Below are 232,068 nucleotides of genomic sequence, written 5' to 3'. Positions count from 1 at the left end.
TTTTCTTTTTTGGTGGTTTGGGTACTGTAGTTTCCACATTGGAGTTTTGATCTTTTAAAACTTCTGCTCCAGGAATAGTTCAACAGTGCCTCTTCCTGCTGAAGACCCTGATCCTCCCGTGCCCGGAGGAACTCAAACTGCTCCTGGTTCCTCCTATCCATGCCAATCAGAAGATCCTCCAGGTGCTTTTTCTGTCTGGCTATGCTGTCTCTGGGGTGCTGCTCCTGCCATCCTGGTGGAATGGTTTTCCTCTTGGCAGCCGAAGGTCCTGCCAGTTCAAAGACAAGGCTGGCATCAGATTTTTTTCTTCCTTTTAAAGAAGCTAAGAAATCCCCACACAAACTTAGCAATGGAAGGCCACAATATTGATACTTTATAGCATGTCAGGAATGTGACTGTTACTATGTTTGCTTCTCAGACAACTTCTGCCGCCCCAGAGGAAGGAGCAGAGGCTAATAATGGTAAAATACATGTAGTAATGTGGGGATTTTAAAATAATTTTTACAATGTGTCAAGGGTACAGTGGGGGTGGGTTCTATTCCTTCCATAGGCTACATTACCAGTTGTCAATTTCTAGCTGGCTATCATTTGGAGAGCATAGTGATTTTCAAAGTGAATGAAAAAGGGAGGTGGCTTTCCAGTCCTGTGGAGGAATTCCAGCAATCTATGCCAGAGAGAAGTTTCTGCTAATGGTCACCCCCTGCATATTGCTGAATGGAGGAGTTTGGTCAGCTTCGAAGGTGGACCAAACACTTCTGCACTGCTATTGAACTTCAAGAACCAGCTGGAATTTCTGCTACATCAGAGATTTCTGAATTATGCTTATAGGACTGAGAGGCCATTTGACAGGAAATTCATTATATTCTAAGCTAGCAGATGGCGTTTCAGTGGAGCGGAGAAACAAACCACTAAGACCACCCACTCACCACAAACCCTCCTCCCAGCATTGCCAGAAAATCCAGCCCCTGTGTCCAGAGAACAGCAGTAAAGGAATGGGGAAAGAAAGAGGTACATCACAACTTTATTTTGTTCCCTGAACCATCCAATCAACACTGCAAGCTACTCACCTCTCCACTGCACTGTGTTTATGCAACCTTCAGAACAGATCCTTCACTCACCCATGCTTTCCAGGCTTTTGCAGCATGGCTCAGAGTAGGAAGAAGCCAGATACCAGGGACTGGGAACATTAAAAAAACATTTTAATCTTGAAAAGGAGATTTGATGTTCCTGGGACAACCAAAGGATTCCCTTTCCCTTCCTGTACCTAACTAGCCCTGCATCTAACCCCACCCCTTCCATGCAGCTCCCATTTGTAAGGGGATGGTAACATGGAGGTGGAGTAGAAGGTTAATCTGGGAAAATCACGGAAACTTTCTGTAATCTTAAAAGGAGTGAAAGACAGCTGTAACTCTCAACAACCATGAAAGTTTTCTACAATTCTCCTATATCCCCAACCAGGCCCTTTCCAAACCCACCCCCTCCTTTTCTCCTGGTCCAGGCAGCCCCCAGACCATCACTGACAGTGTGCTGGTCAAGAAATGCACAGACACATGGGAACAATGATTCTTCATTAATGATCTATTTTATAGCTTCTACCAAAGGCATAGCAGAGGTTCCTGGGAATTAAATAAAATCATTGATTTACAGCCTTGTCTTCTTCGGGGACCATTTCAGGGTAGTACGGAGTGGGGGCTGGGCTTAAAATCAGGGTCCATTATAATTTACCAGCTTTGGGTGCTAGTTCCTCCTGTGGCTCTGGGTCCTTCTTGAGCTCATCATGGGGGGTTGCTAATCCAGCTTCTCCGGGCAGAGGTGAAAAATGACATGCTCCTCTTCCTGCAGGACTTCCTCTGTATTACATGCTGCCTCTTTGCCCTGGCATTGTCTGACAGGGCTGAGAAGGGGGTCATGAGTGGGTTCTATACTGGGAGCCCTGGACAATACTTGGTCCAGCTTGTCATAAAATGGGCACATATGAGGATCCCTCCTGGAGAGGCTTGTGGAGTCTTTTGCCCTCCAGTACAGGAATTTCAGGTATGTCATCCGTTCCCAGCACTGGGCCAGAGTCTGGTGAGCACCTGCCTCCTTCAGCAACTATGAAATTTCCCAGCATAGGTGAATGTTTCCTGCAGCTGCAGGAGAAGTCATGGAGGACAGTGTACTCCTACCACACATCGAGTAGAACCTTGGTGTGGTCAGCAGGCCAGACAACTGTTCTCAGAACATGATCCATGTTCACCAGTACTAATCAAAGGAGAGCAGTGGAAAACTGTTCTCCGATGGTCAGCTCAGTTCCCTACTAGTAATGATAACAGAGGGGCATGGACCTTTATAGACTGGATAAAGGTCAGGTGGGAAAGGGGTCACTGCATTGTGGGACTGAGGCTGACGGGTTATTGAAACATGGGACCTGGTACACACCATTTTCCCCTGTCCACACTGTACAGTAGCATGGGAAAGGGGGTCATATCACATCCCAAGGCATGTACATACCCATAGCCCTCAGGCATGCGTGCTTGTTTTGTTTTTTGCCCTCTACTCACCTTCAGACATGTGCTTCAGGGGTTTAGATATATGGACAGTAGGAGTTATGGCACTACTATGCATGGTGACACGTGTACTGTCACTAGTGTAGAAGTACCTTATTAGAACTGGTTCCCAGGCTAGTGCATTGTATCTTACTAAGCTCTATATATCAAAGCTGTTTTAACTTGATGGAGTGTCAGGAAATCAGTAGATGAGAAATTATTTTAAGAATTTTCATTACAGGGCAAAAACATTATAGTGAGAAGGGAGATTAATTATAAGAGTATTGTAATTCTTGTTTCATCAATACTAACTAATATCTTTATCAACAGTGCCATGTAAGTAGTCGCCTATATTTACTTTATTTAATCATGACGCAATATCAAGTTTCTTCATAATCTGAATTAGTCTTGTGAGCTGCATTTTCAGACAGCCCTGATGATATGACCTGCATGCATGGATATTGTCAGAAGCTCCATAGGAATAGTCATTGGACCTCACTTTTCAATATAATGGAACAACTGTCAGATTCCTGATTAACAGTTAGGTATGTACATTATTTGTTAATGACATTGGTGCAGTTAATTTCCCCACTTGTAATGAAGAAAAACTTGGGACTGACTTCTCTTACATCAGTTTTACCCCAGTGTAAGTCATTGACTTTGGTTGACTTACATCATTGTAAATAAAAGGAGACTCAGGCTTTTGGTGTTTCTGAAAAAAAAAATTTTGTTTGTTTTGGTAAATTAAATATATATATATATATATACATATACACACACACACACACACATATACACACACACACACTGTTGTTTTATATTGCTTTGAATAGAAAATATTTTTAAATGTTGCAAATCCTTGCCAATATGATAAATATGACCCTTCGTTGATCCTCTATTGAAATAATTATGGCATGAACCTTGAGAACAAGGACAGGACAGTTGGAAGGGAAGGCAAACAGCAATGAACAACTGGCAGTTCTGAAATACATTGCAGGCACAGGACATCGGGAACAGGAGACACATCTGGAGTTCAAAAAAGAACTAGATAAATTCATGGAGGATAGATCCATCAATGGCTATTAGCCGGTTATTACCCAGGATGGGCAGGGATGGTGTCCCTAGCCTCTATTTGCCAGAAGCTGGGAATGGGCGACGGGATGGATCACTTGATGATTACCTGTTCTGTTCATTCCCTCTGGGGCACCTGGCATTGGCCACTATTGGAAGACAAGTATACCGGGCTAGATGGACCTTTGGTCTGACCCTCTATGGCCGTTCTTATGAGTCCATGGTGTCTTCTGCAACTCCCCAGTTTGTTCTATTTTACCTGATGTTTTGAGGCTTAATTAGGCCGTGCTTGTAAAGCACTTTGAAGAGTTGTATAAGTGACAAGTTTTGTTGTAGTTACTATTATTGTTTATGCAATGACAGGATGTAACCTGAGGGAAGGGGGACAGGAATCATGGGATCCCAGCTCGACATTGCACACATTGTGCGGGCAGAACGAGGATGAGGACAACTTTTTTTCCTTTTTAATATTGCTGGAACTACGCCCAGTGTGGTCTTAATTCACCTTTGCCCTCTGCAGGCTGGTGGAGGCAGTGGAGATTGTGTAACCACTACTATCTGGGGCATCACTCAGAGCAGGAGCCAAGAATCCCCAACTTCAGAGGTCATGAAGGGAAATAAAAAGTCAGTTTAAGATAGTTATGCACTGAATGTACGTCTTATCTTGGCTGCATGGGGCTTTCAGCAATTAGGACCCGATCCTTTATTATTACCATACTGTTTATTATTTGTATTACAATAGTGGCTGGAGAACCCAGTCAGGATCAAGGCCCCCACACTGGCCTAGACACTATACAAACATATATTAAGACATGGTCCCTGCCCTGAAGAATTTATATTCCTGTAGCTCTCAGCAAGAATAATCCCACTGACTTCAATGAAACAACATGCGAGTAGAACTGTCTAACTGGACCCTTAGACTCTAAGGCCCAGATCCTCAAAGTAATTTAGGCTCCAAACGTCCACTGAGTTCAATGGAAGTTAGGATCCTAAATACTCTTAAGAATCTGGGCCTACATTCTTACTCTACAACCTGCTGTTTTTAAATACAGAAGGTAACCTTTCAAGCTTAACAATGACTCACTTATCCATTAATATTTATCTCCAACCCTGCAGACAGCTGTTGATGTTGGCACTACTGTTAGATTGATGAGAAATGAGAAGCAGATGCCTTTTGATAATATAGGAACACCCATCCACACCCTAACCTTGATACATTATACGATAATACGTTATTTCTTTATATCTCTTGGTATTGATAGATTTCACTTAAGAATGTTATTCCTGATCCTTTGTTTTATCTCAGGTATTTTGTTAGAATTAATTGATGGATTAGTTAATGTCCTTGCAACATCCAGAAAAACAGTTTATTATGTGCTATGTATTGATTACTATTGTCATTTACTGTTCATTTTTAATTAGAACTCAGTTCTTTTCCATGTTCGTCCTAGGAGATGGACCTGACTAAACTACTGTTTACACCAGCTTTCCCCAAAAGTCTGACATGCATGCCACTGGAAGTATGCAGCCTCCAATCAGGTAGAATGGGAGTTGGTTTTAAAAAAATAATTCAGGCCCAGATCCTGGAAAGACTTGGTATGTGTTTAGCTTTACTCACTGAGAGTACTTCCATTGACTGGGATTATTACTCACAGTTTATTATGTTAAGAACATGTGTAAATCTTTGCTGGACTGGGGTCTAGTGTAGTATCAGATGAAGAATCCACTTTAACTACCCTGATTAAATTTTAAAAGATGATACGCAATGTACTTTTTAATATTACATGTAGTATATTAGCTCTTAAATTTGAGAATCATGGGCTTATACTAAAATGTGAGGAAAAACATTTGATTTATGTACCATGCTGCTGTTGAATGATACACCAGTCAGATGCAGCAATAGAAACCCCAGCTGCAAAGGTGAGCAAAGGGGAAGACATTTTGTTTCAGTTAAAAATTTCTCTACATTTAAAAAATATTTTCTTTTGCCTGTTTTTCTCTTCTCCAGATTTCACTTGCCTTTACCAGAAATACAAGTTATATAGCTAGTTACAACATCCTTTCCTCCTCCCTCATTTTGTAGATGTTTATCTGAATCCAAACTTGCAGTCCGAATTGCAAATAGTTATCTGAAATTTAGCTCGGCTCTATTCAGCAGTATTTACAGGAGGCATATAGCAACTTTCTGTTCCTCCCCAAAGGAGGAGTAGAGACCCCAGGTCTACTTCCTGGGGGCCTTTTAAGGGGGTTACATTCAAGATCCCAATTAGGGAACAAGCCCCATGTCCCAACCCCATTTCCCCGGCAAGGAGACTGCAGGTGGAAGGGGTTGGGACCGGTCTCCACTTGCTCTGGCCCAGGGCCCCACAAAACTGTAATCCGCCTCTGGATTTATATCACGTCTGCCAGTTTGCAGCGTTGGTTGCTGTGTTACTGGAGTTTGTAGAGCATAAGGCCCTACCTCCAAAGACATTTTCCACAAATAGATGTTATTTCCACAAATCTAGACGGAAATCACCTTCATCTGTAACTCTTTCATTCAGAGAAAAGAACAGATTCTGCAATTAATTAGTTTAATTAATTAATTAGTGATCCCCTGAAATGATTATCATAACATCATAGTATTATTATGCCAGGTGTCACCAGGTGACACTGATACACATAGGCCAGGTCTACACTACAGACTTATACTGGTATAACTACATTGCTCAGAGGTGTGAAAAATCCACACCCTTGAGGAAGGTAGTTTTACTGAGGCAACCCCCAGCTTTTCCCGTCGACATAGCTACCGCCTCTTGGGGAGGTGGATTAACTATGCCAATGGAAGAACTTCTCCCATAGGTGAAGGAGCATCTTCACTTAAGCAGCACAGCGGTGCAGCTGCATTGGTGAATTTGCGCCTATGCAGCGTTTTAAATGTAGCCCTGTCCTTAGTCTTTCAAGTCCTTTTTCTTAGTGTGCCAGGAAATATTCAGAATTAAGAAGACATGCTTTGCTGTTAGTTTTTGTTATGCAAGGGTCTGTGTAGAGCTTGAGGTGCTTAGAGAGAGCACTGTAAGAGCAGTGGGGGAGTTTGCTGTCTGCCTGAGGCCTGGCTCAACAACACAAAGTTAGGTCAACATAGGCCAATGCAGTCCAGTCAGTCCTAGCAGTTGAGCCTGGGCAAGCCTGATGCAGAGGAAGGAACCTGGGGTAAGTATGTAAATATATTTCCCATTACAATGAGGTACTGATGGCACCCCAGCTTAGCCAGGCAAAGCCATTGACTTTTCATTAATTTACTCTGGCCAGAAGAGGTAGCCAAAGGTGTCTAGGGATGGCAGTCTTATTTCTTCCTCCACAGTAGGACACTTTCCCACACCAGTCAGTGGTAACTTCAGCAGGCACCATTGCAATAAATAGGCTAGCAGCATGGGCAGCTTCAGGACACCAGCTGTGCTCTTTTTGCCTGTAGGTCCACAAGAACCTGCAGCATCTATTTGCTGCCAGAGAAGCCCCATTATGTCCTGGTGCATCTCCCTCTTCTTTTCCTACTGGGCCTGGCACCTGTCTGCTCTTTCCTTCTCCATACAGCCTGCCATATTCACCCTCCAGGCCCTGTGCTCACAGACTGATGCAGCACTGGCTTGCAGGATCTCACGGAACATGTCATCCCAAGTTCTTTCTCCTCCTCATTTCCGTCACTGCTGGGGGGCCAAACTCATCATGGCTGGTGCTGTGAGTGGTGCCATGCATAAGGAAGCCAAAGCAGAAGTGTCAATAAGCATGTCTTGATTAACACTATAGGGGGGCAAGGACAGGGAGTAACTCTCACTTTCTGTTGTGATTATCCTGACAATGGTACCTCTGTGTGTTTTATCTGCAGCTGTTGCCATTATGGCCTTTAAGGGTCTCTCCTCTGCACCTGTGGAACTCCTGAGCCAGAAGAGGACTTGGGATGACCTGTTCAATGAGATCCTGTGAGCCAGTGCTGCATCAGACAGTGAGCAGAGGGCCAGGAGGGTAAATATTGCAGGCTGCATGGCAAAGGAAACGCCAGAAGTCCCAGCAGGAAAAGAAGAGGGAGATGCACCAGGACATAATGGGGCTTCTCTGGCAGCAACCACAGATGCTGCAGACTTTTGTGAACCTACAACTTCAGCAATCACGGACTCACTTCCCTTTGTAGTTCATGGTAAACCGCAATATAGCACCTCCCTACACTCTCCCCCACCAACATTCCACATGGCATCTGGGGCCGCATCCCTACCCCCACTGCTCCACACTGGAGGTCAGTAAGGACAACCAGTTTCACATACACTGGCCTGTGAGAGTCACATTTTCTGTATGTGTAGCCAAAATAGACATGAATGTTCTTTCACCTTGTTAAGTTTATTTTATTTTTAATGTATCTGCTTTTAAATTGCACAGATTTTTTTTTTTTTTTTGCAGTGGTTTTGTTACTCAGCAAAATTCAGGTTTTGGGGGAAATAGTTCATCTTTATTAGTTCCCAACTTATGCTGCAGAGTGCCAAGAGGTACTGAAAATACTCACTCAGTTCAGGATTAAACAAAGACTGTGAATGGCTATCCAACTACAGAAGCAGTTTCTCCTCCCTTGGTGTTCACACCTCAACTTCTAGCAGAGCACCTCACCCTCCCTGATTGAACTAACCTCGTTATCTCCATACTGATTTATACCTGCCTCTGGAGAGTTCCATTACTTGCATCTGAAGAAGTGAGGTTCTTACCCACGAAAGCTTATGCTCCCAATACTTCTGTTAGTCTTAAAGGTGCCACAGGACCCTCTGTTGCTTTTTACAGATTCAGACTAACGCGGCTACCCCTCTGATACTTGACACCATGCAAGGCACTGCATTTAGCCGTATGGAATGGAAATCTATCAACCTCATGAAGAAACTTGCACAAATACAGACAGATATCATCTTCCTTTCCAAATGCAAATGGATGGACATCATACCAAATGGACTGAAGGTGAAAAATCCATTGCTATCTACATATTGCACAGACCACAGTGAGAGATTATGCCATACACTATTAAAGAAACTGAGGAACCACCTGATCAGCATCCTATACAGCAAACAGAAAAACATCAAGAAAGAGCTCTCCAACCTGGAGACTTTCATAAATAACCAACCCTCCACACAAATGGACTTTACTAAAATAAGACAGGAGATCTACATTACACACTTCACCTCTCTACAAAGGAAAAAGGACAGTAAGCTGTCTAAAATCCTACCTGCCACATGGGGCCACAACAGGGGTACCCCTAACTCACCCAGCAATATCGTCAATTTATCCAGCTACACACTCAACCCAGCAGAAGAGTCTGTCCTATCTTGGGGACTCTCTTTTTACCCCAGCACCCCTACGAACATGATACAGTTCTGCGGTGATCTGGAAGCCTACTTTTGCCGCCTCCGACTCAAAGAATACTTTCAAGATAACACTGAACAGCGCACTGATACACAGATACCCTCCCACCAACAACACAGGAAGAAGAACTCCACATGGACTCCTCCTGAGGGTCGAAATGACAGTCTGGACCTATACATAGAATGCTTCCGCCGACGTGCACAGGCAGAAATTGTGGAAAAACAACATCGCTTGCCTCATAACCTAAATCGTGCAGAACGCAATGCCATCCACAGCCTCCGAAACCACCCTGACATTATCATCAAAGAGGCTGATAAAGGAGGTGCTGTTGTCATCATGAACAGGTTTGACTGCCAGAAGGAGGCTGCCAGACAACTCTCCAATACCAAATTCTACAGGCCACTTTCCTCAGATCCCACTGAGGAATAAGAAACTGCACCATCTACTCAGGACACTCCCTACACTAACACAGGAACAAATCAACATACCCTTAGAGCCCCAACCGGGGTTATTCTATCTGCTACCTAAGATCCACAAACCTGGAAATCCTGGATGCCCCATCATCTTGGGCATTGGCACTCTCACTGAAGGACTGTCTGGATATGTGGACTCCCTACTCAGACCCTACGCCACCAGCACCCCCAGCTATCTCCGTGACACCACAGATTTCCTGAGAAAACTACAATGCATTGGTGACCTCCCAGAAAACACCATCCTAGCCACCATGGATGTAGAGGCTCTGTACACAAACATCCCACACGCAGATGGAATACAAGCTGTCAGGAACAGTATCCCTGATGATGACACAGCACAACTTATTGCTGAGCTCTGTGACTTTATCCTCACGCACAATTATTTCAAATTTGGTGACAATATATACCTCCAGACCAGTGGCACCGCTATGGGCACCTGCATGGCCCCACAATATGCTAACATTTTTATGGCTGACCTGGAACAACGCTTCCTCAGCTCTCGTCCACTCATGCCCCTTCTCTACCTACGCTATATTGATGACATCTTCATCATCTGGACCCATGGGAAGGAGACCCTGGAAGAATTCCACCATGATTTCAACAGCTTCCACCCCACCATCAACCTCAGCCTGGACCAATCTACACAGGAGGTCCACTTCCTAGACACCACCGTACAAATAAGCGATGGCCACATTAACACCACCCTATACCGAAAACCCACTGACCGCTACGCCTACCTTCATGCCTCCAGCTTCCACACCGGTCACACCACACGATCCATCGTCTACAGCCAAGCACTGAGGTACAATCGCATCTGCTCCAACCCCTCAGACAGAGACCAACATCTATAAGATCTTCACCAAGCATTCTCAAAACTACAATACCCACACAAGGAAATAAAGAAACAAATCAACAGAGCCAGACGTATACCCAGGAGCCTCCTGCTACAAGACAGGCCCAAAAAAGAAACCAACAGAACTCCACTGGCCATCACCTACAGTCCTCATCTTAAACCTCTCCAACGCATCATCAGTGATCTACAACCCATCCTGGACAATGATCCCTCACTTTCACAGACCTTGGGAGGCAGGCCAGTCCTCGCCCACAGACAACCTGACAACCTTAAGTATATTCTCACCAGCGACCACACACCACACCATAACAACTCTAACTCAGGAACCAACCCATGCAACAAACCTCGATGCCAACTCTGCCCACATATCTACACCAGCAACACCATCACAGGACCTAACCAGATCAGCTACAACATCACCGGCTCATTCACCTGCACGTCCACCAATGTTATATATGCCATCATATGCCAGCAATGCCCCTCTGCTATGTACATTGGCCAAACTGGACAGTCACTACGCAAGAGGATAAATGGACACAAGTCAGATATCAGGAATGGCAATATACAAAAACCTGTAGGAGAACACTTCAACCTCCCTGGCCACACAATAGCAGATGTAAAGGTAGCCATCTTACAGCAAAAAAACTTCGGGACCAGACTCCAAAGAGAAACTGCTGAGCTCCAGTTCATTTGCAAATTTGACACCATCAGATCAGGATTAAACGAAGACTGTGAATGGCTACCCAACTACAGAAGCAGTTTCTCCTCCCTTGGTGTTCACACCTCAACTTCTAGCAGAGCACCTCACCCTCCCTGATTGAACTAACCTTGTTATCTCCATACTGATTTATACCTGCCTCTGGAGATTTCCATTACTTGCATCTGAAGAAGTGAGGTTCTTACCCACGAAAGCTTATGCTCCCAATACTTCTGTTAGTCTTAAAGGTGCCACAGGACCCTCTGTTACTCACTCAGTTGTTATTGTACAGTGTGCTACAACTCATAGGATCAGTGATAAACACAGCATAATAATCAAGATACAGCAAGCACTGCAAAGTTAATAGGTACATTGACAGTGTTCTATTCATAGATGTACACGAAGCACCACACAATTCCTACCTAGCAGGCCCCAGAACTGCAGGGCCAGGTACAGAACAGTCTACCACAACACTTTACTGTGGCTCACTGTTAAAGTGCTCTTTCAAGGCCTCCCTCAGCCATATAGTTCCACACTGAGCTCTAATAGCTCTTGTACCTGACTGTTCAAACTCAGCAGAGTGCCCCTCCATCCCAGTGGAAACTTTTGCCTCATGGGTATTATCCAGGACCCAGCAGGAAGCTATAACCATTGGGATATTTTTCTCACAGAGATCCAGTCTTGCGAGTAAACACCACCATGCTCCCTTCAATCTACCAAAAGCACATTCAACATCATTCTACACCTGCTGAGCTCACAATTGATTTTTTCCTTGGTGCTGTCAAAGTGGCTGTTGAACAGCTTCAAAAGCCAGCGAAGTAAGGGGTAGGCTGAGTCCCCCAAGATCAATATTGGCAATTTATCATCATCAGTGGTAATCTGCCAGTCGGGAAAAAAAGTCCCAACTTTCTGTGGGATTTAAAATCCTGTGTTCTTAAAGATGCAAGTGTCATGCACCTTCCTAGACCAGCCAACACTGATGGTGAAGCATTCCTGGTGTTCCACCAATGCTTGTATAGCCATAGAAAATTAGCCCTTTCTGTTGATATTTTCTGGGGCAAGGTGGTCTGGTGCCAAAATAGGGATATGTGTGCTGTCTATTGTTCCACCACGGGTCGGGAATCCCATAGCTACAAATCCATCCATTGTGTCCTGCACATTCCCAAGAGTCACAGTCTTGCATAGCAGGCCATGATTAATGTCCCTACACACTTCAGTGACAATAACCCCTCACAACAGATTTTTCCAATTCCAAAATGATTTCCCTCTTACCAATAGCAGTCCGGCATTGCAAGTTTCCACAGTACAATTGGCACTTGCTTCTCCACTGTCAGAGCAGATCTCATTGTAGTGTCCCTGCACTAGAGAGCTGGGACAAGCTCAGTGCACAGATCCAGGAATGTGGTTTTGCAGATTCAAATGTTCTATAGACACTGCTCATTGTCCGAAACCTCCATTGTGATGCAATCCCACTAGTCAGTGTTCATTTCTCAGGCCTGGAAGGAGCATTTGCAGCTGCTCCATGAATGCCACCAGCAGCTTTGAACTGGCTTTGACTATGTCCCACAGCACTCTGTCCTCCAAGAAATTGCCTTGTTCCCTGCTGATTCAGTTCTTGAAACTCTGCAAATACCGGAGGATAATGCATCCTGTGTTGGCAATGCTTATGACAATAGTGCAGAGCTGTGCAGGTTACATATATCAGTCAGAGATGGCGAACAGTGAGAAGGACCACATGCATTCCTGGGATTTTTTTAAAAAAGGCATGAAAATTATGGGATATGGATGAAATTATGGGATGGAGAAAGTTGCATGCTGGGAAGTTGACCCCTGACCCCCAGTCACATCTGTGCAACTTGTTTCTGCCCCACTATGCATTGCCAAAACGTCCCAAAAGACAGGGTGCTGGACAGTGGTCTGTTGCACACTGTGATGCCTACTGATGGTGCACCACACTGTGCATCAACACAAGCACAGTGTGGTCTCAAGGAGCCAAGTGGATATGCACACAAGCGATATATTAATGGTGGCAGCTGTATGCCAGTGTAACTTGCATTGGCCAAAGTATGTAGTGTAGACATGGCCTGAGGTCTCTAAATATAACCAATTTTGGATGCAGAGTTGCTTCCTGGGTTGGGTTGAGATTCCTGAAAGAAGGGATTGCCCTGCATGGTGTTTGACCACCTTTGTTTCAGGGTTGATGTATATGTGTAACTAAAACAAGTTATGTTTACAATATAGAATGTGTGTCATTGATTTCTCCTCCACTGGGAGGCACCTGCAAAGCCCTAGACTTTGGCCACTTCTTAATGAATGGGTGTCAGAACACCTGGGGTTGGACGATGGGGCAACAGTATTTATAGAAGGAACCTGAAATACCTCTGACAGTTTTAGATGTTAAGCATTTTTTTAATGGTTTTAGCCTTTCTGATGCAAGAGCCTGATCCTGCCACCCTTATTTACACATGTAATCCCACAGAAGACAACTGGATTACACACATAAGTAAGGGTTTACACTAGGTTCATGTCGTTTAGATTCAGGCCTGCACTCTTGATGAGAGGGGCTATTGATTTCAATGGGAGTAGGATCAAATTTTTAATGAGTGTCTGTATTAATGTCAGGTGTTGTACATGGGCTAAATCCTGTTCACACAAGTCAGCCACTGAGCTCAGCAGGACTAATCCTGTGCACAAAATTAAGCTTTTGCATATGTGATTGCACAATTGAGGTGTTAAATGGAAGCAGGAACAAGGCTAGCATTGCCAATTTTGGTTGGACATATTCCTGGAGGTTTCATCACATAACACATTCTTTAATGCCTGGAGACTCCAGGACAATCCTGGAGGGTTGGCAACCCTGAACAGAGCTCATTGATTGCTATGGGACTACTCACATAAGGCAAGTAGGATTTTTGCCCCATCTAACTTAACTCCTTTCAAATGCCAGAGTGGCTGAGAGGCAAATAAAGCCTTGCACTTTTTTTGAGAGAGAGACACATTGACCCCCATATTTAAAATAAATTAACTAGTGATAACAAAGGAAATTGCCCTAGAAGCACACATTTAGAATGAGGTTATAGAAAACAAATATTATTCAAACAATCCTACAGCAGATGTGGTCTGTACTGATTTCAGCATTTCTAAGGTCATTCACAGTAGGAGCCATTTCTTTTGAACAGTATAGGTCAAATTCAGCCTGGCATAACTCCTTTGTTTTCAGTGCAGTTATACAGAGGAGGAAAGTTTTCCCTAAGAGTTTGATGAGTGCTCCAAAGTGTGGCAATTTTGACCATGGTACATAATATTTCCCAGCTCATACTAACATTCGACTACTTTGCCTCCTAATTGCTAGGAGTTTGCTTTTTAATAATAATTATTACCAAAGGTAAGGTAAGAAGGTTGCTATTTTAACATTAGGAGAGGGTTAATTTGTATTTGAATTAATACTGAAATGTTCAGCATTGCAGAAAATGTTCTGGATGGGAATTTTTTTTAATTGCCAGTTTTTACGCCCATATAAAAATACTTCTCTGAACAGCATCTCTCCTTACCAACATTTGGATTATTATTTATATCATCGTAGCACCTAAGAGCCCTAGTCCTGGGCCAGGACCCCGTTCTGACAAGCACTGTACAAACACAGGACAACAAGATTGTCCCTGACCCCAAAGAGTTGCAGTTCTTTACAGTCCTCCAGGGAAACACCTGTTGAAGGTAGTTGATGAGCTGTCAAAGGCAAGGGTTGGTCTGTTCACTTAAAACCTAAGAAACGTTCCTCTACCTCCATTCCCACCTTCACCCCTCAGAACAAAAATAAGATGCATCATTTGTGGCACTTTATCAAGCTGCTGAAGAAATGCAGGCCAGGAAGACACAAATAATAGCTAATGTCACATAACAATTGGTATTAAGCAAGCTATATTGCAGTGATGCCATTTTTTATTTAACGTGTACATTATCAGCCGGAATATGCCCTGCCATGTTGGCTGAACAGTAGGGTAGAGGAGTGGGAAGAGATCAGCATGCACTTAAGCCGACAACGTAGCGATGAAATAGAAAAGTATAACTGAAATCTAGCCTCTCTTTTCTCTTCATTTTATTGGTCATGTTCTTAGCTTTGCAGCAGTACATAAGCTCCAGCTTTCTATTAAATAATCTCTCCATATGCATTTTGATATTTTCTTTAGGGGATGAGGAGAGCAGAAAGAATACTAACAATGTGATTTTGCTTGTTATTTGTGTCTCTTGACACTTTGACACTCATGTTTTGAACGGTTTAATAGAGAGGAAATCAATCCCTTTTAAAACCTTTACGTTACCTTGAAATTTCAGGGCTGAAATAGTTCTTGGTGTAAAGAACATGGAATAGAGCCAAACAGCTTCAATACACTTTAGCCGAAATTAATCTCAAAAGCTTCTGCACTTTACTAGACAATTTCACTCTAAATGGATGCATCTAGGGCAATTTTTTTCCCAACTAAATTGAGTGAAGTATAAAAGGGATAAGTGATACATCTTCACTCACTCTGCTGAAGCACAGCAAATTTTATCTTCCAGAAACAATGAATTATTAAGATCTTTACCTCTAATTTTAGATTTAAATGAAGATTTTGATTTAACCAGTTCAGAAGTGCTGTCTGTGAGTAAATCAGGCACTCTCTCTTTTCAACATTTTTCTAACACCAATAGGCTTTTTTTGGGGGGGAGGGCGGGAGTTTACAGTTAAATTCTGTGACAGGGCATCATCACTGTCCTATCTCTTTTCTAGCCACAACCCACTAGAAAAGGGGTTCTCAAACTGGGGATCAGGACCCCTCATGGTGGGTCACGAGCTGTCAACCTCCACCCCAAATCCCGCTTTGCCTCCAGCATTTATAATGGTGTTCAATATATAAAAAAGTGTTTTTTAATTTATAAGGGGGGTCACACTCAGAGGCTTGCTATGTGAAAGGGGTCACCAGTAAAAAAAAGTTTGAGAGCCACTGCACTAGAAGATCTTCTTCTGGTCAAACACCTTGTGCAATTTATTCACAGTGTTCTTTCCCAGCACCTTAAACTTGTGCAGCACTGTGTTTCCAATTGCATACAATCCTTAGCTCACTGATCCAAGGAGGGGAAAGACTGGTGGTATCTTCTCCTGAGAAATGCAATGGCAACGCCAAGGCCCTGGTAAGCCTGCCACTTTCTCCCCCCGTCCCCTCCACAGCACTTCGTTCCTGTGCCTCTTCTATCCTGTGGGTAAAGGGTTAGTTAACCTTTGAGGCTCCTCTCAGCCCATCACAATTCACCAAGTAGGCACAGCTCCTGCTAATCAGGACTCTTCCTGAGCAACTACTTGTAGATGCAGTGACTAGAGTACTGCATCAGTTGTTGCTTCCCAGAACTCTGTCTCAGATTCCCTGGTGTGAAAAAAATCTTTTCAATGACACAGATCAGTGGTACCACTAACTGAGAGTGAGTTTCTGTCCCTGAATGGGCATACTTCATGTGAAATCCCATTGAAATTAATGGAACTATCTGTGGAGTAAAGTAGAACTCAGTGTGTGTTCCTCCTTTCCTGCCTTGTATGGTGGAATGGAAGTGGGGGCAAAGGTGGCTTTAAGCTACCTTTGTGCTTCCTTAATTCTGGTTGTGTGTGTATCACTAGGTATGTCTATGCTGCAGTTAGAGAGACAAGGTGAGTGAGGTAATATCAATCAAACTGCACTCTCGAATGAACTCACACCGGAAAGTGATGAAAGACAGGAACACCCCATCACCTGCTGTGGGTGAACACTTGTCACAAAGCGATCACTATCATTCTGACCTCTCAGTCCAGAAACCTGCACAACGCTTTCAAAAGAGGAGCCTGGGAGCTTAAATTAATAATTCTGCTAGACACTAAAACTCATGGACTGAACAGACACACTGGATTTATGGCTTATTACAACAATCTGTTACCCACTAACTCCCCCCCCCCACACACACACACTTTGTCCTACGACTGCAGAAGTGTTAATGAGCCACTCACTCTACCTTGGATGTCCCTTACAATATGTGCTAACTACTTATGCTAAACAGGTTTCAGAGTAACAGCCGTGTTAGTCTGTATCCGCAAAAAGAAGAACAGGAGTACTTGTGGCACCTTAGAGACTAACAAATTTATTAGAGCATAAGCTTTCGTGGACTACAGCCCACTTCTTCGGATGCATATAGAATGGAACATATATTGAGGAGATATATATACACACATACAGAGAGCATAAACAGGTGGGAGTTGTCTTACCAACTCTGAGAGGCCAATTAATTAAGAGAAAAAAAACTTTTGAAGTGATAATCAAGCTAGCCGAGTACAGACAGTTTGATAATAAGTGTGAGAGTTCTTACAAGGGGAGATAGAGTCAATGTTTGTAATGGCTCAGCCATTCCCAGTCCTTATTCAAACCGGAGTTGATTGTGTCTAGTTTGCATATCAATTCTAGCTCACCAGTCTCTCTTTGGAGTCTGTTTTTGAAGTTTTTCTGTTGTAATATAGCCACCCGCAGGTCTGTCACTGAATGACCAGACAGGTTAAAGTGTTCTCCCACTGGTTTTTGAGTATTTTGATTCCTGATGTCAGATTTGTGTCCATTAATTCTTTTGCGTAGAGACTGTCCGGTTTGGCCAATGTACATGGCAGAGGGGCATTGCTGGCACATGATGGCATATATCACATTGGTAGATGTGCAGGTGAACGAGCCCCTGATGGTATGGCTGATGTGATTAGGTCCTATGATGATGTCACTTGAATAGATATGTGGACAGAGTTGGCATCGGGGTTTGTTACAAGGATAGGTTCCTGGGTTAGTGGTTTTGTTCAGTGATGTGTGGTTGCTGGTGAGTATTTGCTTTAGGTTGGGGGGTTGTCTGTAAGCGAGGACAGGTCTGTCTCCCAAGATCTGTGAGAGTAAAGGATCATCTTTCAGGATAGGTTGTAGATCTCTGATGATGCGCTGGAGAGGTTTTAGTTGGGGGCTGAAGGTGACAGCTAGTGGTGTTCTGTTATTTTCTTTGTTGGGCCTGTCTTGTAGGAGGTGACTTCTGGGTACTCGTCTGGCTCTGTCAATCTGTTTTTTCACTTCAGCAGGTGGATATTGTAGTTTTAAGAATGCTTGATAGAGATCTTGTAGGTGCTTGTCTCTATCCGAGGGATTGGAGCAAATGCGGTTATATCTTAGAGCTTGGCTGTAGACAATGGATCGTGTGGTGTGTCCTGGATGGAAGCTGGAGGCATGTAGGTAAGTGTAGCGGTCAGTAGGTTTCCGGTATAGGGTGGTATTGATGTGACCATCGCTTATTAGCACAGTAGTGTCCAGGAAATGGACCGCTTGTGTGGATTGATCTAGGCTGAGGTTGATGGTGGGATGGAAATTATTGAAATCATGGTGAAATTCCTCAAGGGCTTCTTTTCCATGGGTCCAGATGATGAAGATGTCATCAATGTAGCGCAAGTAGAGTAGGGGCGTTAGGGGACGAGAGCTAAGGAAGCGTTGTTCTAAGTCAGCCATAAAATGAGAGACTGGTGAGCTAGAATTGATATGCAAACTAGACACAATCAACTCCGGTTTGAATAAGGACTGGGAATGGCTGAGCCATTACAAACATTGACTCTATCTCCCCTTGTAAGTACTCTCACACTTATTATCAAACTGTCTGTACTCGGCTAGCTTGATTATCACTTCAAAAGTTTTTTTTCTCTTAATTAATTGGCCTCTCAGAGTTGGTAAGACAACTCCCACCTGTTTATGCTCTCTGTATGTGTGTATATATATCTCCTCAATATATGTTCCATTCTATATGCATCCGAAGAAGTGGGCTGTAGTCCACGAAAGCTTATGCTCTAATAAATTTGTTAGTCTCTAAGGTGCCACAAGTACTCCTGTTCTTCTTTATGCTAAACAGTCTGTTCCAGCTTGTGTTTTGCTGTGATCCTGGGAGTTCCTTTCCAAGATCTGAAGAAGAGCTCTACCTAAGCTCCATAGCTTGTCTCTCTCACCAACAGAAGTTGATCCAGTCAGGGATGTGTGCAGGAATTTAAATTTGACCTCATTTGGGGGCTCCGGAGAAGCTCAATCTTCCCTTCCTCCACCCGGTCCCGGCCCCAGCAGGAGCTCGATCTTCCCTGCCTCTGTGGCTCTGGGGCCAGAGAAGTTCTGTGCCCCTGACAATTATTGGGGGGGCTGGTGCCCCTGCTTACCCCCTCTTGCACGCACCCCTGGCTTCAATAAAAGGTATTACCTCATCCAGCTTGTCTTTCTTATATCTTGGGACCAACACAGCTACAACTACACAGCACACACTGCAATATGACACCTGCGGTTGGGCCCATACCCACTGGCTGTTTAATTGTGGTTTAGACACTTGAGTTCAGGCTACAGCCCAGGCTCTGAGACCCGGTATCTGGCATGGGCCAGCTGCAGATATCTAATTGCAGTGTAAACATATCTATAGACTGCAGCAAGGGATGCTCTAAATTGTGCCATCTTGTCATGACCCTCTATAGCAGTGGCTCTCAACCTTTCCAGACTACTGTACCCATTTAAGGAGTCTGATTTGTCTTGTGTACCCCCAAGTTTCACCTCACTTAAAAACTACTTGCTTACAAAATCAGACATAAAAATACAAGGGTCATAGCACACTACTACTGAAAAATTGCTCACTTTCTTATTTTTACCATAGAATTATAAAGTACATCAATTGGTATACATATATTGTACTTACATTTCAGTGTATACTATATAGAGCGGTATGAACAAACTCCCGGCCAACGGGAGCTGCGGAGCTGGCGCTTGGGGCGGGGGCAGCGCGTGGAGCCCCCCTGGCCATGCCACCACTTAGGATCTGAGGGACATATTGCCGCTTCCAGGGAGTCATGTGGAGACAGGTAGGGAGCCTGCCAGCCCCGCCAGACCCCCCGCTCCACACCAGCAGGGGTCCTGGGCTGCCCCCACCCCCCAGAGCACCCACGGAACCCCAGGGTTGCCCCCTCCCCTCCCCCGAGCACCCATGGCACTCCTGGGCTGCCCCTGCTCCAGAGCACCCAAGATTAAGTCAAAGGTATATAGTACAAGTCATGGACAGGTCACAGGCCATGAATTTTTGTTTACTGCCAGTGACTTGTCCACGACTTTTACTAAAAATACCCATAACTAAAACGTAGCCTTATTTATAGACTATTATGTTGACATAGAAAAGCCAGAGTTCAGTGCTTTCTGACCATGCTGCCACTCACTTCTGCCTCCTTCAACCCACCCTCGACATGCCCCCTATGTTGGGGACTGAAAGGGGGCAGCATAAAGCCATTATGCCAACTCTATGCCAGCACCTACAATGAGGGTGTTCTGTGAGGGCAATTTAAGTTTCCTTTACAGACCCTTTATAACACTCTGGTGGCATCAAGGGGCCATTTTGTAATGCACAGCCTGTCTAATGTGAGGAAAGATGGTAGAAATGGGTCCTAAATTTCTAAGAGGTTACTTAGGTGTTGCTCTTTCTTTTGGGAGATCCATCTCCCTGACTGGAACAGAGCTGAACTACTTGGTAGTTTGTCACTTAAAACCTTTCTATTTAGAGAATTTTTAAAAAAAGCTCTTCTGCCTTATGTTAAAATAGGTATTAAATATTACCAATCCATGTGCAAGCACCTTTACAATTTAAGCTGTTGTAAGCATCATAGTCAGCACTTAATAATTAAAAGAAGAAAAATCTTTAAATCGTGAGTTATTTCTGTTGATTGCCCCTGTGTATTTTTACAGAGCACATTGATCTGTGAAATGTGTCCGTGAGTCTGTCTATTTGTGAGAGAGAGACCGACCCTAGGAAAGGAGCTAGGGAATAGATTTGTAGCTCCTTGCATACAAAACTGCCCATCTTTCCATATGAAGGGGACCAAATTCAGCCCTGACAAAAGCAGGGACAGCTCTTCCCACTGAAGTCAATGAAGTAACTGCAGTCATTTAAGTGCAATTTGTGCCCATGTGCTCCAGGGCAATACTTTGCACAGGAAGTACAACACATTCATTTTCTGAAATGATGCAATATTGTGATGTAAAACAGCTGGCCAGGGTGAGCTGTTTCTGGAATACAGACCACTGATGACTCATCCTTCTCTTAGCCCATCTCTCTGCACTTCTCTTTATGACAGGGCATTTCTGTCATTCTGACTGTTGCCCATTTTCAGATCCGCTAAACTGATATAACAAAGGCAAGACATATTTCATACACAAGATACAAGAAAAGTTCAGCATAGACAATCAGTGGCAAGGGCTTGGACAACTATATCTTCATTGAGCAGTATAAATGCCAAAATTAATTTTAATTCATCCGTTCCCAGAACTTGCCCCATGAATAATTCAGAGTTCAATAAACATGGCAAGTTTACAAGGAGCTCACCTGGTAAAATACTACTTTAATGCTGCTGGGATTCTTTTATATCATGAATTATATGCTAGGATGTCTTTTTACTATTCCACATCTAAGCAAAAATGTGTTTTCATTCTCTCACAAATGGAGTGTGAATGAAGGTGAACTTGTTGGTTCAGCAAGCATTGGTCACAAAAATCACTGGACAAGTCTCTGCTGCTCTGTATTGGGGGAATTCTATTGCAGTCAATGGGTCAGAGCCCATTTGCACCTGAAGAGAATTTGGCCCATTAAAGAACGAATCCAGCAAAGCTCTTTTTATAGGTCTCAATTCAGCAATGTCCTTAAGTCTCATTGACTTCGCTGGGAGTTAAACATACTTCAGTGCTATGCTGACTCAGGACAATAATGGTTTATTGATTACCATAGGGAAAAAAAGACTAGAGAAGGAATTTGTGCAAAGCGATTCTCCTTATGATTTATGGCTGAAATAGGGGGCAAACATATCAAATAAATCAAAGCAAGATCATAGAACATTGATTTAAATACCAGGATCTTAATCGTGCTCCCAGGGAAGTCTGTGGGGTTTTGCCATTGATTTCAATGAAAGCAAAATCAGGCCTCTGTATATTAATTTTGGATTGTGTCATAAAAGTATTTTTTGATTTATAACTAAATGCACGATGAAGCTTTAATGTAACAATGCTGTTGATGATGACAACTTGTTTAGCATAAAACACAGGATTCATTTCTCCATTAAATTATTAGGAAAATAGTATTTAATGAAATATTCATTATACAAAGTGATACATAGCAAAAGTGCTTACAAAAAACCAAGCATTGCTATGACAAGTTACACTAGCCAATATGAAACAAGCAAAACAAAACAAAAGAAAGCTACATGGACCTTGTCCATATTCGAAAATTGTATGCGTTTGTGTTGGATTGAAATATTTATTTTCCACCAGTAAAGTTCCCATTATAAGAGCCATCCGCTAAAAAGATGTTTGTGCACCTCTACATTTGGTAATCTCAAATGAAGCTATGTTCTTTGGTTTTGTTTGAAAAAGGTGCTGTCCATCGTGTTAAACCTCAGCACTAGTTACCTTAAAAATGGTGTTTCTCAGGAAACGGAAGTGTTCAATATTGATGGAAAGTTGTCACTGTTTGGTGATGGCTATTTGGTGGCCTACATGATTTGTTCCTAGTAGACAAAACAGCCACCAAGTTTGGATCTGGAGCTGAACTTCCCCCAGGGTTTGGAGTGATTTAGATTTAGGACTATCTGAAATAGATGAGTCCACATAACAAAAAACACTATAAAATTGGCACTAAATGGCATTTTTCCTGTCACTCTTGGCAGAGATACCAGGGTATTCCTGCCTCTGTTGCACAGAAGATTTCCCTACTGTCAGACAGGCAGCTTTCACCAGTAATGCCAAGGTCTGAATGAAGCTGGAGTCTAAAACTACCTCTTACCCTTAGAAGAGATTTCAGGCACATCGGCAGGACAATATGGGGCCCTTTCACTTCCACAAATGGTGCTGGACTGTGGATAAAAAGAGAACTTCAGTCTCAAGTGCTGCCAATCCAGTACATTTCAAGAGCACTGAATTTACTTTAAATTGAAAGCAACATCCCCTTCCAAAACAACCCCCCACTTCCCAAAAAGCTGTGTGTTAACATAGGCTGTGAGCCATGAATTCCCCCTTCTTTATAAATAATTCTTTCAGCAATGCCCCCTCCCCAAACAAAACCAAACAATCCCCAAACCAAAACAACAACATAAAATCACAACTTCTTGTGTAATCCCTGATCCAGCAAAGCATTTAGGCATAAAATGAACTTCAGGTATGTGAGGTGAGCAGAGCCATTTAAGTCAATTAAAGGTAAGCAGGTGTTCCAAGTGCTTAGCTAGATCTAGATCAGGGCCCTAGTCATTTTCTGACATCGTTTCTAGAGCAGCTAGTCTGCAAGAGGTTAGATTGTGCTGCCATTGATTTTATTCACATATTCTTCCTATCATTAAATTGAAGATAGGTCAGCTATTGTAAACATCCCAACAATGCTTTCAGTGGAGATGGCACAGAGTCCAAAAACTGTGGCATTGGTATCCAGAAAACCTGAACATGACTATCCAGGCTTGGATCACATAATAGACTCTCACCAGCATTTAGTTACTATCATAGAAGCTCCCGGGAACATGACTGGACATTGAGCAGTAAATTATCCAGCAATGTGGATATACAAAAAGTTACACCTTTTAACAAAACTTCTGCCACAAGGACTGATTTTAAAACAATCCTTGTTAGTGAATTTAAAGCTTAATCCCTGGCAGTAGGAAACAATTCTTGGGACCAAATTCAGCACGGGTGCAAGTGAACACATCTCCATTGATTTTAATTCCGTGTACGGCTCAACAGATGTTGATGAGCCTTGATTCAACTATAGATAGTTCAGGCTCTGTGGAGACTCACTGACTTCTAGAGAAAGAAGAACAGGAGTACTTGTGGCACCTTAGAGACTAACAAATTTATTAGAGCATAAGCTTTCGTGGACTACAGCCCACTTGTCTACTTAGAGCAGAATTGAATTTGGCCTTTAGAGTGTGATTATACTTTGAAAGGTGACTATAATTAGCATTGTGGGGATATATATGTATTCCCTTTCAAGGACTTCCATAGTGAATTCATTCAGTTTATAAGTCAAAGGACAATTTTTCTAATTGCCTATTTTGCAAACTATTCCTATTCATACTCATTTACTATATCTAATCAAATGTTGCTGTTAAATTAATTATATCTATGCACTTACAGTAGAAGACTTTAGTTTCACAGTGTCTCTTCTGTTTCTGCACTTGATAGCACAGATAAAAAAAAAAGTACAATATTAACAGAAAAAAAAAATCAAGCTGTGTTGTTCTTATCTCTTACTTCCCCACCAGTAATAAAGAACACAGACCATGTTCTTGTTCTTGGGCAGGGCTGCTGTTTGAGGAAAAGTCACAAGGGTCATGGTGAAAAGAACAAAAGCTGTGGAATTTTTTTGAAATGTCCATTACTGGGGCATTGTTTTGAACCTCAGACAACCTTTATTTCTCCATATTAGTGCAAATAACTCCTTGAGCTGAGATAACACGAGAGAGATATGGGTAGAATCATCACCGTACCAGAGCCAACCTTTGGAATCCTAACGGAAATCTGTACAGGATATTTGTTCATATCTTTTTGTTTTGTTACCCTGGGGAAGGGAAAATCTCTCTGAAAGTTCCCTGCTGTAGCCAGTGTGCTGTTGTTCCAGAACTCTTGCTCTCTGTTAGCCGGCCAGGCTGAGTCTGGCAACTCTCAAGGTTTTCAGTGAAAATGATATAACTGTTTCCCATCCTATATATATGGGTGCCTGCTCCCCCCATAAAAAAGGTCAAATGTTAAGAATATCTAAAAAAAAATCAAACACGAAAACCATGATTGCTGTCCCAGCCCTGACAAACATGCAGCCCTAATGATACGCAAGGTGTAGCAGAATCCATTTTGCTCTTCCATAGCTCAGCCTTGCTAACCAGGGTACAGAGTTAGTTTGGAGTCCATCCTTGGCCAAAATCCTTTTGATTTTAATGTGAGTTTTGTCTCAGCAAGCACTGAATGAACACTGTAGGATCAGGCCCCTTGTCAACACAATTAGCAGGTGTGACTCAAGGACACAAAGGGCCAGATCTTCAACTGGTGTAAATTGGGATAGTTCCATTGACTTCAGTGCATCTAAACCTACTTATACCTGCTGAAGATCAGGCCCATTGGTTGAAATTCACCCCAAATGATGCTTATGGACTGCCCTCTGCCTTTAGGTCTATTTCACTCATAATGAGTACTATGGTGAATAACACCCAGGGACAAATCCTGCTTGCCTTAGCCATATGAGCCACCCTGCAGAAGTCAATGGAACTAATTACACAAATAAGGCAAGCAGGATCTGGCTCATGTAATTGTAACATTGATACTGTACTTCTCTAACCCAATCACACTTTAAAGTAATCAGATTTGAATCAAAGTGTCCATTTCCCTGTTAAATCCACTGTTGAGTGTCAACAAATGCTGATAGGTGTGCAATAAATATCTGTGTTACCAAATTGCTATCTTTTATAAGAGCCATGAGTAATCAGGCTTTAAAGTAAAAGGGGCCTGTTTGTTATAGGCTATACTGGCTGCATCTGTGATAAACTTATGTGTGAACTTATCTCTGCAACTGGCATTTTAATCCTTTTGCAATATTTTGTAACCTGGTGAAACAAATGATCCTGTGTCTTAGAAAGTAGGTAAATGGTGAGCTATACTGCAGACATGTTATCTCTTCCAGTTATTGAGCAATCAGGATGTGAGTCAGAAGGGGAAATTTGTAACAGAAGAAATTTACTAGTCCTGCCTCTTTATTTTCACACCTTTTCAAATCACAGGCCTGGAGTTGGCATTTCTGACATAACCTGATGAGTTTTGTACCACTTCTCTTGCAGTCTCCTTGTTTTGTAGCAAGCTATTGTTCAATGCTAATATCTCCCAAATAAATCCAAGGTGTCTTATAATAGCATCTAAAAATGTGTGTTTCATGACAGAGATTTATTTCAGTACCACAATGTTTTTATTTTTATGCAAATATGATTCAATTGCAAGTATAATTAAAACAACTGATCCAGAGCCTGATTCTGATCTCAGTTACTCAGAGTGACTCCACTTAACTCCACAGACTGAGATCACATTCTGACTCCTCAGAATTAATTTTTCCTTGTACTGCACATAAAATAATTATATCCTACTTGCTAGGCATAGAAAAGAAAAACAGGGTTTATTTGGGGGCCTTATGATTAATGCTGTTCAATGTAGTTTTTAAAATATATAGATCTTTACCTGAGGCATCAACAGCAGCTTAGTTTGTTAAAACAGAATAAATCCTAGCAATCTGATTTTACTTTTCCCATTAAAGCTGATTGCATTCCTTTTTGCACTGCATGCAGCTTGGATAGTGATAACAGTTGCTTTTGTTTCTATGCAGTTTAGTTATCAAATTTAGCTCTCTGAAATGGCAACTGCACAACATGACATCTATACCCTGAGCAAATGCAAGAAACAAAACATCACCCCAAGAGGTCTGCACCTTGCATTTTGCTGTGATGCTCAGAGTTCCTTTCCCAGACCTGAAGAAAGTCTCTGTGTGGCTCGAAAGCTTGTCTCTCTTATCAACAGAAGTTGGTCCAATAAAAGATATTGCCTCATCCACCTTGTCTCTTTGGTTTCTATTCTAGCTCACTTTCTGGTTCTGACAGGCTAGCATAGTTTGACAACGTTCAAGTTGCAAATACTACTGCAGGGGAATGAAGATATCCAAACAACAACAAAAAACAGTTACATTTAATTTATCAACACTAACTCTATGGAAACATTATTATTGATCTAGAGTTTTGTATAACCTGGCAGCTATGAAGTTTTCTGTTTCTGTTGTAAATTCAATAAAACCATCTATAAAACAATATGGCAGTCTCTGGATCATCTCTGAATGAAATATCACAACATCAATACTATAATACAGATAACTAAGATCCTGTATATCCCCTACAATCCAGGTGAAGAGCATGATGATTTTAAAAACAAAAACAATGCCTGTGAAACTTCAAAATTGTAACCACACATCACTGAACAAAAACACTGATCCAGGAGCCTATCCTTGTAACAAAGCCCGATGCCAACTCTGTCCACATATCTATTCAAGTGACATCATCATCATAGGGCCTAATCACATCAGCCATACCATCAGGGGCTCGTTCACCTGCACATCTACCAATGTGATATATGCCATCATCATGTGCCAGCAATGCCCCTCTGCCATGTACATTGGCCAAACCGGACAGTCTCTACACAAAAGAATTAATGGACACAAATCTGACATCAGGAATCATAATACTCAAAAACCAGTGGGAGAACACTTTAACCTGTCTGGTCATTCTATGACAGACCTGCGGGTGGCTATCTTACAACAGAAAAACTTCAAAAACAGACTCCAACGAGAGACTGCTGAGCTGGAATTGATATGTAAACTAGACACAATCAACTCAGGATTAAATAAGGACTGGGAATGGCTGAGCCATTACAAACATTGAATCTATCTCCCCTTGTAAGTATTCTCACACTTGCTTCTTATCAAACTGTCTGTACTGACTATCTTGATTATCACTTCAAAAGTTTTTTCCTCTTACTTAATTGGCCTCTCAGAGTTGGTAAGACAACTCCCACCTGTTCATGCTCTCTGTATGTGTGTATATATATCTCCTCAATATATGTTTCACTCTATATGCATCCGAAGAAGTGGGTTGTAGTCCACGAAAGCTTATGCTCTAATAAATTTGTTAGTCTCTAAGGTGCCACAAGTATTCCTGTTCTTGGTGAGGATACAGACTAACAGGGCTGCTACCCTGAAACTTGTCACACCTTCTTGTCAACTGTCTGTAATGGGCCACTCTCTTACCACTTCAAAAGTTATTTTCCCTCCCTCGGTATCCTGCTGTTAATTGATTTATCTCGTTAGACTGACCTCACACTTGGCAAAGCAACCCCCATCCTTTCATGTATTTATACCTGCTCCTGTATTTTCCACTCCATGCATCCGAAGAAGTGGGTTCTAGCCCATGAAAGCTTATGCTCTAATAAATTTGTTAGTCTCTAAGGTGCCACAAGTACTCCTGTTCTTTTTGAGGATACAGACTAACACGGCTGCTACCCTGAAACCTTTCAAAATTGATGAATACCATTTGGCACAAAGAGTCTTCAACAGGAATTCAGGGTGCTCTGCAATTTGCATGATTGGGCCTTTGTTTGCAATTATACATAAAAATAATGTGCTCACACTCCAGACAACAAGCTTCTTCCTTTCTTTTTCTTAAACTTCTTTTCATTACAGAATAATATTTCAAATAAAAGGAGCTAAGAAAAATCCTGGGAAAGAATACAAGAGGAAAAAAGAATCTAGAAAAAGACAAGAAAGCAAAGAATAGCCATCTGAGGAAAGAGAAGAGTTAAAGAAAAGAATAACCAGAGAGGAAATAAAAGTTGTCCAGGAGAATCACAAGAAGATAATGCAAAACATTAAATTGTTCACAGTGGTTCATACTCATGGAGCATATGAGAATGACAAGGCACTTCTGGCTTTTTTGTTATAACCCAGAAAATCAAAAAATAAAGCCCAAATAATTTCAAAATTCTGTAGCTCCTGTCATCTTCTATAGCCTGCTCTCCTCCTAAATGCCAGATCACACCAGTTCTTCACTTGTGCTACCATATCACTGGAGACTCCCATCACTGCAGGAATATACAGACAGTCCTTGACTTTACGATTCGACTTAAGACAAACAGCACCTACAAAGTTTCTGAATGGACACCCTGATTTGACTTTACAACGCTCAGTCTGCAATGAAGTGTATTGCGGTTCCCAGTTGCAATGTTTCAACTTACGATGCAATTTTCAGGAACCAATTGTGTCGTAAGTCGAAGGACTGCCTGTATTCTTAGCCAGCAAATGGGCTTGTTACAGGCACCTCTCTGGTGAATCAAACAGCCCTTGTGATCTAGGAAGCATAAGGTAAGGTTAGCTGGTCCTGCCACTTTCATGGTCATGCTAATTCTACAACACCCCACTAGATTCCAAAGTCTCATCACGATCAGACATTCCCAAAGAACATTAGGGAAAGATCACCCTTGGGCCTTAGACTTTCAGTAGTAATGTCTCAATACCTATTAAGCACATACTCTGTGGGTTCCAGTCAACCCACCAGGAAACATTTTTCTGTTTTAAAGTAAGTCAGCTAAGAAAGTGCATTTTGCCCTCTTTTCTCAGGAACTACAGTATGGGCAGAAGCACAGAGAAGTATTTTTCCTATTCTAGTTTTAATCTTAAATTCCTGTAACTACTTTGTTGTTCCCTACAGACATTTAATGCACATTGAGCAAGTAGCATTTATTTGGAACAATGTGTGTGTGTAAACATTCAAAAATACTATGCTCAAAGAAAGTTAAGCTCGCAAAGTCAAGCACTCAAGAAATTAGGATATGCCAGAGATTACCTGTGCAATATTAATTCAGCTCCCTTGTGCATATACATTATGATATAATCTTTAATCAGATGATCACTTACTATTTTTTCATAGTATCCCTGCCTCATTCATTGAATGAGTATTTCAATTTTTTTTTTATTCTCCTCATTCAATATAAGGCCCCAGGCCTTGTTAACCACATCCGAAGTTTGCACTGAGTACAGACTTATTAATTTCCTCTGGGGCATTTCTATGGTGCTTCACAAACATTAATGAATTTGTCTCGACAAAACCCCTGTGAGATTAGCTGTTGTCATCCCAACTTTACAGTTGGGGACTGAGCACAGAAATTAAGGCCAAAATTGTCAACATATCCACCAATTTTAGGTACCCAATTTGAGACAGCTATGTCGTGATTTTCCAGAATACATAGCATTTTTGAATTACTTTATATGTTCAAAGCTTAGTACCAATCACCTTCAGTTGCTATTGCAAGCACTCAGTTCCGCTGCAAATCTTACTCAGGGTATCTCATGTTTGGCCCCAGAAAATGAGGAACACACAATTAGTGATCAGCTCTTAAAAGTTTGGTTTAAGTGACTTGTCTGGCCTCACAGTGGACCTCTGTGGCAGAGACAAGGATATAATTCAATTCTCCAAAATGGGACTCAATTGCCTTAACCATGAGACCATCCTTTCTCTTCCGGCAAGCCCCTGCCTCAATCACTGCACATTGGAGTGTTCAGTGATTACTTAGTCTTTAAAGTGTTAGAAGAGTTTTACTTCATTCTATGTCTGGTACCAACTGGCTATGCAGAGAGCTTCATAGTACCCCATGCAGACTCTGTCTGGGAAGTTTGGCTCTTAAAGGTAGAGCCCCTAACACCACACAGACTTCTACAACAAATGAAGCAGAAGTCCTATAGACAACAGCCTAATTCACTACATAACTATGGTGACCACTCAGACATTCCCAGAATACCAGACATTTCAATACTTCCAGCAATGGTGTGGGCCCACCCCTACCAGTGTGACCTCTCACACACTGCAAGCTGGGACAGAGCAGTGCGTTCTTCAAAATGGCATCCTCCACGTGATACCGGACAAAACCACATCCAATTTGGTCTCAGTACCAACCAGTGGACAAATCATCCAAAAAGGGGACTGTCTGGTTCAAAACCAGATGAATGGCCTGCCTGTATGTTAACCTGATTCATTCCCAAAGTATCATGTATCCTGTACATTGAATTAGGCTGGGGTCCTGCTGCCCTGTCTTCCTTCCACTGGCTCCCACTGCTTCCCCCCAGGCTACTAACCCCACTTCTTCCCTGCTCCTTCCTAGTCTCAGCCTCCTGCAAACCCAAGTCCCCCCCTCCCCTCATCTGCATTCTAAGGCTGCTCCCTCCTCCTTCACTGCTTGGGTCTGTTGAGCATTTTTTTCAGTTACTCACACAGCTGTCCATTGACGAGCATACAGTATCTGAGGCACACTCCTCTACGCTGGGATAGCCTTCTTGTTTAATTGGCTGCCACAGCACATTTTAATCCCATCAGCAACTGCACAAACTATTTATAATCAGCTCTCTGATTACATTCCTAATGTCAATGTCCAAGTTAAAAGACTCTGTAAAAGTAGCAGAGGTACTGTGTTATTCCCCTGTAAAGCCCCTCTCTCTCAAAGGGGGCTGTCCTGGCTGCACATAAAAGTGGCTACTTATAACTTCATTGCTAACAATCTAGTAAATATTAATAACTATCCAGTACATTCATACAGGGCCTCTCCAAAGTGTATGCAAGTCAGTGGGAGACGTGGGTGCACACTACATTTTAAAACTGAGCCACTCCTTTAGGACAGTGCCAGCTCCAGGCACCAGCACAGCAAACAGGTGCTTGGGGCGGCCAACGGAAAGGGGCGGCACCTACAGCTCTTCGGCAGTGGGTCTCAGTCCCTCTTGGAGGGAAGGACCCGCCGCCGAATAATGAAGCAGTGGTGGTAGAGCTGCCACCGATCACGGTTTTTTTTTTTTCCTTCCCCCGCCGCTTGGGGCGGCAAAAACGCTGGAGCCGGCCCTGCTTTAGGAGCCTACACATATGGATAAGGTGCCTAGCTACAGGCATGCAGATTTGAACATTTTGGTCTTAACCTCTTGTGCCTTTGTTTCCATATCTATGAAATGGTGAGAACAGTATTTACCTACCTTAAAGGAGGGTTGAGGAGCTAAATTAACTCCTGTTTGGCTCCTACGCACTACAGGGATAAGTCCACTGGAAATAACTATTGTAAAGAGACCTACAGCAAAGAGAACGGCACCCCTGCACAGCACACAGGAGGGTGCTGGAAGGAATGCACACTTATTGGGACAGGCATGCATTCCATCCCCAAACCAAAGGGGCATGGCCTGCACAAGCAGGTCCATCCACCTGCCTGGAAAGCTGTGTGCTGCAAGCTGGCAGATGTTAGGAAGCACAACTGCTCCTGAGAGGAGTCTTTGCAGCAACATATTGTGTAGGTTCTCTGGGGGCCGCCATCCTGCCATGCACTTGTAGGGTGTCACTGCTACTTCTCCCCTCATAGGTGTTCGTTTCTAGGGCAAGTCAGTAGAACCCCATTTATCCAAATCCTCCGTTATCCAAACAACCAGTGTACACAGGTCCTGAAGCAGGCGATTTCTCCTGTGGCTGCTGAATGGTGCTGCAGCCTCTCACTTTCCCATTCTCCAGATTAGCCAATTTTTTTATTATCCAATCTGGCTCTGGTCCCAATTAGACCAGATAAACAGGGCTCTGCTGTATGTAATTTTAATGATTTATTTCAGAACCTATAGAACAGGGTCATGTTCACATTGGTGAATGCTCAGCAGCCCACAGATATAGACCCACATTTTAAAGGTATTTAGGCATTACTGCACTCAAAAGTGACTCAGGCAGCTCCTAAGGCCTAGCACTTCAAAGGCATGAATATGCCTGCCTACCTCCCAGTGAAATCAATGGGAGTTAGGCACTTGTATCTCTTTGAGGAGCTCGGTCTAAGTGCTTACTTCATCTTTGAAAATGGGACTTAGACGTTTATGTCACTTAGGTTGTGCAATGCTGAGCAGAACAACACCTAAATACCTTTAAAACTAGGCCAATCCTGGAGCTGTGCAAATAATGGGTTTTTTTTAGTTCTCTGGCAATTGTGAAATTTTTTTAAAGAAATAATTTGGGTCAAACTGAAAACAAAATTTTTCAGAATTTTTGACACATCCAGCAGTAGAAAAGAAAGAAAGCCTTTCCAGTTGAATCACATTTTGTCTAGATTTTGAGCAATTTTAAACATTTTTGAAAAAAAAAAATTCTAAATAAGTTGTTTTGAACCAAAAATGTCAGATTTATTTTTCCAACATAAACAATTTGGCAAAACCAATGTGAATTCATGAAAGGTTTTGGCATTGCATTTTTGGGGGCTGAAAAATTGCACCCAGCTCTAGCCATTATGTTCATGTGTAGCAGGATACCAAGATGATGTATGTTACAGCATATATAGTATACCATTTTAGAGGCTGGTTTGTGGGTTACAGACCATAATAATAAACATAAAATAAATGAACTAGTGAAAGGAGCAGTTGTTCCTGGTTTTCATGTTATACATGGATGCTTTTCTCTAATTTAGTTCAGTAGGCATCATATCAACCACCTTTAGACTTAGAGCAGACACTGTACTGGCTATTCATGTATGGCCTATTGTTTCTTGCAACTTGAGGTGCTATGAAGTTTCTGAATTCCCATCCCCATGCCTCCCATTTTAAAATTAAAAATATACATCAGAGATTATTTTATTATGATTATACTACCCAGTCAGGATCAGAACCCAGTGGGCTGGAAAATGTACAGACATAACATGAAAGACAGTTGCCTCAAAGACTTTACTATCTCGGTAGGGACAACACAACAGGTCGAAAACAAATGAAGGGGGGGGCAAGAAGGGTGGCCTAGGGCTGCACAGTTCAGAGGCTTTATGAAGGGGTGTCTTTTTACAAAAATAAGACAAGTGAATGTGAATAACTAACAGGGCAAAGATGCATCTTTAATTTGCTGGCCTTTCTGCATTAGGTCGTGCAGGGGAGATGTGGAAGGGGTGCAGGGAAGGGGGTTGAGAAAGCTACTTCCAGCTGAACTGGATAAAGCGGAACCCATGTTCTTATTTTAACACCAAAACTTGAAGCAATGACAGGGAGAAAAAGAGGAAACTATGACTTTTACTTTGAGAACATCTCCTCAAAAAGAAACTCCAAGGTAGATTTCAAAAAGCAGCATTAATTATATCTTCTTAAGGAAAATTATAAGGTGCTGAGTGTTACCAGTTTCCACCACTCTCATTAAAGGTGTCATGGTTAAATAAGTAGCACGGATAATTTTTAATTAATATCAAGTGCTTATACTGTGATTTTCATCCATATATCTCAGACAACATAGTGTATGTTAACAGATCTTAATGCATGCCACAATACTGAAAAAGTTGTAATCTTACCTTTAAAGAAAGAAATAGGACACTTCGAATGACCTCCATTGCATGCTTTGGGTTTCTTTTTTCTTTATTGTTAGTCACCAACATGTGTCTGGCTCCATACCAGTGCTTTGAAGTTTGGGGTGGAGGTGCTGAAATCTGAACTTGATTCTGAATTTTGCACATGGCCCCTCTCTTTGGAGTGGTTGGAGCCAAATCCCCAACTCTCCAAATCTTTGAAATATGGGGTTGAAACCCCAACATGAATGCTGAGACAGGGCTTCATTCCTAATTATGATATGGTGTGATTATGAACCCTAGTCTAGCTCCCAGAGGACAAGTGTCTCCACCCCAAAAAAGCCACCACTTCAGTTGGTGGTCTCAGCAGAGAAACAAGGATTGACTGGGCCTGGAACTCCTAGAGGGAATCATCCCTAATGGCCAGGGTTAAAACTGGTTGGAGCACTGTGTATTGACACAAACTTTAACAACAAGTATGACTGTGATTGGAAAAAGGCACCTGCAGACGTTGCTTCTCAGACATTTGTACTACTGTTTTTACTGCAGAGTGGTGCAGGCACCATAAAAAAAACAACTGCCCATTGAATTCTGATTTTTTTTAATCTATCTTGTTTTTATTAATATCCACGACAATCCCAGCTTGATGCTTCAGCTCCAGAGTTACCTTTGTAGGCCTGACAGGCATAAAGATCAAAATGTGAGGCAAAATTCCTCTCTCTGGCCCAAACTATAGGTTTTTAATAACAATCTGCATTTATTGTGCTAGCAAAGCCGGTTACCGTACTGTGTTCCTCTCTAAAAAAGCACCACCACAGACACTGCAAAGGATTTTTAACACTACATTTCTATAATTGCTGGATTATTTATTATAACAGTAGCACCAAGATCAGGGCACCATTGTGCCAGGTAGTGTCCAAACACATAATAGAGACAGATGCTGCCCTGGAGCTCTTGCAATCTAAACAGGCAAAGCAGACAAAGAAAGTCTTATCTTCATTTTAAAATGGGGAACTAAGGCACAGAAAGAGTAAACGACTGGCTCGGGGTCATAGTCTCTGACACAGCTGGGAACTAAATCCGGATGTCCTTAAGCCCAGTCCCAACCTCAACCACAAGAGTATCTTTTCTGTACAATTAAACAAATGTTCAGTATGACAAAGGAGAAAGAGCAGCATGACTTATTCAGCATTTGTTGAGAATCTGTAACAATTACATTCTTTCCCTTTAAATATCCCATATTATAATGCTCATATGACACTCTAAGGTGATGCTTGCTTTAATCTGCAACCCTACATCAACAATAAATAAATAGGCCCCACAATATACAATAAGGATGTGGTTGCCAGGGGGGCTGGTGCAAGCAAATTTGGGCCCCCCTGTGAAGATTGTTGATTAGGATCCCCAGGTGCAAGGCCCAGGATCCAGTGTGCAGTCTTTCTTCTCCTCCTGAAACTCATGTAGAGCTTCTCAATGTGCAACGACGGTCAAAAAAAGCTAACAGAATGTTAGGAACCATTAGGAAAGGGATAGTTAATAAGACAGAAAATATCATAATGGTCCTATATAAATCCATGGTACCCCCACACCTTGAATACTGTGTGCAATTCTGGTTGCCCCCTCTCAAAAAAGATAAATTAGAATTGGAAAGTACAGAGAAGGGCAACAAAACTGATTAGGGGTATGGAACAGGTTCCATAGGAGGAAAAATTAAAAAGTCTGGGACTGTTCAGTTTAGAAAAGAAATGATTAATAGGGGATATGATAGAAGTCTATAAAATCATGAATGGTGTGGAAAAAGTGAATGGGGAAGTGTTATTTACCCCTTCACATTAACAAAAGAACCAGGAGTCACCAGATGAAATTAATAGGCATCAGGTTTAAAACAAATAAAAGGAAGTACTTTTTCACACAATGCACAGTCAACATGTGGAACTCGTTGCCAGGGGATGTTGTGAAAGCCAAAAGTATAACTGGGCTTGAAAAAGAATTAGATAAGTTCATAGAAGATATGTCCATCAATGGCTATTAGCCAAGATGGTCAGGGACAACCACATGCTCTGGGTGTCCCTAAACCTGACTGCCAGAAGATGGGATTAGATGACAAGGGATGAATCACTCCAAATTGCCCTGTTCTGTCCATCTGGTCTGAAGCACTGTCAGAAGACAGGATACTGGGCTAGATGGACCATTGGTCTGACCAAGTATGGCTGTTCTTATGCTAGCTTGAGGGGATGAATTCCACGGGAGCAACTCAGGTGAACAGTAGATGATGGTTCTTGGTGAGTAGAGTTGGGAAAACCTGTGACATTCTCCAACAAGGGGCACAATAAAGGGTGGACATATCTTAATTCATAAGAGGCAGAAGTTGTTACAATCTCAGAGCTCTCAATCAGCATGGATATGCTTGTACTTCATACCATGCAGCACAGGTGCTGCAACAATCACACTAGCCTTTCAATCTGTCACTGGTAAGATGGGGCTCACCAATGCAGGAGTCTGCAAATTTGGTACTGTTGTCTGAATTCAAAGTCTAAGTTCCCCTGAGCCAATTGCTCATCAGGCCTGTCTGAACTGGGCCTGGTTACTAGAGAAAACCATCTCTCTCGGAACTCGTTGATTCATTTTTGCCATGTTATGTACTAAGAAGAGAAAAAAAAATTCACATAGAAACCATTTCAAAATCCAACAGTCTGATGTTATTAAGCACTTTTAGATGCAGGCCCACAAAAGGCAATGCACACGCAGGCTGACTGAAATCACAAAACATTAATGGGCAATGTTAGCCTGTGTGGGTTATTCTATTATCTACAGTGACACCCAGTGGTAATGAAGTAATGGTTCACATGCTGTCCTGTGATCTGCAGAAGAGCTCTCTCTGCGTAGCTTGAAAGTTTGTCTCTTTTGTCAAGAGAAGCTGGTCCAGAAAAAGATATTGCCTCACCCACCTTGTCTCTGCGATCTGAAAGACAGATAGGATAGTCTGACAAGACAATTGTACGACCTATAATTATTAGTAGCATACCCTGTTTCCAAACGTATGTGATATGATGGAACAAAATGTATGGTGTGATTAAAAAACACCTTATTGTTACTGTTTCACTGATTTTGAATCACTTCTGTTAAAATTTTGATGATTTATTAAACCCAGATAATCTGCTCAGCATTGTACCAAACACAAAATGAAGATAGTTTGAAAATGAAGAGCTGACAGTGCAAAGGAGCAAACCTACCCATCAGCCTGTGTGCTGAGGAGCTAAATAATCTAACTTTATGTTTGGACTTTTTATTTACAGCACGTTTTGTCTAAATTACCCAATTTTTAAAATAGTCACAATAAATTAATAAGAGAAGGGAAAGGGATGGCTGTGGGAACACCAGGTAACATAAACAGAGCAAGTTTTCAAAAGTGGTTTTTAAAAGTGTGCCTGCAATTTTTATTTGCTCACTTGGGAGGAGAAGGGTTAGTTTAAGAGAAAAGAAAACCATTAAAATGTGAAGGTAATGGCACAAAGGAACATTCACAGGGGAATGGAATGTTAATGGCCAATGAAGATGTCATGAAATCTATGGGGCAGGACTTGGAAAATTGGACCTGTACAAAGTGTGAATTACTACCATATAGTATTACTAAGGGACCTGGCTATCACTGTAACCATCACATATAAGAAAGAAATATAAGGCTTATGAGAGCTTATATAAGCATATAAGGCTAAAGCTGGTGTCATTGGGCCAATTCTCCTCTGTTACATCTGTATGACACTATTGACTTGAATAGTGTTGGGCAGGTATGACTGAAAGCAGAATGTTGCCCTTCATTTAAAGATTAACTTAAATTATCTTGGTAACTGAGAATAAACCTTGAAACAGAAAATATGTTTAGGGCCCTGGACTGTCATTGAACACAGTTAAACCATGATAATATTATAGAATAATCTCGGTAGATTTCCATTTTTTAAACATTTGCTGTACCTTCCCCAATAGAGCAAATATAACTTTCTTTCACCATTCTAAATCTCATGAGGAGGTCTACCTTTACTTTGGGTTTATTTCATAAGATTTGAAAGGGGCATGGAGTCATTTTCCTTCTCCCCATTCTTTTAGAATAATCATAATCCAGTTTCATTATTTATCTGTAGTTAGGACTTCAGTGTGACAACTCCTGTGAGTGAAGATTGCAGGATGCTACTGTAACAACAATAATAAATATAATTAATATTTACATAGTGCTTTTCATCCAAAATATTACAGCACTGTACCACAGAGAGCATTATCCTGCCATTTTACAGATGAGGAAACTGAGGAACAGAGCAGTGACATGACTTGCCCTGGATCACACCACGTTAGTGTCAGGAACAGAGCTCAAATTTCCTGACTCCTCGCTTTAGCCTTTAAGCCCACCTTTGATCCCAGTGTCAAGCCCAAGTGGCTGGGCTGTGTACACTGGGAACGAGTGCAGGGCTGGAGAGGAAGGATTCCTCCCTCCCTCCAGCACGGGGAGCCATTTTATGACCACTGTAACTGAATGGCTGCAATACTCCTGCAGTCAGAGTGCATGAAAAATTGCTGGTGGGTCACTGTAACTGGAGATCCATTGGGGTCCTTTCTCAGTCCCTCCTCCACCACTTTTCATCATTGGAACTGCACTGGTTCTGCTGGGTCAGGACCTACCACAGCTGAATATGGCCCTTATTTTATACAGCACTTTGAAAATGTAAAGCATTATAAGTGCTAAGTCTTATTGCTGTTTACTGGCTAATAAAGCGGATTTATAAGGTTGCCATTTCTATTTTTTTCCATCTTTGACACATCTAGATTCTCACCGCTGCTAAAAACAGCTCAGCAAGTTAAGATTTTAGAGGTATGATACAGGAAATACACTTTTATAAATCCAGGAGTAGAACTGTACAGTCACTCCTCTTCACTCTGGAATGTTGCAAAGTAGGTCCTGATTCTCATTTACACCAGTACAAGATCAGAATTGGGTCCATAAGCCAAAGGGATGAGGATCTTCTTTATTATAAATACTGGGGGTCCTGTACAATAAGAACCATCTATTTGTACTTCTGAGTTTAAAAAATACATTATAGAATACCTAAGTAATTTTGAAACTGGTTTTGTCCCTTCCTCAGTGTCTAAAGCACATAACTATTACAGATCATGTCATTTGTATTTTAGTGCTCTGTATGAAGAAAGTGAATCCCATGCTGCCTATGGTTCACTTACCTGCCTCTCTTGGGACCCACCTCTCCCTTTCTGCTGTGTTAGGCACATCTAACAAGGTCTATTCTTGATAGATATGTTAAAGACGTATATCTGCAGTACAGTTAGGCTTCTGCTTCAGTTTAGATTTATGCTTTAATAGATTATGCTATTGTTTAAAAAATAAAAGATGCTTTCAAGATTGGAACATCACTTGGTATCACACTGGCCAAAGGCATATTTTACTTGTTCTCCCCCACTTTTCTTTAAAAGGTTTGGTGATGACACCGGTAGCAAGAGCTGAATTATCTGTACTCTCCAAGGGACTGAACTTCTGCCCCACCATAGAACTTGACACTATACTAATATGTGGAGAACTAGAATTCTTTCACCAACTCTGCCTCAAAGAATTCTTTCACAACAGTTATACCACCACTCACAACTACCACATCCACACCGACAGTCATAACAGGGGGTTACTTACCTGTAACTGGAGGTTCTTGGAGATGTGGGCTCCCTATCTGTATCCCAAATGTGGGTGCACATGCTGCCACGTGCCTGAGTCCGGAAAGTATTTTTTAGCAGTTGTCTGTTGACCTGTATGTGCATAGCGAGTCTCCTTGTGCTTGCAGCCGAGGGTATAAGAGGAAGTGAACACCTCTCCAGTCTCCCTCTTACCATAATGGAATCCAGTCTGAAGCAGAGGGGATGAAGAGTGGGTAGTGGAATACCGATAGAGACCACACACCTCGAAGCACCTCCAGTTACAGGTAAGTAACCTCCTCCTCCTCTTTGAGTGATGGTCCCTCTATGTATTCCACATGGGGGTGACTTGCAAGCAGTGATCAGCACGGAAGTGGGTGCGAGGATGCCAATGGAAGTGAGGTCTGCAGTACGGCCTGGCCCCCGGCGGCATCTATAGCTGCTGCTCGTGCGATAACATAGTGTGTCGTGAACCAGTGGACTTCCGCCAGAAACTCTGCAATATTAACAACCTCCCTTGAAACACCATCCGTCCCACCCTGAATGTCACCTCTCTAAATACCAACATCCATCACAATGATGGCATCGCTGTCTGCCTCAAATATCTACAAGACAATGGACAACACTCAGATATCTACCCCAAACACATTGCTAAACTCATCCATTGCATCCTCACTCATAACAATGTTACATTCAACAACACACACTTTGTCCAAACTATGGGAACAACCATGGCAGTAGGATGGCTCCCAATATGCAACCTCTTCATGGGCCACCTGGAGGAAGAATTTCTGGACAAATGCACCATTAAACTAATGATATATCTCAGATACATCAATGATATTTTCATCCTCTGGCCGGGCCAGCTCTATGTTTTTTGCCGCCTCAAGCATGGCAGTCAGGTGGCCTTTGGCGGCGCGCCTGCGAGTGGTCCGCGGTCACGCGGATTCGGCTGCATGCCTGCGGGTATCTGCCGGTCCTGCGGCTTCGGCATACTCGCTGCCGAATTGCCGCCGAAACCACGGGACCGGCGGACCTCCTGCAAGCACGCAGCCGAAGGCTGCCTGACTGCCGCCCTCACAGCGGCCAGCAGGCCGCCCCCCCGCGGGTTGCCGCCCCAGGCACACTGTTGCTGCGCTGGTGCCTGGAGCCGCCCCTGTCCTCTGGACAGATGGCCTAAACTCCCTCATAGATTTACACTACAACTTCAACCATCACCACCCACCCATTAAACTCTCTCTAGAACACTCCTGCACTAGCATCAACTTCCGGGACACCAAAATCAGTGTCAACAATGGACCTTTACAGACAACTATATACAAGAAGCCCATCCATCACCCCACTTACCTTCACAAATCCAGTAAACCAATCCAAACACACCCAGAAATCCGTTATCTACATCCAAGCACTCAGAAACAAAAGCATATGCTTTGAGAAGAAAATCTGTGATAAACATTTTAACACACTTAAAACCACCTTCATCAAGCAGGGACACACCATGACAGAAATAGATAGCATCGTAGAATGGACCACCCAAATACCTCTGAGAGAACCTGCTTCAATACAGAAAAAAAACAATCCTCTGGCTGCACACCCAAAGTTGTTATCAACCAGCCCACACTGGATCCCATACAGAGTGTTATTAAATAACAGGGAGGATAAAAATAAATGATTAAAAAAAAATTGGATTTTTTTTATTTAAATCGGATTTTTTTGATAAAATGCTTTTTGAGGGGAAAAAAACGTATCTAAAGATAGCTCAAAGAGATCTCATCATGGAATAGGGTTTATAAATTCTAATTCTATAGTAGGAGACAATATATTCATGTAATGTTTAAAAAAAGTTTTGTAAATGAGTTCCAATAGTTCATGGATTAGGGACCCTATCTTACGGGGTTCCAGGGGTTTCTGTATAGTTTATTTAGGTTAATCTTTCTATCTACCCAATGGGACTCAGTACTCAGTCTAGAAGATACCATCAGAGATGCCTAGTTTTGCAGTTCTCAAACTTTTGAGGATTTGTGTCATCAGAGATAACATGCTTGTTAACAGCAAAAAATGTTTTTAAACAAACAAATAAATAAATAAATAAATAGAGGTGAGAAATAAGAGACCTCAACCCTATTGTCCCTCTGCAAATTTGTGTACACAGAGTCAATCCTTTACCTCTCTCTAAAAATGCAAAGTTTCAAAAAATTCAATGAACAGAAGATTGTTGGGGGCAGAATAGATCTGGACAAGGAGAAGTCTGGAGATAAATGTGAGAAGGAAGGGACAGGCAGCAGAAACAAAAGTGAAACTGTTTGAGCAGCATATTACAGAAGTCTTGAGGTCTTTCTGATTTGAGATCTACCATACCATTCTCTCACTAGAAGGGAAAACCTATAATGGCAGCAGGCCGTAAGAGAGACCCAGTTTGGGAATATTTTAATGAAGTTCCTCTACCTGTGGGTAAACCAGGCATGCATGCAAAATGCAAATATAGGGTTACCATATTTTGTGCCTCCTAATGGAGGACACTCCCGGGGGCCCCGGCCCCGCCCCCAACCCCGCCCACGCCCACGCCCCAACTCCGCCCCCTCCCAAAGTCTCCGCCCCCTCCCCTGCTTGAAGCCTGAAGCAGGTAAGGGGGAGTGTGGGGGGGAGGAGGCGCGGCCCAGGCTGGCCCCCGGCGGCTCCAGCCTGGGTCGGCTCGGGCCCTGGCCGACCACCCCCGGCTCCCAGCCCCCCGGGCCGGCTCCTGGCTCCCAGCCCCCCCGACCCCGGCCCGGCTCCCAGCGCCGCGGGCCGGCTCCCAGCTCCCCGACCCCGGCCCGGCTCCCAGCCCCGCGGGCCGGCTCCCGGCTCTCGGCTCCTCGACCCCAGGCCGGCTCTCGGCTCCCCGACCCCGGCCCGGCTCCCCGACCCCGGGCCGGCTCCCGGCTCCCCGACCCCGGGCCGGCTCCCAGCCCCCCGGGCCGGCTCCTGGCTCCCAGCCCCCCGACCCCGGCCCGGCTCCCAGCGCCGCGGGCCGGCTCCCAGCTCCCCGACCCTGGCCCGGCTCCCAGCCCCGCGGGCCGGCTCCCGGCTCTCGGCTCCCCGACCCCGGGCCGGCTCCCGGCTCCCCGACCCCGGCCCGGCTCCCGGCCCCGCGGGCCGGCTCCCGGCTCTCGGCTCCCCGACCCCGGCCCGGCTCCCCGACCCCGGGCCGGCTCCCGGCTTCCAGCGCCGCGGGCCGGCTCCCGGCTCCCCGACCCCGGCCCGGCTCCCCGCCCCGCGGGCCGGCGGCTCCCGGCTCCCAGCCCCGCGGGCCTGGCCCGGCTCCCAGCCCCGCGGGCCGGCTCCCGGCTCCCCGACCCGGCTCCCAGCTCCCCGGCCCGGCTCCCCGACCGCGGGCCAGCTCCCCGACCGCGGGCTGGCTCCCGGCTTCCAGCGCCGCGGGCCGGCTCCCGGCTCCCCGGCCCGGCTCCCCGCCCCGCGGGCCGGCGGCTCCCGGCTCCCAGCCCCGCGGGCCCGGCTCCCCGACCCCGGCCCGGCTCCCAGCCCCGCGGGCTGGCTCCCAGCTCCCAGCCCCACGGGCCGGCTCCTGGCCCCGCGGGCCTGGCCCGGCACCATGCCCCCGGCCCCGCACAAAGAGGCCCCGGCCGAGCCTCCCGATTTTCCCGGACATGCCCGGCTTTTGGGGATTTCCCCCCGGACGGGGATTTGAGCCCCCAAAAGCCGGACATGTCCGGGAAAATCCGGACGTATGGTAACCCTATGCAAATAGTGCAACAGAGAAATGCAAGGCCTGGTTACCCAAATGAAACAACATCACGAGAAGTGTTCCTCCTCAGGAGGAAGCTGCGCTGAAGATGATGAAAGGAACATGTCTGTTCATGCAAGATCTTCAGGTTGATAAACTTTTTTATTTCATACTTCTTTCTTAAGGACTGTCTGTCTTCCCTCTGGACTATTCTTGAATTCTCATGTTTGAGCAAAAAAATACAGTTGTTACTCTATGGTACTATCATTTTAGATGCAGTTGATATAAAAAATAAATAGCTGAAATAGGCAGATCTTCCTCTTATAATTTCACTTTTAAAGTAGTACTGAGTGTCAGTAAATGCAATGAGTAATACTAAATGAGCAGTATGGTAATAATAATTAAATAACTGCATTGACTTATTTTGTTTAGGAGAATCCATCCTCAACATACAAGATTCTGAAGACTATCCACCTTCAAGATCACCATCATTTTCTACAGTTTCTGAGTTATCTGCCAATGACACTGTTTCAGTCACATCATGTATGTCACACAGCCACAGTATATTACTAGTAGCAAAAAGAAAAATCTCCATCATCCAGAAACTACCATAGTTATGTTTGTGATAAGAACCAGCAGATTACAAAAAGAGGTAATTGATGAAAAAATTGCCCGGTTTGTTTATGCAACAAACTCTCCTTTCCATATGATTGAGAACCACACTTCATTAACATGTTTCAGTCATTAAGACCAGGATACAGCCCACCCAAGAGAACAGATGTCGCAGGCAAATTGCTGGATAAAGTGTATGAAAGAGAAATTGAGCAGTGTGCAAAAGGTCTAGAGGGTAAAATTGTTAACCTGAGTCTTGATGGGTGGAGCAATGTCCACAATGATCGTGTTGTATGTGCTTGCGTGACAACCGAAGAAGGGAATGTCTTCCTTACAGAAACATCAGGAAATGCACACACAAGTAGCAGTAAAAGCTGAACAAACTGTGAAAAAAAATTCAAATGTCTGTGTAGCAGGGCGGTCATCCCGCTCTGGCACTGAAGGGGTTAAAACAGCCCTGGGAAAGAGCTGCCCTGGGGAGTCCATAGGGTAGGCTGATTGGGAAGGCAGCCACAGCTGGGGCCATGCCCAATTAGGAGATAGCTGTGAGCCAGGAGCTGTGGCAGTCTCTCTCTAGCAGTGGAGAGAGAAGAACCTAGCTGTGGGGAGCAGGGTACCAGAGGAAGAGCAGTGCTGGGGAAAGGCAAGAGGAGCTGGGGAGCTCCAGCCTGGCAACTCCCCAGGCTGCAGGCCTTGTGCAAGGCCTAAAGAAGATACTGGGGCTGCAGAGGTACAGTCTGGGGTTAGGCAGAGGCAGCTGGTCCAAACCCCCTTGGCTATGATGAGTGACCATGACAGACTGCAGTTTTCCCTAGTGAGCGGGGGCTAGATGACGACTGGCAGTAGCCATTGAGGCAAGGTGGGGATAGAGGGTTGGGGGTTCCCCTGGGAGGGGAGACCCAGACTGTGGGTTACTGCTGGGGGCAGAACCCAGAGGAAAAGGGACACGGGGGCCCTAAGGCAGGCAAGACACCGGCCTGCAGAAGGCGCTCCGGGCTGGACAAGAGCCAATTCCCAGGATAACTAGCAGGAGGCACCGCGCTGGTGAGTCTCACTTCACTACAGTCTAATATGCAGCTTGGTCACAGACAATGCTGCAAATGTATCCAAGATGAGAAGAAATTTAGACGAGAGTCCCAACTAATAACATACAGTTGCAGTGCTCATTTGATGCACCTCCTAGCCAAAGACTTCAGTGTTCCATAAATAAAGGCTACTGTTGTTGAAATTGCAAAATACTTCTGTAACAACCACTTTGCAGCAGCTGCTCTGAAAAAAGTGGGAGGAACCACGCTAACTCTCCCATAAGATGTGCAATGGAACTCAGTAGTGGACTGTTTTGAGCACTATATCAAGAACTGGCCTAATCTGATGACAGTTTGCGAACAAAATTGTGAAAAAAATAGATGGCACTGTGTCAAGGCTGTATCCCCACTTTGAACTTTAGGGTACAAATGTAGGGGCCTGCATGAAAACTCCTAAGCTTAACTACCAGCTTAGGTCTGGTCCGCTGCCACCATCCCAATGGATTCCCTCCCTGGGAAGCCTTGAGAAACCTTTCACCAATTCCCTGGTGAATACAGATCCAAACCCCTTGGATCTAAAACAAGGAGAAATTAACCATTCCCCTCCTTCCTCCCACCAACTCCTGGTGAATCAAGATCCAAACCCCTTGGATCTTAAAACAAGGAAAAATCAATCAGGTTCTTAAAAAGAAGGCTTTTAATTAAAGAAAAAGGTAAAAATCATCTCTGTAAAATCAGTATGGAAAATAACTTTACAGGGTAGTCAAACTTAAAGAGCTCAGAGGACTCCCCTCTAGTCTTAGGTTCAAAGTACAGCAAACAAAGATAAACACTCTAGTAAAAGGTACATTTACAAGTTGAGAAAACAAAGGAAAACTAACACGCCTTGCCTGGCTATTTACTTACAAGTTTGAAATAGGAGAGACTTGTTTAGAAAGATGTGGAGAACCTGGATTGATGTCTGGTCCCTCTCAGTCGCGAGAGCGAATGAACAACCCAAACAAAGAGCACAAACAAAAGCCTCCCCCTCCCCCCAAGATTTGAAAGTATCTTGTCCCCTTATTGGTCCTTTGGGTCAGATGCCAGCCAGGGTACCTGAGCTTCTTAACCCTTTACAGGGAAAAGGATTTTGGAGTCTTTGGCTAGGAGGGATTTTATAGTACTGTACACAGGACAGCTGTTACCCTTCCCTTATGACATGTCACAGCCAAAGTTCTCAACATTGGGCTTAAGAGAAATGTTGAACACATGCTGAGTACCCTGAAGCCTATTTCTGTAGCCTTGAACAAAATGCAGGGAAATAGCTGTTTTATTGCTGACGCTGCTGAAATTTGGAAGGAACTGAGAGAGATCTTAAAAAGAGAAATATGCAATGACAGAGTTAAATTACAAGCATTAAAATAAAGAATGGGACAAGCACTATCTCCAGCTCATTTTCTTGCAAATATTCTCAATACTCGGTACCAGGGTCAAACCTTAATTGCTGAAGAAGAGGAGTTGGCTACAACATGGACATCCAGTAGTCATCCCTCCATAATGCGAAATATAATAAACTTCAGAGCTAATGGTGAACCATTCAAGAAATATATGTTTTCTGATGATGTTTTAAAGAAAGTCACACCAGTGAACTGATGGAAGTCACTTAAGCACTTGGATTCAGAGACTATTTAAGAGATAATCTCACTTTTAACAGCAGTAGCTTCTTCTGCCAGTGTAGAAAAAAATATTTCCTTCCTTTGAGCTAATTCATTCCAAATTGAGAAATTGTTTGGGACCTGAAAAAGCAGGAAAGCTTGTTTTTCTTTTCCAGATTATGAACAAACAGGAAAATGAAGGTGAAGAGACAACTGAGTTAGCTGCAGAAACCAATATTTTAAGTTTCTCATGTTGACCTGGCTGACATAGTCAATTTAATTTTGGGGTTTTTTAAAAAAATATTTTATTTAACCATTTTAGTTAAAAACAATTTTAACAAAAACAAACAAACCTGATTTTTAAAAAACGTGAATGTTTAACTAAATTAAAAAATTCATACACTTGTTTTGTTAAAATATTATATGTTTGCTGTTAAAGAAAAAATTCCAGAATACATAACGTTGTTGTTTTAATTAAATAAAACTATTTAAATGTCTGTCTGGTGATATTCTCCTAATATAGCATGGCAAGAAAGTCCTCCAAATATTAATGATTAACCTGTTGAATTGGAGATAGTTCACCTCCCAGTGACTTCATAAATATCTGCTTCAACTACCTTTGGTAAATGAAATAACCAAACAATCCTTTATCTTCTGATATAGCTGTAAAACTAATCTGAAAAGTTTTCAACATAAATCACTTTAAAAATGTATAGTGTGTACCTTCTAAAAATGAAACCTACATCTATCTCTGAGTTGTGAAGGTGGTGTATTAAGGTTATAACAACCAACAAGAATGCACTTTTATGTAAAAATCCATGATTAAATCTTCCTGACTTGTGATTTAAATCAAATTGATTAGATCCACCCTGTTACTCAATGGAGACCACAACCGGAAAGATTTCTTTCCCGAACCCCTCTGCTAGCCTTCCCAACCTCTCCAAGCTTATCATCCAGAAGCAACTTCCCACAGACCAGGACACACCAATTCAAAGCAGCACCAGACCTAGCCATAACAACAGACTCCACTGCTATGATGATCAAACCCCCATACAACACACCTTTCAAGGTCTATGGGTCTTAAACATGTCTGTCACAATGTGTACCTCAGTACACTAAATGCCACAACAACTATTTAAGTGAAAAGAGACACTCTCAAATGAACTCACATAGGAAAATGATAAAACACAAAAACATCGGGTGAATACTTTTCACAAAACGCTCATCCTATATCTGACCTCACATCCAATGGAAACCTGGCAACACCTTCACAAGACGAGCCTGAGAGCTTAAATTCATAACTGTGCTAAAAATAATGGTCTTAATAAAGACACTGGATTTATGGCTTATTAAAGCAATCTGTAACCCATCTTCCCTTTTTGTCTTATGACTGAGGGGGTGTTAATGGGCCACTTTACCTTGAATAGTCTTTTAGAATGTGTTTTAACTACTTATGCTAAACAATCTATTCCACCTCGTATTTAGTTGTGACACTCTGAGTACCTTTTCCAGACCTGAAGAACTCTGTGTAGCTCGAAAACTTGTCTCTTTCATAACACAAGTTGGTCCAATAAAAGATATTACCTCACACACCTTGTCTCATCAGTAACAAGAAGTTATCTGAGTAGGAAGTAATTTAGTTACTGGGAACTGGGAGCCCAGGATCCAAAGTCCCTGTCCCTGTCCACTAGGGAAACCACGACTGGAATCTCACAGAGGGCCCAATACAAGATGTGAAGCAGCTCCTGACACACACACAAAATAGGAGCTAAGAGCCCATTGCAGGATCAGAGGCAGAGTTTCTGTCCCCAAGAGAGGAAGGCATACTCAGTGAAAGAACCTACGCACCAGAACCATTATCCTGCTAGTTAAGTGACGTTTAAGGAGCATTCCAAGTTACTTTGGGCAAGACTCACAAAGGGACTTAGGCACCTAAGGAGGCAGGTAGGTACCTAATTCCAACATTTAGGCACCACTGGCATTCATAAAACCCTGCTCAGCTGCGACTTAATCCTCAGTAGGGTCCTAAGTTTCTACCAGTACTGTCCCATAGGTGCCTAAGTTTCTATCAGTGGGCATGTGCAAAACTGCCTAAGTGCTGATACTGCCATGCAGCCTAACGCATGCCTCATTTCCTACAAGATTCTCAAACCCCACTAGTCTCATGGGAGGGACCCAATCTGGTTTGTGTGATCTGGGCCTGCCTAAATTACACAAGAGAGCTGGTGCTGAGAATTTTTGGCACTGGATGCCCATCCTATTATAGCCAATAGCCCAGTGGTTAGGGCACCTGCCTACTATGTAGGATACCCAAGTTTGAATCCTCACATACCTGATTTGGAACAGGGACTTGAAACAGGTCTCCCACTGCTCAGGTGGCCACCCACTCAGCTTGCTGGCTTCTGTGACTCCCTTTCTTAGGTACCTAACTTGGGGGCTATGAATTCAACTGAGTGACGGCATTGCAACTCCTATATCCCCTTTGTGAATCTAGCTCTTCCTACCTAAAACTTTCATTGACATAAACTTTAACTAATATTCCATGCTGATTTCTGAGGAGTAAGACAGAACAGGGCACTGATCCCCATTTATCTGGAGGGCTCCATGTGCTTCATTCTTATTAGCATTAAAGTGAGTTACTCACATACACTAAAACAAACAAACAAACAGAGCTACCCACTCAGACTAAATTAAAGCAGTAAGCCCTATCTCAACAGAAATCAGTAAATCTTCCAAAATACGTCAAAGAACAGACTGTTCCGAAATAAAAGCATTGTTCTGTGATTTTTATGTCTGTGTGGAACATGATCTTTATTTTTGCACTATCCAATTCCTTTCAAGCAGAGCTCTTGGATAATTCCATCCCATTAGTTAAGGTTCTACTCCTTCACCTAGATAGATGAATTATTAATGCCATGCCACAGGAAAAGTTTAACTTTTCAGTACACCAACCATCATTCTATTACAAGTAATTATTAGCTAGTTTACACCCACTTAACAAATGAAAAACTAGGACATGTATCTTGCCCAGGGGGCAGTAGGTAAATGTGGAAGAATTTTGGAAGCGTTAGTGTGAGCCAGAAGCCATCAGCTCCCCCTTTCCTGGATAACATGTACTGTGATCCCTTGCTCGAATTTTGAAATGTTATCAAAACATACAACCAACTTGGTCTGGTTTATTCTTTTCAAACTCAAAGTTATGATTCTGTTTTGTCCTCAGGGTTCATCTACACTGCAGCTGCGGTTGGGGTGGGGCGGGGGAGTGGGGGAGGGAGACGAGGGGAGGGTTATTTGCAGCTCATGTAGACTTACCTGCACTAGCTGTACTAATGAGGATATGGCAGTGCTGGCCGCACAAGCCAGTCTGATTTCCCTGGATAAATACTCGCTTGTGCAACCAGTGCTGAAGCTTATATTGCTATGCATAGGTATTTTTAATGAGCTAGCTAGATTAAAGTTAGCATGGGTCTGAGTAAATGAGCTGTTAATCATACCCCCACCTGCAGCATACATATACCCTAAGTGTGAGATATGAGTTTTGCCACTGACTTCAGTGGGAGGGAGGTAGGGAGGAGTTATAATGATTTTTTCTTTTAATATTTGTTCAATTACTTTAATTTTGTTGTAAAGGGGTGACTATTATCTGTAGTAAACTAGAGGCACTACTATGAATTAACAAAGAAAAAATACCCTGTAGAATGACAAAAAGAAGCATTTGCTGCTTTCAATCCATGCACATAAATCCTACTGGCAACAAATGAGAATTCTGCACTTAGATGAGTTAGATATTGACCTCATCCAACTTATTTTAAAGGTGTAGAACACATACAAACATAGGACCAAATTCTGCAGGACCAAATTCTGCCCTTAAATATATCTGCACAACACCAATTCAATTAAAGGAAGTTACATGCACATCTGAGGATATAATTTCGGAGAAATAACTGACAGAAAATTAGTTGCACTAATAACTCAATTGTTCGAATAATCAAATACATTTCCCTAGAGGTTTATAACTTTGCATAGATAATGCCAGCGGCCCTGAGAACTGGGTTTCAAAGCATAGTATTTGAAGTTACCTCTCAATTTTTGGTGTGAAGAGGGGGAGGAGGAAGATGCACCACAACACACGGGAGTGGGAGCGGGGGGGAAGCAATTAAACAAATTAAAAGTTAGAACCTGATGATTTCTGCAGATTTAAAATGAATGGTAGAATAAAGACAGAAAAGCACTGTATTTAACTTAGGCAATATTTAATTTAATAAGTAAAAAAGATCCAAAGACTCCTTATTGAAATGACAAGGTGTAGTTGCTACCATTAGTTATGCAACTTATTTTTAAAAAAGTTTAAAAGTCTTATCTGCAAGCATTCAATGCAGCCATTATAGTTCTGAGTTTTCTTTTTCATTAATCAAAAGGTGTAGATTGTCACAGTCTGAATCAATGAAGATAAAAAATTATTATTTTAGGATTTAATATATAACAAAAAATCTGCTTCACTTTTGTTTTTTTATTTCCTGTACTCCAATATTAATGTAGTTTACTGTCCCAAAATGCAAAATCAAAAGAACTGTGTCATATTTTACTCAACATGCCTGTTTTACCAAACCTTTAAAGTTAATTATCTAATTTGATACTAGACAAAAACCACTGACTTTTCTCCAACACTACAAATCTACTTTATGGGACAGATGAAATGTGGTATTTATATAATGCAAAGCAAAACAAAAAATCCTATCAAATATGGCAGAAAAAGGAAAATTTACCATTCAGAAATGCAGTTCCATTTGCTGCCTTGCAGGATCGAGACCAAAGTGGTTGTGAGAGGTGTCGAGAACCCTCATATCCCAGGGAGTTGAGGGTGGAATGCAAAGAGCATTTTGCAAGACGGGTCTCTTAGTTCCTCAGCTCCAAAAATCAATTGTATGAAATGTATTTTTAAGTGGGTAGTAAGCACTGACAAGCTAAGTCTCATAACTTTTCATATTTGATAGAAAGTTAAAAAGCCAGAGGGCAAGACAAAAAATTGTTTGAAACTCTGAATAAGCTATAACATTGTATAAACTAATGTAATAACCTGCTTCTACAGTTTACACATTTCTCTGCAGTACTTTTAAAACCCACTCATTTGTAGTGACACTAATACAATATTGCCAAAAATAATAAAATGGCACTGGTATATGCCATATTCTGAATCTGTTCCCTAATTAGGTCAAAAATGGAAAGAGAAACTGTTTAGAATACACTAATTTTTTCTCTCTCTTCCTCCAGCCAGAATGAAATATAATGTCATACTAGAATCAATAAGTGATTCAACCTGTCTCTTTCTTCCATTTTTCCAGAAAGTGGGTAATATAGATTAGTAGTAATGCTCTGGAATTATTTTCAAGTTTGTCCGTATTTAGTTACCTGAACCTGAGTTTCTGAGAGAGCAACACCAAATTCTACTGCTCTAATAATGAACAAGTTTAGCTCTGAGCAGAGTCTTAAAGTCTCATCTATATTACCTACATTGAGTAGTAAACACTAATTCAGATTTGAAAGTGATATTCAATGCTAGTTTTGTTTTCTCACAGTTTGTGCATACATTACAAATACAAAATGTGTGAAATTATTTAGTGGGAGAAATGTAAGTTACAACGTGAAGTTCTTTAGTGAGTGAAGTACAGTTCTTTGGTGAGCATGGACACAATACATGGAATCTGCTTCTTTCCATGAAAACCTGGTTGGTTTGAATACGAACTAAATTGTGCCACCTTGCGATTTACACGTGTTAGTATCTGCATAAGCTCAAGTTTCTTTGCATGTTGTTTCAGCATCAAACATAGCGACTGAATAAACCAGGAGCCGTCTGATGAGTTTCTCCAGGAGTAATAGCCTACAAAAGAATAAATTGTTAAGTAAAATACACTTAATTGGTCCAGCGTAGTGTCCTGTGACTGAGTAACGATCAGGAAAAAATAGTTTGTTTACAAGAGTAATTTTCTTGGGAACAATCAATCAAGAGTAATCAAGAGTTAAAATAATTAAAAAAAGGTTTTAAAATAAATGACTCTAGCTTGTTACTTAAATAATCACAATATACTTTCAATAGACACGACCACTCCGTCTCCAAAACACAACACAAAGAGTTAGTTCAGATTGCCTAGCCCTGACCTCCTTTACTAATCTAGACAAACCCTAGGCAAAGGAAGAGTCAAAACTGGGCAATCCATCTTTCACCACCCAGTGTTCTAAGCGCAGCAGCAGTTTCTATTTAATTACACCATTAAAAGATACATATACATCAGGAAAAGAGGACAGTATAGACAGATTCAGGATCCAGTTGCTCAGACCTCAGTGTCACTGTCCTTGCCCTTCTCCAATCTACTGTATGCAGGAATAAAGCTAGTAATCTATTCCCTGCCATTGAAATTGTGGATGGCATTAGAGAAATTCTAATACAATGTCTCATATGGACAATATGAAGAATTAGATGACCTCTTCACATTACGTTTGTATTAATCACTATTTCTGGGTTGTACAGGAACTACAAGTGAGGGTGGAATCTATAGATCAGAAGAAAACTTGATTGTCAGGTACTCCCAAAAGCATCCCAAATAATAATATACTTTTTGTTTCTTGCCATAATTTATTTGCATAGATCTGATTAACTAGGCATACAGTACTACTGCAAATGAATGTTTGAGTCTGGAGGATTTGACAGTGAAAAAATACCTTAACATTCAATTTATTGTAGGAATAGGCATTTCAAGCTCTATCTTACTTTGCGCATAAGTACAAGAAAGTGAAAAAAGAAAGGCAACGGGAATTGTTTTATGAAAGAATAAAAAAATGTATTCAATCACCTTCAAATCAAGTTTAACATTAATACAAACAAATATCTATGTATTTTAGCAATGAAGAATTTTGACATGAGCCTCTCTTACCCGGAACAGTAGAATATGCATATAGGAAGTCTGCTTCTACAGGCATTTTCTGACATGTATTTTCCTCTGAGCTACTGTCTGTTTCAACACCAGAATCTAATTCTGTCCCTCTACAAGCCTGGAGAGAAGGGAGGGGAAACAAATTGAAGAAATAGCAAAGGTCAGCAGTAAACATCACCACGGTTGTCCACTGTTAATTCAAACTTTGACATCTTGCTGATGTGAAAAACAATTAAATGAACTATAAAAAGAATGAGATTCCTATACTTAACATTTTTTAGTTCTGTTTGAATGCCAAGTACGGCAATCGGAGTTTATGTAATTGATTGCATCAGTTTGACTAAATTATGGGTTTATTAATTCAAAATTTTGGTTTTGCATATAAGAATCTATTGAAATTCTGACTGATGTTTCAAAGATTTCTGGGTAGCCCTGATGGAATGCATAACTTGACCTATTACAACATCCGCCTACTTACATAAAGCCAGACAGTGCCACCTTTACTCAAGGAGAATAGTATCTCACTCTGCAAGTAGTTCCTTTGAAATCAGTATAAGCAGTATAAAATTCTGAGCTTTGCCTCATCATCTAATGGAAAACTTGCATTATTCAAGTATGTAGCAGCTCAGCTGTGCTTTACCTGAAAGAAGAAGAGTTTTGGCTTTCCCACAAGACTCTTACATCTGTCTCCTCTGAACAGGCCTGTTAATATTTTCAATTCAAAAGGACCATCTGTACCATAGATTAATCCATCTTCACCATGACTTAACACAACACAAACAAAACTACTTCGATTGCTGTGATCATCTTTAGCAACTAGAAAAAGAGGAGAGAAATAATTGGTGTTTGAAACTTCCCATGTGTTAGAAAAGTATGTTTATTATGATGTTAACAAGGACCTTATTTGGCAATATTAGATTCAGCAATCGCTTACACATACACGTACAGGCCAAGCCTGTGCCTCACGTGTGACAATAAGAAACCGCCCACGGCAAACATTAGGAGTAGACTATGTAGTTGGCTGCCTTGGGCATCTAATTTTTGGGAGTGGCTCTTGGATGGCCTACACTCCCAGCAGCCAAGACAGGTTCTGAGGATCTGCCCCTTTTAAGTCTCATGCATTGTTCAGAGCAGCAGTCATATCTGGGGCAAGAAGCAACTAAACAACCAACAACGCAATCCAACCCTAGTCGCCTCCACCTGCACCAGCTGGGAGAACTTCGGGAGAGTGGGTGTTTGCCCCTTTAATGGTATCCTTCACCTCCTCTGCACTGTTGCATACTTGTGGAACAGACTGCCAAAGTCTTTACTGCTAACTGTATAATACCCTGGGTAAAAGGCAAGGTGAATCTCTATGTCCATTTAGTCCTCCATTGAGAGGGTCAACAAGGTTGAAAATTGATGACAGCTATGATGATGATGGTTTTTGTGATATAAAAATAATACACCTCTACCTCGATATAACGCTGTCCTCAGGAGCCAAAAAATCTTACCGCGTTATAGGTGAAACCATGTTATATCAAACTTGCTTTGATCCGCCAGAGTGCACAGCCCTGCCACCCTGGAGCACTGCTTTACCACGTTATATCCGAATTTGTGTTATATCAGGTTGCGTTATACCGGGGCAGAGGTGTACATCCAATGAGATCTAGACAAAAAACAAACTTTCTACATGGTAATGTTGGATCACTACCAACCTGGATTATATTTGAACCAGGGACCCTATAGTAAGAGGGCATCTATCATATTACCAATTATGATCTACCATACTACCATATTACCCTCAATCATCTGTCTACTCTCTCAATGGTTAATTATCTACTACTTAACTTTTATTATCGATCCCTATCTTCTCATCCAATTTTATCTAGTGATATTTGATATTATTGAAATTTATATTCTTAAACAAGAAGGCAGCATTCTCCAACACTATCTCCTAGTTTCAACAACTCCTATTTCATCTGTGTTTGTGGCTTTATATTTTCCCATCATTTACTAATGAGCGTTCTAAGGCTCAGTTCTTGGCTCTTTTTACCATTGAGAACACATCAATTCTAGCTCAAACTTAAGACATAACTTCTAGCTAAGCTTTTACCTACAGTACCCTATCTATATTTCTATGTTAATGACATCCAACTCTACATCTCCTTTAGTTAATTCTTTGATCACTGGCTCCCATCTATTGCAATTAATTCCTTTTATAATTTTTCTAATCATTCTACTCTAACATCAAGTGATCCAGAATGTTCCCACCAGAATATTCTTTTCCTTCAGAAAGAGGAACCATGTTACAGGCTTTCGACCTCTGAATCCAATTCAAAATATCATTCCTGATTTCCAAAATTATTCATAAACTGCTCTACCCTTCCTCTAACCTTGCATTTGCCTATTCCTCATCTCACTCTGCTCCTATGATGTTATTCATAGAATCATAGAAGTGTAGGACTGGAAAGGACCTTGACAGGTCATCTAGGCCAGTTCCCTGTACTCAAGGCAGGCCTATGTAATAACTAGACCATTCTTGACATGTGTTTGTCTAACCTTTCCTTAAAAACCTCCAAAGACACAGATTCTACAAGCTCCCTAGGCAAATTGTTCCAGTGCTTAACTACCCTGACAGTTAGGAAGTTTTTCCTAATGTCCAACCTAAACCTCTTTTGCTGCAATTTAAGCCCATTGCTTCTTTCCCTATCTTTAGAGGTGTGGGGAAAAAGACCTAGGTAGCCTTCTTAATGACAACCAAAGTAACACCGAAGGCCCAAATTCAGGTCCTCTGACAGAATCTGACTGCACAGACGACCTTTACGTAAGGCAGTACAGGCCAGAACCTGAACTAAACTAGGCTGTGCAATCCCCTGCCAAATACGGTCACGGGCCATGACCAGAGGAGGGAGGGGAAAGAAGCCATGCGAAAGGCCTTAGCAACATGATAACTACTGGTTGATGGAAAAACATAACTGCTCATTGATGAAACATAGTAACGGCTTATATGAAGAAATTGCTTCTAGTAAAGGCCAGCTACCTGCCACCAGCCAATCATATCATCTTTGGGCGTCCTATAATAACACCTCCCCCCCCCCCCCCCGGGAAACAATATGTACCCTGACGAAAAACACCCCCCCCCCCCCCCCCGCTGGTGCCAAGTACCACCCATGTCAAAACCATCAAGAAACCCCCCCACCCGATAGGCACCCAATTCTTGTAAATAATGAGGAAGCTACCAGGAAAAAGGAACAGACCCCTACTCTTATTTAGCATAAATGATGTATTGTTTGTAATATGCTTGCGGTTTGACGGAATAAAGCAGCTGTGAGCTGCTGCTAGGTGTAGTAGTTTTCGTACTGCTACCCCAACGTGTTGGTATGTATTGCAATAAACTGGCCTCAGGCTTGAGTCTGTGAACTAAAATCAATGAGTGGGTGACTTTTTCCACGACAGAGGTTAACGAGAACAATTTTTCACCCTCCTCCTTATAACAGACTTTTATGTACTTGAAAAAGTATGTTCTCCCCCAGTCTTCTCTTCTCCAGACTAAACAAACCATTTTTTTTTGTTTTCAATCTTTCCTCATAGATCACGTTTTCTAGACCTTTAATCATTTTTGTTGCTCTCCTCTGGACTTCCTCCAATTTGTTCACATCTTTCCTGAAATATGGCGCCCAGAACTGGATACAATACTCCAGTTGAGGTCTTATCAGCATGGAGTAGAGTACTTCTCGGGTCTTGCTTACAATACTCCTGATAATACATCCCAGAATGACGTTCGCTTTTTTGCAACAGTGTTACACTTTTGACTCATTTAGCTTGTGATCCACTATGACCCCCATCTTCCGTAGTACTCCTCCCTAGGCTGTCATTTCCCATTTTGTATGTGTGCAACTGATTGTTCCTTCCCAAGTAGAGTACTTTGCATTTGTCCTTATTGAATTTCATCCTATTTACTTCAGATCATTTCTCCAATTTGTCCATATAAGTTGGAATTTTAATCCTATCCTCCGAAGCACTTGCAATCCTCCCCCAGCTTGGTATCCTCTGCAATTCGTAAGTGTACTCTTTATGCCCTTATCTAAATCACTGATGAAGATGTTGAATAGAACCAGACCCAGGACCGACCCCTGCGGGACCCCACTTGATATGCCTTCCCAGCTTGACTCTATTGTTCTCCTCCCCAGGATTTTACAGATTAGGTGGGGAAGTTTTACTGTGCCATTATGTAGATTTCTCTCTCTCTAGCATGGTTTAGGGGGGCCATGTACTGTAATCAAAATGAGAGAAACTGCATTCTCAGGTCTGGACTTAGTTTTTCCTCCTACTGTTCTCCCAGAGACTGAGCAAATACATTTGCAATACTTGTTTGTTAGGGACAAGGGCAGACCTTGCTAAGATGCCACAATAACCTCTGATAGTGATATGCACAGAAGTAATGGCAGATGAGGGTAGCAGCCTTGTACCAGAAATTAAAATATATATATATATATATATATATATATATATATATATATATATATATATATATATATATATATATCTGAAACATGTGCCTTTCTTTCACTATGAATATAACAGGAAGGAGGTATTAGGAAACGTGAAAAGAAAAAGTTTAGTTAAACACAGTAGCATTTAAGTAGCGTAACTAGTTTAGAAATAGACCCCTACATAAAGATACTTTATATTCTAAAATAGATTTTTTTTTTTTAAATCCTTCATTCTCTTTCCAAACTAGGAATTGTGACAGAAAAGTGACATGTAAATGATCTCAGTTAGTTCTGAACACCTACCTGGAGGTTAGAGAGTTCAGATTCTGAGGACAGCAGCAAAAATTGCACATAGGGCTCAGTCCTGCAAGGTGTTGAACATGGGGCTAATCCCACAAAGCACTGAAGCATGTGAGTAGCCATACATAGTCAATGAACTACTCACATGCTTAAAGTGAATCATGTGCTTTGCTGGATCATCCCAGAGGGCTCAGCAGCTTGCAGGATCAAGCCCAAATAACCTGTTTTTTTTTTTTTTTTTTTTTCTTCTTTTAGCATCCACAATTTTCCACTTGTAGGAAGTACTGGACCACTTATTCTTTTATCTAAAATTTTAAAGTATATAATTTTAGACTATAGATATATTTTAATAATACAGACCCAGATCATTACTACTTACCATTTTGCAAGATGTCAAACATTTGCTTCCCTGTACGATCATTGTGAAGGTTGACTTTATATCCCAAAGTCATAAAAGTATCTCTGATGTGTGCAGCATCTGCATCAGTACCAGATCGGAATGACATTCCTTTGGATTTGAAAAGAAGAATCACTTTAATTTCATGTAAAAAAACACAGTATAGCTGATTTGAGGTGTCAGAGCCAAATTCTGCTCAGTTATACCAGAAGTCTAGACCAACTCCACTGAAGCAAATACTCCAGATTTACACCAGCGTAGCAGAGCAGAATTTGACTCTATGCATTTATCACAAATAAAGCAAAAAGATTTTCATTTCAAAAGGAAACTTGTTGGTTTTTTGTTTTTGCTTTGCAAAAACAATCTATGGGCCTAAGCAATCACATTAATACCTCTAAAACTGCAAAAGTAAGATACTGGCTGTTAAAATCAGCTTGATAAGTATGATTTCCTACACTTGTAATTCCCCCCTTACAAATAGATAATTGGAAGTATCTACCATGAGAATTTACACACATTTAAACCATTACATTTTACATTAAAAATCTGGTTGCATATTTAAGTTTGAAGAACATTACATTTTACCAATTTCTCTGAATTAAGAAGAGCTTTAAAATCAAAATAGAAATATGAACAGTTACCAGTGGCTGGCAGGAAGTTCTTATTATTTATTATTATACATATCCCAATTTCTGGATAATCCATTTTGTAACTCTCATCTGGCTGTATTCCGGAGTCCATGGATTTACTAACAGGCAGGCTCTTTCTGTATGGAAACCAGATAATATAACAGATGAGTTTATAAAAACCAACCATTCTTAACAAGAGGAAACTTCCAAAACTGATTTATAAGCTTAGTCTTTTTCTAATTTTTCTCCATATTTTTGGTAAGGTTCTTTTGCAACTAGTGAAAGTGATGATAATTTTCACTACTTGCTCTTTAAATATTGTAAGTATCTCTATGAGATCAAAGCAACCCCTTGATTTTTAAGTCACTAGGGCTCCATATGGGTGTTGGAGGCATATGCATGCAACAGCTAGCAGGATTGCTTTGCATAGCCAGGCTCCAAACTGTGAAACTGATTGCATACAGTTCTGTCAAACAGAGTTACACAAATGAAAAAAATATATATCTATTTTTAATCTCTCATTTGCAGTAATATAATATGCAACTTGTAACAATCTTAGATAAAAATATTTAGACAGAAATGTGTCTAAACTGATAGTACCCCTGCAAATGGGGAATATAAAAACCTAAATTAAGAAAATAGATGGCCAAAACAAGAAGCACCACCACCAAAAAATTGTATCCTTCATACTGTACCCTTTCATCCTCATTCATATACACACAACTCTTACTTACATCAATAGACAACAGTTATGTGTGTATCTGAGGGCAGAATTGGTGCTAAGAGTTTAAACTTAACATTCAATTCTATCAAAAAGCTACATTAACAGGAAGTTAAGATTGCACAGGTAAGTGCTCAAGAGCTAGGAAATGACAAAGTTAAAACTTCACGTGCAAACTTAATTCTGTTCCCATGTGTACATTAATTGCAATACAGTCCATTACTCTGATCCTGCTTAAATTTTACTCATACAAATACTCACAGTGATGTCACTAATCACATGCCTGAAGTTAGCACATATGCAAGCTATTGCAAGATTGGAGTCTATATAATCACATCACATTCTATTTTTCAATATAATAAAATAAACAGGTTTTTAAAACCCAACAACAATAGGTATGTATGTGTAGCAGCTTGCAGTTCTGAGTAGCATATGTATACCAGATAGAGACCATGAAAGTAATTTATATTAATGCCCAGTGGACATACAAAATCCACAGAGCCCCAGGCAAAGACTAATGCAGAACATTTATTAAGTGTATGCACTCTTTACAAGCTACACAAAAGCGTTCACAAAAACTGATATGAATCCTGTGCAAAGTTATTCTCAATGGTGAAACTGTTATACGCCTTCTGGATAAAGTTGTCAAAGCACCAAGCCCATACAGCTTCACACACTCAACTTTATCCTTGCTGAGAATCCCTTGCTTTACTCATTGTCTCCACTAAATGTTTCAACTAAGGTAGCCTCACCTTCATTGTACATATTACAATGTTAGTGCCATTGCACTTTAACCGTACTCTGCCTATACAGAACCTGATTTTCAAAAGCTTGTAAGGCTGCCAAATCCAAACCAATGTTAATTGGAACACTAAAAGGAACTATTGGTCAGCTCTTAGGGGTATACAGACTCCACAGTCTATGTTTTTTCTTCTTTAATTCCTTGCATATTATATATATATATATACAGTCTACTGCAAAACTGAATATATATTTATATATATCAGTTTTGCAATAGACTAAGTTACATTGGGTGTGAATCTGATTTTTTAAAAGAGTTATTTACTAACATTGCAATATTGATGAACTAATCTTTGTGATATTTATTCAGTTTGTGTTATTTGCAGTTTCGCCATACAATTTCATTAGAGGGCTACTTCTCAGGACATTAAATATAAAATTTATTAAAGAAAACTAGAAACACCACACTCACCCTTGGGAACCAAAGAGAGATTTTGCATCTGTCTCATCTTGACCTGATTGCAGTCCATCTTTTATATCTGCCATTGTTGTTATTTATTAACTTGAAAAAATAAGAAAAATAGAAATGTAAGACACAAATTCCTTTTATTCACAATTTAACTACAACTGTTTCCTGTTGCTATGGTATTGTGAGGAACTCCAGAGGGACCTAACAAAATTAGGCAATTGGGTAGCATGATAGATAAAATCCAGTGTTTACAAATTCAAAAGAAGGAACTTGGGTGGAAGGAAACTGGATTCTATAGAAACTGTACCCACTATTAACTGTACCCACTCATTGTGGATAGTTTAATGAAAACACCAACTCAAAAAAGCAATTAAAATATTAGGCTGTAGAAACAGATGGACAGAATTTTTTTTTGAAAATAATATAATGCTGTTACATAAATTCATGGTATTACTGCACCTTGAATACAATTCCAATCACCTCATCTCAAAAAAGACACAAGAGAAAGAGAAGCGGTCCAGAGACAGGCAATACAAATGATTTGAGACTTCCATAGGAGGACAGATATTAGATTGTAAGCTCTTTGAGGAAAGGACCATGTTTTCCTATGGGTTCATATGGGTTCATCACTTAGCACAACTGGGTCTCATCCTAGTGAGCACATGGATGCTACTGTAACACAAATAATTAATAAAAAATTAAACAACAAAACAGTATAGAGAGCATATATTGGGTATTCCTATTTATCTTCCATCATAACACAGGAAAAGGAACTTGCAATGAAACTGAGGGTACGTCTACACTTACTTCCTGGTTCGGCGGCAGGCAATCGATCTTCTGGGATCGATTTATCGCGCCTTGTCTAGACACGATAAATTGATCCCGGAAGGGCTCGCCGTCGACGCCGGTACTCCAGCTCGGCGAGAGGAGTACACGGCATCGACGGGGGAGCCTGCCTGCCACGTCTGGACCCGCGGTAAGTTCGGACTAAGGTACTTTGAATTCAGCTACGTTATTAACGTAGCTGAATTTGCGTACCTTAGTCCGAAGTGGGGGGTTAGTGTGGACCAGGCCTAAGAGGCAACAAGTTTAAAACCAATTAAATAGATATAGATATATTTTTAAAACACACAAGTTATCAAGTCCAAGATTTAACAGCATTCAAAAAAGGGTTAGACATTTATACAGAGAGCAAGAACATTTATCGTTACACATTAGAGATGACAAAAAAGTGAGAACCATAAACCCTCATGCTTCACGGACTAAGCCAGCTATGAAATGACAAGAGTTTCAAAGAAACTTCTTCGATGGGCTAGTTATTCCATATTTGTCCATTGCAAGGATTGTTGCATCACCTTCTGAAGTATGTGATAGAATGGATCTATATAAAATTTTAAATAACCAAAGATATCAAGTTGCAAGTGTTGCTGATCAGACAAGATGAAGAAAAATAGTATTCTCTGCTTTGGTTAAGCGTGGAGCTGGCAATGCAAGTTTGATCCTTTCATAGCCACACTGTTTATTGATTTCCCCCCTGGATCTAGCCATATGTTGTCTTAATCTACTGTGAATATCCTCAGAACCATGCAAGTCCATCTTCTGTGGATGCAATTACTAATGCATCAAAAGTGTTAACACCATTACACACACCTCTATTTTTAAAGACAAGTTTGTTATTTTTCAGTGGCTTCAAAAGATGTCCCATGTATACACTGGGTACATTTTCTATATCAATTGAGGCTCTAATGTAATTAAGACAACTCCTTGACCACTAAATGTTTCCAGACTATTTTTACAGACCTGAAAGCTAGGATCCTGGAAATCAGCAGATTAGATTCCCTGGATGTGAACTTGCAAGGGGACCAAATATGGCATAATCCTACCCTAAATTTTAGCAGTTGCCTTCAGGACAATCAAATGTAGGAGGAAATGTGTCTGCGCTGCTAAACTTGCCTGCTCAGCACTATGAGCACATACTGTAGCACTGGGCAAGGAGCATCAGTTAAATGCTTTAGTCTTTTTTTTTTTTTAATCCCAAAGAGAAGAATATAGAGAAAAAAAGAACAGAAGATTGGTGGTAGGAGAATAGAAATATTGTGGAAAGAGACAGATACAGATAGAGAGGAGGTGGTCTAGTGGCAGCACATGTTCACATAAAACCAAATTTAGTTCTTTACGTTACAACAACATGGGCAGAGTGACTTTGTAGACAATGTACTAAGCCCCAGGAAGAAGCTCCTAGCAACCTCTCCGGCCAACTGATAAGGCTGCATTAAAAGGTTACAGAGGCTTCCTCAGCCAAAAGCAAGGCTTACGTTTATGCAGTGCCTTTTTGAGTGGAGGAGGGTGGGGAATTAGGAGATTGCAGAACCTCTAGAAAGAACAGGAGCATACACAAAAAGGAGTAGATTCAAGGAAAGAGGAAGAAAAAGATGCACAACAAGAAGAAAGGGATAGAAAAAGAGACAGAAAATGGCAGAAAGAAATTGCTAGTAGAATGAGGGAAGGTCCCTAGAAGAAACAAAAAAGGAATATAAATCTTTCACCATTCTGCATATTTTTCCCATTCATAATTCTTAGTTTGGCTACAGATTAGGAGTTTTTAAAAGGTGAAACTGCAGATATATTTTAAAATGAGGTGTATTATTTATTGGCATTTCTATTGCCCTCATCACTATAATTTCTAAGCACCTATTGAATACGTGTTTCTAATCCCTGCAAGCTCTGCTCCTAAGTAGCTTGCAGGGATCAGAAACTCTCTCAGGGCTTGTCTACACTACCAAGTTTTGTTGACAAAACTTATGTCAACACCCAAAAGTTGACAAAAGAAAAATCGCCAAAGGGTGTTCACACTTGCTCCCTCTGTCGACAGATCGTGTCCACATTGGGGACACCATCATCGACAGGGTGAGCGATGCACCATGGGTATGTATCCCACAGTGCAGTGTTGTGGGAAGGAAGAGCTGATCGCTGCATACGTACAACTGTAATATAATTAAAAGAGTAACAACGAATACTCCAGATAGGAAGAATAAGTGGGGCCTTCAGCACATAATGACCTAAATTAATTCCTTCCTCCCCACAGCTTCAGGGTGACTGAAGTCAGATATGTTTGGTCTGCTCCAATGATTCTAAATTATGATTTTTGTGACATCACAGTTACTACTAGAGCCCACTTGACTTGGTCAATAGGGTCTCTGGTAAGTGGCACTTTTGAATTATAACACAATTCAGTGCTTATAAAAATATTTTATACACTATAAAAACACTTGGAAAAACCATTTTACAAAATACAAAAATGCCACTTACTACACCCCTTTTGGCCAATTCCATGGCTCAGCATGGCTCCAGTGGTAGCTGCAATTTCCAGTCTGATGCATTTTATGGCATCTGAGTGGAGATGGCCTGTGCACCTTTTGGAAGCTGAAGTGCCAGGAAAGAAAGTTAGAGTAAAATCAGTTATGTGCTGAATGTCCTATTTATCTTTGCTATTTGAGCATTAAGCAACTACAGATTCATTTATATCATTTTCAAAATGAGACCTGTAGTTCACCTTTAATGTTTATGGAATTTTGAGTCTCTTAATGAAGCAAGTTAGCTACATTTAAAAAAACAAAAAACAAAACAAAAAAAAACAGAGACCCATCAGCAGACATGTTTTGTTGCTGTGCACTCAGACACACGCTGTCAGTAATAATTTTTCTCTATTCCATAGCACTGATGCCAACACCAAATAATAGCAATGCTCTTGGGAGGACAATGCTCGTTCTTGCTGACTTAGAGTACTAAGAATTACCTCACCTTAGTTAGCTAATGCAATGATGTAATTTTCTGTCACAGAAAACAAACATTTATCCAAGGAGGATGATCTCATGCTACAGGGGACAAAAAGGTACCTTTGAGCAAACATGTTTAGAATTAATTATAATTGTTCTGCTCTTTGAAATTTTTTTCCTGAGTCTTAAAATATCAGTTATGTATATGCAGTCAGATAATAGGAACTTTAAACAGCAAAGGAAGCTTTTAAAAAAAACGGATGTGATTACTAGCAGAATACGGATCCTTTTTCCTTAGCTTTTGGGACATTTGATTTACCCTTTAGGATCATTTGATTTGTTTTATTTAAAAAATTCAGTGCTCAAATGGATAAAAGGCTACAAAAAAAAGATAGATACTTTTTCTAGAGCTTACTAAGGAGGGAAGGGGCAAAGAGAGAATCAGTTGAAACAGGTCCCAAAATTAGAGCTGCTAGCAAACTACAACAAATGACTGCAGTAACAGTCTCTCTGTACAATATATTATTCAAATAAGATTTTTTTTTAAATGAGCAGAGCTATTCTAAGTTATCCCTTTTGCTGGGACAATGATCAACTACTAAAATAATTTCTTAACCATAGTCAAATGACTTAGAGCAACTGCAATCCTTAACTCCATCTAGACCTACTGAGATTAAACTCAGTCAGGCAATGCTTCATTGTATGACATTCATGTTTTAAGTCAACGCAATTACCAAAGAATTTTTTTTTTAGCACTATATGTCTGAATTGTGAAACATACAAGGGAAATTAATGATAGAGAATCAGAGTGTAAATAACATTAAAGTTTCTTTGACTTGGAAGCAAATAATTGAACCATCTTTGGTTTCTCCACACCCCTTGAAATATGCAAACCATAAGGGACAAAGACAGCACATGTTCAATATATGCCAGCTATGTTATGAAGCTGTGCTCAGAGTAAAATAAATGTCTCAATGTCTTTTTTTATAATTACTCTGATTTCCCCCAGTTTACAATTTCCCACTTTACATGATTATAGTGGAACACCGGAAACAGTCAACTATGTGAACAAATAGAATATATGCATGCATGAAATACTGGAATGAACAATACAGCTCTCTAAAACGAATAGCTAGTATATGAGGGGAAAAACTCAAACCAAACCCAGAATATTTGTCTCTTAAAACCTCAAATTACAAATGTTTAAACTACAGATTTAATTCTGTATATGAAATTATACCAATACCAAATATTACACTTTTTTGTAACCATTATGCTACTGAAACCTTGGTTTGTGGTTACTACTGATTAGGTGAGCCGCTCACCTAACAAGAGACCACAAGCCACAAAGCACATGATCAGAAAAATGTCATACAAGCCATTTTCTAGCATAGCATCCATTAGTATCAAAGACAACTTCAAAGTGAAAAAATTAACATCACAATGTGTACAAATCTGTAAAATGGTTACTAAAATAGTTCTACTCAAATAATTTTGAAAGACGGGAGTGCTGGCCCACTGTTGGGGGACAAGAAGTGAAAAGGAAAGTGCTTTGCAACAGCAACTTCCAGACAATTATAGCAGTGTGAAAAGTTCTAATGAGATTTTCATCTAGTTGTCTATAGATTGAAAGACAACAATAAATGGTCCTTGACAGTCAATACTGATAATACATTTCCCCACCCGGAAATAAGTATCTTTTCTGACCTCCGAATCCCCTAAAGCAGAATTTTTAAAGTATCTCATTGTATGAATGATCAAGGAAAAGCTTCACAAACTATTGGTGTCCACAGAACACAGTTGGTGAATAGTTGCGTTGGACAGACAGTTAAATAAAGAGCAAAATGATGCAATATGGTCAATAAAAAAAATACATATATGATACTTCAATTTCAAAATTCAGCGAGTCTCTTCAATACTGCATTTGAAACTGCCTATTAACTTATTGAAATGATCAGTACAGTAACAAATTTTCTTCCCCTCAAATTTCCTTCCTCTGTCCCCTAAAAAAATCCTTAACCCAATAATTTAGAGGAAAAAACACAATTTGCAGAATTCTGCAGAAGCTATATTTTCCAGGAGCAGCTGAAGTATGATGTGGATACATTTGTATTTGCTGCACAGGGGGTCCATTTTCAGAATGCTTTGAAGCACAAAGATTTTTTTGGAATAATAGCAACTTGCTACTAAGCAATGGGCAAGTCTACAAGAAGAGAGATTTAAGGTGGAAGAAGTTAATACAGCCTGTCAGGAAATTTCTTCCAATAAAACTAATCCAAGGTAAGTTTTATTTGTAAATTAATACTCAGAAAATATGCTCAGACAAAATACAGGCAATACTCCACAAATGTTGAAGGACTGGAGAGAGTTCAGAGAAGAGCTACAAAAATGATTTGAGGTCTGGAAAACATGCTTTACAATGAGAGACTTAAGGTAAATAGTTTCAGATCCTTATCAGAGTGCGCGTAGAGGTAACTTGATCACATACACAAGCAGAGGATATCCAATACCGGAGGGCTCTTTAACCTAGCAGACAGTGCCATAACAATGTTCAATGGCTGGAAGCTGAAGCTAGAAAAATTCAAACTGGAAATTAGGTGCAATTTTTAACAGTGTAGTTAATCACTGGAATATCTTAACCTAGGGAAATGGCAGATTTGCTATTACTTAAAAACATCTTTCAATCTAGACAAGATACCTTTCTAAAAGATGTGCTTTAGTTCAACCATGAATTCTCAGGCGCAAAGCAGAAATTTTGGGATTAAATTCAATGGTCTGCAGAAAGTTAGACTAGATTACCATAATGGTGCCTTTCCCTACTGTCCAGAAAAGGGGCAAGACACACCCAATACTCCATCCCCACCGGATTCACATGGGGGTAAACTCTGCAAATGCAAATTACAACTTTCCTTGCTTGCATTGGTGCAGCTATTTCGGTGACTGGCAATCGGTTGCTGGAAACAGGATAAATTCTCAATGTAGATATGGCCCAGCTATTCACTCCTGACCATTTTAGCAGAAACACCCTGCTACGCTGCGGCCGTGGACGGAGCTTAAAGTACCACCAACTTTCCCCCAACACCAATATGACCCCTAGCTTAAACAGAGCTGATTCTGTTTAAAATACATCAACTATATAAAGCGACAGAGTCCTCTGGCACCTTATAGACTAACAGACGTATTGGAGCATAAGCTTTCGTGGGTGAATACCCATGTCATCAGAAGAATGTAGTGGAAATTTCCAGAGGCAGGTATAAATATGCAGGCAAGAATCAGTCTAGAGATAACGAGGTTAGTTCAATCAGGGAGGATGAGGCCCTCTTCTAGCAGTTGAGGTGTGAACACCAAGGGAGGAGAAACTGCTTTTGTAGTTGGCTAGCCATTCACAGTCTTTGTTTAATCCTGAGCTGATGGTGTCAAATTTGCAAATAAACTGAAGCTCAGCAGTTTCTCTTTGAAGTCTGGTCCTGAAGATTTTTTGCTGCAGGATGGCTACCTTCAAATCTGCTATTGTGTGTCCAGGGAGGTTGAAGTGGTCTCCTACAGGTTTTTGCATATTGCCATTCCGAATATCTGACTTGTGTCAATTTATCCTTTTACATAGGGATTGTCCAGTTTGGCCAATGTACATAGCACAGGGGCGTTGCTGGCACATGATGGCATATATTACATTGGTGGACGTGCAGGTGAATGAACTGGTGATGATGTGGCTGATCTGGTTAGGTCCTGCGATGGTGTCGCTGGTGTAGATATGTGGGCAGAGTTGGCATCAAGTTTTGTGGCATGGACTGGTTCCTGAGTTAGAGTTACTGTGGTGTGGTGTGTGGTTGCTGGTGAGAATATGCTTAAGGTTGGCGGGTTGTCTGTGGGCGAGGACTGGCCTGCCTCCCAAGGCCTGCGAAAGCGAGGGATCGTTGTCCAGGATGGGTTGTAGATCATTAATGATGTGTGGAGAGTTTTTAGCTGAGGACTGTAGGTGATGGCCAGTGGAGTTCTGTTAGTTTCTTTCTTGGGCTTCTCTTGCAGCAGGAGGCTTCTGGGTACACTTCTGGGTCTGTTGATTTGTTTCCTTATTTCCTCGTGTGGGTATCGTAGTTTTGAGAATGCTTGGTGAAGATCTTGTAGGAGTTGGTCTCTGTCTGAGGGGCTGGAGCAAATGAGGTTGTACCTCAGCGCTTGGCTGTAGACGATGGATCGTGTGGTGTGTCCGGGATGGAAGCTGGAGGCATGAAGGTAGGCATAGCGGTCGGTGGGTTTTCGGTATAGGGTGGAGTTAACGTGACCGTCACTTATTTGTATTGTGGTGTCCAGGAAGTGGACCTCCCGTGTAGATTGGTCCAGGCTGAGGTTGATGGTGGGGTGGAAGTTGTTGAAATCATGGTGGAATTCTTCCAGAGTCTCCTTCCCATGGGTCCAGATGATGAAGAGGAAGGGAGTGTCCTGAATAGATGGTGGAGTTTCTTAGTGTATTCCTCAGTGGGATCTGAGGAAAGTGGCCTGTAGAATTTGGTATTGGAGAATTGTCTGGCAGCCTCCTTTTGGTAGTCAGACCTGTTCATGATGACAACAGCACCTCCTTTATCAGCCTCTTTGATTATAATGTCAGGGTTGTTTCTGAGGCTGTGGATGGCATTGCATTCTGTACGAATGTTATATAGTGTTCAACTATATGGTATCTTACTGATGTCATCACCATATCATATATATTTTTTGCTGCTGCTGCTGCTGTTTAGGGAGCACAGAACATTTAACACAGTGGCTACATTACATTAATTTCTCAATAACTCAATGTGAATTTTTTAAAACTATCTATTCAGATTACAGTATTAAGGTAGGGCACATTTGGGTGTTAGGCTACTTCACAGAGCAGGGGTAGTAAACAGGCGGACCGTGGGCCAAATCCAGACTGCCAGACACTTTTGAAAGGACCTCAAAATCTTTTTATTTACTTATTATCGTTATTGTTGTTATTTTCGCTAGTTTGGATCTTGACTATACCTTGACCAAGAAATTTAGACCTTGACAAAAAATAATTGACCACCCCTGCCATAGAGTCTCCTCTGTAATTTCTATAGAGCAAGACAGATCAAGGCTTATTTCTATTCTACAGGGAGTCCTCGGACTTATGACACCCAACTTACATCGGATGCCACTTACAACACTTTTTCAACTGACTGCCTGTTTCACCCCTAAGATGCTTGTTTCGCCCTTACTACGCTCAATTTGCATAAAGTTCGCTTGAAATATTTCCTGGTTGCGTTATACTGGTATGGAGCTGGAAAGGGTTGCTTCTGATTGACTTCAAGGCAGTAGGGTAGCCGATTGTTTTTGATTGGATCCTGACCCTGGGCTCAGCCAATCAGAAAGCTTGAACAATGATTGGCTGAGGCTCAGCATGTATGCCATTCTCCCTGGCTTTCTGAGCCTGTGAGGCTGGCATTCTGAGCAGCACATGTGAGTGTATATGTTTATTTGAATGCTGTTTACAAAATACAGTGTACAGTAAATACATTGATGTTGCAACATTAGTCATCTATAATTAATTTAGTACAAAAATCTGGGTTATTGTAGTGAAAATAGTGTATCAAGCCTTGGTTCAGGAATGAATCCCCCTCTTCATACCATTGATTCCTATGGGAAAAGCAGTTTCAACTTACAACGCAATTCTGAGGAACGAAATGTGTCGCAAGTCCGAGGACTTCCTGTATACAGGTTCTTATACTGAACTCTAAGCCCACTCCAGTAGTTCATTAAGCAATGTGTGGTTTATTCTCTCTTTCATCTTCTTCCCAGAGGGAGAATTGGGTGTACTCTGTAGTATTTTGTTTTGGTTTGTTTTAAAGGCACACGTTGCTATGCATTTATGTTAGCGAAGACAGAAGAAATGTGCCTTGCAGTTGGAGCAGAAGGTGATGAGGTTTGTGATGGTCCTTAGCTCCAGTGGGAGTTTATTCCACAATCTCAACTGGCCCCTGAGAAAATCCTATATCCTGCACAGAAGTGCTTTAACTTTATGGTAGAAAGTCCCACGGTGCCTGAAGAGGTGACAAAGACCTGTATAGCTGTATATAACTCATCATTGGCAGTCTCTTAACCAACCAGAGATGGTAAAAAGTCACTGCTGGATACTGCTATGTTAGAATTTAGCATCAGCAAGGAATCCAGGAGCACTCCTAAACTACAGACGGAACTGACCAATTGTGGATGTGTACCTTCAACCAAAGGAGATGGTACCATGGTTGCACAATTTTCAAAATTTCTTTCTTTTCCCAGCAGCATAACCTCTGCTTTGTTCAGATTCAGTTTTAATCAGATGTTCTTCACCCATGAGCTGATCTCTTCCAACCACTGGGCTCTATTGGTGGTAGTTTATGGTGATATGTAGTGACAGGTAGAGTTTTGTGCCATGTAGATGGATCTTTGTGCCTGTGCAGAAGCTTAGTGAAGCCAATGGAATATTGGCACTTGGGTCCAATTGTATACTGTAAGGTTATAACTTCACCAGTCAGTCACAAAGTGTCAGCGACAGAGCAGATACTAACCCTTTTCTTTCTAAAGTGCTAACCCTGCACTTAGATACATGTGGGCAGACCTATCTACACAGACTGACTTCAACAGGGATCCACATGGCTGCCTGTGTGGATCTGAATGCAGAATGGGCCTTAGACAATACACCTCCAATGCCCCAACACTGTGCTCTGGAGAAACGAGTTGAGGAGGTACCATTTTTAAGGTGAGACTTAAAACTGATGTCCGGAGCTGACCAGCAGTGGTCATTGAAGATTCTCTAGTGGACAGCTTGGATAAATGCCACTGCCAGTTTTCTGTCCTACACTTACTCTTTGGGGAATTCTGTGCCACTGCACATGCGCCAAATTTATGTCCCCCGCAGATTGCTTTGCTTCCCTGCAGAAAAATTACTTTCTGACAGGGAAGCAAAGGGAAGCCACAAGAGTGGTCATGCAACCCTCCCCAGCAGTATGTTTTGGGTGCCCAGGGCAGCTGGCAGAGAGGTAAATCACTGGGGGGCAAGAGGCGAAACTTGGGAAGACCCGTATGGTGGCTCCTACCCTGCACCAGGCTCAGCTGCTAGTCCTGGCTGGGCTGGGGAGGATGGGACTTCCTCTTCCCCCTGCATGGCATCTGGGACCTGTCAGACCCACCCTCAGATTTCTCTCCCAGCTGCAGGAAGCTCTACAACCCCCCGCACAACACACTTCCTGCACCCATTGCTTCTCAGCTGTAGGGTGACCAGACAGCAAGTGTGAAAAATCGGGACAGGTGGTGTGTGTGTGTGTGGGTGGGGGGGTAATAGAAACCTATATAAGAAAAAGACCCAAAAATCGGGACTGTCCCTATAAAATCGGGACATCTGGTCACCCTACTCAGCTGCAGGGGGAGGGATTCCTGTACAGGGAGCTTCTCCCCCATCTGCCCAACCCTCATGCATCCAGATCCTCTCATACTCAGACTCTCCAGCTGACACCCCCCTCTCCCCACAATGAGTCCCACTCCCCAGGCACCTGGCTCACCCCAACAAGCCACCCGCACCCAGATCGCCACCCCGCTGAGCCAGAACCAGCTGCACCTGGATCCCAACCTCACTGAGCTCCACACCCCTAGCATCTGAACCCCCCACTGAGCCCCCCACACCCAGACAGCTGTGCCGAACTCTATCCCCCCAATGCTCCCCCACCACTGAGCCCAACCACCTTCACCTGGACCCCCCTGCAGAGTCCCATTACTGTTGCACCCAGAACCCCGCAAAAAGCCCCTGTGCACCCAGATTCCCAGAGCCATCTACACCCAGATCACTCTCAACCCACACCTGGATCCACACACATTAAGCCCCCTCCACACCTGGATCTTGCCTTACTGACCGTGCCTGCCCACACAGAGGGGCAGGGCCCTGGGGTGTTTCTGGGGCAGGCCAGGTACTTGCACTGTCTCAGGGTCAGGTGCAGCCTATGCTCCCCAGTGCCATGCTGGAGCCTCCACATTTATTTGACAAATAAAATTTGCAGAATTTCAAAGTATTATGCACAGAATTTTAATATTTTTGGTGTAGAATTTTATTTTTTTTGGCACCAAATGCCCTCAGGCGTATATACTCCAATTTAGTATTATTAAATGCTGACAGTGAGAGAGCTGAAAGATTAGACCAGGAGTTTAATTATTTATTATTACTATTTCCAAACAAAACCTTAAAGTCAATTAAATTAGATTTCAACGTTCTCCCACAGCACCCTGTAAGAACATGAGAGCCAGAAACAAACTCTAGGAAACAGAAAATGGTTAGTCTATTCTAGCTGTGCAAGCAGAAGGGAAAGGAAAGCATCTTGCATTGCATTACACTAAGATATTCGTATTCATTAATTCATATTGCATCCATATTTTAACTTGTAATAGTACTTTACTTTCCTATTTTGACATTGTAAGGCATGATGGGTACGGGCTTGTCTACACTTGGAAATTTCCTGGAATTGTTATTCCGAAAGAACTAGTCTACACGATTTAAGCTAAACCGGACAAAGGCTCTCACGAGCTGGGGCTGGAATAAGAGCGCCTTATACAGAAATAACTGTCGACAACACATAATTATTCCGGAAGAGCTATAGGGGACTTGACAAGCGCAGCCTCGGAACCCTGTTAACCCCACCCTGCCGCTTCGCAGAAGTGGCTGCATTTCGGCGGCGGATGCCAGGCTCGCAGCGCCTGTCGGCTCGGGAAGGGCGAGGGGGGAAAGTGCCTCGGGCAGTAACCCCGGATCGTCTGTTGCTTCCACGCAAGGCAGCGAGAACGAGCCAAGCCCCCTTTCCTGAGTGTCCCGCGGCAACCCGGGCTCGGAGCGAGCCCCGCTACTCTGCTCAGAGCCCGGCCCGGGGAGCAGGGCAGCCGGAGCCGCCCAGGCTCTTTGTTCGCCCGAAGGCGGCGGGGCTAGGAGCTGCCCGGGCTAAGCGGGGGCAGCGCCACCGTGCGAGCAGCCAGGCTCCGACAAACCCCCCACCCCGCGCGGGGACCCCCAGCCTCGATCGCTGCTCCCCCGCGCGCCCCGGTACCGGCGGGCGCTCCCCGTCCAGCACAGCCACTAACCTGCCGCCGGTCTCCAGCTCGCCCCTCAGCTCCAGACTAGAGTAGGCGGCGCACGCGCGCCAGGCTGGGGTCGGTTGGACTCGGCTGCTCGCTCCGCCCGGCCCCGCCTTGCAGGGGGAGGGGGCGGGCGCAGGGCGGCGGCCGGTTCAAACGCGGCCAGGCGGGCTCTGAGCGCGGGACTGGGCGAGTGTGTTTCTTCCCCCAGGTGAGTGTGCGCCGAGTGGGGAGGGGCAGCCCCGGATCTCCCGAACACACAGGCCGGCGTAACCGCCGCCCCCTCGGCCTGCTCCTGGCGCTCTGCCCAGCCTAGCCCGCCGCTCCCGAGGTGCCCCGCCGGGAGCGGGCCTGACAGCGCGTCCCCGGGCCCCAGCAGTCGGGCTGGTGGTGTCCCCTAAGGCGGGAGGGCTGGGGCCGGTCGGAGGGACGGCCGGACACCATTTGTACAGGGACTAGCCCCGGCGGGGGCGATGGGGGGAGGAAGGCGGCCAAAACCCGACGCCAGGGGCAGGAGGCGGGGCTAGGAAATGGGGAGAGGTGCGGCCGGACTGTGCCGGGGAGGAGCAGGAGCAGAGGCGCTAAAAGTGACCCCAAGTGGAGTGAGCGAGCTGTCGTGGCGGCCAAAACGGTGTGAGCGGCAGAGGGACCTCTCAGCACCGCCTCCCGCCATGTGTTCTTGAAGGTACAGCGTAGCCCCAGGCTCAGCAGTTGTGTCTTTAGTTGAATTGCTCTCTCGAGAGCTGCCAGAGGAGACTTGATTCACTTCAGTATTTTACATCCACCGTCCGAAAACTCTTCATACGCATCGTGTTAAAAGAATTCCTTGTCAGTTTATGTGGGGGTAACGTCTGGACAGTACTTCATAGCAGCTCACAAATTTCTTTTAGCTGGTGCTCCGATTGCCTGAGTAATACTCCGTTTCCTGTAATCCACTGTAAATATAGTTTCACTCCATTTATTTTTGCTCTAGCGAAATTCGGATTTAAGTCAGCTGGATGTAGCAAACAGAAGCTACCTATGCCTGGCTTACACTCAAAAACTAAGGCTAGGTCTATACTACCCGCCTGAATCGGCGGGTAGAAATCGACCTCTTGGGGATCGATTTATCGCGTCCCGTTGGGACGCGACAATCGATCCCCGAATTGGCGTTCTTACTCCACCAGCGGAGGTGGTAGTAAGAGCCGCCGACGGGAAGCCGCAGAAGTCGATTTTGCCGCCGTCCTCACAACGGGGTAAGTCGGCTGCGATACGCCGAATTCAGCTACGCTATTCACGTAGCTGAATTTGCGTATCTTAAATCGACTCCCCCGTGTAGTGTAGATGTACCCTAAGCCTGCTCCATACAAACCACTCCTGCTTTGCAAAATGTCACTACCCCTTCTCCCTTCCCCAAGGGTTCCTTGTGAGACATAGCCTTCACTTACCCCTCACAAAGTCCTGGAAGCCACTATTCTCTATGCCACCAGCCTGGTGATAGTCCCCATAGCAAGAAGAGAACCGTGTGCATCTTTATTGACATAGCCTACAGAACTCAGTACTCAAAGCATAATTGATAATGTAAGAACTGCCATACCGGGTCAGAGCAAAGGTCTATCTAGCCCAGTATCCTGTCTTCTGACAGTCACCAATGCCAAGTGCCCCAGAGGGAATGAAGAGAATAGGTAATCATCAAGTGATCCATTCCCTGTACACATGTACCTCTCCTCGTATCATGGTGACAGATCCGCCAACTTGCTCCTACTAATCCCTCAACCATTTAATACAGTGACACTGAACACCATTAATGGCAGTTGGAGAGCATGTGAATAAATGCTGGGATTCAGATCTGGAACACAACACAAACAATAGCACAGTCTTGCAGACCTGCCTCATGTCTTCTTACAATGGCAGTAGTGCTACTGCACCATTCCCAGTAGCTATTGTGAGCATTGAGGGACAGAGTTGAGTGAAACTGAATTCAAAACTGGCATCAGATCTAGAGCAGGGGTTCTCAAACTTCATTGCACCACAAGCCCCTTCTGACAAAAATTACTGCATGGCCCCAGGAGTGGGGACTGAGCATGCTGGAGCCCCGCCACCCCAGGTGGGAGGGCCAAAGCACAAGGGCTTCAGCACTTAGTGGGGGGCCTAAAACCTGAGCCCTGGCGCTTTGGTCCTGGGTAGTGGGGTTTGGGCTTAGGCTTTGGCCCTGGCAAGTCTAACGCCAGCCCTGGTGACCCCATTAAAATGGGGTTGCAACCCAGTTTGGGGTCCCAACCCACAGTTTGAGAACCACTGGTCTAGAGCAGGGGTGGGCAAACTTTTTGGTCCAAGGGCCACATCTGGGAATAGAAATTGTATGGAGGGCCATGAATGCTCCAAAATTGGGGTTGGGGTGTGGGAGAGGGTAAGGGCTCCGGCTGGGGGTGTGGGCTCCAAGGTGGGGCCATAAATGAGTTCAGGGTGCAGGAGGGGCGCTGGGGTGGGGGAATAGGGTGCTGGGGGGGGGTGAGGGCTCTGGGGTGAGGCTGGGGATGAGGCGTTTGGGGTGTAGGATGGTGCTCTGGGCTGGGACCAAGGGGTTTGGAAGGTGGGAGTGGGATCAGGGCTGGGGCAGGGGGTTGTGGTGTGGGAAGGTGTGCAGGCTTCTGCTGGGGATGCAGGCCCTGGGGTGGTGCTGGGGATGAGGGGTTTGGGGTGCAGGAAGGTGCTCTGGGCTGGGATTGAGGGGTTTGGAGGGCAGGAGAGGGTTCAGGGCTGGGGCAAGGGGTTGGGGCATGGGGAGAGGCTTGGGCTGCAGGCTCTGGGCAGCGCTTACCTTAAGCGGCTCCCAGAAGCAACGGCCATGTCCCCACTCCAGCTCCTATGCGGAGCCACAGCCAGGTGACTCTGTGTGCTGCCCCATCCGCAGGTGCTGTTCCTGCCCCCGCAGCTCCCATTGGCCACAGTTCCCAGTCAATGGGAGCTGCAGGGGGTGGCGCTTGGGGCGGGGGCAGTATGCCTGGCTGCATGCCTGGCAGCATCCCTGGTTGCCCCTACATGTAGGAGCCAGAGCGGGGCCATGCCGTTGCTTCCGGGAGCAGCGTGGTGCGGCCCCGACCCTGCTCCCCAGATGGAGCACTGGTGCGGGGCAAGTCCCAGACCCCACTCCCCAGTGGGAGCTTGAGGGCCAGCTTAAAATGGCTGGCGGGCCAGATCGGGGGCTGTAGTTTGCTCACTCCTGGTCTAGAGAATGAGGAAAAGTGAGTAGCAAATTATGACAGGGAAGATCACCCCTGTCAGAGTTTGCTACTGTGGACAAGAGAATGGAGAAAGATGGGGAGAGCAGCAAAATTATGACAGTGAAATAGCTACCTGACAAGCAAATGGAGAAAGGGGTTGGTTAACAAATTCTGAGAGGGCATGCTGTACGTCCATATGTGCTACCAGTAGCAAATTGTGCCAGGGACAAATTTTACAATACTTCCCCAGCACAGTTTGGTTAGTCCTCTCCCTATTGCCTCACACAGTGGACCAGTCACGCCCCCCACAATCCACTGCATGTATCAGTCCTGCTGGACGCTATGAAATAATTTCCCTGGTGGCCAGGGCCGGCTCTAGGTTTTTTGCTGCCCCAAGCAAAAAAAATGTTTTGGCTGCCCCCAACTGCAGCCCTGGGCTTCCCCCTGCACTTCCCTGCTGCCCCAGCACTCTGGTTCTCCCCCCCCACCTTGCCGCCCCAGTGTTGGGCTCTCCCCTTTTCCCCCCACCAGTGCCCTCCCCCTCACCCCCCTGCCGCCCCAGCCCTGGGCTCTCCTCCCAACCTGCGCCCTCCTGCTGTCCCAGCCCTGGGTCACTGGTAACTTGCTCCCAGGGCGGGTCATTCAGCAGGAATTTTGGATGTGCACAGAAAATAGACAGGATTGGTTCCCATATGGTTACAGAACTGCAGTAAAGTGGAACAATTTTCAGCTTGTGTGATTGGAGGATATCTGGATGTACATTATAAGACTGTCCTACATAAATGAGGAAAAGTTGAGGTGCCTTTATTATTCTTTTGTTCCACTCTTTCTTTCTATGCGGAATTTGCCAATGGGAGAATCACTGTCTTCCTTTTAAACAAATAAAACAAAAACAAACAAACAAGGCAATGACTGTTGAAAATAGCAATTCCAGTCCTAAAAACCACTGGGAAGCATTTCTTGCTCAATTTTATCCTACTTTTTCTACAGCAAGTTACAGTGGATCAGTATATTTGATTTGGGAGAAATGAAGTAACAGCTGCCCGAATTGAGCTTGAGCACTCCTGAATTTAGAGGGTGTTCAAATCTGGAAGGCAGGTGCTAGATTCCCTTTCTGAATATTAGCTATATCTGGAAAGGAAAAGTCAATTTCTGCTTCCATGGCTCAGAAGTGGAAATCCTCCTATGTGCTTGGTACTGTATCTAAAGCTGCCCGGGTCCTCTAGTAGAGCCTCCCCTCCCTTACTTTTCATTTTAAATTCTAGTGGGATCCAAGTACCTCCCTTGCTAGGCTTCAGATAGAGAGGGGCACTGTCCATTTAGTCCACCCAATTCCTTCTTTGGAGGCTGCGAGGTGAGGTCACACCAGTATCCCTAATCCAGTCTGGGGAAGTCTTCTGAAGGGGATATCTGGGGCAAAGCCTTCTACTCCTTGGGCATACTTGTTCCCCATTCACAGTGCCACTCCTTTCGACTCACAGCAAGCTGCAGCATGGCTCAGCTACCTCACTCCCTACCCCTCCCTTTCCTGTTGATAGTAGCTAAGGGATTGCTGGGAAATGTAGTTCTTTCCCTGCTCCAGGGCTGGCTCTGTAGGCAGGGAGCTAGGCAAGGAACTACAGCTACCAGGGTCCCGTGGGTTCTTAGCTCCCATGCTGGATCCCCAGCTGCTCCGTGGCTCCGCTTCTGCAGGGTTGTGAGAGGGGAGGAAGTGAGTTTTTTCGTTTTGTTTTGTTAAAAAGGATGGCCCGAATGCCACCCCCTGCAAATGTGCCGCCCCAAGCACCTGCTTGTTTTGCTGGTGCCTAGAGCCGGCCCTGCTGGTAGTAATGTGTTTGGCCCTCTTTACTATACAACTGCATATGTAAGATGTGGGGATAAATCTAAGCGAAATAGGGTTGATGGTGAATAGAGAGAGATAGCTCTAACGTGGCAGCTACACATGGTCCAGTACTAACACTTTAAACACACAATTCTCCAGTGTACATTGCTGAGAACTGTTTTCAGCAACAGGCTAATTTCCTATCATATAGGTTTCTTTCCCAGCAGCCTCTTTGGCTATATCTGTGCTAGTAAATGTCATAGCTGAAATTCTCTGATGGTGGATGCTATAATGTAGACAGAGCTCATGAGTTTGGGATAAATGACCATGTTAATGTCTGAGACCTGTCTCTGTCACAGCTTGAAGCCAATTCTTGGGATTTTATAGCTAGTCTTGTGATATTTGGTGTTTTTCTTAAAGTCCAAGCTCCTGGAGTCATGGGATTATGTGAGAATTTCAGCTTTCATTAAAATAAAAGGCAATTTCTGGCCCTCAGGGTTGCAGACCAAACGTGAAAGTATGACCCGAATGTACCCTAAAGCTTAAAAACTAGAGGGCAAATTTTTTTTTTATATATATATAAAAAATCATAGTTAAGACAGTTTCATGATTTTATGAAATACTGCTGTTGCTATCACCAGCACTGCACTGCTGGTAAATTACAGGTCCTTAGTTTGTTAGTGTAAATAAGATTGCATAGGCTAAACATAATTCCTGAGAGCATTTTATAACATGATTTGGCAACAGTCATGTTTTATAAATGTTTAAACTAAACATATATTTGCAGTGGTGTAGTAGCCCTCTTGGTCCCAGGATATTAGAGAGACAAGGTGGGTGAGGTAATATCTTTATTGGACCAGCTTCTCTTGGTGAGAGGACAAGCTTTCAAGCTTATACAGAGTTCCTTTTCAGGTCTAGGCAACTCATAGGCCATGTCTAGACATACAGAGCTGCAGCTGCGGAGCTTATCAATGCGGCTGTGCTGCTGCCACACTACTGGTGAAGATGTTCTATGCTGCTGAGAGAGAGATGGGGGAGGGATAGCTCAGTGGTTTGAGCATTGGCCTGCTTAAACCCAGGGTTGTGAGTTCAATCTTTGAGGGGGCCATTTAGGGATCTGGGGCAAAAATCTGTCTGGGGATTGGTCCTGCTTTGAGCAGGGGGTTGGACTAGATGACCTCCTGAGGTCCCATTCTATGACAGTGGTTCTCAAATTTTTGTACTGGTGACCCCTTTCACATAGCAAGCCTATGAATGCGACCCCCCTTATAAATTAAAAACACTTCTATATATTTAACACCATTATAAATGCTGGAGGCGAAGCAGAGTTTGGGGTGGAGGCTGGCAGCTCACAACTCCCCATGTAATAACCTCATGACCCCCTGAGGGGTCCCAACCCCCAGTTTGAGAACCCCTGTTCTATGATCTAACTCTCCCATTGGCATAAAAAAAACACCTCCATTAATGACAGAAGTTATGTAGTGGGAGAAGCTCTCCCGCCAACAGCGCTGTACACGTGAATGCTTATGTCGGTGTAACTTATGTCGCTCGGGAGGTGGTTTATTCACACCCTGAGCAACATACATTATGCTGACATAGGCTGTAGTGTGTACCATAGTGATGGTACACACTAGCGCTTACTTTGGTATAACTTAAGTCGCTCAAGGGCGCGGGAAAGACACCCCCCTGAGTGACATAAGTTACACCGATCTAAGCACCAGTGTGGATAGGTCGGTGGGAGCGTGTTTCCTGCCAATTTAGCTACCGCCGCTCAGGGAGGTGGAGTAATTATTCTCACGGGGGAGAGATCTCTCATCAGCATAGAGCGTCTGCATTAGTAGTGCTAGAGCAGCACAGCTACATCTGTACAGCTGTGCCACTGTAGCAGTTCTAGTGTAGACTAGCTCTCGGTGTCATTGCTAAATACAAGGTGGACAGATTGTTTGGGATAAATATTTAAGGCATTTCAAGGGGCCATTCAAGACATGAAAAAGCATGGACTGAATAGAGACACTGGATTTATGGCTTATTAAAACGATCTGTAACTCACCCTACACCCACCCACACACACCCTCTCTCTCTTTCCCTTACCCTTCCTTTTCTCCCTGTGACTGGACAGGTGATAATGGGCCACTTTATATTGAATGGTTCCTTGAAACATGTTAAGTGCTTATGCAAAGAGCTTGTCTCTTTCACCAACAGACGTTGGTCCAATAAAAGATTACCTCACCCACCTTGTCTCTCTAAACTAAACATGGTAATTTATGTAGTTCAGACAGGACCTGACTTATGAGGAGAGGCTGAGGGAACTGGGATTGTTTAGTCTGCAGAAGAGAAGAATGAGGGGGGATTTGATAGCTGCTTTCAACTACCTGAAAGGGGGTTCCAAAGAAGATGGATCTAGACTGTTCTCAGTGGTACCAGATGACAGAACAAGGAGTAATGGTCTCAAGTTGCAGTGGGGGAGGTTTAGGTTGGATATTAGGAAAAACTTTTTCACTAGGAGGGTGGTGAAGCACTGGAATGGGTTACCTAGGGAGGTGGTGGAATCTCCTTCCTTAGAGGTTTTTAAGGCCCAGCTTGACAAAGCCCTGGCTGGGATGATTTAGTTGAGAATTGGTCCTGCTTTGAGCAGGGGGTTGGACTACATGACCTCCTGAGGTCCCTTCCAACCCTGATATTCTATGATTCTAATTAATTAAGGTTATATTTAGCCACAAATGTAGACAAGGTCAAACTGTGTTCAGCACTGTGAGATAATTTTTTTATATATTGTGTGCTTGAGAAGTGATGTTTTAAGAGGGTGGGGTACGTCTTTATTTTTGGTTTATTTAGTTATTGTTATATTTTGTGGGATTGCTACTTTCCTCTCTGTTTATATTGATTATGATCTTAAATAATTGTTAGGGGTCTCTGGAGCATGAGACGAGCACCTTCGTTGGTTTCTATAAATCTAAGTAAATATGTATATGTCCAAATATAGTAGTGTGGGGTTTTCACTTCATGATGTGTTTTATCTCTCACTGCTTAGCTGTACTGAGCCTGAAAACTAGCAGGTTGTTTCCGGCTAAAAACGTATACTTTGTAGCGTGACTCAGCAACAAGTATGAGAGATTAAATTTAGTTCCTTCTGTCTACTGAAAACCACATTAACTACATTATCTTTATCTTTGTATTTTGTGGCTTTAAGATGAGTTCTCTATTACTGCATCTAAATTCCTATAATCTTTCCTTCCTTCTGGAAACTGTTCTGTCCCAAATTTCTCTGTTCTATATGAGCACAAGGCAAAAATTTGCCACTCTTCATTTGGCTAGAATGGCAGGCAATTGGTTTTCTCTAGCAATCATCTACTAATCTCCACAATTGGGTTGTGAACAGGAAGCAGACCTAGAGATGTCAGCCATGGAACAAATCAGGAATAATTATATTGTTCATGCCAAAGGTGTGCATAGCAGATAAATGAGAAGACTGAGTCCCTACCTATAAGTGTTTACAATCTAAGTTCCTGCTAATATCAGTATTGCCAACCCTAAAAAGTGTTCAAAAATCTTGAGGCAGGCCCCCCAAAATCATGAGGATTGGCTTTAAAATCATGAGATAAAAAAGTGTTTTATTGCCTTCTGGTTTATGAACTATTAGAGTTAGTGTTTTCCAGCCTCTCTCTGCAACTATGAGGTCTAAACATCTATTTTAAAACAATGAAAGCTGAGATTCTCATGACTCCAGGAGTTGAGGTTTTTAAGAAAAACTTGAAGTATCACAAGAGTTGGCAAAACTGCAAATTGATCCACATGGGTAAATCATTGCCCACATGAGTAAAACTTACTCATGAATGTAAACATCTTGACTTTAGTAGGACTACTTTCAGGTGTGAGGATTTTCAGAATCAGGCCCTCCATTATGAAGATCTTACCCTTGTTTCTACAGAATATCCTGGCTTTGTTGCAAGCCAGGGATGTCATTCCGACATGCCTCAGCCAGAGAAGTTTAATGACTTGTCTAATTCATGGGTTTTTCTGGTATAATTTAAAATGCACCACAGCACAGAGTTTTTCTTCTCCGTCAGGTTTATTAATGTTAGTAAGGGAAAGAGCCAAAACCCCAATATCATTGTCATAGCCAGTGCAAGTGTAACTAGTAGAGAATTTGCATGTATTGGGGTTTTTTGAACTAGGTGGAACTCCCCTGTCTAGAAAAGGCTCAGTTGTTGGTAGATGTTGGATAGGACCTTAGGTTTCCTTTTGGAAACCTATCCCTAAAATATGTTGCCCCATAGGAGTTGTAGGCTCTGTTGCTCAAAGAGATTGCCTGGGTAAGTGAGAATATTTCCAGTAATTTACAATGTGGTCTTTAAAAAGTATTTGATACCTTCCTTTCTTTCCTTTCCATCGGGTTATGAAATTTAGCAATGGAGGAGGAAGCAAATATAGAACATTCTATTAAGGCCCAATACTGGGGAGGAAAAAACAGTTGAATCTGTTTCAAACCTGGGTTGCTTGGTCACTGTGGACCATGCATTGACCATTTTTCTACCCATGTTTTCTACCATCAAACTATTACTCCTGGTCCACACAGGCCAGGGAACTTGTTGTTAGCTTGTACTGTTTTTTTAAAAAAACTGTTTAAAAAGAGTTCAGATGTGAGTTTTTCGTCATTCCCAAATAAAAGTACAAGTAACTATTGAACCAGTTACAAAGATCTAATTCCATGTGCGATAATGATACAAACAGAGTTTACGGTCTTCTCTTGTTTTATGGCAGTAATCTCCATTTCTAAGTGCTTTAGTCCATTTTGTTCTGTTAATTCTAAAATAAAGAAAATCTAAGACTATACTATGCAAAAATACCAAATTTCCGCTGTGCTTAGATTCATTTTCTGACTCCTTGTTAGAGGAAAGTGACATGAATTCTCAGTAGATACTTCTTCCAACTGAATATCTTTATGTTATGAGTAAGAGCATACTTAAACGATGAATTAAAACAATAAGAAATTAAAATCATGTCTGGGAAATAATTATAATTCTGATTCAAGAAGTAAATATAGGTCCCTCCACCCCATTTCTGCATTCGAAGAGGTGATAAAAATGAAGTGGGAGTTTTCCAGTAAAAGCAAAAAGTTTAACAGAAAGCACGTGTCAGGGTTCCCTTCCCAACTCTGAATTCTGGGATACAGATATGGGGACCCGCATGAAAGATCCCTAAGCTTATTTCCACCAGCTTAGGTTAAAAACTTCCCCAAGGCACAAATCCTTTCCTTGGATGGTATTGCTGCCACCACCAAGTGATTTAGGCAAAGATTCAGGAAAAAGACCACTTGGAGTCCCTATTTCCCCAAAATATTCCCCCAAGCCCCTCCACCCCCTTTCCTGGGGAGGCTTGAGAATAATATACTAACCAATAGGTTAACAAAGTGAGCACAGACCAAACCCTTTGGTTTTTAGGACACTAAAAATCATCAGGTTCTTAAAAGAAGAACTTTATTATAAAGAAAAAAGTAAAAGAATCACACCTTCAAAAATCAGGATGGAAGGTAACTTTACAAGGTAATAAAAGATTTAAAACACAGAGGATTCCCCTCTAGGCTCAACTTTAAAGTTACAAAAACAGGAATAAACCTCCCTACTAGCGTAGGGAAAACTCACAAGCAAAAACAAAAGATAATCTAACGCATTTCCTTGCTATTACTTACAATTTCTGTAATTTTAGATGTATCATTTCAGGATCTTTTTAGGAGTTGGTTTACCTTCTTGGTCTCTCTCTCTGTCCTGAGAGGGAATCAACAAAGAGAGCACAAACAAAACCTCCCTCCCCTTCTCCCTAGATTTGAAAGTATCTTCTTTTCCCATTGGTCCTTCTGGTCAGGTGCCAACTAGGTTAATTGAACTGACTAACCCCTTACAGGTAAAATGATGCTGTACTTCTAGCCAGGAGAGAATTTATGTTACTGTATATATAAAGGTTGTTACCCTTCCCTTTATTTTTATGACAGCATGTAAATCTGCAGATTCTAAAAAATAAATTATCATGCACCAAGAGGAGACTACAGCCATCTATTTGGCAGGCAAAAGATTTAGGATTCTCTAAGTCTGAAATTTTCTTGAAAGAGCAACTGGTCAGGAGAAAAGAGAGAGATTTCAGATGAAAATGAGAAGCAACTGTTTCTATGCATATTCAGAAATCTACGGTGTGCATGTATTTTTGAAAAGTTGTTTTCTGAGCTAACCAAGAAGTTAAACTGAGTGTGGGATTGTGGGAATTCCACATAGTCTCCTTCCCTTCCCTTCTTAAAACACTTTCTTGTGGGAGAATGCCAACAAGGAGAATCCTACTTGTACTCCTATATGCAGTGCATCCACAGCAGTGCCAGCAACATCAAAATTAAACTGATTAGGATTGTAACTACTGTATGGTCCATGTTAGCTGTGTTTCTTGCTAGTGTTGCTGAAAAAGGGTTAAGTGGAGGAAGTACTTTCTTGAGGAGGTTAATGGGAGCAGGAGGAAATTGATAATTTGTTGAAAGAAGTGTGCTGCCCTGGTGGTCTGTGGGCAGTACCTATTAATTTGGGATCTTGATAATTACCTCACTCAGCAGGTGAACATGGTCTGGGAGCATTATGGAAGCAACATGCTTGGCCACTGGATGGATGAGGTATACTGTGTGCCTCTCTCTAGTGATGCCTGCTGGCTGAATAGAATAAACATGATTGATTATAGTACTATGAGTATATGCAGTGTAGTTGTAGCCATGTCAGTCCTAGGATATAAAAATAAACAAATTAATGGAGATATCCTATCTCCTAGAACTGGAAGGGACCTTGAAAGGTCATTGAGTCCAGCCCCCTGCCTTCACTAGCAGGACCAAGTACTGATTTGGCTCCAGATCCCTAAGTGGCCCCCTCAAGGATTGCACTCACAACCCTGGGTTTAACAGGCCAATGCTCAAACCACTGAGCTATCTCTCCCCACGAGGTGAGTGAGGTAATATCTTTTATTAGACCAACTTCTGTTGGTGAGAGAGAGAAGCTTTTGAGCCAAATAGAGCTCTTCTTCAGGTCTGGGAAAGGAAATCCCAGCATCACAGCAAAATACAAGGGGGTGGAACAACAAGGAGATTGTTTAGCAAAAGTAATTAGCACATATTGTAAAGGACATTCAAGGTAGAGTAGCCCGTTAACACCACTGCAGTCATAAGACAAAGAGAGGTGGTTAAGTGGGTTACAAGATTGTTGTAATAAGCCATAAATCCAGTGTCTCTGTTCAGTCCATGATTTTTGGTGTCTAGCAGAGTAATGAATTTAAGTTCCCAGGCTCACCTTTTGAAAGTGTTACATAAGAACGGCCATACTGGGTCAGAACAAAGGTCCATCTAGCCCAGTATCCTGTCTTCCAACAGTGGCCAATGCCAGATGCTTCAGAGGGAATGAACAGAACAGGTAATCATCAAATGATCCATCCCCTGTCGTCCATTCTCAGTTTCTGGCAAACAGAGGCTAGGGACACCATCCCTGTCCACCCTGGCTAATAGCCATTGATGGACCTATCCTCCATGAATTTATCTAAATTCTTTTTTGAACACTGTTATAGTTTTGGCCTTTACAACATCCTCTGGCAAGGGGTTCCACAGGTTGACTGTGCATTGTATGAAGAAATACTTGCTTTTGTTTGTTTTAAACCTGCTGACTATTTCATTTGGTGACCCTTAGTTCTTGTGTTATGAGGAGTAAAACCTGTTGTGCAAAAACAACAAGGAGTCCGGTGGCACCTTAAAGATTAACAGATTTATTTGGGCATAAGCTTTCGTGGGTAAAAAAATCTCACTTCTTCAGATGCGTGGAATGAAAGTTATAGATGCAGGCATTATATAATGACACATGAAGAGAAGGGAGTTATCTCACAAGTGGAGAACCAGTGTTGATAGGGCCAATTCGATCAGGGTGGATGTAGTCCACTCCCAATAATAGATGAGGAGGTGTCAATTCCAGGAGAGGCAAAGCTGCTTTTGTAATGAGCCAGCCACTCCCAGTCTCTATTCAAGCCCAAATTAATGGTGTTAAATTTGCAAATGAATTTTAGTTCTGCTGTTTCTCTTTGAAGTCTGTTTCTGAAGTTTTTTTGTTCAAGAATAGTTACTTTTAAATCTGTTATAGAATGTCCAGGGAGATTGAAGTGTTCAGCTACTGGCTTTTGTATGTTACCGTTCCCGATGTCCAATTTGTGTCCATTTATTCTTTTACGTAGGGACTGTCCGGTTTGGCCAATGTACATGGCAGAGGGGCATTGCTGGCACATGATGGCATATATAACATTAGTAGACGTGTAGGTGAATGAGCCCTTGATGGTGTGGCTGATGTGGTTGGGTCCACTGATGGTGTCGCTAGAGTAGATATGGGGACAGAGTAGGCAACGAGGTTTGCTACAGGGATTGGTTCCTGGGTTGGTGTTTCTGTGGTGTGGTGTGTAGTTGCTGGTGAGTATTTGCTTCAGGTTGTGGGGTTGTCTGTAAGCGAGGACTGGCCTGCCTCCCAAGGTCTGTGAGAGTGAGGGATCGTTTTCCAGGATAGGTTGTAGATCGTGGATAATGCGCTGGAGAGGTTTTAGCTGGGGCCTGTACATGATGGCCAGTGGTGTTCTGTTGTTTTCCTTGTTGGGCCTGTCCTGTAGTAGATGATTTCTGGGTACCCATCTCACTCTATCAGTCTACAAGATCTTTATCAAGCATTCTTAAAACTACAATACCCACCTGGGGAAGTGAGGAAACAGATTGACAAACAATTGTACCTTGTATTTTGCTGTGATGCCTGGAGTTCCTTTCCCAGACCTGAAGAAGAGCTCTGTTTGGCTCAAAAGCATGTCTCTCTCACCAACAGAAGTTGGTCCAATAAAAGATATTACTTCACTCACAGTGTCTCTCTACTATGAGTATAGTCAGTTTCATTCTACCGCTGTTGCCTTTGAGAAATTGCTGTGAGACAGACACAGGTGGGAGGTGGTCAATGCGGGATAATCCAAGGGAAGAAGAGATGCGGAAAAAACGGGGGAGGAAAATGCAGATGCATAATCAAAGGGTGGGGGACAGAAAGTGGTACTGGTAATTGGTCTTGTAGACTAGATAAAACAACCTCTGTAATAACATCTTCCCCAATTCCCTTCCTCCCATTCTTTCTGCTTCCCAAGAATCTTAACTCTTATCCATCTGGAAGAATTCTGAGGGGGAAGGAATTTCCCTGAACAAAAATTATTAAATTGGAACTTGTCTGTAGTGACGCTAATGTTACATTTAATATAGCTTTTTGATTGTGCATTGATTTTCAGAGTTCCTACCACGTGCTTACTTTATGTGATTAGAAGTCCAAAGGTTGAGTGATAGTGAGCACTGCTGGGCAAAATATCTTTACTGAGTAAGTTAACTATTTCAAAGTCCTGAAAATTCTGACAGTGAACACACAGATAATTTGAGTAAGTTAATTAGAGTAACATGTATTGAGATTATTAAGCAGTTGAAAGCATTGCTGATATGGGTCATAGGCCGAGGATGCCCCTTGGTTTTGAATTGTTTTGCTTTATCTATTTGAGTGGCAATGGAGCCTTGTGGGCATAGGGCTGGGAGCTAGAAGCTACTGAGATCTAATCCTCATTCAGGTACTGACTTGCTGTGTGAGCCCAGATAAGTCATTTAACTTGTGTTGGTTGATTTCCTCATCTATAAAATGGGTCTGATATTTACCTACCTCCACAGGATGGTGTGAGAATGAATTAATATAAATGTGTACATTATTTTGAAAATATAAGCATTATTAAACACTATTCTATAAACAAAATATCATTCATTACCCTGAGATTTCCCCCTATTCTAAATTGTTTCGGTTGTGTTGATAATAAAATAGGCCTGGGCATTCATAACTTGATTCTTGATACAATTGATGTTCTCATATTTTCTCAAACCAGCACAGGGAACTTAGTATTAAAGGGAGTTTCACAGCTAAGTTGTGTGTTGATTTGGAGTATAGGCTCCCCTTAGTCATGAAAGAGTCAGAGTATGCTCAAATACAGCAGATCACTCACAGAGATATGCACAGGTATATGAGAAATTGAAGCACATACAAAATGCTTTAGATTTGGTTATTTTTAATGTAGTATTAAGGGCTCATTTCCTGACTGCTTTAGGACAAATGAAGAGAAAATGGGAAGAAAGATTGAAGAATGTTGATGAACTAGCATCTCAATATAAAAGAAAGCCACTTTGCCCTGTTTACAGGCCACAGCTGTCCAAACCATGGCAACCGTGCTCTGTTTGGAATCTGTTTCGTCGACAAGCTCAAGCTTTTAACTATGCAAAAACCTGTAAGGAGGTAAGATATTAAATTGTTAGAAGGGTGTCTTCACTATTTAGAAACTTCATTTGTAAAGTTCTATTAACCTACAAAGTTCACTTCAGGCTTCAGGATTCTTTTGTTGTGCGGTCCTGATACATCAGGCAATTTTTTTCCCTTACAGGTCAACATGATGCATAAGTTGTAATATGCAGTAGTTCCAACATTAGACTGTGTTATTAGCTGTAATGAGGGCTAGTTCTAACATAAGACTCTAGATGTGTTGTTAATGTTTAATAGTAAAAGTGCTTGTGGGGAAGAAAGACCGAAGTGGTGGGATGTGACAAGGAAGGTCTGGCAAATGATGTAGGTGAGGGAAAGAGCCAAAATGACAAGAGGAAGCAGAAGAATGGGAAAGGAGTAAAAATCAAGTAGGAAGGAAGGAGAGAGAAGAGGACAGAGAATGAGGAAGGAAGAGGAAAAACAGAGAAGGTAAGATATAAAAGAGGTGGAGATGAATGAAAAGAGAGGCAAAAATGTATCCCACAAGAGACAGGCAACAGCTCAGGCACCAAGAAGTGAAAGAGAAGAACCAGATCACCTGAAATGAACCCTCAGCCTAAGGTGTAACTGTTTTTGAAAGGATGAGCTAATTATTTATTTGTAATTACCTACATTTCATATTCTGCAACTTGATTGCCTGTTTTTAAAAAGAACTGTGGAATGTGCAATTTCCTTCTGCCATTTCAGTTATCCCGATAATTCTGCAGGTCTGACCTATTTCTGTATATTACACTAACATTTAATGCCTGTCAACGATATCCAGTAAAAGCACCCAGTGGTGTTGAAAGAATTTGCAACACTCTGTGCCCAATTCTCGTTGCTCCATAAAGCAACACAGTCATCTCCTCCATAGACAAAGAAATGATGCTATGTTGTGTAGGAGGCATGAGGGCACATGTAGGCTCTTGAGGAGCCCTAACAGGTCTGGGGAAGAGGGGATAAGGAATGTTGTGATTCAAACAGGTATCCTTGTCACATGGCGGTTGTAGTAAGGAATTGTAGATCATTAACTAGTTTAAAATCAGCAAGGGGAGGAAAGGCAGAAAGAAGCCAAAGTTCACTATATTTAAAAATAGGGATTTTATATTAAAGTACCATATTAGGTGAATTACTTTGACTTAGAAAGTCAAGGTAACAAAATTCAGGTAATATTTATATCTGTCCTTCTAAAGACCCAGGGAGAAAGTGTCAAAAACACAAATGGCAGTTAAATGAAAATCTCCACCCACCCTGTTTTATAGCATGAGAAGTCCTGGCTTGATCTGAAGTCTAGCGGCAGCGCTTTGACATGGCTTGTGTAGTCGTGGCATAGCACTGGGAGAGAGCTCTCACAGCACTATAAAAAAAACCACCTCTATGAGGGGAGTAGCTACCAGTGTTGCTGCCCACCTATCAGCAGGCACAGGTCATCGAGAAGAGCTCATTTGACCCTTCTGGCACCAGACAGAATGTAGTCTTGCAGAGGAGGCAATGTGATGGGGTGCACCGGGGGTGTGGTTCAGGACTAACTAAGAGTATGTCTACATTACCCATGTTCCAGCACGGCCGCGGCAGCGCTGTGACGTGGGCAGTGTAGACACGCGTTATCGCCAGGGGAGAGCTCTCCTGGTGATTAAAAGAAAAAAACACCCCAAACAAGCAGTGGTAGGTTTATCGCCGGGAGCACAGCTCCCAGCAATAAAGCACTGTCTATACTGGCGCTTTTCAGTGCTAAAACTTTTGTCACTCAGGGGGGTGTTTTTTTCACACCCCTGAACGACAAAAAGTTTTAGCGCTGAAAGTGGCAGTGTAGACACAGTCTAAAAATAAAGCCCAGTTGGAGGAGAGCAGTTTTGTCTCCATAAAGAGCCAGGAAAGACCAGGTGGGAAGTGCTCTCTCCCTGGGCAGTAGCTGAAAAGAAGGTGGAGGGAGTGGGGGAGGACCAGACAGGTTCTCCAGAGGCAAGCCGAAAGCCTGACTGAGCTGGGGTTCCTGGTGAGCTGGAGCCTGCCATAAACTATTAGTTAAGGAGAAGTGTTCCAGCCCGTGGACTGGGGGTTGAGCGAATGGGAGAGGAGAAAGAGCAGCAGTCCTCAGCACAGGTGTACCTCTGTTGCTGCTGTCTGCTGAACCCATCCTGGCTGAAGGTTTGCTTTCAATACATTTTGTTGTTGTTCTTCTTTAATAAAGGACTTTGTGACCCTGTAAAGTGATCTGACTGCAGGGCCAAATCACTCTGATGGTCAGAGAAGGCCACAGGACTATGTATGGGGAGAGGAAACTGAGGCACAGCTGCTGCAATGCCACAATTGGCATGGCAAGTTTGCCACAAGTAGTTTCTGGCATTACATCTCTCCTTCAGTCCCCCAGTTTTTGTTGCCTTTACAATCATATCTTCTTATTTTAAGACATTTTTCCTCTCCACTCTTACCTGCATCTCAAACCCACACAGATAACAGGGAGACTGACTAAGGATCCTATCCTGCAGTTAGTTCCATGCAGACTGATTCTCTGAGAAGCCCCATTGACTTAAATGGAGCTTGGTGCAGGGGTCTGCCCGTGCAGAGCTTGTTGCAGGATCAGGGTCTGACTCACTATAGCGGGGAACAGTGCATATGACAAAGTGCAAAGTAAAATATTTTGAGACAGGTGTTACTAACCAACTCTTCAAATGTCATGAATTTCATTACAGAAGTTATGACTGTGTCAAAGCTGTTTCCTAATTATGTTGCAGTTTGGGAGCATTTTTCTCTGTAGGGTCACCTCTGGTTTTACATATAGTATATAATCAAAAGAATGGTTTGGACATGATTTTGCTTGATTTAGGTCATATGCTGCTTCTCTCTTCAGTGAGAATCCTCTTCTCTGTACACTGTTTCTCTTCCAATTGATGTTACCTTGCTGCTGATCAAAATAAGATTTTACTAGGCAAATACCACTTGAGGGTTTGATTCAGATCTCAGTTACATCAATGCAAATCCATAGCTTTATTGACTTCAGTCAGCTGCTCAAGAGTTACGCTGGTGTAATTTAAATAAGAAGCAGGCTCTTAATTAGCAATAAAAGGTACTTAGGTTTTAAAGAAAAAAAAAGCCTAAGCCATCCTTTGATAGGTTGTTACTAATTAGAAAATAATTACTAACCTTTGATTTGAGAAATTAATTTCAAGCAAAAGATTTTAATTAGTGATCTGAAAAAGGAAATGTTAACTCTTTCTTTTAATTTAAAAAGGATGTTCATGTATTTGCTTTGGAAATGAACACAGAAGATGGACAAAGGTATTATCTTGTGACAACATATACAGAGTTTTGGTTTTATTACAGGTGAGTATTTTGAAAAAAGTACCTCTCAGCTGCTTTAAACTTCATCAGGGCTGGGGCTGGTATAGATCAGCTCTCAGAAAGCAGAGCACGATAACTGGCTCTCTGACACTGATCCCCTCAAATGTGCTACAGTGCTTGACCACTGAAGAGAATTGGTATCCCTAGTGAACAATCACCATCATTCTGGTGCATCAGCAGATAAAATAATTACATCTCCAGGAACCATTTTATATATAATTCTTAACAGTCATTTAACAGAAACATATCACATGATCAAGTTCTGATACTGAAATGTCTAGTAAAGGTCTACAGTCAACTTAAAAAAAATAAAAATGTTTTAGCAATAATGCATCTGATTATTAAGTGACAGATTTCTAAAAATCCAAATTTTTTATTTAAGCTCTTTACATTTTGCATTTCTCTCAGTTTGGATATCAAAATTCAAAGAAGTTGGTTTCACTTTCATGTATAGTTTTACTTTAAGGTTCTCAGCACTAATGGATTTATTGTTTAAAATTACTTTTTCCATTAGTTATTTTTATTCATGAAAACATATCTGTTAGTCTTAGGTGTTTGTAAGAATTTATTTTTTACAAAATCTAAATTTTAGGCTAAATGTATATTTATGGTGTTTCTTTAATTAGTCACAAAATTCATACTTTACGTTGTTCAGAACATAGTAGGGCTAGTCTTTAAAACATTTCAACAAGTGTTTCACTAAAGAGGAATAAAAATCTTTAGTTTTTTGAATTATTGTTCATAAACATGGGTGATGATTCTTAACTACTTTCTGTTTAGCAAAGAACATAAAACAAGACTTATGCATTGCTATGAAGTTATTCCTGAAAAAGCTGTTTGCAAACTGTATTTTGATTTGGAGTTCTATAAACCAGTGAATCCTGAAGCTGATGGCAAGAAGATGATTGCAAAGTTAATTGAGGTAAAACTGGAACAATAATTAGAATATAACATATTGTAGGTCTGTCTGTCTTGTTATGGGCCTTAATGTGGATCAAAGAGAGAATAAAGTGAACAAATTTTCTTTATAGTTATTCTAAAGCTCAAGTTATCACAAATAAAATGAAAATGGATTCCATTTTTAGAGAAAATTAGAAATGCGTGTTTAGATATTGCTAGTTAAAGCAAAGTTTGTCTGGTTTTCCCGCTTTAGAGGAACAAGAGGCAAATGGTGGTTGGTATGACAGCATGTTCACCATAGGCCTGTGACCTAGTAATTTCTTTTTCATGATATTGCCTCTGTAGAGTCACACTGGTGGATTATGTGCCCTGATACAAGAGCCATAGAACCAAAGAAAGCAGTAAAATTGTTAGGAAGCCTACAGGCATGCTCCTGGGCTCTAACAAAAGATTTTACCCTCTATTTTTCCCTCAGTTCTTCTTTTTCCAGTTGTTTCAAGTCCCTTTTTTCCCCAGTGTGGTTTTTATTAAGCTTAGGCCTTTTCTGATTGTTATATAGTGTCACTCCTTGTTAGTTAATGGTTTTATTAATTAGCACAAATGTTTTCATATGGATTTGGTTTGGCTTATGGTGGGCCAGGACATTATCTCCAATGTGGCAGACAAAGAGACTAAAATGAGCTTTCAGAAATACACCTCCTTCCCTAGTAAAATATCCTGACTCAGATAAGTATGGAGGTTTAAGAGCATTCATCATCCTAAGAGCCTTGTGCATGCCTCTCGATAGGAAGGAAAGAAGCCACACACTGAATGAGGCCTTTTCTCTTGGAGGAGTCCTTAGAGGATCCACCTCCTTTGTAGGCATGAGAGTCAGTTCTGAAATCTAAGGGATCCTCAAAATCAAAGAAGAAGATTGTTGGATCTAAAAGGAGGGATCTGAGGTCCCAAGATCTGAAGCTTTTGGACTCCTTGGATCTAAGGTCTTCACTCTGGCCCTAGATATAATGTGACTAAGTTGTCATAGGTTTGGATTGTAGAGTCTTCAATGCTGGTTTTCCCTGGAGCTGTAAATTGTACTTTGGAAGCAGTGTAACAGAAAAAATTATAGATGAGGCGGTATATTAGGCTTTTAGGTGAGAAACTGGAAATTTGCAACAGTCTGCTACTGGTACCATAATCATATACTTATGCAATTTATAAGGTAAAATATGTGTTTGTATTTTGGTTACAATTTAATAAGCCATGAAACTTCATAGTCTAAAAAAACTGCATGTTCAAAAATATCTTTGAAATGAACGAAGACATAAAATCTGCCCTTCTGTCACGATCTATGGGTACCTTTTTAGTAATTAAAAAAACAGAAAAAATAGCCTAATTATTTTTTTTTCAGCTTGTTAGTAAAAAGCTGGAAGAACTTTATGGAGTTAAATGTTCAGTTGAAGATGTCTTGAACTTAGATTCCAGCACTGATGAAAAATTTAGCCATCACTTAATATTTCTGCTTTACAAGACAGCATTTAAGGATAATATTCATGTTGGTAAGCATATTTTCTTATTTCTAGTACATAAAAAGGAAATGTGTGGAATTTTTATATCGTAATAGTACAATCAAGCACTCAGATATTATAGCAATTGGGACCATAGGTGGAAACAAATACATATTTCCAGTTACATATTCGTGTTTTATTGTGCTTCAACTGATTTCCTGCTCATGTATTTTCTTTTGTTTTCTGTGACTAGTTGTGCAATTTCTTGTCAGCCTTCTACTTCAAGGAAACAGCTACTATCTGTGTATGTGTGTGTGTGTGTGTGTATATACTGTATTTACAGAACAAAGACATCACAAAAGCTGGTAAAAGGCTTGATGGTGGTTTTACAGTTGCTTACTTATTTTGTAGGTTAAGGTATGTTTTTTTTGTTTTTTTTTAATTGGCCGAAGTTAAACTTTATTGGCCAGATTCTTGAGTCCAGCTGAGCTATGTTCAGCCTAAGACCTTAGTGAAAGGATAAAGGCATAGCTTAAAGCTACTTTTGCATTAGCCTGATCTAGGGAACAGTGGGAAGCTCTTTGGTTCTTGACATAAGTTGGAATGTCTTCTAGGCTACAACAGCCCCTCATGGACCATTTTGCCAACCCAGGATTGGCAAAGCACAGTGGACTCCAGCCACACACTCTGATGCCACTTACTCTTGTGGGGCTTGGAGGAAGTAGTGTAATGCCTCCATAGCTAGCTTTGGGCTAGCCAGAGAGTTTGCTATGCAAGGGGAACATTCAACTGTCCTTCAGGGAAGCTTTCTGGCTAAGTGCTCTGGAACGATACAAAGAAGCCAGACTGGAACCAAGAATCTGGCCCTAAATGCCCCTGTTGGCCCTTATCTTGCACCCATTGAACTCACTGGGAGTTTTGCTATTGACACCAGTGGGATTACAATAAAATCCTTCATTTAGTAAGAGTAAGAAAAGCTGCCTGGGAGTGATTTGAGAGCACAGGAGAGACAGGCTCCTTGCTCTCAGGCCTTGGCTACACTTGAGAGTTGCAGTGCTGTAAAGCCACCCCTAGTGCTGTAACTCACTCCCCGTCCACACTGGCAAGGCATTTGCAGTGCTGTATCTCTGTGGTTGCAGCGCTGCATGTACTCCACGTCCCCGAAAGGAATAGCGTGTATTGCGCTGCCGCTGCGGCACCAGTGTGACTGGCCTCCAGAAGTATTTGGCAGTGTCCCACAATGCCTGTTCTAGCCACTCTGGTCAAACTCTACTGCCCTGGCCTCAGGTAACCAATCATGTGATCCACCCTTTACATTTCCCGGGAATTTTAAAAATCCCCTTCTTGTTTGCTCAGCCCGGGGTGGCGTGGAGTGCTATCAGCGAATCTTTCCAGGTGACCATGCCTCCACGCACCAAGCGAGCCCCAGCATGGAGCAATGGCGAGTTGCTGGACCTCATCAGTGTTTGGGGGGAGGAAGCTATACAGTCCCAGCTGCGCTCCAGCCGTAGGAATTACGATACCTTCGGGAAGGTATCAAAGGACATGATGGAAAGGGGCCATGACCGGGATGCCCTGCAGTGCAGGATTAAAGTGAAGGAGCTGTGGAGTGCCTACTGCAAAGCCCGCGATGCAAGCGGCCTTGAGTGCTCCCCCCGTGACTTGCCAATTCTACAAAGAGCTGGATGCGATACTTGGGGTTAACTCCACCTCCACTCCGAGCACCACCATGGACACTTCAGAGCTGGGGTGGGAGGAGGAAGAAAACGGGAGTGAGGGTGGTGGGCCGGATGGAGACACCCCAGAATCCCTGGAGCCATGCAGCCAAGAGCTCTTCTCGAGCCAGGAGGAAGGTAGCCAGTCGCAGCGGCCGGTACTTGGTGGAGGACAAACAGAAGAGCAGGTTCCCGGTAAGCGGGGTTTTTTTCGGGAAGGAATTTTTTCGGTGTGGGCTCTTTGGGAGAGAAGGGTTAGGCATGTATGCCTAGATGCGAAATAGTGCATTGATGTGGTTTATCACATCGCGGTAATCGGCCTCGGTAATCTCCTCGAATGTCTCATCCAGAACGTGTGCAATGCGCTTGCGCAGGTTTATCGGGAGAGCCACCATGGTCCTTGTCCCAGCCAGGCTAACGTGTCTGCGCCACTGTGCCGCGGGGGGACCATTTCTGCACACAGGCAAGCTGCATATGGGCCAGGGCGGAAGCCGCATTGCAGTAGAAGACCCTCCCTTGCTTCCCAGGTCACCCTCAGTAGCGAGATATCGTCCAGGACGAACTCCTTTGGAAAATGTTGAGACAGTGTTCAGTGTAGGTGCCCCCTGAAGCTGTTGGCTCTCCCCAAGGCACAGAAACCCAGGGGACAGTGCAGCCCTGAAACAATCAGTCGTCCTTACTCACCATTTTGAGGCTCCCGTGGGATATGTGTGCTCTGTTTCGGACAGGAAAATTATGCTATTGTGTAGACCCTGTGTGTTTTCTACTCCTTAAGTGCGGGGGGAATCATTACTCCGTCTGGTATAAACAATGCTGCCTCTGTTAAATATTGCATTTTGCCTAAACAGCTGCATCAACCTTGAGACCTCAGCCGTCCCTCTTATCGCCTGCTCAGAGACTGCAAAGACTCTGGAAGAGACTGCGAAAAAGCAAAGACGACATGCTGCAAGAAGTGATGTGGCAATCTATTAAAGAGAATGAGAAAGCACAGAACTGGAGGGAGAGAGAAAGCAGGATCTGCCAGAAAAACGCAGCGCACCGGCGGCAAAGCACGGAGCACCGGCACCAAAGCACGGATCAGCTCATAAGCATACTGGAACGCCAAGCAGACGCTATCCCGGAGCTCGTAGCCATGCAGAAGGAGCAGTACCACAAGCGCAAACGCCACCCCCTCCCCGACAGCCTTTGTCCCAAAACTCTTTCCGTTGTGCCCCACTGTCACCTCCAACCCACTTTCCCCAACTTCCGTATTCTTCACGCCACCAGCTGCCTCCAACACCAGTATCTTCACCACCCAGCCCTGAAAACCATGACCCTTACCCTCTGCACTCAACCCCCATCACCATGCAGTATAGCTATCCTGAAGTGCAGCACTCAGTGCACAGCACACCAGACAGGACATACGCGAATCTGTGATTGTACCATTCCCCACTCCACCCCCTTGTTTCTTTTCAATAAATGGATTTTTTGGCTTTGAAAACATTCTTTATTATTGCATAAAGTAAAAGACTCCTTAGCCCAGGAAATAAACAGACACTGCAAGTCTGCTTGTCTGCTTAGCAAAAACTGATTCCTAAAGATTGGAACTACTGCACTTCACTCCTGTGCAGGGCACCAGATATCACTGCTGGTTTTCAGCCTCAAATTGCTCCCTCAAGGCATCCCTAATCCTTGCGGCTCTGGGCTGGGCCCCTGTAATAACCCTGCTCTCTGGCTGTGCAAATTCAGCCTCCAGGTGTTCAACCTTGGAGGTCCTGAGTGAAGCTTTCACCCTTCCCTTCACAAATATTATGGAGGGCACAGCACGCGGATATAACCGCGGGGATGCTGTTTTCGGCCAAGTCCAGCTTCCCATACAGAGATCACCAGCAGCCCTTTAAACGGCCAAAGGCACACTCCACAGTCATTCGGCACCGGCTCAGCCTGTAGTTGAACCGTTCCTTGCTGCTGTCAAGGCTCCCTGTGTAGGGTTTCATGAGTCACGGCATTAACGGGTAAGCGGGATCTCCAAGGATCACAATGGGCATTTCGACTTCCCCTACTGTGATCTTCCGCTCTGGGAAAAAAGTCCTGGCCTGCATCTTCCTGAACAGCCAAGTGGTCCGAAAGATGCGTGCGTCATGCACCTTTCCGGGCCAGCCTGTGTTAATGTCAATGAAACGCCCACGGTGATCCAGAAGCACCTGGAGAACCATAGAGAAATACCCCTTCCAATTAACGTACTCGGATCCTAGGTGTGGTGGTGCCAGAATAGGAATGTGCGTCCCATCTATCGCCCCTCCACAATTAGGGAACCCCATTTGTGCAAAGCCATCCACTATTTCCTGCACGTTACCCAGAGTCACAGTTCTTCTGAGTAGGATGCGATTAATGGCCCTGCAAACTTGCATCAACACGATTCCAACGGTCGACTTTCCCTCTCCAAACTGGTTTGCGACCGACCGGTAGCTGTTTGGAGTTGCCAGCTTCCAGATTGCAATAGCCACCCGCTTCTCCACTGGCAGGGCAGCTCTCAATCTCATGTCCTTGCACCGCAGGGTGGGGGAGAGCTCCTCACACAGTCCCATGAAAGTGGCTTTTCTCATCCGAAAGTTCTGCAGCCACTGCTCGTCATCCCAGACTTCCATGACAATGTGATCCCACCACTCGGTGCTTGTTTCCCGAGCCCCAAAGTGGTGTTCCACGGTGCTGAGCATGTCCGTGAATGCCACAAGGAATTTCGTGTCATACGCGTTACGCGGCTCGATAGCATTGTCGGACTCCTCACTCTCACTGTCACTTTGGATCTTAAGGAATAGTTCGACAGCCAAACGTGACGTGCTGGCGAGATAAGTCAGCATACGCCTCAGCAGTTCGGGCTCCATTTCCCGCAGATAGATCGCGCTGCACAGAAACTGTTGAAAGATGGCGCCAAAGGTGGACAGAAACAAAGGGATTTCTGGGATGCGAAGCGATGCATCACAGGGCGTTGGGACAGGACCCAGAATGCCCCGCACCCACGCCCCCTTCCCACAACCCACGGCGCCAGAATGGGAAGAGGTGGTCTGTGGGATAGCTGCCCATAATGCACTGCTCCCAATGGCGCAGCAAATGCTGCAAATGTGGCCATGACAGTGCGCTGGGTAGCTGTCAGTGTGGACAGACTGCAGCGCTTTCCCTACTCAGCTGTACGAAATCAGGTTTAACTCACAGCGCTGTACATCTGCAAGTGTAGCCAAGGCCTCAGTGTCAAGTGCGTGGCCTCACCTCCGCCTAAAGCAACAATTTCAGAGAAAGTCTGACTTTGCCCCTGCAGCCCTGGGCTGGAGCATGTGCTGTCACTCTGTGAGGATAGTACATACAGTGTGGTCAGCACTGGGAGCTGCGAGGGGATGGAGCATGCTCAGTGAAGACAGAATCTTTGGCAAATTTAGCAATAAAACTGTAAGAAGTGGCTACTGAGCATGTATGAACTGAGATTTTTTTCAGAGGTTGATAACTTGGCCAAATTTTTCACAGTACCAACCCTGTCTCAAAGGCCATACCCTGCCAAATTTCAAGTCCCTGGTCCAAACATGGGAGTGCTAGAACTTCTCAGAGAAAAGGACAACAGAATTTTTTTTAATATTGCACAACGTATTTTCCCCTAACCTCAGTTTCATAAGCTAAATCGTTTTGGCTGAAACCTCTTTCCCCTGCCCCAAAAGAAAAAAAGAAAAACCAAGAAACTAGCTTGAGGCAGACACCTCATATGGAAAATTTCAAACCAAACAGATAAAAGACTGGCAAAGTTATAAGCAACTGCAAACAGATTCCTACAATGAGAAGTGTTGGGCAACCTTAATGTTAGGCAGTGCTACTAGCCTCACCCGGCATATAGCATAAGCAGTATATTGCTCATTATTTTCATTAAGATTAGTAGAAACAAATAACCATTTCTTCTCCATGTTCCCCCTCACCTTCCCCCTCCCCATGACTCTTCTACTGCAACCACAAAAACAAAATGATTAAATATGATCATTAAACTCTTTATCAATCCAAAAGTTTGATTCTGTAACCTCTTTCTTATAAAGTTATTAAAGAATGTGTGGATCAAAAGTATTTTATTTAAAACTAATTTAAGCCTTGTGCTCTAGATAACTAAGTGTAGAACAAAACCCATACTCTTTCAGTTTACTACATCAGCTATTCCCTTTCAATAACAGCATTTGAGCTATTACTTCCAGCCCATTGGTTAGGCTTTTTCTATCACTATTGTGAACTAAATTATTAACGCTGCTGGACAGTAAATGTGTTTAAAATCAGTCATAGTTATAATAGATTTATAAAGACAGTAGGCAGAGTAAGCAGTAAATGGTTTATTTATTATTATTATTTTGCCTTCCTAGCAGTAATAGGAAACTAAATTTGCTTGTGATACAAAGTGTCAGTTTTGTAAACAGTGTTACTCTTTAACACATTAAATATGAAACTCCGATTTAGTTAATCTCATAATCATCTACATGTCAAAACTGGTTGATTGTCTCTTGAAGATTAGCCGCTTTATAGTTTGAATAATTCAATTTTTAAATGTTGGGCAAAATGCCTAATTATCTACGGATTTTTACATAGAAAACATCTATGAATATAGTTTGCTTGATACAGTGATATCCAAGTATCTAAATATCAATCAGGAATTTTTGTATATGAAGAGAGAGAAAGGTCAACAGTTCAAATAAACTGTCCAGTGATATTAAAGCTATAAGCAGTTTTCTCTCTTTTTTTTAAATCAAGTGTTTATTGTAGAATAGCAGTTAATGACTAATAGATTATTTAATCTATTACGTTTACAGTATAAATTATCACAACCTGTGTGTTCTCTGGGACAAACTAGAAAATGAAACTGCAATCTTATCCTAATAAAATTAATGAGTATTTTATTAGAATTTTTCTGTGTCAGAAATTCTGCAAAATGAGTAATATCCTAACATATTAAGTACGTTACTCTTCTACCAATCTCTAAAAAGGAATTAAAGCAAAGGGACTAAATTCATAGCTGGTTTAAGGAAGTTCAACTCCATTGATATCAGTGGACTTGCACTCATTCATGCGAATAAAACACCTGTTGTTCAGGCTCCAAGATGAAGTGGCTGATGCTCCCTCATATGCCACAGTACTGACCTGTTGTCCAGTCCTGCACTTATGCATGTGAGTAGTCCCATTGACATTACTGTAAGTGATGTGTATAAGTGTTCTCAGAATGAGACTCCAATTGTGTAAGAGTGGAGCATCACTTATGCTCACTGGGAATCTGGCAGTCTAATGGGAGATTCAAGTCCATAGTCAGATGTCAAATCCAAAATTCTGGCTCATGCTGATCATTGGCAGTGTCATTCATTACTAAAACCAGCACCCTATGTGCTCTAATCATGGATGAAGTACCAGACCGTGACTCTTATCACTAGTAGTAACAGTCTTTGGGCAATAGCATGGGTGTCCTGTGCCCTGCTGTCAGGTTGGTAGAGAAGAGTATGGTTCTCCTTTGAAACCCTGCACAAGGCTTGTTTACTAGGACTTTGAACAGGTATCCAAGATTTTTTCCTCAATGTGAAACTTTGGTTAGAGATGCTGTAGTGACATTACTACACATTTGCCATTCACAACATGTTCAGTTTTATTATTTGTTTGTTTTGAAGTAGTACCTAGAGTGTCAAGTAGGACCAGGGCCCACTTGTGCTTGGTGCTGTACAAATATATAGAAACACATGGCTCGTTCCCTCAGGCGCTCACAGCCGTTAAGATGGTGAAGGGTGTGAGAGAATGATACAACCAAAATATGGACCGTTCTTGCATACCTGTTTTAACATAGTGAGATGTCTTAAAAAACAGCAGCACAAACTTTAGTTTCAACTAAAGTTAATGCCAAAACTTGGGCCTCCCATTTAGCAGTTTAAAGCTTTGGTTGTGCACCAGACTTAGGGAAAAGAGAGAGAAACTCTATCTATTTTTCATTTGAAAGTCTTTGCACAAAACATATTAAATGCATTTTTAACTTGTGACTAAAACAGACCCTGATCTATTTCTTTTCTTATTATTTTAAGGTAATTTTGTGAAAACAGTTTTGCAACCTGCTCTTGTTTTAACTGAAAATAAAGCTGATGCTCTGATTCTAGACAGTGTTGCTTCCCAATCTTCCAAAGCAACAGTTGAAATAGATGGTACTGTTGTAAGCCTTGGTGCAGCGAAGGAGGCTTCTGGGAAATGGCAATCTAATATGCATGAAACGCTGGAAAATGGAAAACTGCAACAGAAAGATAATCCCTATCTTTCCTTTCTAGTTGTGAATGATAAGGAGGGAGGCAAGCAACTTGTCGTCGATTTGGGTAAATATAAAAGTTAGTTACTGACAGAATTCTGAGCCAAATTCTGCCATCTGATGCATGCACAGAAAATGTTGCCTACGGGAAGGAGGCATTTGCATGCACATCTTAAGTGAGAATTTAGCTCCATATTATGTGCATTATATTCCTGTTAAGGTTGTGTACTGGAGTGCAAGAAAGGTTAAGTAACCAGAGATGATTTATGCTTTGATCACAGCATTATTTGCACAGTGTTCTGTTTCCTGCTTAATGTACAGTAATATAATTAAGTACTAAACATACAACAAAATGCATGATGCAATTCAATAAAAATCAAACAAATGATCTTAAAAGGTGTATTTTAAATTTGGCCTTAAATATTGACATGCTTGTGGAACTTTTAATATTACTTGAGTTTCATAATGTTGTTCCACAGTAAATAAAAACTCTGTCCCTTGGAGACTTCAGTTTATCTTTAGGAACTCTCACTCCTTGATGATAAGGGGGACAATAGTTGCATGGGGTCATTGGTTCAGTTAAATGGGAAGTGGCATGATCATGAAAATGGGAGCTAGAGGGAAAAGTCTGTTTGATAGTTGTGTATTTAAGATTTGTCACAGACTGCCTAAAGCAAGGGATGGGTACTCCTTTTTAATGGTGTGTATAAGTATAAAGAATGTATGATTCTGAACATCTTCTAGAGATAATTTAAAGTTAAAGCCTAATCCATTTGAACCTATTGAATAGAAACTACAGAATCCGTAATTTTAGTATTTTAGTAAGCAAACAAGCTGCTGCATTTTGAATGGTCTAGAAAATTCATGTGGATAAAATCAAATAATGACCAACAAGAAATGCCTTGTTCAAATACATTCACAGTCAATGACATACATGTAGCTTGTAAATTCCCTTGCCCCCCCGCCCCCCCAAAAAAGTGAAGATCTGTGTGCAATTCCTGTATATTGAGCAGAATTTTTTCTCTTAAAAAATACAAATTCAAATTGGAAAGCACGGACAGGTCTACAATGACTTCTTTTTCCACAGTTTTCATTTTGGCTTCTGAATTGCTTTACTATGTTATCTTTCCCTGTGAAGTTTTGGAAGACTGGCTTATTGGTAACAAACTGTGGGGTTTTTTTTGTTTTGTTTTTTTTTACTTATTAGTAGGTGGCTCAGGTGAGTACAGTGACACAATAATACAGTGTTCTGGACACATCTATTTTTGTATTTGCCACAGAAAAGTTATTTTGTAACTACTCTCAGCAGTTTTCTTCCTTGAATAGCAGTTACCTAACTTCCAAGAGTTCGCTTGCACTGTTACTCTCATTTTGGGGAAACAATGTAATAAAGTGCACTGTGACTGTAACTACGTTAATAACCGTAACTCCTGCAGAGACTAGTCGATAAAAAATAAGGTAGGAGGGTGCAGTTATGTGGCACACTAAGCTGATAACGTGTGGTTTTTTTACTTCCGTTTTTGTTTTTAGTTCACAGTGAACTAGAACATGGTGGGCTTACCACCCTAAATTACAAAATGATTGGTAGACAGAGACCAAGAACGAATTGGAGCAGGATACTGCAAGACAAAATTGGGGTGCAATGTAGCAGTCATGCCAATGCTCTTAGTCCTTAAACTTTCATGAGAACTAAATTCAGCTTCAGAGTTAAACAGGGGGGGAATAGCTCAGTGGTTTGAGCATTGGTCTGCTAAACCCAGGGTTGTGATTTCAATCCTTGAGGGGGCCACTTAGGGATCTGGGGCAAAATTAGTACTTGGTCCTGCTAGTGAAGGCAGGGGGCTGGACTCTATGACCTTTCAAGGTCCCTTCCAGTTCTAGGAGATAGGATCTCTCCATTAATTTAATTTAATTTAATTCTACACACACACACACACGAGTCTCAAGCAGAATTGCTCATACTTGCCAACCCATATTTGTTTTGAGATTGTGATGCGAATTGCATTTTTCTAACTACCACTCTTGTTGTTGAAGTGCGACTATGATATAGTCACACTGACACACAGAGAACAGGAAACTGATAAATTGCCAAACCATGTTTACAGTGTAAAATAGTTACATGGTCTTTCATGCTAGGAAAAAGAACAATTAAACTGGAGAATGATCTGCAGAGATTTTGAAATAGTACCAAATAACTGTAGTATTTACTTAAAATGCCTGTACAGCAGTTTAGAGTGATTGTCCTTATACTTGAATATTATGGATAAATATATGGCTGCATGATTCATTTTTACCCTGCTATGTAACTCCTACTGTGAGAAATGAACTGGGATAAATATAACTGTTTGTGTTTACTCCTTTTTAAATGCTTTTTTCCCCTCAGACACCCAAATATAGTGTATAAACAGTACATATGAGGGAACCTAGCAAATTGTAAATACATTATGAAACCTCTCTCTCTCTCCCCCTGTAGGAGTTTATACAAAGAATAGAAATTTCCGGCTGTATAAGTCATCTAAAGCAGGAAAGCATGCGACTTTGAAAATAGCTGAAGATAACAAGTTTGTTCCTAAACCCAAAAAGAATATTTCTGTTGAGGAGCAATATTTCCTTTCCTCTTTGGTCTGTAATGTTAGGTAACAATTTAATTACAGTGGTATTTAAAGTACTTTAAAATGTAGACTTCAGTAGCAACCACTACTGTTGGGGGGGCTGACATTCCACTGAGACTGATGCATTCTATTCTAGGAAAGTTCAGCTATTGGGGTCAGCGGGTAACATTTTCTGATGGTTATTCCTTGAAGCAAAGATTTGTCAGACATACCATCTGCTGCACCTAACTTCAAATGTGCAATAAGTTCAGAGAACGTGTGCCATTTGTGATGGTTTCTAAACTGCACTCTTTGTGGGTGTGTGTGTAGGGGGAGGGAGGTTGTGTTTTGGGGTTTTTTAAAATTTTTTGTTTGAGATGAAGAATTTGACTTGTTCAAGGTTATTCTGCTGAGAAGTGCTACATTTCTATCATTGTCACTTAGGTAAGACTCTGAAATGGACCAAAATCCAAAACTGCCCCCACCAAACCATTTAAGAGAGAATAACTCCAATCTAGACACTCATTCTAAACACAGAAGAAAGCGAAAAGCTTTATTTTGTGTGTAAACTTTAGTGAGCAATAGCAGTTTTCTTTAGTGCTGCACAAATATATGCAACACAATCTATTATCAAAAGAGGCTAAAGTTTAAGGACCTAATCCTGCAACGTACTGAGTGCTTTTTGGGAGATGCGAGGCAACCAAAATTGCTAATGACTTCAGTGCTCAGCACCTCACAGGATTGAGCCTCAGTTGAGCTACATTTATTATGGACTTTTGATTGTAATTTTCCCCTATATTTTTAAAGATGCATATTACATTCAAAATTCCTGTAAATCTTTGGTTGTCATGGGCCTCCATTCGACAGATAGTTAAGCACCTGTCAGGGATGGTCTAGATAATACTTAGTCCTGCCTTGAGTGCAGGGGACTGGACTAGATGACCTCTTGAGGTCCCTTTCAGTTCTATGATTCTAAGCATGTGCCTAAATACCTTTCTGAATTGAGGCCTATATCCTATAGTATAATTAAAAAACAAACAAACCAGACTTCAGTGGAGTCATTCCTGAGTAAGGACAAGAAATGATCTGTTGTAGAATTTGGCCCTATATGATGGTTTGTCTTCATGCCAGAAACACAGCAAAGAAAAACCATAGTTCTTTACAAATGATGATTCTAATTCTAAAAGGGTAAAGAGCAAGAATGCTAAAAGCCATCCAAAAGTAAACAATACTTTTCAAGGACTACATATATAGCAAATAGGGCTAGAAGTAGTGCAGATGATCCTGGGTTTGGTGAGGGTAGATCTTCCTGCCTCTGCTGAGGAAGGCGGAAACTGCCCTCTGCTGGAATATATCAGAGGAAACTTCTAAGTCAAAATGAATCCTTTATGTCTGAACAAGAAATAAAGGGGCCATGTGAATGTGAAAAGGAAGTATGGTATGTCCAGAAGTCTGAGAATTATGACTTATTTCTCCCCACTTTGTCTCTCCATTAGGTTCTCAGAAATTGAAAGAGCCCTAACGTGTGACAACCCAGAAGGGAAGGAAAAAATGCCTAAACAAACAGACAGGAGAGTTGCCAGTAGCACTTCAGGTACTTCATAACCATCTTTTGAATATGTGATTTTACTGAATAGAAAAATTTATCTTAAGTGTTTGTCATTAATTTGCTATATGTATTACAGTGCACCCCATCTAATTATGGACTATATCTCAAATTGTACATCTGATAAACTGCATCCTTGTTGGGCTGTTGTTCTTATACATCAGTGGAAACTTTCTGCTGCAGCTTATTTAGGCAATATCCTTTAGCTGAGTTCTGCAGGGGGTATGGCCTTCATTTCCCAGGGAGACTGCCTAACTAGTTACTCATGCACTAATAAATTGGGAGCTTGCAGGAGTGTGCCTCTTTCCCTGGTCTACAAACCCTTCTAAAGTAAGTTACATGAGTTTTCTTTGTCACAGGACTAGTAAGGATTGACCAATCCCCAAAGTATAGGAGCATGTGCTAATTGTAACCTGCCATTCCCAAAAGTAGGGATCTGGCTCCAGAGTTCCTGAGCAAGGACAACTTCTATAATGAAAAATGCTTTCCAAGATGTATACCAGTCAGACACTGGGCCCTGTCCTGCTTTATTGATAGTAATGGGACTAGGAGTAGGCCCTTCATGGTTAGTGAGATTCAAGTACACTTATTTTTATTTTGGTTGAGTTTATATCATTTGTAACAGTAACTCATGTGTTTGTGTTTTTAAACAGATCCCATAGAAGGATATCAATATTCACCCTATCCAGAAATTGATTGTTTTGTCCTTTCTTTAGTTAATAAAGAGGATAATCATGGAGGTACAGACCACCACCTTTTTTTTCTTTTTCTTTAAAAAGACAGACATATACTCTCAAGCTGTTATAAATTATTTTTAAAAAGGTACTTAATTTTTCAGGGATACGACGATGGAATTATTTTTCCTTGGAAGAACTCCTTGTTTATGACATATCCAGATATCGCTGGTGTAAAAATATTGGAAGAGCCCACAAAAGTAACAATATAATGTATGTTCTTTAAGTATGTAGCATTCTCTACAAACGTTTTATTTAATAAGCACTTATACTTTGAAAGGTTTCAAATTAACTTTTTAATAAGAAATTTTTCATTATGCAACTAGAATATCCAGAAATGCTTGACTAGAAAACTGTTCAGGGAAGGGAGAGTGTTTTTACAGCACCTAGTACAACAGGGTCCCAACCCTTACTGGGTGCTATTCACTGGAAATGGAAAGAATTTGTTTAGTTTACTCTTTAACTGAACATACATTTATACCTGTTTAGGGAGTTAGTTCCAATGGCAGAGGATAATGGGAGGTACTGACCTCAGTGGGGTCAGCATTTCACTCAAAATGTTTACTTAATCTTACTTAGTCTCTCTCATCAATATTTAGTTTACTAACTTAATTTTTTAGGTTACAAATTCTAAATAACTTGTCATTTGATTGGCTGTTAAAAGGAGACTGTAAATTTTGAATATAGATTGACTGAGAGACTACCAAATGCATGCTTAAAAAAAACAACTTTCCACTTTAATCCTATTTCTAAATGTAAATGTTTTTCAAAAGAATGACTATTAAATTGTTTTTAACAGCAAGAGATGCAAAATATTCTATTCAACCACAGCTAAAATGGTATAGTATCAAATTATGTGGTAAGATTTGTCCCATAACACAATTGCATAACCTGGATTTGCAGTAAGAGTTGTACAAGTGATTTAATTAAACTCACTGCAGGAGGGAGGGTTTTAACTCACATTTTATAACTATCTTAGAAAATAAGAATACCTTAAAAGATGTTGATTTGTATATCTTTGTTCAGAATTAATGTAGCCTGAAGATAGTTGTACCTCACTTTCAAAACCGTGGCTTTGAAACAACATACCAAAACCCTGTACATGTAAGATACTGTAAAATTTACAGTAAGATTGTGTATTTCCTTTTTGTACATTGCATATTATATGTAATTTCAGTTGTGAATGGGCCAGAATGCATGTACAAAGACTATTTTAGAAACAGAGGAAGGACATAGTGTCTTCATTCTCTGGATGAAATCCTTGCCCTATGTGTATAATGTAGCTAATTCTGTTCTTAAGTGCTAGCCAACACTTGCATCTGTATTTTAAGGATTCTGGTAGATCTAAAAAAAGAAGTTTACTATCAAAAATGTTATGACCCTGTCTGCAGAGCTAAAAACTTCAAATCAGAAAGTAAGTATGTTTTCAATAAAATTACACTTGACCATTTCAGAAACAATAAATTTAAACAAAATATAAACACAGTGTATTTGATTTAGGTATTCCATTACCCCCTGAGATATGCCTCCCTTTTCTTTTCAAAGAGGTATGTATTTTTTGTTCCTTTCCCCCTTCCCCCTCCCCATGCAAAAAAACCCCAAACCAAAACAACAACAAAAAAAAACACACCTGAGAAAAGGCTTAATGGTAGATCAAGTGTGTTCCAAACTGTCCTCCCTGGTAGCCCTTAGTCTTGCCTACACTAAGGGACTGATTGATTGTGCAATCTTTACTCACTTGTGAGTTGTTCCATGGATGGCAATGGGACTCATCAAGTGTAGTGACTGAAATATTTGGGGCCCAATTATGCAGAATTCCCTTGATGGTAGGGGTACTAGCAGGAGAAGTGGTAATATAGACTGGCTGTAGGCAAGGTTACCAATATTTCACTTAGACTAAGGCAAATCTCCTCCTTGTGGTCTAGCACAAGATCTTTTAATCTCTCTGGCTGTATCTACGCTAACTGACCGATACATGAGTGTCACCTTTAAACTTCATGGAGCATTCAAAGAATACATTCAGTTTTCCATTTTTCTGATGCTTAAGCAAATCCAAGTCAAACTTCAACTGGTGTTTGCAGCACACAATATGATGGTAGCATAGTTAATACATAGTCAATTGTAAATCCTATTGTCTTAGCATTAGTGGTTTAGTATTCTGAAACTGCTTCACATTTTTAAAATGGCAATTAAATGTCACTGACTGAAGACTGAAGTTAATCTTCATTTACAAAAATCCTTTTGTGTAGTGTAGTAAAAGCAATAAAAAATGTTTAGTGTAAATATTCAACCTTTGTAGAGAAGACTATTGGCCAAGCAACCCCTACCCTGAGCTTTATAGATAACAGCTTTTCAATAGCTGGCATAACCATGGAAAGTTTGGTTGAGAGGTATATTGATCTGTGTACTGCAAGTTTATGAAGTCCTATCTGAAGCAGAACCGATTGTTGGTAAATTACGCCTATTTAGCAAAAAATTCTTAGTAAGCGAATCATCACTACTTCAAGCAGTGGTTCTCAGCCCTTGGGTCACTTGTGGCCCAATCAGAACACAGCTATGGCTCATGTGATATTTGCAGGGCCACATAGGTACTCTGTGTGCGTGTAAATGTGTTATCTCCCTACAGATGCAGCTAGAGAAAACTCAGTACTGCTCTTGCAGCATGATTTTCAAAAGCTTGCCAGTTACAAGGCACTGCTTTTAAGAACTACATTTTGGTCCTATTGAAAACTGACTTTCATAAAATTAGGGTTTAGCTATTTCGTAAATGCTCACAATCCAAAAACACAAGAAACTTGTCTTGCCAGCTGACCTACACAGTGTTCATTAGAGATGACATTTTCAAAAGTGCTCAGCCTTAGCCTAACTCTGCTCCCATTATGAAGCCAACAATAAGATCTCCCCCTAGAAATAATGAACATTTACATGTTGAATAAGTAATATTTGTTTTTTTAAAGGAAGAATATGTACTTTTTATGGATGAGTGTGGGAACATAGAAGAAAAAGCAAAATCACCTAACCTTACAGACTTCTCAGAAAGCACATCATTAAGGATACGTCAAGAAAATAAGGAGTCTCCTGACAAGCTCTGTTCAAATACAGAATGGGACAATGTGACTGATGAGGCCTATTTTCTGGAAGCTATTGAGGATGTTGAACTTGCAGAAGCTGCAGACAACAGTCTGACCAAGCAGAACTGTGACCTGGAAGAAATACCCGATGAGCTGCTCATAGAGGTTTTAAGAAAACAAGAAGTTTGTGGTAACAAGGTATACAACTAGCTATCAGCTAAGGTCAGCTGTTTAGATTCATTAAGATATAGTTGAGTTAGCACATTATATAAAGCCAAAGTTTGTCAGAAGTCCTGTTTACACTGCCAAAAGAAACTGATAGAACCATGCCAGCATCCTCTTTATATGAAAGTGCATAGTAAACTTGCCATTAGCTGTGTTTTTGTACATTGGGTTTATATGTTAATGCTATCCTATTAAACCTTGTAAATCTCACCTTTAATTTTTGCTTTAAAATTCTAGCTTAGTCAGTGGTGGTTTTGCCACCTGCAGCCTGGAGTGGTGCATATGGCACAAAAGCCACCCTCTCTTTGCAGAGGCCAAGGACTGAATAGCTATAGAAACTGAACTATCCTCTCACCCCTAGAAGTAGCTGCTCCTGGACAGGAAAGAAGCACTATGGAAGACCCAGGTAGATCAATTTACCCTAGTGGTACCGGTGTTGTGCAGTGTTCTAAAGCTAGACACAGGCTATCAAGCTGGTACTTCTCAGGAGCACTAAATTCAAAATTTAAAAAGATGCTAAGTGGACAGTGTCAACACTCTCAAAAAACTTCATGGACGAGGTGAGGGATGAAGTGGGGTTAAAACATGTTTCTTCCCATATGTCCAAATGTTTAGGATTTTGCCTACAGTCTGTACTGTACTTCTAGTTACTTTACAAAGGGCAGGCAGGATCGCTTACCTATAAGTGGGCCTGCCTAAAGTATGGATTTACCTTTTGAGAATTTCATTATGCTCACCATCTTCTGTATGACTTGTTATAACTAAGCTGTTTTTAAAAATCTACATACTAGTTTTAGAAATATTTTATTCATTACTCATAGAATGGTGCAATAATTTATGGAAGCCACTGCTAAGAATTTAGACATGACTATTTGTAAGTTGCCTGTTACAAGCCTATCTTTATGCTACTTTAGTTGGAATTACAACTGATATTTAGTGAAAAACCCGTTATTGCTCATTCTAAAGAAAATGTCTACTCTTGTCACTTTGGTATTTCCAAATGATTACTTTGGTAATCCAATCATAAAATCCTATTAAATCTAGCACTTCAAAAGTATCACTGATTCATTGAGATCATTAATGGTTTGTCATACTCTCTACTCCAGGCTGCCAAGCACGCTATGAATGAGGTAGCACACTGATGTATAGTAAGTTTGAGTTGAACATTTAAGTGAAAAACCACACGTTCCCTTCACAATTGTTAGTAAATCTTTAGAAACATATCAACTTTTCTCACAAGAGGCTCACGTCACTTATTTATAGAGGTGAAAGATTTAAAGTCAGAAGCAATTTAAACACATTGCTTTGTTTTATTAAATGCATATGGTAGTATTTAAATAATTGCTGCTTCTGTTATATCAGAAGTTAGAGTGCAAATACAAAATCTAAATGGAATTGCAATGTCATAACCATTAGGTATATGAATACACTTAACTGATGTTAACTATGCTTAGTTGCAAGAAGGTATATTGTATAAAGTATTTAAAATTTCTCTGGCAGCTCCTTTTTCTGCAAATTCAGAACTTCTTGTAATCTTGTGCTGATATTTTGAAAATGACTTTCAGCTCTTAAAATTAGTTGAGATTCCATCAGAAGAGCAGGAATGCTGGAAGTTCCGTACTGTTGTTGGAGGAAAAAAAATTACAAGGCTTTACTTTTAACTCTTTGAAAACAAACATTGTCCAATTACTTGCCTAAGTATTCCATTTGTCTCTCATACCGGACATATTTGAAAGAGTGGATTGTAATTTGATGTCACTCTCTTCAAATGTTCTATTCTGCATCTTTAAGTCAAGTTAAAGTTTGGCTATACTAAGCATAAGCAGATACTATGTCCTAAAGTGGACGGCTTCCTTAGATTGGGAGGTCAGCAGTGCCCTAGAAGAGAGGAGAGTGTATTCCAGGCCATGACACAATACATATTTGAGAAGCTCACTGTCAGTGCTATGCTGCTGAATAGACGTTTGAGCATTAAAAGAGTTACAAAATTCACTGAGGTTTGAAAGTTAGCAAACACTACCATCTTATATGTAGGGAAGTTCCTAGGTACCAGGGTTTGATCTACATCTATATTAAATAAAATAATAATAATAATAAAATAAATTTACTTTGTTTTTCACTGAACTTTTAAAAAATAGTACACTACGTGTGTGTCCTGGATACAACAGCACTGAAGTTTTTGCCATGCTGTACAAGGCCTTGACAGACACCAACATAATGATATTGCTATCTGCCCTGAATCATCATTTAGTTTCTTCTCCTAAAGAGAAGAAACTTGAATTAGCTAGTGCAACGTTGTAGAATCAAGAAGTACTTACGACTACTTTCTCTTGTGGGTGGTCTTCTCTGCAATTTCTATACCGTTGCTGCATCTCCTTTAAATCAGTTAGGAACTGGGTTGCGTTCCTGAGAGAAGATTCTCTCTCTTGTAGCTCAGCATATTCTCTTTGTAGTTGCTTCAGTTGTGGTCCAGTCCTTAAAAACCATCAATGCTTAAGGATTGTGTTGTGAATTTTTTTCTTTCAGGAGTTACTTTGAATGTACCGTTTCTACTGAACATGACTTAATGGGGTCATAAAAGTGAGAAAAATACCAGGCTGTTGCACTGTCTGCATTTTACGATTAGGGTAAATCTTTGGTAACTAATTAATAAACAGTATGCACAATTTAAAGAACCATATTGCTGAGTTTTTATCTAATAAGGACACATTTAATCTTGTCAATAATACAATAATTCTTTTGACAGGAATCTAGCAATCACATTTGTGATCAAGGGGATTCTAGGAGATGGCTTTTGCCAAGGTGTACAATTTAAAATAGACTCAGACATAACATTTAAGTAAAATACAGCCAACAGTATTCTTCCTCTATTTTGAGAAATATCTTATTTCTTATAGTAATGGAATATGGCATTAGGCATTCTGTGACTCCACCACACCAGACTGCTGCATGTACTATCTTGGGAAATATCCTGCCCCTGTAGGGGCAGTTAAAATCACAATGTATTGCACATGTTCAAGGCTGAGTTCTATTAAGGGAATCAGGAAGTTTACCCAGCAAGATTAAGGTGAGCTATACCGGAGGTGGGAACAATGCCACACACACAGTTCCACGCTCAGAGTGGAATTTAAGTAGTCTTAACCTATCTGATCATGTTCTCACCTCCAGTCATGCAGCTGGTGTATTTCTTATGGAATGTGTAGCCCAACTGTCAGACATTATCCCGTGAATTTAGAGTAGCTGGAGATAGTTTGTGAAAATGACTCCCTGTTTCTGTTAGGCAGTTCCACAACTCCTGTGGAGATGGAGTGGTTAATTTTAGCTTTTGCAAATAGGAAGGAATACGTATGTTCAGCTGGTGCAGGCCATAAATGTTTCATCTGCCATTTACACAAAGAAAGTCAGTTAATGACAAAAACAAGGGTTACCTTAGATTTTCTGGACAGTAACAGGACTCCTCAATTTCCACTAATAGCCTATTATTGTATGCTTTCAATCAGTATAATCACTATACATTAGCAAATGGAAACTTACCGAATTAGTTCTTCTCTAACTTCCAGCAAACGCCGTCTTTTCTTGTTGATGTCTGTGATCACCTATAATAAAATTAAGTGAAATGGCAATCTTTCAAGAGTAAGAGTTAAATGACAAGGTAGATTTCTCCCATACCTCCAACTCTGCATTCTGAATTGACAATGCTCTGGGTTCTAGACATGGAAAATCTTGAGATACCAAGTCTTACAATTCATGACAGTGTAATATATGGAAGTGCTATTTTAGGTATTTTTTTCAATAGGGTCTCTAAAATTTGTTAGAATTTTCTCTCTCCCTCCATAACGTGTACTGTTGAACTCACTGTAGTACGGGATCCTTGTTCATCCAGGCAGGTAAATCCCAACATTTAAAAAAAATTTCAAGCTTTTCAGTAACATTTGGCATAAGACACTGGTGTAGAAATTTGTTTATTTATTTATACTTATTTGGGAGGATCTCTAACTCAGCAATTGCAAAGCCAATCATAATATAGGCACCCCACATTCTCATCTATACAAATCTTTACACCACAGTATATATTATTACATACACTTTCATACTTTTTTTTTTTACATGCAAGAATAGCATGATGTTGTTTATGTAGTACTTTAGGATCCTTCAGAATGAAAGGTGCTCTTTACATTTTAAGATTTTTCTATATTGTTTAATTCAATTATTTAAGTACTTAAAACTACAGCCCTAATCCTGCAAGTTGCTCTGCACAGAACAGTTTGTAGCATTGGAGCTTAAGTTCTGGATGACTTCATAGAAAAGTTCTGATTTAGAACTTGATTTTATAAAGATAGACGTTTAAACGAGAAAGCTTGCATGCACTGTGCGACTTGGATTGACAATCACTATTTAAAAACAGCAAAGAGTCCTGTGGCACCTTATAGTCTAACAGACGTATTGGAGCATGAGCTTTCGTGGGTGAATACCCACTTCGTCAGATGCATGTAGTGGAAATTTCCAGAGACAGGTATAAATATGTAAGCAAGAGTGAGTCAGTCTAGAGATAACGAGGTTAGTTCAATCAGGGAGGATGAGGCCCTCTTCTAGCAGTTGAGGTATGAACACAAAGGGAGGAGAAACTGCTTTTGTAGTTGGCTAGTCATTCACAGTCTTTGTTTAATCCTGAGCTGATGGTGTCAAATTTGCAAATAAACTGAAGCTCAGCAGTTTCTCTTTGAAGTCTGGTCCTGAAGACTTTTTGCTGCAGGATGGCTACCTTCAAATCTGCTATTGTGTGTCCAAGGAGATTGAAGTGTTCTCCTACAGGTTTTTGTATATTGCCATTCCTAATATCTGATTTGTGTCCATTTATCCTTTTACGTAGGGACTGTCCAAGTTTGGCCGATGTACATAGCAGAGGGGCATTGCTGGCATATATTACATTGGTGGACGTGCAGGTGAATGAACCAGTGATGGTGTGGCTGATCTGGTTAGGTCCTGCAATGGTGTCGCTGGTGTAGATATGTGGGCAGAGTTGGCATCGAGGTTTGTTGCATGGATTGGTTCCTGAGTTAGAGTTACTATGGTGCGGTGTGTGGTTGCTGGTGAGAATATGCTTAAGGTTGGCAGTTTGTCTGTGGGCGAGGACTGGCCTGCCACCCAAGGCCTGTGAAAGCGAGGGATCATTGTCCAGGATGGGTGGGGACTGTATGTGGAGTTCTGTTGGTTTCTTTCTTGGGCTTGTCTTGCAGTAGGAGGCTTCTGGGTACACATCTGGCTCTGTTGATCTGTTTCCTCGTGCGGGTATCGTAGTTTTGAGAATACTTGGTGAAGATCTTGTAGGTGTTGGTCTCTATCTGAGGGGTTGGAGCAGATACGGTTGTATCTCAGTGCTTGGCTGTAGACAATGGATCGTGTCCGGGATGGAAACTGGAGGCATGAAGGTAGGCATAGCGGTCAGTGGGTTTTCGGTATAGGATGGTGTCTAGGAAGTGGACCTCCTGTGTAGATTGGTCCAGGCTGAGGTTGATGGTGGCGTGGAAGCTGTTGAAATCATGGTGGAATTTTTCCAGAGTCTCCTTCCCATGGGTCCAGATGATGAAGAGGTCATCAATGTAGCATAGGCAGAGAAGGGGCGTAAGTGGACGAGAGCAGAGGAAGCGCTGTTCCAGGTCAGCCATAAAAATGTTGGCATATTGTGGGGCCATGCGGGTGCCCATAGCGGTGCCACTGGTCTGGAGGTATATATTGTCATCAAATTTGAAATAGTTGTGTGTGTGGATAAAGTCACAGAGCTCAGCAACCAGTTGTGCTGTGGCATCATCAGGGACACTGTTCCTGACAGCTTGTATTCCATCTGTGTGGGGGATGTTTGTGCAGAGAGCCTCCACATCCATGGTGGCTAGGATGGTGTTTTCTGGAAGGTCACCAATGCATTGTAGTTTTCTCAGGAAATCAGTGGTGTCACGGAGATAGCTGGGAGTGCTGGTGGCTTAGGGTCTGAGTAGAGAGTCCACATATCCAGACAGATGCATCCAGACTACATGCATCTGACAAAGTGGGTATTCACCCATGAAAGCTAATACTCCAATAAGTCTGTTAGTCTATAAGGTGCCACAGGAGTCTTTGCTGCTTTTACAGATCCAGACTAACACGGCTACCCCTCTGATATTTAAAAACAGTATGATTAAAAACATTTTTAATCTACCAAATTATTAAATGTAATTTTACCAGGAGTCCCTTCCTGTTTTCCCCTCTCAAATCTCCTTCTCCAAGAAATACTGAATTTACATTCAAAGACTAGGAGGAAGACCTAGAAAAAAGTGGTTTGAGACACTGATGGAGGACACAGCGAAGGTTGCCATCAGTGTCTGGAAGATGAACTTTACAAGAATGCTGGGAGACAAAGAACAAGAGCCGCTGACTCCACTTGATGGGAGAACGCAAAGGAAAGACAATGATTCAAATATACTAGAATTGCTGGGTGAGACTGATCTGCTGTTTTCAGGGCTGGATTAAAATATGCTTGCGAATTAGAGGTGGGAAACGTTTTTTGGACAAATAGCTTATTCAACGACAAATGCAGTTTCGATCAACCCAAAACTATTTGTGAATTTGATGTGAATTTATCAAATAGTTTCTGCCCAGAAGATTTTTTGGGACTTAAATGCTAGGAGAAGGAGGCATCCCTTATAAACTTTAGCCCAATGGTTAGAGCACTCACTGGGGACACGAGACACGCAGGATCAATTCCACCTTCTGTGTGATGGGGGATATTTGAAATCAGGTCTCCTACATTAAGAAAAATGCCCTTACCACTGGTCAATGGGATATTCTAGGTCTCTCTGCCTCTCCTACTGAAACTGTTCCACTTTGTATAAATAATTAAATAGCCACTGGAACAGGAACTTGAATGTGGGTCTCCCATCTCCTAAATGAGTGCCCTAAACCACAAACTATAAAGCAATGATACTCAGATCTCAGTGGTTCAGGAGTCAAATTAGCGATGAACATTACCCAAAAGAGCCACAGTAGTGTGATTTCATTAAGTATAGTACTATATATTCATATTTAAACAGTATGACAGGGAAATATATATTATTCTCACAGCAAAATGACTGACCAAGTATTATTGTATCAACTGCACTTGGTTATAACATAGTAAATGCATCCTGATTGGTTAATAATTAAAATCAGAATGTGTTGATATCATGTGCTCCAAAGAGCTGCAGGAGACATTAAAACACCTCATAAGCCTCAATGTGAGTATCACAGCTATAAAGTAATTCTCACTCTGTCCCAATAACTATTCATTAGTGGCAATTCATAGTCCAGTAGTGCTCACACTTTCTCTCAAGTAAGAGTACACCTTCATATAAATGAAGCACAAGGCAAAACAGAGAACCATACTATAATTAAGGCTACGTTTTAGTCATGCATATTTTTAGAAAAACTCATGGACAGGTTCCCGGCCAATGAGAGCCGCAAAGCCAGTGCTCTGGGCGGAGGCAATGCGTAAAGCTGCCTGGCCACGCCTCAGCCTAGCAGCTGAGCAAGGGGGATGTCACTGCTTCCAGCGAACACCCCAGGTAAGCACTGCCCAGAGCCCATCTCACCCCATCCGGTGCCCCTGCCCCCTCCCACACCCAAACTCTGCTGCTCCTGGGGGTAGGGACTTAGACTGCTCCAGCAGCAGCCAGTGCATCTGAGCTGCCACTGGGCCAGGTCCACCAGCAGAAGTCACGGAGGTCATGGAATCCGTGACAAACTCTCAGCCTTAACTATAATCAGAGTACTCATTGCTTTTTTTTGTTTGTTTCCTTCCCCATTTAGTTGTAGTCACAGCATGCATCAGTAGCAAATCAATGGCAGCTCCAATAGTCATATGGTGCTTATGAAAATAAACTGACAAAGGAGTTTAAGCATACATTTTGGCTTTCCTTTTACGTGGTACTCTGACACCACTGCCGTGAAATAAATACTGAATAGTGTGTGTCAATTTGTTTACTGTACACTACACCCAAGATTCTTAGCAGAGATCAGAATCTGGTGTTTAGCATATTTTACAACTTCTAGTAATTCTTGGTTTATACAGTTTGCTCACTGGTTACTGAACTAGCACAACTGGTTAACAGTCTAGCAAGTCTGGCAAAAACACAGTTTCAAACTGGATTTTTGTTCTGTTTGATTTTATAAGTATATTACAAACAGTGTTATTCCCAGATAAAATGTGTTTCACAAACTTTATCTAGGTATATTTGTATTCTAATAATTTTAAAAACAAACATCCAAGTTTGGTTTTGCAGTTGAACATTGACTATACATTTCTGTCTCTAAATACAACATAGCTTCATTTAAACACTAAAAAGATCATTTCTCTATTTTACCTTAGCATTTTTTCTTTTCAAATCCTTCAGTTCCTGGACTTCTGTTATCTACAGGTAAAGGAAAACATTGTGTATTGACAGCAAAACCTTTCTGATCTTTTCTTCCCCATTCCTTTACTCTATAATCACTGCTATAAGAATTACTTTTGAAACACTTTGGCTTAAAGAAATTAGGCACTGGTAATTCTGTCTGGCATGTTCTTTCCCCAGCCCAGAAAAAGGACTGTTATAAAATGCTACTCTCTCCACCACCAGGAGGCAAGGCTGACACTCTCTAGCTCCCTATCTAAAAATCCCAGGTTCTTTACCACCTTGTTATAGAAATGCATGAAGTTTTGTTGTCCATGCTAATAAATCATTTGAAACAAGTTTAACGTTCAACTATAATTTTAATATTGATTGTGGCAATGGTCATAAGTAAAGACCAAAATTCTCAATTTATTTCACTAAATATGTCTATATTTTAAATCTTAATTGCCACAGCTATAATTACTGTTCTCTCCAGTCAGTGGGTGGGTAGCTCTGAAAAATCTATTGCGAAAGTCTATTCTCCATGAACTGTACCATCAGAGGCACCTTAAAAAATACCCTAATTTTAAAGCCCTGAACATGGCTTCTGAGGCAGATATACAAGACGTACTGCTTGTATCTTGGCAGACCGTCAGCTCTGTAAGTCTCAACCGTTCAACTTGCATCCACTTTACAGAACTCCTTGCTCATTGATAACTGCACAAGAGAAGGTCCTTGTCTCCCAAAAGCTAATTCAATCCTGTAATTTATTGTCTGTGAGCAAACGGCTGTGCCCAGATGGAACCCCACTGGAGTTCTTGCACAAGTGCAGTAGTCTGTCCATGTGCAGCAAGTTGGAGCAATAGTGATAAAAAGTTTTATTTCTTAATTCATTCATAACTCACAAGGTGGATTAATTTTAAAACACCCTGAGATGCATCAGTAAAAAAACTATATATAAAGTAGTAGGTGTACAAGTATTCTGACTAAAATTTTACAACCATCTCTACACAAATGTTTTTATATTTACTACTATACTTACAGTATTAGTGAGTTGGTCCTTAAAGCCAGAATAGAAGCCCTCAATAGCTTCCCTACAAATCCTAGACTCCACCCTTTGTCTGGAAGTTGGGGAGGAAGGGAGTAAAATAAAACCACAGTTGGGTTAGTATAGGAAAAAGGTATCTGCTTATCTGAGTATTTCCTTTCTTCAAGTAGCAAGATTTACAGATTCTAACATTGGACTTTGAGTATAGGAGGCAGAGAGAGACCTGTCCCTTACTGACAACAGCCTAACTCTTCCCCTTGAAGAGTTTACCAGTTGTGATGACTTCTGCAGCCAAGAATTTTAGTGCATTCAACTTTTCCCCCCACCCCCCTTTTTTATGATTAGCATATGACTACTGCAGAGCTAAGGAAATAAAACATTGGGTTGGTTTTTAAATCAAAAGTTTTTGTTTTTTTTCGTTCGTCCCAAGTTCACCTGGGACTGGTTAATTCTTTGGACATTGCTACTTGAAGAAAGGAAAGTTGCCTATTCTTCAATGAGGCAAGGTCCACAGAAATTAGCACTAGGATTTTAAGAGCAATGAGACTTTCTGGGCAGCAGGAGGTAATGCCAATAATAAACTACATATAGGGCTTCCCTTCTGCACTTTTTCTAACTTGCCTAGTGAAATAGTACATCATGAAGCACTGTTCTTTTTAGGGGTAAATCCACCCAAGCTTGCAAGTCAAATATGTAGAATTTAGCTAACTTGTGGGGCACTACCAATGTTCTTTCACACGTGCTAAGAATTAAGAAGTTATACAGTTATTAATTAACTACAGGATAGATGTTTTATATTGAATAAGCGCTTCAATTCTGATTAAGAGACCTAAACAGCAGATTGAGAACATCAAAACCCTGTTAAGACAAAAAAATCGCATATTAAGTGAGCCTCAAAGCTGACTGCTTCAACAGAAATCAAACAAACAGAGCCCATGAAACCATCTTAACAAATGTAGGATATTTCCAGCCTCTCCTGGGTCTTGATAGATCAATGTGCATCTTCAAGCAGATATTGAGATATATCGTGTTCAGAAATAGCTCCCCAATCACAATAGCTATCCATAATGGCAATATTATTTATATTTGGGCAACACCAAATCTGAGGCCAACCTCCCTAGTATCACAGCTTAAAGAAAATGCCATTTGTATCACAGAAACTATAGTCAGTCATCTAATACATCCCCTGGTTTCAAGCAAACTAAATACATTGTGTCAATTTGGAGTTTTCAGTCCAAGGAAAGCAAGATATTTACTTGTAGTCTGCAGTTATCTTCTCATACTCAGCCAGAACAACATCCAATTCTGTAATATCTTGGGGAAATCTTTTCAGCCCTTTCGGGCACCAAATCTGTATAGAACATGGGCTATCATCAGCTGAAACAAAAGAAATGACTAGTTAAAATAAATATAAAATGAAAATGTTAGAGGGTTCTTAAGAATTGAACTGGGAACATATTTTATTTATCTCCATATATAAAGCTAACTGCATAACCCAACTGGGCAGGATCCAGAGGGAGTCAGAAAAACATCTGAAAACAATATCAAATAGTTTGTCTATACCTAAAATGGTCACAATCTTGAAACCCAGTATCTCATGATGTTACAGTACTAGTGAGTGAGTGCTGATTCCAACTATATAAGAATCTCCCTATTCCAATTATATAAGGCTCCCATTTCTAGCCTTACTGGGATGCAAAATACCAGATATCAAAACTATTTTTAGGAAAACTTATTAATGGCTAATGAGGAAAAGTTACAAGGAAGTGTAAAATTATGAAGAGAAAAGTATCAAATTCCTTTTACCAGAAGGATCTAATGCACTCTTTTGTGAAGACTTCTTTGGTTTCATATGGGATTTAACACTGTTCTTGGGCTTCTACAATACAAAATGCAGCAGATTATCTTTCGAGAACAATTACGTTCAACCATTTTAAAACCCATAATTATAATGAACTATTTCTAATGTAGCAGTTGGAAGTAACACTAGTGTAGAACAACCACAGGCATTTTAACAACTGTGTAGTCTACATCAGCTCTGTGCAGAGTTTTGACAACATTGGTAATGCTGCCAGTGAACAAGTGATGCCAGATTGCATCACCAGTGATATCAGTGGGAATGCTAAAGTTGCATCAGGGGGAATATTTTGAAGAGAAATGCAGTTGGCAATATTATTGGGCGACCTTATTGAAATGAATATATCTTTGGGGTCCATTGTATTAAATGAATGATTTATTATTGTGGTCCAGAAGGGTATGTAACCTCTTGAGGGGTGGAGATGTGGTACCTGTGGGTTCAGAGGACAATACTGAACAAAGCATCAGATAAGAATAGACTTTCAGAACAAAAAGTGTTAAGTGGTTTTCCTGGGGATTCTCTAGGGCAGTGGTTTTCAAAGTGTGGGTTGCGACCCAGAACTGGGTTGTGGAATGGAAGGGACTGGGTCGCAGCAGCTCTGGTCAGCACTGCCGATCGGGACCTTTAACAGCCCATCAACAGTGCTGCCCGGCTAAGCCAAGCTAGTCCCTATTTGTTCCAACACCATGCTGCGCCCTGGAAGCGGCCAGCAGCAGGTCTGGCTCCTAGGTGGGGGGGCCACGGCACTCCGCATGATGCCCCCGCCAGAGCACCAGCTCCACATTCCCATTGGCCAGTTACCGGTCAATAGGAGTTTGGGGGAGAGGTGGTGCCTGCGGGCGAGAACCACGTGGAGTCGATTGCACGCTTCCGCCTAGGAGTCGGACTTGCTGCTGGCTGCTTCCAGGACAGGCAGGAAACCTGCCTCTGCACCCCTGCTGTGCTGTTGACTGGGAGCCACCTGAGGTAAGCCTGTGCCCCAATCCCCTGCCCCAGCCCTGATCCCCCCAAACCCAGAGCCCCTTCCTGCACCCCAAACCTCTCATCCCCAGCCCCACCCCAGAGCCTGCTCCCCCTACCCCCCAGCACAGAACTCTGCCCCCTCCCATAGCCCGAGACCCTCCAAACCCAGAGCCCCCTCCTACACTCCAAACCTCTTATCCCTGGCCCCAGCCTAGAGCCCTGACCCCCCTCCTGCACCCCAACCCCCTGCCCTAGCCTAGAGCCCCCCCACACCCTGAACCCTTCATTCCCAGCCCCACCCTTCATCCCAACCCTCTTCCCTAGCCCTAAGCCCCTCCCACATACCAAATCCCTCATCCCCAGCTCCACTGGGTTGTGGGCATCAACAATGTTCTTCAACTGGGTTGCCAGAAAAAAGTTTGAAATCCACTGCTCTAGGGACATCTGGTTATGCAAAAACCTAGCCTTTTGAAGCTAAGTCCTGAGGAGGGGGCCATTGTCTGCTGATCACCTGTTGCATGAGACCAAGATCAAAGGCCCAACTGAACTATTCATGGTGGGTCTTGTTCTGAATCTGAGACAGTTATGAACTTGTAGATACAGGGATCACCCAGTTGTGGGTTTTCAAGGACTGACACCAACTGAGCCCAAAGTTGGAGCTGGGGTGACCTCTGGTAAGCTTTTCAGCATGAGTGTAGGTTCTTTTATTGTTTTTAATGTTTTCTCTGTAATGCTTTCCCCTTAAGAATAAATGGACTTCTAAAGAGTTGTGCAGTAACTTATGACTGCAGGCATAACCTCTGGAGAGAAAGCAAAGCATAGACACTGGCCAGTTTAGGCAGTTTGGCTTGCTGGCGTATCACAGTATAGGCAGGGAACTGTGACATCTGGAAAAACCCCAATCAGTAGGGAGAGAGATGTGGATCTCTGCCCAAGAGAGGTGACAGCTGAGAAGCCAGAAGCTTAGCACTGAGGCCTTGAGGGAATCACAGAGGGGGAATATGGGTGCAGTTGCCTTGAACTATGACAGGTATCACACGTGAAGCTGCACAAGGTGAGAGTATTTTGAAGAGAAATGCTAGAGTAGACAAGACCTCTGTGTTCAGTTTTCCCTCTGTCCTACCCCCTCACACCCAAAGCTATTTTTCTTTCCTGAATACAAACATTCTCCCTCTTTTTAAACAGATGAGAGGGATCACTATGTGTTTTAGTGCTTAATTCTGAGGAGAAAAGATTTTAGAGGCATTTTTGATAGATTTTGTAGTTGGGACAACTTTTACCTTTTGTGCATTCAACTTCTTCACTAAATCTGTAACCTTATTTGATATGTTGCTTTCTGAAGAGCTGTTCCCCAATGCTAATGCAGATGGTAACTTAGATTCCTCCACATTGGTCATGGCGTTTCCTGATATCTATATAAAGAATAATTTAAAATAAATCTTCAGATTTTTAAAAGTGCAAAAGAAAAAAGGCATTAACAGTAACAGTCTGAAAGATCTAAACTCTACTGCTTTAAAATTATAATAAGAACTTTTAAAGACAGTTTGAGATGTCATGAGCAATCAAAACTACTACAGTATCCTGTGATGGTTTCAAAACTACATTTGAATGTCTTTTAAAAAAAACAATTATTCACACTACATACTTCTGAACACTAAAAGTCATCATTAGTTTTGACTCTTTTCTGGCAGGCCAGCAATAACTACACAGTAGGGCTCCACACAAGAAGTTCTTGGTGTGAAAGACACTAGGATTGTGTGAGCGTAGTGAATTTAACACACCAGTCAGGCCAACGTGCAAGACTTATAGGGTGCACTATTGCATAGCTTCTCTCATTAAAAACTGACTGACAGAAATCTGCCACTTTAATAGAGAGCTTCCAGGCTGACAGAAGATAAGATTAAAAAATGTGACAAGAGAACTTTTAAGTATCAAGAGACTTAAGTATGGTGGAAATGTGATGCGTAAGCGCATTGAAGGAAAGCCACTCATAAGTGTGTCAAGTTGATTAGCACCAATATAAGTTTTAAAAATTAGTTTTAGTAATTAACTGAAAATTCTACTCTTACAAGTCTGTTGTAACTTTAATACTGGATCAGTAGATAAATAAGGAATAATTCTTTACTATCTATATTTCCTTAAGAATGACAATATATTTCATAAGTAAACATTCTTTTTGTTAAGAAAAAACCTGCTGCACATCAAGTAAGGAAGATATGGTCTAATGGTCTGGTAGAATCCAGGAACTCCTGAGTGCTAATCCTTGCTCCGACACTCCATCGGTGGCCTTGGGCATTACACTTAATACTTGCCCATCTCACAGGAGTGTTTTGAAGATTAATTATCTATGATGCTCTACAGATTAAAATAACTATACAAGTGCTAAAGAGTGTCAAACCCTTTCCTCTGTCTAATCTGAATATGGCATAGAATATGTTCTCAATAAAAGTTATTGATATATTCTTACAAACCTTTTTCTGTATCTTATTCTCCTTCAGGGATTCGTCTTCAGAATCATCTGTCTCTGATTTGTTATCTTCAGCCATTTTCAAGCTACACTGATTTTTTCTAGAATAAAGATGAGCAATAAAAACTTTCCTGACATAATTAAAAAAAAAAATCTGTATCCCTGTGTAACCCATTACATGCTAACCAACGGGTTGCACACTTGTCCTCAACATGCTTTATTTAAGCCACAAAACCAAGGGTTCATTGGTGACCTAATGGAGGTGGTTCTGTACGACCTTGCAGGAATCCCAGGTTTAATTTCTTCTCAGTTTTCAATTCCCAAGTCATCAGCTTCAAGAAGTGCTGCAGCAGCCACATCTCTCCAACAGCAACCCCCACTGTCAGTTTAAGAAACAGAGTTAAAAGGCTCTGAAAGAGTTCAGCCTGGTGCTGACTGGCCATAAAGATGCCTGTGTTGCCTGGGCTCCAAAAGCAAATGAGGTACACTTGGGAAATTGGGATGGAGGAGCTGGGGGGAAAATGATCTTCAGGAGTTCAACAGGGATGCAAAAGGTTCCCTGAAAGATCAAACCCACTATTTGTTTTTGTCTTGATAAGTTCATTCAAGCAAGCATTACTTCATATTTATACCAAATCTGTTTTAACAAAGCAGAAGTGTATGAACAAAAATTGTTTTACAATAATTTGAAATGAAGAGGAATTTTCTCAAAACTATATCAGTCTCAAAGCAAATTAGATTCCCTTTCAATTGTTTTTTCTACTATTTTCTTTGCCATTTTTGCTGAATAGTAGTCATTTGCAAATAGAAGTCTCACTAATGGATCCATTTTTTTTTTAAAAGCCTTTCACTTCTTCCAACACAATCCTGACACCCACAACATTACAGTAAGAAAGTCTAACATACACAGATGTAAGTTATAAGCAGTACATGCTTGGCATAGTGCAAGCCAGAATTCTTTTCCCTCCGACCTGCTGACTGATTTGGGCTTTGGCTTCTTACTTAGACGGTTTTAAGCAGGAGCATTTTAAAAGACAGCAATTGAGAATGAGGACATTTTTCACCATTTAAAGTCTCTCTTGAAATAATGGGATGACCCTGAGATCACACCAATGTACAAAAGCAAACTTAAGTTTTCCAAACATTGTCTAATAGTTTTCCAGGACTGGAAAATATTTTATGTTCATTGTACCTTGTTTCTGCATGTTTCCCTTGTGGAGATGAATCACTAGCTGACATGTGTTCCTCTTCCTGCAATTCCACATTCCCACCAGCGTCTACAGCAGTGCTGTGTAAAGGGTGATCTATATACAACAGAAAAACAAACACGGAAGTTTGCAACTTTGTCTGCTTAGGCAAAGCACTTGGCTACACTAGCACTGTTTTCCTATATTTCATACAACTGGGCATTGTTATGATTTGTATGTCTACCATGTGTCTCTTTCAAAGTAAGTCTTATTTAAAAATACACTGTTTAAAATTTTTGAGAGAAGAAACTTGGGGAGACCAAGGGGTGTCTATCAATGGGTCCCACATGAAGCATGAAAAGTGGTTTTAATATTTCACCAGAAAATAATTTATATATGGTTGAGAATAAGATCTTTCCTTTTAATAATATTTGAAAGTGACAAGCCTCTTCTCCTTGCAAATGTTAAAAATATCTCCACATATATTCTTAGGATTGCAGAACAGTTTCTCTTCACAGTTCTCACCACCTACAAGCACAAGAATGGAGGAAGATGACAAACACTCAAGAACCATGAAAACACTGCCGTTTTATATACCACCACCTTACAAGGGATGTTCTGCTATGTACTTCCACTCCCATAGGCAAGGAGTGACACTGAGGCTTTTCTTTATGGTTTTTAAAATAACTTATGTGCAAGATAACTTGCAAAAATAATGTATTAAACAATTTTAAAAAGTTAAATACTAACCAAATGAATCATCAGGCTCCTCAACTTGCCCACTCTCAGTTATCTTCAATATCCTTGAGACATCCGGTTCCTCACATGGAAGTAATTTACTGCGAGGATGGGACTTAGCTTTGTATTCCTGGGTGGGTATTAAAGCAATGTCTTCTACATCCAACTTTCCAATGTAAAACAAATTAAATATAATGACAACAAATTTAAAATACTTGATTAGAATAGTATTTAGAATTCAAATTTAAAATAGAATCCATGACACTGAGCTATGGTGCAAAACATTTGAAAGGGGACATGAATGCATTTTCTTTTTTACACTTATTTTTCGTGAGAAAAATGTAGGTAAAGTGAAGTGATACATACTACTATTTTGTATTATGCTATAACAGTAGTACATTATAAAACTTGTAAGAAGTGTTACTTTAGACACAAAAGATCAGCACATTCGAAGAACTAATCTCTTTTCAAAAATCTGATTTTTTTTTCCTTCAGACAAGGGGGGACATTTTCAGCCACCCCCCTTGTTATTCATATTACTATTGTGTGTCTAGTCGTGGATTTCCACTGCTGCAAAACTTGCACGTTAAAAAATGAAAATTTTAATTTGCTGAAAGTTCCAAACAGCAAATATAAGTAGATCATTCAGCACAAGTTGCTCTATATTAGGAGAGCAGGGGAAAAGGCATGCTTAAAAGTCACCTGTAGGCTGAATTATTGGCCCAACCAGCCTGTCAGTTTTATGTATGTAACTCCCATTGATTTCAGTGAGAGTTGTGCAGGTGCAAATGAAGATCAGGGAATGAAGGGACATCAATCACCTGCATTTCTATTCTACAAGCATAATATCGTTTCCCAAGTTAAACTTTAAGGTTTTCATTTTGGCAATGAAAATAAATGCACTGAATATTCCTGTTCTGGATGGTCTCTATTTTTATCATGGGAAAGTTATCAAATCTTTGTCCGGATTTGAAAACTAGCATCACATTTTCAAGCAAACTGTCCATTTTACCACAAGGTACATCACTCTCACAAAAGCTGCAAAGCAGCGAGATTACAAAACACAGTTCCCATAGAGGATGAAAGCTCATCCATGCAGGCAGACCCCTATGCCCACACATAAGGGTTAGCTTTCAGGATATAGACCAGGGTTGGGCAAACTTTTTCACCCGAGGGCCATATCGGGGAATAGAAATTGTATGGTGGGCCATGAATGCTCACAAAATTGGGGTTGGGGTGCAGGAGGGGGTACGGGCTCTGGTTGGGGGTGCAGGCTCCAGGGTGGGGCCAGAAATGAGGAGTTCAGGATACAGGAGGGGGGGTGCAGGCTGGGGCGGGTGAGTGTGATGCGGGGTGTGTGTAGGCTCCAGCTGGGGGCGCAAGCTCTGGGGTGGGGCTGGGGATGAGGAGTTTGGGGTGTAGGAAGATGTTCTGGGCTTGGGACAGAGGGGTTTGGAGGGCGGATCAGGGCTGGGGCAGGGGGTTGGGCTGTGGGAAGGGGTACAGGCTCCAGCTGGGGGTGCAAGCTTTGGGGTGGGGCTGGGGTGCTCTGGGCTGGGATCAAGGGGTTCAGCGGGCGGGAGGGGGATCAGGGCTGGGGCAGGGGTTTGGGGTGTGGGGAGAGGCTCAGGGATGCAGGCTCTGGGCGGCGCTTACCTCAAGCGGCTCCCAGAAGCAGCAGCATGTCCCTTCTCTGGCTCCTATGCAGAGGCGCAGCCAGGAGGCTCTGCACGTTGCCCCATCCACAGGCACTGCCCCTGCAGCTCCCATTGGAGTGCCAGAGGGGGCTATTGGAGCACATAGGAGCCAGAGGGGGGCCATGCCACTGCTTCCAGGATCTGTGTGGAGCGGCCCCTGGCCCTGCTCCCCGGCTGGAGCGGGGCAAGCCCCAGACCCCACTCGCCAGCAGGAACTTGAAGGCCAGCTTAAAACAACTGGTAGGCCAGATTCAGCCCGTGGACCGTACTTTGCCCACCCCTGATCTAGACCTTCAACAGCATGGCACATTTATACTTTATTATTTTTAATTGACTGCAAAATTAAGATAACTTACATCCAGTTTATTTCTTTTCAATGTTTTCTTTGAGGTCTTCTCACTATTAAAAATGTATAAAATAAATGTACAGTTGAATATACTGAAGTTATTTAAAAATAACTCCACTATAAACCTACTCTCTTTTTCTCTTCATTCCTGCATCAGAATCAGGGCTACATTACATTATTACATTACCCATGTCTAGCTTCTTAACAACAGAGCTTAACCCAAATGACAAAGGAAATGCTCAAATATAAGTTTAATATTATATATTTACTTTTTAAAGAAAAAAATAACCAGGACTTACTCCTCAACAGTCTTCTATTTAGGCAATACTTAATAAGAGGAGGGGCATGAACGGCATAAACCCAAGCGCTACTGTTTCTCCAAAGGGTAAACAGTTTACAGAGGGCCTTTGTCAGCAAGAAGTTAACTGCTCTTTTCTTGGTTCAGCTAATCTGGCCAGTTATTAGTGGGAATTAGAGCCATCTCTCTCCTCCTATTCCCTACCCACCCCCTGCAGAGAAAAAGCAAGTGAGAGAGTAGCCCTGCTTACTTCTACGTGACCAAACCTAAGGTCCAGGTAGCCTGCATAGTGTTGGGTGTCTCATGCAAGTCACAGTCTAGCCCAAAATTAGGCAACTGGATATTTTGCATTAAATTTAGGACCACTTCTATTACCCCCCCCACCCCCAAAAGAAAACTCTACTGCTGCTACAGGTGATGATTAAATACCAGTTTCAGAGTGAATTTCATACATGAAAGGGAAAAAACAAACTAGCGCTTTTTTGTTAAAGCAAACTAAATTTGAACGCAAGCCATAATAATCAAAAATATCTTAATACAATATGCTAATTCAGAACATCTGAACAGTCAACACTTACAAGACTGGCATGCCACTGAAAATTATTACCTGTGGATTTGGAATAGGATTTTCAATTTGACTGATGACCTGAATGTCATGCTAATTGGGGCACTTGTAGGAAAGAGGTGTATTACAAATGGTCCATTACCTCCACTAGTTAGTGGCAATATTGTTTGAGCAGGGTTTTCTGTTCGTTTGTTTTCTACTTAATATTTGCCAGGCAATTTCAATTTTAAAAATTAGCTAGTTTAAGAGAAATATGTTGTATGAAACATACAACATTCCGTTTCATGCTTAAAAAATTTAATGTACAACACCTATATTTTCATACTATATACATACAAACAGCGTTTTTAATAGTTTTTCCATTTGCAAAAGAGACCAGTTACCATACAGTGTTAAAGTATTTACATTAATAAATGCTTTCAGTTGCAAATTATTAACATAAGTATAAATTTGAAGACTATATGTTAAGTAAAAATTGCTGAAAATCTTTATTTTACTTGTCTTCCAAAGTTAGAATTCAGAGTAGTGTGTTTTATCTAAAACCTGATGATAGCACTGATATCTGTGAGAGGTAGTAATTAAGTTGTCAACTAGTGAACAAGCAACAAAGGTCGAGATTTTTTAAAATGGGTACTGAAGTTAGGTTCTGAGGTTCTGATCTTACACTTCACTGGAGAAGAGCCCAACAGAAGTCAATAAGGTTATGCATGCATACAGCAGTTCATCCAAGCATAGCCAATTGCAAGACAGGGACGGTAACACTTTATTTAGGCCCTGACTCAGCAACTAGGTGTATGTGAGCAGCCCTTATGCCTATAAGGAAAAAGCCACCGAATCAGGCCATAAAGCTCCTAAATAAATTGCCTGATTTTCAAAAGTGCTGAGCACGTTGCAGCACCCATTGACTTTAGGCACCCATAAAAAAAAAAAAAAAAAAAATCTTAGCCTCAGCGGTCCCAGTCTAGGTGTGTGCAGGTGAAGTGTTTCAGTTCACTTTAAAGAAATGGGAGTTCATTGGTAAAGGAAAATTTACAGCATTGTTTACTTACAGAGCAGGCATGTGGCTTTTACCATGCATCTTCCTTTTCTTATCCATCTCACTTACAGAAGTTTTGTATTCAAATCCCTTTTCTGAAATGACACGTTAGTCTCCATTTAACGTGGGACCTGTCCTTTATGAAAAGAGTACATGGAATGCAATGTGTGCCTATAAAGTTACCTGTACATCAATAACAGCACACTACAGAATCAAGGTAGTGCACAGACCCATGCAGCACAGGGTAGTGCCGGGCCCGGCCCAGGCCCAGGGGAGTGAGGGTGGTGGGGGGAGGGGGGAGGAGGAGCTAATCCAAACTGCTGCTGCAGGGGCCAGGATGGGGAGTTCAGGGCGATTTTGCCAAAGGCAGACAGTGCCTCCGATTTAGCCAGGCAAGAAAACAGAATCGGTTCCCCCACCACTCAGCCACCCTTCTCCCAATATGAATCATAGAATATCAGGGTTGGAAGGGACCTTCAGGAGGTCATCTAGTCCAACCCCCTACTCAAAGCAGGACCAATCCCCAGTTTTTGCCCCAGATCTCTAAATGGCCCCCCTCAAGGATTGAACTCACAACCCTGGGTTTAGCAGGCCAATGCTCAAGTCACTGAGCTATCCCTCCCCCCCAACAAGCCACCCCTGCACAAAGAGGGAGATAAGGACCTGCCAAAGCCTGGGATTGAACCAGGGACCTTTAGACCTTCAGTCTAATGCTTTCCCAACTGAACTACTTCAGCAGCTGCACAGAATAGATTTGGTCTCTCACATAGTTAGTTGCAATGGGAGATTACTAGGGTCATGATGTGAACATATCTGACACACACATACCAGCCCCGCCTCTACCACCCAGTCGCCAACCCCTTCCACCCCCAGATATAATCCTTGACATAAACAGCCCCTTTGAGAGCCTCAGCCAAAAGGAAATAGTTTCAATGTGTAAGAATTCTGTGCAGAGAAGGCTGACATCCTATCTGGAATAAAGCAGACACTCGCAGGGGTCAGGAAGTGATTCTCCCCGTTACTCATATTCTGGGTGGGGAATTGGGATCTCCTTCCTCTGAAGCATCTCACTTAATCATGTCCCTGCCATTGAGGGGGCCTTGGGTATTGGTATGCTTCAGTCTGTCCTGTGGGCAGTAATACTTGGGTCTCATTTCAGTTGTGTTTCATGAAGTGGTACTGATGGTCTGTGATATACAGGCAATCAGACTAAATGATCCTGTGGTCCCTTCTGGCTTAAACCTGAATCTTTGACAGGGAAAGACAATACCACTAAACATTCCTGGCATGCACATTGCTGCAAAGGTTGAAAGCAGCCCCTATGGTAGCATAGTACTTGTATGTGACAAAAGGCTAGTAAAAAACACTGTTGTGAAACACCATGATATACAGAACTTAAGGTTGAATTCGACCAAATAGCAGTAGTTTCTATTTACAAGCCACCAGAAAAAACAAGCCTTGTCACAGGTGAATTCAACAGTCACAACACAATCTGGGGCTACTCCAGCAACAACAACAATGTGGAAAAAGTTGAGAAGTGGAAGTCAAACAAACAACCTGACCTTGCTCTAGGACTTCAAGGATAAATGTGCCTTCCAAAACAAATGATGGAACAAGGGATTCAATCCCAGTCTACCTTTTGTCACCTCTAAAAATGCACGCTACTTCAGAAGGGAGGTCGTGGCAGCGATCCCATGACCACAGCATAGACTGCATACAACATTTATGCAGGAAAACATAGTACCTGCCGAAATTCATTTTCAGAAAGTCTGACTGGAGAAGCTTACCTCCAAATTGAATAGATCCATCTGTAATATTCTCCAACACAAAAGCACTACAGAGAATGTCTCTCTCTAATGTGGAAGACTACCCAAAAGCATACCCCCAAGGGATGTCAGACATTACATGTACCTGGGCTTTCAGAACATTCCAACAAGATATTTAGGACTATTTGACTCAGACCCCTTCAGAGAACTCCTGGGCTCAGAAAAAAGAGATCAGAAAGAAGTGGTGCAACAGCTGGAGCAAGCTGATTGAAACAGCAAACCTGTGCCATATCAGCAAAAAAGCATAGGCCATCATTTGTGAGCTGAACCCTAACGGACAACAATCAAAGTGTATTACTGAAGTCTCTCTCAACCAACTGGCACAGCAACTCCTCCTAAATGGTAAACCAGCCCACAAAACAAAGCACATAATGAAAGAAGACAAGCAGGTACTTTGCTTGCTCCTCAGGATCAGAAAAATCCGCAATGAGCAGCCTACCATCAAGGAGCTGACAACAGTCTCAAAAACTCTGAAATGTTGAAAGGCAGCTAGACATCTCATATACTATTACTACACTTTTGGACAAGAGTATAGAAGCGGCTACTTGAGGTCTTTAATTCTTGCCTGGAGACAATGCAGATACTCAGGCTGTGGAGACAAGCTAAAGTGCATGTGCTACTCAAACCACCTGAAGACCTTAATTGCAAAGAGCTACCGACAACTATCCCTACTCTGCTCAGCCTACAAGCTATAGGAGCAAATGATAACGGGGGAATAGCGCCAATAGCAGAAGGGCAGCTGCCTGTTGACCAAGCTGGTTTCCACTGAGGACGTCAATACTGTCGTCAAGTTGCAAACTTACCCCAATAAACCCAAGATGGCTTTGAAACTTGCAAAATTACAGAGGCTGTTGGTAGCTTACGGCACTGAACCATCGTGCACTTCTACTGAAAATGGCAAGAATTTTGAGGAATAGCAAGATGGTCCAGGTCATCTCTTCCCTGCTTGAGAATTAACATTCTTTGTTAAGATGGATAATCAGAAATGTCAATGGATTACCCCAAGGTTCAGTGCTATCACCCTTGCTTTTTTAATATGCCTTCACAAATAACCAACCAGAATCCCCTGATTTTGCAAAGATTCATTTATGCAGATGATCCTTGCTTTGCTGCTACCCAATCAGAAAGATCTGAGGACACTGAACAAAGTCTAACTGGCTCCCTGATTGTACCTGGAGAAGAATTCTAGTAAGACATGAATATGTGCCCTCTGGCTGAAACACGATCGGCCTAAGTAAAAACTCCAGATAATGTAGGATACTACAATCCTTGAGCATTATAAACATCCCGTGTACCTTGGGGTCACATTAGACCAAATGCTGACAATCAAAGAGCACATAAGGAAGCTGAAAAACAGAAGTGAATTCCAGGAATTATGTACTCCAGAAACTGGCCAGCATAACGTGGGAAACTAATCCCAAAGACTCCAAGCAACCAATCTCACCCTGTTTCTCTCAACTGCAGAGTACTGTGCCCCACTATGCTCACACTTGAGCCACGCAAACAAAATAGCAAACTTAATCAATCAGTAGGATCATCACAGGTTCCTTGAAACTGACTTCCCACCTGTCACTATACCGCTTCACAGGGACTGAGGATTTCCTCAGTAGAAAGAAACAAAAAACAGGTACATGATCCAAGACACCCACTGCATAAACACAGTTCACCATCCAATACTTGGAAGTCCAAAAAGAGCTGTGCCTCTAAAAGTCACTTTCCCTGAAAAACCACTTTGGAAGGCTACAGACTAATAACAGCAGGAAAGCTGATGATCTGGAGAACCTGGGTTCCGTTGGAACAACTCCCCCAGGCACTGACCTCGAACACAAACACTCAGCCTCAAGTGAGAGCTGGGGTGGCAAAGACCGGCTGCAACATGGAAGCGGAAGCTGAGGGTGACCCCAAATGCTAATGGGAAGAGCCTGGGCAAACACTTGTATCCACTTGATGTAGCCAAATATGTGACATGGCCAGGGCCTGACTGGGGTTTTGGAACAATACTGGGATAACGACCCAGACACAGCCTCCTCTGCCCCGCCCGCCCCCGGCCCCCTCACCTCCTCAACCACCGCCATTGCCCTGCCCCCCCCCCCCCCGGATCCAGCCCCACCCCATCATTCCTACTGCCCCAGCACCCAGCCCCACCCCGACACCCCCACTACCCTCCCAGCCCCGCCCGGGCCGCTCGTGATCAGGCGATTAGTGGGGGGGGGGGCAGGAGGGACACGCACCAACCGAGGAGTAGAACGGGCTCCAGCAGCCCCCTGTCCGCGCTATGTAAGTGGGCAGCTTGGGGCATTGGAGCGGCGGCACCCGGGGTCGGCTCAGTAGTCGCGCCGGGGGCTGAGATGCGCGCGCTCAGTAACTGACCCCGCGGCGCGCGCTCCCGACTCAGACAGCATCTTCCCGCGACAATTCTAACCGCCTGGGGCGGGGCGACTCACTCCCGGCCCTGGCGCTACTCACAGCGCCGCCCCACGGAGGGGGAGCCGTTAACCCCTATAGAGCCGCCGCTGGCTAGAGCTTCCGGTAGCTGTGCGAGTGAAATGCCCCCCCTCGTTTGTGCAGCGTTTCCTGACTAGTCTAACCAAAATACCCTTGCCCGGCCCGGGTCCGAGGCTCCGCCTTGCTCCCTCCATTTCTCCCCCCACCCTCATTCACTTTCCCTGGGCTGGGGTGCAAGTAGGGTGGTACCTACCAGTGCGCAGTACTGCCGAGAGACTTGTAGTGGGTACAGGGTACCGGAAAGACTTGGGGCCAAGCCCCCCTCCTCCCGGAGCTGGGGGGCTGCACTTGCCTCTAAGGAAAAAGCCACCGGCTCAGGCCATAAAGCTCTCATCCTTGAAAAAAAAGCTGATGGGAGTTAGATGTCTAACGCTGTAAATCATCCCCCTGGCACAAGCTCTGAACTCAACTGTTCTCCCAAACGTAATCCAGGCGGCTACTAGCAAAAGGATAAATGTGTAGTTCAGCTTGTAGGCCCTGTCTGAGTTTTAGAATGTAATTTAGAGATTCATTTTCAAAATTAATAGCAGTTGTTCACTGTCTTAAGTATCAGAGGGGTAGCCCTGTTAGTCTGGATCTGTAAAAGCAACAAAGTCCTGTGGCACCTTATAGACTAACAGCTGTATTGGAGCATGAGCTTCTGTGAGTGAATACTCACTTCGTCGAATGTTGCATAAGTCTATAATGTGGCACAGGACTGTCTTAAGTATATCACTTCTAAATTATTTAAACAGGCAATAGTTTTGAAATATTAGTTTCTATAAGCAGATTTTACTTAAACATCTCCCTCTGCTGGTAAGTCACAACAGTTTTTGAATGTTTCCCCCTGTGATTAAGACTTCCCAATCACTTCAAACAATACTAGACTACTGCCTATGCCTAATGTAGCAAAGGACAACTGGCTGCCCTTTTCTAAAGGACAAGGAGTAAACAAAAAAAAAACCGTGGGGAGCAATTTCATCTCCATTCTGCCATAATTCAAGTTTAATCTTGAATAGGTAAGTGAAGATCTATACAAATCTTGCAGCCACATTCAGCTGTGATGTAAAATGTGAAGTAATTTACCCTTCCTCCCCCAGCCCTCTCTTGAGCTGTAGGGCTACTACTCACCCCTATCACTGATAGGCAAAGAGTACCATGCTTCCATTCTGACAGATTTTTCAGAATCTGTGCTTCAATTAGTAAAAAGACTTACATATAATTGGACTATACTAATTCTCCTGGTCTAGTTTCATTGCAAATAAACTAAATGCAGTGATACCTTAAAGATCTTAGAGTACAGCACTTGTATCCACTTACACTGATTGGATAGGCAATAGGTAGGGATAATACATCACTGCTAGGTGAATGGGGGTGCAATAGACTGTCTACACCACCCTATTACTTTTTCCTGAGATGAACATTCTGACGTTAAGAAACATCAGATAGCGAGTCATGAAGTGGCTATAGCAGACCTTTATGTCATGATGGATGGGTTTCTCTTACTTGGGGAAGGCAGAATATATTTACTCTAACATTGGGAAAAGCTTACTACTTTTAGTCACATCTCTGCATGTCCTTTATCTCTCCATAAGATAACAGGTCTAAAGGAAGGCAAAATTTAGTCTAATTCAAACTTGGTTAATAAATGTTAGTGATGCACAAAAGGAGATGTAGGAAAGAAAGTGATTAAACAGGTGAATGCAGTCTTAGGCACATGATTCCAAAAAACTGGTGTCATGTAATTCATTGCATTGTTAAATAGTAGCTGGTATTTTAAATAAATAGCTACTATTTAAATTTTTGAATGTTTTCTACATTTTCAAATATGTAGATTTCAATTTATACACCGTGTATTGTTATTTATTACAAATATTTGCACTGTAAAAAAGTGTATTTTTCAATTCACCTAATACAAGTAGTGTAGTGCAATCTCTATTATGAAAGTTATTCTGCATTTGTAAGTTCATGTTTAAAAAATAACTGCATTTAAAAACAAAACAAAAAAAGACTTAGAATCTACAAGTCTACTCAGTCCTGATTTCTTGTTCAGTCACTCAGCCAAACAAGTTGGTTTACATTTGAAGGAGATCATGCTGCCTGCTTCTTGATCACAATGTCACCTGAAAGTGAGAACTGGTGTTCTGATGGCACTGTTGTAGCCAGCGTCGCAACATATTTACATGCCAGATGCGCTAAAGATTCATATGTCCCTTCATGCTTCAGCCACTATTCCAGAGGACGTGTCCATGCTTATAAAGGGCTCTGCTCGATAACAATCCAAAGCAGTGCTGAGTGACATGTTAATTTTCATCATCTGAGTCAGATACCACTAGCAGAAGGTTGATTTTCTTTTTTGGTGGTTCGGGTTCTGTAGTTTCCACATCGGTGTGTTGCTCTTTTAAGACTTCTGAAAGCATGCTCTACACCTCGTCCCTCTCAGATTTTGAAAGGCACTTCAGATTCTTAAACCTTGGGTCAAGTGCCATAGCTATCTTTAGAAATTTCACATTGGTACCTTTGAGTTTAGCCAAATCTGCAGCAAAAAAGTGTTCTTAAAGTGAAGATGTGCAGAGTAATCATCTGATATTACTATAACATGGAATATATGGCAGAATGTGGGTAAAATAGAGATGGAGACAATTCTCCCACAAGGAGCTCAGTTTATTTAAATGCATAATTTTTTTTAAATGAGCATCATCAGCATGGAAGCATGTCCTCTGGAACGGAGGCCGAAGCATGAAGGGGTATCTGAATGTTTAGAATATCTGGCATGTAAATACCTTGCAATGCTGGATACAAAATTCTCATGCAAATGCCTGTTCTCACTTTCTGGTGACATTGTAAATAAGTAGGCAGTATTATCTTCTAAATGTAAACAAACTTGTCTGCCTTAGCTAGCGGCTGAACAAGAATTAGGACTGAGTTGACTTGTAGGCTCTAAAGTTTTGCATTGTTTTATTTTGAGTGCAGTTATGTAACAAAAAAAATTTAGATTTTTAAGTTGCACTTTCAAGGGATTGCACTACAGTACTTGTATGAGATGAATTGAAAAACCTTCCAAAAATATTTCATGTCAATTGGTATTCTATTGTTTAACAATGTGATTAGAACCGAGATTAGTCGTGATTAATTTGAGTCAATCATGTAAGCTAACAGCGATTAAATAGACAGCCCTAAAATAAACAAAGTGAATGTAGAATACACTTGAAACGTTTGTCCCTGTGGCTAAGCAGGACTCCCCACCTCTCAAAAGGCACTTAGTTATTAGGCTGTTTCTATTACAGAAGTGCAGTATGCCACTACCACAACAGGACTGAGATTTAGGATATAACTGCACACACACGAAGTGTTAACTCAAGTTAGCGAACATGAATTAAGATAGCAGTGCTTTCAGTTCACCTTCAACCCCACACTTCCTGGTAGCTCAAATTCAAACTTAAATTCAACCCTAGGATGGCTGTTGAGGCAGTAGCTGGTACAGTGGCCATGTTTCCACTGCTGTTTTAACCCAACACTTAGTTTGCACTGTTCTGCAGTGTAGACAGAAGATGAGTATCATTAGTTACGCAACTCAGTAAATCTATCCAGGAACCAAAGTGAGAGGTAATCTAGGGTATATCTAACCTAGAATTACAAAACCTGCAGCTGGCCCAGGACAGCTGATTCTGGATTTAGTTAAGGTACTGTTTGATTGCAGTGTAAATGTTTGGGATCAGGCTGGAGCCCAGGCTTCAGGGTGAAGGGAGGATCCTAGAGCTTAGGCTCCAGCTGAAGCTGGAACCTCTACACCACAGTTGAACAGCCCCTGATCTTAAGCCTGAAGAAGCTGGCATGGGTCAGCTGTGGTTGTCTAATTACACTATAGGCCATACCCTTAAAAAACAGTCTTGAGGACTACCATTGTTAGGCAAAGTGATGACTGATTTAACTTGATACAAAGGAGTCCTCACTTGGTTTAAATCAGTGTCCAGAACCAAGTAGTATGGCTGAACATTTTAATATCGCATAAGTGCCAAGAAAGGTACATATCCATATGCTCTCTGCACTCTTGATCATGATCAATAATATCCCAGCATAAATAAAATGGAGTAGAATATAATCTCACCAGCAACACAGTATAAGGACTTAAAGCAACAGACCAGCAGCACCTTCCTCCAATAATTCCCCACCCTTCTTCCAATTTGAAAATTGGATGAGCTTTCCACTGTGGAAGATTTTAGGATATTTTGGACCAGGAAAGGAACTCACATTCCAAGGCTGTGACTGCCCCATAAAATGCTCTGCCACCAGCCCATTCTTTATGCCAGTGAAGCCAAGGCACTCAAGATGGCATTCTCCACTCTAGTGGCATACCATGTGGCTAGAGATGTTCTCGGGCAGGTAGATCCTCTTAATAGGGTTTTATAGGTCAAAAGAAGTCCCTGTGCACCTTGAAATCCACCCATCAACTCTGACAGCCAGGGTGGGTCCTGGAGCACAGAGATCTTATTGTTCATGGCATGACACTTCATTTACCCTGCTGACCACTGCATTCTGTACCAGCTTCAGTTTCTACATTGTCAAATTATAGCTCCTTCAGAGTTCATGTCAGTCTAGCCTGAACGTTAGGTGACCATTGCAAAGGTTTGCTTTTAAGATGAATAGTTGCAACCTCCTAGACACATTTAAGTGAGGCAGTTGTCCTATTACGGCTACCTGATATTTAGTAGTACTTGAGTTGCAAACAGATCTATAGTTTGCAAACCCAAACAAATGGAAGACACCTAGTAGAAAGGCTGATATTCTTGCTATTTGCATCCCAATTTCTCTTCTAGACTGGAGGTTCAGGTTGTCATGCGGGCCCTGATGTCACCCAGGCATCAAGTGTCACAACCATTTGGGACAGACTGGAGAAAGGTACAGGGACACAACAGTTAAGCCCCTCACTATCCTCCCAAGAGCATCATGTATATACACTGTACCAGAGTGACAGGAGCTCTGCAGGAGTTCCCCAAGACACTCCCAGATGGAGCAGTTTTACCATCTGGTTAACAGAACACTGCAAGGGAAGTACAAAGCCACTTTACAGTAGCCCCATCAACCCCCATCCCCCAACTTATCTGCTGATAAGCAGACACCACTCTGATAAGATACCAAGGACAGCTATAGCTGTAATTAAAGCACTGACACCTGATCTCCCATCCTTAGATCAACCAGAGCAACTAGTGTGGTCTCCAGTCCACACCTAGGTAAGAAACCAGACTGAAAATGGTCAAGGAGATGAGTCAACTAGATAACAAGAAAGTTGTAAGCCCACCACTCCTCTTAAAAAGGTTCTAGAGGCTGAATTTAAGGTGTTATGAAGTATGTCACAAGAGAACAGATTTACCTTAGCAATGACAGCTTGTATATCAAGCTTCAGTCCCATGTGGTTTTGACAATCACAATTGCCAAAGGTTTATATTTAAGAGTGTAACCTTTATCCATGCATCCACATACGGATTACAACAGCCAGCTATTTGCAAGGAAGTTCAGACCTGAGAGGGTATTTGCAGATATTTTGTGCTTCCTTTGAGAATGGAATCAATTTATTTATTTATGCTGATGAAGTATGTTTAAGTTAAGAGGTATGCTTTGTCTTAATGTTATAGGCATATTAACCAAGAGTCTGTAGGTATGTAGCAGTAGACCAAGATGAGACATTATCCTTGGGTGTCTTAGTTTTGTAGAGACAAGTTTAAACAACCAGAACTACCACTTCTCCTGTATGACAAATACTGCAAGTATGAAGATTCATTGCTTACTAAGATACCCAAATGTTTAGTTACAGCTGTTGTCTGATGTATAGTCTTATTTCATGTTCTGTCAGCACATTAGCAGCCATTATATTTTTACCTTGAAAAATAAGTGCTCCACTCACATGAAATGCAGAAATATTTATTTTGGTTTCCTTCATTGGTTTTGGAAATTGTTTTGGTTTATAAAACATAGAAATAGCCAACACTAAGCAAACATTTGAACTCCCATGTAACAAGTTACTTGATATTCTAAGAGCATTGATTTGGATGTGTGCAGTTAGGGTACACATGTATGAAGTTATACTAAATAATGCATTACAATCACACAAATCTTAGTGCAAACCTTGTGCTTGTATTTTACATATATCCATATTTAAAAAACAGTAATGAATGCTAGTGGTCAATATTTATCTGTAACAAGGCTTAATTCTGCCAATTTTCCAAATGAATAGTGGACTAAGATTTTAATTTGTGTATTTTTATACTATATGTGGGAATTTGTTCAGGGGAAGTGGCTCTCTCTCTCTCTCCTCTACTGACTTGTCTGAATACTTCCATGTGCTTCGAAGTGTTGGACAGAAAAAAAATCCTGCTTTCTGCTTTCTGCTCCCACCCATTTCAATCAAGGTACTCAATTGCTCATACATTAAATCAGACAGCTGAGGGAGCGACAGAAGCTATTCTGTGTTTAGAGCACCTGGCATGTTAATGAAACAAAGCAGATTAAGTACAGTATGGGCCCATTGCAGGAGTCACATGGCTAGTGCAAGGTGTAAGTTTACCTGGCAATTAGCACAGTCAACCTCTTGAATGGTTTCATTCTCTAAAATCCAGTCTTGTTCCAGAGTTTGGATCCATTTACACAACTATGTCTGAAGCTTGTGTTAAATAGTTTTTGCTACATTGATGAAATAGTTGCATCCACCTTCCTAATGCAGAAGAATTAAACAGACTAATTTAGAGAGACAATATTGCATCATTCACCTCCTGCACAGGGGTATATTCCTTTGATTGGTATTCAACTTCTAGCTTACACAGGAGTAAGCTTCTGAGTTCTCTTCAATGGGGCATGCTGAAGGGAGTTCTCTTCAGTGGGGCACTGTCTTACCCGATTTTAGGGCTAATGCAAGAAGCAGTGTTACCAGCTGTAGCTTTTTATTTGATGATTAACTATTTCCCCTGCACTACAATACGGAGACCTCTCCAATATGCTAAATTCTTTGGAGTGGACAGTTGCAGAGTATCCTGCAGACAGGAACATGCTGGCAACATGTTAACTCCCGGGATGGTTAACAAAAGGTCACATTTTTGGCTGAGGAAGTTTAAATAACTTGATCACATAGTTACATTTACAGTTTAAGGCTAATTTTGGAAATTGTAGGTCACCATAAAAATGGTCTGCAACATAACTGGACAGTAAGGCAATGTTCCATTTTCTTCAATATTCCTATGGCAGGTACCCATTTTTGTACAAGTTAATGATTGCACAGTTTCCTTCCCTATGTTTGCTGTAGTCAATACAAATATGAAGGCCAACAGTAGTCTGGATGTTTGCCATTCTCTTCAACCCATTTTTCCCCTCAGTTACATCCTGATATTAGTATAGAGTTCATCTATCTGGGACTTGAAGAATTTTTGTAGTTCTCGTCTCTTTGCCTTCAGTGTTGGTGTCAACAAGCCATTTTCAATAGAAAACATCTCCATGCTCAGGGCAATGCCTTTGACCTGAAAAATGAACAACTATTAACCTAGATTCACTTTTACTTTGACTGCATCCCATAGTAAAATGGGCTTACAAAAATGTGGTAGTATACAGATACTGTATATTTAGCAGATCACTTAGAGGGATGAAGAATGTAGTTCTGAGCAGTTTCTGCCTAGTCAGATTATGCAGGTATTGATACATTTAGAGAGCCAGGTAATGAGTGAAAGTTGAGTTCAATTCCAATTGCACAAATGCTACAATGAGAGTTTCCTCACCTGCTCAAATGACTTCAAGCCAGATTCTTTCCCAACCTTCAACATATCTTCTAGAATATATTTTTTGAGGTCCTACCAAGATTTAATAAAATAAATAAAAAGTTATACCATAGATTGCATTCTACAGGTTAAAGAATTGAAAAGACCAATGATTGGACTCTACATTTTAGAGCACCTACCTTGTTTTTGCATAGTTCTTCATATGAACCTTCAAATCCCTTTTTCTTGGCCCAGCTAGACAAAGTGTCTGCATCTGGTACGACAATAGCTATTAAGAAGGCCTAAAAATAATAATAAAAAAAAGGCACATTTGCTGAATAAACATTTAACTGAATTCCCTGGAAGCTCCCAGTTTTCCCACTGTTAGTCAACATGCAGATCAACACTTTCATAATTAGTTGCAAAAAATCTGGGAAGCAAAAGTTATTGTAACATAACCAACATAAAATGTTGACTACAACTTTCATATCCAACTTTCTACATTTAGAAGCTGGAAACAGTGACCCTGCATATTTAAAGGATACTTTTTAAAGACCACATTTTTTGTCAATCTTTCAACCTAAAAAAAGTATATTAATACTTGAATCTCAGTTTTTAAAAAAAAATTCCATTTCCCCTTCAGAAGGGTTTGCAACTTAAGTAGCATTTCATTAGTATCCAAAACCAGAAACTTTGGTTCCCCTGTCTAGCCTGGCTTGGATCCCAAATATCCCCAAGAGAACCTGCTTCAATAAAGAAATTAAACTCCATCCAGCAGCACAGCCCTAGTTGTCCCCTACTACACACTGGAACCCATACAAAGGTATCAAACAACTACAGCCCATACTTGTGGTACCACATCCTGACAAATCATTCCTGAATCTTTCTTTTGGATTTCAGACTAACCCCAACCTCTCCAAGCTCATTAGAAGCAAGTTCCCCACAGACCAGGAAACAACTCAAAGCAGCACCGGACCCTGCCAGAACAGACACAAAACCTGTAGGCATATCTCCACTGCTTCAACCAAAACAACCTCTGCTCACCCCCTCCAAAACACTTTCCAGGTCCCTGGATCCTACATGAAACGCCCCAACAATATGTGGATAAAGCTAGACAATCACTACGCTCCCAAATGAGCTCAGAAATATTACGGAAGACAAATAAGCTGAAGATGAATGTTTTCCACAAAATGATCACTATTGGACCTCAGTTCCCATCCTCAAAGGAAATCTGCACACCACCTTCAAAAAAATGAGCCTGAGAGCTTAAATTCATAAATTGGCTAGACACTAAAAATCATGGACTGAATAGAAGCACTGTATTTATGGCTTATTACAACAATGTATAACCCACCCACTGATCCCAATACCCCAGCCCATGACAGGAGTGGCCAATTAACAGCCCTTCACTTCAAATGGTCCCTGGAAATGTTAGCTACTTATGCTAAACAATCTGTGCCACCTTGTATTTAGCTGTGCCACTGAATACATTTCCCAGACCTGAAGAACTCTGTGTAAGCTTGAAAGTGTCTCACCAACAGAAGCTGTTCCAATAAAAAGACATTGCCTCACCCACCTTGTCTCTTAGATCTGGAGTAAGTTATGCAAGTGATGCAATTAGGGCATTAAATCTGAATTTACAGTCAAATGTAGCAACAAGGAGAAATTGTATAATTTAACCCAGTGTCAGTTTTTAAAAAGGGAGATTGCATCTCGTTGAAGGATACGTACCTGCAAGCTTTCTCCATAGACAAACACCTGAGCAACAGGTTCACTTCTCATATACACATTTTCTATTTTCTCTGGTGCTATGTACTCTCCCTGCGCAAGTTTGAATATATGCTTTTTCCGGTCAATGATCTTTAAAGTACCATTCTGTGGGTTAAGAGAATTTAATTTATTTCTCTTTACAGAAGGCAAGCATTGTAGAGCCATGTTACAAAGCTTTACAAACACTATGGCAGATTACATACCAGTAAGATAAATACTTAGAGTAGCCCAAGAACCAACCAGTAATCCTAGCATTAGTTTACTCCAAGCCTGTAACTGGAATAATTTTTGATGAATGTACTCTTGATTTAGAGACTGTTCTGAGTTTTTGCTGTCTATTTAACAGAGGTCCCATGGTATGCTCTGTTTAAATATTACTCTAAGGAAAAACTGAAAGCAAGAGAGAAAGGAAGGCAGACAAGCCATTCAAATTATTAGGCTAGATAATAGATCTAGAGTCTTTTGCTCACTGAAGCCTTATTTGAGGCTAGAGGGAGGAGGAAAAAAGGAGTGGAAAGTGTCATTTGTCCCTTCACATTTATGCATAGCCTAGGACTGCTTCAATGCTGCCACCAATCTGTTTTTCTGGCTTCTACCATTGATCCTTTCTTTAATATACAGGACAGATTCAGTACCTGTTATAAGCAAGTTTATGCTAGGGGATTTGTTTCCCCTCACCCTCTTCTGTTTGATGGTCCATGTTTTCAAACAAGAAAACAGACCCAAACCCATCTTGAGTTGCAAGAGGTTTCTTAAATAAGGGTAGAGCGTGATTTTGAATTGGTTAACCATAGCACTTAACATACATTTCCCTCTAGCATTATGTATTTGGCCATTTGGATCTATGGTACCCAACAGAATAACTCCAATAATTGAAAGTACCCATCTTCAATACTACAAGTCTCTCAAATTTGGAATAAATGAAGATATTCCAAAATGCCTTGAGGAATTTTGCTGAAGCCTCCTGAACAGCATCCTACAGTGGGCAGACTAGGGTACTGCTATTTTTTTAAATCTTCCAATAGTATAAAAGTGGCTAGCACTTTGTTCCTGTTTCAGACTTCACTTATAGTTAAGGCTAAGGTTTTGACATGGTTATTTTTAGTAAAAGTCACGGACAGGTCACAGGCAATAAACAAAAATTTACAGAAGCCAAGACCTGTCTGACTTTTGCTGCTGCAGCTCCATGGTTTTCCCTGCTACCGTGGTGGCTGGGAACTGTGGGGTTCCCCCCCTGCCGGCAGTGGCTGGGAGCTGCAGTGTGACCATATTTCCCAAAGAGAAAAACGGGAAACTCCCAGCTGCTTGCCCAAGAAGTCCCCCTCCCCCACATGAGGCTGTTGCCCATCACTGGAACCTTTAGGAGGGCCCCTCAGGAGTCCCTCACCTGTCCTGGAATCTTGTAGGGGGTACCCTGTTGCTGCTGTCACCTTTTTCTGGAACCCTGCCAGGGCCCCACTGGCTGCCAACTCAAGAGTCCTGCAGCCCCTGGGGCTGAAGCAGAGAATGTCACAGGGGGTCTCTGGAAGTCAGATTCCATGACTCCCATGACCATCCTGACAAATGTGGCCTTATAGTACTTTGCAACAGAATATCTCAAAGCGCCTTTGAGAAATGTGAACTGAGCCCCAAACCCTATGGAAGGCCCCTTATGTTGTCAATGGCTGAGTTGCCTAACAGATAAAGTTAGTTTTACTAAAGCATGTTTAAGCAATACAAGCTGACTTACTGGTAGCCATTTTCCAATATCTCCTGTGTGGAGCCAACCATCTTTGTCTAGAGCTTCTGCTGTTTTTTCTGGATCCTTCAAGTAGCCTTGAAATACATTTGGCCCTTTCACACATACCTGAAATGAGTTTGTTAATCAAGAATGATGGGCAAGAAAGTTAGTAATAAGTGATTTGGAGGAAAAGAAACTTAGTTCTCAGAAGTTCTTGTTTCCCCATTTGTCTCTAGAAGCACCAAAATGGAGCAAGTTTCTAAATTATAGCCACAAAATCTCAGCCCAGCAGAGTTCTCTTTATTATGCAGGATTGTAATAGAAGAGTTAATAGCAAATAACTCTTTATACTCAATTGCTGACATGTACAACTTAACAATTAGCCTGCTCCAGTGTCATTGAGGCAGAATGACTTGGTATCCCCTGGTAGAGGTCCATTGTGTTTATGCAGTTAGTCAAACTCCTCCACTCAGAAGTAGACCAGGAGAACTACTTTTGTCAAGCACCTAAAGCTCACTAACTTCAAATAAGGCTGTTTGATTTTAGCTCACCAGATGGCTAGAAAGGTTGCACAAGAACCCCTTACAAATCTCTTTAGAAGCCTCTTATAGACCCTCAAATGTCACTCACCTCACCCTCTCCTTTGACAGCAAAGTAATTCATTTCTTCTACATCAACAAGTTTTAAGAGACTGCAAGGCATTGGCGCGCCAACATGACCTTTAATAGAACAGACATTGGCCTTAAATAGCACATTTATGTTCAGGTTGCTTACCAGGCCTTTCAAGCTTACAGTTTTAGGATTAAGTCTAAAAACAAATCAGAAACTGACATTCCATCCTTTGGCTGACACTCTGCACTACAGCACTATTTTACTAACAGGAGTCCTTAAATCTCTAGGGTCTGACAAACAATGCAATGCTGGGCAAGGCAAGGCCATCTTTCCTTTCCACACAGCCCCACGCTGGCTAACACAATACTTGTGTACTAACTTGGAGGAATCAAATTTAAGGGCGGGGGCTGAGGTGGGGATGAAGGTATTACAAGAAAAATGCATACTTCATCACTGAGTATCCACAGAAGCATCATTACCACAAGGCAGTATTTTGGGATTTTGTTTTTCAACAAATGGTTTAACACTGCATGATTTCACAGTGAAAACCAATTGAGACTTCTGACTAGAGACCAGATTAAGATACTGCAGAATTATGTCCTGTTGGGACATGAACTTTTACATCATATCATTAACATATCCAGAGAGTTTTCCCTCAGGATGTGTAGAATGTTCCATTCAGAAGCAGGACACTTGACATTTAAGTTGCTACAATTTCAGATTTAAGGCTATTTGGTTTAGCTTACCAGATAACTAGATGTAATTACATCAGAGAACAGGAGAAATGCTTATCTGCTTTGAGAGAAACAGGTACTGTACCAGTGTTTCAAATCGTGTTTGTAGACAGATGATCCAAGTTCTCTGGACATCTAGTTCCTATAATGTTAATATACAGAAACTAAAGGATATTATGACCTATGTTTCAACTTCTGTTAAAGCCATACAGAGGGGTGGTCTTATGGTTCAGCCTTGTAACATTATGTTCACATCTAGTTATTGGTGGTGGCTTCCTTCAAGTGAAGTCTTCAAACAACCCTTTACCACTGTACTTGAGAAAACTCAAGTAGTCCATTACAGTACTTCAGGGATAGCTTTAAGGACAGTATAAGTGATATCTATTCTAGATGCTGTTGTGGACAACTAAATTAGTTCACTCAAGAGAAGATTAGAGAAACCATACCAGCTGTCCAGTCACCAGGTATTGTCAGAGAGCATCCAGCTGTGCATTCAGTTTGTCCATAGCCTTCATAGAACTATTCAATTGAAACAAAAATAACTTTAGGGGACCTTGATACTTGTCACTTTATAGTTTCAGTTTTAAAGTAGAATGGAGACATTTAATTTGTGCTTTAGCTCAGTGCAATTCAACTTTGAGTTGTGTAACTTGTAATCTAAGGAAGCTGCCAAGTTAAAATACTACCTGAAACCATCTACTACAATAGTGTTTTAAAACTCTAGTTTGAAGTGTCACAAGTGGGGGAAGTACCTATACATGTCACTCAACTAGAGCACAGCATACCATACTTCACTTTGCACTTGTGTGGAGCTCTTTGGAAGATGTAGATGCATTACAGCATTGCTAAATTAAGTTTTATACCACCAAGAGACAACTCTTGTATGCAACTATTTAAGTAACAACTTTAAAGATAGAAGAAAAGCATTGTTGACCAATGTCACAAAGTTTACACAAGATGGCTAAGACCCATCCAAAGCCATTTTCAAAAATGGACTAACCATGGAGGAAATGGAGGCTACTTACCTGTAACTGAAGGTTCTTTGAGATGTGTGGTCCCTATCTGTATTCCACCTGAGGGACGAGTATGCCTGAGACTGGAAATTTGTAACAAATAGTGTCCACTGATTCATGCATGTGCCACTGCTCTCCTTGTGCTTTGAACAGAGAGCATAAGGGGCAGTGTGTAACCAACACCTCTCCAGTTCCTTCTCTTACTGAAGAAAAAAATCAGGGGAAGGAGGGTGGGCAGTGGAATATAGATAGGGACCACACATCTTAAAAGCACCTCCAGTTATCGGTTAGTAGCTTCCATTTCTTCAAGTGCTGGTTCCTGTGTCTATTCCACAAGTGGGTGGCTGGTAAGCAGTATTCAAACAGGAGGAGGGTACAAGGATTCAGTTGGTATGGCTGTCTAACACTGTTGATATCAGAGCTGCATCTGCCAAAGAAGGCTGAACTAGGATATAATTCTTTGTAAATGTGCGGATGGTGCTCCAAGTAGCTACCTTACAGATGTCTGGTATTGTAACATCTCAAAGATGCAGTTGAGGTTACTTGTGCTCTTGAAAAGTGGGCCCTCACCCCATCTTGGGGAGGAATACCTGCCAACTGAAGACACTGAATAATGTATCCAGAGAGTCACTTAGTGTCTCTGGACTGAATGCAACTGTGCTGCTATAGCAACAAGTAGTCTGTGTTCTCCTAATTAGTTTTGTTCTTTGCAAATAAGAGTCAAAGGCCAGTCTCATGTTGAGGGAGTGCAGCTTTTTTTTGTGCTGGAAGCAAGAGGTTTGTGGAAAGAATACTGTTCAGTGAATATGCTGGTTCATGTGAAAATTGGTTAGTTTAGGATGAGTTTCAGGTTGGAGATGAAGAGGGACTTTAACTCTATGAAATATGGTGTATACTGGGTCAGCCACAAGTGCTCCCAATCTGCTTACCCATCTGGCTAAGGTGATAGCAACTAAGACAGCAACCTTCATAGAAAGGTGAGACATGGAACATGTAGCCCTCAGTTCAAAGGGTGGTTTGGTAAGAGCCCAGAATACCAGGTTTAGATCCCACTGTGTGTGCACTTCATCACTCATGGGAAGGTGCTAATTAGGTCTTTCAGAAATCAAAGTTGTGGTAGGGTGAGTAGAGAGAGCAGCCCTCTGCTGGAGGATGGAAGGTGCTTATTTCTGCCGGTGGACTTTCAACAACCCAATAGAAAGCCCCAACATTGAGGGGCAGGAGGAAAGGACAACATTCATAAAGGTCAACAAACCAAAACTGTCTTGGCCAATTGAGTGATGAGGATCCCCCTGGTGCTGTTGTGGCAAGATTTCCCAGAGAACCTGGGTAGCAAAGGGATGGGGAGGAAAGGCATACTGAGATAGTCCATCCAGGATAACAAAAAGGCATCTCCCCTGGAGTCTCTGCCTCCTGCTGCTCTGGAGCAGTAGAAATTGCATCTCTTTGTTTGGAAGTGAACAGATCCCAAGATGGTGTACCCAGGGCCGGCTCCAGGCACCAGTGAACGAAGCAGGTGCTTGGGGTGGCCAAATGGGAAGGGGCGGCACGTCCGGGTCCCTCTCTGACTGAAAGACCTGCCACAGAATTGCTGCTGAGGAATGAGGTGGCACGGTTGAGCTGCTGCCAAAGTGCCGCTGATTGCGGGCTCTCCCCCCCCCCCCCCCCCCCCTTGGGGTGGCAAAAAAGCCTGAGCCAGCCCTGGGTGTATTCTCACTGGGTGAAGATCTTGGTCATGACATTTATAAAAGTTTCCTATTTGTGGTCTGCAGAGGAGTGCCTGCTGAGATTGTCCCCTAGAGTATTCTGCATACCTGGTAGGTATGTTGCTGAGTGTGATGTGGTTCTTAATGCACCAGTTCCATAAATTCCTTCCTCTATGTATACAGAAATCTCACTGCCCTGTTTTTATAAGACATCAACGTCAGACATGATTATCTGGATATGATGTTACCACATAAGGGGGATGAATGCATTGCAGGCTGTGTTATCTCTAGCAGACAGATATGCATTCTGGCCTCCCATGGAATGCATGTGCCTTGTGCACTGTGACCGTCCATATGGATTCGTGTGGGTGGGAGAGATGGGACTCCTGCCTGCACCTACTCCCATTTTGTTTGTTATATGGCAGATTGACCTTTTACAAGACTGACTACCACCATGAAATAAATGTTATCCTTGTCCAGTGAATAAAGCAGACCAAAGCCAGGCCTGCAGGCAACAGAGGCGGAGGCTGGCAAGTGGAGTTACATATATAGATATGGCCAAGCAGGGAAAGACAGACCCTGATTGTGGTGTGAAGTCTGAGGGTGACTTGATTTATCAGGCTGCCTGAAGTCTGTCTATGGGGAGGTAAGCTTTTCCTGAGGACGAGTCTAGGATCACTCCTATAAAATCTATATTCCTTGTGGAAGTCAAAGTGGACTTGCTTTTGTTTACATAAACTTCCAATGATCTCAGAAGATAGAGGAAGAATGGACCTCTTGGCTTGATCTGCCTGTTAGGAGCCAGTCATTCAGATATGGGAAGATGATGAGATGCAACATCTACTCCTGGATTGCTACCACAGAGCAGACTTTCATGACCACCATGGGTTCTGTTACTAGCCCAAATGAGAGTATTCTGAACTTGCAGTGCTCTTGTTCTACCATGAATCTGAGAAATGTTCTGGGGGAGTGGTGAACATCCACATGCAAGCCTTTTTGCTGTCAAGGGCTGCAAACCAATGTGTTCTCCAGGGAGGAAATTACCAAAATTTTGATTTGCAACTAAAGGTATTTCATTGACATGGAGACCAATTCTCAACTGATCCTCAGTTTTTCTTAGGATCTATAGGAAGTACAAGCCCTTCCATTGGTATCAGGGTGGCACTTCCTCTATGCCCCCCTCCCCAATCTCTGGGCCATTCACATTCCTACAAAGGATGTCCCCCATGTCAATGGTCCCCAAGAAGGAAGTGGTAAGAGACTGGGAGGAGAGAGAACTCAATCGTGTAGCCCAACTGGATGGATTTCTAGTACCCACTTGTCTGTCACTTCACAAACAATGTGGAGGCAGTAAGGCAGCTAACAAAGGTTTGGGGGCAATGTGACATGGTGTCAATATGGTACATAGTCCTCAGGCATCCCATCAAAAGAAACCTTTGGATGACAGGTGAGGCTGGGCAGTGGTTGTAGAGGTGGAGGAAGCTGCGTACCTGGGTCTTTGAAACCTTGGTTGTCCGTGTGGCAATTTATAAGGGCTTTCATGATAAAATGCCTGGGGGGATAGGATGGGGCAGGAGGGAGGGAAGATGTCTGGGTCTTTAAGTTTGCTTGTGGTGTTGTCTTCAAGGCTGGGGCCCAGAGAGTGGTGGGTTGTCCTGGATGCAGAGAGTGGGAAGTGGAGGGAAAGAGGACTGGTCAGTCTAATTGAAGAGATCAGGATTACCCGAGGGGCCTTGCACTTTGATTATTCTGAATCTCCTTGGGGAATCCCAAAGAGTTAAGCCACGATTCATGCTTCATAACTACAGCTGTGGTGATGGCTCTAGATGCAAAGTCAGTTGTGTCTACTGCTGCTTGAAGGTCTCAATCACCAGCCAATGAGAGCTTGGAACTGAACCCTGTCTTCCTGGGGAAGTTTGTCTCCGAATTCCAGAAAAATACTTTGCTAACAGTATTTGCTAGTTAGCAACTCCAATTGGAGACTAGCTGATGAATACCCTCCTCCCTAAGAGGTCAAGACATTTAGTGCCTTTGTCAGGTGCAGCAGACTTGGTGCTGTACCATGGACCTCTCTGTAGCTGCCTGCACCACTTACGAATTGAAGATTGAGTGGCTAAACAACAGCTCCACCCCTTTAGCTGGCATGGAAAACACTTTACAGGCCTTTCCAAGATAGGGGTACAGGAGGCAGGAATATGGCACAGAGACCCATGGATTCCAAAATGGCCTATGACTGGGAGAGCCTCTACTGGGGCCAGAGGGTTGTAGAATGTCCAGTAGACCATGTTGTGTGTCCTAGACCTCCTCAAGAGGTATCTGGAGTTTGACTACCACCTATTAACAGTTTTTGACACTGGGTGTAGTCATCAGGCAGAGGAGGGAATGATGGAGCAACTGCCTCATCAGGTGAGGAGGATGACATCCATCAGGACTGGTGGATCCAGTTTGACTTCTTCCTCTGTGAATTCTGACAGAGCTGATTGATATTGGCTGGGAGAGGAGGATCGGTGAGATTCTCGCACAGATCCAGGTCATCTCTTACATGAATCCCAAGGAGCCCAGTAAGGCCAATATGGAGGATCAACCAGCCACCTCCACCCCCAAGGCATAGGGTACCTAGGGCATCCCCTGGGTAGTCATAACAAGGAGAAGGAGGATGTTCCAAGGCCTCCTATGGGTTCTGCCTGGGCTTGATTCCCCCTAGGGGAAGGCTTGGCTAGAGAATTGGGATTTGTCCAGTGAAGAGGTAGGCTCCTGTTCCACAATTGGAAGCATGCTCTGATTTGCAGACAAAGGGTAAGAGCCTCTTCTCCTCAAAGTGATTTCTGGTGTTTAAGTGTCGAAGGAGGACCAGGCCAGATAAAGAGGGGGACTGAGGATTGGAGAGTGAAAATATCTTCTGGTAAGGTAAAGTTTTCAGTCCTTACTGGACCAATGGACACTACTTGCCTCAAATCTTTGGTCTGAGGTGTAATGGGGCTCAATGTGTACCAGGTGTGAAATAAGCATATGGACCAGCACTTGAACAAATTGGATTTGGCAAAGTTTAGATCCAGAGGGAGTTTTTCCTGAAGAAAAATGCTTACTCCAACAGACGCTATTTCATAGGAGTAAAATAGGTGTTTGATTTCCCCCACCCCATAAAAATTCTAGATAGCATAGAGTAATAGTGGTACAGCTTTACTAATTTTCAGAGGCCCTGGACAGTGCTATCATGAGCACCTTTATTTTTTTGTGCATTAATCTTCATTCTTCGAAGAAGTCAGAGCCACAAGAATCCTGCATCCTCCCTTGTGTTGTCTCCACATCCATCTGCTGCTGACAAGCTACAGTTCTGTAGCAGAAAGACGAAACACTGAACCCAACTGTTCACGTAGCCTGATTAAGAACCTTTTTGCTGACAGCCAATTGCCAGCCAGCTATAGTTCCACAGAAGCTGAGGGGACTATACTCCTGCCACATTAGCCAGTGTGGTTGTACATTACATGGTATTCCCTTCATAGATTCCAAGGCCAGAAGGGACCATTGTGGTCATCTAGTCTGACCTCCTGTATACCACAGACCATAGAACTTCCCCAACTCTCTTAGAGCATACCTTTTAGAAAAATATCCAGTCTTGATTTAAAAAGTGGTCAATGAGAATCCTCCACACCTCTTGGTAAACTGTTCCAATTGTTAATTACTCACTTAAAAATTATGCCTTATTTTCAGCCTGAATTTGTCTAGCTTCAACTTCTAGCCACTGCATTGTTTTATACCTTTTTCTGCTAGACTGAAGAGCCCATTATTAATTATTTCCGGTGCCAAATAGAGGTTTTTTACCTCTATTCCTACTCACGGTTCTCATCTCCAAGGAGATGGGGGTTTGTGTGTTTTACACTGCCAGCCTTCTAAATGCTCCCAGAGTTAAATGGGGATATTTCAGCCTCACATTGACACTAGTTACCCAGATCCAACTGAAGTGTGAGATTTAGTTAGAGTATACACCAGTTACAAGGAAACCAGGCCAGAATTTTAGATCCAAGAACTGTCATTTAGAAGAGTGACTTGGAAACTGGTCACATTTGATATGGAGTAGGGAAAAAAAAACAAAACCCATGGAATCTCATGCCACCATTGGCATGTCTTTTTATAGTACAAAGACACCTTAAGGGTGCGGCTAAGGATACTAAGACACCAGAAAGCAGTTGGATGATCAGAGAGCTCTAGTGATAAATGCAAGTTGTGAATTCTGAGATGTGTAGTTTGTCTTTCTGCCTCAGCCTTCATGTACTGTTCTAAAAAGAGTCATTAGGCTTTACTCAATGTAGTCACCACTCAGAGTGCTCCATTGCTAGAATGTATTGCATTACAGCTAATTCACCAAAATAGCAAAATCCTTAATAGAGCTCTTGTTGCAAGCTCCTAATGAGTATATTTCCAGCCAGTGTTTAGTACTCTATACAGTGTTCAGACATGTATGCATGCAATCTGGTCTCTGAAACCTGAACTCACCTGACAACCAAGAGCTGCTCTTAGGAAAGTTAGTACATTTGCAGACACAGGAGCTGCTCCAGTGATCATTAGTCTTACTTTTCCTCCCAGACTTGCCTAAAAAGAGACAGACAAGGTATTCTGAACACTAACAGCATTTTAATGAGAGATTTTCAGAAGTTGTCCTCCCACCCCAATAAGAGTCACAAGAGAAACTATAGTGGTGGGCACTCATGTCTAGTTTTAAAAAGTATCCTGTTCTAGAAGGATGAGCTAACTTTTTCTTGACTTGCTTTATCCTCAAACTAAACTCAAGTTATTTGCAGCTATTTTCTGCAATCACTACCCACAAAGACCACACTATGCTGTTACTGCATCTCTGGCACACAGACAACTGAGTCGAGAGAGCCTTAAGCCATGTCCCCTCTGTGGGATTTGGCTTTGCAGCAGCCCTATTGTAGGGAGGATGGGTGTGAAACTGCCGATTAACCATGCTAGACAGTTACAGTATGGAGAGGGGCAGTCAGTGGCACAGGTCATCATCTATGATTAAAATGAAGCACCAATACCAGAAGTACAAGCAAACAGCTTACTTTGAGTTTCACATGTACACATAGCTCTTGACTGGCCAAGACATCCTTTACCCAGACTGAAGGGAGTCCCAGCCAATCACTCCCTCATTCATATTGAGTGATTATAGTCTGATGCCTACAGCTCAGTTATAAGAAAGTGCTTCGGATATAGCGGTTTCAAGGTCACTAGATGCATCAAATCTCTTAGGATGTTAAGCACTCAGCTAGGATGCTGGTAGGAATTTTCACAGTTTCATGCACTTCAGAAAGCCTAAATAATTATTAGAGAAAGGATAGTCAAGTGGGATTACTGAAGATTTGAAGCCTTTGTACAGCACATAGCTATCAACATGTATTGTAGAGGAAAGAAAGATTACTCAGATATTCTATGCTATTTGTTTGCCTGTCTGAAGCAAGACAGATTTGTTTCAGGAGAATCTATTTCATAATGTTTCTTTGCATAAGAACGAGTAAAGGAGTAATCCTCCGAAGATCTATAACATGAGAATTTGTGTGTGAGCAGAGAGAGTTTCAAGCATACCTGTATTTTGTGGAAGATCAGTTTATCCCACAGACTGTTCTTTCTAATTATGCCACTTCTAAGTTCTGCTTCTTTCCTCTTGGAAGCAAAGTCCAGGATCCACCTTTTCAGTGAAGTATTGGCTTGTCCAAAAATCTAATATGAATGAAATTAAATCTTGTATTAGAAAGTTCATAGGACAGTGTTCCTTCATTCTTATGATAAAGCACAAAGTTTTTTTTTTAATATATAAAGTATTTTATCCCAGATGCGTGGCCTAAAATAGAGAGAGGCTAAGAGCTTGTCTGCATAACTATTTAATTCATAGCAAGATCAGGTGTAAATCTACCATGCACTAGCCTGATTTGCACGAAGTAGTCACATGGACTCTGCTGACATGCACCAGCAGTTCGTTAGTGTTGACCTACCCTGCTTTTAAACAAGGTTAGATCAGAGTACACTGAGTAACTTCTGGTGCACGTCAGCAGCATCCACATGAATATTTAGCACACACCAGGCTAGCATGGAAGAGATTTATGCCTCTGCTTGCCATGACTTAAGTGTTTATGGACCTAAGCCCTAAGCGACTTGCTCAAGGCCACACAGAAGATACAGCTCTACTAGTGACTAAAACCCAGGTCTGACTCAGTCTGGTCTCCACCAGAACATGCTGCCTTTCTAGGGATATCTAACACAGCCAACCAACCATTAACCTAAAACTCTAATGATTGAAACTATAGTTAATGGTATTGTATATGCAGGCATATGTTTTAGAAGTTAATGACCCATCCAAGGTTTTGGTGGCTAGCGAATCCTACCCCACTATTGGCACAGCTTTCTGAAAGTGGTTTTCAGTTTAATTTGATCAAGTTTTAGATTAATGCTACTAGACTTACTTTGTCAAACATCCGGTTCAACAGTCTTGGTACTACAGGAAATACAGTTGGCTGCAGTGTTTTTAAGTCATCCATAAGTAGTCTGATGTCCCCCTGGAAGAATCCTATCCGAGCTCCATGGCAGAGAATCACACACTGTTAAGATAGTAAAACTGCTTTTAGTACATTAACTATAGTTAGAGATACATTTAGAGCAAGTTAAACTGATGATCCAGTATTTCCTCTAGTCTTGGCAACTTCCACCCCACCCCATGCTAAGTCCATTGTTATAGTGGGGCTGAAGTGGTGGCAGTGGGAGGGAGCCAGCCTCTGGAAAAGTGTTTCGTTTCAGGGTAGGACAGGAAAGATGAAGCACCAAGGGAGACAAAGCAGCTCATCGGGGAATTTTCATCATTGGAGATTTTTAAGAGCAGGTTAGACAAACCTGTCGGGGATGATCTAGATCAGGGGTAGGCAACCTATGGCACACGGGCCAAAGGCGGGGCACGAGCTGATTTTCAGTGGCACTCACACTGCCCGGGGTCCTCTGCATTTTAATTTAATTTTAAATGAAGCTTCTTAAACATTTTAAAAAGCTTATTTACTTTACATACAATAGTTTAGTTATATAGACTTACAGAAAGACCTTCTAAAAACATTAAAATGTATGACTGGCATGTGAAACCTTAATAAATGAAGACTCGGCACACTACTTCTGAAAGGTTGCCAACACCTGATCTAGATAATACTTAGTCCTGCCACGAGTGTAGGGGACTGGACTAGATGACCTCTTGAGGTCCCTTCCAGGCCTATATTCTAAGCTGCAGAGGCAGGCCAGGGACCTTAATACAGTGGGATAAGGCCTGGGAGGAGCCTAGCAGCAGAAGTAAACTACAGTGTCTGGAGAGCACTGGCCAGGTAGGCAAGTGGTGGCAGGGATTGAAAAGCAGGCAGTGGCAAAGCTATATTTGTGACTACAGGAACTCTAGACCCATCTATTAAAATACTGAAACCAACTATGAAGCAGGATGTCTGTTCCCATTTACTTGGCTTCCCTACTGTAGGTCAAGAAATTCCCATGTCAGACTGAATGTGCTATCTTAAGTGCAGACAATATGGAGTCTCGTCTTCACCACTTATTTTATACTTCTGTGTTTTGGTTTACCTGCCCCTGTTCCACAGGAGGATGGATTGAAGGGGGTGGATGGTAGAGGTGGGCCTGGGACAATTCTGGCAATAGAGGAGAAATGCCTACTTCCCCTTCCCCCTCCTTGAGAAAGGCAAGTTCACTCCCCCTCTTTTGGGCTAAGACAGGGAAGGGAATAGGAAGACTACACTGAACCCTCGGTTTTCCCTCTCTAATCTCAACCCCTTGTTATAGTTTATCTTGTATCTGTAGGTCTCCCCTCCACCCCCCTGAAATGATCTCCCTACTGATTCTTGCTGTTCTCTGTACCTTCTCTTGGGAGATTCTCTACGCTTTTCTTTCCTTGTCCTCAGATTTGGCTTTGTCGTCTTCTCCCACAATATAGGCTCAATGTCCCTCCCCCACACACCCACGTTCTGCTACTATATAGCACATTCTTCCCCTGCACATCAGTTCAGGCAGAGTCACCAACCACCTGCATATGGTGTCAGTGCACTCAGCCTGCCAAAGTTCATTGGTCTGCAGTAGCTAGAGTCTACTGGGATTTACAAGACTAGCTTTTCAATATGGACTGAGCACTGACACAGATGCCAAGAACAAGGCAATCCTGTTTATCAGAAATATCAGTTCACCTCAGGGGGAGGGGGGAGGTCTCTCCTCACCAGTAACTGAAAGCCCTCTTGTTTTCCCTCATTAAGTCCTCTGTACCCTACCCCAAATGCAGAGTCCCACTGCCTCTCTGCTGCCAAAATCCTTCCCACACTGGACCAGCTTCTCCAAGAAGGATATGCTAGTTCTACTGGATAGCTAACAGCCAAGTTGCTGCATACTCAGCAGCAAGAGTCTGCTGCTAGCTGTCAGGGTCCAGTTAGGAGTAGTACCCTGTGATTTAAGGAAGGAGAGGACAGGGAGAAGCAGGCTGCCAGGGGAAGGAGGAAGCTCTTGAGATTAAGACTGTAGCTCTCCTGATGGCTGCTGCACATTTTATCCAGCTTAAGTCTTAGAACAAACTGGCAAACGTATGTTCTCTATCTTTTCGCAAGCCATCTGCTTATGTTTCTTACTTCACAGTGGCTTCTTTTAGAGGCCACTCAATCTTTTACTCATTCCCTACACCATCCTGAAGCGAGCAAATGTTACAAGTATTACTACCACATACCACAGTGATTATAGTATATTAGCATAGCTAATTTGTCTTGTCATTTGCTTACCTATTCAACTTATTTCAGGTGATATACCTGCAATGGATGGCATGATATTTTTTCCCCATAACTTTTCCCACTTGCTGCCCCCAGCCAAGTAAGCAAAGGATTTTAAAGACTGTTGGGCCAAGAGCAGCTGTTTTGCCTAGAATTATACCTTCTCATGATTTCATTAATCATTCAGAGTGGTGTGCTATAACAGGGCTACTATTAGTCAAGTGGTAGCTCAAGGAGCTGCCACATGTGTAACCAACATTTGACTCCAACACTGGCAGGAACAAATGAAAGTCTGCATTTCCCCCTAGCACAAGATTCAGTTGTGATGAATGGCTGCACAGGCAGTTTATGTAGCTTATGACTGGAGGTGGTAACAGTGACCTCATTCTGGAAAAGCTTTCCAACTACTGAAGTAGTGGAGTCAAATAAGTACACTGACAGCACCACAGTTAACCTTTCCTATATCTGAAATTGGGAGGTAGACTAGGTTTCAATCTAGAGATGTTGGATGCATGGTCTAAGTAGAAACCCAATTGCCTCCCACCCCTGTGAAATTTGGGTTACAGATCTGAATTACAAAATTTCTAAGCTCCAAATTATGTTTCCTTAGGCCTGGTCTACACTAACCCCCCCAATTCAAACTAAGGTATGCAACTTCAGCTACGTGAAGAACATAGCTGAAGTCGACGTACCTTAGTTCAAACTTACCGTGGTCCAGACGTGGCAGGCAGGCTCCCCCGTCGACTCCGCGTACTCCTCTCGCCGAGCAAGATTACCAAGTCGACGGCGAGCGCTTCTGGGTTCGATTTATCGTGTCCAGACAAGACGTGATAAATCGAACCCAGAAGTTAGATTGCCTGCCGCCGAACCAGCGCGTAAGTATAGACAAGCCCTTAGACAAAAGGAAGAGAGCTAGAAACTCAAAGCCATTACTTTGAATGTATTTAGAAGTAACTTAATGAGCAATCAATGTGTCTGTCAAGATTGCTTTAAAGCAGAGTACTCTAGGTTTCTTACAAATACCTGGACTACATAACACTCAAGTGCAGGTTTTTATCCTGCAAAAGATCTGTTTACATCACAACTTCCTATCTGTCTGGTTAGCCGCTTACGTCTTGCGAAATCATGAGTATTTTGAAGCCACTACAGATTGCTGAACTAGGAGAAAGCCAATGTACTACAGAGACAACCAGTTCAGAGATAGTTTGCTCTAGCAAGGTGGCTGCTACACTTTAAGTGATGAGAATATAAGTGTTGGTAGACTTGAGTTTCAAGAACCACTAGTCAATTTTACAGTGGCAATAGCCTCTTCATAGTGAATCAGTTCCACCCACCCTCAATTCCACCTTTGAGAACTCTTCTCCCCACTCCAATCATAGCAGCAGCACTCCCAGCCTTTTGCACTCTAAATATTAAGACCTTTTGAGTTAATATTGCAACTAAATAACCAAGGGAAAAGCCTTAATGGTTGTGTTAGAGAAAGTCGTGGCCAGTGTAAGTATTTTGAAAGAAGATTTAGTGCTCCATTATATAGTTCTTAATAAACTTATTCATGGAACTACCTACTTTTCAGTAAAGCTAAAGCTCATAGTTAACGGGGAAATTAAATGCCCAATATTCACATTATCTGGACAACAATTTGTTTCCTTCGGACACTTACCTGGACTAGTCTTTCAAACATGTGTGCAAGAGGCAAAAAGGAAATGTGTGTGTCACTGGGGTTCAAGACACATGCACTCTGTAAAAAAAGTGAGATTTCGAAATAATGTAGTACATGCAGATTCCTACCTCCACAATTCTTTCAAACATATGGGCCAGGGGCAAGAATGAGATCAGAACATCTTCTGTACCAGGAATGATTGCTTTCTGTGAGGGAAATGCCAAGCAGGATAGAGAGATCAACTTAAATCTTCACAGTAATTACAATTTGTAGCACAAAGGCTTATTGCAACACTTCTCAACTCTAGGGCACACCCCAGATTCCAAATTTATTTCATTAGTAAAAGGTATGCTTGGCTTTTACATACTTTGACCAAAGAAAGTCCAAAATAGCATAGGGCTGAGTGTTAGAGTTGAGGAGATTTTTTGGATGTTAGTGTTGTGATGTGTACAGCAGTCATTTCTTATCCTACAAGGATAGAGGAAGTCACTTTTGGGACAATTAAGAGTAGTCAAGTGCTCAGAAGATGTACATGTTGAAAAGAACCAGATTAAAGCCGTGTGCCATGGGTAGGAAGAGACATTGTTAGTGTACTTATGGTAGATTGGGCAGAAACTTCTGAGTGGGATAAACAGACTAATAGCTAGCTAAAGCACAGTAAGCAGTGGTTCTCAACCTTTCCAGACTACTGTACCCATCTTATGTACCCCAAGTTTCACCTCACTAAAACTACTTGCTTACAAAAATCATACACAAGTGTGTCAGCACATTATTGAAAATGTTTTTCATTTTTACCATACAATTATAAAATCAAAGTACAATATATTTCAATTTCAGTGCAATACTTGAGCCTGTTTTTCCACATGCAAGCCTTGTCTGAAGCATGTAACTTAGCTTCACAGGGCCCACTATAGCATGGGGCCCTGTGCAATTGCCATTCTTGCATCCCCTAATGCCAGACCTGCACTTGTAGCCTCCTAAACCTGTCAGGCAACCCCACCCCACCTAGGGTCACAATCCCCAGGTTGAGAAACACTGATCTAGATGAGTTGAGTACCCCCGGTAGACCTCCGCATACCCCTGGGGTACACTGACCCCTGGATTGAGAACCACGGAGTAAATAGGCTTTAGTCAGTCTGAACCCTAAACCAAAGATCTGCACCCAACAGCAAGTATGAACAGTTATGCTTCTTGCAGGCTCATACACTTGCTTCTCCAAGGGAATGGACCCTAAAATAATTTTAGCCATCCTGTTTCTAACTCAATGGGCCAGAGGCAAAGTAGTCTCCAAATTGGACTTGGAAAATTAGAGAAAGCTATTTTATGATCTGCTCTAGAGCACCAGTGGAAAAACATACTATATAATTTAATGGAATTAGTTTTACAGCCTGTTATATTGCAAGAGAGCAGCAGAGATTAAAGGAATATGGGAAACCACCTCATCTGACCCCTTTTCAGGATTTGTCTTTACTAAAAAGAGGGTAGGAGCCTAGGCTACATCTCAAATAGCTAAAAAGCATTACCCTCACCTCTACTTTAGGAAAGAGTTTGAACTGGAATTAGCTTGCATGTGTTTAGCTGGAGCTGTCATTTTTGTAAATGGAGACAAGTCTTCAGATGGGGAAGTTCAGGGTATTGTCAATTGTTCAACTTGCACTATTACCCCAGACTTAGTATAATTAGCTTCAAGATGCCTAGAAGGACTTTGCTTCACCTTGACACTAGTTTAAGGTCACTGCAATAAATTTCTACACAGATCAGTGTAGGTGTGGGGAACCCATCTGTCAGAGGGAACAACATGAGAAAAATTTATGCTACCAGATTTTTGGACTGAGTCTAAATCTTGCAGCTTTACCAATCTCTTGCCTTGGAAGTCACTAAATAGCAAGCTGCCAAATCAACCACAGACCAATGGATTAAGCAATAGAGACTGATTTGATATTTTATTTTAAGGTTTTGGGGGATGGGAGAGCAATTAGCAAATGTTTCCAGGAATTCAGTGTGTTGAGTTGCCAATTTCAGGACAGCTGTCTTATACTGGTGAAGTTTTGATAAGATGGGTTCAAGTAGTATCAGACAGACTTTAGGAGCCTAAAGAACTTAGTGAAATAGTGTGTTAGATATTTTCAATACCATTTTCTGAAAAGGCTTTCCTTCTTATGGGCTTAGCCCTAAGAGTCTGGAAAACTTTGAATGACTTAGCCTTTAAGTTTACCTCTGTAGCTTTCACAAAAGCTGAAGCATTGCTCACTATATTTTGATGAGTAATCATAGCTCCTTTGGGGTTTCCTAAAGAGGAAATAAACATTAAAATCCAACAGTGAAGGGCTTATACACATGAAAATATCAAGTGGAGAGAATATTCATTTTATCACTTACCTCTAGGGAAGTCTAGAAAGGGCTTTAATGGATAGATGCACAGCACTTAAAACAAAGGCTAATTGTATGAACTAAGTAAAACTTAATGAAGGGATAGAAATTGCTAACAGGTTTGCAAAGTTAGACAGCACCTGTTCTGTTCAAATGGTTTTGAGGAATAAAGACAGATAGAAGGCCTTTAATATCTTCCATGTTTGGAAGCTAAATATCCTCAGAAGGAAGGGATTTTGGAAAGAATTTGACAAAAGTTTAACACTGAAGTCAACTTCTAAATTCAATCCTACAAATTTTAATACAAGTCTCATTGTTTTTGAGAAAAAAGGAGGGGGGTGAGGTATTCTGTTGAAGGAGACAAGCTTTTGAGCTACAGAGCTCTTCACCCTGTGTTAGCAGCAAGCCAATCCTGATACCTCTCTTCTGAAAGTGCATTTTAGGCTCCAGGAATTGTGTGTCAAGCACTTCAATTTCCCATTGGCTAACCCAGAAAGTTTTAAAACAAGTTTTCCCATCTACTACTTTCTGCTGTAACAGGTGAAATGCTGAAGCAGCAGGAGAAACATTGAGCACCTGGTAAGGAGCCTTCCGAATGATCTTTGTCCATAAAAGTAGAATATAGAAAGTCCAGCATAATTAAGTGTACCTGTAGTTCCACTGGTGAAACAGATGACTGCTAGATCTTCTGGATTTGGAGGCTTTTAAAAATAAAAAAATTAAGCCAATTCAGTATAAAGAGATTTTGCAGGACAAAATCAAAGTACCAATTTTACTTTGAGCTACAGAAGATGACACATTGGTGCCTTAGTTTGATCTAAAGACTGAAATTATAACTAGTACAGATCAGTTCTCTTTTTGGTAGTTTGATACTTACCACAGGTTTGTGTCTGTGAGCTCTCCCCACCTCCTAAAAATTTAGGAGACAGACATGAGTAGGATAACCACATTTGCTTTAATATATTTCCCTTTCATAACAACCTTTGTCATTTAGATACCAAGCTGGTTACTTTTGATCATAAAGGAATAAAATTTTAACAGAACTTTTAAGTGCCATATGCTTGTACAGCATACATGCAAACAGTGAGCTGACAATGCCCCTTCAAAAACATAGCAGTAAATCTAGTGTTTTATTTATGAAGTGATAAGTAACCCATGATCTGTGGAATAAGATTAAGCATAGTTTCCAATTTATTTGTGGCAGAGGAGATAGGCATGTCACCTAAATTCTCAGTGTGATAGCAACCAGTTCACACTCCTATTCTAATCTAGTGGACCATGGCATAGGTGTATTCACCATGGTCAACCTTTAATGTAACAGAAGCCATTGTTGATATTTTCAAGAGAAAGTACCTTTTAGCATTGGTCCCAGATTATGACAGTCTTTACTTTTAAAGCCACCATTCATTCTGCAAAAACAAGGAGTCTGGTGGCACCTTAAAGACTAACAGATTTATTTGGGCATAAGCTTTCGGCATCCGAAGAAGTGAGGTTTTTACTCACGAAAGCTTATGCCCAAATAAATCTGTTAGTCTTTAAGGTGCCACCAGACTCCTTGTTGTTTTTGTAGATACAGACTAACACGGCTACCCCGATACTTGACATTCATTCTGCACTTTGTTTTGAAAACAGACTCCTTGTTTCACATGCTTCATCAATGCAGATGGGGCACTAACTTTTTAATTGTTGTGCTACCGTCAGATGTCAGACGACTTTAGCGTCCAATATCATGCCAATGCCACCTTGAAGACAAGTCCATTATTCTAGCATGATGGTGCCCATGCTGTGGACTTAGAGTTACTGTTGAAGGGACTATTGTTTATGAATTAGAAATATGCTCCCCTGTGACTTTTGAATGTCAATGTTTGGAACAGCCTGTCATTACAAGAAGGTGGGGAGCACCTTCTCCCTAGCTGCCTCCCACTGTTTCCCTACACAAGTGCCAAAAGCACTTACCAGCTGCCATTCCTTCCCTGCCAACACTGTAATGGAGCAGAGAAACTCCAGTTGCTTCATTAATCACCAGGCTGTGGGAATTTCAGGGAGAGCAGGATAGGAGCTGTACATTAGGGGAGCTTCAAGCAGAGGAAGCTTCATTGCAACCAGGGGGTGGGGTGGGGTGGGTGCAGCTCCTGGATTCTCAGCTATAGCTCAGATTACAACAGCTTGGGGTCTGTTCCAATTTACACTAGCTGACAGCTAGAGCACACTCCAGCCACTCTTCTCCATCTCCTATGCTCCCTACTCCAGAGTTTAGGAAGGGAGCTCGCAGGTGGTTTCTGCTCACTTTGCACCACAATGGGAACAGAGTAGGGCTTAGAATCTGCATCCCCTATTTTGATTGTGGCCTCGTCATTTGAGATTTGTCTGACCTTGTGGCTAAAGAGGCCGACAAACGTTCCAACATCTAGAAAAAGCTAAGTAGAGCCTGAAGTTTTCCCTTCTGACCAGTAGTAGAGGTAATGGCTAAAAGCCAAGCATATTTGAGTATGAAATTTCAGTGTTAATGATCTTAAAGGTTTCAAGACTAAATGTTTTTAATCCTAATTAGGAATGACAGTCGTTAAAGAACCCATATAAATCAACATTTCAATTTGTCAAGATTAACAGTCTTAAACCTGAAATAATTCTGTGCGTCAGTTTTACCATGGTCTCATAGACATTAAGGTCAGAAGGGACCATTATGATCATCTGGTCTGACCCCCTGCATGCTGCAGGCCGCAAGACCCTTCCCTGGACTCTACCGTTGAAGTCCCCAATCCTGTGTTTTAGTGACTTCAATCGGCTGAGACCCTCCTGCTAGTGATCCCTGCCCCATGCTGCGGAGGAAGGCGAAAAACCTCCAGAGGCTCAGCCAATCTACCCTGGAGGAAAATTCCTTCCCGACCCCAAATATGGCGATCAGTAATACCCCGAGCATATAGGCAAGAGTCTCTAGCCTGACCCTTGTTGGCCATTGGTCTTTACCTCAAGGTATAAGAAACTAAGCACTGAACATTTCCTTGTGACTGTCCCCACTCTGAATTAAAGGCTTAGGCTATGTCTACACTGCACAGTTTACAGAAGCATACTTGTGGCGATAAAACCTTGCCACTGCAAGGCATGCAGCATAGCTGCTCTTTGTAGGCGAGTGAGAGCAAGAGCTCTCCTGCCAAAAAATAAAACCACCCCAACAAGGGGCAGTAGTTTTGTCAGCAGGAGAGCCAACAACAACCACTGTCAACACCGGTGCTTATTGTTAAAAAGTGTAGCGTACATAGCCTTAGTCTCTTCACTGTTTTGCTTTTTTTAAAAAAAAAGATTTTAGGCTGTTTAGGTCAAGGGTTTTTTGTTTTAATAAAGACTTAATGCATTGGGAAAATGCACTTAACATTTCCATGGCATATCATTTGTGACCATGTTAAAATCACATCTTAAGAAAAAGATGTGATGGACAGGCAACTATGCCACATTTGCAAGACTGGATTGGATGAGGGCACTGCTGCCAGATGTAGTACTAAACTTCTAGTGGCATTCTATTACTTATTCATGGTAAGATCCAGGAGACTATGTTGATTGTATTGTATACTCTTTAGGGTTAAGTCTCAATAGATACATTCTAATACTCATCTTATGTGCAGTGAGGACTGAATATTTTCCCATTAACTGGACAAATGCAGGTCAGACTTTAGCTACCAAGGTATTGTGCACTTCAAGTTGTGGGCCACTTTTTTTATTATTAAATAAGCACTCAGGACCCAGCAGCTCCCACTGGGGACAAATGGGAGCGAATCATCACTTGGAGGAGGAAAAAAATTAACAGAAAGGCAATCTAGGAGCTACTGCCCTCGGATAGTTAGAATAAGCTGCTTTTATGAAAGCCTGAGTGTTACAAGCCACCAACAATCCACTCTTTAAATAAAATTACTTTTAAAGCACTGGAATTGCACTAGCCCTTAAGCAAGAGGGCTGGCTTTAGTAACCCAGGTTATTCTTTGGGTTTTGGACAAGTCTAGTTCAAACCTTCTCAGAATTATACCAGTTTCACCACTAAGAACTAGGTGTTTTGCAATATTATTGATGTCATGAAAGTTCACTATACTGAAGCAAGAAAAAAAGTTTTACCCCCTCACCTCCAAACACACATGCAAGTAGCTGTTCCTTGGTAATGACCTCCACTGTTTTGTTATCTGTACACCTTCACCAAAAGGAGAATGCTTTTTCCCAGCAGTCTAACTGCAGCAAAGATTTTGGTTCAGTGAAATTCAGGAGTGTACCTCAGTTAGTGAGGAACAAGGGGATCAAACATATCACTTGGGAGTTAGATATCAGTGAGTCTTGTGTTCACCAATTTCCCAGTCGAAGCCTGGTTAAATTTAAAATTATATAGCTTTACATGGAAAGATGTGCCACTTCTCTCAAATTCCACATCTGAAAACTGTCCATTTTACTGACTAGATGGTCTATTCAATTGAAGTGTCACAAGTGAGCCTATGAGCCCTGACATTTTTTGGTTGAAGGATGCAAACTGCAAGCCTATCCCCCAATTCTGTACTTTGAAGTTATACTGCCTCAATCAAAGCTCATTATGGCAGCCTGAAGCAGAAGAATGGTATATACCTTTTGAATATTTTATGGACTTCCAGATGATGGTACTCCTAGAAGGCCAGAGTTCTACTTCAGGCCATTGCCATTGTTTTGTGGGGCCAGTATAAGTGGTATAAAATCCAGCAAGACAGCTTCATGTTAAGTTTCCAAGTCACTGAACCAAGTTCAGTTGTGCTAAGCTGCAGAAAAAGTTTAGAAACTCTGACACTCCCTCCCATTCCCTCTGTAGTAGGCAATTTGTTTTTATTCACCATTGCCTTAGATTCAGAACTACTAAACAGATGAATCTACAAACACCTGCTCCTCCCTCCCCATACTAGCATTCCTCAGAATGAGACTGTACTAGATTTTCTTGACCCCAGGAGACGTGCAAGACAGCTGTACCTTGTCCATTTACTAGCAGAGGCCGTAAGCCTTAATTTAAGGTTCCAACTAGAAGATGGCACAGTGTTGGTGTTTGAGTACCAAATTTAGTCAGGGACTCGGTGTCCCTGACTATGTGCACTGAACAAGATCAATACAAGTAGTTATTCTGTGTATAAACCCACCATCTGAGTTTTATTGCAGCTGGTACTTTATGAAATAGGACTAAGATAAAGGGGTAGCAGAATTGTTCAGACAGCTCCTCTAGATGTAAATATTAATGGTAAGATTTAGGTTTTAGTGTCGCCCTGAACCAATTTCACTAATTTTTGTATTCACCTTGGAAAATATTTCGTAGACTCATTTAACCACTGTGAAACACTAGCGAATTATTTACTTTCTAAAAAGGATGTCTTGTGTAAATAGAAGTCAAACCTTTACCCTTCACTCTCTTGAAGAAAGATCAAGATTTTGTAACCAGCCATCTGTACAGGATGAATTACTCTGCTGACTCCCCAACTCTCCAGGGCACTTTACTGTTTCCACCCAGTATCTCCTCTATTCCCATAGTTGTACATGGAAGTAGGGGAAGACTTCAGTGCTTACCTCCAATTCTCTCAGGCTGAGAATTTCAACCCCACACTTCTTCCCACGTTCTAAGAGATCACTATCAAAGGATTCCATGATAACAATGGTGTTGAGGACTGGAGTTTCTCCCCTTTCCACATTATCCAGCAGCAGCTTGGCCTTGTCCGATTTGTCACAGAAAACCAGTCCTACATCAGCTAATTAGGAGAAGAGTGCTATTAGTAAAAGTTTGACTTATCTAATTATAAACCTGTCTGGATCAGGTCTAATATCAGAGGGTTATTTTGAATAAAGGCAACAATCATTTTTACCAGTCAAGCCTGTCATCTGATGTTTAGCTACTGAACTACTGAAAGAATCATACCTTTGTTCACAATATAACTGATTGCGTCAGCTCCCAGCGTATCATAAAGTGGCACCACCACCATGGAGTAGGTGTAACATCCCTGTTCAATAAGAACCCACTGTGAAGAAAGAAAAGCACAAGTCAATACGAGTTTACTAGTCCAAAACAGAGTGCTAAGACTCCTGAAATGAAGGAACCTGATGTTAGCATTCCAATAAGGAAATCTTCAATGTTTGGAGATTTGCCCAACAAGAGTTGCTTGTTCTTTTAATGGTCATTTGTTTACCCAGGAGTGCATAGTATAGGTGGTTAGTTTTCAGAGATACTAACAAGTAAGCTGGCCTACCAGTAGTTCTCAGTTATATGGGAGCAGATGCTAGTTCTGGACAAACCCCTCTCCCACAAACACACACACGAATTAGTCTCGCCCCTCCGAGAGGAGAACAAACACACACACACACCCCAAGTCCGTTTCTACTAGCTAGCTTCTCCTACATACCCTACATGCACCCATTCTATTCTTGTCTCCCTCCAGTTTCTTCCTTTTGATTCTACCTGTTCGGCGGGAGTGTGCTTTATAGGTGGGAGCACAGGGATTTCTACTCATTCAGTGCTTTTATTAGATTAACTTCAATCCCTGGCACAGCAACCCTCTGTATGAGCCATCACTGAAGTGCTTCAAGTGTCAGTGCTTGTCATTCAGTGCAAGTTGGTGCAGTCTGATAGTGGCTAAATATGCAGGAGCCTTGAATAGGTTTGGTAAACTGATGCAAGCCAGTCTATAGCTGGTGGTACACTTCAGACAAAACTAATAATCCAAATGCCATATGGTCACCTTTCCCTCTTGAAAAGAAGGGGTCTACTACTTTGGAGATTGAGATATCACACACACACACACCCCACTCCTCCCCCCACTTCCATAAGTAAAAGTCCAAATGGGCAGAAAAATCTCTAGTTAGTAAGGAGCCATTCTGTAATATATGCTGAGCTAGATATATGCCCTCTGCTTGGTGAGGAGCTCTCCACAGGTACTCAGACAACTGCAAGTTGAAATGGGAATAGTTCACTGGATAATTTGTTACATCTCAGCAAGCACAATAGCTATTACAACCTTACGCCAAGTAATTTAGGCAGGTTAGATCCTAAAGCATCCTTGTACAAGGCAGTCATGCATTCAGAGGATGTCTAAAAAACAGGACAGTGAAAGTTGTTCACGAAAGAGAACCAGTCTATATGCAATACCCATGTAGCTATGCCAAATTCTAGGATTTGTGACTACCATGAGATGAAAGTCTCCCTGGCTTTTCTGTGTGCCTAGAAACAGACAATTCAAGTCTTCCTTCCTGGTACTTTGAGTTTTGTCACAAATTCTACAATATTGTAGGACTGAGTATTTTTCAACATCTGTAATGTTCACCAATTCCAGTTAGTGGTGAAAGCAGACGACATTTTTAAAATCTGAAACTGGATCCATAATCCTAAAAGGCTCTCTAAGCTTTTACTAGAGCAAAAATATTGGGGAAAAAAGTGTTTTCAGAGGAAGTTAGCCAGTTACTTCATTGCCTGAACAAGAGGTACTATGTTTGTGTAACATTAAATTGGTTAATCCCCTAACATTTTGTTCAGTATTAAATATGCTACCAAGGTTGCTAAATCTCAAGCCTCTGTTATGTTTGTTAACCTGGTCTAGGAAAGCTTTAAGTTTCCTATACTAATGGTACACCTCTACCCAGATATAACGTGACCCGATATAACATGAATTCTGATATACTGCAGTAAAGCAGTGCTCGGGGGGGGGGGGCCTGCGCACTCCCGCGGATCAAAGCAAGTTCGATATAACGTGGTTTCACCTATAACGCAGTAAGATTTTTTTGGGTCCAGAGGACAGCGTTCTATTGAGGTAGAGGTATACATTTCCAGGCTGAATCAGCCACCAAACATGACAATTTTTTTTTTTTTTTGGAAGGAGTGCATGTTATAAGTAAGCTGTATCATCTTTCCATGCTCATGTTCCAAAAGTGTGCTTTTTGTAAAGTTCAGTATAATGACTCATGACAGTTGACCCCCAAGTTGCTCACACAGTAGAGACAGTGTTCAGGCCTGCTTGCTAGATTGGCTTGTAAGACTATCAAGCCATCTTGATAACGGTACCCGGATATTTTTGGACTGAGTATTACAACCCCTTTTATACCCACTGTTTAAACTTTTCTGAAAGTAGCCTCCATTTTAGTTGCTAGGTTACCAGCTTCCTGTTGCAATAACACCTTGAAATCCACTGTACCAAATACTCCTGCACTAGCAGAATTCAAGCACCTTTGTGTTACAGACAGATAATGGTGGAGAAAGTTTCCCCATCACACCCTAGAGTTACAGATGGATCTTCAATTATAACCTTGAGTCCTGACACCAGTTCTTTTCTCTGAACATGAGGAGGATATTTTGTCTATATGTCCATACAAGCTGAAGTGTTATATTTCAAAAGATTTCAACTTGGTAAGCTTTAAATTTCTATCAAGAGAAAATTTATACTCTGAAAACTGTGACAATAAAGTTGCAAAAATAGGAAGATTACAGTAGTTTGCAAGCATAAAAACATCTGTTTCTAAGTTAACAGAGAAGCAGCAGAGATGAAATCTATAGTAAAAAAATCATTCACTGGGAATACACTCAGTTTGAGCAAGGGTTTTTCCCTCTAGTTATTTATTAGGGGTTTTATATTGCGTATTCCCATAAACTGGTAATGTTTTGAGGACATTTGACTCAAAGGCCATACCAGCTCCCTAAAAATTGGATGGGGGGAGGTTTCAGGGAACTGTGTGATTTAGAAGATACCAATATTTAAAATTGCTGGCTTAAGTGAAGCTTTTCCATCTCACTGATGACCTAATTTAACAAACAAAACCACACACCCCCTCTCAGGGACCAAGTTATATGGCTCCAAGGTAGGCCTTGCATCTGGACTTGTCCAATGACATCAGGAGGTACTAAAAGGCAGAGAAGTGTAATTTATATGCCATAAAAAGAGAGGGGTAAGGCTCAGAAGCCTTTGGCTGGTACAGCCATCTTCATTTACTGCTCCGGTACCCCAGCTAGCTAAAGCAGGGGATGGCAAACTTTTTGGCCTGAGAACTACATCTAGATGGGGAAATGGAATGCAGGGCCATCAATGTAGGGCTGGGGCAGGGGGTTGGGGTGCAGAGGGTCTGCAGGGTGTGGGAGGGGGTGCAGTGTGCAGTAAGGGGCTCAGGGGAAGGGTTTGGGGCATGGGAAAGGGTGTGGGCTCAGAGCAGGGGGTTGGGGTGCAGGAGAGGTCCAGAGGCGCTGGCTCTGGCCTGACACTGATTACCTGGAGCAGCTCTGGGGTGGCAGCGGCGCACAGTGGGGTTAAGACAGGCTCCCTGCCTGCCCAGGCCCTGCGCCTCTCCCAGAACTGGCTGGCACCACGTCCCTGTGGCCCCAGGGGGCGGGCGGATGCAGCGGATCAGAGGCTCCACGTGCTGCCCTCCCCTGTGGGTACCTCCCCCAAAGCTCCCATTGGCTGCAGTTCCCCATTCCCAGCCAATAGGAACTGTGAGGGGCAGCGTCTGCAGGCGAGAGCAGTGGACGGAGCCCTTGCCTGCAGGGACATAGTGCTGGCTGCTTCCGGGAGTGGTGCGGGGCCCGCAACACCACAGGGGTGGCAATCCTGCAGGCTGGATCCAGCCCACAGGCCATAGTTTGCCCACCCCTGAGCTAAAGGCTAGCTTGGGTACATCTATACTGCAAACAGTGCAGCTGTAGCTCAAGTAGACATACACTGACTAATCCCCTTGAGTAGAAGTAGTCATACTGCAAGGGTACCCCAGTTTTTGACCATTCTTCACCTATACCCAAAGAAGGTCTGCTAGTGAGAAGCACTATACCAAGAGACCACCATTCTGGCTTCTTCTCTGCCATTCCATCTCCTATTCTAGGAGAATCCAGAAGACTAGAGCCAATGAGTTTGTGGAAACCTATCATTTTAAACATCTTATGCTTTTTCCTATTAATCTTGTTTTATTAGGTGGGAGATGTCCTAGACTTTTTCCTTAGTCCTAGGGGGTGAAATTGTGGCTGTGTGGACATCCATAAAGTCTACAGGAAAGCACGGGGGGGGGGGAAGAGAGAAGAAGAGGAGAAAAAAAGCATTCCCCAAGTTTTAAACAGCCTTAAATATTGTCTGAAAGACACTAGAAGTGTTCCATGTTTAGAAGTCTTGAAACCTTCATACCATATCTGCCAGTTGAACATACTATCCTTTGGAAAAAGGATTGGGGGCTCACTTCCAGCTCACTTGAAGGTAAGGTCCAAGACACTGCATTTAATAGAATAGAGCAGATTCTACACAGAAGTGGCAGGCATTTGGTAAGGTTGTAATCCACGGTATTGCAGCATGAATTGCTAAAATCAGTTTCAAGACACTAGCAAGCACAAGTACAGCTTATAGTTTTATATGCACCATACTAGACAGATTTCTAAGCATTTTAAATATTAATCCAGTGTCAAAATGAGATACCCAAGTTTTAGAGGGCAACAAACTAGCAAACTTTGCTGACATGAGGGATAAGTCTCCTCTCTGAAGTCCAGAGTGTTTAGGAAAAAGGGGGAGGTGAGTTAGGTCCCCTGGGATTCCCTACATCTTTTGTAATTACCCCTTCCTTCTAGATGTGGCTCTGGTAAGAGTCTGTGCCAATGGGTCTGTCACAAGGAAGCAATAACTACTATACACTAGATGCCAAGCTTGGTTTCCGAGTTATAACTGCCACATGTATAATTGTAGGCCTACATGATAGTACCTCTCTACCCCCAAATGCATCTCTTACTAGGAAACTGGTACACTGTCCAATAATTTCAGAACTTGAATGTTTATTTTAAGTTTAAACTTTGTCCCTAGCATATCCTTCAGATAGTTACCTCTGGTCTGTTTTGTGCAAAGATTCCTATGTACTGGTCTGGAGCTGGCTTGTAGCCTCTGTGAAGTAGTGCTGAACCCACATACTCTGCTCTCTCTGAGACCTGAAACAGAAAGTCAACTAAGGTTAACAGCAAACTCCTCAGTACACCACATCTCAATCTGTTGATCTTACACTGGGTATTGGGATTTAAAGTGCAGGAAGGAGAGAGTCTACTGGGCCTTTTTATTTTTGGCTGTTTCCATGACTTAAATGAGACGCATTACAATAGCCATCAGTCAATCTACTCCAGTTGGACTGTAGAGCATAGTATAGTGGTTTACAGTTAATCCCTTCAAGACACTATTCTTGAGGGCTCTCAGGTTGATATGACTGAAGCCTGTGACATCCTCAGGGCCATACAGGTAGTATATATTGTGTGGGCCACATCCACACAACAGAGCTGCATATGTGGCTTACAATGGTAAATTGGTTGAAAACCACTGAGCTAGATGGACTGGTAAAGAGGCTGTCTAAGCAGCATCTGGAAGATGCTTCCTTTTGAATGGGTCAGAGCTATGGAATAGAGCTCTCAGGAACAGTCTTGAAGTGATTAACTTAAGATGGGATCTGAAAGGTTGTGGAGTTGTTTGAGACACCCCCCCCCCCCCCAAAAAAAAAATACACAGTATCTGGGACTGTTCATACTCAGATTTATAGTCCTAAAATGCACACTCCTGTGAAATGCTTTTCACTCCATTTCCCTTTTTATATTCGCTCTTGTCCCTAGAATGCAGGGCCTTCTTAGAATGGCATTGCTAGAAATTATCTCCTTGCAATATTTTTGTGGGGTCAGGGCAGCATGAATTTGAGATACTACTTGAAACAGCTGCAGAGTTAAAAGATTTCATACATCATTGGTATTAGACCAACAGTCATACTAGGGAGGAAAAACCAACTTGTTTTAAGATAGAGAACTAGAGTGGCTGCTTACCTCTTTATAAGAGATCCATTCATATGGCTGATCTGGTTTTCTAACACCCAAACAGGGACCATTATCTTGGAGGGAGGGGGAAAAAAAATCATGTGGCAGTTATTCCAGTTTTGTTCAGGCTATAACTCTGTTCTCTCCCTTTCAATTATTTGATACCTTAGCTGTTCAGTTCAGCTAGTCCCCGGTCAGGATTAGGTTTTAAGAGACTACTGTCCACTGGGAACTAGACCACAGGCCACCTATAGAAGCCAAACTCACATTTGTTTTGGTTTGGTCAGCGTACACTGAACAGAATGCACCCTAGGTTGGGCTTTTCTTGCACTGCCCTGGTTCACATCAGATCTCCAGTTGGTTTTGCTTTCCAGAGTTCTGAAACATTACCTTTGCCCTCCTCCTATGCTAGAGCATTATTTGTCTACCGAACAGGATAACATCTTATCCTGCAGCCTCAACTGTCTCAAACCCTACAAGTTAGTCTCTTCACTGTCAAGAACTATTTTTTATAAACTTACTTGACACCGCCAAACCTCTTTGGAAAATTTCATAGGCTGTTCTCACATCATCATAGTAATATGTCAATAGCTCATCACTATTAAGCAGGCATGATCTTCGAGCATGCTCACCACCCTAAAAAAGAAGTATACATGTTTATAGCTAGGGAGGCTAATGACATATTAAAAGACAGGAATGACAACATGAAGATACTGGTGGCTAGTTTGAGACCAAAAATGTTTCAAAAGGAATGAGCAAGTTATGAAATCTAGAAAGATCTTCTCATGTGTCCCAACATTAAAAGTAATAGCAAGGGCAAGATTGAGGTAGCATAGGTGCATGAAGGGGCAGAATTTGGCCATGGCACATTTGTTCTTTAAGAGCCTAAAACACACATACAAAAACACACACAAAGTGAAGTAGAAAAGCTAGTTCTTCTAGCCTTCTCCCCTCTGGACACACACTTGAAGAGTCAATGAACTTCAAGTTCGAGATCTTGTTTGCTTTTGTAAGCAAGCTTGCAGTTTAAACAGTTTAACACTGTTTAACAGGTCAACTCTAGAGAGAAGTTTTATTTTAAGAGATCCTCAGTAGTACTCCAATGAAGTCAGTAATAGGTCACAAGAGCAAACTAACCAGAGCAGGAAGTAAGCTTTGAGCACGAGGTACAAGTTATTTAACCCTATTCCAGCATCCGTAAGTTTTTGGTTTTTACACTCCCTTTAAGGCACTCAGAACCAGTTTTCTGATCTAGTTTTTATAGGCCACTAAGAGAACATACCTTGGAATTTAGGAAGCTTCCTTGTTTCAAGCATGCTAGCATTTGCTGAAAGTAGAAGCTAGCAATTAACTTGAGAGTTCAAGTTCATAGCTTATTCTCTAGATTCATTCTACTGCTTAAAAAAAAAAAAAAAAAAAAAAAGACTCCTAGAGTATTTTTATTGAGAATACTTATTTAAGAAATTAAAGTTTTACATATGAGAATTATGCATGTTACTCTCACCATCAGCGTGGCTCATCTCTATCTGAAAGCCTTCAACTACCAAATTGTTAGCAAAGATAGTCTAGTTCAGTGGCTTTAAAACTGCAGGTTGCGACCCAGTACTGGGTTGCAGAATGCAAGGCACTGGGTCCCAGCAGCTCTGGTCAGCACCGCTGACCGGGCCATTAAAAGTCCAGTCGGCAGTGCTGCCCAGCTAATGCAGGCAGTCCCTACCTGTTTTGACACTGCACTGCACCCCAGAAGTGTCCAGCAGCAGGTCTGGCTCCTAGGCAGTAGGCCATGGGGCTCCATACACTGCCCCCAACCTGAGCACTGACTCCACACTCCCATTTGCCAGTTCCCAGCCAATGGGAGCTGAGAGAGGGTGGTGCCTGTGGGCCACTTGCATGCCTCTGCCTAGGAGCCAGACCTGCTGCTGGCTGCTTCCAGAGCCCCAACCCCACACCCAAACCCCTGCCCCAAACCTGATCCCCAAACCCAGACCCCCCTCCTGTACTCCAAACCCCTCATCCCCAGCCCCACCCCAGAGCCCTGACCCCCTCCTAAACCCCAATCCCTTCCCCAGCCTGAGCCCCCCCACTGCACTCTAAACTCCTCACTCCTGCAGCCCAACCCTCTGCACCAGTCTTGAGGCCCCCACACCCCAAATTCCTCTGCCCCAGCTCCACTGAGTCGCAGGCATCAATTTTCTTCAACTGGGTCACCAGAAAAAAAAGTTTGAAAACCACTTGTCTAGTTAGCTAAACACAGGATTTCATGTAAGCTCTTCTTAAATAGTAGCAGTGTTCAGAGCTGATACCTAGGTTTTATTGCCTAGCCAAATTTTGGACTAGTTGAATCAGTGCCTGTGGGGTATACATTGCATTTGGACTACTACACATGGAATTGTTCGCATGTTAGTCTAGGCTCTTCCTCAAGGTCTATGGTATTCTCAATCTAGCACTGGGAGACAGTCAATTATCCAATTATGTACACTTTGGCAGTTCAAGGAAGAGGAAAATACAATATATTAGACATACTAGCAGTTTGTCAGGGAGAGTTAATGGCAGAACAAATTACACTGGTTTAAGTCAAACTACGTTTAAGGCACTGTTTCAGTGGCACTCCTTCACTGTTAGACTGGGAACAAGTATTTGAAGAATAAAGTCTCTTCAAGTATTCCTATAGTGCCTAGGTTCAGAAGCATACTGGCATACACTTAAGCCCTTTACTTACTCCACAACAAGTACACATCACTAAGATATGCTTGTACAGAGGAAAGGAAAACAAGGCTGCTCACTGTACTGTATTCCATTTCAAATGGAGCACTGTGTACTGGAGACTCTTATTCAGGTTCACTGAAAACTTTAAAGCTTTTTCTTTTTGGCTATTGCACAGTTTCTAGGTTTAGGAATTGAATAGCTTATGCAATAGGCTTCAGACACGGAAAATGGGACTCATGAATTTGAGCACGCTCCTATTCCAAACACAAGAGCCAAGTCTGTTTCATGGGACCCAGTGGAAAGTCCTGTGTTACCTAATCAGACTGCTACAAGTTATTCGTGGAACATGACCTGAACTAAGATGAACTGGAAGCTAAGCTAGAGTTCTAAAGGTTATATTCCTGAAGTCCATTTAGGCCCAGATCTTTATTTCATCTTAAATCTTGTCTACCCAGTTAGTTTGCAGCAAGCTGGGGTGTGAATCTATACCACTCTAGCCAGCAGTGGACTACCTCTGTGTACCCTGCTGACATGCCTTAACAATTCATTGGGAGTAGCTCAAACTTTGATCTACTCCAGGGAGTCCATGGCTAAAGTTTGAGTTACTCCCAATGAATTGGGAAGGCATGTCAGCAGGGTACACAGAGGCAGTCCACAGCTGGCAAATGTGGTGTAGATTCACACCCCAGCTTGCTGCAAGCTAGCTGGATGTAGACAAACCCTCAGATTAAGTGTAGCAATTTCTTACTATAGTGCAAATACAAGATGGGGAGATAAAATCCTGCAGAATGGCCAACTGCACTCTCACAGTTGGTGAGAAGTACTCACTATAATAACATGCAGCAAAAGTTTTAAGGCCTGAAAATGTCATGAAAACGTCAAAGCATTGGCTTCTATTCTGTTTAAAACACAGGCATTTAGAGTACTGACTCACAGGTGAAGTGGTACTATGTGGCCCCTAGACATGCATCCACTTACTGAGTACCTACAGGATCCACTCATACTTTGAGCTCATCTATAGATCAAGATTTGTCATTTGACACAGCAAGAGAAATGCTCCCACTTTAAAAAACCACACACACACACCAACCACTGGTTTGTTTCCTGTTGACTAGGGGTTGTATTTAAGATTAGCATTGCCACCATGAAACAAGATTGTATCTACACCAAGAAATGCTTGAGTTTGCATCCTCAAGACCCAAGGAACTGTTCACCTTAGTTTGCCAAAGAGGGAAGCACACTGGCAGGTGATTCTCAGCAGCAGTAGTGATTTCAACTGCCCAGAATGTACTTGTTAAGTAAATTTCAAACTAGGTGTACAACTTTACGACAATCCATAGGTAGGCATGTTAACAGCTCAGTTTGAGCACACAACTCCCTTCGAGACCTTTAAAGTTAGACATCTGCATTTAAAATGTTTGCCCTGAAGTCCTTCAAAGCTGGACACCCTTCATCAGATTTCTGCCTCCCCACAACTGATCTAGAAAAAAATAGGACTGCCTGCAGATCAGAAATCCCTCTAGTGTTGTAGTTTATTGGTAATGAGCTATTGTGTCTTTTCATGGATAAAGAAAAAACCCCCACCCTCCAAAAGATCATCTTGGCTGCAGCTACGTTCTAGAAAAACTATTAGAGCAAGTGGCAATCCTTGCAATGCACCTGGCAACCATGAAGAGGTCTTCCAGTTGTTGTATGGCCCATACTATGCATGCAACATGTGAGCTCAACAGGCTATATTTCTGGAAGAGTTATGGAATCAGACATCCTTGGAGACACTAGAGGTCACTAGCAACAGAGGGTCCTGTGGCACCTTTAAGACTAGCAGAAGTATTGGGAGCATAAGCTTTCATGGGTAAAAACCTCACTTCTTCAGATGAAGCTTATGCTCCCAATACTTCTGTTAGTCTTAAAGGTGCCACAGGACCCTCTGTTGCTTTTTACAGATTCAGACTAACACGGCTACCCCTCTGATACTAGAGGTCACTAGCATCCCTAATGTTTGTTTATCTGGATTTATAAAAAAAAGTGCTAGAGAAAGCCCCTGTCCACATGTTCCAAATGAGGCCCTGGATATAACTTACATACATTCTAAGTGCAGCAATTTGAGAATTTACCAACAGTTTGAGGCCTGGAGAGAAAGAGCCACTAACTAGCATAATGTGCATTGTCATTTTGAAGAGATTCCTGTCCTCAGTTTTTGTGCATTCAGATTTTAATGTGGAGTTCTACACATAGTTACTTGGGCAAGGCACATGGCTATCAAACTGACAGCTATGACTATTCAGATATCCTTCAATGAGGGTAAAAGGTCAGTCTAGGTTTGACTAGGCAGTTTCAAGTGTACCTGCAGATACATGCACAGTTAGGGATGTGGTTATCACTGGATAATGCTCCTGAAAAAGTTACAGCCAGGAGAGTGCAGTATCACGCTAGCTACATGCCTTTGGAATTTTACAAAATGCTTTACATTTAGCTATACATAAAGTGCTACTTAAATATAATAAGATTTCTGTATTGCAAATAAGATCAGAGTGATATGGACAAGCTTTTACAGTAATGCCTATATGATTGCTGGGGCCTAGCTGGAAAGGAATAATAGTAATGATATCTTTCTAAAGTGAAACCAGCCATCAGAGGGTCAGCATCCTTCCTTAAAAAGGCAGAGCAGAATGTGAGTAGTCGGCTCTAGCACTTAGAATTTGGCAACTTCACCACTCAAACTACTTGTGAATAGTTATTGTAATACTTATAATTACCCTGACTGTTCTTTAGAGGCAGAATGCCTGTGCAAGAAATGCACGTAAACTCCTGATTTTCAGGCTAGACTAGATAAGATTAGTTTTGTCTGGGTTATTTTTATAAATCAAGATTTAGGTTAAGTGAAGTTAAGGTAATCACTGTGCTATGTATTGTGATCACTTGGGTTTAAAAAAGTGCACCACACAGACCAACCATTGAAAGTTTCAGCTATAACTCTAGAGGTCACTATTAATGTACAAGTTTTAAGATATGCATTCTAGAACTTCACCTCACTAATCCAGAAGTGAAGTGGTCCACAAAACTGCTAACTCTACCCCTTTCTCAGCTGAGATTTCAAAATACTGTAATGAGATTTCATGTTACTATTACTAGAATGCTAGTTTCACAAACTTTACTACAGAATACTTGGAATTTACTTCTAAGACATAGTTCCTTATCATTGTCATTTACTTGACTACAACAGTCTAGTCTCATGGTACTGCGCTAAGGTCTTTTGGATAAAATTAAGAATATTGACTTATACAGTTTACTTGTACAAAACTTGTGAATTGCCGTTTCTAATGAGTCCTCCAAAATGAAATTTCTTCAATCTCTACTGTAATTTGTTAGATTAATTTTTACTGAGTCATTCCAGTGCAGTCCTACTTTATTTGTGATCCAGCAAATCTGTCATTAGTCAGTACAATACAGATCTCACTTGTTCCTATACTGGGGTTGTTTAAAGGGTTATAATATTATGGACTCATGATTCCAACTATAGAATCCATTTGAGATGGGAGCCAATTTAGATTATGCTCGAGAAGCAATAAGGAAGTTGATCAAAGACTGCATTTTATGCATTTGTCCATGGTCTAGGACTCTCTTTATTAAGTTCCAGACCACTGTCAAGAGGGTCCTGTTCATCCAAGGAACCAGTGACAATTAAAATCCCAAAAGGGTGAGAGCTTTCCAGTTGTTACAGGACTGGCAGTGAGAGCCTATACTTGAGACATTGGCTCTTTGCTCAGCTACCAGAATAGCTTGCTGCATACCACTGCTCCACACCAGTGGTACATGTACCCCTGTGGGTACGCAGAGGTCTTCTGGGTGGGTACATCAAAATCTAGATGAGTTGTCTGCTTTTATAACCGGCTACATAAAATGCACTAGTGAAGTCAGTACAAACTAAAATTTCATACAATGACTTGTTTATACTGCTCTATATAACTATGCACTGTACAATATTTATATTCCAATTGATTTATAATTATATGGTAAAAAAGACAGTAAGCAATTTCAGTAATGTGTGCTGTGACACTTGTGCTTTTATGTCTGATTTTGTAAGCAAGTGGTCTTTAAGGGAGGTGAAACTTGGAGGTATGCAAGACAAAAAATCAGACTCCTGAAAGGGGTACAGTGGTCTGGAAAGGTTGAGAGTGACAGCTCTACACCACTTCTTCCAGTTCCAGCTTTTAGAGCTCTATCAAGCAGGACAGCCACCACTAACTAGTGCTGAAAGCAGGTGGTGGGATTTTGCCACTTGTGACAAATTTTGTTTCACCACTAAGTTAAATTGTGAAGTTACTTCACTGACAAAGTACATTAATACTCCTGCTTTGACTACTACTCCCGGTATAGGAGTACATATTACTAGTTTCATACCAGTGCAATGGTTGCATTAGAGATACCTACCAGTAGAAAATGGTTCTTGTTTTTAATTCATGCTATTGATGCTTCTCTTGAACATAAAGACTTGTTACTTTTACTGGGCCACTGTAGTTCCTTTTGAACGGAGAAGCCAGCCAAAACAATCCAAGAGGATGTTGTTGGTTTTTTTTGAACACACTCAGGAATATTGCAGACAAGATGTCCATCTTTCAGGCTGAAGTTTGCTTTCTTACAACTTTTACAGCAAGTAAACTCTTGTTTTAGCAACTTTATACATTAGTTTGTGTTAGTTTAGTTACTAACTGCTCTTACTTCAGTTTTATGAAGCTTACGACAAGTTACTAAGTTAACAGGATTCCATGTTAGTATTCATAGGTCAACTTCATCTAGTACACAATGACTAGTTATGGACAGACAAGTCAAGTTAGAATAGGAGACTTAGCATTTGCTGTCAATATATTTTGAGTGTTTTTACAGTTCAACAGTATTGACTCTCTTGGCTATCAAGGGAAGTTCAGACTCACTGACTCTCTTCACTATTCTGGCAGTTGAATCCTGGGTTTTTCTATAAGAGACAAGGAAGGAGGAACTACCACCAGTGTATCCCTACAGTTCACCAGCAACCTCCCCCCAGAAGTTCCTGGGACTGAGAAGTCTATAACCAAGATTGGGGAGGAGAGACTTGAAATAGCATTCTAGAATGCTAATGGCCATCTCGGTCTAAAGCCTTCTCTGCTCAGCTATAGAAAGCCCCCTATTATAGCCACTGCTTAAACAAGTCTATCCACATACTCAGTTGATGCATACCAAATGCTGAAGTTTAACTAGTTAACCCAGTCGGATATTCTTGTCCACACCTGAATTGTGGATGAGAATCTTTATCCATTACTAAGAAAGCAATACGGAGCTAGGTCACAGTTTGCTAGTACTCCTGCCCCTTGCCAACAGCATACGTTATCTAGCACCACAGAACAAAATCCAGGCAAACGTTTTAACAGGTTGCTGACTTGTGCACACATAAAAGGCACACCTATACCAGGTAGTCTTGCCACGAAGCCCAGAACACATTTTATTACTGACCAACTTAAGAAAAAAAACAGATAGTTTTAACAGTTGGAAAATGATGTAAGATGACAAGTCTGCCATTTGCTGAAAGCCAGTAAAAAGCTAACTGCAACAGCAGGAATACTCAAGTGTTTGGTCTCTATACTTACACAGCACTAACCTGCAGAAGAGACCTATTGCAACTGAATCCTGATCGACCAAGAACACTAGTTATTTAGATGGACATCAGCTTAACCGGGTGGTTAAGGGAGAAAAGTGGTTTCATGTTCATCTGTTCTGACAGAGCTTTTGTGCTAATCATTAAACAAAAATATTAGGGAAATAATTTAGAATGAAGCCCAATATCAATTAACATCAAGGAACTCAAGATATTCTACTAAGAGTGGAAAGAATTCAGAAGCTTAAAGAAGTTGCTTCATGTAAAAAGTTGCCCCCTGCCCCATGCAGGAAGAAAGCACTTTCCAGGGAGATACTCCACACAGAGGTTAGTCATCCTTCCCACTGTAAGTACCCCCAGGTTTTAAAGCTGCCCACTACAGGCATGGCTAGACAGAAATGCACTTACCTCTACTTCCACAGACTGCATGGATAGGTCGCATGGTGGTTTCAGGGCTTTGGGTCTTGTTGCATACCAGTATGTTGTAAGAGCTGCAAATGCACCAAACCCCATCAAAGTGTTGGTTGGAAGTGTGCGTATATACTGTCTGAAATCATCAAGTTCTGGCATTCGCAGATGTCTAAACAATTCATGTGCTTGCATCTCTGTCGGTTGCAGTTGTTCCTTATGCTGGCAGCTGTTGATATGAGAAATACTTTTACATAATAGGATAATCCCTTTCCACTTGCCCCTTCCCAACAGAAAGGGATATACACTTTGTCTTACAATTTCAGTTACTGAACAATACCTTTCTCAGCACTAAATCAGTAATTTCAGGTAAGCAACTATTAGTCAATCCAATAACAGTTCTGGATAATAAGATAAAAAAGTAGATGGATCAGAGCTCTAAAATATCCTAATTCTAAGCCAATTGTTAGCATGTGCTGCATTTTAACCAAACTGCTACTTTACCTCTCAAAAGGAGAGTTGTTTATAGCAGATTGTGCCTTTGGCACATATGAAATAATTATCTACAAAATAGCTATGTTATAAGACTGCTTCAGCGACATTAGGAATCTAACCTGGGGGTTATGTCAAGAAACCAGAAGTGGCGACATTCGCTTTCTTTGTTTTTTGCCTACATTTGAACATTATGCCTTAGAATGCCAGAATGTTAGTGGCAAAGCACCATAATGCCATGGTAGCACAGCAACAGGAGCATTTTCCACCTTGCAAGTCCAGCAAGATAAGCCTTTATGCTGAACTTTCCATAGCTAATTGAAGTGAGTTGTCGTCACAACTGACCTATGAAGAGCCACCAGATATGTTAGAGGCATCCCATTTCCCCATCATGACATCAGTGTATCTTTGTTCACGCAGCAGGACAAAATGACATTTCAAGGTTTTACGTAGTAGTACAAGGCAATGTAAATAAGCATAGGAAGTGGATTTTATCTGCTGCTTATGTACAGGAGAAAGCACTGGAGAGCATTTTGTCTCTCTTGGCCTTCAAATACTAACTTACAACATACTGCAGCAAGAACAGACCATGGGGGAGGGGAGGAGAAGAGGAGGAGGCAGAGGGGAGTGTTGCTGTCAGCTTAGCTGGTGCTTTCCTCTCAGCCAAGGTCTCTCAGACCATTAGTCACATGCTGAGCCCTACAGCTCCTGCCCACTAGGCTAAAGGTAACTAGCAGACAAGCCATTCAGGGGAGGGAGGGCAGGCCAATGGCAGGAGAGTCTGAAATCACACCACTGCACAAAAGGGCAACAAGCAAGAACACAATGTTTGTCTCAAACTCACAACTGGCAGTGACATTCATAAATGCCTGTTGCCAGCTCACGCCTCCTACCACAAGAGGAAGAGTCACAATAGACTTTTAGAGAAAAAAATATGTCGTGTTTTCGGAAGCTGGTAGTTATTTACCCAGATGCTTAAAGCTGTTAAACTTTATTGCATATTATGAAGTTAGATCAAAGCAAAACTAAAGAATATTTACACCAAATGTGTTTACACAGCATGTTGTAAAAAGACTGAACACCAAATAAAGTAGGTGTTGTGACAAAGTTCCTCCTCTATCTTGGTGGGTCCTGCGCTTATTGGTGGATTTTCTTGCCTCAGAGATTCACCATGTGGGTTGGAGAACAGCCTAGAGACCTTCCCCTCTGGAAGAAGGCACAGTCCAGGTCAATTGGGAGGTTTGCGGGGAACCCGGGCCTGCCCTCTACTCCAGGTTCCAGCCCAGGGCCCTGTGGACTGCAGCTGTCTATAGTGCCTCCTGTAACAGCTGCATGACCGCTACAACTCCCTGAGCTACTTCCCCATGGCCTCCTCCAAACACCTTCCTTATCAGACACCAGGAGGAAGGTCCTGTGGTGAGAATAACGCTTGTGCTCCTCAGTGCTCCAGCAGCACACCCTCTCTCTCAGGCTACATCTACACTACAGGGGGGAGTCGATTTAAGATATGCAAATTCAGCTACGTGAATAGCGTAGCTGAATTCGATGTATTGCAGCCGACTTACCCCGCTGTGAGGACGGCAGCAAAAATCGACCTCTGCGGCTTCCCGTCAACGGCACTTACTCCCACCTCCGCTGGTGGAGTAAGAGCGTCGATTCGGGGATCGATTGTCACGTCCCGTTGGGACGCGATAAATCGATCCCCGAGAGGTCGATTTCTACCCGCCGATTCAGGCGGGTAGTGTAGACCCAGCCTCAGCTCCTTGTGCCTCTTGCTCCAGCTCCTCACACTTGCACCACAAACTGAAGTGAGCTCCTTTTAAAACCCAAGTGCCCTGATTAGCCTGCCTTAATTGATTCTAGCAGCTTCTTAATTGGCTCCAGGTGTCCTAATTAGCTTGCCTGCCTTAACTGGTTCTAGCAGGTTCCTGATTACTCTAATGCAGCCCCTGCTCTGGTAACCCAGGGAACAGAAAACTACTCCTCTAGTGACCAGTATATTTGCCCTCTACCAGACTTCTGTACCCCACTGGTCTGGGTCTGTCACAGTGTTTACTAGTATAAAAATAGACATATGAAAACTACACTTAAATTCAGGATGCTAGTCAGTTGTATGCTAGCAAGATGTGGTTCCTTTTAAAAATAAGATGTTACTGCTACAGAACAGTCCCAGTTTACAGTCTGTTGAAATCTGTTACTGCAATGAGTTACTTAACTAGGCAACAGGAGAGCAGTCTAGCTCACAAGAGGTCTACACAAGTGTTTGGAGAAGAATTAGGTTGCTAGAGATTGCAAAAAGTCATAGAAATAGTTCAGGGTTTCACAATACCAATAGAGCAGAGAAGAATGGTCTTGCAATTAGGGCACTGGACTAGGGCTCAATTCAATTCCTGGCTCTGGAAGGACTGAGACTTATGGGAAGTCACTTAGCTTGTTTCCTCACCTATAGAGAGAACACATATGCCTTCCTTTCATACTTTGTCTTGTTTTTTAGGCCATAAATGCAGGGCATGGGATTGTCTTACTAATAAGGGCCTTTATCTCAGTTATGGCTTCTAGGTGTTATTTAGTACAGAGAAATGCAAGATCCTTAACCTGTATTCTTGAGGGAATTCCTGGATATGTTCAATTTACCCCATCGGTGAAATGAATTAATAAGTCAGAATAGTTGATGAAGCACTGTCATTGCTTTAAGTTATGTTCTACAGAACTGGAGAGCAGTTTATTTTGTGCAGCATTAAAAACTTATTGATGTTCAATATGGCATATATTTTAGATCAAGGGTAGGTCAGAATTAACAGCTGAGAACACAGTAGTGAAAGTTTGGTAAACAAAGCCCTCAATTTAAAAAGCCAAATTTAGATAGCAAGCTCCACTACAGAATGTGCCTTATTGCACTGTCCTCCTATGGGGCATTAGTCTTTCCTCCTACATAGGTGCCACACTTGAAGAGTTAAACACAAATTTAAAATGCAGTAATTAGCATTTTGCCTATTTGACAGGGGGCAATTTGAGCAGCTTTTGGTCTTAAAATAGCCATGAAGTGTCCTACATGTACCCTTAACATAAATGAGTTTTTGTTTAGATGCTGGTCTTCAAGGATAGTGTAACTGTTGAAGAATTTCCCATCTATAATGAATATCTCTAGAGATATTATAACTAAATGTAATATTACTAAGCTATCAAGTGTAAATATTTATACCCCATTTATGTACAGGAGTTATAGTATAGTCAAGGAATTAAAGCAGAGAATTGGGGGCAAGAAAGCCCAAATTTTATTTTTAACTGCTGTTTGTTTGCAATGTGACCTACCGTAAGATTATAAATTGACTAAATGTAAGCAAAGGCTGTACAATGGCTTTGAAGGAGTCCATAATAATATGATTAGCTTTACTGGTATGCCAGGTATTCTTGCTATGTTTTGGTGGCCTCGTTTTCACTAAAAAATATTGTAGTTCTCACACAAGAGGTCACCCAACTGCTTTGTCTTAACTCAGGAACTAGCTAGAGGTAAAATCCTATTGAATGCTTTTTGTGATGAAGGTAAGGCCAGAGGCATAGGAAGAACAGATTGACCAGTGTATAATTCACAAATGGCAAAAACTAAGTGAAACAGGAGGATGCAGTACTTCCCACCTACTTCACTCTGACACTGCCCAGCAGCTCTTTGATTGCCTTGTCTTCACTGCCGAGGCAAATTAAGGGCACACACACACACACACACACACACACACACACACGATCAACTGACTCAGCCTGAGCACTGAAACGCAGCAAGGAGGTGTGGGGGAGGCTTCAGAGCCCAGGCTCCATCCAAGGGGGAACATCTACACTTCTATTTTTAGCCCCATAATGCAAGGCCTACGAGTCCAACTTAGTTGGCCTGGGCACAGAAACTCGCTGCTGAAAGGTCTCCCTACCTCACCCCCAACCCCCAGTGTAGACATATCCTTTAGCTCCTGGCCCTTTTCTTCAGGGCCCTATGTCAGCCAAACTTAGGCTCATTGAGATGAGCAAGTCAGCATCTCCATAAGATGCAGGTCTCCCCCTTTTATTGTGACACCTTCAATACAATCTACTCATGTCTGGACCCCACACCCAACCCTAACAGGGCAGGCCTGATCCTCATCTCCAAATCCCTCCTTAAGAACTCTATTCAATTTTTTTCCAGCCCTTAAATAGGCAAGGTAAAAGCTGGCTGATCACTTGCTTTTGTTGCATGCCAGCCTCAAACCTTCATCTGTTTGCTTAGAGATGAGAGCGCCTATCTATTGGTCATCAGCAGGTCTAGCACACTGCTATCAAGGTTAAATTGTGCTGGAAAGTCAGCAAGACCAGGTGACTCATTTAGTAGTACTGCTCTTTTAGCAAGCTGGAGACCTATGTTTGTTTGTTATCCTGATACTATCTGAATTGCAGAGAATGTAATGTGACATGCAGGACAACCTTCAGACATGACAGGAGTAGCAGGCAGCACCATTCCTTGTAGAATGGAAGGCATAGCAGTACACCCTAAAGCAGTGGTTCTCAACCAGGGGTCCAGGGCCCTGTAGGGGGCCTCGAGCAGGTTTCAGGTGGGCCTCCAAGGAGGGCCAGCATTAAACTCACTGGGGCCCAGGGCAGAAAGGCAAAGCACCACGGTCCCTGAGCCTCGCCACCTGGGGCTAAAGCTGAAGCCTGTAGCAATGTAGCTTTGTGGGGGCCCCCTGTGGCATGGGGTCCTAGGTAATTGCCCTGCTTGATATCCCCTAACTCCAGCCCTGGCTTATATGCAGAAAATCAGTTATTGTGGCACAGGTGGGCCATGGAGTTTTTATAGCATGTTGTGGGAACATCAGACAGAAAAAGATTGATAACCTCTGCCATAAAGGAAGCAGATTCTCACTCCCTGGAGCATAAGAGCTTGTGATGCTCAAACTGATGAGCATGTAGAGATGCACCTGGAGACAGATTATATATGAAAACTAACTCTTGCATAAAGTAGCCAGTATTAAGAAGTTTACACTGTACCCTGACCAAGATTAGCAGCTAGTTTTGCAGTGGGTTTTTTGGCAGAAAGAAAAGAGGTTAGATCTTTTCTCATGTTACTCTTTTTAAAAGAGACTCAGTAATATACCTAACTTTAGACAAACAGCATTAATTTCCAAATACTGACATGCAGAGTTGACTTTCCATTTGGGAAAGTGTCCTTCTGAGCTCTTCATATCAGTTCTGTTAAAATCTTTTGTGCCACCCAGGCAAAGCTCCCTTCTGACACAAGTAACGAGCACAGCATATGAGACTGATCTTTACAGCAAGGACAGTATCATTTGAGGCAGTAAGCCAAATTGGCAAGATACTTCTATTCATTGCTCCTCCCACTCATGGTGTACAATCATCTATTTACAGAGGGCTAAAAGCTCCCCTATTGTCTATCAGTAACCAGACATCATTCGAGTGCAACGGAAAAAAACAGGAGAGTAGCAGTCAGCTTCTCTATTGCAGAGAGAAAACCCAAGAACCAATAGTTTCTCTCTCCACCCAAAGGCCATGGCTACATTATGAGAGCTTACAGCAGCACAGCTGCACCACTGTAGTGCTGCTAGTGCAGACACCCAGCTGATGGGAGAGCTCTTTCCCGTTGACTTTGTTACTCCAGCTCCTGCTAGCAGGGGCGGCTATGTTGGTGGGAGCAGCTCTCTCACTGACAGTGATATACACACTGGCACTTAGGTCAGCATGACTTATGTCACTCGTGGGGGGGGGGTGGCGGCTTATTCACACTTGAGCAACGTAACTTACACCAATGTAATCTGTACTGTACACATAGCCAAACATTTAGATTTAGCAAGACAGTTAGCAAAGGGGTTGAGAGAGTCTCGCACTAAAGAAAGTTTCAGTGACTAGTACTATGGAAACTTGCTCTAGTTTGATTGCCATTGCTACCTCCTACAAAATGAGTGATATCTGCTAAGATTTCCCCTCTCCCATCATTTGGAAAGTGGCCCGAGCCCTCAAAGTTACCAGACTATGCTTATGTCTGAGTGGGTCATTCCTATTACATTAAGTGTACTGCAAGGCACCTGGATTGCCATCAATTCATTAGAATTTCTTCCCTTTTTACTGGTGCATGTTGCTGTACATAATTACCAGGGGATCTTCTTGTAGTACCCAAGTCTAAAAGCCTGAATGGGGAAGAGACCCAGTCTAGAACCTCATCCCAGCCAAGTATGAAACCACAGCACAGGAGAGGGTGCTGCTGCAGAAACAGATACCCACTTGAGAGATGGTCCTAATATGAAGCAGACAGATTTAAGTTTAGTCTAGGTAGTTTATCTAGCACTTATGAAAGCAAGTTTTCCTGAACTTCTCCTCCCACCCAGGCAGAGGTCTGGTCTATACAGAGAAGTTACCAGCTAACATAGCTACATTAGTCAGGTGTGTGAAAAATCCACACCATCTGACGTAGCTATACCAACCTAGCCCCCAGTGTAGATGCACCCATGCCAATGGAAGGGTGCTTCCATCCACATAGCTACCACTGTTTGGAAAGGTGGTGTTCCTACACCAACAGGAAAACCCTCTCCATTGCTGTAGGCTGTCTTCTACAGGATACAGCCAGCCATAGCTCCAGCAACATAGCTATGCTGGTATAGTCTTCATAGTTTAGACATACCCCTAGTAAAGGCTGATCAACTTACATTGGTAGCCTGTGGCCTCGAAGGGCTTAAACAAACAGCAACAAGAGCTAAAGGAAGGCCAGCCACCCTCACACAAGCAACAGAGAAAGCAGAAGGCATAGAAGCTGCTGTACTGCTCCATGCCATTAGAGCTAGTGCAGCTGTTTTCAGTCTGTGGACCAAAAGGTGAGAGGCAGAGAGACAGAAAGCTTTCAGTTCCAGGGCATAGAAAATAAAGTTTCAGATCCCAGAAAAGGGCATTCTGTTTTTCTGATCAATCCAAAGTATGTGAGTACCCCCACCTACAGGTCAAAACCCAGAAGTGTTATAGTTATCATAGAAGCCCACAGTTTAGCATCTTCTCACGGTGTGTCAAATGCAGGGCCGAACTTGTTAGTTGAATTCTGTTCAGTCATTTTCAGTCCAAGAATGCTATGATCAGGGTCCACAGACCAGAGGTTGAATTTCCAAAAGGGTCTGGCATCTCCATTTGAAAAATTTTAGGGGTCTGCAAATGAAAAAGGGTTGAAACCCATTGTGCTAGTGTAAACTTCCCAAGACTAGTTATACTGATTCTACAGCCAGATTCTTCTAGTGATCTAGGGTTGCTACACTGTGCCTGAAAATCTGATCCGTCAGTCTCATATGACCTTCCGAGGCCTTGTCTACACTAAATGGAAAAGTCAATCTAAGCTATGCAATTTGAGTTACGCGAATAGTGTAACTCAAACTGATGTAGCTTAGATCTACTTACTGCAGGGTCCACACTGCACAATGTAGAAGGGAAACACTCTCCGATAGACTCCCCTTACTCTTCTTGATCTGGTAGAGTACAGGAGTCGACGGGAGTGCAATTGGCGGTCAATTTAGCGGGTCTTCACTAGAACACTGATGCATTGATCGCCACAGTATCAATCCTCTGGAAAGTGTAGACAAGCCCTAAGTGTTCCTAATAAAGTCTATAACCTGCTCTTGCAGCAGAGTGAATTTGATCAAGCGCTTAAGATAAATTTTCTCTTTCTACCCTGCAAACGGCAAGCATGTTGAGCATTAGAGCATTTCTCAGCAGTCTTTATACAGAAGCACATCTAGGAAGTACATTCTAGGTGGGCACTCAATTCTGCCCTCAAATGTATGGTAATTCCTTTAGAAGTTAATGGGAACAGCAGCTGTATTTTATAGTCAGAATAGTGTCCAAAAGGTAACTTGAGGGCATGCTAATTGAACATTAAGTCCTTGAGTCTAACAGTATAGCAGTACATGACAAGACTCTGCCCAATCATCTTTTAAGAGTTAGATTATTGTAGGTGAAGCTGGGTAGCACCACATATTAAGATTATGTAACTTATTATAACCAGTTGCTTTAATATTAGACTGAGACCTACCCACTTCTGGATATATTGGACCACTCACTCAATTGTTCTCACCTCCATAATCAGTAGGAAGCTAATTGTGAGGGCTTGCGCTGTCTCAGACGTGAGGATTAAGCCTATCATTCAAATTAGAATCAGCACATCTACAACTTTCTACTGACGTGTGCAGCCACACCCCAGCTTCTCTGTTTGCAGTAGGTTCATTCACAAAAAGCACCCAAGATGAGCATCGTTCTGCAGAAGCTTATTGCTGGTCATACACAGAAGCACTTTCCCGGGGTCATCAGCAGCATAACTGACAAAATCATGTTATTTTACTCATTCTGATAGTTCCAGGAAAATCCTGCTCAGAATGCATGTAAAGTCATCATATACCTTCTGAATGATGAAAGAAAGACCATGCAAGAATTAGCTTCTTATTCACAGTTACCCGCAATCTCAGAAAGGTTAAGAAAGAGTCAGGCAAGTTCAGTTTAGATCATGTCACAAGGAACTAGTGTTCAGGCATTTAAACTCCAATCCTTAGAATAAAGTCACAATGCAACAGATAAATAGATACTGCTAAAGCATTCAAGATTAGAACAAGGAGCTCAATAAGTACCTTATTGGAAATGACTGGGTTCACAACCCTTACTCTCACTCCTTGAATAGAATTACAAGAATCAGGTCTACAAATTGCCTCTTTATGTAAAAGAGAACTCAATGAGTCCCTTGTCCCAGGACTAAGGACATGTCTTCACTAGCAACGTTAAAGCGCTGCTGCGACAGCGCTTTAACATGGCTGTGTAGTTGCGGCACCAGCTATTAAAAAACCCACCTCTACAACGGGAATAGGTCCCAGTGCTGGTGCACTGTCTACACTGGCATTTTACAGCGCCGAAATGTACTGCGCTCGGGGGGGTGTTTTTCCACACCCCTGAGCAAGAAAGTTGCAGCACTGTAAAGTGCCAGTGTAGACAAAGCCTAAGACACTATACTGCAGTTCCTTTTAAATCACCTGCAACAAGTGTAAAAGTAGCTTGCATTAAGCCAGAAGAAATTCCTTTCCACTAATCTATTGCTACAGCTTAACATGCAGATGCCAAAACCTTTTATTGTGGGAGCAATGTGATTTAAGAAAAAAATACATTATTAGCTAAGATGGTCAAGGATGCAACCCAATGTTCTTGGTGTCCCTAGCCTCTGACTGTCAGAAGCTGGGCGCGGAGAAGAGGGAATGATCACTTAATTGCCCATTCTGTTCATTTCTGCCAAAGTACCTGGCATTGGCAATGGTCACTGCCAGAAGACAGGATACTGGGCTAGATGGACCATTGGTCTGACCCCTCATGGCCATTCTTATGTTAAGTCCAGAACCCTTAAAGACTGCAGCTCATGCAGAAAGAGCCTAAATGCTTTGTCCTGAAAGCCTCTCTCCCCCCTCCACAGGACTGTGTGGAAGTGTTTGCAGAACAGGGCCTTAAGCTATCAGAAATGATCACTCTATTGGGGGGGGGGGGGGGGGGGGAGGGGAAAACCAGTCACCAAGAGTGTCTTGGCTCCAAGTATAATTTTTTTTGCTTTCTGGTAAGGAAACTATTTTCAGCCAGTGATAGACAAGCTCTAGTACAGGTGGCTTATGAGGAAACAAAACAAAACCACATCTAGTAGGCTTTTTTTTTTTTTAAACTTCAATTAAAAGGACCATCGCTTGTCATTTGAAGACAAACTGACACCCATCATTTAATGTAGCAACTAAGGGTATAGTACTTAGTGTTGTGAAGTGAACCAATTTTGACAGGTCAGGGTGGGCTGGAAAACTGCAAGCCCCTTCCCCTCCCTGCCTCAGAGGAGTAGTCTAAAGAACTGATCAGAGCAGCGCAGCAGGGCATAAGTTTTTCCCACAGTATGGACCATGTCTTAAGGAAATTCTCATGGAACACCTCTCCCATTCGTAATTGGGCATACCACTTCTCCCATTTGAGATAGCATAACATGCTTGTGGGAGCTATAGCAATCAGTTACATGCAACATACCAAGAAAATTTTTCATTTGTTTGGACTACATTTTAGAAAATAGAACATGGCAGCCAGCCAGAGGCCCATGGACCTAGATTCTCAAACAATATAGCTTCATTGGCCAGAATGCTTGCTTGTAGAACACAGGTAGAGAAAATAAAGTTTAAGAAACAGACTAGCGAAGAATTAGTAGAGCCAGCCACATGCTTCACTGAAGTGTACTTATGAGCAGGGACAGAAAAATCCATTAAGTGCTAGCACCGATTTTAGCCCAATACTATCATACACTCTTGATAGTTATCTACTATCCATGGCAAATCTCATTAGGTGTGTCCACTGATTGTTAGTCATTAAACACTCCAATTAGTTTATAATATGAAACATGTCAATTCCCACACAACCCACCCCAAAAAAAAACAAAACAAAATCCACACAGCAAAGTTTGTGGTTTTCCAATGCTGGAAGTAGTTTCCAAAGGAGTCCCCCAATAACAGCACACATTCCCTAGGAGCAGAGTTTTAAGTGAAATTTTTCCATTTAGTAATTCATACCTTGTGATGCAACCAGATAGGTAGACTTAAGTTTATTAAAAAAAAAAGCAGAAAATTTGCTTAAGATGACTATAAAGTCATCTCACTCCTTCCCGTTTGAAGGACTAGTTTTGTTTTGCAATAATATCAATCTTACTTCCAGGACAAATACAAAACCCAGCAACTTTTTGCTTTATGAAATTTATGACCCAGATCCAACCTAACATTTGTTGGTTTATAGTTGCAAAATAAGTTCCACATGCACAAGTTTAACATTTTTAGATTTAGTTTATTCACGGCACTTGTCAAGGAATACTCATTCACGTTGTTTGCTCATACTCTTGAATGTGTGCTTTTTTTTAAAATATGGAGATATACCTATCTCATAGAACTGGAACGGACCTTGAAAGGTCATCGAGTCCAGTCCCCTGCCTTCACAGCAGGACCAAGTACGATTTTTTTTTTGCCCCAGATCCCTAAATGGCCCCCTACTGTTACTAACTAACTAACTAGTAAGCTTTATTCCCCCCCCCCCCCCCCCCCACCAGACAGGGTCTGAACATTTCCTTAATTGAGAATAAGCATGTGCTGCTTTTCAGAGACTGAGAAGTCATGACAACTCTGGCAGTTGACACTTGCAAGGCAAACAGCACAGCTCTAGACAGAGCCACATTATATGCTTAATTGGAACATTAAAAGAAGCTATTTGGACAACCAGTACTATTGTTTGCAAGGAGAGGTTTTTTAAGTGTGCCTGTGTACTTGATGCACTCCTGTAGAACCTAAAGCATATCAGGGTCCAAAATTTCTTGCCAAGCCACTTCAAGAGTATGCCCCCAGCCAGATTACAAATATATTAACATTAGTTAACTGGTTAAGAACAGGTTTAGAGACTGCTTTGCCTGAACCGTGTAAGCCAGAGGAAAGCTTGCTAAAGCCATTTTTGAACAGTTTTCCAAACTAGGTATGGAAAAGTAGATAGGAAAGGTTAATGTCTAAAGTAACTGCCTTATCAAGCCCTATCATAGGATCCAACCACTGCATCTTGGACTCTACCCTGCACCAGACAGGGTATGTCTATGTTGCAGACACCCCTTTGGACCCAATTCTCCAAATATGCGTGATTGCCCATAAGTTCTCCTTTGAAATTCAGTAAATACAGCTTTGAGTGCTGTGATTACACATTCTTGTTAAACACTGACATTTGAAGATATTTTGTTTGTCCTTTAAAAAGGAACAAACACAGTCCTATAAGAAGTTATTCTAGATTAACCAAACTTAGTAGCCCTTAAGAATTAATAAACCATAATGAGAGATTTCTGAAGAGGGTAGAATGTTTAAAAACTGGTGGTTTCAACTTAATATGAAGCCTTTAAAAAGCTAATTTTCCTTATTCTGTATTAAGAGACTGTACCTTTGACTGTTTATTGCCTGTCCCTTGTGTGTGATGTATGAACTGTACAAGTTCATACATCACACATAAGGGACACTCTGGTTCACACATCTGTTAGTCTTCAAGGTGCCACCAGACTCCTTGTTGTTTTTGTAGATACAGACTAACACGGCTACCCCCTGATACTCTGGTTCAAGTGTTAAATTCTTAGCTGTATTATTGGTAGCATTATTAAAACCATTTTAAAAAGGCATCTAGTTACATTAAAGAAAGTAAATAGCATGATAAAGGTATCAGTTGTTTTAGCTTGCACACAGAGGTCCTGAGAATTACATCAACTTAAAGATGAATCAGAGTCAGGCCCTGATATTAGAGTAGTCAGTTTCACTTTCTGGCTCTAATACATTACAGCAGTGGCTCTCAACCTATATGCAGCCCACAATGTGTTACCTGGGCCACATGTTGAGAACCACAGCCCTCCTCCCCTACTGACTCCTATGTCCAACGCCTCCCGCCCAGAGACCCCTCCACAAAGCGAGGCCAGGAATGGAGCCCTGGGTGGCGGGGCCCTGCCGCAGGGACACTGGACCCCACCAGACCCTCGGTGGGGCCAGCCCATGACCTCAACCCCACCACACCCTGCGGGGCCCACCAGGCAGCCCATGGCCTTCAGCACACAGTTGGGCTGCAGCTGTGTGCTAATTGGGCCACATGTTGAGAACTACGGCATTACAGTAACACCACAACATTTGGACTATAGACCCTTCAGAAAGAGAGGTGTTTAAACAGTTTTTCCTCAACCAACATTTAACAAATAAAGGCATTAGTCAAAGAGCTTTCAGCTTTAATTATAAAACTTCAAGCCAGTTTGACCTGACAGCATCCCTTTGGAGTAGAGTTTCTATTCAGTCATTGAAAGGAGGGAGAACTAGACCTGCAGAAACAAATGCCACTTAGTCTAGTGAAAAAACTTCAGTTTACATTGTTTAGGTCTAATGCTTTCCCTAGCTTTAACACAAGAACAGCCTCAGATTGGATTTGAAAGCCTGCATGGGACCTCTGATCAAGTATCACTGTTGTTGTATACAAGACCCAGAGAAACAAAACTGGCCAGTCCAGTTTTTACTGGACTGAAGAGGCACAGATGTCTGAGGAGCACACTTTGGTAACATATTAAAAAGCAACAATGTTACAATGCTTAGAGGGTTAATTCTAGTGTTCCTTTAAACAAGGGAAGTCTCACATAACTATAACCCCAGTAGTACAATACAGCATAGCATTGATCTGTACAAGTCTACCATTTCTTAGCACTAAGCAGAGGTTGTTGAATTAGATGAGACTTCTGAGATCCCAATTCAGCAGGATCACTAGGCAGTTTTCACTAAACTCACCACCACACCTGGGCCTATACACCTCTACCTCAATAGAACGCTGTCCTCGGGAGCCAAAAAAAAAAAAAAAAAAAAAAAAAAAAATCTTACTGTGTTATAGGTGAAACCATGTTATATCGAACTTGGTTTGATCCACCACAGTGCGCAGCCCCACCCCACCCAGAGTACTGCTTTACCGCGTTATCTCAGATCACATTATATTAGGGTAGAGGTGTATCTGTAGCTTCTATTATAGAAGTTCAGCAGTTCACCCTCTAGAACAGCATTTCTCAACCTTTTTGATACCAGGGACCAGCTTGCTGCCTTCCTGAACTGTGTCACGGAGATCCCAGGGACTTGCACTGGTCCACAGACCAGTTGTTGAGAAACACTGCTCTAGAAAACTAGACCCAAGTCCCCTCCCACAAGACGTGTGCTCTTTTGTTCACACTAATGCAGGTTTTGCTTATGGAGTAAATGCTCTTGTGGTGCATAGCACAACATGAACGGTCCTGCAGTGAATCCATGAAGCCAAGAGTACAGAGCCTGTTTTCCCAGTCACCACGCAGAGACACAGGGATGGAGGGTTTTGTCAGCACATTAGCCTCCCGTATTGGCGCATCCCTAACCCATGGAAATGGAGAGGAGGTTTTCAAGCCATCTGATCAGCCACAGCAGCTTCGAGCTGAGGCCCCTGCCAGACCCCCAGCTTCCTGGTGTGCCAGACAGCCCACTCTCCTCCCGGCACCCGGCGGGCTGGACACAGACAGCGGCGTGTCACCGAGAGCGATTAGCTGCGGAGCGCCCAAGAGGCCCCGGGCAGGAGGCAGAACAACCGCAGCCCCTGGGGCTCTGCCGGCCGGCCCCTCGCTGGCGTGCTGCGGGAGGACAGAGGACGGAGCAGGCATCGCCCCATTGCGCCTCCGCGGCCCGGGAGGAGCCCAGGCGGCAGCTCGCTCGCCCCACAGAGCGGAGCCCCTTCCCCAAACACCCCCACAGGGAGCAACGCGCCCGCGGCGCCACCGCCTCACTCACCGCCCGGCCTAACAGCTGCAGCACTGACGACCAGCCCCCTCCACACTGACAGTGCAACGCCGGCGCCCGGCCCGCCCTATTTAAGCCGCCCCCACAAGCCGCCGCCGGAGCAGCGTAGTGCGTGTGCGCCGCGCCCGCCCCTCTCTGCCCCCTGAGCCAGCGGGCGCTAGGGCTGCGGGGTAGCCGAGCCGCCGCGGGCCAATAGCGAGGCAGCAGGGTGTGGCCGAAGGCAAGTAAACAGCGAGAGCAGAGTGGCGGAGGGGGCACAATTCCCGGGTCCAGCAGCGTCCCGCACAGAGCGAGCCCAGCAGCTCCCAGTGCTTCCCGGAATTAAACGGGACCCCAGGCGGCGTTAGAGGTGGGCCAAGATCTGTTTGCTCAGGTCCAGAGTTAACTGGCAGCGAGAGAGGAAAAAGGAAGAGGTATGGGGGAGGGAGAGAATGCATATGTACAGCTGAGCTTTGAAAACGGAGGGTGGAGGAGACAGACAAAAAGCTATTCCAGAAACAGGGCGTTGCAAAGAAGGCTCTTGTTCCAACGGCGGGGAAACGGGGTGAAGAGATCTAAAAGGAACAAACCAGTGTCACTCGTCATCAGTCCAGATACATAACTGTCTCTGAGGTTTCTTCTCCTCTGCCCAAGTACACATCATATCCACAAATCTGGGTTCACGGTTTCACTGCTCCTAACTGGACCATAGCTGGGGAGGTCTGTTTCTATGACTAACAGCGCCCTACTTCCCCCAAACAGTGATTCACTTTCCCTCTCACCTTTGTAACTTTATAGACACTTTTAGGTCACTATAATCTATGTTACATTAGTATAGTAAACAGACTAATATTTATATTAGGAAAGGAAGCTGTCTGGGAAAATAATACCAAAAATACAGAAGCAGGTCACACTTCAATGAGCAGAAAGGAATTTTTGTAAATCCAGTCAAATTTGCACAGAAAGAACAGAAATGTGATAGTGGCTGTTCAGAAGGTTAAACATGGGATTAAACACTGAAACCACAGTGACCAATGTCATGTGCATCTTTCTGCAGTGTTAGATTTTACAAACAAGCATCAAGTAATTAGTACAAAAATTGTTCCCTGGCGGTGCAAGTGTAAGACCGCTGTAAAAATCCACCATCATTTCATCCATGTCTTTAGTCAGAGTGGTTGGAAAATAAGGGCCTGGTTTTACAAAGTACTCAATGCGTCCTCTGTGGGAGCTGAGAGAGATCAGCCACACAGGAGACACTCAGCATCTCACAGATAAAGAAATTGAGGTAAAGATTATAAATGAGTTTATCAGACATCTAGCTTTGTTTCTGGAGGAGTCCATAAAGTTGCCATCCATGGTGGATTTTCTTGTATTATTCAGACTTCCTGAAGATAAACACATGCCAGTGGTTACAGGACATTCATGGATTCCAAATTCACTTTCACAGCCTGCAAAACTTCATCATCTCGCAATAAAGAATCACAATGTGATAGCATTTGTATGCAGTTATGGCATTTTAAGCATTGTAATCTGTCATACTGATGCCAAGTCACAATACCACAATGTAAACCTCACAATATCATAAGGGACAAGTTATAGAGAGGAACTGATAAGGATACTGTTGAACTACACCATTAAATATGGTTGTGATGACCATGCACTTCAGATTAACATGGCAAGGAATCGGTTTGGAGTCTGGTACTATGTAAATAGATCAGCCTAGAGGCTTGGATTCATATCTGGTTTAGTTGATGTGGGAGAGTGATGTAGAGGAGCCCTGCCTAAGCCTTCTGATCCCACTGGTAAGTGAACATTGAAACCCTGTGATTCAGGTGGAAAGCAAACAGATCTATCATTAGGAGACTGAATTCCTTTATCAGGAGATGTAACACATCCCAGTATAGATTCCCATTCTGGATGATCTAATTTTTGCCTGCTGAGCCAGTCGACTGTAACTTTCATTTTTCCCTTGGATGTGAATGGAGTGAATTTAATTGCACATTTTCTGCTGCCCAAGTCATCAGGAGGCGAGCTTCTCCTTGAAGAACTATAGATATTGTTCCCCTTTGTGTATTCACATATGACCTGACTGAGAATTTGTCTGGCATAATCAGCACACGAGGGGAGTCTAGATATGGGAGAAGAGCCTTGAGACCATATTGGATTGCCCTAACCTCTCTCCAGGTTTTGCTGTGCTTGTTCATCTTGTTTGGATCAGATCTCTTGGACAGTATTCAATCCCACATGGACACCCATGTCTCCATGCTTGCATCTGTGGTGATAACTGTCCTGACTAGTTCACCTATTGGAAAGCCTGACTTGAATCTCCTTAGACTCATCCACCATCTGAATGACTTGAGAATCCTCCTGGGGAGACACAAGAGGAAGCTCTGTAGCAACCTCATGCAAGCACAGGCTCACACAAGAGGACACTGATCCCAGAATTGACACAAGTGAATAATGGGTACTTCCCTTGAAAGGCAGACTGTTTGAATAAGATTCCTCAGCTTCTCCTGTTTTTCCTGAAAAAAAAAAAAAAAAACTTTGTAGAGGACAGTGCCCATCTCCACTCTGAGATGGGAAATCTGCTGAGATAGGGTTAACTGACTTTGTCCCAAACCATAGCTTGGCAGCATCCTTATCACCTGAATGGTACCATCTATGATTTTGACCCTGGATGAGGCTCGATAAGGAGATTACACAGGAAATGGTAGACATGGACCCTTCCTGTCTGAAAGCAGCTATTAGTAGTATCAGTACTTGTGGTGCAGTTGCTAAACCAAAGGGTAAGGACCTGCACTGGTAGTGTTGTGTTTCAAGAACAAAGCACAGGAAGCATTTGTGAGACTGTCAAATTAGGATCTGGAAAGAGGCATCCTTCAAATCTATTGATGTCATACAGTCCCCTTTGATGATGGCAGCTAGTGAGGATGTTAAGGTCTCCATCTTGAATTTTGATTTCTTCATGGATCTGTTGTAATACTTGAAGTAGAGAACTGCTCTGTAGCCTTATGGCTTTTTTGGGGACCTGGGGGCAGGAGGAACTAAGAACAATATGGAATATCGGCCTCATTTCCTCCATATTACTCTCATTTGTAGGAGATCTAGGATAGCTGTCTACCGAGCCAAACTCCTCCTGTTCCTCAAGGAGCAACACTTAATTTTACATGTTGTACCCCAGGATGTTGTCATGTTGTACTTCATGAGGGGGAACCTGGTTCTGAGGATTATCTCCCATATGCACACTATGAGGGTGAGTCAGGAACCATGCACTGAGGAATACCTGCTCAGCTGCAATCTGCAGATTTCTGTGGCTTGAGGGAAACAATTTCCCTCTGTTCCTCTGAGAGCACCTCCTAGAGGACTCCCCTGAATCAGTCTTCAAAAAGATAAATGGGAGCAGAGAGGGCTCTTTTTGTTTCCTTAGAGCTTTTTATTGGGGTGTCACAGGGGTCTGAATGTCCGTTTCTTAACTCTTCATTGACCCTCCTTCTTCAGATGGGAAGAGAAAGTTCAGACAGAGTCCTTTGGGGAGGTGAGGGGAACTTTGTGATTACTCTTTCAAGCAGCTTTCTCACCCCGAGAAAGGGGGAGGTATCATACTGGAGCTTGTGCTGGACTGGGTCTGAAGTGGGCTTTCTAGGCTCCCACAGTTTGTTCAAGGAAGATTCCTGGATGTGGCCTGGGTACAGGCTGACCCCATCCCAGGAGCACCAAGGCTCCAACCCAGGAAGTTCAACAGGAGTCTTTAGCCCACTTACTGCACTGGGAAACAGCACTTAGCTGATACTGCTGGCAATCAGTGGCTCAGGGAGTAGCCTTGAGCCACTGAAAGACTAGTTGGGTGGGGGAGGAGGGGTACTGTGTAATGGAGGGAGAGGTTGTGCACAAAGGTCCCTTACCAGACTCTCCTTAGTTTACTCTAGACCCCTGTCCGTAGCTCCCTATCACTGCAGCAGCTGCAGAAGAGGGGCTGGGGAGTTGCTCTGCAGTCAACAGTTGGTGCTGTAAGCACAGACATTAGCAGATGGGCAGGAAGCTTCCCTGGCCTTTTGATACTGTGCTTCACCCCACACATCTCTGCATGGGGGAGCCACTGCTCTCAGGACTGCCTCCTGTGCTGTGCCAGCCCGTGGGTGCTAAGGTGCTGCCAACTGCTTCTTGGAAGCTCTCTTGCTCTGGAAGGGAAGTGGGCTCAAGTGCCTGAGCATTTGAGGTGGCCTGGGTCTCCCCAGAAGAACAGGCACAGATCCCCAGCGAGCCAGCCACTCAATTCACAGGGAGGTGCAGGAGATGCAGCGTCTGGCTTTCCCTCTTCTTCTCCACCAAACCACTCTGTATGGGTGAGCAGGGGGCACGGAGAGTCCAGTGACCAAAGGGATTCCCTTTCTCCCCGCTGCTGATAAAGACAGACCTTAACAGCCTGATAATTTTAAACCATTTTTTTTTCTTTTTTAAGTTTGCTCTGCAGCAGGCAGAAGCTGGTCTGCCAGCGTGAAGATGATGAGGCAAATGAAAAACTGGCAGTTTCTCAGAGAAATACCTCTTACCTCTCCTGCCAGTGACTGACAGACAGGTTTGGTCTGCCTCCAAGTTTACTAGAGCAGATACCCAATGTAAAAGATTTGTGGACCTTGTTACAAATGAGAGAGGGAGTAAAATAATTTAGCATCATCCTTTGAAAATGCAAATTTTGTGGAGGAGAACAGTCTGTTACCTACTCTCAAACTTTGTCAAGGCACCATACTTAATGACAGTTCCCAATCCTAAACATTACATGTTCTGTCTGCATTCTGGAGCAGTATGGAAAGTATGTGATAGCTGGAGGAACTGTGAGTGAACCAGAGTTATTTTAATGATCTTTGTTGCAAGATCATTGTTACGGCTTTGCTTTATCTGAATACTTGAGCAGCCCACTGAATTTGGGAAACTTCAGCCTAAATTTTATGAAGTCATACTATGTATGTATATTGTAGATTGCCATGGCTTTTCTAATCGTTTCTAGTCTTGTGTGCACTGTGTTTCCTGGGTGTTGTCAGGGTTTTTACCTGAGACTGGTTTAGGGTTAAGGCCCATCTTAAATGTCTTCCTTACATACATATCTGTAGTCTTTTACAAAATGCTGGAAGGACTTCTCTTTGTAGAGACTACAAATCTATCTTGAGGCTTACAATTGTATGATGAGGATGTGTGGTGATTTGAAAAATATTTCCTAGGAATTACTTCTATAGCATAATAAATAGATAACATACAGAGGAGCAAGGGGCTATCTTGTCATTTCACTGACTTTCGTGTTATGTGGTTCATAGATTTATAGATTTTATGGCCAGAAGGGACCATTAGGTTCATCTAGTGTAGGGGTCGGCAACTTTCGGCACGCGGCTCGCCAGGGTAAGGACCCTGGCGGGCCGAGCCAATTTATTTACCTGCTGACGCGGCAGGTTCGGCCGATCGCAGCCCCCACTCGCCGCGGTTCGCTGTCCTGGGCCAATGGGGGCGGCGAGAAGTGGCGCGGGCGAGGGATGTGCTGGCTGCGGCTTCCCGCTGCCCCCATTGGCCTGAGACGGCGAACCGTGGCGAGTGGGGGCCGCAATCGGCCGAACCTGCCGCGTCAGCAGGTAAATAAACTGGCCCGGCCCGCCAGGGTGCTTACCCTGGTGAGCCGTGTGCCAAACGTTGCCGACCCCTGATCTAGTGTGATCTCCTGTATAACACAGGATATAGAATTTCACCAAGTGATTCCTGCATCAAGCCTATAACGTCTGGTTGAGCTAGAACATATCTTTTAGAAAGACATCCAATCTCAATGTAAAGACTTTAAGTGACAGAGAATTACTCCATCACAGAAATGTGCGCTTTATTCCTAGTCTGAATTTATCTAACTTCATCTTCCAGCCATTGGAACTTGTTATACTTTTGTCTGCTGAATTAAAGAGCCCTCAAGTATCAGAAATCTTCTCCACATATAGGTGCTTACTGGCCATTATCAATTCGACTCTTAACCTGCTCTTTGATAAACTAAATAGATTGAGCTCTTTTAGTCTCCCACTACAAAGTAGGAGTTTGAAATCTCGAACTCTCAAATCAATCATCACTTCCAGTTTGACAACATCATTTTTTAAAGTATGGACATCAGAACTGGATACAGAATTCCAAGAATAGTCTCACTAATGCATTAAACGGTGGTAATAGCCCACCCTACTTTCACTCAATATTCCCTTACTTAAATCCATGGATTGTATTTGCTCTCTGAAGTTGGCCTTGATCGGGGGGTTGGGTACTGAGGAGAAGGGGAACATGGCTGGCTTTGTTGTACTAAAATAATGTAGTGGAGATCAAATAGGTGGAAACAGGAAGGGAGGAGATTCTTCCTGGCTGTAAATACAGCAAGCTAAGGCCTTGGCTACACTTGGGCCTTCATAGCGCTGCCGTGTGAAGCGCGAGTGTAGTCGCGCCGCCAGCGCTGCGAGAGCTCTCTCGTAGCGCTGTATGTACTCCACCTCTCTGAGGGGAATAGCTTGCAGTGCTGCAAGCAAGCGTGCAGGGTTGCAGGCTCTGATTACACTGGTGCTTTACAATGCTGTACTCGCTGCGCTCAGGGGGGTGTTTTTTCACCCCCCTGAGCGCAGCAAGTTGCAGCGCTGTACACCGCCAGTGTAGCCAAGGCCTAACTAATGCTGCCCATGTGCAAGGGACATACAGTTCTCGAAACCCATTTCACTATAAGATGCCATGGTCAGCTATAGTGGGCAGACAAAGGAGAATCTGAAATGAGATCCTGGCTACTGGCCTGCTGGTGCCAAGACCAGCAGTTATATGGATATCAATGAGCAGATTACCCAAAGTGGATTTCCAGTGAAATTCTTCCAGAAGAAGAATACCTGAAGAAGAGTTCTGTGTAGTTCAAAAGTTTGTCTCCTTCACCAACTGAAGATCCATCCTGATAAACAGGTTGGTCTATTCCTTTGTTTCAAAGTATCTGCCACTATTTGCATTTAGAGGGAATCCACAGAGAGAGAAAAAAACAAGGGAGTGTTATGTAAGGAACCACTTGCTTACTGCTAAAACATTTACTTGATGTCTTAAAAACCACTTAAATGGATTGGTCCATGGACGAAGCCTGGTTATTTAAATTATGGATTTTTTTTTTCTTGATGGGCACCTGCAAATGCAATATTTGTAACTGTGTTTGTAAAAAATCTACTTTATAACCTTGGGAGAGGGCTACAAGTCCTGCTAATGATACAATTGTTCTACTCCTTGCAATATATTTGTCAAGTGAAAATGTATGAGAAATCTTACACTGTTGTCTGTTGTATGCATAGCGAGATTTTGCTGAATGGGGAAAACTGGTGAGAAATGGCGAACTAAGACCCCTGCACATTCCAAAATTTAAACCTGTAAAAGCGAAAATGAATTTTGGGGAATTTCTAAATGCTAACAGCTGTTTGGCCACATCACAAAACCAACATGCAACTTGGTACGATTGGCAGCTTTTCACAGTACAGGGGTTGGAGGGCAAAAGTAAGTTATACTGGCAGAGCTGTGTGCCACGGTTTGCGCAGCGCCAATCCAAACTATGCCTGGCTCATGTTAGTACCATCACTTTCATTAAGTAAACTTATAAAGATAAGAAAGAAAAGTCAGGAACTTGATGAGAGCCATGAAACATGGATTTTTTAAAAATGGGACGCCTATCCAGGAAGAGCGTTAATCTTTAGAAGATACTAGAGCAGGGGTGGGCAAACTACGGCCCGTGGGCCACATCCGGCCCGCAGGACTATCCTGTCTGGCCCCCAAGCTCCTGGCCCGGGATGCTAGCCCCCGGCCCCTCCCCTGCTGTCCCCCTTCCTCTCAGCTTCAGCTTGCTCGCTCCGCCGCCAGCGCAATGCTCTGGGTGGCAGGGCTATGAGCTCCTGGGGCAGCACAGCTGCAGAGCCCGGCCTGACCCGCTGCTCTGTGCTGCGTGGTGGCGGTGGCAGCAGTGTGGCCCGGCTCCAGCCGTAGTGCCACCAGCCACCGGTGCTCCAGGCAGCCCGGTAAGGGGGTAGGGAGCGGGGGGGTTGAATAGAGGGCAGGAGAGTTCGGGGTGGTGGTCGGGGGTGTGTGTGGATGGTGGTCGGGCGGGGGAAAAACAGGGTTGAATGGGGGCAGGGATCCCAGGGGGTAGTCAGGAAGGAGGGGGGGTTGGATGGGGGTAGGGGGCAGTCAGGGGACAGGGAGAAGGGGTGGTTGGATGGGGCAGGGATCCCAGGGGGGCCATCAGGAATGAGAAGAGGGGTTGGATGGGGTGGCGGCGGGGGTCTGGGGGCAGTCAGGGGACAGGGAGTGGGGGTGTGTGGATGGGGCAGGAGTCCCGGGGGGAGGGCAGATAGGAGATGGGGGCTGGGCTACGACCCCTCCCCTAACCAGCCCTCCATACAATTTACAAAATCTGATGCGGCCCTCAGGCCAAAAAGTTTGCCCACCCCTGTACTAGAGGCTTTTTGATAGGGAAAACATTTTGGGGCAATCCCTGTTGTTCCTCCTGTTTTGTTTCACAGTTGTATTGAGCAAAACCAGTTCACTTGCAGCTACTGAGGTATCTTATTTCTGTTTACTGAATGCCTCTTCTTTCTCCTTTGAGGTTTAGGCTATTGCTAAACTAGAGAGCTTGCAGCTGCGCCACTGTAAACTCTCTAATGTAGCTGATCTAAGCCAACAGGAGAGAGCTCTCCTGCCGCCTTAACTATTCCAGCCCCGTTAGTGATGGCAGCTCTCCCACTGACGTAGTGCTGTCCACACCAGTGCTTAAATCAGCATAAGTTATGTTACTCAGGGGCTGGCTAATTCACACCCCTGAGCGACATAATTTGTTGACTTATGCTGTAGTGTAACCATAGCCTTAGTATCAGAGGGGTAGCCGTATTAGTCTGAATCTGTAAAAAGCAACAGAGGGTCCTGTGGCACTTTAGAGACTAACAGAAGTACTGGGAGCATAAGCTTTCATGGGTAAGAACCTCACTTCTTCAGATGCGAGATTGCCACAGAGGTGCCACAGGACCCTCTGTTGCTTTTTACATAGCCTTAGTATAAACTCACTAAATAAATATATTTCTCAAATACTGCAAGTGAAACAGAAATCAGCTACTGGGGATGGAGATTACTGCTTACTTCATCTGAACACTTCAAATGTGCCTTTTCAAACTCAAAAGTTAACTAAATAGTGAACATAACAAGGAAATTTTGCAGTTGGTTTTGTCAGTGAAATTCAATGAGCTCAGCAAAATAATCAAACACTATAAGCAAAATAAACATTCCTGGCAGGACCCAGTGTTTGAAAAAGTATTTTATAAAAAGAAAAATCAACACTCATTGTTATTTCTTGGCTTTCATAACATTCCCCCTCAGTGATGAAGGTGCTTTTAAAATGTATGCTAAAAGCAAAATGATGATGATAATGTTGGGTCAGTTTATTTGAATGTGCCTCATACACTAGTATCACACGGGCTGAGTTAAACCTCACTAAAACTCAGGGGCATATCCGATACCCCTCATTATAGATAATAGCAAGATGCCATTAAGCTCCTTTCTTAACAAGGTAGCTAAAACAATAGCAGCTTCCACCCAAAATACAAGCATGTCACTACACAAAACAAAGGCACATATGGGCAGAAGGGTTTCTCGGGGTATTGTTTTTGCTGGTTTTTATGTCTGTGAAAGAGGCAGGAAGACCAGAGAAGCTGAGAGAGAAGGAAGCAAGGAAACACTAGACACAGGGCCCCCGGCCCCTCCCCTGCTGTCCCCCCTGACCCGTCCCGCCAGCGCTCTGGGCAGCGGGGCTACGAGCCCCTGCCAGGCAGCGTGGCTGCGAGAGCCAATGGCCTGCCCCGGTACTCCAGACTGCGTGGCAGCGTAACTGGCTCCTATACATACAAAATGATGGAGTCTAAATTAGCTGTTACCACTCAAGGAAGAGATCTTGGAGTCATTGTGGATAGTTCTCTGAAAACCTCTGCTCAGAGCACAGTGGCAATCAAAAAAACGGACAGAATTCTGGGAATCATTAGGAAAGGGATAGATAAGAAGATAGAAAATATCATAATGTTTCTATATAAATCTATGGTATGCCCACATCTTGAATTCTACATGCAGATCTGGTCACCCCATCTTAAAAAATTGGAATTGGAAAAGGTACAGAGAAGGGCAAAAAAAAAATGATTAGGGGTATGGAACAGTTTTCGTATGAGAAGAGATTAATAAGATGGGGACTTTTCAGCTTGGAAAAGAGATGACTAAGGGGGGATATGATAGAGGTCTATAAAATCTTGATTGGTATTTACTCCTTCACGTAATTCAAGAACTAGGGGTCACCCAATGAAATTAATAGGCAACAAGTTTAAAACAAACAAAAGGAAGTACTTCTTCACACAATGCACAGTCAACCTGTGGACAGTAGGAGAGCCAGGAAAAGAACTCAGGAGGTCTCTGCTCCAACCATCAGAAAATTTTGCCTAAGTGGTAATAGCAATGGCTCTGGTAACTTCAGCTGTTTGTTTAATATTCTGTAATTGGATTTTTACTATTGTGCATATTCCTAAAAAGTCAGTGCATAACATTATCACTGTGCTGCCTATGTGTAGCACTGTACATTGTTTTGGGCCTGACAGATATTTCATAATTGAAAAGGGATCTTAAAGTGGTGGAGCTTTTTACTTTTCTGGTCTGAAGATCTTTGTGCTGGTTGGCTTAAGCCAGGGGTGGGCAAACTTTTTGGCCTGAGGGCCACATTGTTGTTTCCAAAACTGTATGGAGGGCTGGGTAGGGAAGACTGTGCCTCCCTAAACAGCCTGGCCCCCGCCCCCTATCCGCCCCCTCCCACTTCCTGCACCCTGACTGCCCCACCCGAACCCCTAACCCATCTAACTCCCCCTGCTCCTTGTCTCCTGACCGCCCCCTCCTGGAGCCCCCCACCCCCTAACCCTAACCGCCTCCCCGGAACCCCACCCCCATCCAACCTCCCCTGCTCCCTGTCCCCTGACGGCCCCGACCCCTATCCACGGCCCCAACTCCTATCCGCTGACAGGCCCCCCGGGACTCCCACGCCTATCCAACCTTCCCTGTCCCCTGACTGCCCCCCGGGACCCCCTGCCCCTTATCCAACTCTCCCCCTCTCCCGCTTACCATGCCGCTCAGAGCACCAGGACTGGCAGCCACGCCGCCCGGCCAGAGCCAGCCACACCACCGCACTGCCTGGCAGGAGCTCATAGCCCCGCCGCCCAGAGCGCTGGCAGCACAGTAAGCTGAGGCTGCGGGGATGGGGGATAGCAGGGGAGGCGCCAGGGGCTAGCCTTCCTGGTCGGGAGCTCAAGGGCCGGGCAGGACAGTCCTGCGGGCCGGATGTGGCCCGCAGGCCGTAGTTTGCCCACCTCTGTGCTAGACTGACAGTCCTCACAACTGAAGTCCTCTTTTAACAAAGAAAGGTACAGCTCAGTCAGCAACAGTACAAGCTTCCTTACTCTGACCACCAATGTGCTTCCAGATTGGCCCAGAGGGACAACTTGCAAACGTGAGAGGCTCTCCATGCCCTTTCAATGAGTGGACTTTTAACTGACACTACCAAAAGGGTGCCAAGGCAAGTACTGTCAGTTAGGATGGCTGTTTTCATCATATGGACATCTGTGTATTTTCCAAGGACAATGTTCCTAATGAGATGCTTTATGAGGGCCGTATATGCATTAAGGTGAATTTTATGTTGATTTTATGTGGAACACAATTACAGGAGCCTCAAAACTGTGACAGTTCTCTGATTGTCTTTTCTCTTAGGATACAATGAGGGCAAAAATCAAGAAATCCACTAAATCCTATATTCTCTTCCCCATACACTACAGTCCTTCATGATGTTCCATAAATACGTGATGATGGTTTGTCATAAGGTTTCAATATCACAAAAGCAGAAAGAGCACACTAAGACCTATTATTAATCGTGAAAAAAATGTATATAAAATAGAACTCGTTGAAATAATGGAAAATATTGGCCAATATTTACTCAAGCTTAAACATGAATTTGCTATGACTATGTTTAATTCCAACAGGCATTTCCACTCTAATCAATCTTTATTCACACAAATGTTCATTGAAGCAAATTTCAAACTCATGTGCACATATATTCATGAAAGGTAAATTTTAAACAACAAGTAAATGAGCTAGACATCTGGCTGTGCACTTTGCAACAAGGACTGCATATGCAAATGCAATTATTTTGAATCAACAACTGCAGTAATAACTGAAAAAAAATCACACCAGTAACTACACTTAGTATATTATATATGGGATGGGACACTGCTACACATAGCAGGGGGAGATGGTTTCAAAACCCTTAGTCACAGCCATGATACAAAAGCAATTAAGCCCAAAGTCACAGAAACTTTTTTTTACTTGGGGAGGGGGCGAGAGTTAAAAAATAATAGCTGTTGAATATTGTCTCAATTAGTAGTTCTGTTCGGTCCGCTTCTAATGAAATGAGATAAATAACCTTCTGTTCTAAACTCAGTGTTTCCATTCTTTATTAATATAATGCCTTATTTTTTGGGGGTGGGGTGTTAGCCTCCCCCCCATCCTCTTGTTGTCTACACCCATGAAGCCAGACCAGGATCTGACCGCACCTTTCATAGTTATGTCCATGCATGCATTCACTCACCGTTGCTTTGTGTGAATGAAATGAGAGAAAATTACATTTAGACTCTGCATCCAGATAATGAAGTCAATATTTCAAAAGCAGCAACTGACTTTGGATGCCCAGCTTTCAGCTATGTTTTCACTGCTATAAAAGGAGTGTTTTTACAGCAAGATAACTAAGGCATGTTAGCAATCTTGCAGTAAAATCCTAAAGAAGACATTTTACCTCAGTGTAGGTAGGCAAGGTTAACATTAAAACCTCTGATTATTTGCTATCACTGCCTGAATTGCTCACTCTCTCCCTGAGAGATTCCCATTTCCAGTGGCTTCTTTAGGCCCTCCCTGGTTATAAGAAGTACACTCATCCAAGCAAGGAACAAAACAAAAACAAATCACAGTTGAGCAACACAGATCAAATTTCAAATATACCAAATCTGACATTAAATACAATAAACTGTGCACAATCACTCCACGCAGTAAAATCATTCACACTTCCCCAATAAATGGCAAGGATATTTCAAAAGTGAATAACTCTAAGGACACTGTGATCTGCTTTATGAGCACTCCCCCAGAAGGAAATTCCCGACAGGTCTGAAATCTGGATAAACATCCTGAAGTGTGGATTACAGGGAGACTCCTGCCAGGCTCTGTGACTCTCACCCACAAAGACACCCCTTCCCTAAACAGGTACTGGTTCCCAGCTAGCGCAGGTGGCCTCACAGGAAAGCAAGATGGCTTTCTCCACTCCAGTGTGGTTGAGAGGAAGCAAGTAGCTATGCGCCTTCTTACAGTGTCTTCAGGGGTTCTCTCTTCCTCCGCTCTCTCACCACCCTTGCGTGGCTTCTCCTTGTTGGGTCCCCTTCCACTTTCCCTTAGTTGCCTCTATTCGCCCCTGGATTGTCTCCTTTTCCTCATCCCCATGGGGTTCCCCCTTCCTCTCCCCTTGTGGTCTGCCCACTCCTGCTCCCCTGTAATGCTTCCAACCCCCATAGGCCTACTTCCTCTTGCCCCCACAAGGATCCCTCTGACTCCCTTCCCCCACCTGCCAGTGTCCTGGTTCTCCATCTTGCTGAGGGGCTGTCACTGCTGTCCCAGGCACAAGCAGGGGCATCGGTAGGCAACCACCACTTAGACAGGCCTTCCTTCCTTCCTGGCAAACCAGAAGGGTGGGCAGGGAAGAAGAGCAGGAGGAGGAGGACAGGCAACCTCTGGTGGCTCCAACAGGGATAGTGACCCCTAGTAACAGGAGGAGAGATCTTCAGCCAATATTTCCCAGTCACCATGGCACAAACCAAACGGGATCATGGAGAGGGAGACGAGGCAGAAACCAAGGCCTGTGCTAAGAAAATTGGGAGTGTTTGCAACTATGGCACAGGTTCTCTCAGCCTGGGGTGAGATCACAGGCTTCATCTCATTATATGTAAGCTGATACAGTAAATAGGCTGTCAGATGTTGTATTGGCAACCCCAAGCATTCAAAAATCATGACGCTCACTCAAATATAATGAAATTTCCGTAAACAATAAATGTGGGGCTCTTTCTATTTGGTTTCTGTTTGAGCCTTTAGGGGACACGTGGGTCACATTTTCAAGTTTTTCTCCACCATGATTGCTAGAAATTTACTTTTTTTAAAAAGTGAAAGCTGAGACTCTCACCTAATCACATGCCTCCAAAGGCTGGTGCTTTAAGCAAAACACCAAATATCCTGAGACTCGTGATGAAATTGTGAGAGCTGGCAACACTGCAGATAGTAATGACATTCAACCCAGATGATTACTGCCAGATTCTTTCACTGCCTGTCTTTCTTTGTACCATCAACTGATGTATCATGTGTGACCAAACTATTCTGTCTGTGTATGAGCCAGGTGGCAAGTTCCTGTGGACAGTGACTGTGTTCTTTTTTGTGTTTACACAGTGTCACGCACAGAACTTTGGGCTCAGTAAGTACTAAATAATAATAATATACTGACTAATGTACTCTGACTTCAAACCAGTGGCACTGAGAAGATGAGGAATGAGATAGATACCTCCATATTCCATAACCAATATCTCCAACCATCCCCCAGTCTTTCAAAAGTGTTTTAAATGCCAATGATCACACCAATATGTCAGGAGGGCTTTTACCCACAGATTTTGATCAAAAGGAGCAAAGAATGAAATTGCTATAGACATAAATATTATCCCTGTCAGATGTTCGTTTTTTAAGGTTTTCAGAAATGAAGCCCAGACCCAAAGTTGTATGTCTATACAGCAGCTGTAAGGTGTGAGTCCAAGCTTGGGAAGACATACCCACACTAGCTCTGCATACTAAAAATAGCAGCATGGATGCAGTGGCCTGGGCTAGTCATTTGAGTACATAGCCAGAGGTTGGGCAGGATTGCACTCAGGCAACTAGCCTGAGCCACCGCTTTTGCCACCATGACCAGTCTCCTATTTTTAGCATGTTAGCTTGAGCAGACCTATGCAGGTATCTCAACCTGAGCTGGAAAGGACGCCTCCCAGCTGCTGTGCAGACATAACTTCAGTCTGCCTTGGAGTCTTAGGTGGAAATCCTGGCTCCATTGAAGTCAATGGGTATGTTGCTATTTACTTCAATGGTGTCCGTATTTCACCTTTAAAGTCAGCCCAATGTACATAGCCATTTCTAGACATAATGGGTCCTGAATAATCTCACAAGTTGAGTAAGTTTTTTATTTTGTAACATTTACTTCAGTGGAGTTATCCTTGACATACACCAACATAAGTGAGAGGAGACTCAAGTCCTTGAGATGTAAGAGCATATGTCATTCTGTGACCCTTGCAATATCGAGTACAACAGAGTGATCCAAAGGGTACAATGGCAGACAATTCCAGATTTTCTTGTTTTTTTTTAGTTTAATTTAGGCCTTACTATAACTTCATTTCTACTTAATGTCCTTTGTTTTTATAATGGTAGTAGCAAAAATAAGGGGGGGAGGGAACTACAATTAAAAATGCTCCGCCTCCATTAACACTGTAATAGCCTTTACACTGACACTGCTTCCCAGGTTTGACAGGTTTGTATCGAAGGACTTAGTCCCAGGGGCCAAACATTAGAAATTCTTGGAAAGGCTGATCACTTGCCCTTACCGCCCCTCATGTTCCAGTCCATTTTTGTGATGTTTGATGAGAATTTCAGCAATGCAGTGTACGCTGGAAAGAGAAAACAGCTTTTCTGACAACTACAGAATGACATTTTTTGGAATTAGTGCATTGTCACTGGCAAAGAATTGCCTATAGGGGCAAGAAACTGCACTGATCACTCTAACCACTACTGCCCGTATGTTTAACATTCTAAAAATTGTATAACCTGGTACTCTTTAATGACTCTTTTTGTACTTCTTGAGCTATTTAAGCAATGCCCCCAAGAGGACCACCAGCAGAGGGGAGAAGGAATGCTCCCCTACTCGCCTGGCTCCCTCCATCATACATGCCACAAGCCAGCTATCATCTTCCCTACCCAGCCAGACACTGACCAGAACCACCAGCAGAGGGAAGCAAAATGAACAGGCTGATTCAAGAGCAGGGAGCTTTACAATGTCACATTGATATCTGTTGAACTTTCCGACTTCTGCTTCCCTAATCATCACAGCGCTAGCATCTGCTGCCTTGTGGCTCCTATGCAGCCCTGATTCTCACTGGCCAAGTCAACTCTGTTCGGCATCTACTTTAACTCACTGCATTGCTATTCTATTGGTTTTCTGTGCACTCATTTTACTGCCTTGTTATTGCATTACTGATAATTTGCTAATTAATTTTCTTGCCAGTTCACCACACACTATTTTTCCAAAACCTATTTTCCAGGTTCACCAAACCTCTTTTCTGTGTCATTTTCTCCTCTGATGTTCCTCACCTTATTCCTCCATGCACTTCTCACCCTTTCCCATGTCCACAGCCTCCTCTACCAACAGAGAGCTGCTAACCTAGGACAAGTTAGTGGGCGGTCAGGAGAGACATCTGTTTATCTTATTTGTTTGGCCCATAGAAATGCATGTTCTTGATAATGTTTTCCTCACTCTCCCTCCCACGTTCCCTCAAACCATTTGTTACCCCCGCCTGTTGCCTTTTGTCTACTTTTGACTATAAAGTCTTTGGGGCAGCAGTAATCTTTTACTCTGCTTGTTGTTTTTATTGTTATTTGTATTATCATAGCACCGAGGAGCCCCAGTTATGGACCAGGACCTCATTGTGCTAGGTGCTGTGCAAACACAGAACAAAAGACAATCTCTGCTCCAAAGAATTTACAATCTAAGGGCTTGTCTACACAGTGCTGCAGTCTGGATTACGGGGCAGAGAATTGGAGAGTGCTCTAAAGTGTTGCGCTAACTGCCCCATGTGGACTCTGCTAGCACTAAATAAAAGGTATCTAGTGCACATTAACATAGTCCTGTTGACTACATCAACAGGTCATGTCAGCTGGGTCTACACTGGGCAGCTAGGGAGCAAGGCCATAGAGCTCTTAACAATTTGCAGCCCCATAATCCAGACTGTGGCACTGTGCAGACAAGCCCTAAATATAAAACAAGAGACAACAGATGGATACAGATAGATCAATGAGGGAGGGCACAAGGAAACAATGAGATATTGGTCAGCATGATAGGCAATCATCTCAGCACATTATTGCCTAGTTGATGTCAAGTTTTTTGCCAGCCTCATGGCAAAGGAGGGTATGTCAAACCGGTGGTCTTCAACCTTTTTACACACAAGATCACTTTTTGAATTTAAGTGCAACTGAGGATCTACCCCGCCCCTTCCCCAAAGCCCCACCCTTTCCCCGAAGTCCTGCCTCGCTCACTCCATCCCACCCCCATCGCTTGCTCTCCCCGACCCTCACTCACTTCCACCTCACTGGGGCAGGGGTTTGGGAGAGGGTGCAGGCTCTGGGCTGGGGCCAAGGGGTTTGGAGTGTGGGAGGGAGCTTTGGGCTGAGCCTGGGGTAGGGGGTTGGTGTCCAGGAGGGGGTGAGGGGTGCAAGCTCTGGGAAGGAGTTTAGGTGCAAGAGGGGGCTCCGGGCTGGGGCAGAGTGTTGGGGTGCAGGAGAGAGTATAGGGTGCAGGAGGAGGTATGAGGTGCTGGCTCTGGGAGGGGGTTCACGGCTGGGGCAGGGGGTTGGGTGCAGGAGGCATACAGGGGGCAGGAGGAGGTATGGGGTGCTGGCTCTGGGAGGGGGGTCAGGGCTGGGGTATGGGGTTGGGTGCAGAAGGCGTACAGGGTGCAGGAAGAGGTATGGGGTGCTGGTTCTGGAAGGGGGCTCAAGGCTAGGGTATGGGCTTCAGTCAGGCAGCACTTACCTTGGGTGGCTCCCAGTCGGCGGTACAGTGGGGCTAAGGCAGGCTGCCTGCCTGCCCCAGCCCCAGGCTGCTCCCAGAAGGGGCCAACGTGCAGCCCCTGGGGGGGACAGAGCTTTACGTGCTGCCCCTCTGCAGGCACTGCCCCTGCAGCTCCCATTGGCCACAGTTCCCCATTCCTGGCCAATGGGAGCTGCGGTGGCGGTGCTTGTAGGCAGGAGCAGTGCGCAGAGGGAGATCCCTGCCCCCTGTCCCCTGGGGGCATGCTGGCTGCTCCCAGGAATAGGTGGGGCTGGGACAGGCAGGGAGCCAGAGATCACTTTTAGTGGCCGGAGATCATGATCGACTGGGAGAGTCTCCAGGACTGACCTATCAATCATGATCAACCGTTGGTGACCACTGGTCTACACAGTATGCAACCACGAGTCTCCCAACCTAAGTTGGCAGATTCAGGCTCTAAAATTAGCTGTTTAAACAGTACTTAGAAGTTGCAGCTCAGGCTGATTTCAGAGACTCAGCTCTGGCTTCAGCCACAACTTCTAAGAGCTGTCTACACAGCTAGTTTTAGAATGTTAGTGTGAGCCCCACTAGCCCAAATCTGTTGACCTGGGTTGGGAGGCTCCCTGCTGTGGGCTGTGTAGACATGCCTGGGAAGTTTTAAGGAGTGTCTACCACAGTGGAACTTGGGAACATCCTGACTGTGGCCTCGAGATGCTTCCACAATGCAACTTATTTATAATTAACTAATAGGTCTGGCATTTCCTAATAGTAATGATCACGGCTCCTGTCTCTGTACAATTCCCTGGCCACACAAAAGGCAGCAGGATTGGGAACAACTAACAGAATCTAGTGTGTTCAACCTACAGTGAACTACTCTTGTATTTTCCTACACACATTCTGCTTTCTTGCTGTCAGCTCTTGTTCAGAAAAAAAACCTATACAGCACCTCTAAAAGGTGCATCTGTCAGAACACCAGATATCAAGGGCACTAAAAAGCCATGCTTCTCACGGGGCTAATGTGGGGGACAGCAGAATGTATGTGGGCTCCCTGCAGCCTGAAGAAAGGGATGATGTGACAGAGGACAACTGAGTGCTAGGGTAGTGGATGCTATAAGGGAGTGACACAGAACAAGAGGTGAGAAGGAAGTGATGATATTTAATGTATTTCTGTTGGTTTTGTGCTAACTTGGTTCTGCTAATCTATCATGTTTGAGGTATTTCTTTTTCTGTTAGTTTTTATTTGTTTTCCATGAAGGTACTTGTTAGCTTTCAAAAGTATTTAATGTTATAAACACATTTAAAATAATTTTAGGCATTTAAATTAACACATTGGGCTGTACCATTTGCAACTCCCTGCCCCAGTAACAGGTCATGATAATAGTCTGTGTGTATATAGCTCTCTCAGGATGTACTAAACAAACCAATGTATCAATCAGGCGGCCTTACCTAAAGCAGCCCCATGGGAAGCAGAGTGCCGGGTAGGCAGCTTTGTGTGTCTGGCATAATTACCTGTAGAGAAAGGTGGCTCTGGCTGGGGCACCTCAATGCAGTGCCAGGCACTGTCTGCTTCTCCTCTGAGCAGAAGTAGCTTGCCAGTTCTTGCTGTTGCTTGCTGACACATGTTGCTTACAGTGTAATAAGAGCAGCAGGTGGTGGTTTTAGTGCAAGGTCACAGAGCACTATATTCTACTTGTCTGGTCATTTAGGTCAGTGGTTTTCAAACTTTTTTTCTGACGACCCAGTTGAAGAAAATTGTTGATGCCCGCAACCCAATGGAGCTGGGGATGAGGGGTTTGGGGTGTGGGAAGGGCTCAGGGCTGGGACAGAGGGTTCGGGTGCAGGGATGAGGGCTGCGAGGTGGGCCAGGAATGAGGGGTTCAGGGTGTGGGAGGGGGCTCTGGGCTGGGGCAGAGGGTTGGAGTGCAGGAGGGGATCAGGGCTCTGGGCTGGGGGTGCAGGATTTGGGGTGGGGCCGGGGATGAGGGGTGCAGGGGGGACTCTGGGTTTGGGAGGGGCTCAGGGCTGGGGCAGGGGGTTGGAGTGTAGGAGGGGGTCAGGGTTCTGGACTGGGGGTCAGGGCTCTGGGTTTGGGGGGGCTCAGGGCTGGGGCAGGGGATTGGGACCCGGGGTTGAGGCATAGACTTACCTCGGGCGGCTCCCAGTCAGTGGCGCAGCGGGGGTGCTAAGGCAGGCTTCCTGCCTGTCCTGGCACCGTGGACCGCGCTGTGCCCTGGAAGCAGCCAGCAGCAGGTCTGGCTCCTAGGCGGAGGCACACAAGTGGCTTCACATGGCTCTTGGCCGCAGGCACCGCCCCCCTAGCTCACATTGGCCGGGAACTAGCCAACAGGAATGCAGAGCCAGTGCTTGGGGCGGGGGCAGCACGGAGAGCCCTGTAGCCCCTCCCCCTGCCTAGGAGCCAGACCTGCTGCTGGCTGCTTCCAGGGCACAGCACAGTGTCAGAACAGGTAGAAATTAGCTTGCTTTAGCTGGGCAGCACCGCCAATGGGACTTTTAACAGCCCGGTCGCTGGTGCTGACCAGAGCCGCCACAACCCAGTGCCTTACATTCCACAATCCAATACTGGGTCGTGTCTCACAGTTTGAAAACCATTGATTTAGGTGATGGGAGGACAAAAATCATATTCAGACTTCCAGCTCATTCCTTTGACAGAAAATGTTGCTACAAAAAGTAACAGAGGGTCCTGTGGCACCTTTGAGACTAACAGAAGTACTGGGAGCATAAGCTTTCGTGGGTAAGAACCTCACTTCTTCAGATGCAAGTAATGGAAATCTCCAGAGGCAGGTATATATCAGTGTGGAGATAACGAGGTTAGTTCAGTCAGGGTGGGTGAGGTGCAGCCCAGCCCCGTTCGTTCCCCTGCGGGACCCGAGCGGGACGGGGGGGCTGGGGCCTGCTGCCCCCACTCCGGGGCCGCCCGCAGGATTGCACCAGCTGGGCAGCAGCCCAGACGCGACTGGCCAGGGGCTGGGCGCAGCGTGCGCGCTGCTGGGTCCCCGCAGCAGGCCCCGGCTCGTGGGGTTCGGACCCGGGCGCCAGAGCCGCAGCCGCGGAGCGCCATGGCCGCTTCCTCCCCCGCGGCAGTGGGAGCTGTAGCAGCGGCTGCTCCCGAGTCCCGGTGTCTGGGGGTGAGAACAGCCGCCGCCTGGCCCCGTGGGCCGCCCCCCTCCTCTCCCTACCACCCAACTGAGTCCTGCCTGCTCGGGGCCAGGCCGGGCTCTCACTCACCCCGGCCCCGCGCTTCCCCTGAGTCTCCCGGGCCTCCCTCCAGCGCTTGCGGAGGAAGGTGTTTTTTTTTTTGGCCCCGCCCCCCGCCACGTCACCCCCCCCCCCCCCCCCGCGTCCCGATATTTGTCTTTGGTGATCTGGTCACCCTACTTCACAATGAACTGACTAGTCTCCAGAATGAATTCAAACTGGCCTGGAAAACTTTCCAACTGTTTTGGGAAATCTTGGAGCTGGTAAAAGGATTCATGTCCTACTTCCTCTCTTATGGATTTTCTCACCAAGATGCCCTTTAGACTATGGGAAATGTACACAAGGCTGAAGGCATGAATAAGGTTGAATATCAACCTTAACTCTGCTCTTTTTGACTAAATGCTAACATGATGGGCAACACTATACAGAGGTAATCCCTGGATAACAATTACTATTAGTATTAGTATTACAGACATGCTATTCCTTAAGACAGTGGTTCCCAAACTTGTTCCGCCGCTTGTGCAGGGAAAGCCCCTGGCGGGTTGGGCCGGTTTCTGTACCTGCCACGTCCGCAGGTTCGGCTGATCGCGGCTCCCAGTGGCCATGGTTCGCTGCTCCGGGCCAATGGGAGCTGCTAGAAGCGGCAGCTCGGCCCACACCGCTTCCAGCAGCTCCCATTGGCCCGGAGCAGCGAACTGCAGCCACTAGGAGCCGCGATCAGCTGAACCTGCGGACGTGGCAGGTACACAAACTGGCCTGGCCCGCCGGGGCTGTCCCTGCACAAGCGGCAGAACAAGTTTGGGAACCACTGCCTTAAGATATGAACCAACTCTAGGACTTCAGTTCCTTTTATATGCACTTTTATCCATTTTTAAAAACTTTTCTCCTCATGACTATTGCCCTAGTCTCTCTATCTGCCCCCTCAATTGTTACATAACTTTCTAATACTTCTGACCCCAGTCACTATCCCTGTTCACGGTAAGAAGGCAAACCCAAAACATTGTGCTTGCTGTTTGAACAGAGGTGGAGAAGAAAGTAATATTATACTAGGTGAACCCTATTATGCCCATCTTACATAACACACCCTTGGTCTCCTATAATAATTGTCAGCTATAACTTCTAACTCTGAAATATGAGCTGAACTGATTTAATTTTCAGTTAGTGTATTAAGTAGTCTCTTCTTCTATTTAGAGCAGGGGTAGGCAACCTATGGCACATTGCCAAAGGCAGCACGCAAGCTGATTTTCAGTGGCATTCACACTGCCCAGGTCTTGGCCATTGGTCTGGGGGGCTCTGCATTTTAATATAATTTGAAATGAAGCTTCTTAAACATTTTTAAAACCGTATTTACTTTACATACAACAATAGTTTAGTTATATAGTATATAGCCCTGATTTAGAGACTTATAGAACCAAAGACCACCTGAATGGTCTATAACTACTGCTTTCTAAAAAACATGAATGGCATCCCTAGCTAACTAGGACCCAGACGAAACACTTAACCTCAGATCATACCCCTTGGAGCTGTAATGTATGGGCCAACACTAGCCAGGCTCAAACCCCTAGCACTGCGTTGAGCACTATGGAGAGATCCTGCCCTGCTTCTTTCACCAGGACAAGAAGCTCCTTACCCCATTCCCCTATTTTGCACTAATACAGCAGAAGTCAGAATTTTGCCACAAATAGAGGGATTGTTTTTCCACTAATATAATACAACCACTTTTTGGGTGGAATGCAGCACTATTTAATAGCACCTAGCAATGTCAACAGCAGCTTAGGACACAAAGTGAAGAACACCATATCCAATACAAACTTCAGGGGAAATCTAACTAGGCAAAATGTCATTACGTGATGGCAGAATTTAGCCAATTCATGATCAGCTACAATAGTTCACCCGGTCTTGGATCATTAACCAGCCCATCGCTAATTGCTAGGAAATACCTGACCCAGAGGTCATTATTTTGTATAAACAATGAAACAGAAAATGTAAAGAGAAAAATAAAATGAATTTACTTTTTATGTTGAAAAGCTAAAAGTTGACAGGCTCAAAACACTTCTCTGTCGGTTGACAGTAATGCTCTTTTCTTATCAGTGCAGTAACCAATAAGAAAATAGGATTTGATTCTTAACATTCTTTTAGATTTATAGTAACGTATAAAAATACTGATGTTAGCTAAAGGTATGATCCAACTTCCATTAAAGTCAATAGAAAAACTCCAATTGACTTCAGTACGAGTTGGATCAGGGAGGGGGTATAAATAAATTACAAATAAGTGCAGCATATTTTGCTCCAGAAGAGCTATTATTATTTAGTAATGTCTATTCAGTACAGTAGCAGAGGTTTTCCATATCCTACTATACACTTCTCTTATAGCACTGGATTTTAAATTTAAGCACTAACTAGTAGCTTATACACATTTCAAAAGAAATCATGTTAAAAAACTTGTAAATCCCTCTGATAATTTTCATAAATGGCTCCCATGGAACTGTTGCAATGTCAATGCAATTGTTTGACTGAACTTCATTAATACTCTAAAGATGCCTTAGAGCTTTATTGACTCTTAACGGCATCATTAAAGTAATAATATTTTCTGACGGATGGATGGTTACTGAACACTTTCTTCAATGCAATAGGAATACCAAGACTTTTTTTCCACATTAAGCATGTATGTTTCACAGTTCCATCTGTGAAATATATACATATATTTCCTGATGTCAGCACAGTCAAACACTGCTATGACCTAGGCTGACCTAGAACAACGCTTCCTCAGCTCTCGTCCACTCATGCCCCTTCTCTACCTACGCTATATTGATGACATCTTCATCATCTGGACCCATGGGAAGGAGGCCCTGGAAGAATTCCACCATGCTTTCAACAGCTTCCACCCCACCATCAACCTCAGCCTGGACCAATCTACACGGGAGGTCCACTTCCTGGACACCACCGTACAAATAAGCGATGGCCACATTAACACCACCCTATACCGAAAACCCACCGACCGCTACGCCTACCTTCATGCCTCCAGCTTCCACCCCGGTCACACCACACGATCCATCGTCTACAGCCAAGCACTGAGGTACAATCGCATCTGCTCCAACCCCTCAGACAGAGACCAACACCTACAAGATCTTCACCAAGCATTCTCAAAACTATGATACCCACACAAGGAAATAAAGAAACAAATCAACAGAGCCAGACGTGTACCCAGAAGCCTCCTGCTACAAGACAGGCCCAGAAGAGAAACCAACAGAACTCCACTGGCCATCACCTACAGTCCTCAGCTTAAACCTCTCCAATGCATCATCAGTGATCTACAACCCATCCTGGACAATGATCCCTCACTTTCACAGACCTTGGGAGGCAGGCCAGTCCTCGCCCACAGACAACCTGCCAACCTTAAGCATATTCTCACCAGCAGCCACGCACCGCACCATAACAACTCTAACTCAGGAACCAACCCATGCAACAAACCTCGATGCCAACTCTGCCCACATATCTACACCAGCAACACCATCACTGGACCTAACCAGATCAGCTACAACATCACCGGCTCATTCACCTGCACGTCCACCAATGTTATATATGCCATCATATGCCAGCAATGCCCCTCTGCTATGTACATTGGCCAAACTGGACAGTCACTACGCAAGAAGATAAATGGACACAAGTCAGATATCAGGAATGGCAATATACAAAAACCTGTAGGAGAACACTTCAACCTCCCTGGCCACACAATAGCAGATGTAAAGGTAGCCATCTTACAGCAAAAAAACTTCAGGACCAGACTCCAAAGAGAAACTGCTGAGCTCCAGTTCATTTGCAAATTTGACACCATCAGATCAGGATTAAACAAAGACTGTGAATGGCTATCCAACTACAGAAACAGTTTCTCCTCCCTTGGTGTTCACACCTCAACTGCTAGCAGAGCACCTCACCCTCCCTGATTGAACTAACCTCGTTATCTCCACACTGATATATACCTGCCTCTGGAGATTTCCATTACTTGCATCTGAAGAAGTGAGGTTCTTATCCATGAAAGCTTATGCTCCCAGTACTTCTGTTAGTCTCAAAGGTGCCACAGGACCCTCTGTTGCTTTTTACTGCTATGACAGTATGTTTGAATTCCACTCTAAGGGCTTGTCTACACTACAGCTGGGATCGATGCTGCAGTGATTGATCCACCGGGGGTCGATTTAGCGGGTCTTGTGAAGACTCACTAAATTGACCACCGATCGCTCAGATGTCGACTCCGGTACTCCATCAGATTGAGAAGAGGAAGGGAAGTCAACGGGAGAGCGTCTCCCGTCAACACAGCGTAGTGTGAACCCCACGGCAAGTAGATCTAAACTACGTCGATTTGAGTTACGCTATTCACGTATCTCAAATTGCGTATCTTAGATTGACTTTCGCCTTTAGTGTAGACAAGGCCTTAGATTGAGTCCTTCTTAGGTTGTCTCATCTAGAAGGTATATATGGAGTGAATATCTTTTCCACAACTATGGCTTCTTGTGGTGTTCACTTGCAAAACTATGGTGCCATGGAACAACTAGCAATATTTGCCAGTAGAGACCTTTCTGGATCCATTGTTAGGTTTCCTGGGTATTGAAAATGATATCCCTATTCTTTTCATGTAAAGGTCTTGAGAGCGTCCCCTCATCCTCACCCTCTCATCAAAGAATTAACACCAGTAACTAAATCAAAGGATGTGAAGACTGCAACTTTTTTATCTAGACATGTGGCCCCCAGTATATCCTGAGCAGCATATCCAGAGCTTGAGTTGGAGGTGCCATGTTCTTGGAGGGACCGTTATTGACAGGACACCACACCAGGGCTATGTCTGCACTACACAGCTTTTAGCGGCACAGCTGTGTTGCTACAGCCGTGCCTCTAAAAGTCAGACAGTGTAGCGCTGTTTGTCAGCTCTCCTGCCGACTAAAAACTTCCACCCCCCAATGAGCAGCGTTTGCGTTGTTGGCAGGAGACAATGCTCTGTTCAAACTGGCGCTTGTTGTTGCCAAAACTTTTGTCTTTCGGGGGGAGGGGGAGGAAGGGGTGTTTCAAAACCTCTGAAAGACAAAGGTTTTGTCATTCAATTGCCAGTGTAGACATAGCCCAGGAAAACGAAGTTGGGGGTGGAGGGGTTAGGCTGGACCAACTCCGCCACATGGACAAATCAGTGCACAGGGCTTAATAAAGTTCCATTTGTTCAGCTTAACCTGCATTCAGCTTCACTCTTTGCAAATGAAACTTCCAACATCTTTAGTGTCAGAGCCATTCCCAGACTTTAATAAACCTAGCCTCACACACCCCTGTGGGGTAGGGAAGTATTATTATCCCCATTTTACAGAGCAGGAACTACAACACAGAGATTAAATGACTTATTTCAGGTCATACAGAAATTTTGTGACAGAGTCTGTAATTGAACATAAGTAGCCTGAATCCCAGTCTTATGTCTTAATCACAAGACCATCCTAGCTAACATGTGTATATTGATGCCCAGCTCTGTAATATCCTTCCTCCCCTCTGAGTCTGCTCAAATGCCAATTGAAGTCAATGGAACAGCTTCTATTGACTTCACTGGGCACTAGAATGGGCCCTGAGAGAAAATGTGTGCAGCAGGTGGAATTGGGAATGTAGGTCAGCTCTGCTAGCAGCAGTACTGCTCTCTGGAGCCAACTCAATCTGAATAGTCAGCAGGCATGTTAACAGCAGTGAGAGCTCCTAGCATGGTACTACCATGGTTTTTGAAGCAGGCATTAGAAAACAACCAGCTTCTATGCTGTGTGTTCTAACAGAGGCTCCTTCTTTGTTGCTGAATGCAGGGAAAATGCACAGTCAACTTTAAGACATTGGTTGTTTTTCTATCATAGTCAAGAAAAGAAGAATTCGGTCTCTGTCTATATCTGCAGTCCACTCTTACACTGGATGTCAGCCAGTCCTGTCCAGGTGTTAGTATGCACATATGTATTTTGGAAAAAAGTCAATTATTAGAGAGTTTTATTGTTATTGGTGATATCACAGGCCAGAAGTAAATGGAGCTCTGCTAATTTACACTAGCTAACAATCTGGCCATAATTATTTTGATAATATTAGTCTCTGTTCTACTATACAAGTACTAATAAAATATATTTAAATTCCAGAGCAGTGCTGATGAATTTAAAGAAACACACAATTATATGGCAGTTATTTACATGTTTATGCTCCTGCTTTATTTTAATGTTTTTGCATAATAATGCATGAAGGAAAAAAAATCCAACTCAAAACCAGTTCAAGAAAAATGAAGAGAAAATCTGGAGCTTTATTTTTAATAACTGCTCCCTACATTTGGTTCTAGCTGTACTCAAGGAACAGACTACAAAAATTAAATTAGTGTAGCCGCAAAGGAACAAATTGCACAGGATAAAAAAGAAAACAGATTCTCTGAAGAGCTAAGGGAAGGAGCTAAAGAATGACTTATTTAGAATGTGTAGGATTATTAAAGGATTTCTTCTCATTAAATTGGGTAATATTTCTAGTAAGACAAACAGCAGTCTCGATCTTGGAATACAAAACTCCAGAACTATCAAATGAATTGGAAAAAATCATTCAAACTGAAAATAGTTTTTTTCTTAATGTTGCCTAGCATATTATTGAGACTTATAGAAAACATATGGGAAAGGATGTAACCAAGTGATACCATTCTAAATAAAGAAGTTATTAGAATGTAAATGAGAAAGAACTGTAGGGCATTACATGAGGACAACACAATTGTAACTAAATCAGCAGGTAAGCTTAGCAGGACATCATGGGTAACATTTTCAAAAGCCCCTAGGACTTAGACTGAGACTTAGGAGTTTAAGTCACTAAGTCTAAGCCTGGGGAAAGGAGTGGGCTTCAGAACCTGAACCAGAACATCTATTCAGCTATTTTTAGCACTATAGCACAAGCTTGAATCTGTAGACCTGGGCTCTTAGACTTGCAGCATCAGAGACAAAAAAATAAAAATAAAAATACAGTACAGTACTGTTTTAAATGTAAACTACTAAAAAATAAAGGGAAAGCATCATTTTTCTTCTGCATAGTAAAGTTTCTAAGCTGTATGAAGTCAATGTTCAGTTGTAAACTTTTGGAAGAACAACCATAACGTTTTGTTCAGAGTTATGAACATTTCAGAATTACGAACAACCTCCGTTCCCAAGGCGTTCATAACTCTGAGGTTCTACTGTATAATAAATAAAAGGGAGAAATATAGAAAAACTTGAAAGACAAAGATCATTCCTCGGTTTTGAGTTCAGATATATCTATTAATTGTACAAAAGAAAAAGAAAATGACAGATTGATCAAGCAGGATTTAAACCATAATTGCATCAATAATGACGCATGTAAGTATTTCACTCAAGAACATTATGATGGTGTAACAGAAACTTAAAACCAAGACTCCAGGGTTCAGAGGATAGAGCTAGTCCAGGAGAGCAACCTAGCAGTGTGTTAATTGTGTAGCTAGTGAATATAAAGAGGAAACATAGAGGATGCATTGTGGATGAAGGATCAATATAAAATAAAAGTGATTTTACTTATCTGCACTGCAAACATTGCAACACGATTACACTCCAACATATCTCGGAGTGGAACTTGACTGCACCCTCTCCTTCCATGATCATCTTGAGAAGGTAGCTACAAAGATAAAAACGAGAGCCAACATAATCCAGAAACTAGCAGGTACAACCTGGGGTGCATCAGCAACAGTGTTGCAAACATCTGCAATAGCATTTGTATATTAACTGGTATGGAACAGATGCAGCCACACACGACTTGTGGAGACCGAGCTAAATACAGTGATGTGGTGCGTCACGGGAACCCTTAAGTCGACTCCAACACCATGGCTACCTGTCCTGTCTAACATCACTCCCTCGCCTATACACTGAACTGCTGCAACATTCTGCAAAGCTCAGTGAATCCAGAAAAACAGATGCTTGGAAAGCAGATTAGGCTAAACATGACTTAAAAACAAGCACCTTGTGCCAGATCCCACACAGAAGGTTCCTGGGTTTGATTTTCCATGGTCATCTTGGTCAACTCTGAACCAGATTTTAACCAACCATGGTTGATGCAGATATCTAATGCACAAATGGAAAATCAAGGACTCCCCGGTGTGCGAGTGTGGTTCCCCATGACAGACCATTGAACATATCACTACCTACTGCCCAATTTATAAGTACGAAGGAGGCATTACTGGAATAAATTCTGCTACGCTTGATGTAGCCATTTGGCTCGATCAACTTCAGGTGAAATTGTATTTGTTGCTCTACACCAGCCATACAAAAGAAGAAGACTGCAAACATTGTAAGTGTAAGACTGGTATTTTATACAACTCTCTAAAATACCTAAAGACTTTAGAGAACATGCCAGGGAGACCAATTGTAGTAGGGCTATTTACCCACACAAAAACCTTAAATCAATAAACATTGCCATTCTATCTTTGAGATACCACAGAACTGCTCAATAGATTGAGAGGACTAGCAGTTAGATTGGAAAAACTACCACCCATTGGTTGCCCACTGCTTATATTTCCACAAACATGCCTTTTCCCCAACTTTTTTTCAAGACTAATAGTAGTTGGAAGAGACCCTCTCACTACCAAAACTGAAAGAGTTGAGCACACCTGGCAGCACTGGATATCCTTGAACCCCTTCTCCATTGCTCAGGAGAGTTGAGCTGGCCTAGAGGTGGGATCAAGAACAATATACTGTTTAAGCATGTGTGATGGTGCTGCCTGTGGGAGCCAGCTGAGGTCACTCAATCAGGGTGAACTGCACACAAAACGGGGCAGACAAACTCCAAATGCTGGTGGTTATTCCAATACTTAGATTTACCAAGCCAGCACAAAACAGCTTCTATAGTACCTCACTGGTTACTCAGAAGTCCAAACAACGCAGTTCCCTTAAAGTACCAGCCTCAGGCCTCCATCCAGACACACCTGTCAGATATGATGATGATTACTGAAAATCTTACTTCATCATATAAAAGAAAAGGTTCTACCAATCCCAAAGGATCAGCCACATACCCAGGTTCAATTATAACTTAGATCTTACCCAAAATACACACTATAGTCAATTCTTATTAACTAAGCTAAAATTTATTAAAAAAGAAAAGAGAGAGAGTGTTGGTTAAACGATCAATATACATGCAGTCTTGAATTCAATTCTTGAGGTTCAGATGCATAGCAGAGGTGAGCTTGTAGTTGCCAAAAGTCCTTTTAGAAATAGTCCATAGGTTATAGTCCAATGTCCATATCCAGGGTGGCTCCAGTCAATGACTGGGGATCTCAATCCTTGTGGTTTAAGGTTTCCCCCTCTTGAAACCCAAAGCAGATGTGAGATAAAGACGGATTGTGTCCCAGGGTCCTTATACATTTCCAGCAGCCTTTCGGCCTGAGAAAACAATAGGCTTAACTCTCCTTCTCCCAAACATCCTGGCAATTAGCACAGGGTAATTTCCCATTAAATAGTTCAGATACAGGTTACCACAACCTTCAAAGAGACATATAGACAATATTATTATTTCACTCAAGTATCATCATAAATGTTAACATTCCTTTTTTGATCTTTAAATTAAAGTTATAGCAATAGACAAGACTTGTTTGCTTACATCACAAGACCTGAGCAAACATCTACCCTTGAGATCTCTAACACTGCAGACTTGCATTTCAAAGCTCTATTCATTTACATATCTTCCTAACCAGTTTCTACAGTTCAACCATGGGTCACGTCAGTCAGTGAGTTAATTAATTATTTCTGGCCCTGTCATCTTCCAATGAAATACTATATTACACTCATAACGTCACAGCATGTCTCAGTAGGAACACCCACACCCTATTGAGAGAATTCTGATCATATCAGACAATATGCTCAATGCTTCAGAGTATCTCTCATCACTCCCCAATACTGGTAACAATATAGCCCAATGCAGTATGAATTTGAAAATCCCTAAAAGTAAATGAGAGCAGCAGCTGTCAAAAAAAGTTACAGAAAGGACTTTTGTATTGAAATGTGAACTGTGGATTGGTAGAAAGATGCGTAAATAGGGACTCTATTGATTTCAAATAGGAGCTGGATAAGGTTCAGGGTGGACCAGGACTGGGATTGCAGATAGTTCCCATGCAAAGGAAGGGGAAGTCTCCTTGCACTTCTGAGATGGCACAGTCACAGCATGCCCCTGTTTTGTGTTTCATAAAGAATTTCAAATTCCAGTGGGTCAGAGGTAATGCAGTCCAATAATCCCTTTTATTACTGCAGTCCCTTAACTGAAGATAATTAAAATAGTAACTGGAAGGCAGATTATATTTATGTTAAAGAATAACAGGGGGAGAAATCCAATAGGTTTTAAAGTCAGGTGCATTAACAGTTCCCCTTAATTTTATCCTGCACAGACCGCCCAACTCTGGACTCCAGGGAGAATGAATAGAGCTGACCTCAGGTGATCAAATGTTTATTGGTTTCATGAAGTTGACATAGAAACAATATATAAATGCAGTTTGAACATCTAATAAGTTGGCCGTTATGTCAAACTGAATAGCTCATCCAGCAGCCTGTACACTCAGATTTTGCATTTCACCCTCTATAGTATTTTAGATTTAGACTACTGGTGATTTGGCTATAGAACATCAGGAAGGAAAATGGATAATACTGGCAAGTAAGAGTCCAGTTTGGTGCCTAAAGTAACCTAAATAACTGGCTTGAGTTTTAGAGGTGCTGAGCACCCATAGCTCCTATTTCAGTGGAAGGGAGCTTTAGGTATACAGATTTGAAAATTATGGCCCTAAATCCTTATGTATTTAGGTGCCTAATAAAGGTTCCCAAATTTGAAAACTGGGACCTAAATTAGGTCCTCATCCTGCTCCCACTGATTACAACTGCAAAACCCCTGCTGACTTCAATGGGAGCAGGTTCATGTCTGTAATCATATACAATGGGAAAGAACATCTGCAAGTCTCAATCTCAGAATGGCTGAATATGGTCATTATTGCCCCTTTTAAGCCCAAGCAGCTAGTCAAAGTGCAGGGCATTAGG

At 42.6% G+C, this 232,068-nt stretch overlaps 4 protein-coding genes and 1 non-coding gene across 19 annotated transcripts; 1 reads left to right on the top strand and 4 right to left on the bottom strand.

The window, feature by feature from the left end:
* Positions 1-50,869: 50,869 nt before the first annotated feature.
* Positions 50,870-74,246, bottom strand: CASP3 (caspase 3). Of its 2 annotated transcripts, none has more exons than XM_054031197.1 (7): positions 74,164-74,246; positions 61,298-61,387; positions 59,376-59,500; positions 58,717-58,845; positions 54,203-54,378; positions 53,563-53,680; positions 50,870-52,511 (listed from the first exon to the last, which is right to left on the bottom strand). In XM_054031197.1, the coding sequence occupies exons 2-7, from the start codon at positions 61,369-61,371 to the stop codon at positions 52,285-52,287; spliced, it is 849 nt and encodes a 282-aa protein (XP_053887172.1). In that variant the 5' UTR covers positions 61,372-61,387; positions 74,164-74,246; the 3' UTR covers positions 50,870-52,284. The 2 variants fall into 2 exon arrangements, with proteins under 2 accessions (XP_053887172.1, XP_053887173.1); XM_054031198.1 differs by lacking the exon at positions 74,164-74,246 and adding an exon at positions 64,604-64,702.
* Positions 74,247-74,300: 54 nt separating this feature from the next.
* On the top strand, positions 74,301-111,689 carry PRIMPOL (primase and DNA directed polymerase). Of its 5 annotated transcripts, none has more exons than XM_054031190.1 (13): positions 74,301-74,368; positions 89,347-89,531; positions 92,767-92,858; positions 93,657-93,798; positions 95,167-95,314; positions 103,275-103,319; positions 105,726-105,888; positions 107,340-107,437; positions 108,103-108,189; positions 108,288-108,396; positions 109,515-109,597; positions 109,684-109,730; positions 111,141-111,689. In XM_054031190.1, the coding sequence occupies exons 2-13, from the start codon at positions 89,352-89,354 to the stop codon at positions 111,462-111,464; spliced, it is 1,518 nt and encodes a 505-aa protein (XP_053887165.1). In that variant the 5' UTR covers positions 74,301-74,368; positions 89,347-89,351; the 3' UTR covers positions 111,465-111,689. The 5 variants fall into 5 exon arrangements, with proteins under 5 accessions (XP_053887165.1, XP_053887162.1, XP_053887166.1 ...); XM_054031187.1 differs by having other exon boundaries at positions 103,038-103,319; XM_054031188.1 differs by lacking the exon at positions 74,301-74,368 and adding an exon at positions 74,765-74,842 and having other exon boundaries at positions 103,038-103,319.
* A 1,077-nt stretch (positions 111,690-112,766) lies between these two features.
* CENPU (centromere protein U) lies at positions 112,767-136,705 on the bottom strand. Of its 5 annotated transcripts, none has more exons than XM_054031195.1 (14): positions 136,588-136,705; positions 132,077-132,158; positions 130,175-130,217; positions 128,134-128,287; positions 127,389-127,500; positions 126,201-126,297; positions 125,010-125,141; positions 122,715-122,787; positions 122,165-122,285; positions 120,903-120,981; positions 119,852-119,899; positions 115,014-115,075; positions 113,798-113,954; positions 112,767-113,099 (listed from the first exon to the last, which is right to left on the bottom strand). In XM_054031195.1, the coding sequence occupies exons 2-14, from the start codon at positions 132,121-132,123 to the stop codon at positions 112,962-112,964; spliced, it is 1,263 nt and encodes a 420-aa protein (XP_053887170.1). In that variant the 5' UTR covers positions 132,124-132,158; positions 136,588-136,705; the 3' UTR covers positions 112,767-112,961. The 5 variants fall into 5 exon arrangements, with proteins under 5 accessions (XP_053887170.1, XP_053887168.1, XP_053887169.1 ...); XM_054031193.1 differs by lacking the exon at positions 136,588-136,705 and adding an exon at positions 136,121-136,304 and having other exon boundaries at positions 132,077-132,199; XM_054031194.1 differs by lacking the exon at positions 136,588-136,705 and adding an exon at positions 136,121-136,304 and having other exon boundaries at positions 132,077-132,194.
* On the bottom strand, positions 132,728-132,800 carry TRNAF-GAA (transfer RNA phenylalanine (anticodon GAA)). Its single transcript has one exon. It is a non-coding gene; the product is annotated as a tRNA-Phe (tRNA).
* A 6,047-nt stretch (positions 136,706-142,752) lies between the features above and the next one.
* On the bottom strand, positions 142,753-220,045 carry ACSL1 (acyl-CoA synthetase long chain family member 1). Of its 6 annotated transcripts, none has more exons than XM_054031136.1 (21): positions 219,951-220,045; positions 185,006-185,234; positions 176,784-176,898; positions 176,272-176,336; positions 175,300-175,401; positions 170,386-170,485; positions 170,040-170,218; positions 165,361-165,393; positions 165,133-165,184; positions 164,329-164,402; positions 162,242-162,319; positions 158,129-158,263; positions 157,254-157,388; positions 156,162-156,257; positions 149,395-149,467; positions 148,233-148,321; positions 147,612-147,728; positions 145,844-145,987; positions 144,313-144,414; positions 144,134-144,205; positions 142,753-143,878 (listed from the first exon to the last, which is right to left on the bottom strand). In XM_054031136.1, the coding sequence occupies exons 2-21, from the start codon at positions 185,198-185,200 to the stop codon at positions 143,738-143,740; spliced, it is 2,097 nt and encodes a 698-aa protein (XP_053887111.1). In that variant the 5' UTR covers positions 185,201-185,234; positions 219,951-220,045; the 3' UTR covers positions 142,753-143,737. The 6 variants fall into 6 exon arrangements, with proteins under 6 accessions (XP_053887111.1, XP_053887107.1, XP_053887105.1 ...); XM_054031132.1 differs by lacking the exon at positions 219,951-220,045 and adding an exon at positions 219,314-219,414; XM_054031130.1 differs by lacking the exon at positions 219,951-220,045 and adding an exon at positions 199,855-199,957.
* Between the last annotated feature and the right edge of the window lie 12,023 nt (positions 220,046-232,068).

The sequence above is a fragment of the Malaclemys terrapin genome, chromosome 5 (assembly GCF_027887155.1).
Source record: "Malaclemys terrapin pileata isolate rMalTer1 chromosome 5, rMalTer1.hap1, whole genome shotgun sequence".
Classification (NCBI taxonomy): domain Eukaryota; kingdom Metazoa; phylum Chordata; order Testudines; family Emydidae; genus Malaclemys; species Malaclemys terrapin.
Note: the sequence above shows the minus strand (reverse complement) of the source record. Positions and strands in the feature narration are given on the sequence as shown.

What these genes read in the sequence shown, in the direction of transcription:
- ACSL1 (XM_054031136.1), bottom strand. Translation starts at nt 185,200, where the DNA reads ATGCAAGCACATGAATTGTTTAGACATCTGCGAATGCCAGAACTTGAT. An exon ending in TCAGCCTGAGAGAATTGGAG is followed by an intron (nt 165,394 to 170,039) that starts GTAAGCACTGAA and finishes CTAAATTTTTAG; the next exon opens with GAGGTGGGGAGAGCTCACAG. An exon ending in GCTTGAAGTCATTTGAGCAG is followed by an intron (nt 143,879 to 144,133) that starts GTGAGGAAACTC and finishes TTCATTTTTCAG; the next exon opens with GTCAAAGGCATTGCCCTGAG.
- CASP3 (XM_054031197.1), bottom strand. Translation starts at nt 61,371, where the DNA reads ATGGCAGATATAAAAGATGGACTGCAATCAGGTCAAGATGAGACAGAT. An exon ending in GTTTGACATCTTGCAAAATG is followed by an intron (nt 54,379 to 58,716) that starts GTAAGTAGTAAT and finishes CTCTTTTTCTAG; the next exon opens with TTGCTAAAGATGATCACAGC. An exon ending in CAAAACTCTTCTTCTTTCAG is followed by an intron (nt 53,681 to 54,202) that starts GTAAAGCACAGC and finishes CCTTCTCTCCAG; the next exon opens with GCTTGTAGAGGGACAGAATT.
- PRIMPOL (XM_054031187.1), top strand. Translation starts at nt 89,352, where the DNA reads ATGAAGAGAAAATGGGAAGAAAGATTGAAGAATGTTGATGAACTAGCA. An exon ending in CACAAAAGTAACAATATAAT is followed by an intron (nt 108,397 to 109,514) that starts GTATGTTCTTTA and finishes CTGTATTTTAAG; the next exon opens with GATTCTGGTAGATCTAAAAA. An exon ending in TCCCTTTTCTTTTCAAAGAG is followed by an intron (nt 109,731 to 111,140) that starts GTATGTATTTTT and finishes GTTTTTTTAAAG; the next exon opens with GAAGAATATGTACTTTTTAT.
- CENPU (XM_054031195.1), bottom strand. Translation starts at nt 132,123, where the DNA reads ATGGATAAGAAAAGGAAGATGCATGGTAAAAGCCACATGCCTGCTCT. An exon ending in TGAAAAGAAATAAACTGGAT is followed by an intron (nt 128,288 to 130,174) that starts GTAAGTTATCTT and finishes TACATTGGAAAG; the next exon opens with TTGGATGTAGAAGACATTGC. An exon ending in AGGACCAACTCACTAATACT is followed by an intron (nt 119,900 to 120,902) that starts GTAAGTATAGTA and finishes CTTTACCTGTAG; the next exon opens with ATAACAGAAGTCCAGGAACT.